Raw genomic sequence first — 284,180 nt, 5'->3', positions numbered from 1 at the left:
TGTGGACTGCTCTTTCCTAGTGCTGGAAATCAAGAGCCATGTCTTGAAGAGTAGACATCTCCACTAAATCTACTACAGACAGGTTATTTTGTATTTTGGATCACAGCAGGTCTTTCTGCCTTACAAATTTGGGGTGAAAATGGCCACAGCCCCCACGCTGTGCCCGTGCTGGGTGTTCCAGGCGCAGAGCAGACCCAAGGGATAAATACCAGTTTTACAGGTAAAAAATAATTTCTCGTGCAGATGTCTTCAGCCTTGATCTGGAGGCAAGTTGGATTTGTGATCTTCAGTCCTGACAAGGAGTGGTGGCTAAATTTTGTCTGACTCTGGCAGCAGTAGAAATTGGACCATGATTTTCTGAGCAGCTCATTCATAAGCTACTTCAAGGACGCCAATGTCCCAATCAAAGCAAAATTTGGCCGGTCCAGATCTTGCCTTTAATCTCCGTTGTTTCCTGCAAAATAAGGAAATAGTTCCATCAGGATAACCAAATCTATGAGTTTTCACAGCTATTTTATCATAAGTCCTCCCCCCAAGCTGACGCTTCTGGAGTTTCCCTTCCCCACTGGGAAAATGGGGCTAAAAGGGTTTTGGGGTGATGGTCAGATGGGAACAACCAACTGGTGTCACAACTGAGGTCACACCAAGTTCTCCCCACCCCCAAAAATCTGCCCAAGCGCTTCACTGCCCTTCCCCTAAGAAAAAAATGCTCCAGATGTTTAATCCAAACTCCCTGGCTGCCATTGAGAGCCTTTATTTCTTCTCATGTCCCTGATGAGCAATAACAGAGAAACATTATCACATAATATAAAATATTAAACACCTGTTGTAAATATTAAATTATACACAAATACAACCTGGCAAAGATAATACTTGATACATTGTTTACATTGCTGCTGATTAATATTGGAGATTAAAATTAATACTCACACAACATAAACATCAACATGCTTTTAGCATGCAATTAAGCCGAACAATTTCATCAGCACAGAATGTTCTCGTCCTTTCCAAACGAGACACACTAAAAACAAAGCTGCCCTGAAAATATCATTGAAATCAAACTCCGTGTGTAAAACATTTGGATCATTAGAGATTTTTTTTTTTTTCCCCCAGTTTGGAAAAGCTGTTTTCCATACTAGAAGGCCACGGTTGGAGACAGTCAGAAATGAAGAAGGAGGGTGGGGTTAGGTGGGATATTGGGAAGAAATTCTTCCCTGTGAGGGTGGGGAGATCAGCTGTGGCTGCCCCATCCCTGGCAGTGTTCCAGGCCAGGCTAGACGAGCTTGGAGCAACCTGGGATAGTGGAAAGTGTCCCTGCCTGTGGCAGGGAGTTGGACTGGATGGGCATTAAGGCTCCTTCCAACCCAAACCACTCTGGGACTCCATTCTGGGTTCTGTGAAATTCCACCATGAAGGGCAGATCCTCATCTTCCCCGTCACCACAATGTCCATCCCCCTCTTCACCGCTGTGGCAGGGCCATGAGAGCCACTGATATTTCCTTTCCCAAAAAAGCCACTAAAAAAAGGGGTGAGTTGAGACAGTTGTTGGATTTAGGGTACACGAGGTCTCCCTTTGTGAAAAGCAACCACAGGAGAAGGGTGCAAACCAACTGATCAGAGCCTGAAGGGGTGAGACAAAGGTGATCAGAGGTCAGGAAAACCTGAAGGCTGAAGGAAATGGGGGAAAAAAGACAGAGGGAAGGGCTTCCACCAGTCCTCAGAGGTACAATAGCCCTTCAGAGACAGTTCTCCACAGCCACTGCAGGCAGGACAAGCAGGGGTGAATTAAAGTGCAGCACATTGGAGGGAGGCTTAAGGAAATCTTTCCAATTACAAGGTTAATTAAGCAGGGGCATAGATTAGCTGGGGAAGCACAGGGGTCCACGTCACTGGAAATCTTTAAGAACAAGTTGGACGAGCATGTAGGAATGATGTGGAACAGAGCGTCACCTTGGAACTGCTGATGTGTTAAACAGACATCCCTGGGCTCTGATAGCTCTTTTCCCCCTGCATTTTATCTCCACAGGAGTCTGTCCAGCTGGATTTTAGCCACATGGGAACTAAGAGGTGCATTAGCTCCTCTGCAAGCTCTCAGACATCAAGCAGCACAAGAGGAGACAGAGCCCAGGCGATGCCCACAGGGACACCCTGTCCTTGTCCGGGATGTCCCACTGCTGGGATGGAGCAGCCCCAGTGCTCTGCCTGAAAATCCCGTGGCAGATGCCTCTGCAGGGAATCAGGCAAAATGTAAAGGAGAGGAGACAAATGTGGGTGTGTAATTAGGTGACAGCACATGTCCTGGAAGATGATTGCAGTGCTAAAGCTTGCCATATGCTCCAGCTCCTATGGAAATCTTCCTCAGCTGACATCATCATGGAGCATTTGGGAACATACGCCGGTCCCTTATGTTTTCTCTGTCCTTCCTAAATGTTGCCAAGCACCAAATACCTAAACACAATTAACCTCTGACATCACACTGAAAGGCTCTGCAACAGCCTCAAAGGACAGGGAATGCTTCCCAAATATCCCTGGAGTGTTCTACCTGGAGAATTGCCCTGCAGGGCTGGGACAAATCCATAGGTGCTGTAGCAGCCAGCACTGGGAGCAGGCAGCTTTTGTGCCAGCCAGCCTTCACCCACCAAAGAATTGGTGAATCAGATGTGCCAAACTGGTCCCAGTTTGGGGTCAGCAATGACAGGACAGGACAGAAATGAGGTGGAGTGTCCAGGCAGTGCCCAGGGCATCCCAGCCATGGCCTGGATCTCAGCAGCCGGAAAGCTATGGGTGCAAATTGTTAAGGAAATTAGAAATATTAGATCAGAGGGAAAGCAAGGGAAGAGAAATTGCCAGCAGGGATTTTGCCAGAGCAAATTCCTCTCAATCCTTCCTGCTCTTTGAGAGGAAAACTGGCGGGGAGGATGGAGGGAAGGGAGGATGGAGGAAGAGGAGGATGCAGGGAAGCTGTAGCTGTGACAGAGCCTCACTCAGGGGAGGTTCCTGGCACCGTCTTGGTTGATGACTTCGCAAACAAACAAAGGAAACCTGATCCAGGTGAGGTTATAAAGGGGGGCACAGAGTGGGGAGGAAACCTGCACCCCTCGAGCTGTTATCAGGCATTCCTTGCCGGGCTCCAAGGGGCACCTAGTCCCCATAGATTCAAAATTTACATTAGCAACTCAATGATAGACTCAAGAGTCTGTTAGAAAGTGTGTGGATAACCCTGGGCTGTGAAGAGTGCCAGCTTTTTGGAAGACAGATAATTAGAAGCAATAAATTCATGCCATTTCTTTTGAGTGAGCTACACAAAAGTCAGTAGGAACAAAGAGGGAAAGGGGCTGTGTTTTGGATGGGTAAATAACACCCAAATCTAGACTGGGGAATAGCATTTGGATAGGTCTAAACCACCATAAAAATAGCTGAGGTGGTTGTGGTGGGCTCCAGCTTGGGATGATGCTCAGGAGGGAAAGGGCAGGGCAAGGGCCACCTTTGGGTGCACCCATGGCAGGTGACAGAGGTGACAGCTCTCCCAGGGCACAAGGCAGTGCTCCACAAGGCTTAGGGATAATACAGATGAGCTGGAGCTGGTCCAGGAAAGAGCAACCTGACATGCTCTGGAAACAACAGCCAACGCAGAAGGGATTAAAGAATTGGGGACTGCAGACTTTTCCACCATCTGCTATTTAAAAAAAAAAAAAAAAGAGAGAGAGAGAAAACAAGCTCAGGTTTTTGTCTGCTTCACCCAGAGACAGGGTGATAATTGGATACATTCAGCTGCCTATTTCACAATAAGCAGCTTCACAGCAGTGGTTGGCTCCCCAAAGCGGGTCTCTGGCTCCTGGGCTGAGGTTTCCCAGGCAGCACCTTCCCTTTGCAGCAATGCAACACAGCACACAAAGCCTGGGCACGATTTTCCTCCGTCATGCTGGTCACCCTTGGCTGCTTCTTAACTCCTGAAGCTCCCAGCGATGAGATTCTTTTATTTCTAGTAATTTAACAAAAGTTGCACTGTGGGAACCTGTGTGTGTTTCACTGGACCTGTCCTGCAACAGCCACAAACATTGTTCTTTAAATTTCTGCTTTCCACCATTTTTTGCCAAGCTGTTTCCCAAATCACTTCTTTGCAGTAGTGCTTTTTTTGGGTTTTTTTTTTTTTCTCTCAGGTGGGTTCTCTGAATTTTTTTCATTCTCAGTGGAGGTCTGGGCATCCTAAGGAAGTGGGATAAGAGTCCCTGTCCCAGAGGGTGGGCAGAGCAGACATGGTACCCATTGTTCTCTGCATCCGCCACAGCCACAAGAGGAGGAAATCGGCTTTATCTGAAGCAAAGAAAGAATCCATTAGGAAAATGATTGGGAAAAACTTCCTGGCAGCAGCAGAGCAATGCATGGGAACAGACACCCCGGGCGGAAACAGCCGCGGTTTGCAGGAACAGCCTTGCAGGAGATGCTGTCCATACACAGGGAGGGGACGTTGTCACCTGATCCTCCCCAAAGGGTTCCCCTCTCTCCCTACCCCATAATATCACTTTTCTGGGGTGCCTGCATCCCCCCTCTGCTGACAGCTCCAGGGTCTCGCCCTCACCCTCTCACACTGAGCATCCCCCATGAGGCTGAGAAGATTCCACACTTCCTGAAAGGCTGGGAGAAGGGGCAGGTTTTTTTACAAGGCACTGGGGTGAAGGATGGGGGTGGGGGGTGGGGTTTATCACCCCTCAAGAGGAGAATTTGGCAGGGGGAGGTGCCTGGTGGTGTCCACTGCAGCCCCCTGCCACTGGCACTGTGCAGGAATGTGCTGCAGGGTCTGCTCTGGAGCCCACCCAAGCATGCCCTGCATGCAGGAGGTCCCTGCTAATGGGAAAGCCACCTGTTATTCCCTAAAAAAACCACACACACACACACAAAAATCCAGTTTTCTTCTGCCTGCCGAAGAACTAAGAACTCCAAAGATCTGCAAGATGACTTTTAACCAAGTTTTTCCCCCAGAACAATATTCAAGGGGAGAAAATAGAGCAGAGCCAGCCCAAGCAGCCACAGCCACCATGGCTTGGCACATGGCAGCAGCCAACAGCAAAAGCAGAGTAAGCTACTGGCTCAAAAATCTCATGTCTAGTGGGTTTGGCTGATTTTTTTATTTGTTAGGGGGGCATTAAAATCAAGCAATACAATCTGTTGTTCACTTGGCACCTCTCAGATGTCTCCCTGCCCCTAATCTGGGATAAAAACTGCGGGGTGCTGAGCTGTAGAACACATCTGAGCATGGAAATGTGTGCTGGGGTGGATGTCTCGGGAGGTTCTGCCACACACCATGGGCACACAATTCCTGAAAAGCCAGAGAACAGACAAAAAAAAAAAAAATAAAAGCCCTTCCCTTCCACCTGTGTCCTTGCAAATCACCTCAGGGGATGTCTCAGCCCATCAGGTGTGGTGGAGGGAACCCCTCCTTGTCCCAGCAGGTCCCCAGGCCTCGTGCTGGCCACCGAAGCCATTTGGATGCCCATGGAATGGCACAAAGCCGGAGGGCTCCGAGCCAGAGCCCGGGCTGGCAGACCTGCAGGCAGGAGGGTGCCACCAGGGCTCTGCCAACAAGCTGCTCCTGGCATCCACTGCTCCCCAGCATCCCTGCCTTCCCCACAGCCTTTCTGCTCCAATATATCCCTCTCTCCAAGGGATATATTCCCTCTCGCCCATAGCTGCCCTGATGCTGTTGCTATCACAAATGTAATGTTTAGGATCTCTGCCCTGACTTAATCCCTGTGGCCCCTGATATTCCCTGCTTTGCCTCTGCATCTCTCCATTTACAGGCAATAAAATGACACTGCTCAATTCCAGCTGGGAAAAAAAAAAATAAAAACCATTTTTTCAGCCTCTGGGCTGAGGCTCCCTGGGGCCCGGCAGGGTTGGGGCAGCTCGTGTCAGGGAAAAGTCAGGACCCACAGAGGAAGGAAGCTCCAGCAAAGAGGTGTATTTTTGTTAATGTGGCTGTGCTTTAAGTTTCTATAGCTACCAGAAAAGACTTGTCAGGAAATGCTGCTGCTCCCTTCTCCACACTTCGTTCTGGAGTGGAAAAGGGGCCCGTTGGAAATTGTTGTAGCTCCCCATATTTAAGCACCTCTCTTCCTCTCGTCTCCATACCTCCTTTCTGGGATGGAAGAGCACATTTGGTGATGCTTCACCAAGCTCAGCAATCAGATTGCAGGGCCAGATGCAGCACAGTTTTCCTGCAGAGCTGCGTGATGGTGGCCAAGGACCCCAGCGTGCCAGGCTGGGCAGGGGATGCTGCCACAGGGGTTGGTCCCCAGCCCTTGGGTTTCCAGGTCCTGGGCATGGATGTTGCCTGTTGCTGAGTGTTATAAATGAAATGTTACATATAACACTGAGCATCCCTCTGTGCCCTGCAAGGACCCTGCAGAAGTGCAAACCTCACTCCATTTTAGCTCCCTTTCCCTGATCCATCAGTCCTTTGGGGTTTATATATAAATCAGCATGGCATGCAGTGGATAACCTTTAAACCACTTGTAATTCTACTTTCTGTTTTCAAGGGACTCCAGCCCTCAGAAGGGAAGGAAAAGGGCCAGAGGAGAGTCACAACCTCCCAAAATGCAGAAGCACCCCTTGGAGCCCAAGCTGAATCACGAGGCCACCTTCGCATTCTGGTGCTTGCATCCACAGCTCACTGCCACAGCAACAAAATCCACCTTCTTCCTTCAAACAATGAGCCTGTCTTCCATGTGTTTTCAGGAATATTGTGCACAGTGTTCCACCTAAATTGCCTAAATTGCTCTGGTGTTCACAGGGGTGCTCAGACACGAGATGACAAATGGGGTGTAAAGACCATTTCCTCAGAGGGGTTGAGGTATTCGAGTCCTACCAGTAACAAATCCCACTTTGTTCAGGGATGGATGTGTTTCTGGAGGCATCATCCAGATCCCAGGTGCTTCTCCTCCTTCTGCCAAGTGTTGGGACACAACAGCATTGTGTTCACAGCCCTGAAAGTTCATTTTCTCTAACAATTTGGGTGTCTTTCCACGGCGCACACAAACACACACACGCAGATGTCCATGTAAATATTCCATCTGTACTTGTGAATCAGTAAAATGTGAGGCTGGGGAGGTCAGGGGTTGGGTTCATACAAACATCCTGAAGTTCAGCTGTTTCCCCAAAGCTTGTCTGAACTGTGTGTGACCTCCTTCAGTCTGGAAACGTGAGGCAGCCGATGTTCCTCGCGAGGTTACCAACACATCATGAATCTGGAAAAGTCTGCAGCACCACCAGCAAAAAAAACCACTTTCCTTGGAGTATTCATTTGATGCTTGGCTTCAGCTGCTGAGCAGCACCAGAAGGGCTCTGGGTCATAGACAATTGCCAGACAGTGTTTGGACAGCTTCCAATGATGTGGGCATGGATTTCAGGTGTTCCTCTGCCTGTTTTTGCTGCAGCCCTTGAGACTCAAGACACAGAAAGTGGTCAAAGTTTCCTAACCAAACAAAAGCTGCCTCTTCATCCTCATTACAAACTCTGCCTGCTTCCCAGAGCAGGGAGATGACTCAGGGGCTGAGGCTGGACAGAGGATCTTGCAGATATTCACAGGTGGGAAGGAACCCCAGGACCCTGGCGGATATTTTGCTGCCTGCTCACTGACATCACAAGGCATTTCACAACATTAAAATCACTGTTCTTTAGCATAACTCACAAACAAAACAAAGCCACCTCAGGTCATTGTTTTAGTTGTAAGTTCCTTAAGAGCAAACGATATTTCTGCCGTTCTTTCTAACACAGGTCTTGCTACATTTTGATGTTGTGCGAAATGCCAGGAGATTAACAGCCTCTCGCCCCTGGGGTCTGTAAAACCTCCTTTTACCATTGAAACTAATTACGCTGTTAACCACTAATGCCCATGGAGAAGAGCTAATGAGTCGCCAGCCAGTGGATGTTTGATCTCCCCTGCACAGGGAGCCGCAGCCACACAACAGAAAACTCCCGTGGCAGACAGACTGCCTGGCTGCAGGGAAAACCACGGAGGAGGTGACACCACTGCTCCCAAACACCTCTCGTGCCTCCATCACCTGCAGTGCTCAGGGAAAACAGCGGTGGAGATGTAAATGAAATGATGCCCCCGTTGCTTTTACACCCCCCAGGACACTGTCAGCCTTAATGAGTTAATATTGTTAAATCCTCCTGTGCTCATCAGCTGGGAAACAGGGTGGGAAAGGTGCTTTGCAAAGGAGGCCCTCCCAGGACAGCATTTGTATATTCCCATCTCCTCCAGCCATCTGCTGCCTTTCCAGGTCCCCCCAGGAGACCTGTCCTGTGGTTGATGCTGGGTTGATTGCTGTTGTCAGCATCAGTTCAGGGTGTTAATGTCACAGAAGCAGCTTGGAGCACTAACCATGGTCCCTTCCTGTCTCAACAGGGCTGGAGCCATCAGACAAGGGAACTAAGAGGGGATGAATTTGAGTGGACTCCTCTGTGAAGCTGAGGTGGTGGATACCCAGGGAAAACTTTCATGATTTTGTTCACCCTTGAACCTCCAGTAGGAGAGATCTCTGGTGGGGCAGAAAGGCTCCTAAATGGGCTCAAACATAACCAAACAATCTTGTTTATCAACTTCTCCATAGGGCTGACAGTGCTTTCCATTGTCCACAGGAATTAAATTATCATTGTACAGTGAGAAATGACCACAGGAATTGGTGATATCACAAGTTTGCATTAGACCTTCCACCTGGAGCAGCCGGTTCAAATTCTTCCTTTTCCCCACATCACAAAGGTTGGGCTCGATGATCTTGGTCCTTCCCAACCTTAGTGATCCTTTGAGTGTTTGACCAGCACTCCTGGGAGCAGACTGAGAGCTGGGGTGCATCTCTCAGAGCCCAGCCCAAATCCTCAGGGTGTTGGACACCTTAAACTCTGCAACCCACTTTGTGTTCACTGCAGGCATTAATAATTACTGGGAGTCATGCCAGGGGTCATGTTTAGTGACTCCAACAAAACAAATCTTCCTTGACCTCAACAAAGTTCCTGGGAGCAAAAAGAGACACACTGGTTGTTGGCTTCTTGGTGGGCAAACCCCAGGATAGGAGTGGGACAAGACTGGGATGCCCAAACGTGCCTGGGAGATTTCCAGCTCTTTTTCTCCCCTCAAACAGCTAAATCTGCATTCACACTACACTTTATCAGCTCTCACCTGTCCACAGAGCAGGTGATTTCCCTGCATGCCACCAGGTTTTGACCTGCATGTCGTGGTTGTTAATGACGCTCAGGGAAAGCATCGCTGTCCCAAATCAGCCTCCACATTTCCCTGCCTTCCTCCCCGATTCACTGAGCTCCTCCAAGCCCCTCATGACCAACTTTCTCTGCTGTGCAGCCTTTCCCAGCTCCCCCAGTTTTGAGCCTAAGAACATTTTTATATCTCAGTCTTTGATGGATCATTCAAAGGCTTCAATCACCGTGTCTCGGGTTTTGTAGCCTTTCCTGAGCGCTCTTGTTTACATCAGGGACTTTCAATTGCACAACGGTTCCTTCATGAAAACCTCACTTCCTCACACTTGGGTTGAACTTGTGGCTTGAAATTGTCTCTTTCCACCTGTTTGTAAACATTTTCTGTGTCTGCTACGTCCAGGCAGCAGCTCTCTGCTTCCAGAGAAGAAATTGCTGCTAAAAAAACATCCCCTGCACAGCTATGATGAGTTCTGAAGGCAGAGAATAAAGTATAGGCTGCCACAGAGGTAGAAAAAAGGAGGTCAAAAAGCTTCAGAGACTCATGCAAGCCTGGAAAACTTCTGGAAGTGGAGCAGGGAGTGGGGAAAATGAGCAAAGGGAAAGTTGTTTTCCCCTAATTTTGCCTTCTCCATTGCATTCCCTCTGCTCCCTGTGGAACTGTAAGGTTTTGTGCCCAGAAGAGGAGACCGGACCCATCACAGGCCAAACCAGGGGACAGAGGACAGGGCATGAAGAGCCCAAGGGGCTGGAACCCAAAGGTGAACTCGAGTTACACATTTGGGAGATAATTTGCCTTTTTACAAGGCAAATTCAGCGTTTTGGGGAATTCAGGGGCAAGCAGCATTACCAGTGGAAACCAACCCACCACAGACACACATTTGGGGTTTCACAGCAGCGAGCTGGGACCTTGATTAATGTCATCTGCCACTGCAAAGGTCTCTTGGGGCTCCTCAGCTTCCAAGCTGCTCTACCTCGTCCAGGGCAGCTGTCCTGTAGGAGGTAGGTGACATCTGGAATGTTGTCCACTCTGATCTGGAACCTCTGGAGTCTCTTCTTCTCCACAGAGTGGGTGGAGCCCAAGGGACTTTCCCTCACTCAGAGCTCAACATCTGGTGGAATCACCATCCCTGGAAGTTTTCAAAAAGGTTGTGCATGTGACACTTGGGAGTATGCTTCAGTGGTGAACCCATTGCAGCCTTTCCTCTTCTCATTCCTTCATTCCTCATTTTTTTTTTTTTTCTTTCCTGAATCACAGAGATGAGTTTTGGCCCCTGGGCTGGGTTCCTGCGTGCTCTCAGCAAGCTCCTCCCTAATGACTTCCAGCAGGTTCATCCCAGATCCCACAGACGCTGCATTTCTGAGATTGCTGCCATAAATGCACAAACCAGCTGTTACAGTGAGCATCAGGTGGCCACACACCTCCTCTGACCCCAGCCAGAGAGCATCGAGTTCCCTGGGTCTGGATGAATCATGGGGGGTTTGTTGTGGGTTTTTTTTCTCTTTTCCCACCGGAATTTATTTAACCATGCAAACCCCACCCTGGGGTCAGCAGGGACCCGAGTGCCACCCAGGGAGAGCCCCTTTGCAGCTGAATGAAGCCTCTGTAGCAGCTCACAGTGGCACCTCTGTGTGAGGCACTCCAGGCTCCCTTTTGTGCTGGCTCCCCTGGCCCAGGGTGGCACAGGCAGCATCTGATCCCCCTCTGGATGCTCGGATCCCCGGGAGCAGATGTGCAAGCATCAGCTCTGAAGCCCCCAAGGAGTCAGGAGGAGAGCCATGACTGATTCCTGCAAAGCCCGGGGCTGGAGCAGGGAGACAGGGAACTCATGGACACTGAAACATCATATTTAAGAAATAATTCAGATCTTTGTCGCTGGTCCTGCCTGTTCTTCTCCCAGATTAACACTCTGGGGCCACAGTGGCTTTGGGACAGGCATTGTGGCAAAGGTGGGTGAAGCACACCCTTTCCATGCCCTTTTCCCAGCACCCAGCAGCCTTTTTGCCAACAACCAGTCTGCTTTTCATGGATATAGCCCAGGGCACCCACCGTGCTGGGGCAGGCCCAGAGCCCCAGGCAGGAGCACAGCACAGGGTGCAATGGGCAATGAGGTGCTGGGTGTTTGGTCACCACCATCCCAAATATATCTGTCTCCTCTGGGAGCCAGACCTGGAGCCAGATAGGAAAATGTCATGGTTGTCCCTGGACTGTCAGACACAGCTGAACACCTCCTGATGGACAAGGAAATCAGGCCCAGCACTACAAGTGGTGCACTCCCTTGGTCTTTGCTGTTGACATTTTTAAACCAATTGGTTTGTCAATGCTGGATAAACAAAATGGGGAAAAGGCAATTACTGAGGAGAGCAGGAGCAGTGATTGCTATTAGTGTTATTGCCCTCTTCCCTCTGAGCCTTATTAGATGTTTATATGAGAGACAGACTTCCCTGAAATGTCAGTGAGCACCAGACACTTGCAAATCCAGCCCTGAGGAGCTTCAGAAATCTTGCTGATTACTTTAGACATTGCATGAACGTGGGAAACCACAGCAAGCCTGCCCTCAGGTGAATCCCAGCCACGTCCATCAGCGAGAATCAGGGAGCAGAGCAGGGAGGGCAGAGGGGAGCTGTGCTTTGCAGACTTCTTCCCCTGAACCAGCCATCAGGCAAGGAAACTAAGAGGGGATGAATTTGAGTGGACTCCTCCGTGAAGCTGAGGTGGTGGATATCCAGGGAAAACTTTCATGATTTTGTTCACCCTTGAACCTCCAGTAGGAGAGATCTCTGGTGGGGCAGAAAGGCTCCTAAATGGGCTCAAACATAACCAGACAATCTTGTTTGGTTAATGGGAGCACTGCACAGCAATCCTTGGTGCCAGGGGACAAATCCTGCCACTCACTTCCACAGAATCACACAGTGATGGAAAGGCTTGTTTTGGAAGGGGCATTAAAGCACACCTAGTCCCACTCCCTGCCAAAGGACACCTTCCACCATCCCAGGCTGCTCCAAGCCTCATCCAACCTGGCCTTGGACACCTCCAGGGATCCAGGGGCAGCCACAGCTTCTCTGGGCACCCTCTTCCAGGGCCTCCCCACTCTCACAGCTAAGAATTTATTCCTAATATCTACTCAGTTGCCCATTTCAAGTAGGGAAAAGGATCTCTATGCATCCTCACCCACATCCAGGGCTCTCCACCAGCCTTATTAGAGATGGGTAAAGCAGTATTTCAAAGGGAAGACAGATTTCCCCCACTTTCCCACAAATGCCAAGTGGCTGCAGCTCTAAGAGCAGCCTGTGAAACTGTGGAGCTGGGCAGGGGCTTTCCCAGCCTTGGGTCACTTCACAGCAGGTGGAAATGGCTGCATCTGGGGTTTCTTTGCATTTTAGGTGTGTGGAGGAACATTCAGGCAGACAGTGCCAGCCCATGAAGAGCCTTTGGTTCAAACACAGAAAGAGCAGGGTGAGGAGCCAGCACCCTGGAAGGGAACTGGGCTGGTTCCCAGTGACCCCACAGCTCTGCTCAGGATTGGAGAAGCAGTGCCAGACATCCTGGCTCCCAGTCCAGGGACCTGTTTGTGGTTAATGCTTCCTTGGAGCTGACATGGCCATGGGTAGCTGTGGACTTCTCCCCTCAGCAGGACATCGGTGGGTCGAGTTTTGCAGACACATTGGGCTTGCTGTCTCCTAGGGAGTTATATTTACTCTGCCTTTCCTTGCTGTTTTCTTTAAACTAAAATAAGATGTCCCAGACTGGGGAAAGAAAAAAAAAAAAAAAAAAAGTGAGCATGTTTTGCTCCCAGTGTCTGGATAAACATATCACTTCCCGACCCTTAAACAGAGAAAATGGGATGAGCTGTGGGGAGCTCATTGAGATGCAGCAGCTCCAGAGGCTGGAGAGAATTGTAGAGGTGATGGGGTCCCGTTTTCCTGTTTTCTTTCTTTTTTCTGCCTGTTTTCCTTCTTTTTCTGCTTGGCCATGCCCCACACTGTAAGGTTTGGGAAATCAGCCCCCATCTGCCTTGCCCTGTCTCCCGCAGTGCTCCTCGTTAGGAGTGTGTGGCTGTAATTAGCACAGCCCCAGCCTGCTCAGAGCTCCTCCTCGGGGGCAGCTGCTGGCTGGAACCATTTATTTTTTGCCACCACAAAACAGCATTCATGTGCCGACTTGTCATTTGCTCTGCCCCCGACAGGGCTCTGTCCTCCTCCTCCTCCTCTCTGTGAGTCGGAACGAGGTCTGGGAAGGTTGGGTTTGCCTCAGAGGAGAAGCAATGATCTGTTTCAGCCTTTTGACAGTGGAGGAGTTAGTAGGTTTTTTTTTTGCTTGGATGGGCTTTTTGTCCACCTCAGACCACCTCTGCTGAGATTAAATGAAATGTTTAAATGTTATCAAGTGCAGATAGGGCTGAAATTACATCCTCCAGCAGCTGCAGACAGGGCTGGCTGATGAGCCTTTCACATTTTGTACCCATTTAAGAATCAAAGATCTCTCACAGGCCCTTTCAGAAGCACCCAGAGGATGAGCTCAGAGGAGATGAGCGTCCATCAGCTCCCAAAGGTGTGCCAGGCAGAAAAGACCACGTGGCCCATCTCAGTATCCCTAAAAAGACCAAGAAGAGGCACCTGCACCATGCTCTGCACCCTGGACCCTCCTGAGCCTCGCCAGCCCTTTTCCCAGGTTTTGGGGAGCACTAGCAAAAGCAAATTTTACTTGAATAGGAGAACAGTCCTTCATTCTCTCATCTCCAAAAATGATCACAGAATTATTTAGGTTGGAAAAAAAAATCTTTAAGATCATTGGTTCCAATTGTTACCACAGCACTGCCAAAGCCACCACTGACCCCTGTCCCAAGTGCCACATCCACACAGCTTTCAAATCCCTCCAGGGATGGGGACTCCACCCCTGCCCTGGGCTGCTGTGCAATGCCTGCCCACCCTTTCTGTGAAGAATTCTTTCCTATTATCCAACTTAAACTTCCCCTGCTGCAACTTGAGGCCATTTCCTCTCATCTGTCACTTGTTCCCTGGGAGATGGATCCGTCTCCTCCACTGTAATGGCTAAAACTATTGTCCCACATAACCAAAACCCTCATTTTCTTCCACATGATCAGAGCTCACAGCTACCAGTGCTCAGCATCCAGAGCAGCCCACTACTCCATTTCCTTTACTGTTGCCCTGATTTTTAAAAGTGTTAAGTTTTCTTTTATAGTTCTTTTGAAAGTTTTAAAGTTCTCATAAAACTTCTTTAACCTTCTGATAATGTTTACATATTTCTACTGGAGTCCTCACATACTGTTCATGTAAATAATGATTGTTTTGCATTCTTCTTTGTAGGAAGAGAGAATTGGTGGGCTGTTAGTTTAACTAGTGTGTTTGGAGAGGTGGTAATTCCATCCTCCAATCCACAGTCACCTTTAGAATTCTATAAATACCAGATGTTCAAATAAAACTTTCTCTTTTTTCTCTTTTAAACTTACCAAGCTTCTGTGTACTCATTTTGCGTCCAATAGCGACACTTTACAACCTTGCTTCTGCCATCAAAGGTTCCCATGAAGGAGCCACAGATCCATCTCCACAAGTGACACAAGGGGCAGATCAAGAGGAAGCTCTCCTCTGTGCATCAACGTTCAGCCATTAAATCAGCCCTGCAATGTCTGTCTGCTCTTTCTGTGTGGCTTCATTTTGGATGCCTTCATATGTTTTTTCAGACTAATCCCCTTTAAACCCACCCTTCTGAAAATAACCTTGCCCTGGACAGAGAGCCCATCATCTTCTGCCCTCATGAGTCTGACTTGCCCCCTCAGGAAGGTTGTGCTGTTCCACCTCCAGGCTTCTCTCTGAGCCCGAGCCAATCTCCTGGAGGTGCTGCAGAGGAAAGCACATCCAGCCCTTTGAGATTCCCAGGAAGCAGATGTCACCAGAGGCTGGCAGACCGAGACAGCGTGGTTGCCAGCTCAGAGATGTTCCTGCTGCTGATGGGAAATGACCCACGGAGCGAGGGGAGCTGCTTGGCAAGGGAAGGAGCTCAGCAGGAACAACGTGAGTCAGCACCAGAATGGGAAGTGACGGCGGTGAGGACAGGCAGGGAGAGGGATGGTGGGTGGGGAGACATGAGCAGCTGATCCTGAAACACCTCTGGAGCAGGGAATGGCTGCAGGGATGCAGGAGCTGCTCATGGAGCTGCTGCCCTGCAGCTCTGGGGACCCACCAGCTGTGTTCTACCTGGAGGAGATTTTTCTCTCCAGAGAGGATTTTTTTCTCCCACCCAATGATGAAAAACAAGAGTGTTGTGGAGGGAATGGGGCATGGGTTAAGCAGCCTACCACAGTGCTTCTGATCTACCATTTATTTACCACTGGGATTTAAATAACCTGCTCAGGGCTGGATGTGAAATATGACTGAGTCAGACAGACACAGCTCAGCGGGTGAAAGCCTGAGAAGAACAAGCATCATTTCCTTCAGCTCCAGGGTAGAAGTTATTTAAGGACAAGGACTTATCCAAGGAGAGCCCCACAGTGATCTCCAAACTGTCCTCACAGCCAGCTGGCTGGAAAGGAAGCCATCTCATGCATTGCTGAGGATTAGGAGCTTGGTCCACTCTAATTTTTACAGCAGAAGCTCCAGGATTGTCTACCCCATTTTATCCCCTCCCTCCCATAAACATCTCTGCTGGTGGAGCTGAGAAAATCAGAGAAAATGTGTGAAATTCAAAGCCCTCACAGCATCTATTGCAAAAACATCTGCAGCACAACATCTGCAACATCTGATATAAACCAGATAGCTGAGCTGTTCCTTGCACGTTTTCACACCACAGAACTATTCAGAGGCTCAAAAATTGGTGTCCAGCCATGGTGGATAAGATTGGCCCCTGGACTGAAGACCTTGCTGCAGGGAGGATGAAAGGACTGTAACCTCCATTCCCCAGAAGGAAACCAGAGGGGCCAGAAAATAAAAGGTGACCTCATCACTTTATAGCAGAGCCCTCAGTGTTTGGTAAAGTTTCATGATGTTGTCTTAAAATAAAACAGCCTTTTATTAGAGATTTTCTTAGTGCAGCAGCAGGCTGAAACTCTTGTCATAGCATAGTTTAAAAGCCAGGCTGTAAAAGCAAAATGATACATCCCTGATCATTAATGCACCTCCAAAAAGGGCTCTCACTCCTTTGCTTTGCCTTTCACAGCCTGGATGAAAAAAGGCTTATGTGAGCAAATCTAAAATTAATCACCTGAATGTCTTACAGATTCCCAGGTAACAAGGGCAGCTGTGAATTATTGTCTTTGCAGAGACATCAAAGATCATCTCCTCTCTCTCCTCCTGCCCTTTGCCTGGATTTGTTGCTCCAAGACAAGAGCAAATCTCTCGTCCTTACATGCAGGTCTTGGAGGCAAAAACGGGGCAGCCTCACATGGATGGGCAGAAAGTTGGAAATAAATAAAATTCTGCCTCTGAAGCAGGTTGTAGATGGCAGATCCTTTCCCATGGCCCTGCCCCATCCCCACTCCTGTTCCCTCCTGTGCTGCCAGGAAGAAATGATCCTTTCTGGTGGTGCCTTGTGCAGGCTGCCCTAGAGCAGAGGCTGGACAGAGCTAAAGAATAAAGTAGGGATTTATTAAAGGGATCTCCTCAATGGATCCACCTTGGGCAGCACAAGAGCCCAGCCAGGGCTGCACCCAAGATGAACCAAAACAGTCACAAAATGGACAACTGGTCACTGGGTCTCACACTTTTGTAAGTTCTGCTCCATTTGCATATTGGAGTTCATTGTCCAATTCCAGCTCCAGCCCATGCAGTCCCATTCTTGTTTTTCTCTCTCCAGCCCACGTTTTTTGTGCTCCTGGCCCTGAGATTTGGATCATTTGTCCTTGGTCCCCAGCTGGAGCAGGAATTGTTTTGTCTACCCTGCTCTGTGCAGAGAGCTCACCATCCCCTAATATGAAGCTCAGAACTACACAGTAAAGCAACACAGAATGTGAAAAATAGGAAAGCTAAAACCTGAGGCATCACTGAGCAGCCAGGATGCTCCAGGAATGCTTCCAGAGCCAATGGGACCAGCAGGAGCCAACAGCTTAGATTGCCACCAGCAGCACCAGAATAATTTCTGCAAGTGAGATACTTCAGCAAGCTAGGCCTTGGGTTTAAGTCAACAATTTCACCTTTGGGAAAGAATTATCCCTGTTGGAAAACATTCTTGGTGAGAGAGACATGCCTGAGATCCACCTGGTAAAGACTTACTGTCTACAAACTCTTCACCACTGACTCCTTTGGGAGTGAGAGGGGGATAAAAGGGGATTTAAAGTGTGAGCCTCAGCATTGGGGTGGGCTTGATCCACATCCATTGGAGTCCAGGGGATTTTCCATTGACTCCAGGCAGAAACCAGGCCAGCTACACTCTGGGAATCCTTACTGGCCTAAGGGGCAACCTCCAGGCTAACAGGAGAGTCTTTCCAAGCAGGGATTAATGTGTAAGGAGAACTGGGAGCTGTGGTTGTGCCACAGGGCCCTGACCCAGCAGGGCAGCTTTGGTTTGTTCAATATTCATCTGAGCAATGGCTGTGTCTCACCCAGATCCTGACTGGAAAACCGGTGGAGAACCTGATCTGCAGCCTGGCAAAAGGCTGCCCACCTGCACAAAGAGCATTCCCTGGGGTCCAGGCTGGAATTCACAATATCCTGCCAGCCAAGATGCCAAGCACCCAGCTTTTATCAAAGAAAGGGAGGAGATCCCTTAACCAATGTCTTCTGTTGCCCTGAGAACACCCTTTCTGGAGTTTTTTTCCCCATTTTGTTCACACTCCTCATCCTGGTGCTGTGTTTTCCACCCTTCTGGCTTTCCCAGAGATGTGAGTCTGTGCAGATCTCCCAGATCCATTGTTCCCACTCTGTAACTGGAAATTCATCTTTTGCAGCCCATTCAAAGGAACCTTTCCAGGATAAGGAGAGCACCTCACCACGCCTGGAACTTCTTCCACCCATCCTGGAGGCACTGCAGAGTGTACAACCCAGTCTGCAAACTTTTCCTTACCTTTCTTGTTTCCTTACCACAAAACAGGCAAATCAGTGTTGCTCTGACTTTTCATGGCAACACAGCTCTAGGTTAAGAAAACCATCAATCACATTTGAGCCCAGAAATGAAGAGGCTGGGGGAGTTATAAGCAGAAGGGGAATATTTCTCCACAGTCAGTGATGTTCATTAGCCCACGCTCAGCATAATGTGCTTGGGGCAGAGGGGATTGTCTGCACAACAGCAGTGAAGGCAGGCAGGAATAAAGGTAAACCAAGTGTACGGAGGGAAGGAGTTGTGATTTCAACAAAATGAGGCTCTCCTGCCATCAACTCCCTTTTCTGTGTGAAGGCTGGAGGCTTTCTAGGCCATCCCAAGGTGACTTTCTGTGGCCCACAAGGAGACAGGATGGGACCAGCACAGCCTGGGACAGCCTGCAGCCTCCCTGTGCAAAGATATCTCTGCTCTCCATTCACCAGCCTCTGGGAGTGGTTTTAAACCAAAATCCAGGGCTCCCTTGCACACAGGGTGCTGCAGACAATGTGGGTTCAGGGTGGTGGTCACTTGTGTTTGATGTCCCCCGTTTTGCAGAGCTGAGCAAAGCTCAACTTTCAATCAGTGCCTCGAACATCTTCCTCAGAGGCTTCTTGAAGGCCCTGGGCTGGTGCTGCACAGCCTTGCCAGCTCCACAGGAGATGTTTGCCAGGAAAAGTGCTGCATTTGTTTTGTCTGAACTGGTAAGTCTGGGAAATCAGCTTAAAGCATTCCAGTTTGGAGACCCATTTCTCATAAACACCTAAAGCCCCTTTCCTTCCAGCCTAAGCCAATCCAACACATTTGTTTCTAGGCTAAGATCCAGCAGAGACCTTTCTTTTGAGTGCCAACAGCAAATTTTTATGACCACAAAATAAACCTTTAAATACGATCTGTTTAGATAAGCAGTGAGAATGCTGAGAGGCGCTCGGGTGATGTGAATCCAGAGGTGTGAACAGTTCTGCTTAAAGGACATTCCAAAATAATGGCACTGGGGCTGTGCTGCAACTTCCAGGAGGAAGCAGATCATGCTAATGCTGGTTTGAATTGTGGCTCTGCAAAAGCTGCACAAGAAGAGGCGCATTATGAGCAGCCCTGAAGCAATGACAAGGTCCCAGGGAGGTCAGACCCCAAAGACCTGCCCCAAATCTGCCTCCCAAGAGCTCCTTTCACAGCTCCCCAGCAGCACAACTGGTTGTATCCTGGCTGCCTCCTGCCAAACAGGAAGAGAAATCTCCCCCCACACACCCATGGCTAAGTAGCTCTACGTGTCCCGGTGCATTTTTTTCCAGGCATTGTGCTGAAGGGGTTCCCGTGATTCCAGATGAAATGTTCAGCTTATTCCAGTGCTTGACCTGCTCACCAGCACTGCTGGCAGCATTGCCACTGAGGTACCCAGCTTGGATGAGATTATTCCCTGTGTAAAGAATATTTATCTGAAAGCAAAACTGAGGAGCAGAGATTATTTCTACAATTCCCTGAAAGGAGGAAGGGAGATTATTGATGGGTGCGGGTCGGTCTCTTTTCTCAGGTAACAAGTGATGCCTCAAATTGTGCCAGGAGACATTTAGATTGGATATTAGGATAAATTTCTCCCCTGAAATGTTTGTCTGGCACTGGAACAGGCTGTTCAGGGCAGTGATGGAATCATCATCCCTGGAAGTGTTCAAAAAACATTGGATGTGTCTGCTGTGGACACGGTTTGGTGGTGAGCACTGCAGTGCTGGGTCGGTGCCGTGTGGGTTGTCACTCCTAATGCAAAACTCCACAAATACCCAAGGCTGCAGCTGAATAGTAGAAATGCTCAAAACCCACCCAGATGACTCCTGGTGGAAATGGAAAATGTTGGCACCACACAGCCCAAAGTGGAGCAATTCCTGGAGAGGAGGAGTCTGCTGCTGTTTGCACAGTCAGGATATCCCAGGCTCCTGATTTCCCATCCATGATGATCTCAGCCACCCTGGCAGCAGCCCGTGATGGTTCCCACCATCCTTTGGAGAAACCACCCTGCCCAGACAGACAGATGATGACAGACAATTCCGCTCAGGGCTGAAATGCAGCTGTGGCACAGAGCCAAGCCCGAGCCGTCATCAGTTTGGAAACCCCAGGGAGCTGGGGATGTTTGAGCTCCTGTCCTCGATCCTGCCCTGTCCTCCCCTGGGGATTGAGGAAAGCCACTTAAATCTTTGCAGCACCCCATGGTCAGGCTCCAGAGCAGCTGAGCAAGGCAGGAGGCAGCTAAATCAGTGTCCAGTGGCGCTGCTGGGGCACGGGCAGTGTCAGCTGTGCCTTAGCGGTGCTTTCCCGGGGAAGCCGTCGGTGACACGGATGAACTCCTCCAGGAGCCATCACAGACCCCCCTGCGGCATGCAGAGGGCACTTGGCAAGGCACAACAACACGTCCCCAAATCAGCAGAGACACGACAACGCGGGTGGCTGCCGCTGGCGCTCTCAGGGGACGGGAAAACGCGGCAGGCACGCGGCAGGTGCCGGACACCTGGCTCCAGGCAGAACAAAACCTGGGCTGCCAGAATCACCCCCAGATTGGGGTGACCCCGGGTGGTGGTAAAGTCTCTCCTCTAACCTGTGCCTTCAAAGAAAGACTCGGTAGTCTTCAGTCATCTGGTCTCAAGTTAGTTTATTGTGTGTTATCTCAAGGCACACACACTCCCTGGCATTCTCTCTGACTCCTTCTCCCTCTTCATCTCTCTCCCTCTCCCCTGCCCAAGGGGCTGGTGCCGTCTTTTATATCACACATTAAGTATTAAATATTTATAGTTTTTCCTCGATGCCTATCACCTATATTGAACAGTGACTTTCTACTCTCAACCAATCTGTGAGTGCCAATATCACCAAGAACATGGAGGTTAGGAAGGAGAAAGAAGGAGGACAGGGCACGCCCAAATCCCTCCATCTTAGAACCTCTGACCCCCATGTACAAAACTCAGACCCCTCTGTACAAGGCCTAAAACCCCCCTGTACAGCACTCAAAGATTCTTCCTTTCACTTTGTGACTACTTCTACTATAATATCTAAACTTTTGTGATTTCTTGTTCTTCCTGCAAAGTTGGTGAATTGTTCCATGGATCAAATTCAAAACCACAGGGGTTTCCAGCTGCCTGCCAGGGTCTCAGAGGCTTCTGCCCTGGACCTGGAACATCCAAGAGTGTCTGAGGGACACCTTGGGTTCCGACACTGGGCTCCACGGCTTTCCCTGAACACTGACAGCACCAAAGGTGCTGTGGGGACAGGACCCAGTGCTGCCCACGCTCCAGCTGAGGTGCAAGTCTTGGCACGGTTGATATTTTAATTAAAGTCATAAGTTCTGAAGTCGACGTGGGGATGGAGGTGGCTCCACTCTTTGTATTTCGACCAATTTTAGCCCCGATGCCTTCACTGAAGCTGGAGACAGTTCCTTGAATATTTTAGCAAATCCACATTTTGAAGACAGGCCCAGGGGCAGGCTGGAAGCCACCCTAATGAGCTGCATTCAATCACCCAGACCCCATGGATGGCTCCAAGACGCATCAAATGTCCTGCTCTGGCACTGAGACCCTGCCTGGGTTTCCTGAGCTTTGTGTTAAACTTCGCTGTGAATTTTTCAGGAGAAAGAACCCAGGTCTGGGACTCCTCTCTATTTTTGTCATGTTCCATCACTCCCAGCAAGAACCAGACAAACAACCCCAAGAAATGGCTTGGAAAGTCTGGAGGACAAAAATAAATGCCCAGACTGTGGTTAGAGGGGCTGAGCTTGGTTGAGCCAGCTCGGGCTGGAAAACAAGCAAGTTGTTTTCCTTTAAAATTACACTGGTGCCCAGAGAGGCAGAAATGCCATCTCATGGGGTCAGGAGAGCATGGATCCATGAGGCAGGAGAGAAGGACAGCCCCAGCCTCAGCATACCCAGAGAAGTGCAATCCTCGTGCTACATTAAACAGCTCCTTTCTCTCCCTCTCTGCCTCCTCCTTTCTCTTCGCCTCTCAGCCAAGCCCACATCAGGATGCACCAAAAATGACCTTGGAAATCCTGTTTTGGCCCAACTTCAGCCACTCATGGGCAGGGCTGGGGAGCAGAGGTGGGACTCGGTGGCTTTGCAGTGACATAACCCAGAGAAGATGTGGGTTTAGTCTCCTGCTTCACCTCACAGAGTTTCTGTGCAGCCCCGGGCCGGTGAGTGGAACACATCATCCATCAGAGCTTCTCTTTCCTCACACCATCTCTTTATTCACCTTATCACAACAGTTGCTGGAAATTATCAGGTTGAAATAAATGAAATTGATATTCTGCTCTGGTGAGATCCCACCTGCAGTGCTGCATCCAGCTCTGAGGCTGCCAACGCCAGAAGGACGTGGAGCTGCTGGAGCAGCTTCAGAAGAGGCCACAGAGATGTTCTGAGAGCTGGATTTCCTCTGCTCTGGAGCCAGGCTGGGAGAGCTGGGGGTGCTCACCTGGAAAAGGCTCCAAGGAAACCTTAGTGCTCCTTCCAAGGTCCAAAGGGGCTCCAGGAGAGCTGGAGAGGGACTTTGGACAAGGAATTGAGAGACAGGACACGGGGAATGGCTTCCACTAAAAGAGGGCAGGGATGGATGGGAGATTGGGAAGGAATCCCTGGCTGTGAAGGTGGTGATGCCCTGGCACAGGGTGCCCAGAGAAGCTGTGGCTGCCCCTGGATCTCTGGAAGTGTCCAAGGCCAGGCTGGACAGGGCTTGGAGCAACCTGGGACAGTGGAAGGTGTCCCTGCCATGGCAGGGGTGGAACTAGATGATCTTTAAGGTCCCTTCCAACACAAACCATTCAATAATTCTATGAAATGAGCCAAGAAAATAAAACTTGTGACTTCTCCAGACCTGATGGAACCAAAGAATCACCCCAGCAATGCCCTACAAGCCAATACACTGAAATAATCTGGGTCCTGGGAAGGAGCCACACACAGACCTGTCAGGGCATCAGGACCTTTCTGGGAAGGGAATTTCTGTGAATTCCTTGGTCCTGTCAGGGTGAGATACCCAGGTGTGTGGATGGGATATAACCCAGGAGAAGCTTTTCTGGAAACTGAGGTCAAGAAACAGAGCAGAGAGGAGGCACCTTCATCCTTTTAGCAAAGAAAAAAGACTCTCTAAATTAGTAGGCACTAAATTCCCTGCCAGCTCCTCTGCTGAGCACAAGTTTGATCTGCAGCTGCTCTTGTGAGCATGGAAACTGTCTTGAACAGAGATGGGCACGGATCTACCAGGTTTCTACCTACCCCTAAATCCTATCTGATGTAGAACTCTGGATCTTAGTGAAGGATCCAGGAGGCTCTGGGTGCAGAGCCCAGCTCTGGCTGGCCTTGCTGGCAGAGCAGAACCCTCCTGCTCTTTACCTGCTGTAAATAAAGACACAGTCTATCTCGAGTCTTCTGTACTCCTGGCAACTCTTTGGGAATTCCTGCAATCCTCAGTAGTGAGAATAATGTGATTGCCTCCTAATGTGAGATTTCCTTTGCTGGGTAAAGTACACCTAAGGGCTGCTGATGTAATTCTCTCATACTAAGCTGATTAAATGCTGAGGAGTTAGAGCCTTTTATAATTTTATTACATTAGATTCCAGAGATGAAATGAATAGAAATGACCAGACAGTGAAGGAGGCAGAGATCTGTGCCCACAGATTTTAGAGACTCCAAATTACATTCAGACAATCCAGCGAGGTGTCTGCAGGAGCAAATCTAATAACAGAGTGTCTATCTGTTCCACAATATGGATAAACTTGGCTTATCAGGGTTGTACAATATTAAAAGGACAATTACAAGCAGACAACACGTAAAGGTCTTGATATCCCAAGGATTCAAGCTGTCCCTTTGAGGAAGGCCAGCAGCCTTTAGCAGGGTGTTATTAGCACCACTAATGACTTGGAGTGAGACAGGAAGGTTCCTTGGGCTGGACAGAGGACGTGACAAATCCATTCTCCCCAAAATGTCTGAGCTGCGCCACATCTCTGTATGGAACCTCTTAAAGGTTTGGCTGAGTTGGAAGAAAAATCTGGATTGAAGTAGCCTGGATAACTTTAAAAATCCAGGCAGAAACAGCGAAATGCTTCAGGGTGCAAAAAAGAAAAAAAAACCCTGTGTCATTGACTTTGGGTCAATTAGCTCATTCCAGCCAAACCCTTAATTTCACTCTGGCTTAGACAAGTCAGCTGGGACAGAGATCACCATGAGGCATCTGCTTGCAGAGCTCCCTCCTGTTTTTCTTCCAAGGAAAAGCTGGATTTATGAGTGGCTTCCAAGCGGGTCTTTGTGCACACCCTTGGGCCATCCTGGCCCTACTGACCACACGTTTGCAGTTGTTGGACTGGGTGATTTATGCCTCTCACCAACAAAGCAGCCAGTGAGGGCCACACGACCTCAGGCACAATGTGAAATTCAGGGGGTTTTCATGCTCTGATGTTTTACATTTTTCTCTGGGCGCCGCCGTCAGCAAAACGCTCCAGTATTCAGATGAGGGTCCTGCAAAAGGTCAAACTGAAATTTGCTTGCATATCTGAGCAAATATTTGGGAACAATTTCCCCCATTATTCTCTAAGCTTTACGTGTGGCCCGCCCAGCTGAGAGAAGTGTGGTCCTTGTTAAAATGCTTCTGGGGACTGCAGTGACTTTAAAAACTGCCTGGAAGCAATTCCTAGGCTGACTATTCAAATGCATTTTCTGCAAACAAAAGTTTATTCGCTATGTATAGATAAATGCTGTCAGTGGGCTAATTTGGAAGCACTGTTGATTACCCATTGTAATGAGGCCTATTACATAATTAAAAGTGTTTTCTCCTAACTGCATTTTGCTGCTAATTAACATTTTATGCCATCTACAATGGACACTTTGGGCTGCATCAAAGACATTATTATGCAATTTTATCCTAAGAGCAGACTATGAATTATTAATTAATATAAAATCTGTTGATTAAAGGGTAATTTGTAAGTAAGCCAGTCATAGCCAGGAACATGCTTCACCCATAAATATTCCCCTGAAACACAGTCCAAAATAATATGGAGTAAAAAAAAGGTAGAAGATTGGGAGTGTGAAACACGGGAGACAGGGGTAATTTATGAGAACCTCTGATGTTTTTCCAGAAATTCCTGTTGTTAGTGTTTTAATTAAACAGCATCTTCTAAAACTCTCTGTCATGTCCCAGCAGGATTCCCACAGGGAAAACGGTGGAATCCTTGTTCCTTGAGCAAGTCAGACAACCACAGGAACTCAGTGTGCAAATTCACCTCAGCCTGGAAGTTCAGATCAAAAATTTACCCAGTTTGGGGGTGGAAGCAGCAGATGTTGGCAGAGATTGAGGAACACCTACAGAAATTATTTTGCTGTGGCATCACCTTGAAAAACGAGATGTGTGTGAGAGCAAGGCTGCAGTGTGAATGTGGAGAGAGTTGCCTGCCCACTGCTCACTTAGACACCTGCCTAAATTGGCACAAATTTATACAAATGTCTGAATTTAGGTTCAGCTTGTCAGAGCAAGCTGGCGAATGGATACTGGATAAAATCCTGACTTATTGGGGTCGAGCATGGACTCCTTTCAACGTGAGCCAATTCATCATCTGAATTGCCCACCATGAGTGTTAATCAATGCACATCAGGTCCTGGAGCACCACATCCAGCCCAGCTGCACCCCCTGACCCTCACCCAGGAGAAACTGGGAGTTCCAGAGGGCAGCACAACCTGCTGGGAGCCACAATCACCCTAAAAAGTCAACCTTGGGGCTTCTTCCAAGACCAGGCATCCCTTGAGACTGGGGTGAGACACCCTGGAGGGTCCATCCCACGCTGCTTGGCTGCCCTGAAGTCAGGGCTCATCAATCACTGGCAGCAGGACATGGAATCATCCCAGGATTCAGAACCCAGGATTCAGAAATGAAGGAGCAGCCTGACACATCCTCTGCCAGCCCTGGCATCTGCTCATTGCTGCAGCAGCCTGGATCTGCTCTGGGCTCAGGCCTGAACTGGCTGCAGCTCATCCTGAGCTCAGGAAAGGTGTAATAATAATAATAATAATAATAATAATAATAATAATAGTAATAATAATAGTAGTAGTAGTAGTAATTGTTGTTGATGTTGTTGTTGTTGTTGTAATAATTTTAATAGGTATTGTTATTATAATAATTTTAGTTGTTGTTGTTGTTGTTGTTGTTGTTGCTATTTTACTCATTATTATTACTATTAATCAGGCTGGTGGTGTGCCTGCTGTAGCAGAGCTGGAGACACCTGAACTGCACTCCACATGCTGCACAGATTGCATCCAGGCAGGGAAAAGCATCCAGGCTGCTTTCATCCAGCCTGTTGGGAAAAGCTGCTTGAGCAGCCTTGTTTACCAACACGAGCAGGCTGCAGGAGAGCTGTGTGGCAGCACACACCACAGGCAGGCTTTGTGCTTGATTTGGAGAAGGGGAAGGGGAGGAGGAAGCACTGGGAGGGATGGTGGTGTTTGCGGTGTGGGGCAGTCCCAGCTGTGCTCACCCTGTTTCTCACACCCACGGTGATCAGAGTGGCACCCAGGTGAGTAAAATAGCAAAATAGGTCATAAATTTAAAACTAGGTCAAGCAAAGAGCCACACTTCAGGTCTTGGACATGCACGGATGTCCCTGGATGGAAAGGGTTTCTCTGCAGGCTAAAGGGGGACCCATGACATCCACGCCTCCAGATCAGCTGCAGAATATTCCTAAAAGGGGAAAATCTCCCAGATTCCTGGTTCAAGCCCCAGCCCAGAGGGGAAGGTCCTCTCCCCTCTCATCACAAGAGCTCTGTGTGTGGAATGCCCCCTGCCCACACTCAGCCTGGCCACGGGCACCTTGCTAAGTCCTGCCAGACCCAGGAGCATTAACGAAGCCCAGGACCACTTAATTAATCGTTGTCCTACTTGCAAGAACAGTACACAGAGAAAATAATAATTGGAATTCATAAGCCCTTGGATACACGATGGTTAATGAGAGCCTCTAACTAAAGAGACCTGTAGGAAGATGCAGCTCTGTTTACAGCAGCCCTTTTCATTATGCTTTTCCCGTTTCAACTTCTCTCATTATTTCTGGAGGATGCAATGGGGAGCTCCTTCAGACATGCAAAAATGAAGCCAGACAGCACAGAGAGGGTCTGGAAGGTTTTTCTTTACAAGACTTGGTAATTCTGAAGGCAGACTAAAGGAAAGGTGTGTTAACATCTTTTTTTTTTTCTTTTTTTTTTTTTTTTTTACACTCTGCATTACCACTTCACCTTTAGCAAGAAGTTTTGCCCTTTGGGTTAGCTGACAGGTCCTATTTCAAGTGAAACCCCAGTGCAGGAGATGTCACTGATAGCAGGTCTCCCAGGTTTGGGTGCCACAAAAATCATGATGATCCCCAAAACTGAATGTCTGTACCCCCTGGTCCCACAGCAGCTCTCATGGGTTTTTTGTAGGGTCATGTAGAAGATATCTTTCCCGACACGTTTCTGGCCATCAGGACTGCAGAGGAACCATGAAAGCATTAATTGGATGCAAAAGGGGTCAAATGGTAGAAAATCATCCCCTTCATTGCTGTTTACCTCAGGCTTTTAAAGCAGTGCCTCACCTGGCTAATTTCTGCTCTTTAACCACCAGAAGGTGGAGATTGTTGGGGTGCCCCGTTCACCACCCCCTGTAACTCCAGCCTCTGCATTTCCCCTCCTCACTGATGGTCCTCACAGTGAAACCAAGCCATTCATTTGCAAAGCCATGAAAACGCAGAGGACATCCATGATTCCACCCTGGAAAGCTCTCCAGGTGGTTGAAGCCATGACATATTTCCTGCTCCCACCACCCTGGGCTGGGGACATTTTGACCCTGGCCACTGGCAGAAAGCCAAGCCATCCTATGGACTGCCATTTTTAAAATTATTATTTATTTTTTCTTAAATAAACATGTCATGTCTGAGAGCCTATAAATATCCAAGCAACTTATTGCAGATTTCCCACTCTCCATTTTTCTGCTCTCAGCACCAGGGCTCAGAGTTCAGCCCCAATCCAAGTTAATACACAGCAGCAGCTTTGCATGTCAATTAGAGGGAGAAGGTTGTTTTCTGGCTCGACCTCTGAGATCAAGTGCTAATGCACTACTGAAAAAGGCAGTGATCTATCATCCAAACCCCAGCCAGGACCACTTTTTTTCCTGGGAGAAGGGCTTGAAATAACTTATTCCACACCATCAGTCACCTCTTGGCCGTCCTCTCGGGGACATTCCCGGTGTTGCTCCAGGACCAGGAGCCTTCAGCCCCGGACACTGATTGACCACAACACTTTATTACTCATTTTATGGCAGCAGCTTGGTGCCCAGCTCGTGGAGCAAGACCCAGATGTGGAGGACAGCAGATCTCACACCCAGAAACTTTGTGGTTTGAGGATATTCCGTGGTTTGATGGTGGCATGACAAACACTCCTCCCTACCTAGAGGCTGCTGAAAAGGGCAGCAGTAACGGAAGGAAAAGTGACCTGGTCATGAATTTTGTCTGGGAGCAGTCAAAAAGCAATGTTTACAAGCCATTTCACTGACCTTGGTTGTGTGTTGGAGATCACAGTCTGAGCTGTTCTCCTGCACAGACCAAAGTGGGGACAGCACCCAAGGGGACCAGACATGAAGCTGTGACCCCAAAGGATGAGGAGACACAGGAAGAAAGAACTTCCAAAAGATAATCCTGGAGTGTGGCACAGCTCAGGATATTCTTTCAAAGGGAATATTTGAGGACAAAAATTAATTTTTTTTTTTAATTCCTCCATAAAGAATTTTGCTTTCATTCTCTTTCCCTCCTTTCCTTTTTTTTTTTTTTTTTCTTTAGAGGGAAGATTTTAGGCTGGGAACAGGTGAAGAGCTATAAAGTCTTCACCCCAGCACAGTCCCAACACAGAGAACTGATGGCAGCCTGTCCCTGTGGGCAGTGTGGGCTGGGAAGGATGCCAAGAGCCTGGGGAATATTTCCAAATACCTGCCAAGGAGCGCAGTCAACGCATCCCTGGGGAAAAACAACTCTGCTCATCAGAGATGCTCCCAGGAAAACAGCTCTGGGAGATGGTTTATGGGGCAGGAAGGACCTCTCTGGACAGGAGGGCCCCTCACAGCACACACAGCACTTTGTGCCTCTGCTTCCAGGAGCAAAGCACCATCCCAAGTGCCCTTCAGGGAGGCTCAGAGCCTTATTTGCTTTTTCCCCCAGCTGCATATTCATCTGCTTAGTTTGTAAATCCCTGGAGCCTCATTTGTCCAATTAGTGCTTGCTGAGTCTCTTGCTACTGGCAAATAATAGGCTCTTCCATGCACTATTGCATTACCCAAAAGAAAATCACTTGGCAGCTAAGAACCACTGAGGCACCTTAGTGCCACGAGGAGTTGGAGGGAGGAGAGGCAGCTCCTGCCCCTTAACTGGCCCCGACATAAGCCCTGAGTGGTCAGGAGGGCTCAGCCCCATCCCTTGCAAGCTGTGAGGTCATTTCAGTGCTGGGAATTGGGATTTGAGAAAAACCTGATCCACCCATTCCCAAAAGTTTTGCAGACAAACCGCTTTACCTTCTCACTCTTCTAAGGCTTCACTTTACAGGTGCAGCATCCCACAGCTCCTCAGTGGCATTCCTTGCTCTGCTCCCTGTTGCAGCTTGCTGCAATCCCCTCCAGCCAGACCTTTTGCAGCAGAATAAATCATCTGAGTGGGATAAAAAAGATTCCCAAGCATTTGAAGAATGAGGCCGTATTTTTAGCAGCAACAACCAAAAAAAAAAAAAAAAAAAAAAAAAAAAAAAAAAAAGAGCTTTTTTTCCTCCTCCTTTCTGCTGGTGCAGTTCATCACTCAGAGGGAAGGCTGTTGACACTTCCCACTAGACAAAGTTGCTCCAAGATCCATCCAACCTGGCCTTGGACACTTCCAGGGATCCAGGGGCAGCCACAGCTTCTCTGGGCACCTTCTGCCACGGCCTCACCACCCTCACAGCCAAGAATTCCTTCCTAAATACTCACCTAAATTTCTCCTCTTTTAGTTTAAAACAATTTCCCCTTGTCCTGTCACTAATGTGACAGCAGAGCATCCTGCTGGAGATAAGTCATTGATCTAGTGGGGAAAAAAAGGGACAAAAATTCAGCATCCAGAAAAAGGAGCAAAGAGGGCTATAACTGCTGGAATCACCCACACTGGGATGTAGAGCACACAGAGCCCAGGTTTTCTTTACTCCAGCCTGACATCCAGGTTAGACATATATATTCCTTGACAGAGGTTTGTGAGCAATTTGACCTGTGCTAATCCTTTACCCCCAGCTGGGAGAGAGCCTTGCACCAGAAATCAATCTGCCTTTCCTCCATTCCTTGTCTGAAATGTCCCAGTTCCTTAGGAAGATGCAAAAATGTCCCTCTCTGATTTATCATACAACTTTAATAAGTGCATTTTATAGCTCAGGTCGTATCCTTTCATGAGCCTCATTATTTTAGACTGGTTTTATAACAAGGAAAATGTGCCATTAAAGTGTCTTTCTCCAATGGACTCAAGTAGCCCTTCAGTTTAAGCCTCCCTCGTGGCTTGGAAAGCTGGAATTTTGTTTCTCAATGCTGAATAAGACACCAAGATGATGGCATGGGTGTCTAAAAGGTGTGTAAAGTAATTGTGGCTGCAGCTGGAGTCTATGGAGTGTGGCTGGATCATCACTCACCCTCCCAGGAGGGGTTTGGAAGTGCTGCTTATTTACAGCTTGCCAAATTCTGCCCCTGGGGAAGGCTCTGTGCCCACAGCTCTGTTCTTCCCTTGGCTCAATGTTGGCTTTACAGAGGGGTAAAGGAGAGCAGAACTGAGCTGGGATCTGCTGCAAAACTCTCCATCCACAGGCCAGGCTGGTATTGAGAGAATTTAAATCCCCATCAGATTTCAGTGGGCATTGGGTCAGACCTTTAATTGTTATCCAGCTAAAACCAACATTAGAACTGGAAATAGGCCAAACCCAGAGATATTTGCCCAGATTTTAGAACAAGCTTAGTCTGAACCCAGTTACTAAAACCTGAAGTTAATTAAAGCAGAGATAGATCTGAGTGTAAACTCTGGAGCAAACTCACCTGGATTTTAGGGACAGCTTGCAGATATAAGTTAGGCCCACCTTTGCTAGACAAAACCAAATTCAAACCATCCTCCCTTGGCCTTTGCAGAGGGCCAATGAATTCCATTTCCCTGCCTTGCTCCACTAGCCATCCCTCTCCAAACAGACCAAATACCCCAGGCTGAAAGCAAGACCAGACTGAAATTCCCTTTCTCACAGATCCAGGGGAGAAACTGGCACAGATATCCAGGCTCTGCCTTCCACCTTCACTGATTTCTGCTGAAATCTCTCACCCTCCGTTCTCTACCTGCGTGGCCACTCTTTGTGCTCTCCAGGTGAGTTCAGCAGGCTCTACCCCTCACTTTAGTCTGTGTTTAGATCTGGGCTTGCACATCTAGGGGTTCTCATTAAAGGAGGACTTGGATTTGGGGCAGCAAAGTTTGGAAAGTTTGGGAATGACCAGGGCAAGGGGTCAGCCTGAGCACTGCTCAGCACTGATGGAGGAAAATGTGATATATGGCCATGCAGTGGGCACCCTGGAATGATACAGGGGAGCAAACAGGAGCAACCCCTGGCCCCAGGGAAGGAAAACAGAGCTGGGTCGTGGCTGCAGTGACAGGAGCTGGTGCTGGAGCTGGTTTTGCAGATTCTGGGTGAAACATCATCCTTGATCTGACACAGATAAAGCTGTCAGAGACAGCCACTCACCTGTGTTTAAAAGATGCTGCCTGTGACAACTGGTGCTCAAAGGTCCTTGCTGCACAGCAGGATTAAGACAACCTTTCCCAGGCAGTGGGAAATGCCCCATTATTGCTTTAGCAGACAGAAGGAGATACTATATTTATTCCTATAGCCACATAGCAGAGAAAACAGGCCAAAAATTTCCCATATGAACTAAAAGGGTATCGAGACACTCACTCCCAAATCCTCTCTCTTCAGCAAAACCTGAGACATCTGCTGCTGAGCTGCACACTCAGCACCACAGAGAAATTATTCCTTCTGAGCCCAAAGAGGAACTGAGGGAGCCACAGCTCCGTCAGAGTCTTTTTTTCTCTGTTTTGCAAATATTTGCCGTGGGGCAACACCATAACTTTTGTCTTGCCTGCAGAGCAGTGTCTGGTGTGTGTGCAAGGCCATGGTGTTAATCTGGGGGATACAGAAGAGCTCAGTGAGTGACTGCACAGGTAAAATTGTCCAGGATGTGCTGCTCCAGCTCACAAATCAGGCACTGAATCCTGGCACGAACCCCCAGCATGCAAAACTCCTGAGAGCTGCCACTCTCCCTCTGGAGACCTTCTGCCAGCTCAGGTTTTCATCAGGTGGGTTCCTCGCTCTTGTCTCTGCAGCCATGGGTGCCACCAGCTCTGTTCTGGCAGCAGAAAGGAGGAGAGGGTGACTCCACCTGCATCAGATCCAGTTGTGGATTGATGTCATGAGCCCCCAGCGTATTCCAGACATGGATCCCAAATTGTCGAGATCCAAGGCCCCAAGAACCCCAAGAATCCCTGCCCAGGTGATCCTTAAGGTCCCTTCCAACCCAAACTGTTGGAGCCCTGGTTGCTGAGAATTTCAGACTTTCTGTGCTGTCAGGCACTGACCCCCAAGAGAACACTGCATTTGACCTGAGGCTGTGGAGAAGCTTCCAAAATGGAATGACAGAACTGGGATTGTGGGTGTGGAGTTTGAATAGAAGTGAGTGATGTCACAGGGTGGAAAACTTAGAGTTTAAGGTTTTAGAATATAGTAATATATATAAAGCAAGATGGAGGTTTTAGGGCAGATGCTGGTCCTTCTTCTTCACTTTCTTCTCCATGGGTTTGCGTGGTTTTGTGTAATTGGATAAAAAAATCCCCATTGCAGACATGGGTGGTTGGTTATTGGGTTAAAAGTGAAAATAATTGAGGTGTCATTTCTTAATTGGACAGTTTACCCTTAAAAGGCCTCGTAGAGAGAGAGATGGGGCTCCATTTTTAGTTTGTTGGAGTGAAGTGCTGCAGAACTCAGGGTTTGTGAGACTGTGACAGAGATGAGAACTAACAAACATCTGAGTCCCAACAAGAAATACTCTCTGGCCATTTAATCCTGACCTTGGCAGAAAAGAAGATAAAACTCAACACCAAATTCTGAGATCCCTTGTTAGACCCTGGTTTAGGCACCGAAGCCTTGGGAAACCAACTGCTCCATGACACCACGAGCTCCCAGCCTGGAGGTTTCAGCACTGTGAGCTGCCAGGAGGATGAGCTGAAGCCACCATTCCTGGCTGGATCAGATCCTGGCTCCATGGCAGAGGCTGGATGCTGTGCTTTCATGCCAAGGTGCCACACTCTCCCTCCACAAACAGCCCTACCCCTCCACACCTGAAAAATCAGAGCTCTCCTTTCCTTCCCGGGAATGTTCAGGTCTGCAAAGTGCCCTCAATCCAAAATATCAACCACAAGAAGCTGGGGAAAGACCCAGGCAGGGTCTGCTGCCATCACAGACCCTTTGGCAGGGTTGGCCCAGCCCCACTGAGCACCAGCACATCCCCCACCCGTGGCAGACTGCTTCAAGGAATAACAAAAATCCCCCAGTTTGTGCAAAGAACAGAGACAGCCTGTTCCTCAGGCCGCATTAAAACGCTGAGCTTAGTGTTGCAACAGGTTTTTCAAACATTTCTGGCTCTGGTAAAACATTTTAATAACCCTGATAATGTTTATCATGTGGTTAGGGGTGCTCGGGCTGGAATAAGCCATAATTCCAGCTGGCAGAAATCCCAGGAGCCAAACAGCTCCTGGCTCTGGGCTGTGAGGTGATGGCCCTCACTCACACCCTCCCCAGGCTGGCCCCAGGGGTGGGAAGCAGCACGAAGCCCTTGGGGAAAAGATTTTTAATGGCCTCGGTGACTTAGGCACGTAATGCCACACAAAGCCAAGGAGGCTTAGGGCCAGATGTTCCATTCTAATTCCAGCACGTGTTCCCACGTGGGTTTAAGCAGAGCCCCAAGGAATTACACGGCAGAAAAAGGTGCAACAGCTCCTGGAGCATCACCTGGAGAAGGGACTGAGGGAGATGGAGAGAAGGTGTTGTGTTCAGAGAAGCCATCACAGCCCTGGGTTCCACCACCCCACTCACCAAGCCCCTGCTTCAGACCCTGAGGACCTCTCAGCACCTTGGAAAAAAAGCCTTATATTAATAAATTCCTTATGAAGAAGGTGATTTCAGCTCCCTAGGGGATGTCACTCCTGTATGGTGCCTGTTGGAATGGTGGGAAACAGGGCTTTAGGTAAACAGGATATTCCCTGCAGGGAAAATTCACATCCCCCAGCAAGCAGGAAAGAGGTGGATTCCTGGAGCAGGGTATTTTCCACTCGCTGGTAGAAATAGGTGGACAGAGCCCCAGCTGTGCTTTTCCTGTTATGTGAGCAAAGTTTTAGGTGGGTTACTCATTTCTTTTTTTCTTTTTCCATCTATCTCGGACATTCCGGATTTGTTTTGTTGATTTAGTTGAACATCTGACTGTGCTGCACCAATTAATTGGGGTTTTCACCCTGGCTTCAGGATATGTGATGTTGTTATGTCTGCTTGCACACGTGCATTGGCCCAGGGTGATTTTTTACACTGCTTGAAAAGTGTAAAAATGGTTGGAAAGGATTCCCATCAAAAATATCAGAATAGGCCCACTTGGTGGAGGAAATACCAGTGAGGGGCTGGAGCAGTTGAACTAATGGATTCTTTGCTTCTTTTCTGCCAAGGTCAGGATTAAATGGCCAGAGAGTATTTCTTGTTGGGACTCAGATGTTTGTTAGTTCTCATCTCTGTCACAGTCTCACAAACCCTGAGTTCTACAGCACTTCGCTCCAACAAACTAAAAATGGAGCCCCATCTCTCTCTCTACAAGGCCTTTTAAGGATAAACTGTCCAATTAAGAAATGGCACCTCAATTATTTTCACTTTTAACCCAACCACCAACCACCCATGGCTGCAATGTGGACTTTTTTTATCCAATTACACAAAACCACCCAAACCCACGGAGAAGAAGGTGAAGAAGAAGGAGCAGCATCTGCCCTAAAACCTCCATCTTGCTTTATATATATTACTGTATTCTAAAACCTTAAACTCTGAGTTTTCCACCATGTTGTATTACACACTTCTATTCAGACTCCACAACCACAATCCCAGTTCTGTCAGTCAATTTTGGAAGCTTCTCCAAAGCCTCAGGTCAAATGCAGTGTTCTCTTGGGGGCCAGAGTCTGTCAGCACAGAAAGTCTGAAATTCTCAGCAACCAGGGTTGCAACGTCGAACCACACTGCACTGCCCAGCAGCCTGTGCAGGAGCTGTGGAGCTGGGAGGCCTCAGTAGAAGGTGCTTCTCAGGGCATGTTCACTCTCCAAGGATTCAGTAGTTGAAGGCTGCCCTGGGGGACCCAAATCCCTCGGGAAGGAGACTGACAGCTGATAAAATAGTCCAGCTTAGAACTGCACCAGAAATTGCGACCTGTGCAGTAACAGCTGCTTCCACCAGCTGGTCACTGCTCACTTTGCCCATTTACCTTGACTGCTGATATCCAGCTTAACTTCCTAAAAATAAAGACAAAGAACAATGCTGCAACACAGAGGCACCATTCACGCTTCCCCTGCAAAGACAAACGGTGACTGACCTTCTCGGGGGAGCCCACTCACCCGGGATGGGGCCCTCTGCCACGGATTCCATCTGGCTGCATCTGAAAGAACGTTAGGACAAAAGTCAGAGCACTGCAGGATAACCTAACAGCTCCAGACACCTTGTGTCCACCTACAAACCTCATCTAGTGTAGTAAGATGCAGGCGAACCCAATGGGAAGAATGTTGATGTTTGACTCCAGTTCAGAAGGCTGAATGATTTCTTTATTACAACTATGCTAAAATACATTAATATACCATATAAAGGAAAATACTAAAGACTACATGTTACTTTCTCTAACTACCATATCTAACTGATGCAACTAGTGACCCTCTGCTGAGAGTGCAGCCACAGGTGGGTTGGATTGGCCATCAGGCTCAAACAATCCTCACCAGAATCCAGTCAAGCAATCACCCCAGGTAAACAATTCTCCAAAAACATTCCACATGAGAAAAACAAGGAGCAGAAATAGAAATTGTTTTCTCTTTCTTTCTCTCTGTGCACCTCTATGAAAAATCCCGAGAGAGAGAGAAATGTGCTTGCCGCAATCTAGAGTCCAACTACACCCTACATGACAAATTTCAAGTCCCCGGGACTTGTCCTGTTATACCTGCACCAGGCTGTGCAGCAGGGAGGAGCAGCTCCAGGCCAAATACACAGACACCACCGGTGACACAGGACATGACAAACGGGGGGACACAACACGGGGAGAAAGCTCTCGGCGAGAAGAACGCCAGCAAGGACTGAGAGAATGCAGAAAGAGCTGGCAGAGGCGAGACCAGCGGCGAGGCGATGGGGCTGAGAGAACCCTGCAAGAACACAATGCTAACCGAATGACTTATTCCAAGCACCGCAAAGGTGGATGCCCCAGAATCCTACTGTCAGAATCTTCCACCCAGCTTCACATCTGTACAAGTCCTAGTCTGTTATCATGGGTCACTGCAGTGCACAGCTGTCGAGAACAGCTCAGAACAAGTCCTTAAAAGACATCTGACTTCCACACAGACATGGGATTGCGATGCCTATCCGAGCTCCCGAGTCAAAGGTTCGATGGAATCGGCACTGGGCCGAGGAACGCAGGGATCGGCGATGCAAAGATGGACACCTGGGCTTCTCATACGCCCCTCCAAGGGCTAAGGCAAAAGACATGTGACACCAGAGGCCCAAAAGACACAGGATGCACGATGGACAAGTGACACGACGTGCAGCGGTCACGCTCAGCCCTGTTCTTCGACGTCATCGTCAAATTCGTTGTTGTCATCATCGTTGTCATCATCGTCAAATTCTTCGATGTCATCAATGCCATCGTCAAGTTCTTCGACGTCGTGGAGTTTGACGTCATTGTCTTTGAGCTCTTCGACGTCATCATCAACGTCGAATCCTTCAATGTCGTCTTCGACACTGAGTTCTTTGTCGTCATTAACGTCGTGTTCTGCGACAGCGGCGTTGTCGTCGACGCTGAGTTCTTCAACATCGTCGAGTGCAACATCGTCGTTGTCGAGTTCTTCGACATCAGCGTTAACATCATTGTTGTCGACTTCATCAAAAAATTTAATTTTCAGTTTGTAGAATCACAGAATCATAAAATGGTTGGAAGGAGCCTCAAAGCCTGTTTCGTTCCACGGGCAGGGACACCTTCCACTGTCCCAGACTGCTCCAAGCCCTGTCCAGCCTGGCCTTGGGCACTTCCAAGGATCCAGGGGCAGCCACAGCTTCTCTGGGCACCCTGTGCCAGGGCTTCACCACCCTCCCAGCCAGAAATCCCTTCCCAATCTCCCATCCATCCCTGCCCTCTGGCAGTGGGAGCCATTCCCTGTGTTCTGTCCCTCCATCCCTTATCCCCAGTCCCTCTCCAGCTCTCCTGGAGCCCCTTTAGGCCCTGGAAGGGGCTCTGTCATTCCATTTTGGAGCTCTCCCTGGAGCCTTCTGTTCTTCAGGCTGAACAACCCAAGAGGTGCCTGAGCCCTGCAGGGGGGAATTACAGGGCTGAGGGCAGAAGGATGCAATATTTGCTGTCCTGTTTAGCCATGTGTGTGCACTTGGATTGGCCTCCTCAGGAGCAGCACACACTGGAGCCTGGGCTAAGCCACTGACTCCTTTTCTTTTTTTTTTCTTTTTTTTTTTTTTTTTTTCCTTTTTTTTTTTTTTTTTTTTTTTTTTTGTCTGCTATAAAAGCAGGAACATTCCATGATGGATTGTAGGACTTAAACAAGCACATGGACCCTATGGAGGGAATAAATTCAGTGGGAAGGTTGAGTACCAGGAGTCAGAGCACTGACTGACATGAAATTGGCTTTGGTGGAACCGTGCTGATTTATTGCTGCTGAAAATCTGAGCCAAGGTGGGAAGGAGCAGCCGGCAGAGAGGCATGGACAGACTTCCCTGCTGGAGGCTGGTGCAGCTTTGGACCATGGGCCCAGCATGGCATCTTTGTCTCCAGGGGTTTTCAGGGCTCATTTAGTCAACAGGAACCAGGAAAATCCCATTTCACAGAGCAGGGGATCACAGATCCCCTTCCAGCACTGCTGTGATTCCTGATCTGGGGTGTGTGGTTTGCTCCTGAAGGACACAAGTGTCACTTTTTCCCTGCTGGCTTGTCCCCAGCTGTCCCAGGATGGTGGGGGGACACCCAGCACGTTGGCACATGTCACACCAAACCATGTCAGCTGTCCCCTTGCCAAGGCAGAGCCCCCTGTGGTCCTTCAGCCACCCCTCCTGTGACCACTGACCCCTGCATCTGCTGCCACACCAATTATCATCAGTAACAAACCCTGCAAGGAGCAGAGGGGTGGCCAAAACACACCAAGGGACTTCCACCCCACTTTCAGGGGTGCTGTGGTCTGGGCAGTGAAAAGCCCAGCACAGCCAGGGTCTGCAGGCACTCTGCAGCTGGGCAACAGCTCCAGGCAAGCTCATGCCTCTGGCTCTGAAGGTTTTTGGGAGGCTCAGCTCCTCAGCCAGTGCCCAAGGCTGCAATAGGGAAAGGAATCCGAAGGAGGATTGGATTTCACTGGGATCTGAGCCCTTTCCCCTCAGGGCCCTTTCCAAACCCCCGACCAGCAGAAGCAAACAGCATTTATCAGGAGCAGCACCTCCCACAGACCGGGGCTGGCACCTCAAACCACTGCTGCCAGGGCAGCCAGCTCCAAGGGACACCTTTCCCCCACGGCTCCAGGCACCCACAGCCCTGCTGCTGCTGATTACCCTCGATACTAACGCTGTCAGGAGCTCCTAATCCTGTCATTAGGAGCAAAAGGAGGAGATGGATAGGTGGCAGGGGGAAGAGTGGGAAGCACGAGCTGCTCCGGGTCAGCGGGTGGGCTGGAGGACACGTGCAACAAGAGACCTCCATGAGCATCATTAATCTGGAGCCTCTAATTGGGAGTTTGGAAGGAGCCTTTTCCATCTGTCTTCAGAGAAGGAGGGCCAGAGCTGCCTGGAGGAGGGTGGCCACCGGCCCCTGCGAGGCTGGCTCGTGGAATGAGTTCCATCTTCCCTCTCTGCAAGCAGCCTCCTGGAGCAGGGACACGCCAACCTGCTCCTGGCCCTCGTGTGCTGGCTCAGCCCTGCAGCCCCGGGGGAGGATGAATTTCCATGGCTGCTTTCAAGTCGTGCTGCTGGTTATTGCTTACCACTGTATCAGCCATCAAAGTTCCCATGAAAACACTCAATAGGACACAAATTGCAAATTAGGCTTTAATTAGAAGCTGGCATCTGCTTTCTGACCAAGAAATACAATGAAGACGTCTATATGTTGCTATGGCAGTCCAGAAACATAGATTTCTGTTTCAGGACCCTTTGAAGACAAATTTACTCAGCACTATGAACTTGTATGCCAAAGTGATTAACACTTTAATGCTAATATCAAGCTGGACCAGTTACACACATTTTATTCATTAGAAGGCATCGTTTTTCAACTGTGTCTTATCAGTATGCAAATGAGATTTTGACTCAGTCATTGTCTGCTCCCAAAAGCGCAGCCAAAGTGAATTCAATTAATGCGATTTACATCCCAATGTGACACGCGAGGCTGTGCCGGGCGTGATAAGGGAGCCAGATGGGAGCTGGGCTCCCGGCACAGCCCAGCCATCATCCTCCTCCTCTTCCTCCCCCTCCCGGCTCCCCGGCTCGGCTGGGCAGCCCCGCAACAAAGACACGCAGCCAGCTCCAACCCCAAACCTGGTTTTCTCCCCTCCCTGGATGCTCCTGCTGGTAGGGGACACCTCGTGGAGCCACTGAAATGTTTAAAAACACGGGAACGCCTCCACTGCCAGCCCAGGCTCGCTCAGGGTAACTGAGGACAAACTCCAGCCTTTCTTCTTCGCTCGCTGGAGCCTTACAGATGTGCAAAACAGCTGGTTAAGCAGCTTCCACTGCCAGGGCAGAGCCTCAGAGATCCTGGCTTTCCCCTGAACAATCTCTCTGGCTTTTTCCCCGATCTGGGCCACACTCCTGATCCTCCTTATGCCTGGAGGACGCTTGCTCGCAGTGCTGGCCCTGCCCCAGCCCCAGATTTCGGTGCGAACAGCGGGGGCAGAATTGATGTGCGAGGCTGGGGCACTGCTGAGCTGGAACAAAGGCGAGCAGGACCCTCATTGTCCCCTCATTGTCACACGGAACAGCATCTCTCGTCTCAGAGCACGGGATTCTTCCATGGCCCCCACGACTCTTTGACACGTGTTTGGCCAGAGCTTCTGGTGGGAATCCTTTCCAACCATTTTTACACTTTTCAAGCAGTGTAAAAACCACCCTGGGCCAATGCTCGTGTGCAAGGAGACATAACAACATCACAAATCCTGAAGCCAGGGTGAAAACCCCAAAAAATTGGTGTGCCACAGTCAGATCTTTGCCTAAATCAACAAAATAAACCCGGAATATCCGAGATAAATGGAAAAAGGAAAGGCAGCCCCCTCCTGGAAATGGCCTTATGGGCATTTTGCCAGCACCTGGTCAAAACCAGAATATGTTGGGGTCTGAGAGTCATCCCAAAACCCCTAAAATGAGGCTCTGTGCCTGCTCTTAAAAACAGGAACTTGCCCAAAATGTTGTTGATATACATAGTAGGTGCAAGAACACACACACAAGAGCCTGGGAGTTAAAAAAAGAACCTTTTCCTGAAGTGACTGAGCTTCACCTGGGAAATCAGCGGGTGTTTCTGCCCTTGCTTGTGCCAGGACACTGCCCAGGCACTGTGTGGATGCTCCTTGGCTGGAGGTTTGGAGGGCTGGCTGCGAGGCTGAAAGCCACCAATGCCAGGCCAATTTGTCCACAGGGCAATACATTTTCTGCTGAAGGGATGAGCCCGTGCTAAGATTCCCAAAGCAGGCAGCATTTATTGCTTTATTTACCTGATGCTGCCTGCATCCAGGTAAACCTCTGAAGTCTCTGCCAGTCCCAATGTTTGCCCAGCCCAGGTGGATGCCCTGTTTGAGCACAGGGTGGGTCTGTGGCAAGCACATTTCTCTCTCTCTCTCTCAGGATTTTTTATTGAGGTGCACAGAGAGAAATGTGCTTACCGCATGGGTCCACAAGGTGAATGCCACACGTGGCTCCGAGCAGCACCGAGCCCTGGCACAGCTGGGAAGCAGCAGTGGAGCAGAGCCCACACAGCCACGAGAGTTAATTAATCCAGGGAGCGTGCGGCAGCGAGCTGGCTTTGTCCCCGCTGTCCCCGAGCTCACCCTGCCCACCGTGCCCTCCATCCCTCGGGGGTCCCCGCCCTCTCCTGCCCCTCCTCTTCCACTCCCCGAAATGCCTCTCGTTTTCTGTGGTGGCACAGCTCATTTTCACGGTTGCACCATGCAAGGTGGGAAAGCTTTCCCAGGCACATCCCTGTCCTGCTTGCTCCCCTTCACCTCCCACCCAGGCACGGATTTTCATCCCCCTCCCTCCCAATATTCCCGGGCCCATTTCCACCTCCTGCATCCCCAGCCCCACCCCTGTCTGACCATTTTCCCCACGGCAATCTCCCCATCCCGGCTCCATTTGGGTTTCCAGGCATGGGTTTGGCCGGGCAGACCCCTTGTGCTGAGAAGCACCAATAAATAAATCATTGCGTGCCCCCTTTCAGCCAGCCAGCACTTTGTTATCCCTGAGCACAGTTAACCTTTTTTTTTCCACAAACGAAACATTCCAGGACAATTATTCACCTTGGCAGAGGGACTGTGGAGGAAAGCAAAGAGGAAAAGACATTTCTGGAGAGGCAAATTCTGCCTGGGGAGCTGGATCGGTCCTGTGACCCCCAAACACAAAGTCACTTGTTGCTCAAAATCTTCCCTTTTTAGGGTTCAAAGGACAGGCAATAATTACGGCTTGGCGTTGATGAAGTTGCTTTGAGGCCAGGCAGAATCGCCTGTTTATTGATGCAAATTCACTGTAACCAGCTTAGGCACGTTATCCAGCGCCGGGACCTGGGGGAGATCCCGGCTGCCGGGGGGAGATTAGGGCAGGGAAACTCAGGGCCGGGTATCAGCACAGGCAGTTAAGGTGCTTCCAAATATCCCGATTAATTCCCAGATTGGCCTGGCATTAGGATAATAGAAGAGGCCCTTGTTGTCTGAGTGCTCGTGAGTGTTCATGATGGGCAAAGTCCCCAGGGGAAAACAGCGTCCCATTGATCAGCCCGGCCCCAATCAATACCGGCTTTGACTACGTGGAAATGCTCATTTTTCTGTTACCTGCAGCTAATGGTGAGAGTGTCCAGGTGGCTGAAATAAATCCTGGGGGATGTTAACAACCCCCTCCCGGAGCTCTCATTTCTCTCTCCCGCGGGGCTGCAGGTTGCAGACACCGAGCCCTGGTGGCTTGTGCTGCCTGGGAAGGGGCAACCACAAGCCAATGCTTGCCAGAGCTCACAGGGGCAGGAAGCAAAGCAGCTCCCAGAGTTTGTTTTAGGGGAATTTGGGCACCCAGAGCCAACGACCCTTACCCAAGCATCCTCCCTGCTGAAGGGAGACCTCAGAGCCTCTCCCAGTGCCTAAAGTGGTCCAGGAGAGCTGGAGAGGGACTGGGGACAAGGGATGGAGGGACAGGGCACAGGGAATGGCTTCCACTGCCAGAGGTCCGGGGTGGATGGGATATTGGGAAGGAATTCCTGGCTGGGAGGGTGGTGAAGCCCTGGCACAGGTGCCCAGAGAAGCTGTGGCTGCCCCTGGATCCCTGGAAGTGTCCAAGGCCAGGTTGGACAGGGCTTGGAGCACCCTGTAATGGTGGAAGGTGTCCCTGTCCATGGCAGGGGTTGGAACAAGATGGTCTTTAAGGTCCCTTCCAACCCAAACCATTCTGGGATTCTGTGATTTTAAGACCAAAGGAAGTTTCTTCAGCTGCAGAGGCCAGAGTTCAGTGTCGATTTTCAGTCACTGGAGGGTAAATCCACAGTGACTGAAGCACACACCATCCCTCATGAGCAGCACCCTTGCAGGTGATGACAGAGTTTGGCATCACTGATGCAGGAAGAAGGAGCTGGAGGAGCTGCACAAGGCTTGGGGGATGGAGGGAAGAGAGAACAGGCTGGGAACCCCATGAATCTCATTAAAGCTTATACCTGGTACCACAAAAAGCCATCAAAAAAGAGATTTAAGTGCATTTAGCTCAAGACTGGGGTGTTCCCAGAGCTCGTGGTGAGCCTGTTCACCAGGAAAAACCCACATTCCTACAGAACAGATGAGCAGAACTCACTCTTGCATGGCAGGAGAGGCAGCCCAAGGTGGTGATTTGTAGCTTCAGGAAAATGGGGTACCATTGGAAACGTGTTCTTTTTCCATTTGTTATTTTCCTATTTAACGAGGCTGTCCCAGGGGCACAAATATCAACTTCCTTTTCCTTATCAGCTGCAGGGGGGGGGGGGGGGGAATACCAGGCTGCTGACCCCAGTTAACTCCTTCCCACAGCAGGGTGCTCCATGGATGTCACTGCATCCCCTCCAGGTCAGTGGGTTACAGCTCTTCCCAAGGATATCTGTTTCAACCCAAAAAAAAAAAAAAAAAACCAAAAAATAAACAAACATCCCGCAGTGCCACAAAACAACACTGGAGGGGAAAAGGGGGTTTGTTTTCAGCTGAGCCTGTTAAAAATATTGGGTACCATGAAAGTGAGAGCCTCGTGTTTCCAGGAGCAGCTTTGTGGCCTGTCACTGTTGGACACGAAATGAGCACACAGAAGCTTGGTAAGTTCAAAAGAGGAAAAGAGCCAATTTTATTTCTGACCTCGCAATATATAGAATTCCAAAAGTGACAGTGGATTGGAGGGTGAAATCGCCACCTCTCCAACCACACTGGTCAAACCAACAGTTCATCAATTCTCTCCTCCCACAAAGAAGAAAGCAAAACACTCATTATTTACATTAACAGTGTGTGAGAACTCCAGTAGAAATATGTAAACATCAGAAGGCATAGAAAACTTTTAAGAGAACTTTAAAACTTTCAAAATAACTATAAAAGAAAACTTAACACTTTTAAAAATCAGGGCAACAGTCTCCCCCAGCCAAACCATCTCTAGTACACACTACAGGTGAAACCTCCAGTCAGGTCTGAAGGATTTGCAGGCCTGACTTCTCCCAGTGGTCTGAAACAACCTCCTTCCAGCCCCACACGTTGCTCTGGGGAGGGGGCAGAGACTTCCTCTGCCCCTTCTCACCCCAAAATACACACAGAGGAAGAGGAGGAGTTGGCTCATCTGGCAGCACTCCTGCCCATCAGGAGGGCTGGAAGAGACAGGACCATGAGGATGCTCCTTCAGGAGTCTGGGAGCACTGGGCACACCCAGAAGCACTCACTGGGTACCAGCAGGGTCATCCCAGGACCACCCCCTTCCCAGGGCATGGGGACCCCAGCCTGCTCAGCCAAAAGAAACCACGGATGTCCCATCCCCAAATCTTTTGCCACGTGGTTTTGAGTGCCTTTCCTCAGCAGGCTGAAGATTAAAGATTGCCCAGAGAATCTGTGGCTGCCCCTGGATGCCTGGAAGTGTTCCAGGCCAGGCTGGACAGGGCTTGGAGCAGCCTGGGACAGTGGAAGGTGTCCCTGCCATGGCAGGGGTGGAACTGGATGATCTTTAAGGTCCCTTCCAACACAAACCATTCAATAATTCTATGAAATGAGCCAAGAAAATAAAACTTGTGTCTTCTCCAGACCTGATGGAACCAAAGAATCACCCCAGCAATGCCCTACAAGCCAATACACTGAAATAGTCTGGGTCCTGGGAAGGAGCCACACACGGACCTGTCAGGGCATCAGGACCTTTCTGGGAAGGGAATTTCTATGAATTCCTTGATCCTGTCAGGGTGAGATACCCAGGTGTGAGAGTGGGATATAACCCAGAAGCAGCTTTTCTGGAAACTGAGCTCAAGAAACAGAGGAGAAGAGGCACCAACACCTTTTCAGGAAGGAAAAAAAATCTCTCTAAATTAGCAGGGACCAAATTCCCTGCCAGCTCCTCTGCCAGACACAGATCTGCTCTAGAGCTGTTTTTGTCACGGGGTTTGGACTTTAATGGTCCCTTCCAGCTCAAACCATTCTATGACAACCCAGGGAAATCTCACAGCAGTTGCAGGCAGGGACAGGATGTGGCAGTTTGGGCACAGGACAGGATGCTCACCCTGCTGACACACAGCCCAGCACTGCCTCCACACATCACTCATCCAGCCGAAAAACCATCAGGGTTTCCCTTCTAAAGGCAAAACAAGCCACAAATATTCCTTAATTAAACAATAAGGTTAAAGATAAATACTATTGGCATGGGATAATGCTACCCTTGAGTCCCTATAAATGCAGGGAGGGGCAAGGTATTTCCAGAGGCAGAAGAAATGAATCCTCAGATTCTCCTATCACTGTGACATAATTTACATTATACCCTGGAACCAGTGGAGATGTAATCGTGTCACTTGATGGATGGCCCTGCAGGAGGGTGCAAATTGCTTTATTGACCTGCTGAGTCCAGGCTGCTTCACTCCCATTGGCCAAGGGAGGGACAGGAAGGGGATGTTGTATCCACCCAAGTGAATTTTGAAGGTGTAGGAGCCCCTTTCAAGCCTGTTCCATTTTGTCCTGCCAGCCAGACCCCATCTTCTTTCAACCTGCTGTTAAAACCTGCCGCTGCAGGGACATGTGGCAGGCACAGAGGTTGCAAATGAGGCTCTTGCCACCTGCTCCTGCACAATGCAAATCCCATTCACTCGGGACAAGGAGCTGCTGCCGGGAGCCCCTCGGCTGAGCCAGCGCCACACCAGTGCTCCCAGTTTGCCACCGTGGCTGGGAGAAGAGCACTGCACTCAGGGATGCTGGGAGCATCCTGCAGGTGGTACTGCTGTGGGATGCCAATGAATCTCCTCCTCACCTGGATAATACAAACTGAGTAACAAAAAAAAAAAAAAACCTCCCAAAGCCACCCCAAAATTAAAACAAAACCCCCAAAAAGGATATATTTGTGGTTTATATGTTCAATTTCTATTTCTCTTGCTGATGTCGGAGCAGCTGGGGCTGGCTCCTCCAGGCACTGAGCAGCACAGTCAGCACCCAGCCGGCCTTCACCAAACCCTACACTTAGGCAAAGCACCAGGATCCGTTTTAACCCCCTTTTTCATGTCTCTGCGTGGTCAAGGAAAGGTGGCAGGGGGTTGGATATTTCCAGGGAAGGAGAGAAAGTCCCAAACATCCCGTGGTCACTCCACGGACATCGCCTCAGAGCAGAGCTCAGCTTCTCCCCCTCCAAACCATCCATCCCCGAGCGCTGCGGCTGCTGCCCCAACTGCCCAAATTCTTCAGGCCAGACAAAAATCCATCACTCACTTCCCTCATCCGACCTCCAAAAATTCCCTCATCCAACCTCCTCCAGGAGGAGAAGGAGCTCAGAGCGAGCTGAGTCCCGGGGCTGCGCCGGTCACGTGCGGGGCAGAAAAATGCAAAGCGCAGTAATTATCTGCCGCAGAGCCCTGTTAATGATTAAGTTTGGGACTAACAATCAAACCTATTGAAAAGAACTACAAGGGTTTCAAAGTGTTTCCTCCGAACCATGTGACGGCAAATTGCTCCAAGGAGACGGCTCTGTATTGAAGTGCTGGTTGTCATGGGGACGGGATAACGCCCCTCCAGTTCAGGGGGGCCACACAGGCATCCCGCTTCTTTCCACAATGGGCTTCTGAGTTGGAGCCACGCTTTGTAAATAACCCCAGAAATAACCTGGAGAATAATACCGGGGCTCACCTTTCCGAGCACAACGCGGCCAAAAGGCCAGAGCGTTCCTGGGCTGTGGAAAGAGCTGAGAGCGCAGGGAGGGATGGATGGATGGATGGATCATGGATGGATGGATGGATCATGGATGGATGGATGGATGGATGGATGATGGATGGATGGATGATGGATGGATGATGGATGGATGGATGATGATGGATGGATGGATGGATGGATGATGGATGGATGGATGGATGATGGATGGATGGATGATGATGGAGGGATGGATGGATGGATGATGGATGGATGGATGGATGGATGGATGATGATGGATGGATGGATGGATGGATGGATGGATGGATGGATGATGGATGGATGGATGGATGATGGATGGATGGATGATGGATGGATGATGGATGGATGGATGATGATGGATGGATGGATGATGGATGGATAGATGGATGATGGATGGATGGATGGATGGATGATGGATGGATGGATGGATGGATGATGGATGGATGATGGATGGATGGATGGATGATGGATGGATCATGGATGGGGGATGGATGGATGGATGGATGATGGATGGATGGATGGATGTTGGATGGATGGATGGATGGATGGATGATGGATGGATAGATGGATGATGGATGGATGGATGGATGGATGGATGATGGATGGATGGATGGATGATGGATGGATGGATGATGGATGGATGGATGATGGATGGATGATGGATGGATGGATGGATGATGGATGGATGGATGATGGATGATGGATGGATGGATGATGGATGGATGATGGATGGATGGATGGATGATGGATGATGGATGGATGGATGATGGATGATGGATGGATGGATGATGGATGGATGGATGATGGATGGATGGATGGATGGATGGATGATGGATGGATGGATGGATGGATGGATGGATGATGGATGATGGATGGATGGATGATGGATGGATGATGGATGATGGATGGATGATGGATGGATGATGGATGGATGGATGGATGGATGGATGATGGATGGATGGATGGATGGATGATGGATGATGGATGGATGATGGATGATGGATGGATGGATGATGGATGATGGATGGATGATGGATGGATGGATGGATGGATGATGGATGGATGTGGATGGATGGATGCATGGATGGATGTGGGAAGCAGATCACTGTGGCTCTCACGGTGTTGATGGAGTTCAGCCACGTGTTCAAAGGCAGGAGTTTCCCTCAAATCCAGAAATGTCACTGGCAATGTCCCAGAGCTAAAAAGCTGCCTGGATGCTGCCAAGTCATGAGCAGACACTGGAGAGGGGCAGGAGCCACCACTGGCACTGGCTGGGAATTCAGATATGGAGAAACATGGAGAAACAGGCTCTCCCAAGGCCAAGCACCACTGGCTCTGCTGTGATCGCCTGTTCCATTGCATCTCTCCGCACACCCAGACCTTTGGAGGTCTCTCCCACAGCTTATGGGAAGCATCCAGGCTTTGCTGCTTCACCCAACAGCTGTAACCTCTGGGGCAGCTGATTGGAGCAGCACAAAGGAGCCCTGAGGAGAAGCTGAAGCTGATTTCTCTGTACCTGCTGGCGGCAACTTGCTCCAAACTCCTGGGATTCATTCTGGTGTCTGAACCCAAGGAGAAATCAAACCCTGCTGCTGGGAGGGATGGAGAAGCTGAAGCCTTTGGGCAGGCTCCGAGCTTAGAGCTGCCAAGTTTGGGCTAAAATCAGCTGTGACACCAACAGATGCTGCACGAGCTGCTCGCTCGCCTTCTGCTCACAGGGGCCAGGGAAACATTTGTACAAAATATGAAATCAGTTCCCAGGAGCTGCTGAAACGCGCCAGGAATTTCTGGAACAAATCCTGCAGGCTTTAAGAGCTTTGTTCACGTTTGGGGTTGCAAGCACAGGGCCGGCAGGATTTAACAGTGATCCCTGCGAGTGTGGGTGTTTAACCAGTGGATCTCCTTGCCTTGGGACACGGCAGTTAAGGGAGCTCCAGCAGGGACAGGACAAACTCATGGATGGTTCTTAAATCCATGGAAAGCACACGTGGCTCAGGTTATCCCATGCTGCAGACCACCAGCAGCTGGGAGAGCATCACTTCACCCTGCCCAGCCCCTGGGCTGGCAGCTGCTGGAGAGGGCTTCCTGAGCTTTTGTCCTTACCCTGCTCAAAAACCCTTTTATTTTCCCTTAGGTGACGCACAAAACCACAAGTCCCCCGGGGCTGAGAGGTGTGTGACGGCACTGGAGAGCCACGGTGCCACCCCAGAGTTCCAGCCTGCTCCCCCTGAAGGCATCTCCGAAAGCAGCCGGCTGCAGAGGGAACAGCTCCGACAGCTTCATTGTTCCCCTGAGGAGGAAGGAGGAGAACCATCACCTTCCCGCGTGGGAGCAGCGCTGAGGAGAAGGGACCCGCTAGACAGATGAGTCATTTCCATCGCCACCTCCTCCCCCAGTGCTCAGCGTCCTCAGCAAAGAACAGCAGGCAATCCTTCCCCTCCAGGCTCCCTCAATCCTTCCCCTCCAGGCTCCCTCAATCCTTCCCCTCCAGGCTCCCTCGCTGCTGGCGAGAGGAAGGGAAAAAAAAAAAAAACAAAAAACCTGGAGTGCTGCCAAAACCCCATCCCTGCAGGATGTGTGTTACCCCCAGACCCGGCAGTGGTGGAGCAAATGCTCTCAGAGCACCACTGGCCCCCTTGGCTGCAGACAGCAGCCACAAATGTGATTTCCTCGCCCAGGGTCCTCAACAGGATCCCAAGCCAAGAGGATCCCCAACAGGATCCCAGTTTCCCCCCTCAACAGGATCCCAAGCCAAGAGGATGGTGGGGACAACCCTGCTCACGAGTGGCAGCCTGTCCCCATCCCCAAAACAAGCTCCATGGGGGCGTGGATGCTGCAGCATCCCCCAGCACAGGCTCCCCGTGTGATGCATCTCCAGCTGATGATGAGGAAAACCAACTAAAACAACTGGGAAAAGGCAAAAGGCAACACCACACCTCTCCCAGGGGTTCTACTCCTCATTCCTGCCTTGGGAGAGTGGTGAGGGACAGCTCACACCTCCCTAAATTCCCTTCCAGGCTGAAGTTTGTCCCACCTTGCAACTCCCTGCAGGCAGAAAGCTCCTGCAAAGCCAATGCTGCCTTCGCCACTTGCTCCCATGTCTGGTAGCCAAGGAGTTTAAACCCAAGTAGGAAGAGATGTGAACCATCCAAACCCTCTTAAAACTGTCAGGGGACTGACACCAGCCCTACCATTGCTCCATGCAATGTGTAAATATTTCAGGAAATTAAATAGGATGCTCTTCACTAACTGTCTGCACTCCAGTTTGGGAGACAGAGGTAAAAAAATTGTGCATTTGTGGTGCTGTTTTATCAACCTGCACATGGGATCCATCCAGAGCCACCAAAGAAAGGGAAACCACTGTTACAGAGCCAGGAATGTTTCGTCCTGCGAAGTACCAGCCTGATTTAAAAGTCTCTCTACCTCCAGCCTCACTCTCCCCAGTCAGCGGAAGAAAAGACTCGGAGGTTTCACATTAAAAGAGGATTTTTCATGGGAGAAAAAGGATGAAAGTAGGGAAAACATAAGTGAGGGGAAAACACTGACTAAAATGAGGATGCAGCAGTTCAAAGGCTGTGTGGTTGCTGGCCTGTGCAGGCTTAGCTTTAGTCTTTAGTCTGAGCCCTTTCTCCCTTTCCTGCCACGCCCGGTGTACACAGAGCCGCTGAGCAAATGGTAACGGAATATTTTAATCGGATTTTAACTAAATTAAAGCCCCTGCAACCCGAGTGGGAGAGCAAGGTAAACAGCAGACAGGAAGGCTTAAACGTGCCTTTCCATCCCACTTAACTCCAGGTTTGCTCCAGCTTAGGCAGCAAAAGGACGTGGCCCCTGCACCCACCCGGCACAGAGCCAAGCCCTCGCTAGAAGGGTTCCTGCCTTTGCCGCCATCCCAACCCTTAATCCCCATTTCCCTCCCTATTATCCCATCCTAAGGAAACTGTTTGGTGAAGGTGGACAGGGAGAAGCCTCGGCAGAGCCTCCCATTTCCAGGGGGACTGATTAATGAAAGGCTTCTCTATTATCGGGTTATCGCTCCCCGTTTTCCTTAATTGAGGCGATGCACCTCCCTCCTCTAAACTTCAAGGATGACAATAATTAGCACAGCGAGTCGTTATTACCCTCATCATCTCTCCCCTTCAGGAAGTACAAGATCTAAGGCACCAGCCATGAATAGGGAATCCAGCTTTGCCAGGCACACTCGAACCGACCTCGGAGCCGCCCCACGATCTTGTAATGAGAGGATTAGCCCAGAATACATATGTGGCCCTTTAAAGGAGAATATTTATTAAAAATACATCAATATATCGCTGCTGGGGTGCACACACAGCTTATTAGCAAGAGACCCCCCTCCTGAGCGGGCTTTTGTCAGCAGCAAACAGAGCTGGGGAGATAAACAGCAGCTCCTGTAATTAAGAGTAGCCCTTGTGTTAATGCTGGTTGCTGTTACAGCAGCTTATTGTCAGCTGCAGGGCCTGGGGAACCAGGATGATGGCAAAGGCTATTGCTGAAAGGTGGATTTAGTTAGGAAAAGATGAGCCTGGGACATGGATTTTAAGCAAAAGGTGAGGAAAAAAAAATATGCTTGGATTTAGCCATCCTCAGGCAAGATTTAACTGCAAAGTAGGATGTAGAGAGTCACAGAATGGTTTGGGTTGGTTAAAGATCATCTCATTTCACCCTCTGCCATGGGCAGAGATCTTCCACTATCCCAGGTTGCTCCAAGCCCTGTCCAACCTGGCCTTGGACCATAGAACTCCTCCCCTTTTTGGTGAAACACACACACCCCAAGAGAGGTGTATATGTAACATATGGACATGGTGTTCATATGGGATCAGAGCCCCATTGCTGGCACAAGGCATGCTAAACATGCACTGCTGGGGGCTCCTCTCCTGCTCTTAGTCCCACAGGATTCACCCTTTACCCAGCTATAGGGGGTGAAGTTGCCTCAGCTTCCAAAAGGACCCATCAGAGAGAGATTCACCTGTCAAATACCACAAGATTCGTCATAAATTCACCCTGACCAGCAAGAACAGGAATCCCAGGACAAAGAAAGCTTGGGGAGAGTTTGTGCTTCTGCCTGTACAGCCCCCCAGCCCAGCAGCAACGCCCACGTGTGCATTTAAAATAAATACACTGTGTGCTGCAATGCTCTTCAAAAGGCACCTCCCAAGGGGGCAGAGGGCCAGACCAAGGGCACTGTGCCACATGGGGACACGGCTGCAGGGCCACAGAGCAACCCCACATCCCCCCAAAACCAGCACAGAGCCCAGCTGCCCCTGCCCCCTCCCCCCAGCAAGGTAAGGGGAGAGGGGAGGTTACATTTACATTCTATTATATGTATAAAAATACATAATATATAAAATATAGAGATCAGATATTGGGAAGGAATTGTTCCCTGTGAGGGTGTGGGGCTCTGGCACAGGGTGCCCAGAGCAGCTGTGGCTGCCCCTGGATCCCTGGAAGTGTCCCAGGCCAGGTTGGACAGGGCTTGGAGCAACCTGGGACAGTGGAAAGTGTCCCTGCCCAAGGCAGGGAGTGGAACTGGACAATATTTAAGTTCCCTTCTAACCCAAACCATTCTGTATTCCATGATATTGAGAAGCTCCTGTTCCCTGAGTGTCCCATTTTCAGGCTTTTCCCCTACAAACACTTATTCTCAAGAGAGCAATTTTGCTCTCACACACACCAACAAACAGGTTGCTCTTGCTGGTTTTCCCCATCAGGTTTCAGAAGCCCTTTGAGAGGATGGAGGTATCAGTTTCTCTTTGTTTCACTGGGTAACAAAATGCCTCGTTGGGCTGGGAACAGGGACTGATCCTGCTCTGCCAGGGCAGCCAGCATCTTGGAGTCTCCTTAAGCCAAGATTTTCACTCCATCACAGGGCCCCAAAAGCAGGATTTTTAGGACAGACATCCTAGAAAGCACAGCTGCCTGTTTGGGGGTGCAAGTCCTGCTGTCACAGCTTCACACACTGAGGCATGTACAAAACAACATTTTTTTTGCTGTATTTAACACCTGGGCGAAGGCTGGGGGCCCCATTCTGAGTGTCTGAAGATCCAGCAAATCACCTCAGCCATGTGGGGGGAAGCAGCACTTAAAATTTCAGCTGTTGTGCTTCCTCAGCCAATTCACCACTGCATCCATTGAATTAGTAATGACCAGCCAGGACCAGCATTGCTGATACAGACCAGCTCCCCCTGCTCCTGAAATATTCATTGATTTTAAAGAATTACATCCCCAGCCTGGTGCAGCTCAGGCTGTTTTCTAGAGGGTTGGATTAGGATGAGCCCATTTGCTTAAGCAAGAGATCAGGTTCTTCCAGGATGGCCCTGGGCAGCATTGATGTGCTGCAGGAACACTCTGGCTCTGAATATGAGCTTTGAAATGGTCTTGGGGGTCTTTCTTTTCTCTGCTTGAAGCCTGGTTGAGGTGGTGAGGGGTGTTTTACCCAAACAAATCCTGTGAGAACATCACAAAGGCCACGAACCTTCAGAGTCTCCATCCTCTCGTGGCTTTGGGTCCCACAGTGACACAAACAGGACCCACGGCCACATTTGACGCTGGTTTTGTTAATACAAAGAATTTCTGATGGCTAAGCTGGAGATCCAAAGCCCACTGGGACCCCTCAGCACATCTGAGCTGGATTTTAACCCCAGATGTCCAGAAATGTACAGGGTGAAATTTAGAGCTGCTTGCCAGGCCCCTATCCTTTCTCCACTGAAGGGCTGCTCAGGGGGAACTGCCATGGTCACAGTGGGGCTGAGGCTGAAGTTCAGGGTCTGGAGGGGGTCACAGCTGCACAAAAAAAAAGCATTAATACCCCAATACCCAGGTGCAAACCTGCCCTTCCCACAGAGGAAGGAGATACCCCTGGACCTTGCCCATGTGTACCATGGATCGCTGCAAAAAGGGGAAAAAAAACAAACCCACAACATTTTCAGCAACTTGGAACAAGCCCTGCTGGAGGGCCTGAGTTTCCCCCAGTTTAATTAGCTCCTCAATGATGCAGAGCAGCTTCCCCAGGAGCCTGAAGATGTATTTTTAGGTGCAACCACTCCAGAAATAGCAGCATCCCCACAGGAAGCTGCAAAGAGCCACCACGTGCGGGTTGTGCTGTGGATGCACGAGCTGAGAGCAGAACTTGCAGCCATCCCCAGCACAGGGGACATCAGAACAGGGACACTTCCAGCAGCCACCTCAGCACCCTCCCAGACATGCCCTTGGAAAGAATAAGAAACATAGAAATTCAAACAGAAATGAAATGTTTTGCACGCCCCCGCGTCACAGCACGAGGAGGGGTTTGCAAGGGGACACACCACAGGTGACCTCCCCAGTGAGCTCCTGAGCAAGTCTTGGCATTCCCATGGGTTCTCCTGCACTTCTGCTCATTCCTACAGACTTAGGAAACTCCTCAAGACTTCTACTCACCGGTTTGCTGGGGCAGTCTCACGGAGCAAGACATCCAGCTGAAGCTCCAGAGGAGGCCACCTCTCAGACCCTGATCCTGCCCCTGTGGCAGGCAGAGCTCTCAGCAAAATCTGTGCCTTCAGGAATGAGTGCAGCCTGGTTTTAAGCAAGTCTGGGAGAGAAGACACTCTCTGAGAAGATCTTTGGTTAAATCTCCCTCCAAGGAGCACCCCTTGCCCATTGCTCCACCCACAGCCACTGCCCAGCCAGGGCTCACAGGGGATCTGCAGGGATTTGGGAGATCTCCAACAGGATGTGAGAGAAAGCTGGAGTGCTGGAAAAGTAGCAGTGATCTCCAATTTGTTTTAAAGCTTTTGGAGACTTTACATCCCACAGCATCACCCGAGGCTTTCTCCCCAAACCCTTTCCTCTCCAGCCAGTGCACAAGCACAGTCTGGGCCCATGGAGGACTTTTTGCTGGAAGATGATGTTTAACCTTGAAGCCTGACAGAAATATGGTGGTTTTCACCTTCTGGATGCTCTCCTAGGAATTCCCACTCAGCCAACAGAAGCTCCCTCCACTCATCTCCCACCAAGACCCAAAAAGAGCCCCCTCAGTACAACCCCTCTGCCAAAAGCAGCCTGGCAAGATCCTTGGGTGACCACCAAAGTGCAAACATCCCTGAGAGAGCTGCAGGAGAAGGCCAAGGTCACACAGGGGGCAAGGGGGACGTGGGGACCCCCGGGAGAACACACAGCTGTGTCATTGCAGAGGGCTTTCATGGCAAAATCAGCTGAATTATTTGGGGTCGAATTAAAGCTGCACGAGCTTTCCTTTTTTAATCACAGGAATAAATAGCTGAGTGAGTCAGTGCCTGAGAAAAGGCAGCAGCAGCTCCTGGGTAAACAACCTGCTGCTCCCCAGTGCTGGATACAGCCAGGAAAAAAGGGTGGGAGGGACTCAGGAGGGGCAGCACAACTTCAGGGAGAGAGCTCAGAGCCTTCCCCTGCACCTCCCATTGGTGCCTTGTGAAGGCTGCCCTAGAGCAGAGACTGGACAGAGCTAAAGAATAAAGGAGGGATTTATTAAAGGGATCTCCTCAATGGATCCACTTTGGGCAGCACAAGAGCCCAGCCAGGGCTACACCCCTGGTGAACCCAAAATGGTCACAAAATGGATGACTGGTCACAGGGTCTCTCACTTTTATAAGTTCTGCTCCATTTGCATATTGGAGTTCATTGTCCAATTCCAGATTTTACCCATGAAGTCCCATCCTTCTTATTTTTCTCTCCTCAGTCCACGTTGTTTGTGCTCCTGGGCCTGAGATTTGGATCATTTGTCCTTGGTGCCCAGCTAGAGCAGGAATTGTTTTGTCTGCCTGCTCTGTGCAGAGAGCTCACCATCCCCTAATATGAAGCTCAGAATTACACAGTAAAGCAGCACAGAATCTGAAAAATAGAAAAGCTAAAACCTGAGGCATCACCATTCCCATTTTGAGGGGTGATGCTGAACTGAAAGCAACAGGAGCCAGGTTTGTACAGGAGCCAGGCTCCACAGGCAGCACTCAGCCCCACATCACCCAGTGCAGGCTCTCCCAGGGCAAATCACCTCCAAAAAACAAACACCAGAAAAAATCCATCTGCCAACATCTGAACATCCCACTTTGGGCTTTTTTTCCAAGAAAAGCATCCCTGTATCCATTAGCTATTGTCTCCCTCTAGTGCGGGCAGACACCATCCTGCCTCCTCTCCTGCCTCCTCTCCTGCCTGCCTGGGCACCAGGGGCTCTGCAGAGATCCCAGCCCTGGGAGCACACCAGGCACCAGCTCTACCATTGCACTCATGAATCAGCTTCCCACACTTTTAATTTTTTTTTTTCTCTCATCCCATTTTCTCCCAGCAGATGCTCAGGGCAGGAGGGATTTCTCAGTGACCAAACTGGACATGAGTGGTGTCTTATGCAGGGCTGGAGAGGAACAGCATCCTTCTCTCTTTCCAGTGTTCCTGGGGAATCAGCCTGACCTCTCTTCACCCTTCAGAGAGGGCATCAGGCTTTGCTCAGCTGAGCTTTCCAGGGGATCTTTCCACAGCTGCCTCTAACACCTCTGTACATCCCCCCATAAAGTGAAATAAAAACCTGAGCTTAAATTTCAAAACTAAAATGATCACCCGTCCTCTCCAGGGAGAATTCCTGCCCAGAGAGAAAGGGAATGATGCTGCAAATCTCTCCCCTTTTCAACTGAGCACTGCAGCAGCACCTTCACCCCCTGCTCTGCAGCTCAACCCACAGAAAGTCAAGAGCCTGGAGACACAGGAATGATCCAGAGGCTCTCCAGGCACTGCTGTCCCTTCCAAAAGCATTTATTTATTGAATGAGGCACTTCCAGCATTTGCAAACCCACCTTTTCAAGGAAAAATGACAACACCTTACCTGCAGAGCCCAGCTGCCACTGGGATGATGTTCCAGAGGAGCTTCCCAGCATGGGTGGCCCAGGGGACTCCCCTGAGGGGCAGGAAAGAATCAGAGTCACAGGGACACCCCCAGCCCAAACCATCACCACTGAAGCTCCTGGGTTATGTTCTTAAATCATTTTAAACCAGTCAAACCTGCAGGGATCCATTAAAGTGCCACTTACACCCCAAACTGGTGTTTAGACACCTGCCAAAGGCTCTGACCCCAACCTGGGCAAGTGTGGAGACCCTCCAGGGCTCAGGTTTTCCTTCTGGCTGCAGTTGTAGGGGTGTCTTTCCACATCAAACACCTACACAAGTCAGGCTAATGGCATTTGAGTTTTAACTCCATGGAACACAACACTTCAGTGGCCACAGCTGGAAAGCAGGGGTAGCTCCTGCTGTGAGGAAACAACATTTTCCATTTTTTTTTCCTCCCTCTTCTGAGCTATTTCACAGCTCTCAGCAGGACTTAGCATGATCCAGATCACTGGAACCATGTAAGGTAGAGGCTTCTTTACCTCCTGCCTGAAGAAGGCCAAATATTAACTAAAAAACAGCACAGAGGGGAGTGTGACCAGCTCAGGATGAGCAGTTTGATCTGTTTCATCTCTGCAATTAACCCCCAATTAATGACTGACCCCTGTTTTATCACCTTCCCTGAGATAATCACATCCTCAAGTGCTCTAAAAAACCAAACCACCCCTCCCCTTGCCCATTGCAGAATCCCACAGGACTGAGAGGTTCCTCTAAGACACAGAGGAGGGGCCACCTGATCTCCCCACGCCTCCAGGAGAATCCCTGTCCCATCAAAGACCCTCCCCACACTTGTTCCCAACACAGCACAAGGTAACAGAGCATCCAAACCCTCTCCCAGAACTCCTTCCACCCCAGACTCCCACCCAGGGGAGATCTGGGATGTCCCACCCCAGGGATCTGGGGCAGATGGACACACTCTGCTCCCCACTGGCCTTGCCACATCCAGTGTTCCCAGCTGTTCCTCCCCCTGGCACTCCCTGATCTTCCCCAAAGGCATGGCCCAGAACCACAATTTACATGGCACTTGGATGGGGATTTCCTGTCTTTTTTTTAAACCCTAATAGCTTTTCTTTAGAACAAAAACTCACTCCCCAGTTTGTCTCTTCTCAAGCTGGTGCCTCCTCCTCTGCCCAAAAACAAAGACAGTGAGTGCAGCCTGATGCTCATTTCGGGGAGGGGAGAGGTGGAAACCTCACCTGAGTCATCCAAACTCACTTGAAAGAAGAGAGCAGGAACACCTTGAATAATAGCATCCCTTTATTTGCTGACACCATTACAAAAACTGATTACATTAGCAACCAAAAAAAAAAAAAAAAAAAAAAAAAAAAGGAGTGTTTACTTGAGGTTGAAGTCAGAGGCAGCTAATCCCAAAAACGTAATTAAGTAAAACAGTGTACAACATCAGTATTAAAATGTCATTTCCCATTGGTGACTTTACCACTTTGGAGTTTTCTGAACAAGTTTTATTGAGCAAAATAAGATAAAAGATTATGTGTTTACTGTCTCTCCAGGAATGTAAAGGTCTAATTATCCAAACAGGTTTGTTTTTATTATAAAACTAAACTCTGGAGGTGTCTACAGAGTTGGGGTTTTTTCTTTAAATCAGTAGTCTAACAAGGATTAGAAAAGACAAAACTCTGTTCAGTGTTTCTGACGAAGTAGAAAGGGTGAAAACATAAATAAGGCTTTAATTTGGCAAAATATAATACAATGCCTTCTGCTATCCTCAAATGAACGATTCCCCCGTGATTCACTCTGCAAGAGAAACACAAATCAGGTCAGAGGAGCAGCCTCCCAAGGAGGGTTATAACAATTCCATCATTCCAGCACCTTGCCTGCATTCCCTTGGTGCCAGGCACCGGGAAGGCCAGGGGAACGAGCCTGGGTGGTGGAGGCTGAGCAGGACCAGCCTCCCAGAGCAGAGGCCAAGGTGCAGCAGCACCTCCCTCCCACCTGGACACCCAGGTACCCTCTGCCAGCTCTCCTACAAAGGCAGGAGCATAAAAAGCACCTGAATCAGGAATACAACAAGTCCCATCCTCAGCAGATGAAAGGGAGCTCTGACACTCCTTGTTCAGTGCTGCCTCCCAAGACAAACAGTTCCCACTTCAGACCCAAATCTGCACCAGCTTCCTTAAAAGGTTCAGTGCCTTGAGCTTATGCAACCTTCAGCTAACTCTGGGTCATTTCACTTGATCAGCACAAAGGTCCAGGTTTCCAAGCTGGCTGAGTATTAAAATTAAAGCCTTGTCCACATGTCTGGAACTGGATGAAGAGCTCATGGCTGGTGTTCAGACACTCCCAGCCAGCCACTGCTGTGGGTTATTTTATATCCTCCCTCCCAAAGCAATCAGAGCATGGGAGTGCAGACAGTTGGCTGGTGGAGCAAACAAAGAGGGAAAAAGGCTCTGGGAGAACAAAACTTGGGGCAACCTGCTGCAGGAAGTAGCAGGGAGTGGGAGGGAGGGTGGAATTACATGTCTACAGAGGGACATGGGAACTGCAGATTAGCCTCAGCTAATTGACATGTGCATCCAGACAGGAACAAATCCAGTGCCTGCCAGGAGCTTTTTATGATTTGCATGAAGAATTTGGGTGAGTATTAGGAAAAGATTCTTCACTGAAAGTGTTAGCAGGGTCAGGCATTAGAACAGGGCAGTGATGGAATCTCCATCCCTGGATGTGGCACTTGGGGACATGGTCAGTGGCAGAGCTGGAGGAAAGGCTGGACTCAGTGTCTCAGAAAGCTTTTCCAACCTTAATAATTCACTGATTCTAAAAAGTCTCATATTCTGCCATGAGAGTTGTTAATTTGAACAAAGTCCCACCATAACACACCAGTGGCCTTCCCAACAGCTGAACTGGGGGGCCACTGTCCACACCCACCTGGCTGTAGTGTCCTCATCCCTTTGACAGCATTTGGCTTATTGACACGAGCAGCTTCTTGAGGTGACCCACATCCTGGGTAAGATTCACCGCCACATTCCGCCTTTTATCACTCAGTTCCTGGAAGAAGGGAAAAAGAAAGGAAATTATTAAAAGCTCATTTACAATCTAATTACCAAGAAAGCCTAGAATTAGATCCTCTGTATAAAATTACAACTCTTGGTGCAGATGGGAACAATTCTTGTCAGTCAGAGGGTGATGGCCACGTTTAAGGAGAACATGGTTCAAAGTCAAGGAGCCCTTTCCTGTTCCAGGGAATCACCTGCACATCCAGCTCCTGCCCTCCCTGCCTGGGACTCCAGCACTCCCTGCTTCCAGGAATTGTGCTGGTATCCACAGCTGATCCAGCCTCAAAGATTATTTCCCCATGGCTGAACCCCCCACAGATGTGGTTTATAACACAGGTCAGGGTGCACAGCTGATGCCTCAGGTTTGAGCTTTTCTATTTTTCACATTCTGTGCTGCTTTAGTGTGTAATTCTGAGCTTCATATTATGGGATGGCAAGCTCTCTGCACAAAGCAGGGAGACAAAACAATTCCTGCTCTAGCTGGGCACCAAGGGCAAATGATCCAAATCTCAGGCCCAAGAGCACAAACAATGTGGGCTGGAGAGAGAAAAACAAGCAGGATGGGACTGCATGGGCTGGAGCTGGAATTGGACAATGAACTCCAATATGCAAATGGACCAAAACTTATAAAAGTGAGAGACCCCATGACTGGTCACCCATTTTGTGACCATTTTGGTTCATCTTGGGTGCAGCCCTGGCTGGGCTCTTGTGCTGCCCAAGGTGGATCCATTGAGGCCTCCTAATAAATCCCTTCTTTATTCTTTAACTCAGTCTGGTCTCTGTTCTAGGTCAGCCTTCACAAGGCATCACAGGCACAACTCCTGACCCCACAACTGGAACAGCAGAACTCCTGCACCACCAAGGACTGGGTGTGACTGAGGAGCTGTGGGGTGGTGTCCTCAGCAGTACCCAACACCCCAGCCCAAGGCAGCTCCAGCTGGGAAACAGCCTTTGGAACAGCTGCCTGGAGATCCACACCCTTCCCCACCCACAGCCATCCCACGGATCCACCCTCTGCTCCAGACCCCTGGGAAATTCCCACTTGCCAGCAACAGCTGGACTTAAATGAGGGCTTCACATAACAGTCCAAGCAGCAGAAAACAGGAGAAAGGGAAAAATGAAAGCTACCACGAGCTAGAAAGTTTCCTGTGCTGAAATGAAAATGCTGAGCTTGTGTTTTGAAACAAAAATAAAAGCCTTTTTTTTTTTTTTCCTAAGATTTCCAGAGTTTCTTAATCAGGATGTGTCATTTCAGCTGAAGATGGACTCTCCCCCTCCTGCCTCCCTGCCTGTCAGCCTTGCTGGGCTAACAGTGCTGTGTAATCCTTGTTTTATTTTATATTTATTGATTAATTAATCCCTGGGTTATTATATTTATTGATTAACTCCTCCAGAGACACAGAGAGCGCTCCACATCTAACACACACACACCTTACTGTTCCTTACTCAGCTCAGAACACAGACATGCAGATCACCTGCAGGAGAGCTTTTCCTTGAAATTTAACAGCTAAAAATAAGCAACTCTGCCACGGTGTCAGCAATGCAGAAGTTCCCAGCTCTCCACAGGAGCACAGAGGTGTTTGCAGGCTCTCAGCATCCGTCAGCCCCGCTCTGGTGTTACCCACAGAATGAGACTGATGCATAATGCGGGTGCAAATCTCTCCCCAGAGCTCCAGGGAAATTAGAAGGAGCTCAGAGAGGGCCATTTCCCTGCTCCCATTTGGCTGGAAATGCAAAATGAGCAGTAAATCAAACTCAAGCACCTGCACCATTACAGAAACGACTCCGGGCTCAGACAAGAGAACAAAACAATCTGCAGCAAAGCTCTTACTCCTGTGCAACTGGTAAACATTTTTCTACTGTAAAAAAAAAATCATTGGGATCTGTATTAGAGTAGCCCTAACCTGTTTTACCCTTATTAAAGCAGAAAATCAGGTCTGTCAAGGCTGAGACTTGGCTTAGCAGTCTCATGCAGACTGATGGAAGTGGAAAGGCAAAGGCAATTAGCAGCCAGTAGGTGAATTAATCCAGCAATGACCAGCAGTGAGGCTGCCTGGGCAGCAGCACAGAAGCAGCAGGAGCAAGGAAGGAGCCCTCCAGTGCATTCCCAGCCCCCTCTCTGGGAACAGCTCCTCCCTCCCTCCCTCATTTACTGCATCTCCCTTCTGTTCTGTGACCTCACTAATGTCAGGCAGTGTTCACTCATGAATTATAGACACATCCCCAATCCTCCTGGGGCCAATCCTGACTAGATCCCAATGGATTTGGGCTCAGCACAGCCCTCCTGCAAACCCAGGAGTGCACAGCTGCCTCACACTGCTGAGCCCCAGCCCTCTGCTCTCCATGACTTGGGGGGAAATTGAGGTCACACAAACAGAAGAAATCCTTCCCTGTGAGGGTGGGGAGGCCCTGGCACAGGTGTGGCTGCCCCTGGATCCCTGGAAGTGTTCCAGGCCAGGTTGGACAGGGCTTGGAGCAACCTGGGACAGTGGAAAGTGTCCCAGTGGGACTGGATGGTTCTTAAGGGTCCTTCCAACCCAAACCACTCTGGGAATCTGTGACTCCACTTCTTTGGGAGATGAGGATGAAGAGAGGAAGAGGAGGGTAGTGGGGAAGCCCCTGTGATTTCAGACCCAGCAGCTGAAAGAGGAGCTGAAGTGTCTGGACAGATTTCCCCTGGAATCTGTCACATATGGCATTCCCAGTTTCCAGTGATGGACTGCTCTGCACTGAGATTTGGGGGGGAAAAGCACATTAGATTGCACATAAGCCTCAAAATAAGCTCAGTGCCTAAGCAAGCTGCTGAATATAAATGACTTCCTTAAAGCACACTAAAAGCCCCCTTTAGTCATCAGCTGGTCCCATAAGTGACAAAGCAGCTGATTAGAAACCCCAAATGGTCTATTTTTAAATAGAAAGAAAAAGAGTCTAAAGAAAACACTCAGAGTGTGTTTGAGGGTTTATCATTTCTCAATTTTGTGGGTTGGTTCCAGCACCCAGAAGGAACAAATATGTTCATTTTCAAGCATGTGTTTTCAGGTCCTTAGTAAAAAAAAAAAAAAAAAAAAGAGGCACTGTTGCTAGGTGGAAGTGGCTGGAAGACTTTCTTTTTTGATCTCAGAGCTATTTTCAGCTGGGTTTTTAGGCTTCTGGGGAGACAGTTTCCTTTTCTCCCCTCAAAAAGAGGAAAAAAAAAAAAAGGCAGCAGAAAAGGCTTGGAGAAAAGATAATGTTCTAATTCCAGCCTCTGCCAATGGCTACCTGTCAAGAGTGCTGCTTAGACAATTAATGTATTTTTACTAATGAAGGCTTAATTGCAGGTTTATTAGGACTGTTTTTCCACACTCCTCTTTAGAATAAAGCCATGGATATTCTGGCAGAAACCTGGGCTCCAGGATGTGCAGCAAGAGCAGAGCAATGCGAGAGCCAGAGGGGTTCTGTGAGTTAAGGCAATTAAACCAAAGGAGCACATTTGGGCCACCACAGGGCACAGCTAATGACAGGAGGGCTGCCCAGAGCCACCAGCCAGGAATGCCATGGCTGATGGCACTGCTGTCCCCATGTGGATAAGCCATGAAGGCACAGCACAGGGAGCTGGGCTTTGGCTCCAGGGGGGCTTTTCTCCAGCCTGCTGCAGACAGGGAAACAGCACCTGACTGGCACTGATGCCTCAGCTTTTAGCTTTTCTAGTTTTCAGATTCTGTGCTGCTTTAGTGTGTAATTCTGAGCTTCACATTAGGGGATGGTGAGCTCTCTGCACAGAGCAGGGAGACAAAACAATTCCTGCTCTAGCTGGGCACCAAGGACAAATGATCCAAATCTCAGGCCCAAGAGCACAAACAACATGAGCTGGAGAGAGAAAAACAAGCAGGATGGGACTGCATGGGCTGGAGCTGGAATTGGACAATGAACTCCAATATGCAAATGGAGAAGAACTTATAAAAGTGTGAGACCCCATGACTGGTCACTCATTTTGTGACCATTTTGGTTCATCTTGGGTGCAGCCCTGGCTGGTCTCTTGTGCTGCCCAAGGTGGATCCATTGAGGCCTCCTAATAAATCCCTCCTTTATTCTTTAGCTCTGTCCAGTCTCTGCTCTAGGGCAGCCTGCACAAGGCATCAGCAGCAGAAGCCTCTGGCCTCCCCTGGGAACACAGGGAGGGCTCAGCAGCTCTCCCATCCTCCAGGACTCAGCTCCCAGGGTTGGCACATCTGCAGTCTCACAGGCCCAGCTGCATCTCTGGCTCAGCCACGGCGCCGTGGTCCATCCCGAGCCCAGCGCAGGGGTCCATCAGCATCCATGAGTGATGAGCCTGGAAAAGCCATTTCATTCCTGCTAATGACTACAAAGGCTTTCCTGCAGCTCTCCTCAGAGGACCCCGAGCTTCCTCTCGCAGCTGATGAAGCCACTTAGGTTCAGCAGCTAAAAGGAGTTGATATAAATTATTTGTGCTATCTGCAAGTGCTCCTCTCCCCCTCAAACGACAGCGGGTCCTTCCACTCTGTCCCTCAGAAGAAAATGGGGAATGAGCTCCATTGACACCTCTGAGCTGGGAGAGAATCTCCTTCAGCCCTCTGGAAAGTTATCCCAGGGCTGGTGTGAAAGCTCTTTTTGCCAGAGATGGAAAAAGCCAGTGACCTGACCCCAGCCCAGCCCCCTGTGCAGGTGGTGTCTTTAGGGCAGCACTCTGAGGACCAGCTCCACACCCAGCCGTGCTGACAGCAACCCAAAGGCTCAGGGGAGCCACCTGCCCACCCAATTCCAGACCCTAAAGCTGGAATGCCATTGCTGGAGGATACAGGAACACCAGCAGTCTGCAGAGTCACCCACCCACAGCGCTCAGGGCTGCTCCCTACCAAAGCTCATCTTCGCAACATTTTGCTGCTGGGCCACATCAAGGTCAACACAAATTCCCAGCAGCCAGGACCAGCTGAAATCAAGTTCTGGCTCTTGGCCACAGCTGCAGAGGAGCAGAAGGAACCATGTTCTGGCAAGAGAATCTGTCTCAGTGTAACAGGTTGTGCAAGACTGCATTTCTTTGGCATTGCTGATGTCAGAAGGGCAAACCCAACAGTGTTTTCAGCCCACTTAGTCATCAGCAGAGTTATTTTTGGCTTCCTTTTTCCCTTTGTGAAGGGACAAGTCTGGGGATCTCCCCACTTTTGCCCAAACCAAAGCAAAACCCCATCAAAAGCCCAGAATCCCTCCCCTCCCTCCTTGCAAATCTGAGCCACAGGAAGGAGGTCACGATCTAGACAGCAGCAAAATTCCCAGTGAGTCCTTGACACCCTGGCAAGCTGTAGCACTGGAATCTTCATAAAGCCCCCATCACCCAAACATCCTGTTCCTCTGCTGGACCTCACTTCCCAAAGTTGCCACTTTGAGATTTGTGTGGCCCCTGAGCACGAGCTCCAGGAATCACTCACCGAGTCTGTGCAAACGTCGCTGTTTTCAATAACATTGGCATCCCCAAAAACCTTCCCAATTTCTCTCTCGAGAGCTGCCAAAGACTCCTGGGCCTGTAAGGGAAAGACAGGATTAAAAAAAAGACATATAAAACAAAAAAGAAGAAACAAGGAAGGCACAACAATTAGCACAGCCCCATCTCCCTGAGAGCACCAGAGACACAGGAAATCACTGTTGAGAAGGAAATCTGTTTTATGCCAGATTTGCTCCAGGGATCAATCCATTTGCCATGACTGACATGTCTCCTCACAATCAGCATGTTGCATGTCAGCCTGTCTGCATCTGAGAGCAATCCTACAGGGAAGCTTTAATAGTCTCACATCAAGTTACTAGGTAAAAATCATGCAGTACATTTCATAAAAGGAGGAGTGCAGGTCTCCAAAATCCTAACCCCAGCTCTGTATTTATGTGGAATACACCATGAACCATGGACATCAGCACAGCTGGCTTTGTATGTCAACACCCAACATAACTGTCCAGAGCAAGATGCTTTAAATTCTTTATTACAGTAAGTTTCCTTTAGCTTCTCACCTCCTCCAGTGCTTTTGTGATCATCTATCCCTGTCCAGGACAAGATATGCTCCTCCAGCAGCATTTCCCACTCCAATCCTGGAAGAACTCAGCCCAATTTGATACTGTGCTGGAGGAACAAGGTGCTGCAGAGTCAGGAGCCAGAGTCCAGCCACTCCACAGGCTACTCCTGTCTCCATTTACCAATTCTCCCATTGTTTCTGGAGTGACAGACAGCACTGAGACCTCTCAGGCTTCAACATCTTCCACTCCAACCCATCTTGTAAGAGCAGTCATTGAGGAAAAGCACAGGAAACCCACCTGTTTGTCCCATCACACTTGCACAGATCTAACTTTTAGGATTTGCAGTCTCCTGGTTTATAGTGGATATGCCACCACATGCAAAAGGGAAGATGCTTTGTAAACCAGCTTGCAACCCTCTGCCACTTGAGACTGGATTTAAAAGCCTCAGGCTGTAGTGTGGGTGGAGGGCTGTGGGATGGGCTTTTTGTTAGGCTGGAGTTTCTTTTAAATAAAGAATTATTTGTCAGCCTCAATTCACCACTTGTGTCTATTGGCATAAAATTATCATGAACAGGGGAGTCTTTCAAGAAGGATGATTAAACAGAGCTTTTAGCTGCAGTTTTATCATTTCATTTTATCATTATCATATTAGCTGCAGTTTCATGCATTTCTGACATGGAGGAAGAGCTCTTACAGTTCCAGCCAGTGGAGCAAGACACCCCACCAGCTCTAATCAAGTTCCTTCAAATCATCATTTCCAGCACTGCAAAACTACAGACACTGAGGGGTTTTGTTAACATTTATATGTGCAACTGCTAAGCATCCTGCTTACCTTGGGCAAGTCACCAGCTACTTTTTCTCTCTCGTTTTGATCAACTTTGAGTTTTGATAGTGTTTCATTTAGCTGTGTTTTCAGCTGCAAAACAGTAACCAAGCAAATCAGTTTCACTCACACACACACACACAGATCTCCTCTGTCCCAGGGATTAACCCAGTGCACATGGACTGCAAAAGGAGTAAGATTTACTAACAATTACTGCACACAGTGGATTAGTGGACATGTATGATGAGGTTTACCAGGACAGTCAAGGAAGAGAGACTCCATCTGTAAAGATAAAGGTAAAGAATGGAAACTACAGAAGACAAAAATGAGGTTGGCATTGGCTTCCTTACGAGTGGTTTCAACTTTGCAACTCCATTCCAGGAGGAGCATCAGCCTCTCCAGCATCCTCATCAAGGGAGTCAGCCCAGACTCCAACTTAATTCACGGCAAATATGCAAAAATGAAGATTGTCATCTTGCTAGAGCAGGCTAAACAGTCTCTCTACTGCTGAACAAACTAAAAAGCTCTACTTATCTTCTTAATAAAGCACCACTTACTACAACTATGTTGACTTAACCAGTCTGTTAATGGCACATCAAGGCATGAATCACTGACAGGGGGATATTAACTTGTCGATTGTGTTTAGATTCAATCCAAAACAGTGAAACTATTTCAGTCAAGAGGGATGAATACTTTGTACTGGCTGCAGTCAGTACTTAAACTGCAGCTTTTCCAAAGGATACACAGTTTTTTAAAGGATATTTTGATTGCTCTTCAACACAGCACACAGAACCAGCCAGAGCACTTGAGGCTTGAGCCTCAAACAGAAGTGCTAACAAGGAGCTCGAGTGCCAATTTTGTTGGATTTGTGCCTCTGAAGTGTGCTGTGCTAATGTTCACTATTCCTGCTGTCAATCTTCCTGGAAGCCAGCAGGAGATTAAAGGAGGGAACAATGGGCTACTCAGAGCCCTGAATTTTTACTGACTCCAAACCTACACATTGTGTTTGTCTCACCCTTGGAAGGCTTCCCCCTTTGGAGCAACTGGGCTGGTGAATGCTGGGCTTACACATTTTGGGGAAGCTCCTCTGCAGTTTCAGCTTCTCCTTGCTTACCTTTTAAATAGTGGGGAACACATTCTGAAATGCCAACATTTCTATTCCTCAGCCTCCTGCAGAAGCCACTCACACACACTCAGGAGAGCATTCCTGAGCCAGCTGCATGGAGGTGGTTGTTTAACACATCTTCACCCTCCCACCAGCACAGCACCATCACACTGCACTCAGGCTGCCCTAGCAGGGAGCTCAGCTTTTTAAGCTTTTGTTGGGCACAGACATAATAAATTACTGCCTCAAAGAGGTTGGTGTTTACTCCAAGATGTGCATTCAATACTCATTTTCCTTGCTTTCAGAATGAGAGGCTTTGCTTGCTGAGGGTAGTGTACTATTAACTTAAGCACATTGTTACTGTGGTGATGGTTATTTTTCTAAATCAACTGTTTCAGCCCAGTTACACCAGTGGCAGTAGCCTGGCTGTCCCATCATCCCACAGACATGGTGACAGGGACAACCCTCCCTAATTCTGGCTCAAAAGCAGGAAAGCACTGGCCAAACACAAGCAGAGGAAGGCTCTGACTGCTCCTGCAGCCTTAAAAAACAGGTCACTGAAACAAGTGAGAAGGGAAAGGGCTCAAAATGGAAAACCATGCATCCTTAGGTCTATCCTGCTAATCCAAGTCCTTCTTGAGAAAGCTGCTATAGGAGCATTATTGGCTGGAAGCATTTCTAGCCAAACAGGCTGTAACACATGCAAGCACCAAGCCAGCACAGCCATTCAGCCACAGCAGGGCATCAGCAGCTGAATGGCTGAATACTCTGAATTAATCCAACTTTGGGTCTGGCCAATTTCTGTCCAAACAGAGCAGGATGGAAAAGGCTCTGCACAGTCAGAGCACGGATAGCACTGCTGCATTCTCAAAAAACCCCACCAGAGGAGAATAATCCTCCAGTTAAAGTGATGAGAGCACCAATTTTGTTGCTCCAAGGACATTACATTTGCTGCTGCATATGCCTACGCTGCAAATCTTCTCAAGAAGTTTAAGGAACGAAAGTCTTACAGACTTGGGGAAAAAGTCTTAAGAACCAGACATGCTATTGTTAGGAGCAGAGAAAAGAGACAAATTGTAAAAGTCAGACTACATAAATGATTTCAATGGACAAAAATATCAAGTTGAAGAGGTTAGCAGAACAGACAGGATTTGAAATAAGTCTCCACTTCAGACGTATGCTGGGAGCCTCATTTGTGCCCAACAAGCTTCTTACCAAATTTAACTCTTCATTCTGTCTTACTGCTTCAGAATATGAATCATCAAGTTTTTTCTGCAATTCAGTCAAGAGATCTTTGAGCTGAAATGAAGTTTAGAGTTTTAGGATTTGTCTCCTTAGTATGCCCGTTCTCTTCTGCTCAGTTATTAGTGTGCTGCTCTACCCTAAAGTCACAAGCATACAAACTCCTCAGCCACAGGGGCTAAGCACTAGGTTAGTTTGCCAGCCAAATGGTAACCAAAAGGAAAAAAAAAAAAAAAGTACAGCTTGGACAATTATGTTTACCTCTCTGACTTCTGAAACATAAGTAGATCGTTCTATTTCTGCCTTTTCTAGTTCACTTTCCAAATGTTCTCTCTCTTTTTTAAGCTAGAAACAGAAAAACAGAGTTAAAACAGATGTTTTCAGTGCTTTCTTGCAGTATCATTTGCTTGATTTATAATTGGCTGTAAATTTCTATCAAATATTCCATGATGTTTAGAGAGCATTTCAAGCCCAGCGATTGCACAGGGCAGATTTAAACATCAAAAATAAGATGAGAAGAGAAAGAATCAAGCCCATGGTTGTCAAAAAGCAGTGAACTGCTCAGTCTCCCAAGAAAGAGCCCCAGTGGGTGAGTACAGAAGTAAAAATCACAACAACTTTTCCAGTTTCTCTGCCTTTTAAAAACACTGCCCCAAAGGCTCAGGTTAAACTGCAGCACAAGCTGTGCCACTGGCAGGAGAGAAGTTCAGATTTACAGCACAAGCCTAAATTGTGTTTCAAACAACATAAAGCTTCAAAGACAAGAAGAAAAAACCACCTGCACCTACAGTTTCAACTTCTTTGTTTTCTTCCTTTAACCTCTCCACCTCGTGCTGCAAAGAAGTGACCACGGAACGTATCTGCAGTTTGGGGAAAAATAAAGATATTTAGTTGGGTTGGTCTGAGACAAACTCCTCATAAATACACAAGATAGTAGAAATGATCTAAGAATATTAAGGATGAAATCAGACTGGTTGAATAAAATAAGATGCTCACTCAAATAATTCAATTTACTGAGTCTACACCATTCCTACCTATTCCCACCCCAAATTCTTTGACCTATTGAGAGCCCACATGCCTGAAAGATTTGGAATGTAAGCACTAATCCAGCTGTCCATTAGCCATGGTAAGGAAAGAATCCTTCCCAGACTGGGAATATTCACCATCCACATACCCAAACCCAGCATTTTTAGCTTTATCTGGGGCTGTGTAAGTGCAGCAGATGGCAGCACATCTATAGTTCCAGATCTGACAGACTTTATAAGCCCCTCAAACAAAATGTTTATAAATCATCTGTTTGCTGCCAGGCTCACACAGTGGCACTCAAATTTACTAAGCACAGATACTTTAGAAATTACTTTTTAAAAAAAGCTGTTTGACCTACTTTAATTCTAGATTAGAAAATAAACATAAAAGCTCTTTTTCTTCCCACTTTTGCTATCAACAGAGCCTTCCTAAAAGGAAAGCTTTGCAGGCAATTTCAAGTGTAATTAGTTGACCACAATGGATTGAGCAGCACTTTAACAGCTTTCAGAAAACTGTAATGATTCTATGATACTTCAATTTTAGCACAAAGAATCCATATCTGCTCACAAATATATTCAGAAAAAGAAACAACTATGTGCTTAATAGACACAGAGTCCAAGTTACCAGGATCAGAAAAATATGTATTTCTGGGCACATTAATGAGACACTTGTACAGTCAATCTTTGGCTTCCTATCCCATCAGCATTAATTTTATTATTTATTATTTGGCTGCTTCCTGCAGCATATGCAAAGGACTCCCCATCCCTGGAATTGTCCAAGGCCAGGCTGGACAGGCCTTGGAGCAGCCTGGGATAGTGGAAGGTGTCCCTGCCCATGGCAGGGGGTGGAACTGGATGAGCTATAAGGTCTTTCCAACCCAAACCTTTCAGGGATTCTGTGACTGTGACACAGATTTATCATAATGGTCAAAAACTTTATACCTGTGCTGTTTATTTTTCTTGCTTCTGTAAAAATGGCAACAGAAATAGTGACATAAATCTAAAGGTATCAACAAATCCTCCACTCTTCAGTCTCTTTAGTGGAAATACATTCCTTCAAAGATGAAAATCCAGCCTTTACATGAAGCTCAGTATCAGAGCACCAGAATACCACTGATATGAGGAAATTATTCCTTTTCTACCTGTTACAGGCTTCACCTTTTTCATCCCCAGGTCATGCATACACCAAACCAGGCAGCCAGGGCTGTTCCACACCTGCCTTCACAGAGCTCAGACACCCTCTGTGACTTCAAGCAGAACCTGCCTGGCTGCTGAGGGAAAAAAAAAAAAAAAAAGACCAACTTCAGAAATACCTGTTTAAGTTCCTTCTGTGATTCTTCAACTTTTATCTTCCATTTGCTTTCTTCCTCTTCCACACTTCTCTGTAGCCTTTGTAAAATCCCCTCCTAAGAAGAGAGAGGGATTTGAAAGCTCAGAGCAGAAGAAAGGCAGCTGGAACATCACAGAGGTGACCAGGCATCCCACTTACTGTCTCTGCCAGAACAGATTTGTATTTCTCACACTCCAGCTGCAGCAGGATGTGCATTTCCTCAGCCTCCTTCAACTTCTGCTCCATAGCCTGGCAAAGGAGGAAAGGGACCACAAGAGTCACATCTCAGTGGATGGATTTCAGTTCTATTCATCTTATTTCAGCAAGCAAACTCCTGCAACAAGCAACTATTCATCACTCCTGGGCAGTTCTGTCTTTCCACAGCAAGTGCAATGTTCAGCTACAACTCTCAATACTCAGTCACAAACTTGGAGTCAATGTAAAAAAAAAAAAAAACATTACTTAAAGAGAATGGGGATTTTCAATTTCATCAACTCACAATTCCACAAGGTACTTATGGAAGATGCAAATACATTTCTGTGACTATCTGAACAGCAGGCTGCCCAGAGAAGCTGTGGCTGACTCATCTCTGGAAGTGTTCAAGGCCAGGCTGGATGAGGCTTGGAACAACCTGGTCTAGTGACTGGCAACCCTGGCCAAGGCAGGGGGCTGGAACTGGATGATCTTTAACCCAAACCATTCTAGACTTAATATAAAACAATTTTCTTGTGAGTTCTCTGAGAACCTGAATTCCCAACCCACAGCACAATTTGTAAGATTTATACTGGACAAATCCATTATGCCACACACCAGCTGTCCATCTTTTGTGCCTACCTTGACATCTTCAGATCCTGAAGCCTCTCTTAGGTATTCTTTAGCCATCTTCTCAAACCCACATATCCACTCACTGTGGCTCTGTTGGGAAATCATTCAGTTAAGGCTGAGAAGAACCTCAGGAGAGCTCTCCTCAGGACATTTGCCTCCCCACTGCTGAGGGAGCAGCGTCCCAGGGTCTCTCAAGTCCCTGGAGCTCACACACAGCCCCATGGCTGTTGTTCAGCCAGTGCCACACACAGCTGGCAGCAACCCAGGAGCACGAGGTGATGAGACACACACAGTTCAGGGGGGCCTGGATGAGCTGAAATGCAGCTGGGTGACAGAGGACTCTCTGCAAGTGTCAGGGTTCTACATAAGCACTTGAAGATTCAAAGGAATCTTTCCCCAAATCCCTGAGCACTTCAAGCAGATGGCTCTATAACTTTAAGAAGGTTGTTTCATAACCTTACAGAAAGTCCTTTTATCAGGACACTTACTTTAGCACATTTGGGAGCAATTTTAAATATGAATATTCAAAACCTCCAGAGGTTATAATATAAATGAAATGCACCCATGTTTCCAGATTCACTTGATGTTATTCCCCCCATCTGAACCCCATGAACCCAGGGCAAACCTGCATACCACTGAAAGCCACCAAAAATATAAAATATAAATTGGAGATTGGTGCTTTGGAACAAAACAAAACCCCCTAAATTGTATTAACTGTCACTGAGGCACTGCAGCTCCTCTGGAAAGTTAGGGATATATGGATCCCCATCGTGCCAGGCAGTGAGCAAACACAGCAGGCATCATCCACCCCAGAAAATTTACTATCTCAGTGAGACACAAGATAACACAGGTAAATCAGATGTTGGGGTATAAAAACTACAAGATAATAACTTTTATATTGTTCTTTTACCACTTCTTGAAGAAACCTATCCACAGCTTTGCTTCCTTGTGCAAGTAGAGGCATCACCAGCCAGAGACACTCTCACCCCACTGCCAAAACCTCGGGACAGAGGGGCTGAGAGGAAACACTCCAGGACTGCCCAGCACAGCAGGAGCAGAGCTCCCTGACTCCCAGCAGGAGGTTCACAAGAGCCACTTCTCTTACCATGTTGGAAGGAAGAGACACTTTGGGGAAGAGCTTCTGGAGGAGCTGGCGCGTCTCCACCTCGGCAGCTTCCAAATGCTGCTGCTTCTCCTAAAGCAAGAGGAGGGCACAGGTGAGATTGGGCACCACACTCACCGACCTGGCAACAGCCTCTCCTCTGCCTACAGCAATTGACTTAACCCAGGAAGTCTTTTTCTAAGTGAGAAAGGCACTATAGTCTCTAAAATTGCAGTAAATTACTTCAGAAATGGGCACCAAATTGCTTCAGAATTTGGCCTTTGCATTTGCTCTCGCTTAAGCTTTTATTTTCTGAAGTTCTCCTCCAATCTAGCCTGTTTGTACAGAAATTACACCATTGTTCACTTGTCCACAACACAAACTGCACTGTGCTGAGTAACTGCATCCACAGATTGCACCAGCCCTGCCACTCAAGTTAAGTGAGCTCAAAATCAAATACTTTGGTCAATCAACTATTTTTATTTTTTAATCTGTACTTTTAAAATCATTTTAGGTGTGAAAAAAATCACTGTAAGATAACGTCATCACTTCAAAAACAGAGAATTAAAATCAAAAGGAAACTTTGTGTTAATGCACATTTGAACCAGGCCAAGAAAGCAAGACTTTCAAACATTACTTTTAAACACTTAAAAGGAAGCCACTTACATCCTCTCTTCCCAACCCTGGATGCAATGGGAGATAATTATTAGAGCTGTGTGACAATCTCCAGGGGTTTTTTTGTTAATGCTTTGCAAATATAAACACCCAGAGCCAAAGGCACCACAGATCTGTCCTTCCATGTATTTAACATTAAAAGCAGAGCAGCCACAGGATGTGTGCTTGCTGTGCTTGTGCAGATTAGGTCAGTTTAGCCATACAACACTCAGGCTCTCATTTAAACTTAAATGTAGAAAGCCTGAAACACTGCACAGAAGGGCAGCTTTCAGCCACAATCCTCCACTGATATTTGGGATTGTTTTTCCCACTGGCATCAGTGCTACTGCCTGGCTGCTCTGAGTTCCTCTGCTGCAAGGGATCGGTGGCGTGACGTGAGCAGGTTGAGATTCAGAGACAGAAACAGACAGGAGACATTAGGTGGTGAGGCTGTGCTGTGTGTTAGTTGGCAGCAATTTAGGAGCCACCATGAAGGGGCAAAAAGCTGTTTTTGCTGAATTCTTCCAGCTGCAAGAGAAAGCAGGCAAGCGTTAGCACACAGCGAGAGCAGGGACAGCTCCTGCCAGCGCAGAGCGGAGACGGCTCCAAAACAGACACACAACCCCAAACCAAGCTCCTCTGCCCCTGACTGCTGCTCTCAGGGTTAGTTGGATGCTTTTTCTTTTTGAGTTCTGCACAGTGGCAATGAACACTGAATCAGGCCACAGCAAACACAAGCTCCTTTCAGAGGATTCACATCCCAGATCATTTTGAACATTGGTCCAATAGTCCCTGTCGAGCTTCATGCGCCTTCAAGGAGGAAATTCACAGCTGGGGTCACACCATTTTTCTGAGAAGTTCCCAGATTTTTAAATAATAATTTAGTTCTGGTTCTTCCTAGGTCCAACAGATTTGTTCAAGCACAGCCTAAGCCCAGTAGAAGAAAGCAGGTTGCTCACCAGCACAGCTTTTCATCTGGAGCTCCCCACAAATCAAAAACAATTCACGACAGCTCTAACAATTATGCAAACAGAAATCAAAAGTCAGCATGCCCACAAACTAACCAATTAAAAAAAAAAACAAAAAAAAAACAACCTAAAGACAACAGGAAGAAGCAGAGGTGAAAGTATATGAATGATCACTCAGAAGAGATTATACTTAAACTGCAGTAAAAGTTAAATGTCTCCATTTCACTTAAAGAACCAGCTGCAGATCTGCTTCTAGCTTAACGCATCATTTCTAGCAGTCAACATTACAACCTTGGCAGTCTTGTTCACTTTGTCCTGCAGCAATTTTTCAGTTGATGCCAATGCTTCCATTGCTTCCCAGTTTTTCTCCCGAAGGTCCTAATCATTTTTAGAAAGAATGATTTCAGTTCAGCCAATATTCAAACTGTTTTCGCTTTTACTTCAGAGAAATATATTACATTCCACCATTTGCATTTAAATGCTGGTTACTGCAAGGTGATTTTGCTGGGGAGTATGAGATATACTAGCAAAAACAGGTATGATGTTCAAAGAGTCTGATTGAAAAGTGGGGGGGGAAAAAATGCCAATTTCTGCCCAACCTGCCCCAGTGTCCAAAACTGATGCAAGTGCTACTGCAGAGCGTTATCACTACAGCGACCCCACACTTTGACTGCACTTGTAAGAAGAAAGAGGGAAGTTTTCAAAAGTAGTGAGGAACACAGACACCAAACCACAGATTACACAACAGAGTGTTAGGCATGTGGCAGTGCAGAGCCCAGCAAGGACCCAGGAGACATGGAGGTGTGCACATTTACACCCCTGATCCTGCAACCATACCTCAGCCCAAACCCCAGCGCTGATTTCGGGAACACACAGCTCAGGGTTTGCAGCTCTCCCCACTGCACCCACAGAAAGCTGGTTTGGTGCTCAGCAGCCCTCCTGGGAGGCTCTGGGATTTCAGCAGTGGTGAGCACATCCCAGATCCACGTGGGAAGGCCACGGTGCCACCCTCCTGAGTCTTTCTTGGCGAGGTCATCAAACGTGTACTCCACAAGATGTCAACACGACTCAGAGAGAGCTTGAGAGCTCTTCTAAGAGCAGCCTCACAGCTCTTCTCTAGAAAGGATGGTGGGGCCTTGCAGCAAGGAGATTACAGTGCTTGGGATTTAGATTTCATTTTTTCCAACCCTCAGAGCAAATCTCCTTTAGCAAAGGGCTATTTTGGAAAGGTTGCATTTTAAATTCATCAAAAGCCTAGCAAGCACCTACACGAGTTTTACTTTGCCACTTCTATTAGCTCACAATCCTAAGGGCTGTTCACAGGATACAAACACAACATTGGATAAAACTGAGAAAAAGCTGGCACCTACAGGCCTGGTCTGCCTTTAGCAGCAGCCAGACTTCTGCCTGCAGCACAAAAGGTATTCAGACCTTGTGAATCTGCAGGAAACAAACCTTCTGTTCTACCTTTCCAGCTCACGTCTCTGCTGAGACTACTCAGCCTCTTTCTCTCTGCTTTATTTCAGCTCTTAAACAGCACTTCCTGCTCAAAAATTATTGATATTTTCCTTAGATTGTCTGACTATCAGGAAATAAAGCTTATTGCCTGGTATTCACTGGATTTTACAGGGTATCAAGGAGAGATAGGTGAGATAAACACCCTGTATTTTAACTTTCTTCCATAAAACTTAAAAAGACACTCCCCTGCCCTGGTAATGCATTACAAGGAAATAACTCTACAGCTCTGTGATGGAAAATACAATCTCTAATTCCATCTACAAACAACCCAGACTGCACCATCAGCAGCTGCTGTGAAGGAAGGCTCAGCCCTTCACTTCCTTTGGAAGATCAGGATTAGTCACTCTTAGGAATGGGAAGAGCCAGATCTGAGCACCCTGAAGGCAATGCCTCCCCCCATGTCCCCCCACAAGGACCAGAACGCTGTCAGAGCACAGCACCTTTCCTCCTCCCACCCTCCCTGCAAAGGACACATTTCTGAACAGGGTTAATCAGGTTTGAATCCAAATCCAAGAACTTGCTGTGGCATGTGTCCCCTAACAAGTCTCCTTCCTCTCATCCAATCAACAAATTGTCCAGGAGCTGACACAACTCTGAGCAGTGAAGTCAGGTGTGCTGAGTCACTCCCAAGAGGAAAGGAGCACCCAGGGACACCATCCAGCTGTCAGAAACACTTCTGCAAAATGCCCCAGGCCTCAAGGAGTGCTGGGAACACAGGTTTGATTGTTTTGGGGGGATTTTCTGGAGTGGTGGGGGAAGAATTTCCTTACGTTGTTCTTTTTCCTCTGCTGCTCAAAAGCATTTCTCTGAGAGGCGAGCTCGCTCTGGAGATTGGCAATTTCCTTCTCTTTGCCTGCAACCCTGAATTAACAAAGGGAACCACAAACAAGTCAGGAGACACTGAAGAAATTCCCAGTGAAGCACTGACACCCTTTCCCACACACTAACTTGCCTTCCCTTCCCTTTTCAGCTCTCCCTGAAAAGCTGTTTTCACTGACTTGGCAGCATGGCCTGCTTCCCACTGCTCCCTGAACCACTGAGCCTGAGCAAACCCATTGTAAAGCTGTTGTTTGCCTACAACAGGCATCTGCACACATTTAACAAGGCCATGGAAAGGCAACACATTAGCTGAGGGTAGAGTCAGCCAGCCCACGCCAGTACAACACCACAGAACAGGCACTGCCTGCTGGATGAGAGCTCCCTTTCAAGCACCTAATCCACAATTTGTAAGTCATTTAACTTGAAAGACAAATAATTCAGCCAGCCAAAAATGCATGACAGCGGCAATTTGCTTAGCACAATATAGCATTAGCTTCCACAGAGTTATTTAATGTGCTTCAGCCCCACATTATAACACACTTTTACCCCTGAGGTTTTCCCTGGAAGAGATTTTCAGATGATTCTGTAATAGGAACAACCCTCTGCTAAGCTGAAGTTCCAAGAAAAAAGCCTGTCACTTCTGCTTGAAACACCAACATTTAACTCTTCAGCCATAAGCTGAGCTGGCATGCATTCAAAATAAGATCAATCAAGGCTTGCTTCTATGGTGGGCACAACATATTGCCAGCACTGTCTGTCTGCAGGAGATTACACCTGAGGATTAGCAGTGTGAGCAGAATCTCCCATGCTCAACTTCTATTAGACAGTAATTTAATTTATTTGTTTTTTACTGGCCACTTCACATACTCTGATATTGTACATTTGGCATTTATTTCTACATTTCCTGAGCAATTAAGTGAACTGAATCAATTCTCTAATGCATCCAGCAACCTGGCAGTACTTACACTTGCAGAAGCTCCTCACTTCGGACAGCCAGAGATGCCTACAAAGAGATCAGAGATGTGTTAGGAGCAGAGCAGCAGCAATGACCAGGATCTGCCTTGTTCACCAGGCACTGCTGCAACACCAGAAAGCTGCACTCTGGGCCTTTGAGGGACTCCTGTGCAGCCTCCTCTGGCCAGGAACACAGCAGGCATAAGGAGCACAAGGCTGCAGATCCATATGATAAAATGAATCAGGAATAGATATGCAACAGCCAGAAAAGCTGCCTCAGTACAACCCAACCCCAAAGGTGCCCCTGGATTTCCATGGGCAGTACAACTCCTGGTTTTCCATGCCATGCATGCAAGCCACCACCACCCACTTTTGACTTCTCTCAAATAACACTGCAGTTGGGAGCTGTACCTGTTTGCAGTTCTCCTGCTTTAATTCCTGTATTTGAGCTTTGAAAGATTCGTTTTCTTTTTGTACATCCTGTTGAAAGAAAAAAGGCAATATATACTCATGTATAAATAGAGATGTACACCCACAATATATACACTCCTCAAGACAAGGTGCTTCTATCAAAACTTTACCTGTAACTGTTTTACTTGGTTTGCAATTTCTCTCTCTTTTTCTTCCACCATAGCTTTCAACTTCTTCATTTGTTCTTCTTCCCCTTTCAACCTGCAGAGATGGTTTAGAAAGTAAGGAGAAAGAGTTAAAGTAGGGGGGAAAAAAAAAAAGCTAAAGAATTTATGCTAAAAAGGGACAGCCACTCAAACTGGGGCAGTTTGTGCAGCAGAAGATAAATGCATTTTGTGTGTTGAGGCTGCCTCAGGTACCACACGCCGGCTGTACCGGAGCTCTGCTGGGGGGGCAGCACATCCCAGGAGCTGCTTTGAAGACAGAGCCCTTCCTGGCACAGTCTCATGCACCCTTCTTCTGACTTGGAGCAGCCAGACAAAGCAGAGTCAAAAGAGAGGAAGGCCTGGCAGCACTTCTCCATAAAACAGGAGCTGGAGAATTGGCTATTGCATCTCATCCTGAAAATGGCACAAACCGGATCTGTTCGCTGCTGCTACCGACTGAGCCGCAGGCACTGCAACCCTCAAACATGCTGAGCAGCAGGAGGAATTAGCACTAGACACGAGAAGCAGCAGCAGTTCCACTGGTTAACAGAGCCCTGGGTGCACATTCCCAGTGTGTGAGCAGCACAGCTCAGGGCAGGGACGCCAGGCACGGCAGCAGCCACCGGCACTAACAGCTTATTTTAGCAAAGCCCATGAAATTCCTGACAGCAATTCAAACATTCCAACTGAAGATAAACTCAATGCATGTTCCCAGCAGGCACTTGAGGAACTGCTACTCTGCATACTCACAGGTTCTCCATGTCCTGGATTTGGGATGCAGCAGGTACCTGAAAAAGTAATTCCCAGTCTCATTTTGATGGCACAGTTTTCAAGTTAACAGCAGCTCTTTGCACGAAAAGGGGCAACACACAGCTTGCAAGACACTTGCCAAAGAAATACCAGGAATTTTGCATCAGGCATTGCTCCAAGAACATCTAAATACATAATGGGTTTCAGAAACAGAGCTTACACCAAGCATCCCAAACTTCACACCAGCCAATTGTTCTCCATTCCATCTTTCCCCTGGGATAAATGCCTGTGTCTAGACATCCACCCAAAATAAAAGTGCAACTCAGTCTCCTCCTTTTACCATCAACAAAAATCCAAACTGAGCCAGAATACCACCTTATTGGAAAAATTCTTCCATTAAGTAACACCTGGCTTCGAGGTTGTCCAGTTGTCTGCTCTCAAGTCCAGTGCAGGAAATCAAAAGCCAAAATATTCCAGCCCCAGGGAACACAGGAAGGAAACACAGCACAGCCTGACCACTTCAAGAGATGCTGCTACATTCAGTTACAGCCAAAGCTCCTGCATGACCAGAGCCCTGCAGAGATGCTGCTTCAAGCCTGGCAAGGAGGTGGCTGGGACACAGCTGGGACTGTCTGTGAGCTCCAAGGCTTTCAGGCCACCAAAGCTCCTCTTTATGCACAGTATCATCCCAGTTAAAAAGTTAAAACCTCCCAGAACTTGCTATCCACGTAAAACCTGTTTGGGATGAACACAGCTGAACTAGTGGGCTCTCTGCACTATAAACAGCTTAGTCAAGTTGGATTTAAAACATCTCTAAGTTGAAGCCAATGCAAATCCTCTGTGTGAGGCAGAGGAGAAAAAACAGCTTCCTGATCAACCAAGCAGCACTCCCAAACCACATCCACTCTGCAGGCTGTACCTGTTGGAGTTGTTGCAGGTTCTGTTGTTCCAGCTCCTGAACTTTACTGGTTAATTGTGCAATTGTATCCTTCTGACCCTTTGGATAGATAAAAAGCAAGGTTAGAAGTGTGACTTTGTTTTTCCCAGCCAGACATGCTGCAACAGAACTTATTTCCCTTCAGAATATTAAAGCAGCTTACCTGCAGACATTCTCCTTTCTTAACAATCTCTTTCTCCTTCTCTTCCAATAAGGCCTCCATGGTTTTCACCTGCTTTTCCTTCCCCTTCAACCTGTGCCATTGAACAGAGACAAACACAGCATAAACCCCCTGCTCTTTCATCCATCTGAAAATGAAACATCCTATGCTTTGCAGCACCTAACAAAAGCAGCATCTGTGATCAAAGGCACATGCACAGTTCACCTACTAAAAACCAGTGTGAACACTTCCACTTCAGCCTGGCTTAGCAGGAGATGCCCTTGATCAATGGCTCTGCTCATTAGGTGAAAGCAAACCCTGTGCTGACACATTGCAGGGGTTTCACAAATGTGTGCTCTCCTCATCCAAAAACACTTCCCTGCCCCTCCCCAGCTGGGGATACAAGGGACTGACTGATCATTTCCCCACCCCTGCAGCTCAGGTGTTACCAAAGCAGGTTTTCCACCCTGCCCTGCCTACATCCCTCCATCCTGACTTGAATTTAAGGGGTCAGTAAGGGGTGCACAGGGCAGACCAGAATTAACAACTGCACTTACAGAGTCTGAAGTTCTTTGACTTGTGATGTTATTGTCACCTAAAGAAAATAATCAGCACTTCAGTTCAATGCACATGGAAAAGGCACACAAATGCTAAAAATTGCTCTATGAAGAAACACAGGGGGAAATTATCAGACATTTTCAAAAGAGGCACCATTTATTGCAGTAAGCATAAATGCACTTTTTAAATTACAAAGCACCAAGTGTCTCCAACTATTTGCACTCCCCACATTTAAAATGTGACTTCCAGAGCAGCAAAGGAAACAGTGCAAATGGGAACAACAAGCAGGCCCAAAGGAAACACAGAGGAAGAAGCAGAGAGTGAATGTGACCACCACCACACTGGCAACTGCAGCTCCAACCACAGAGATCATCCCTGACCATTGAGACCTTTGCATAAGGAAGTGCTTTTTGGGTGCTCTCTGAAAAGTCAGCACTCCCTTAAATTCCCATTCTAAGGGTGAATATGGATTGGAGACATAAGATTTAGTGAGAATGTTACTTTTGAATACTGTGTGAAAGCCTGACAGTAGTTATCTGTCAGTCCTCTACCACAACACAGCAGGAGCTGCAGACATTCCCAAAAATCTCTCTTCTGCTTGCAGGAGACCAAAAGGTGCACAGATACATCACCTTTGGAGCAAGCACCCCTCACAGAACATTCCAGAAACAACAAACCTAAACTGCTTTTTTTTTTTTTTTTTTTTTTTTCTTTTCTGGGCTCTGACAGTTCCAGGGAAGGAAATACACACAAATAATTCCCTCAGTTCCTGGAAATTTGCTTTGGAGGAAAAGCCCAAGACGGAAACACATTCTGTGAAGCTTTTGCCTAAAAAGGAAATAAATCTAACACTCAGAAGAGGGTGACACGTTGGAATGTAGCTAAAGGGACTGAAAAGAGTGCAGACCAAAAACACAAGCCACACAAACAAGCACACTTCCTGACAGCACAATGGATTAAGCTGCCTGCAGAATGGGCTCCCTAAGGAAACGTGGGCTTCCCTTGCTTTGGATGCCAGGCAGCAATCATGCCAAAAAAGCCCATACTCCTCCATCCCTGCATTCCTGATAGCTAAAGTAAAACTGACTGTGCCAAGACTGAACTCTTTTTGGGCACTGGAGAAAAAAAAAAAAAAAGAGTCTTGGGTTTACCTGGAAACCAGATCTGGGCCTGTAGTATTGCTCCAGCAACACAGAAAGGACAGAATACGAGCAGAAACTTCAGCACTTGAAATTTCCAAGTTGCCAGCCCCCCAAGGAGGCCCCAGGGTTTCATGTTTACTACAGGGACACTGTGCCCAGGCAGAGCTAATGTTGCAATGCATTAAGCTATAGCAATTCTTGCCAAATTTCATACTAACGGCCCAAAAAGCTCAGGCTTCCAGAGGTGCATGGTTTCTGAAGGACAGCACTAGTTATCCTACATTTTTATGGCTTTATATCCAAGAACAGTGCAGCTCCAGCATGATAAAGTTCCTTACCCAAGGACATTCACCAGTGAAACAGAACACACTAGAACAGAAACGAGTGAGCAGCACATCCAAGGCAAGGCTGGTTCACACTGCTGCCACTGAAGTATTTTACCTGTTTTTCCATCTCAAGCTGGGAATTTCCTACTTCTTCTTTCAGAGCCTCTATTTCCTGTGTCAAAGCCTTTTCAATGACAAAACAAGACAAGGGTTGGACAATGGAAACACAAAAACGCCACAAAAATGGATGCTACAAATTGATCACTGTAGAATGCCATGCAGTAACAGACAAATGTGGTCGTGGCATCAACACACAAAGGAATTGTAGGGATTGCACAGGGGTACCTGAACAGTCTTCTCCTTGCTTGCTACTTTTAGGATTTCAGCCTGTAAGAGTTCTTCCACTGATTTTATTTTTCCATCCTTCTCGTGGATCCTTAAAAAGAGCAGAGAAACAACAAAAGTTGGATGAAAAAAATGTGCTACTCAAGCAAATACACAAGATTTGGTTCTGCTATAACATCACATCCCATCAGCAGCCTCAGGGATCCACAGTGGGACCAGGCAGGAGGAATAAACAGGAAGAATAAGACTGGGACTAGTGCAGAATCAGCTGGCTTTATATAACCATATATGCTAAATCAATACTATTACAGTCAAAAAATGCAAATTAAGATATCAAGAGCGCCTGGAATGACACACACTTAAAATCAGCCTTCACTGGACATTCAAGCAAAGTAATTACCAACTTAAAACACACACACGGGACAATCCCACTCCTTTTAAAGTGCCTATTGAAAAAAAAAAAAGATTATCTGACAAATCAGAGCAATTCCTCACCTAGTCAAAGTCAGGTTTATGAAATTAACTGCTTAGCAGAGCAGCAACTGGGTTTTCAGCAGGTATTGATCTGGTGTGACAAGTTTCAAAAATGAAAATGCTTCCTGCCACACACACACACTTCACCCAGCCAAAAGCCAATCATTTCAGGGAAGCAATACACTCACAGTCATGGAATAAAGACAGAGAGAATTAATCAGAAATTAAATCTGTGCAGTAACTTACACTTTCTGCAGTTCCTCCACCAGTGATTGGAAGGAAACCTGTTAAAAACAGAGCTTCATCTTAGGAAAAACACAACAGAGCAAAACAATCTGTGAATGTTGAGGGGTGAGGATAGAGAGCTGGAGCTCTCTGGCACTGGATGAACTATGTAGCAGCCTGATATTTTATTTATCTGGCTGCTCCTGAGAAAATTAGTCTCCAGTTCCTGGCAAATCAGCAATACTAAGCTTGCTGCAAGTTCCAGGGAAACAAAAGCAAACCCACACCACTTTTACCAGGAGAGAGTGAGGTTCAGGACCATCATTTCATCAGCTGCCCTTTAATACTGACACTAGTGTGCATCTCTACAGGGTCACTGTGCCTCCTCTCTTCCATAAATGATTTTCTAGGAATTAATTGCCCTCCTGAGGTGTCCAAGCAGAGCTGGATGTCAGGGAAAGGCACTTCCTGACCAGCACATCAAAAGTGACAACACTGTGACAGTGTCACTGACCATACACGAGGAGAAGGGGGACAAGTGACACCTGCAGAGTGTGGATTGACACTGGGAAGCTCAAACATTCATCATGAAGCTGAGGCAGTACAAGCTGCCTGCCAGCCATGCCTGCTGCTCCAGGCTTCTGGAAATGGAGATCCACAGCCAGTTCAGAGCATGGCAAACTCACAGAATTCACAGAATGACCAGGTTGGAAGAGACCTTAAAGATCATTGAGTCCAACCCAGCCCCAACACCTGAACTACACCCAGGCACCCAGTGCCACATCCAGGCTTTGTTAAACACACCCAGGGATGGTGACTCCACCACCTCCCCAGGCAGAACATTCCAGAACTTTGTCACCCTTTCTATAAAAAACTTTTTCCTGATATCCAACCTGTATTTCCCTTGGCACAGCTTCAGACTGTGTCCTCTGGTTCTGTCAGTGCTGCCTGGAGAGAGAGCCCAACCCCAGCTGAGCACAGCCACCTTTCAGGAGCTGTACAGAGTGCTGAGGTCACCCCTGAGTCTCCTTTTCTCCAGGCTGAGCACCCCCAGCTCCCTCAGCCATTCCTCACAGGGTTTGTGTTCCCAGCTCCTCTCCAGCCTCGTTGCCCTCAAACTCAAACCAACCCCCAGGCAGCACAGACTGGATCCTGAACATCTGCCCTGCTTCTGACACTTCTGCAAAGGAAATATTTGACAGAAGTATCAGCTCCCAGACCAACACTGAAAGAAGAAAACAGGATGCTTTGCCAACAGGCTTCAAAGGCATCTCCACCTTCTTCCCTTGACTTTTGCAACCACAGCAAGATTCTTTCAGATTTAGTTTAGGTGTAATAAAAGTTTTAGATGAAAAGTACTACCTGCTCCGATTGCTGAATTTGCAGGCTTTGAAGTTCTTTTCTCAGAGATGAATTTTCTGTTCGCAGGGCCTTTGAAAGCAGACACAGAGATAATGAAAGCCTCATTTGTGGGGGAAAAAAAGTGTTAAGCTTGACAGAAAAGTAATTTCTTTTAGAATAAGTGGAAGACTTTGAAAGTCTAAAAGAGACCCCCCTCTGCAGCTGTTGGAGCCAAAGCATTCAACAGACTAATTATTCACCATGGATAACCTGGAGTGGACACTAATTTATAGGAAATTAGGGCAAGGTGGGAATGCTGTAACTGAGCAGAGGTCAGAAAAACAAATGTAACTAAGCATGTCACAGCCCATTTTTTGTACAGCCCATTTATTTTTATCTATTTACATAATATTGGGATTCTCCCACAGACAGGTTCTCACCACTCTGGGAATATAAATAAAAACTATGTAACACCATGGGCTTTAACAGTCTAGATCCAACTCTAGAGTCAATAATAACATCCAAAATATATAAGAATTCAAAGATCCCTTTGTACAGAACAGCACTACAAGAATAAAAAAATCACATAATCTAAACAACACTGTCAGCTTTATTAAAAAATTGTAAAATATTATTTCAAACAAATAACTTGCAAAATACCACCAACCTTGGTGGGATTTAAAAGCCCTGTGGCTGTGGCACTTGGGGATGTGGTTTGGCAGTGCTGGGGATGGTTGGGCTTGATCTCAGAGGGTTTTTCAGCCTAAAGGAGTCTATGGTGTGCTCACAGCTTTGGCTGCTCAGGGTTTGCAACCCCTCCCCAGCACAGGGCTGCCAGCAATGCCCCTGGAATTCAGACACCTTAAGAAAGGGAACATTGTCTTGGCTGTGCCCAGGTGGACACAGCTTTCCAGCAAGAGCCAGCTCAAAACACAGGGATTTCTGCACTGCCTCTCCAGGCTTCTCATCACTGCCTTCTTTATAAATAAACAGGAAGGGAATAACGTTATCACCATCCCAGAAATGTCACTAGTTTACAATCCACTTAACCCTTCAGATTATCAACCTAGACAAAAAAAACTGGAGTCTTACAATAGCAAGTTTTTACAAAACACCCCTTCCTAAAGGGAGATCAAATCAAATCAAATGTGCAGCTCTAGAAATATATTCCCATTATTCCAAAGGACATTTTAACAAAATCTGCCCTAGCCTAAGCAGAGAGAAGCATTTATTCTACCCCACTGATGCTCATGCTTAGTCTATCTTACAGAAAAGGTTTTAACCTCATCTCCACAAGGTGCTTTTCCTTGGAAAAAGGAATTGAGACTGAACTATGAGCACTCCAACATTCACTTTGCACAAGAGCACTTAATCTCTATTTCCTCATCAAAAGATAGTAAGAGGGATTTTACCTTCAGCTCCTCCTCTTTAGTAGCCACCTGGATGAGTCCTGCCTCAAGCAGCTCTTCAACTGTCTTGATTTTATCATCCCTCTCTCTCATGCTGAAAAAGCAAGAGTGAAAATTAAGGAAAAAGACAGTTTAACTTTGAAGGCTGTCAGCTATCAACAGTAACTTTACTGCCACCAAAATCTTTATTTTAGCTTCTGATTCAAAACAAAGTTTCTTACCTTTTTTCCATCTGCTCTATCAAGTCTTTGTTAGTCTATGAAGAAAAAAAAAAATCATTAATTGCATCAATAATGGTTTGGGATTTACAAACCAAATAATTGCAAAGCACCACCTTAACTAGAAGCCTGGTTACACTAATCCAGAAAAGAAAACAAAGTAAGGAGAGAAAGTCCTCATGGTATATGTGTCTAATACTGATGCTGGGGAAAAAAAAAAAAAAAAATCAACCTTTCAGGGTAGGGACAGATCCAGCCCAAATGCCTTGATGGTTTTACACTGCTGGACTTGCAGCCAGCTCAGCACCTGAAAAATCTGCCTCTTCTGAGCATTTATCAGAACCACAAGCTCCACCTGAGGCTCACTCAGCAGAACATTTATGATTTCTCAACACCACCACATTGTGAGAGACCAGATGGGAAACATAAACCAGCTTCCAAGCAAAATCCCCTCCAGTCCTTCAGACAGGACACCAGACCAGCCAGAGCCAGGGCAGCAGTGCCTGCAGATCTGTTCTCCACCAGGGGAAAGGGAGCAGTTCCAGAAGGGAGCTCCTGACTAGCAGGAGTGCAGGAGAAGTTTCCTGTCCTGCCAGTCTTTTTCCAGTGTTTCAGGAATTTTTCTCATTCCACAATGGTGCAAAGTCAGGGGTGTTCATATGGGCTCTCCCAGAGAACATCTCAAAGGAGATGGAGCTGAACAACACAACAGCAGCATCCTGTGAGCATCAGTCTGGCTGCAGCAGGTGAGCCATGGGCACAAATACAGAACAGGAGGCAAAAGACATCACAATGTAAAGAGTTTTCTACTTCCAAGGGTCAGAGTGGTTGCAGAAATAAGTTCTTGCTTGTGTTAAGCTATGTAGGTCTTCAGGAGTGGAAAAAAAAAAAAAAACAGATTTTGTTTGGACATTCCTCCTACATCTACAAGACAGTCACAACTGCCTTACTTGACCCTCCATGGAAGAGAAAATACCTAAAAAAGTATCAGGTTTTGACATCAACCAGCTCAGCCTACAGCTAGGTTAAGAAAAAACACTGAAGAAATTAAAAGCACAGAAGATACTTGATAAAAGCTCAGCAAACACTGGCTGTACCTGCTCAGACAGGAGAGTCTGCAACTTCTGAACTTCAGCTTGCAGAGCTGTGTTTTGATCCTTCAGAACCTGGAAGAAAATTGAGGCATTTTATCAGTTCAGAACTGCAGAGCCTAAATACAGCTTTTCCATAATGGCAAAGAGGCAATTAAATAGCACAGAAGCCATTACAGAGAGTTCTTTGGAAGCTTCAAGACTACAAAGAGTCCTTTCCTTCTCTGTCTTGCTTTTCTGTATTAAGGACAAAAGTATTGTCCTTATGTCCCATGAGAAATTCATCTTTATTCCCTGGCAGAGAATCAGACAGTACCAAATGTGAGAAGCTCAGAAAAAACACATTTTCCTCCTAAAGCAGCACCAGCATCATGTCAAGATTTAATAACTGCCTCTTACAAAACACCCATCTGGTGAAGCAAATCATCCAAGATCCCCTTTTTGAGTTCCCTTCAGCTGCCTCAGTGCACAGCAAGGAATTGGCAGTCCAGCAGCAGAGAGGTTTGCACAGCTCCCACACCTGGTCCCAGTGAAGGCTGGGAAGAGGTGGATGGGGAGAACAAACAGACTTTGCCTCTCCTCCTGCATCCCTGCTTCATACAATGGTCACAGCAGCCCTTAACAGACAGGGTTTTAAAATCATCCTCTATTATTGCTTTTTGTCTTTTTGAAGACTTGCTTGGTGCTTTACAAAAGTGAAAAGCAGGACACGTGCCCTGCACTCCAACCCCAAAGTCTTACAGGGAAAACACAAGCAGGAAAGGACAGCAACAGTGAGGATTAAATGCACTGCTCTGGTTTGAACCTGGCTTTTCCCTCTTTCATGTGCCTGGGAAAAAAGCAGCACTTCCTTAGGGGGAAACATTTAGAACAGCACTGGTCTGGTTTCTGTTTGGGATCAAAGAGAGGAGGAAGGAGAGAGCAGCAGTGCACATAATATTCATGCTGAGAGCACACTCTGCATTTCTGCACCATCACCATGCTGATGATCTGCATTCAGCTCTCTATTCACTCCCCAAGAACTGCCTGCAGGTGATTTTTGCCATTACTTAGCACTGAACTGATTACAGCACATAACCATTCACAACACCTCTAAGGCCTTTTTCCTGAGAACAGTTACTACAGAAACCACCACACTAAAAGGATGCTCATTTTCCTTCTCACATTCATTTTCACCTCACCTACCATTTTATAATGTTCCACCACACTGAAAGCCCTGAGAGTGTCACTAACTTGAGACTTGCCCACTTCTCCCAGCCTGCCACCTCTTCCCACTCCCCTCTCCACACTGGTTATGCACCTGTGACCCAGCACACACCTCACTGAAGATTCAGTTTTATTCCAAAAATCAACTGAAATTGTACTTTGTTTCCTATTTCTCTAATTGAACAAACTTCTTCCCTCTTATCCTCTGACAGCTTAGAGAAACTACAGAGCCTTGGCAAGGGACTCTCATCAAAACCTCTTTGAAAGTGACACTTTAATACAAGAATCAAGTTTACTACCTGCTTCAAAGAGCTCCAGGAGACTCCAGAGTCTTCTCCTACAAAAGCATCCTGGCTCTGCCACTGCCCACTCGCTCTGTTCCTCACTAGCAAACTCACCAAGGTGACAGTGGCAGCTTCAGAGGGACTGACCTCACACCAGAAACATCAGAGGAGCAGCAGCACCCACCACAGGCTTTAAAGGAGTTAAAGGGATGGAGTCAGCACCTCTCTGGGGAAGCAGGGCTGCTTCCAACAGCCCAAGTTTAGAAGAAAAAGGTCAAGGTGGCAGAGGGCAAGGAGGAATTAAGCTGCTCTCTGCACACACCAGCCAGAAACAAGCAGCAGCTCTGCTGTGCAGACCCCAGATGTCAGAACAAAAGCTTCTGCAGTTGAGCTGCAGCCTTATGAGAAAATGTGGAAAGAGGCAGAGTTAAAATAAGCATTTTCACATCTGCCTGACAGAAAACAGAGGCTTGGCATGATAATCCAAGCAACAAAGGCTCCAAACAAAAGCACTAAGGCCTTGAAAGGCACACTTGCAGGTGGAATGCAGGGAAATCACAACAGTTTTTACTGTCCAACCTCCTCTTGCAGAATTCAAAGCCCTCTCTCTCCACAACTCAGACACTGCATTTAACTTGTGCTGTCCCACCTCTCACTCTGCTGCTACTACTGTGATATCCCACATTGCTCCTGCCTTACAAACACAATATTGTAATTTACCTAAGCACCCAAAGGTCAGTTTAATTGAATTTCACTGTTCTGCAGTTGCTCCACAACCTCTAGAGACTGGAAAACTTACTGAAAACAAGCACAAGAACACCTGTTCTGTATCTTACCTTGAATTCTTCTTTTGTGCTTGAAATCTGAGCAAGTTCTTCTCGAAGCTGATCTTCAAGAGTTCTTATTTTGTCATCTTTTATGTGAATGCTGAGACACAGCAGAACAGTTAAAACACATTTCCCCACCCAAGTCTTACAAAAGCATGATTGAAAAGAACATAAAAGACTGATAAACATTGTTTCTCAAATCCCAGAGCTATTTACCTTTTCTGCATCCTTTCCAGCTCATGTGCAGCAGCAGCCTAGATTATAAAGAGGATTAACACAGACTTAGGATACATCACATGATTCAATCAACCTTTCATTCCACAATATTAAAAAGCTAGAACAAGTCATTTGGCCTCCCAGCACATGACTGAAATCAAGAGTGGAAGGGGTAAGCTTGTCTTCATGCACTTTTACAACACCAACCTACAAGCATGCAACTACACAAAGGGAAGACCATCTCCAAGAGATTCATTTGACAACTAGGATTATCTCTAATTAAACACTTCATTTCCACTTCTGCAATGAACAGCCCACATAGCAGCAACACAGGGACAGCACTTTCTTTGGCTCTAAAAACATCTCTGTGGTGAGGCAGGGGGAGCTGTGGGGTTTGGGGTTTTTTTGGGGGGGGGATGTTATGAATCTTGTATGCAAATGCCAGGCCTGCATATTCACAGAGAGCTGTGAAGTGGCCTGCACTCTGCATGCCTGAAAATCTAAACCAACCAAGCAAAATGCTTCAGTAACTTGGATGTCCAAGTGCAAGACTTTGCTGGTGAAGGAGGGGGAAGAATTAGGCCTCCCACCAGCTTTAAGAACTCCAGGGAATCAGATATGAGCCCAATCCGGAAGCCTCGCACCATTAATGTGCTTAAGCAGAGCTTGCTTAAAGCCAACAGATCTGCATTTGCATTTATGACAGAACAGGAGGAAGGGAGGAACATCAAAACAACTGTTTCACCTGTTCATTTGTCAGAGCCTGTAACTTCTGTACTTCTGATTTCAGGGAGAGGTTCATATTCTGTAAGACCTGAAGGAAGGAAAAAAATAAATGTATTTGCAGTTCATACACAGATAGTCTTTCACTCTCCAAGGTGAAGTTTCAGGGGATTTTTTGAAGGAAAATCCTCAAGTTTCCTTATCAACAGCTTTCCCAGCATCTAGCATTGGCCTTGCCTAGCAGAGCAGACCTGTAGCTGAAAAGGCTGTTTCTAGACCCAAAGACAGCAGCCTTGGGGGCTTCATTTTGTACATGCAGCCAGATCAGCTGGCATTTGCACAGGCTTTTATTGTACCTTGAGCTCTTCCTCCTTGCTGGTTAAGTTGGCACGTTCACTGCCTAATGAGTCCTCCATCTGCTTGATCTGTTTGTCCTTCTCTGCAATCCTGCACAAGGGGGAAACAGTGACAGATCAGCACAGAAGATGTGGATGGAAGTGGTGCAGGAAGCATCAGGCTAAACCCAAAATACACCCTGGCCCTTTAGTCCAGCTCCTACTCCAAAATCCTGCTGACTGTACACTCTGGGTCCAAAAGCTTTTCCATTTTAAATGCTGTCTGCTTGCCAAAAATTTTATGAGACATTCCCTAGCTCTGAAACACAACCAGCACCCCACTTCCCAGAGGGAGAAGCCTCCTGGCACAGCCCCACAGCCCAAATAATAACAATTCTCACGGTCACGCACATTCCTGCACGCTGCACTGGCCCTGCACACAGGCAGGGATAAACAACAGAGGAGATGCTGCTTTCTCTGGAGCTCAGAGCTACAGCAAAACTCCAAACCTGAGGCCAGACATGGAAGGGAAATCTGCAGGAAGCTGTTTCCCAGCTCCCAAGCTGATCTCATGAGGAGTTAAAAGCACAGACAGCAACACCTCCCAAATCCCAGAGGAAATGGATGCTCACACTTTGTGAAGTTCTTCTGCCAGGACTGAAGCTGAGGTCTGCAGGAGGGAAAAAAAAATAAAAACAAATAACTGGAAGTAAAGCAAGTCAAAGAATCCCCATCTACACTGAGCCAGGAATAGCATTTGTCTGGTTATTTTCAACTGGCACAGGATGCTTCCAACTATTTCCTGGCTGAGGAACATTGAAGGAATACCAGCACATAGCAATGGCCCTTCCCTCTGGCCTGATGCAACATGAAGGGAAAAAAGACCCTTATTATTTGTCCTTCACTAGATTCAAACAAGCCATGGGGCTCACCAGCACTTCCTTCCCAGTGCTTGATGGGATATTCTGCTGACAAACCACTCAAATTAAAAAAAAAACCCAACAAAACAAAACAAAAAAACAACCAAACAACAACAACAACAGAAAAAAAACACAAATAAAAATTTATTTAGACAAAAATCCTGCACAGTGCATCAGGAGTTGTGCTGTGTACAGAAACAGCACCACAAATTCAGCAAGTGGCATTTTTAACTCTGGAAAAAGCCTGTCCCTAAGCTGTCACACACAACAGGGCAAGAGAGACACACCACACTGGTCTTGAAGGCCTCAAGGGACCTCTGCAGACTGGGGCAGAACTTCCATGTTCACAATTCCAGACAATTAAATGAGTTTCATCACCCCTGATATCCAGAGCAGGATACAGCCCCAACTCCCTTCTCCAAAGTGTTATTTTCATCCCCACTGTCCATGGTGGGAAAACATCCCTGAATTTCCATGGCCAGTTGAGGCTACCTGGGGAAAGCACACACCTCCAGCACCCTCCCTGTGTAACTCAGAGCTAAAATGTCAAATTTCCCTAAGAATTTATTTCCAAAGCCCTTAAAGGGATGTGAGGAGCAGGCCATGAAGATGCTGGAAATCTACAGTGCCTCTTCCCTCACTACTCTCCCCACCCAATGGGTTAAAGCACTTCAAGCAAAGCCAGATTTTCAGCCTGATGTCGAATTTAATCAAATTCCATCAAGCACATCCATGATTAAAAGAAGGCAGCATCCAACTGCATAGGAACAACCTCCACTTGTGCCCCCAAAGCCTTTCTGAGCTGATTTCTGTAACCTTCTTCTATGGGGAGGCAACACCAGTGATCCTGAGGGGTTACACAGTGTTTACAACAATAATAATGTCTCAAATAAACTAGTCAAACCATAATTTTAAAGCTTAAAATAACTGAGAAAGGCATTGTGCAGGTTTGGTGGGGTTTTGTGTGATTTTTTTTTTTCCTTCTGCACAGAAATCAGCACTTAAATGAACAGACAGCTTGAAACAGGAGAAAAAGCACAATCAGGTGGTTCACAGGAGGACTGCAGAAAGACCAAAAGAACCACAAGACAGAATTGTAGACATGCAAAGCTACAGGACAAGAAACATTGAAAAAGGTACTATATCCTTTAGTTATAAATGAAAGCCACTATGGAAGGAAATAAGTGGATTTTTCCCCCCTCCAAAACAAGAAGCTTTAAGTTTTAAAACAGTTTAAGGAACATTAGAAAAGAGGATGCTAACAAATCTCTGCTTTCAGCATTACATCTCACACCCAGCTACAAAAAGTCTTACTTTTAACAAAAGTTCACAAGTCATGACTACAAAAAGTCTGAGAACATGCTGTACCTGGGCTGCCATTTGTGAATGAAACTTCTGAAGCTGAGCATTCAAAGCATCATTCTGCTCTATCAGCTCCTTGTAAGAGAGCACAGAAAGAAAAGCAGGCTGAGATCTGCAGCTACTCCACTTTGGCTAGGATTAGCTTTTAGCCATGATTATGTTAGTAAGAACAGTTCAGCATTTACATGTCAGACACTTCACAAAAAGATGCTGGTTTTTTCTCCCCACTACAACCAACCAGTTGGAGTAGAAGCACCAGAACCTGTTCTGTATCAAGGAAAAGCATTCCCTGCTCCACCACAATCCATTTGCTTCCCCTGAAGCCCTCAAAGGTTATGTCCATGCTGCCTCTCACCACCTGATGCCAGGAGGAAGGAGATCACACAGACACCAAAGGCCCATGGCTGCTCCCCACACCATGGATCATTTCACAGCTTGGCAAATGGGGTCAGCACCATTTCCTGACTTGGCTTCTCAAGGTGTGAGGTGGCCCCACACCTCCTCAAAGCACCACACACGAGGTCTCACTCCATAAGCAGGGTTTTTTCATCCCTTATTCAGTGGGAAAGCTTCACTAAAGCAGCATTTCAGGCATATTTCTGTGTTTCCACAGACACAAAGCAAAAGGGAAAACCCCAAACCCTTAAAACACTTGAGGAATACTACCTGCACCTGCATTTGCATGGAGTCCTCCTCAGTAGCTCTCTTTTGCTCAGCCTCCAATAACTGCAGCATCCTCTGCTCCAGCTGCTGTTTTGACACCATTGTATCAGTAAGTTTACTGTGCAAGCTCTGGATTTCATTGTCTTTGGCCACAAGCTTATTCTGCATATCTGTAGCAGAAATGTCAGGATTTTAATTCAGAAGTCAATATTTAACTGTGAGGGAAATCATTTTCACTGTAAATGGGGAGGCTGATTAGGAGCCTCACTCCAACAAGGTTCAGCTCCCCCATCAGCATTCAGACCACCTGGGATCCCAAAACACTTTCCCCAGGGGTGCTGAAGCAGGGCTGACTTCACCTGAGCTTTATTTAAGACATTTACTCAATAATGCCCTTTTTTTTTTTTTTACAAATGGCAACAGCCAGTTCATTGCAGTAAGCATCATTTGGGAATTTTGTGATACGTACCTTGCTGTGCTGCTTCATGTTCTGCTGTTCTTTTCCTGAGATAAGCCTGGATTTCTTCCCATCTTCTCTCTGCTTCCTGCTGCTGGACCTTCACATTGAAGGAAGAGTTGATGAGAAGAGCTTAATTAATTTCTTTACCTTTAATTTCTTTTTGAAGCATTCAGAGTGCATGTCCTCAGTGCTAGTCCCAAAACATATGGCAATGAAGTGAAATTGTTTCTTGTTTCCATTAGGGCACATCAGAGTGCTCTGTAATCCTCCTCCTAGACTAGTTTAGCCTATTAATTTGAAAGGCAAATTGTGAACAGGATTTCATTATAGGCTCTTAACAGAATGGTTTCTGTAATATGAAAATGTAGCATCTTTGCCCTGATAGTTCAGAATTAACACCAGAAGCCAGACTAGCCAAGCATCACATAAATCTGCATCCAGTAATTAAAACATCTCAACTCTAGATAGCAATTCTCCACCTGCCAGGGCAAAAGGCAGGGAGAACTTCTGGTATGTAAGATTTAATTGCAAATATTAAAGAAATCATGAGCTCTGGATTGACATTCTGAAAACACTTTCTCCTATTAAAAAAAAAAAAAAAGCAAAATCATTTTTCTTCAAAAGAAACAGGAAGATTTATCCATAAGTCTGCCCACTTACATTTTAACTCTTTAAAAAGTATATTTATTTTTAAAATTTATTTATTTTACTAATCTATATTTAAAAATTAGGAGTTAAATTAATTTAACTCTTTTAAAAGTATATTTAAATTTTTTAATTTTATTAATTTATATTTAAAAATTAAAGAGTCACATTAATTTAACTCTTTAAAAAGTGTATTTATTTTAAAATACATTTAAGCAAAAACATGTAGCTTCAAATGAAAACCACACAAGGACAGTGCCATCTGGATGAATGGCTCTGAAGTACCAACTCCTGTTGGAATTGTACTCTCACAGAAAGCAAAATAAAAAGCTTAACTGGTGATGTTGAAAAGATATTTACCTGGAAGGTAAGTTTCACTTCACAGGGAGGTCTGTAATCATTCAAAACCCAGTGCACTGAATAAAACCATTAAATAAACCCCTAGGCTGGCTGAGCCCATCTGAAACGAGCAGCTCAAGCAATTCCCACCCGGCCTCACATCCCAGCTCACATAAAACCCCGAGCACAGCCTGGCAGGCAGAGCAAACCCCAGGCACCTTGAGCTGGGCCACTGCCTGCTCTGCATTCTTCTTCTGGAGCTCCTCCTGCTGCAGTTTGCTGCTCTTCTCCCCCAGCTCGTTCATCAGCCTGGCGTAGTCCTGGCGCAGTTTGTTCAGCTCTGCCGACTGCCTGCAGACAAAGCAACATTGCCACGGGGCTTTGTGACATTCACGTTCTCTGGACACAGAGACATCGTTCTGTCTCGCAGGAGAAGCACAGAGAGAAGAAGAGAAAACAATCTTTATCTCTGCTCCTTTGTTTCCCCCATGTGGAATGTGGTGTGGAGATTGTTTACCTGCAGTGATTGCTGGGTTGGATTCTGGTGAAGGTTGTTTGGGGTCAGTGACCAATGGGATCCAGCTGTGGCTCAGACTCAGCAGAGTCACGAGTTTGTGAGTTAGTTAGATAGGCAAGTAAGAAGTAAGTATGTAGAATAGGACAGTATCTCTTTAAATAGTATATTAATGTAATATAGTATAGGTTTAATAAAGCAGATCCTTCAGCCTTCTGATCTGGAGCCAGACATCATTTCTTCCCTGGATCCGGGGTCACTGCATTTTCACTATAGGGGTTTGTTACTCAAATGTCAACAGCAAGTTCTGTATTTGCAACCAAAGGGTGTTTTCCCCCCTCTAAAACTGTTTTATCCTAGGAAAGGGATGAGGGTCAGGTAGTCCTGGCCACAGCAGCAGAACCATCACTCCTGCTCATCAGCACAAGCCAGGGTCAGGAACTAAAGGTCAGCAAGAAGCCACAGGCAGCAGCTCCTGGAAGAGGTCTGCAAGCTGACTGGCAAGATTTGGGCAGGCTGATGTCAACTAAAGAGGCTCAGCATAAGGAAAGGTCTCACATGGAAATTCACATTCTTTTCCTCCTCCCATAAAGGATTATTGATCCCAGGCCTGCTGAGGACTATTCCTCCTGCACTACTAACTGCACACATTTCTTCAGAACATTTGTTGCCTCCTGGCCCTGACCTGGCTATTAACTTATGGAGGTATCTGATGCACTTTCTCAGCTGGGAGAGAAGATGTATTTGTTCAGCCCAAGGGAAGAATTTTAAGAGGCTCCCCTTTGTGCCTAAGCAAGTAAAAAACATTTCATTTTTAACTCAAGTCTGCTTGAATTAAAGCCTTTTCAGGATAACTATCTGAAAGATAACAATGCTTCATTTAAATGAACAGGACACATAAAGTGAGGGTTCCACACTCTTCTCTGAGCACTTGACATTCAGTAGTAAATATCTGAGAGAGGATATTGTGTCAGTTTTGTCTTCTACACACCTTAACCACGGTGCTCAGCTTTTACCTGCACAATGCACAAAATCCTCCCTGCCAGCTCAGGGGCAGCCCAAGTCATAACTCCCAAAAGACAATTTTTGTTCCTCCAAACATTTGTAACACCAGCAAATAAATCCAAGTGCCACCCCAGCAGCATCAGTAACTGCAGGGTATTGGCATGTAAGTTTAGAGCTGCTGTTCTCCCAAGAGGCCACAACCAGCAGCTCTCCTGAAGCCCCAGGGGAAGGATACACACCCTGCCAAAAACACCAGAGGTGCCCGAGCACTGCTGCACTTTTTTCTCTTAAAGCCTCAGCAGCACAGCCTAAAAGCTCAGGCTTCAAGTTGAAAAAAGGCAATTATTTATTCTGAAAGCCCTGGCTCAATGCAAACACCACCAGCTACCTGTCCAGCCCAAAATATTTGTGTTCCCAACTTAACCACTAGTTCAGAGACAGCCAAGGACTTGGAAACAAAAGAAGCAGAAGCCAGAACAACTCTTCAGGGGAGGCTCAAAACCACACAGAGCTCCAAATAGCTGCCAACATACTTGCTCTCCATTTGATTGGTGGAGGTGCTGACAGCATCTCTCAGGATACCATTTTCCTGCTTCAGGTGGCTTATTTCTGCCTCCATCTGCTCACGGAGCTGCTGGAACTGATGGGGAAAGAAAGATCAATTCTGTAAAAGATTAGGCTAAGGAGCAATAATAACAACAACAAAAAAAAATCAGCTTGTAGAAGTAGGTAAGATATCACAATAATTTCAGTAAATCAAACTAAGTGGATTTTTTGGGAGAGGGGGAGGTTTGTTCCTTCCTCTCACACCAGTTCTTAAATTAAACTGTGCTACTGAGACCCTCGTGCTCAAATCAAAGCACAGGTTTCCTTTTATACCGGTGCATCAACCTATTTATCAAGGCAACCTTTTTTATGGTTTAAAAGGCTACATAAGTGCTACTCAGAATACCAATTGCTCAGCTACATAACCTGAAATATTTATCAATAACTGGATACCAATATATTACTTTTCCAAAGGGAAATAAAACAAACGTGCTGTGAATTATCTTGTTTGCTGTTCCTTTCAACAAACCAGGAAAAGTAACAAAAAACTAACAATACACAGATTACAGCATGCAAACTGCAAAAGGCCAGTCCTCATCTAATATTCTGATTTTCAGCAAGGCTCCAAAGCTGAGGCAGAAAGAAGCCCTGATAACCCAAGGTTCAGAATGGTGTGAACAAAGGCAAAAGACAGGATTTAAAGAGAAAAAATGGACTCTGCATGTGCAGACACAGCAAAGCTGGTCTTGGAGCCCAAAAGTCTGCTCTGAAAATCCTTGAGCACACACAACACTCTTCCTTTATCAGTGCCAGTCTGTAGATATGGCTGACACCATTCCAAGACCCAGTTTCATCAAGTGGATGATTCATCAGTGAGCCTTTCTCACACTAGAAAATCCAAATAAATGTTTGTCTAACAACTCAGCAGCAGGGAGCAGTCCCTTGCAGGGCAGCCACCTCCACTTCTGCCCCAACAAACACAACAAGCTGGGCCTTGGACATTTATTGGGGGGTTCTTTTCCTTGCCTGTTTTGTTTTTTAATGCCAATAAGATCCCAAAGAAGCAGGGGCACAAATCCCACCCAACGGGAAGCTGTGATTATTTTCAGCTCCTCTGCCATGCTGCAGCACATCAGCAGAGGGAGCAGGACCAGAGCACTGGACCTTTTGTATTTCCTTTCTCCAGCTCAGCCTGGGACAGCAGCACTTGCTAAAGTCTCCCAGGTGTGCCCAGGTCTCTTTCCCCCTTCCCCAGCCAGCAGCAAGAGCCTCTCCTTGTCCAGTTATCTACACAGGTTCCAAGGAAGTCTCCTCTGCTCCAAAACTGCAGAGATGCTGCTCTCCAAAGGGCCATGACAGAAGATACAATTTTGAATTGGGAAGTTCACGTGTTTGGCTTAATGCTATGACATCCATACAGGAAAGAATGACCAGAGTGAAATCTAAGCATAAGATGGGCCCTTTTCCTTAGAAAAATCTAAGTTAAACTTTTAAATCTGATTAAACAAACATTTCTAAAGTCACTCCATTAAGCAACTAAAATAGAAAGTAACAAGGGTCTTAAAAAAATACAAGTGGCTGCTCCTGAAATATTTGCAGCAAAGCACTCCCTCAGGCACCGATATTTCATGTGTATTATGCTATGCTGTCACTCTGTACTATAATCTTAGAGACATTTATCTGCTGGTAAATGATCATCAGCATTAGTGGCTCCCTTAAGATGAGTATTTCAATTAGACTTTACACTTTAATTGAATAACATTTCAGCAGAACACCAGGAAGGAAAAGTAACTCGATCAGGGACCAGCTGCCTGGCCAGCGCCGGGCTCTACACACCTCAAAAGCCACCTGTGAGAACTCCCTTTCTTTTAAATCAGGAAGCTACCACAAAGTTTTGCAGTGATTTCTCAGCAGCTGTGCATGAGCATCAACTGCAGCAGTTTTGGCAAAGCATTTACCTTTATCTTCATCTGCTGAGACTCTTGGTAGCTGACGTGGATTTTGCTCTGGAAGGTGCCGTGCTCCTTCTCCAGCGCGTTGATGCGCTCGCGCATCTTGGCCGTGAGCAAACCATTCCTCTCCTTCTCTGCCACCAGCTCCTGGGGTGGGAAGTGACAGGAAAAGGGAAACAACTCACCCACTGCTGCTTTCTAAAGGCTAAGAGGCTTTAAGAGCACTAAAAACACAGCAAGTGTGCATCAAACCGAAGTTGTTGGAGTTCTGGATGCTGAGAATTTTAGACTTTCTCTGCTGACAGACTCTGACTCCCAGGAGAGCACTTCAAAATTTGACCTGAGGCTGTGGAGAAAGCTTCCAAAATTGATTGACAGCACTGGGATTATGGGTGTGTAGTTGATTAGAAGTGTGTGATATCACAGGGTGGAAAACTTAAGAGTTTAGAGTTTAGAATATAGTAATAGATATACAGAGCAAAATAGAAGTTTTAAGGCAGAAGCTAGTCCTTCTTCTTTACCTTCTTCCTTACCTTCTTCTTCATGGGTTTGGGTGGTATTTTGTAATTGGACTGAAAAGTCAACATTGTGGACTTCAAATGATTAGTTATTAGATTAAAAGTGAAAATAATTTAAGTGTCATTTCTTAATTAGATAGTTTAGCCTTAAAAAACCTATAGCAAAGGGTTGTTAACCATTTTATACCTAGTTAGTGAAGAACTGCAGAACTCACTACCTGTGAAACGGGTAACATAAATAAGAAATAATAAACACCTCAGTCTGAACACAAACTATTGTCTGGAGTACCTTCAATCCCAACCTCAACAAGAGAAAAAAGGAACCAAAAACCAACATTCAATGGTGTGAGGATTGAACTCACAACCTTCACAAATTCAGCATCAAATCTTTGTTCAGTAAATTTACAGAATCAGACCACGCTTCCAAAACCTTACACTGATCCTGTACCATCATAAATCTCACGTTTATTAAAAAGTCTGCCAATTTAAACACTGATCTTGTGTTGTCTCAGAAGAGATGGGAGTCTTATTTCTATCAAGTCTGGTCAAATCACAGAGTCCTAACAACCAAAACCACAGATATCACAGAGGACAAAGCTTAGACTTTCATCCCAAGCTGAGCAAAATGAAGAACACAGGTAAAGCAACATGGCAAAATAGAGCACTTTAGAGCAAAATAATTGCTTTGTAGCAGGTTGCAAAGCCAGGAGCTTTGCCACAGGAGATGGGCTATTAGTGCACTACAAAGGCCAGAGGAGCCCTGAATCCCACCAGCATGATGCCATATTATAGCTTTCAGATGAAAATACACATTGCTTTTTAATCTTTTATTAGCCAGTAATTCAACCCAGACACCTGAGAAATCCACAGAGCTGCTCGCCTGCAACATAAATGCACTTGCTGTAGTAAGCAAAACCATTAAGTGCAGCTTTCAGCAGCTCTCATCACACAAATAGCAATTTGTACCACCCCAGCTTCAGGTGTTTTTAGCCACACAACTCCTAACACTGCCAGGGAGTCCTGACACAATTTAAATGCTCTAAATTATTAGCCTGAATACCCTCCATCTCTTTGGAGTAATTACAGTCTTTTTCACCTTATAGTTTAAATAAAAGCTATACTGCCTTTTAGATCAAACTCCAAATTTTATGTCACTTCTGCAAATACAATACAGACAGCTTGAAACAAATCTTTCTCCATTTTTTTAAACTAAGATGCAACTAAAAGAAGGCCACCAGGACACACTGCAGCCTCCTTTAGCCCTACACCAATCCCACCATTCACTTGCAGTCCTCAGTAACCCAGCTACCCTGTCAGGGCAGAACCAGAGATCCTGGGAAGATTTAACTTTTCCCCAGTTTTGTTTTGCCAAATACCTCTGAGTCTTGAGGTACTCAGCTCTTTCTCTCATTTATCCTCTCCAGGCATTATCTTTATCAAGATCCCTGCAGGAATCATTCTGCACCTTAAAGCACCTTCAGCTTTTGACAGTGCTTTCAGAGGAACACATTAACTGGAAGATAAGAGCTTTTATCAGTCAAGCTGAGTTTTACCCCTTGTTTGTCCTGATAGTTCAGCATTGCAGCAACTTTGGTTTTTTCCATTTTCTCCCAGCTTTTCCCTTCCCCAATTCAGATGGGAAACCCCCCCCACAATGACTCCTAACTCTACAGCTCCTGCCTCTCCTTTACAAGCACCACTTTGCAGATGCTTTTTCCCCAACCACATCTGCATTTCCCATACTCAGATTCCTTCATCCATTCCCTCTGCTCCTTCAGCAGCAGATCCCTCTCTCCAATTTTATCCTGCAGTCCTGAGCCAGTTTCTTTTTTCCCTCCAAACACATCACAAGCCCTTCTCTCTCTAGTTAAGACACTGACTATCCCAAACCTCTTGATCCCACTTGTAAACACCTGTGCCCTGCCAGGAGCTCACACAACACCCACTCCCTTCTTCCCCTCTCATCTCCCAAGGCTCCCAACTCCTGCATCCTCTGGCTACTCTGCTCCCACCTTTGGCCACCCAGCCTTCTGTGCCCAAATCATATCCCACAATGTGGCTTCCTGAGTCTAATGTTTATGTGCTTCCAGACCAGGCAAAACACATAAATCTTTCTCCCAAGACTCCAAAATTCTCCTATCTGCCTCATTATTTGGTCTACTGTAACTGGTTTCCTCTGAAACATTCATAAAAGAGTAAATTTTAATAAACTAGTTTTGACAGTGATGCATCAGCATCCCTCTAAGCCCAAAGCAATCAGAGCTGCACCTCCAGGGGGCTAAGCAGGCAGTCTGCACTTTCTGTATTTTTCTTCTTGAGGAAAACCAATGATTGTTGTGCCTAGAAGCACACAGGCATGTGAATGCTACACTATGGACCAAAATAAAACTGTGATGCAGGAAAGACATTTCATATTTGCATCCACAGAACAGTCTCGTAGTGGTGAAGGAAGTGCTTTTAAAGTAACCATTTGAACAGAAAAACAGGCTCAGCTTACAAGTCTCAGAGAATTGAACTCCCTGGAAAAACTACTGGAAAGTAAATGTAAATGTAAAAGTAAATGTAAAGCCAAACACAGTGTCTTGGCAAACTTTTTCAGTAAAAATATTCCACCTTTTGGCTTAGCTCAGTGAACCAGCACTTGCTGGCTGCTAGTCCTCCAAACCCCTGCTCCTCTCTATAGCCACAAACACCTCAGCATTTACCTGGGAGAGCTGCTTGCACTGCTCCTTTGCAACAGCTGCCTCCTCCTTCATTGCTGCGAGCATCTTCTCCTTGTCCTGGAGCTGGTGCAGAGCTGCAGCTGTCTCAGCCTTGCTGGCCTGCAGCAGGATGACATAAAAATAACCACAAGTAGTGGCACAGCACGCTAAAAGGCAGCAGAGCAAACCTGACAGGAGGAAACACTCCCTCCTGCTCCCAAATTTTCCATCTGCACGATGCACGTGGTGGCACCACCGGTACCCAGTTCTGCCACTAATGGATTCACCAGGCAAAGAAATGCATTTTCAAAGCATGGAAAGCAATTAAGAGGGTAAATGGGCTCTTAAGGGGCTTCCCATTGGAAGAGAGCTGCAGTGGGGAAAACAAAGAACAGCCATTAAGAGAAATAATGGGAAAAGATGCAGAGATGCTGAATCAGTCAATAACTGCAGCTGGAAGGACTTCCAAGATCAGGGCAGGTATAATCCAACAAATGTAATTGCTTGAAAAATCTCACCACAAAGGGAAAAGGAAACACTGATCTGGTGTCTCCCTCCACTCCCCAGGAGAGCCTCCAGCTGATGTAGTTACATTTCTGCTGGCACACTGACACAAAAAGTTTCAGAGATTCCAGGGAATAGACCTAGAGGAACAATCCCCACGGTCCTCCTACTTGCATACTGGTCCTACAAATGAAATAAATGCAATGAAGAGCACAAATTCTGTTTGTGCTCAGACTTAACTCAGTGAAGTGTGATGGTCGTGCAGTCTCAGCCCTTGAAGCTCGGACTGGATAAAGCCCTGAGCAGCCTGAGCTGACCTCAGAGCTGGTGCTGCTTTGAGGAGGAGGTTGGACTACTTGGACTTCACTCATTGAAGTCTGATAACTGAAGAAGGAAAGAAGTGTCAGTCTCATAAATGGACCCTGAATTTGTTTGGAAATTCTCCTTTAGTGTAATGTGCATGCCTGCAGTACAAACACACTGTCAGTGACTTACAAGAGCTACAGAGAGAACACAATTCACACTTCCACCTACAGAAACCTACATTTCTTTTTGTTGTCTACAAACCCAGGAACTCATTTTCACCCTAAAGGTTCAGCTTTAACACCAAACCTTCCATTAAAAGAAAAAAAAACACAGCAAGCAGGGTGGCTGCTCAAACAGGCAACACCATTCCAAGGGTAGCACTACTGGGTTTTGTCTTTGGAGGTTTTCAAGATGCAACTGGACAAATCCATGAGCAACTTGCTCAGAATTCAGTGTTGGACCTGTTCTGAGCAGGCAGCTGGACTACACAGCCTCCTGAAGCCCCTCCCAAGTTGTGCTGTTATGCTGATCTATTGCATGAACTGGACTGACACGCAGCCAGTTCTGCATTTCTGCTCTGGTACCGTGCCTGCAGAGGAACACAGGATTGCAAGAGCTCAAGTGTGACATGCAGGATGTGACAAGCACAAAGTGACACCCACAGTGAGTCATGGCAGGGAGGAGTAGGTGTGTGCCCAGCAGCAGGACGAGGAGCAATGGCCACAAACTAAAACACAAGTTGCACCTCAACATGAGAAAGAGCTGCTTTCCCTGGAGGATGGCACAGACCTGGAAGAGCTGCCCAGGGAAGTTTCCATCTCTGGAGACATTCCAAATCCACATGGACACATTCTTGTGTCACCTACTCCAGGTGACCCTGCCTTGGCCAGGAGCTTGGACTGGATGGCCTCCAGAGCTCCCTTCCACCCCAAGGATCGTGTGATTCTGTATTGATAAGATATTGGTGGACACCATTCTCTTCTGTCTTGACTACAAGAATTAAAAAGAACTGCCAAGCACTGGCACAGGTTGCCCAGAGGGGTTTTGCAGCCATTCCCTGAAGACTTCAAGATATCCAGACTGGATAAAGGCCTGAGCAGCGTGGGCTGACCTCAGAGCTGGTCCCGCTTCAGCTAGGAGGCTGAACTCCAAACCCCTCGAGGTCCCTTCCAAACCTGCACTGCCCTGCAATCCTATGAAAAATATCCAAAGAAGTTAAACTACTTTCTATAGACTTGCAAAACACAGAATTGGCTGATCAAGTGCACAGCCACAGCAGCTTGTCTGAATTCCTCTCATAGCTTATCCTATTTACACGTTTGGGAAAGATCACTCCCAAAAGCCACCAGCCATCCTTCCCTGTGCCAACACACACGTGCCAGCAGCAGCATTCCTGCTTTATTCCTTGCTCTCCCCAAGTGGCCAGAGCCACCCCTGGAGTGGCAGATGGCAGCACAAAGGCATCTGATAGCTCATTGCTGCATGCCAGGCAAGCACAGAGCAGCTGGAGAGAGTCTCCCAAAGACAGATCACACTGTCAGAGCTGATCTGACAGCACCTCTTCCAATTTCTGGTTGTTTAATAAGTTTTGTCTTCCCCCCCACACACTCCACAGTCATTCACCTTTTGCAAGAAATCATGAATTGCACCAGATTTTTCCTTTAACACCTCCACTACACAACGGGCCTCGTCTTCAGAGAAGATCATATTCTTCATGGACGTTACAAAATCCTTGAATTTTACTTCAGCATTCTCTGCAACACAGAAGGGAGGATTTATTTACTTTGGACTCCATACAGAATTATTTATTTTGCCTTGAAACAGCATGTGATGGGGTATCATTATGCATTATATTTAATTCCAGTCTGAAATGCCAAGAAGCAAGAGGTCATGAACATTGAGCAAAAACAACATCTCTCCAATTTAAACCCGATAACAATCTGCCAGCTGATAGTTTTGGGAAAAGAGAAAATCCCACCACTCTGTTTGCACAGTTGGTAACGTTTATAGTGCTGCTAGCAAGAAGACAAAGCATAACACAGATTTTTGGAGGAGAAAAATAGCATAAATGTGAAAAATTGAAGAGTCCTTTCCAGTGTATCATGACAGTAATTTAAACTGAGGTCTCAATTTGGAGGACAGCCTGGCTGCACAAGCAATATGCCCATGAAAAGTTAATTAATTAAAAAACTGGCACATTTTTGATTACAATATATGGAAGACAAAAATATTAACTTCCAAATTTAGATTGAAGGAACTGCTGCAAGAAGAGTTCAGCAGCAGGAAGATAAATCAGTAAGATCCCTCTTAATGGCTGGCCAAGTGTTTAAAGAGACACACACAAGGAAAGATAATTCAACTGAACTATTCTCTAACAAAAACCACTGCTCACAAACAGGCTGCTCATAGACAGGTCATTAGGTGGCCCTCTGACTCCAGGAAATGGGAGCACAACACCAAGGTACCCCATATCCCTGTCAAATATTCACCAGTGCCCAAAAGTGTGTGAAGGGATGGGAAGAATTTAAAAAAGCACAAGCTTAGAAATTATGCTTGGTCAGAAATCACCCCATAGGTCATGGAGACAAGTCTGGGTTTCTCACCACAGGTGCTAAACATGCCCTGAAATCAAATTACACATCAAACCCAAAGATCTTTCCGAGAAATAAATAAAGAACAAAAAAGCAGTGGTGACTCTATGCCCTAAAAGAAATTACCAAGCATAAAATCACTGAATGACAGAGCATGGGGAGGGAGTGCTGAGGAATTCTAGCACACTCTCTCCTAGTCCTAAATCCAACTTAGTCGTCACTTCAGCTCACATCAGTGCTGCATTGACATCATCAGTGATGCTGCTACCAGGAATATGCCAAGATCCTGAGACCACAGCCCAGTGAGCCAGGAACTGATCCCAGCTGGGCCAGGACCAGCCCCATGCTCCCTGAAGGCACAGAGACCTTGCCCTTGCATCCAAGGAGCTTACAATTAGAGCAGGGCAAGATTTCTATATTGGGAGGGCAAATCCCAGCTGACACAGGAGAATTAGGAGTTCATGGAGAAGGTCACAGCGTGCTGAGGAAATGAGAAGGGACAGGAGCATGTGAGGGACTCTGATGCTGCAGGACAGTAACCTGCAGCCACTGAGCCAGAAGCACAAGAGGAGCCTCAGGAATGTGGAAATCCAATTAAAGAGCTGCCAGGAAGCTTCTGAGGGGGTACTTTAGAAGACAAGACTAAAAAGAGAGGTTCCAAAGAGTGAAGTGAGTGACCAGACAGTGCTGAAGAATCAGCCTTCTGCCCAAACCTGAGCTGGGTGTCACTGCTCAGCTGCCTGGCTTCTCTCTGGCTGCTCACAAATCTGAGGTCTCACCTCATGGCTCAAACTTACTCGTTTGTCAGGCTTTGAGATGGTCAGAGGGCTATTTAAAGCTTCAGGGTACAACACAATGCTCATTAATCACTCCAGGCATTTGTGGGAGAGTATGAAGGAAGTTTCCCTGTCCCAACCAATTCCAACTGTACTGAAGGGAAAATTTGGAGTCTCCCTGGAAATTGCCAGACTGTCTCCACTGGCAATCTGCTTCAGGTCACTCTGTATTGCACTGGCTCAGCCTCAGATAGCTCCATGAACAGCCCTAGAGCATGCAGGCTGCCCTTCCAGCCTCCAGCAGACTCCAAGAGCTTGTGCTGAACGCCCTGGCTTTGGAGTCCATCCCTGTGAGCAATGCCTGAACTCTCCACTGTGAACTCCCTCACTGCATCTGTGTGGTCTGTGATCACCCCTTTGCTCACTGGGGACACAAAAGCCCAGTCAGAGCTGAAAGGATTCAGATGGCACAGAGCCCTTTCCACAGTGCCAAGACAAGGCAGAAGCGAACACACACAAGAGCATCCTGCAAAAACGTTTTCCTCAAATCCCATCCTCACAATACATCAGAGAGGATCCCCCTCCCCACACATCTTCCCTGTTGAAGTTTGCATCAGGCTACGCCAGAAAGAGACTGAAATATCAGTTTCTTACCTTTATCTGTTTCATTCTTCAGTTTCTTGCCACTGCTCTTCTGGATACCCTCATTCACATTGTGTTTTACAACTTCAACTGGCTCACGCTTTTCCAAAGTGCCTGAGTCAGAATTATCCATCAAAGGAATATAAGTGGTTGCTTGAATAAGAGGTTCATCCACCAAAACTGTAATCATAAGTCCACAGGATGGGTTAAAGCTTTGTAATAATTGACACCAACATTTTTAGAGAAGGTGCCACAACATTAAGAGTTGAAGTAAAGCATCCTAACCTCAATAGTTAATTATACTCTCCATATCTATTATCCTTCACAGTTTAACTCATTAAAGCTCTTCAGGTAAGTCCATTAAAGAAAGGTCTCTAATGCATAGTAATTTAATAGCTTCAATTAAATTTCTACTTCCAAAGCTGTCTTTTAGCATTTTAACAAGAAGAGAAGAACCTTTACATTTGACTTTCATTTCACTTCAGTTAGAAAGTTGCACATGGCATCAATGGTTTTACTTGTGGCTGTACAGGAAATCATTCAGCATCCCTAAAATACGAGTAAAGCCTTTTGTCCCCATTCTGTTAAAAGCTGGTACTTCACTGCCAGCTTTTTCATGGATTACATCACCTGTGAACTCAGCCACTTAGGCAGAACACGCAGCAGGGGCAGCACTGGAGCTTATTTTGCATGCAGACTCCACTGCACTTAATGAAGATCTCTCATCTGTCAGAGCAGGCTTTGGGCATCATTAACATGCAGAGAGGTGCTCAGAGGCACTGCCTGACCCCAGCCCTCCACTCCCACACCACTGGATCACCGTGGTGAGGAGCAGGCTCTGTCCAAAGAGCTCTTCAGCAGAGACAAAAGCAGGCGAGGGGACAGCAGGAGTGGCAGACCTGGGGCAAGAGGCACAGCCAGAGCTGCAGCTGCTGCTTGCCCAGCTCCTGCTCCACACTGCCTGCAGGATGCCAGAGGCTGTGCACGGGCCAGCAGGCAAATCACTGCCCCAGCCAGCCCAGACTGCAGGGCTGATGGACAACAGATGCCAGGCAGCAGCACAGAGAGAGGAGGAACTGGGTGGGATGCAGGGTTTTGGGCATCAGTGCAGAACAAGTATGCACTCCTGGCTGCCAGAGAGCCAGTTATGAAACACTCTTAAATTCTGGCTGCTGTAAAAGGAGGAGAATAGGCCAGATGGACCTTTTTGTGTCACCTGGTGTCTCTCCACTTAAGCAGCCAGCAAACACCTGCAGGTACACTGCAAGCTCAGAAGAGAGGAGAGCTCTCCTCTAGCAGAAACAACCATCAGCTACTCCAGTTGCTCTCCTCATATTTTCCCTTCCTCTCCTTATGAACTTCCTTTCCTTTCAACACCTATTTAATATCAATGAGACATTTTGCAGTATGAAAACCCCACAGTCATGTCTTGGCTAATCCTGGTGTCCACCACAGCTCATTTTTACTCTGTCATTTTGGAGAGGTGGCTTGAAAAGAAAACAGTTTGCATTCAAATAATGCATGAGCTATTGCCCTGTAGCACTGACAGCTCAGCTTTGCTATTGCTGAGCTGGTACTGACATTTCCTGCCATGTACAGACAAGTTTGTGGCCCCTAAAAAGTGCAATGCACCCATTTCCATCAGGAAAAGCACAAGAACATCCATAAAAGCTGATCATATCCTGAGTTCCCCACCAGTAGGCTTTTCCCAAGAATCATTTAGGAGTTCTTCAGTTATACAGGAACCCCTACAGTGCTTGGAACTTCATCCTGGACTGAACAGGGCCCACGACAGATCTGCACCCTGATAACCTCACCAAAGTATAACGGGAACAGTGGGCAACAGTGTCTCCTCCAGGAGCAGCCCCTCAGCTTCCAACTTCATAGCTGCCCCAGCAGAGAAGAGTCTTGAGAAGCTAACAAGGTGACCTCACAGAACTTCATGGTCACCCTGTGCCCAAAAGCTAGACACAACAGCAGCCATTGTAAAAAAAAAAAAAAAAAAAAAAAAAAAGAGAAAAACACACAGACACAGAGGCACAGTGAGCCAAGAGGACACAAGAAGCAGCATCTTGGCAGAGAACAAGGGATGACAACAGTGAAAGCCTTGACAGCAAAGATGAACAGTTTCTGTTGGAGCAAGAGCCAGCCAACAAAAGGACAATAAGAGAGGAATGTGGTCAAAGGAACTGGCTGAAAAAACTGCAATCTTGTTTGGGGCAATGACTGCAGCAGTTCCAGACATGCCTTGCTCAGAGCAGCTTAGAGCTTGCTCAGCTTATACTCTAAGGCTGCACATTACTCCTCATTCAAGTGTGGATGTTTGGATCCAGGAGGGCTCAGAAAGGTTCACAACATCCATTACCCCGTGCTCAGTGGTACCAGATGTTCATAAAATTTAACAGGATCTCAAGCTCAGCAAATCTCTCCTACCTGGAATTCCTGCTTTTTCAAATCAAGACTTACTATTCTACGAGTTCCTTTTCCAAAGGAAGAAGAACTAAAGCATGAATGGCAAAAAGGTTTAACAGTCAGGTTTATCTGAGCCATGTCACAGACTGGATTCTTACCATTATCAACTTTCTGCTTCTTTGCAGAGACCTTCTTCTTCCCTGACACATTTTCTTGCTTTATCTCCTGGTGGAGCAGCACTGGCTCTTGCTTTTTGGCAGGAGATACAACAGAATCAGTCTTACTATCTTGATCATCTGCAACAGACAATTAAGACAATATATGCTCTTCTGTATATTCTCAGCATTACCTTTCAACCAGCAGATCTGTAATAACCAAATTCTCCAATCCCAGGAAAACAAACTCACATCTTTTAAATCAGAACACAAATTTATCCACATATACATACACACACAGACTCACACACACACAATTCCCAGATCAGGAGAGACCCCAAAGCCACAAGAAGGTTTAGCAGAGTCCAGAGCCACAGCACCCAGTGATTTTTAAGACAGGAATCTCATGTGCAAGCAGAACACACACAGTGCAAGGAAGAGTTTAACAACTCCAATCCAGATGTCACTGTGACAGAGCAGACAGCACATATTACCCATATCAGCTTCTTATTTAGAAGTGTACTTTTCCCCTTCATGAACCCACTTGGGCACTTTAAACACACACCCCCAATAGCTACTGGGACTGTGAGAAGCAGAAAATAAGTGTTTCCCATTAGGGAACTGTTCTTTTTAAAAGCAGTTTCTAGTGAGAAATTTTTTTATCATTTTGGACAGCCTGTGCTATATTAAGATTCTTGTCAGAGCTGACATGCACAGCACAGGGCTCTGGTGTCAGCTCCTGTAATCAAGGATAAGAGCTCGTTGTGGCTGCCCTCAGAATTGTGCTTGCAGACCACATTTTAACTGTGCCACAGAGATTTGCAGAGAACACCCACGAACAAGATTGGATACTTTCTCTGTTGGTAGTGGGTGGGTCTTTTTTCTCCTTTTTTTTTTTTTTTTTTTTTTCCCAGAAAAAGAAAAAAAATTAACCACATCAAGCAGCAATGTCATTCTTTTTCCTCACTCCCTGTGCAGACCTGCTGTGCCTGCATCTCATAAGGGGATCTGCAAATATCTTGGGTTTCGTTTATTTCTAGAACTGGGTATTTTTATTCTTTTTTCACTTCTATTCCTAGTCAAGACAACCACACAGAGACATATCCTGCTGAGGATATGGTCAAGACAGTCAGAAGTGATTCTGACGAGTTTTTGGGCTGTTCCAGGTTTGATATTTCAGTCACAAAAGCCAGACCAGTTTTAGCATCAGTGCCATTCAGTTAAAGAGGTGTAGCAGGCGGGCAGCAATGAATCAACCACCAATCCATGAATCAGCCACCAAACACCTCTCTGTGCATTAAACCTGCACTTAAACAGTGATTTATTTTGCAGACTGCTATGAGGTTTCTTGAGATGCCCTCCCTTATCAGAGCAACCACTCTTAGGACTCAGCTTTTCCACAGCCTGGCTCAGAATGCACACAGCAAAAATATCTACTGACTTCTCTCAGGTAATCAAAATTTTGACTGAGAGCAAAGCAGCCAAACCACAGAGCAAAGCAGAGGAACGAGCTACTCTGTTTCACTTCATCTTTAGCAGAAGAAAGCAAGGACGGGAGGAGGAAAACCAGAGCACTGCTGCCAGATGAAAAACGGGGTGGGGGGAAAAAAGCAATAGCTCATAAAAAAGGAGAAGGTTAGAAGGGAGCTTTGCCCTGTGGAGATCAGGCAGAACAGTTGTGAGAGACACTCTGTGGCCTTGCAAAAAGCAGAACACGGTTTTGGCGTTCTGTGCAAGAAGCATATGCAACATCAGATACCCATTCCATTTTTCTGCTTCTTCTGCCCAGGCTTCTTCTTAGCTGCTGTTGGTTCAGATGGTGGAGTGGGCTGTTTTGTAACAGGGACTGGATCTACTTTCTTGCCTGAAGACTTGGATCCTTCCGAGTCCTTAGTTACGTGATCATCTTGGTTGGCCTTGTGCTTCTTCTCCTTCTTCTTCCGCTCCCTGAGGCCGGCGGGGGCCTCGGTGCCACCTGAGGGGACAGCAGGGACGGGCTCTTCATCCGTGCTCAGGGCATCAGACAGCTTAAAGTCCCGAGGGGCACTCTCCGAGTCAGACTCGTGGATGTTCCCGTTCTGAGCCTCTTTCTTCTTGTTCTTCTTCTTCTCGGTTTTCTTTTTGTCGGCCTTGCTGGGCGGGAACTTTAGGTCCCGTTTCTGTTTGGCGAGGACTTCATCGTATAAAGTCTCTTTCATGAAAAGCCAGAAGAAGAGGAAGATGACTGTAATAACCACAGAAGGAATGAGGATGATGAAGTAGGTAGACTCGTAAAACTCCATTGTGCTTTTTCTTAGCTATGATTTCTTAAAAAAACCTATAGGAGAAAGGAAAAAAAAAGGAAGAAAAATTAGTTTTTGAACAGTTTTTCCCTCAGTGTTATCTCCTCCACCAATTATAATAATAAAAGAAGATTTCTCCTTGTTATATAGTGGCCTCAAAGTAGCTTTAATAAAATTACCAAACTACATCAGCCATGGAACAGCTTCTGGAATCCTTTAGCACTTGCTTCAAAGTTGTTGGCCTGGAGAGAAAGGAGTGCAGTTTGCCAGACTGCTGATCTGGGGAGAGAATAATTCCCTTCCCTTGCTTTTCTTCATCCTCCTCACTCTTCCTTCCCATCATAAAGTTAAAGCTTTTGATTTCAGAAATACATGAGACAGCACTTCCAGAGGCTGTGAAATAAAGACCAGTAAGTATATGCAGAACTCCACTTTTTTTCTTTTTTTTTTTTTTTTCTTTCATAAATCAAACATAATGAATTAAGATTCTTATCCTGGCAAGCGGGAGTTAAATTTCACCTTCCTTTTGTTCCCAGATTTATGACAGCTTCAGAAGTGGAATGAGGAGAAGACAGGAGAGAGCCCTGAATTTTAGTCACCCATAAAGAATCAGGTATTTTCAAGACTGCTTTTTGAAGTATAAAACCCAGCTTTACACTCACAAAAATTCCCTACATTTATGGGGAATCCGGAAGATCTGTTACTTATTCTGAACATGTGATGGTATAAAACTTCCAGGGCACTTATACAAACCATATGATTCCAGGATAATTTGCTGAAAACAATATTTTGGTCTCAAACATTATATTTATTTTCTTTCTAAAAAAGCAGGAACCACAGAGTTAAAAAAAAAAAAAGTCAGAACAAGGTTAAAATCCTAACTTTGGGGTCAAAACAAGCCAGATTTTCCCATTTCACAACTGATTGCTATAAAGGGACTTGGATTTTTGCAGGAAGAATCCAAATCTTCCCCAGACTGTTTGCTCCAAGAAGGAAAATAAATCCAAAAAAAACCCAAACACCACTTAATATTGAAAAAAATCCACACATAATCCGAACTAATTAGGCAAATGCAATTCCCAATCCACCAACTCAGTTTGAAACCCATCATGGGAAGCACATGCCACAACTCCATTTTCCTCTACACAAGAAAAAATGATTCTTCAACCCGAGTGTCCCTTGGGACACCCATCCTCTTGGGAATGAAAGGCAAGGGATTTAACCCAGATTGCTCAGAATATTTCCACTGCTGCTTGAAAAATGAAAACAGATGTGCCTGCAGAGGGCAAAGGGAATAAAATCCACGGAGAAGCTGCGTGGTGCAGGGAGAGGGCAGGCTCTCCTTGCCTCTGGGCAGAAGATTTACTCATTTCAAGTTGTTTTACCTCAATTCCTGACTGTTTTGGAAGCTGCTATCACAAACTGGCTTGTGCCATCCTGCCACACTGCAGAGAGCTCAGTGTGGAACCTGGCTCTGGCTCAAGAGGGAATAGTTGTTATATAGAATAATTTCTGGACAGAGAGGAGTTCCTGTGATAATATATTTGTACAGTGCATTGAGCAGCACAGAAAGCAAAGCTTGGGAACTCTAATTTGGCTATTAAGTTATCCAAATAAAAGACTAACACTTCAATACACTAATTATTCATCAGTTGTCTTAACATTAAGTCTCCTCCCAGTTTGTATTTATTTTCTGCACACACACAGCTCACTAAAAATTACAGGGTCTAAAATTACATCCAGCACAGAAAGTTTTCAAAGGGTTGAGAGGGATGGGAAGAAAAGCTCGTCTTTTGGGGAAAAAAAGGCACAGATGCTCAAAACTAAGCTGGAGCTTTCAAAATGATTAATTACAGCTACTTGATAAACCCAGCTCCCTGCACTAAGTGATCTAATATTAGTCATCTCTTGAAGGAAACAGATCTTGAAAATTTGTCTCAGCCAAAGTCAATATTGAATGCTTACGGGGAAAAGCTAATCCCCAAAGTAAATATGTAATTAAGCAGATTTTTCACAAGTGTAATTAAGTTGATCATTACAATACATTACTGCACCAGCTACAATAGCTGAGCACAAGGAGCCCAGCAGAGCCCAGCTCATGACACCAGCACACAGCCAGCCATGAGCTCATGGCATGGACAGTCACACCCTACACATTTCCCAGCAGCTGACACCAGATGCTCAGGGCAAAGCACAGGCTCAGGGTAACACGTGCTGCTAAAGAGGTTCAAGGCTCTTAAAGAGGGTCAGGAGGGCATGATGGCCACCGAGGCAGGACATGCTCCACAAAGTGATGGTTGCTCCCAGACCAGAGAGGAGAGACACACTGAAAAGCTACAGCTGCTGCCAGAGGAGCCATAAATACATCATGACAACAGCTAGTCCGGGTGGGGAACGTCTGCTGGACCAGCTGAGCTCTGATCTCAGAGCTGGACAAGCTCTGTGGAGCCTCTGTCCCCCACCCTGCTTCCCCCTCCCTGTACATCCCCAAAAACGGGATCATCTCCCAGATCTGGAGCATGACACTGCAGTGATGAGGTCCAGAGCATCCCCAGGCTCCATTCCTGCTCCTGTCCCCCTCCTGCTCATCAGGGCAAAGCCAAACACGAGCCACACAGACCTTTCCACCCCAAACACTGATCAGAGGAAGGTAGATCTGACCTATGAATTCCATACAAAAATCCAGTTTTTCACATAGAAGCACAGTTCAAGAAAAACCCCCTAAATCTAAGTAAAAGTCCCAGGGCGTAACTAGAATTGATTAAGCACACAGGAACAGCAAGCAAAAGCTCTGCTCTGATGGCCATACACTAATTTCTCATCTGAGCCCAGCAAGGGTATTTAAAACTCACTCCAGGAGGATCCCACTGCTGCTGGCTCTATGCAGAATGACAAAACAACATCCATCACACCACCCCCTGTCAAATTGTCTTTATAAAGTGGCATCCTTGCCATGGGGTAAATTGGCAGTGTTTTGGCTCACACACAGTTTCCAGTTGTCCTCTGACAATCTACAATTACTACAACAGTTCCATCATTTCCATTTCTATTTCTGTATTTCACTGACAAGCCATCTATGAAAAAACAGACCCAATCTATGGAGGGGGGGGATTCTATGCCATGCAGAAAGAAACAGGATGAAGAAACTCATTCTATTAAAGCAAAAAAAAGCAAATGCTGCATTGACACATTTTCACCTACCAGCTTAACTGCTCCATTTAGTTTTACCATCATGGGTAGGATACACTCTCACAAAAAAAAAGCATTTCTCCCCCAGAAGTGCTGCAATGGGACTTTTATCACTTGCAGCTCTGAAGTCTCCAGGGCAGCTGCACCAGCTCCCACCCACCCAAACCCACAATCCCAGGCAAGGCACTCCAGTAGCAATCCCTCCCTACTGCCTACAGAGGCACAGCGACTTTAGCTACACTTAAATTTCAGAGTATTTGGTTAAATACTCACCTTTCATCTGCATTTGCTATTCAACCTGCTCTTGATCACGTTTCTCAGAGTCCAGCACCCGTGCCAGGCTCCCCCCTTGCAGACATGCTCCCGTCTCACCCATCAATTCCAGACCTCACAACATCCCTTTAGTCATTCTGCAAAAGGGGAACAAGCTGCATCTGTCCCAGGCTGTGCACAGACCCAGTCACTGTTCCCATCCTGCCTTTAACAAAAGAATTGCACTTTTGTTCCCTAAGCAGAGCCCGTGCCACAGAAAAATAACTATTTCTGAACTCCACTGTGCTATTACTGCCTGCACCTGACTTCTCCTGCCAGTTCAGGCTGCCCTGGATTTTCTGCCCCACCCTCTGCCTTTTTGAATTTAAATCTCAAGTTTCATCCTGTGCAGATACCGCATTTCACAGGATATTCATTCAGTTTAGGTCCAGGGGATTAACTTACTTGAGAAGATAGAAATAAATTATAGCTCCATCTGGCTAATGAGTCACTCATAGCTTAGCCCCAGCACATGAGAAGCATGGCTTCTATAAATGCTTGGGTCTCAAAATGCACATAATCTTCAGGGATTTGTGCCTCTTTGAAAAACTAACATTAAAGAGGGGAAATACAGGTGCCAAGGTACCTTCTTTTAAATACTAAGCAGTTTAAGAGATACCACGTATGATTTAGCCAAGGCAACAGCTCCTTTAATTGGGATATTTTCCTGGGATTTTCTCAAGCTGGCAAGCAGACTCACATCCAACAGTCACTAGGAACACAGCAAGGAGTCTCAGAGCTGTATCTGGATTCAATAAATTCCTCAAACAGATAACATTATTTTTGTTCTCCCTAATCTGCACGCAGTTTGGAACACGCTCCATATCAGCCAGCTGCAAAGAGGATCCTCCTGAAAACAGCTTCACTCCCAAGCTCATCCTCCCCCAGAGCTCTTCCAGAGATGATGCCCAGCGACTTGGGCAACTAAACCCAGATCTGCCACAGGCAAGGCATGAAATTAAACAAGAAGTTCAGCCACTCCATGCCTATTCCACATTCATACAGCAAGAGCAACCAGCTCTGTGTGACTTGCTTGCATTACCTGACTAAAGCACTGCTGGGCTCAAGCTCTGGGAAGGGGGGCTGCCAGAAAAACCTCAGGGTAGTTCATTTAACATCAGTGTTGGTACTGCATATGGGAAAATTGCAGAATTACAGCTTAGGTTGATTTAGTTTTGGGTTTTTTAAGCAGCTCTGTGTGTTACTGAAAAAACAAGATGGGTTTTTCATGCCCCAAGACAAGATGTGATGTGATACAAAGAGCTGTTGGAGCAGGCAGGGATTTTAAGCCATCAAACTTGTTTGAGTTCTTTAACACCTGGCTAACTTCAGCAGGTGAGCCACACTGGGAAGGAAGGAGCCCCTGCAGTCCTCAGCATTCCCAAAAACACCCAGTGCAGAAAACACCAGCAAGGAGCTGACTGCACCCCAGCAGTTTTTTCACAGGAGAATTAAGGTATTGCACCTAAACCTGACATTAAGGTATTGCACCTGACACCTACATAAAGAAAAGGCACAGCTTCCAGTAAGATCACACACAATCTTCTCACAGGTCACTTTTAAAATGGCACAGTTTAAAGTCATGCATGAGGCACTCGGCTGCCAGAAAAGCTGAAGGTCTAAATGGACCTGTGAGTTTTGATCCCAGTGGCAAATCAGAAAATTACAGAAGCGAGTCATAGAATATCCTGAATTGGAAGTTGGACCCACAAGGATCAGAGTTCAGCTCCTGGTCCTGCACAGACATCCCAACAATCCCACCCTGTGCCAGGGAGTGTTGTCCAAACTCTCCTGGAGCTCTGGCAGCCTCAGAGCCATGCCCATTCCCTGGGGAGCCGGGGCAGTGCCCAGCACCCTCTGGGGGAAGAAAATTTCCTGATATCCAACCTAAACCTCCCCTGACACAGCTCCAGCCTTTCCCTCAGGTCCTGCTGCTGCTCAGGAAGAAGAGATCAACATCTGCCCCTCCACTTCCCCCTTGTGAGGAAGCTGCAGGCCAGGATCAAGTCTGTCCTCAGTTCATCCCCTCCAGGCTGAACAAGCCAGGTGACCTCAGGCACTCCTCTCATGGCTTCCCCTTCACCCTTCACCACTTCCATGGCCCTTGGGTACTCTCCAATACATTTCTAACCTTATATTGTGACATCCACATTACTCAGGGTAAAATTTAACTTACGTATTTGTATTCTTTTTAAAGAATATAGTTTTATATCTCTATTTCCATGCTCTATTTACACCAATCCTCCCAAACCCAAGACTGGGGGAGAAGCATAATAAACAGCATTTCAAGCTCTGAATTTTTCATTTTTTCAATACTTGCCCTGACAGCATGATTTGTGCAGCCACAGGAGAAAGCTGTAGACACTCAAAAACACCAACTGAGCCATTCAGGTGTTAAAACTACTCTTCCCAGGAAGGAGACCTGTTCAAGGGAAGCTCAACAGTGCTTGACACCCCCTCCAAGGTGCTGACAGCAAGTGCAGAGCAAAACTTGTCAATAAATCTTGCTCTCCACTTTATTTCACTGATACAATTAAGCCATTTGCAGAGCACAAGCTCAGTGCTTCAAATACCCTCTAGGTAAATATTTTCCATTCCAAACATGCCACTGTTTGTACCATCTGTTGGGCTCTGTCTGCTCTCAGTCGCTTGATGTTAGTTAACACAGACAAGCTCTTTATTAAATTCCAGAAAGAGTAGCTTTGCTTCAACAAAAGCCTTTACTTTCAGAGGGTTGTTTTTTTTTTTTTTTTTTTAATACAGCTTCAGAGCCAACACCTGCCAAAATGCAGCAGCGCCGAGAGGAAGCCGGGAGCGCAATACGGCTGCACCGCCTCGCCACCAGCACCAGCAGATGTCCTTGATCTTGTCCCAGTGCCGGCAGCAGAGAGCACCCAGGTACCTCCCACAAGAGTTTTCCACCACAGCCCGGCTGCTCGGGCAAGTTCCTACAAGATAAGGCAGGGCAGGGATTCACCAGGAGGCAGCTGACGCCCTGAAACCACCTGGGCTGGAGGATAAAGCCCAGAACTGGAATTAGCACCAGCGAAAGTGGAGCGAGCAACCGCGCGTTTAGCCGGGGATAAACGCACACAACACCTGCTGTGGGCACGGAGCGGGGAAAAGCACGCTCCACATTCCTCACACAGGTATCCCAAACTGCACAGAGCCTGGCACAGCAGTGCTTTTGAGGGTTTTAAAGTTCTTTTAGAAGTTTCTTATGTTTTCTAATGTTTACATGTTTTTACTGCAACGTTCTCACACTGTTCACATAAAACAATGATTGTTTTACATTCTTCTTTGCGAGTAGAGAGAATTCATGAAGCGTTTGTTTGGCCAGTGTGGTTGGAGAGGTGGTAATTTCACCCTCCAATCCACTGTCACTTTTGCTATTCTTTATATAGTGGAGTCAGAAAATAAAGCTTGCTTTTTTTAGTTCTTTTTCTTTCCTTTTACATCTAGCCTGCTTGTGTGAGTTATTTCATGTCATCGTGTGACACAGCAGCACCCCACTGGGCTCACCAAAGCATGGGCACAAATACACTGATATCAGCAATAGTGTGGCAGCAGGACCAGGGCAGGGATTGTCCCCAGTGCTGGGTGCTGCTGCAGCACCTTCAGTCACAGGGGCAGTTTTGGGCCCCTCATGAAAATAAAGATGTTGAGGAGCTGGAGCTTGTCCAGAAAAGGGAACAGAGCTGGGGAAGGGTTTGGAGCACCAGGGTTCTGCCTGGAGAAAAGGAGGTTCAGGGGGGACCTTCTCACTCTCCACAACTCCTGACAGGAGGGTGCAGCCAGGGGGGCTCAGGCTCTGCTCCCAGGGAACAGAGACAGGACAAGAGGAAACAGCCTCAAGTTGCACCAGAGGAGGTTTAGATTGGATATTAAGGAAAATTTCTTCATTGAAAGGGTGGTCAGGTACTGGCACAGGCTGCCAAGGGCAGGGGCGGAGTCCCCATCCCTGGAGGGATTTAAAAACCGTGTGGATGTGGCATTTGGGGACATGGGTTAGTGGTGGCAGTGGGAGGGGAATGGTTAGACTTGATTTTACAGGGCTCTTCCAACCTAAATGAGTCTATATTGCTCAGCACAGGAAAGTCCTAGGAAACCAAAACATTTCTTGCAGTATTTGTGAGGGGATGCCACTTGGGATAAAAGCCAGCGTGCATCAGGACCAGCAAAAAATGTCCTTGGCTCCACCAGACTCCAGAAACTGTGAGTTTCCCCTTTAAATCACTAGCAGCTAACACACCCCTATTATCTCCAGAGTCAGAAGATAACAAATTATCTTTACACAACCTTTTCCCGAAGTGCTTGTAAAGAATCAAAGGTTTCTTTCTTCCAGCAGGAATTACTCAGCAAGTCTGCATCTTCCCATCGCTACTTCCAAGGAGTCCCTGAGGCTCCCCCAGCTCCTTCCTTCACATATTCATGCACAGACACGCTCTGCCCACACCACCATGAACTATCTGAGAGGCATTTAAACACCCGAGCAGCCAGCTCAGGCTTTTGGGTAAGCATTTCCCCTTTCCCTGCTCTCCACGCAGGCAGGGAGCAGATCAGACATTTGCTCTTCAATCACCACCCGCTTCTGTGCACAGGGAACTGAGAAGTGATACTTCTCAAAATAGGAAGGCACAAAAAAAAAAAGATCACAGAATTTTCTCAAAATAATACTACAAATAAGAGCCAAATCTAGCAGACTTATGGCCAAAGCTGAGCTTAGGTTCCCTGTCTGAGCAGCAGTTCCATCTGTCGTGCAGTTTTTGAGCATCAAGGGATCTCCTGCAACATGAGCCCATCCAAAAGCACAAACCTGGTAAGACTCGAGCCAGGACTCTTGGGTCAGACAGGCAAAAGCATTAAACACACACAACCACACCTGAAATCTGCTTCTGCCCAGCACCTGGATAGAAGGGAGGGACCAGGCCACACCTGGTTTTATTCTAATTAGCTGTCTGGGAAGTTCTCAGGGTTTGTACAATCCAGGTTGCTGTGACACTCCACAGCAGCTCAGCTTTACCACACACAAAAGCCATTTACACTGCTTTAAAGTGCTGTGCACCTCAACAAAGGCCTTAAGACAGCTGTTGTGGTCTAGTGTATAAATAGACATTCACAAGATAATCTTCACCTTGCACCCACAGAAAGCCTCAGGGAGCAGCTACCAGCCCCTAAAAAGCCAGGGCAGGTACAATCCAGGTCTGAGCCCAGCTGGGTTTGCTCACTCTAACACAGCTTAATCCCTTTCTGACACAGGAAGAAGTTGCATTACTGTAAGTGTGTTCATTCTGCACCTACCCCTGTCATGCTTTATTACTTTAACTCAATTAAAACAGGGTCTGAAGCACCCATGGGAATGATGCACTTGACCACCCCCTGGTCATAAATGAGGCAGAGCCCCAAATTCCAAGTAAAACAAAAACAAAAAAAATTTTAAGGTCATCTTCTGAGAAATTTAGGACTGCTACATCCCTTTCATCTCCTTACATCCATTTCCAAGTGTGGAAGGAAATTCTTGGCTGTGAGGGTGGTGAGGCCCCTGGCACAGGTTACCCAGAGAAGCTGTGGCTGCCCCATTCCTGAAGTGTTCAAATACAGTTTGGATGGGGCTTAGAGCAGCCTGGTCTAGTGCAAGGTGTCCCTGCCCATGGCATGGGGTGGAAATCAGATGGCTTTGAAGGTCCCTTCCAAACCCAAATCATTCCATGATTCTGTAACAGAGGAAAGCAGGTATGAGCAGTAGCTTCTCAGTACTCAAATTCCTCTCATACCTTCATAGCAATCTGCAAAGAGAAAACAGCTGGAATTAAACATTTTCCCCTTCCCAGTGTATACAGCAAATATAACTATATAAATATAGATTCCTGTATTATGAATTCTTGTTAATATTTTTAAAAATAATTGTAAAAGAAGAGGAGACAGAAACAAAAGAAGCAAAGGCCTTTGGTCCAGCTTTTTCTTTTTTTTTTTTCCTTAGCAGATTCTGTGAAAGTATGAATGGAATCTGAGTACTGGGAGGCTAATGCTCATTCAAAAAAACAACCCAGATTTTTATACACAAGAGCTGCAAAGAGTCAAGGAAAAAACTCGAGTGTATTACCTGCCTGTGCATCCCAGGAGAGGTAAAATCCTCTTCCTGCACATCCCCAGGAGCAGAGTTTTCCCTCCCCAGGCAGGCACAAGCTGTGCTCCCTCTGAATTCAGGGCAGAGCAGCCGCCCTCGGCGCCACAGCGACAGGAAAACCACGAGAGATTGCTAAAGAGGATGGCATGTTGTTTATGGGTTGTGTTTCTAAAGTTTGGACATGACTGAGAAGAGATCAGTCTTAATTCATTGCTCGGTTCTCCAGATTTCTACTCAACTTTGCCCTTAACTATACTCACCAGGTAACTTTTTAGCTTATTCACTGGAATTCCTCCACACACACAAGGAAGTTTTAAACCTACCACTTGCTCTGCAGCTCTCCAGAACACCTGGTGCTAAAGCTTTTCTCCCCAATTTCTCACTAAGGCAGTCACAGCAACGGAGAAGCAAAAAATATCCAGCCTTCAAGGGCAAGCAAGTAGCTCAGGGCAACTTTAGCAGGTCCCTGGAAGTTGGATTTATTAACCTTTGTACTCCCACACCTCGAGGGTGCAGAGGCTGCCAGAACTACCCCAAACATGCACAGCCCAACAGTGTCACACTGCTGCTTTCACCACCTTTCCACCCACACTGAATGAGGTCTCACAGGAGCTCAGGGAAGGAGGAATGTGTGCACCGAGGTGATGGCATAGGAGGGAGACAGGAAACCTCAAAATAAATGAATTTGGAAAATTTCCTATAGCAATGTATCACCAAAGGTCTTCCTGCAAGAATATATTAAATTCATCTAAGAATATTAATCTTGTTCATATTAGAGTTTCTTTCCACTATAAAAATAAATCACACAAAGATATTCTTAGTCTGAACACCATAAAAGTGACTTTATCCAGACTTATTTTTGAATGTATATTGAAGGGATAAGAACAGAATTCTTCTGCCAACAAAGACAGGTATTAACCTAATAGAATCTATTTAGCTTCAGACTTCTTAACCAGACAAGATTTTACTCAAGTGTGCACGCACTGTCCTTTACCCTGTTGCGAAAGGAACAAAAGAAGAGGAAATGACTAATCAAAGCAGCAGCACATTAATATATTTTGGTATGTGGAAAGGGAAAATTGTAGCTGGTATTTTTAACATTCCCAACAGGAGAATGCAGGGCCGTGCATAGACCAGCAGCCACGGAGGCTCAGCAGCTCCCAGGAGGGGAAAATAAAAAAAAAAAAAAACAAAAAAAGAGGAAAAAAAAAACCAAGTGAAGTTGTGTCCCAAAGAGGAGTTCTGTATTTTCCATTTTTCAGCATGAGCTCTGCTGGAATGAGAGCCTGGACAGGAGGCACAGCTGGGGTCAGCTGAGTGATAACAGGTGCACTTTGCCTGAACGGTAGGGAAAGCCCAGCCTGGGGAGGTGCCCTGGAGGGAAAAGGTGAGAGTTTCTTGGAGCACTGCCACCAGCAAACACTCCTATAAATCCCATTGCCAGCCTGCTCTGCTGGGTGCCCTCATCCACAAGCTGATAAGAAATAGGGCAAGAAAAATGTCCCAGGTAACCTCCAGCAAGCCACAGCTCACCCATGTGCCACCCATCCCACACCATCCCAAGCTTATTCCCCCTCAAAGCTCTCCATTCCCTGCAGGAGCAAAGCACAGCACCTTCATTCACATCTTTCCTTGCAATTATTTTGTCACTGAACCCACACGAGCCAAGCCACTGATGTCCCAGTTCAACTGGATTTAACAACTGGGTTTTAATCCCACGTTCCCCCCCTCCATGGGAAGTTCTTTGGGGCAGCCACAGTGACAGGCTTGCTCAGAGCAACACTACTGTGATAAACCCAAAATTAGAGCTTCTAAACCCCTTCCCAAAAGGGATCAAAACCAATCAATCCAGCAACAGCCCAGCATGGTCATTTGTGCACTGGGATGGCACAGCACAAAAGCTTTGCTCGTTCAGGAAGAGGAGCTGGACTGTTGCCTGTCTGTCCAGCTCCAATTGTTCCCACACTTCATAATTAAGGGCTACAATTCACCCTTTTTCCAATGCCAAACCCCAAAAGGCTCCTCACAAAACCATTCTCAATACTAAATGGGAAGCGACTGTAATTGTTCAGATTCCCTCCCCTTGCTCCAACACTGCTGGATGCAAAGGGACACACAGAAACTAATATTTAATGTTCTTGCAGACAGATTTGTGCTCAGCCACGCTGTAACACAGCCACAAGCCTGAAGCTTAAGCAGGTCTTTACTGTGGTATCACAAAATGACAGCCCCAGTCATTCCAGCAACAAGATTTTCCCATTATTTCTGTTCAGTGTGCTGTTCCACACAGCTATACAAAGAGGTTGGACTACTGACAAAAAAGAAAAAAAAGCTTAGTTAACCTCTCAGTGACTCGACAATCCCATTGTTGCACAGCAATGGACAAAAGGAGAAGCCAGCAGCAGACAGATGCTCTCAGCTATCTGAATTCCTAGAGGAAAATGAAATTGAGCTGTGCTGGGAACAGGCTGCAAGGCAGAGGAGAGTTGTTAGCTCAGAGGGAAATCAAAATTTCAGTGATTGTGAATTATATCAGATCTAGATGCTTTCATGTGGTTTCTTCTAACTACCTGGAGTCTCAAGACATTATTTATTGCACACATTATGTCTAAGCAGTTGAGTGATTTCAGTTGTCTCTAAAGAGAAAACTACTGTCAATGCGGCACAGATGTAGCTAAATGTGAGCATCAGAAGGCAGCAAGTGAAACAAGATTGCTGTACCTTATCATCAGACTGAGTCTTGATAATCCTTCAGCTGCAAACAGAGAGGAATCAACAGGGAGGATCTTTCTTTGTCACCAAACAGTACAATAAGAGAATGGGGGGGGAAAGGTATCCACCAGTTGAACAACAAAGTTCACAGAGTGATAATAAATTTTCGAATGTGCCAAGAGTTTAGAAGTCAGGGGTATGCAGTTAGTTCCTCAACCCCAAGATTTTAAAAGGGCAGCTTCAGTTTAGGTTGGGTGACTGGAGGAACAGAGACTAAACACAGAGAAGTTAAAGTTCCTGTAAGCTGACAGAGGCATCATAAATGAAATTATCACCAACATGCACAACTACCAAACTAGAATTTAGGGAGTACTACGAGGCTGGAATTGCCTCCTCTTCAGCCCACACAGCCTGCTAAGCACTGCATCAGCAGGTCTATTTTTACTTTTAATACTCCACACCACAGTCTGGGTCAGAAAGACATGAAAACACTGGAAAATCCAAACAGCCAGGCTTGAGCAGGCATTACTTGCTACCCTCCCTTCCTCTGTGCAGGAACAGCTCTGCTGCCCTGAACTGCACCCAAGGAACAGGACCCTGCCCAGCTTCCTCTGCTCCCACCTTGCAGGGAGGGGCTGAAGCCAGAGGACAATGCTGGCGTGGGAACAAATGGGCAGCAATGGGCCATGGCTGCATTTTGGCTGCAAGTTGGGAAAACGCTCTCAGTCCTCAATCCAAGACGGTGCTCAGTGCTGTAATGGTCAATCTGCAGCCTCTGCAGAGCCCTGCAGAGCAGGGGCACTGTGTTTTATTTCACTCTTTTGCTGGTAGCAATCAATGAATTTTAATCCATAGTCACATTAGGAATGACATCTCCAAAGAGGGCAGGATTTTATTTCAACTGTGCATTAAATTTAAAATCATTTACCAGATTAAAGCATTGTTCACACTCTGCTTACAAACTCCCTGAACACAGAGAATGTTTAGAGGTATGCTCAGGACTGAACTTGGACCACAGAAGGTCCTGCTGGTGATATAGCTTTGTACAGCACTGATATTTTGACTTTCTGCTCCAGCAGAAATTTGCACCAGCTGAAGGCTGAACAAACTTCCACAGCAGATATGACTTAGTTTGACTGCTCCATAGCAAAGCTGTCCTTCAACATTTATCCTAAAGCACATTATCATGCAGGCATAAAGACAGTACTTCTATATCCAAGCCAGATCCCTGACTTTGTAGAATGTGGTGCTGTTAATATTGCTAGAAACAAAGTTTCAAAATGGTTTAGGAACAAAAGAGGCTTTAGAAGCAATCCCTGCAGCACTGGCACCATACAAGTCACACCAGTGTATTTCAAAGTATAAATTGCATCATGAGCTGGAACTTCTAACTCTTATCTAAAAGCACAACATGAAGTTTTAGAAATTGCTGCTGAACTGTGGTCATTTCCCTGCTGAGGCAGGTGAAGTGTTAAGGCCTTTCTCTGCTCTCCTTTGAGTCACTGCACGAATCTCATTTATCAAGGGCAGCACTAAGAGTTCACCTCATCATCCACCCAAAACACCTCCTGCACTACAACAAGAATTTCACTGGACACAGCTCCGTTGAGATGCCATCCTTTCAGCTTCCACAACAAGGAGATGAGCTCCTGAACAGAACAAGGCTTCTTTTCACCTTGTTAACCTCTCTGTGCTTCATGGACCAGTCTGCTGAAGGCACTCACAGCTGAAGAAATGATACACAGCTGGTGTCACCATCCACATCCTTTAGGCTCCAGCAGGCAGCTTAAGAAGGTCAGATGTTCTCAGGAATCAGTGCAGTGTTTCAGCAGACCCCAAGGCAATATTTGCCTCTTAAAACACCCAGAGGAGGGGACCAGACTCCCCTCCAGCAGCAGGGAAAAGGCTCCAGCTCCTCCTCCACAGACTTGCTTAATGCTTGAATCACACCTGAGCCACACAGTGAAGGAGCTTTCTTTTACCACCTTCCTCATGCAGCTGCTGATGCCCCAGGTGAGTGATGCTGAGGGTTGCTAATGTTCCTCTGAGCAGCAGCAGCCCAGGGGATGCTGCAACCCTCCCTACTGGTCCCAGTTCCACAGTCCAGTTCACTGCATAACTCCACACACAGTGCAGTTTTGAGAGCTGGGCAACACCACACGAGAACTCTGCAAAAGGCGTGTTCAAAGCCCATCTCTAAAGTTTTCCTGGTTCTTTCCACTTGTGACCAAAAGGACCAAATCTGCAGGAGTCTCCTGAAGAAACTGGAAACAGTGAGATGCATATTTGAAGAGTTTTTGAGTTCAAGTCAAGAACCCAACACCCCAGAGTACTGCCCCCAAAACGGCCTCCTAACACAAGCACACACACCCGCCCCAACGTGCTCGGCACTGAGCTGAACTCAAGAACATGCCAGGTTGTTAAAAAGGCCTAAAAATGCTCAGCAACAGAAATGCAGAGTAATTGAGGTCATTTCTCTCACGCTTCTCTGGGTTCTCACTCCCTTTGCTTTGCTGTCCCACAATCTGCTCCTCCTTTGGTGTGCAAGAATTGAACAAACACTTGGTTGCAACCACACAGATCTAAACCTATGTGCCTCCAACTTAAGTTACATCTCAAACTATCACTCCAGTAGCCTGTAATGCCAAGCAGGGATTAAAAAATCTACTTAGAAATAGGTACACCAAACCTGAAGCCAAAAAATTCTTCTTTTGGCACACAAACAGCATAGGAAAAGAGGCAGAAACTTGGAGGTGGAGGGTGGGGGAGCCAAAAAGGGCAGGATTGTAATGGAAACATCTGATCAAGAATTTTCACAAGCCTTTAAAACTTCTGAAACTCAACCCCTTCACCAGCACTTCTCACATGCCTCAGACTGCAGACCATGTTATGCAAGTTCTAATTGTGCCTCCACAGCCCTCCCTCCCACCCACGGGCTCTGCACCTCAGCGAATCCCTGTGTGGAAGTACACTGAGGCAGAGAAGAACCCTCCCACACCTGGCCTGGGGTGCTGCCACCTGTGCAACAAAAGCCTGGCCTTGTTGGGCATCTTGAACAAGGCTCTAACCCCTTAAAAGTTGCTAAAAACCTTCTGGCTTTACACACACAAACCAAGCTGTAAAAAGGTTCACTAAATTTAGCACGCAACCCAATCCTAGTGGTGGTGCAGCACAGGCTGAAGATATGGAAGTGACCTTAGGTGAAGGTAACAAGGAAAAACTGTCAGTACTCCCATTGAGCAGCTGTGGGAAAGCCCAGAGAACCCAATAAAATCCTAACAAAACCTCCATAGCAGCTTGGTGGTTTCCAAGGCTTTGAGATACCACCTCCACCTCTCTTCTGGACAGTGCTGCTCATTGTCCACGCTGGGGACAGGGTTGGGAGGAACCTTCTCAGCACAATTCTCCATGAGCTTGGAAAAGTAAAGCTTGATGGAGCTCCACCACCACTGCTGTAAACACAAAACCAGGGAGCATGAAGAGAAAAAGCAGCTCAGTCCTTTGTCCTTCCATCATAGCTGGAGCCACATGTGCTGCCAGCAGGTGTTGAACCAAGCAAAGGTCAGCAGGTGTGACAGGAGATACAGCATTGACCTGTAAATTCCATTTTCTGCCAGTTCCCAGCACCACACCCCCTGAGAAATGCAGACACTGCCTGCTCCAAGGACAGGACAGAGTCTCCCTGGAGAACAGCAAGCTAAAGGAGGCAAAAGAGTTCCCACCTAGTCTTGGGGGAAAGGGCCCTTCCTGGCACAGCACCCTAAACCCCAATCACTTTCCAGATCTGCAAATGCCCTGTAAAAGCTCCAGTGGCTATGAGCTGCTGTAGCCATGGTGATGCTCTCAGGTATGCCTGGAGCTGAAGCAGAGAGGAGCAGCAGAGATGCTACAACTGGTTCATGTACCTGGTTTTAGGTCCTCACACAGAATTAAAGGTAATGCCTATGGGAAAGCCAAGCTGGGATGTCTACTTGCAACATTAGGTGATGACTTAGAGGGCAAAGCAGCACTAAACACCAAGGCAGCCTTTCAAACCAGTTTGGGAGGCAAGAAGCAACATCACTAATCCTAACCCTGGCCCCCCACCCACACCAGAGAAGAGACCCTAAAGAAAGGGGCACATGGGAACAGTCCTGGTTGCTGCAGGAAAGCAGTTTCATATCCTATCACAGAATAGTTTGGGTTGGAAGGGAGCTTAAACATCATCACATTCCAACCCCCCTGCCATGGAGCAACCCTCCCAGCTTCTTCCAAGCCCTGTCCAACCTGGCCTGGAACACTTCCAGGGATCCAGGGACAGCCATAGCTGCTCTGGGCACCCTGTGCCAGGGCTTCACCACCCTTACAGGGAACAATTCCTTCCTAATAACTAATCTAAATATCTCCTCTCTTTGTTTAAATCCATTCCCCCTTGAGCTGCCACTATCTGACAATGCAGCTCACCCACCAGCTGCTGCCAGGGGTTCAAGTCACAGATGGGACCAAGAAAAAGGCACCACCAGCTGCTCTGCTGGTGACCTCCTGGCATCTTCAGCTGCAGGTGCTTGACCTGTGCTTTCCCTTCTGTAAAATGAGCAGGTAAGTGCCATGCCAGAGCCTGGCAGCAGCACAGGGCAGGTGCCTGATGGAGAAACACCCATGTGAGCCAAATGCCAGACATCAGCTTGAACACTCCTGCCACGTAGCACTTCTCACCCAAGGCCTGGGAACCATTCACTTCCTCCAATAAATTGGACTTTTTAATTTGTTGTCAGCAAGTGTAGACTTTCCAACTTAAAACCCCACAGCAAACTGGCTGGGAAAGAAAAGCCATCATGGCCAGTGGTCAGATCAAACCAGTAATAATGAAATTAGGAGCAGACTGATATTATGGGCTCTCTTATGAGTCAGTCATGATCCAGTCCAATCCTGGCGAGTTCCCTGAAGAGCTGCACCTTGTGCAATAGCTTAGTCATCATCTTCCTTGACAGCTTCGCACTTACAAACAGATTTTGAGTCCACTCACATTTTCCCATGAATATTTTCCCCTCTGCCCTACTACAGGCAGGACAGAGCAGAGTGGTACCAGCTAGGAGTGGGCAGCTTGTCCCTTGCAGGGGAGGAGATAAAGCTTTTATCTCCCAGACTCAACAACTTCCTTCCTGTGTGGTAGCAGGTGGACAAAAGACACCTTTTCACACCACAGAAAGGAACGAGATGTACTATAATTTGTCACAACCCTGAAATAAAATACCCTGCTTACCGATTTCAGGCCATACGGGAGAGTGTAAAACAGAATTGAGCCAGCATTTCTTCTACAAGGAACTTGCAGGGTGGGATTTGGAAGCCAAAGAAGGAGCCCAAAATAACTCGGGTTGAGTTTATATTGCTCTGGCAGCTAAGCAAAAGTTGATAACACTGGACTGAGGCACTTCCCCTCTGCAGGTTGAGAGCTGGATTGTTTTTGGAAGCACCATGAATCACGGGCATAAATATACCAGGCTTTAAGAGCCTTTGACACCCACATAATTCTGAACTCCAGCTTGATTTTCCCTGGGTCATTCAACACATGCTCGGCAAGCTGGACACCAGGCAGGCAGGCTGAGAAGGTCACCAATTAATAGGTGCAATCCCAAAATCAGAACTTTTGTGTTTTGCTGGATAACATCAACACACCTCTTCTGAGAGAAAGAGCCTTCCCTGATGCTCCTCCATTAGTCATTCAACTGCAACTTAAAGGAAAACAGGAGTTTTGCTCTATTTCCTCAACTTCACAGCATAAAAGGGTTTTAAAGATGCTTCCTGCAGCAGGGGAGCTGTGATGCAGCAGCTCCAGCAGAGCAGTGATTTGCAGGATTGCCTGGCTGTGAGCAGATCCAGACAAGGAAGCCAGGCAGAGGGATCAGCCAGAAGGAAGAGTGTCCAATGGAAAAAGAAAAAAAAAAAAAAAATCCTGCAAGAAGAGCTGTTCCCTGTATTTCACTGCACACCTGAGAGCAAAGAGGTGTAAATGCAAGCAGAGGACAACACTATTTATAATAAGGAGTAGCTTGTTCACACGACTGATTTACAGACACTTTCTCCGAGTTACAATGCAGCCCCAGTGATGCACAAGCAAAGATGAGCTTTCATCTGAAACAGAAAAAATGCTATTCCTCTTAATAAATCTTCCTGGGAAGAAAAGGGGAAGAAACTACTTTTACTTCTCTTCAGTAACAGCAATTTAGAGCTGGGGATTTTGGTAAGCAGGGTGGTCACAAAGCACAAACAAAACCAGAGCATTGCAGAAAAGGAGGAGAGCTGCAAAGAAATAACTCTTGATTGCCCCACAAACCTTACAGCTCCTGCCCCCCTCCTCTCCCTCCCACCCCACACTCATTCCACAGCAAAACTCAAGGCTTGAAGCACCCAAACTACTTCTCTGCACCACATAGTGGCAAGGAGATAATGTTCTTTATTTGTGTTAGCACAGTTAGAGATTGTTTCCAGTTTTCATGTAACGGATACCATTCTTCTTTATCCCTGTTTTTTACAGTATCTAAGAGATTAAAAAAAAAAAAAAAACCAACTCACTTCTAGTTAAATTGGAAGCATTAAAAAGGATCATGAGATTTGCATTCTTTAGCACCTCAGATTATTAGAGTTTCCACTGCCATGACTTCCCCTTCCAACTCCACACCCAAGCTTCAATTAAAGAATCTTCGTATTTGGGTGGACTTTGGTATTTCTTATACCAAGACACTGGAGCATCCAGGCTGACAAGATGGCCAAGGCAGCAGAACTTATGCACTCCCAGGAGATCTCTGTTTAATTTTGCTTTATGGAGAGATCCTGCACCAGGCCTGCCCCTCTGCCCAGGACCTATATTTAGGGACTGAGCTGACCCGACAGTGCCCCCGTAAGCTCATTTATCGAGATTCACTTATTCATTCTAATATAATCTAATTAGATGCAGCAGTCCTGTACACAGGCATGGCAGTGACCAGGAGAGGATGAGTTCAAACACAGGGAACCCAGCCCAGGTGCTACTTAGTCCTCACAGAGAGGGGGAAAAAAAACCCTTGCAGAGGAATGGCAGGAATTACAGATGTCTGGGCACTATCTCAGAGCAGCACCTGGATCCACTCTGCTTCTTCCATCCACCAGGTAAAAAACAATTCCTCAGCTGGAAGCAGCAGAGTCCAGATCAATGCACGGTGCTTAGCCACGAAAGGGCTGCTGCTCCTGCTCTGAAATCACTGGAAATGGGGGCAAAAATAAAAAAAGCAGGAATCAGTCTTTAAGGCAGTGCTCACGCCAACAGGCACAGATGTGTTCCCAAACTGCAGACCACAGGCATCAGCCTGGAAAAAGTGCCAAAGAGCCCACATTGTAAGAAAATACTTTAAAGGCTCCATTCTGGCAAGAAATAGGAAGTTTTCAAAGCTCCCAAGTACCCTCTCTCCTGCCACCAGCTGTAGTTCAGGCATGCGAACAGGAAGAAGCTTTTACATTTCTAAAAAAATAAATAAATACTTCTTTTTTTTTTTTTTTTTTTTTTAAAGTCCCCATGTGTTTTATTTGCTTGGACATCTTGTATAACGATGAGAGGAGAAGCAGATTCCTAGGAGTCATGGGCTGGTAATTCTCCAATTTATCATCTCCATAGTTTATGCACAGTCATTAACAAGAAATGATTTGTCTGGGACAGATTTAGCCCAGCAACTCCCTGTCTCATTAGCCTGAAACAATCACCCGAGGAATGTCAAAAAGTTTGTGAGCTTAGTGCAGCAATCAGTCCCCTCCAAAATATTCCTACTTTTAAAAATAGCCCAATCCTGCTGCTTTGCCAATGCAGAGCAGGAAGTTTAAGAGCTAAACACAGATGCATAAAATTCCCTTTATATTAAAAAGGTTCTGATGGGTAAAGGCAAAAGGTTGTCACTGACAAGGAAATCCTGAGAATATCAATAAGACAACAACTCAAGGAGACTTAAAGACTTTGACTTGTTTAACCAATGAAAACAAGGGGTCAGGAGGGGATCCAACTGCTCTAATTACATCAGGGAGGGAAAACAATCATTTAAACCAAATGGAAACACTAGAACCAAAAACAAATTACACCAACAGGCCAAGAGCACTGTGTGGATGGAAATTCAGCAACTGCTTGAGAATTCAAGGAGGTTCTCCAACAGCTCTCCTGTGGAGATGGAGAAAGAATAAACCGATCAAGTTTCACTTTGGAAGCAGTTGTGTTATGAAAGGCATCCACAGCGTGGATGGGTGCTAAAAACAGGGAAACTAAACTTGATTTGGGTTGCTGGCACAGCTTTTGGAGTGAAGAGCAGGATGAAGAATTACCTCCTCCTGCCACTCTGCCTTCTGCTTCCTCCCCATCCCTGTGCAGGACAGCACAGGATATACTCAGGCAGGACATTCACACTATTTACTCAGGCACGTCACTGGGGCATGACCAGGGAACTAAACTTGGGAGCTGAAGCCTCACAAAGTCAATGGTGAGAGGTGGGTGCCTTGGCAGCAGCACAGGGAGGGATTAGGAGCAACCAAGTTTGATGCTTAAAATAAAACACATGTCCTGTCTCCTGTGTCCTCACACTTTAGGGTCTTGGGTGTAGCTTAAACACAGTCCCAGCCATCACCTCTGAAATTCACAGGGAATTCCAGGTCCTAAGGGATTTTTTTACCCCTAGGTTTACAGCACCCAGGGTCAAGAATGATTAGACATTTCCAAGCCATAACCACCAAACCTCCAGCAGCAAAAGCAGATGACGCAAATGAAAGCTGTTACAGAGCTAACCAAGCAACGCCACAGCTTTACACAGGCTTGAGTAAGTCCTTCCCTTTTCTTCAAGGAGTTTCAGAAACAAAGTAGTCATCAGGTCTGTGACAGGGGATAAAGGATAAAATCAAAATCTCACTGTGTCCTTCAGATCCTACTGCTGCTATTTCTGAGAGCAGAAAGCATCTTCCTGAGAGCAGCTAGAAAAGGGAGGGTGGTAAGAAAAAAAAACCTACCAAAAAAGGTATTTGGTAATAACTCTACCAGAGAATTAGTGTTTCTTTCCAATCCCCAACCTTTCACTGCTGCAGTTACACACAAAAGTTATTTTAATCACAGTATGCAGAAAGCAGCATCAGCATATGAGGCAAGAGAAAAAATATGTGGTAAAGCGAGTTGCATGGCCTGTTCGCGGGCAGAAACTACAGCGCAGTTACAGGCAAGAGGTCCACTAGGCAGAGAAACACTTCCAGCCCAAGCCGAAGAGGAGGGTGATAGTGATCCACAGAGAGAAAAGGCAATGAAAAACATCTGAAAGGAGCTGGAACATAGGAACTGAATCCCTTCTCAACTTTTGCAGCAAGCAGTTCGGACTGCCCAGCGAGAGATTTTTGCCTTGTCATAGGTAAAGAGATGTTAAATAGAAGAGTCATGTCAACTAAATGCCATCTAGGTTGGTGGACAGAGGCAGCAACAGAAACACTAAAGGAACATGGGGGAAAAAAGAGAGAATTTTAAACAGAAAAGAGCTACAGCAGGGTTATCAGCTCAGCTCCTGTGAGCTCCCTCTGCCACAAAGTGAAAAATTATCTTTGAGGTTTTCTAAGAGTGACCTCAAAATACACAGCACTGCCTTAGTGGGGATGTGGGGGGGAAAAGGTCATAAAATGACAAATCTAAAGCACACGGGTGGATGCACATCACTGGAGAGCAGAACTTGTCACTGTCTAATGCAGAAAAGAAGCTAAGCTACGTTATTCCTAATAGCCACCTACTCAATTAAAATACTTCATCAGCTGAAGGCAGCCGGGTACAAAAGGTGTAGCTTTCCCACCTTAACTCCTCGTTCCTTCTCCATAACTTGCAGGCTGGAAGAAGGGAGTCAGCCGTGAGTAGAGGAGAGGTGATAGGGGCAGCAACACCTCCAGGGTTAACAGAGCTGCACACAACCCCGTACCGGAGCTGTACCAAAGGGCACGGGCAACCTCAGAAATGAAACACCACTGACAACATCACCTACGAGGGTGGGGAAGCAGCATTTGCGAGCATCTGACACCAGCACGGGCACCCAAGGCGGCCCAGATCGCGGCAATGAAGCGCAACGCTCATTAAAGCTCCGACGGCCACCCGGGCGCTGCAGCAGCCGCCTCTCGCCAAAACCTCACCCGGGGCTCCCGACAGCCACGGGGAACGCTCCGAGATCCCACTTCGGCCGTCAGTGCTCGCCCAGCCGCCCCTCGGCGGGCGGTTTAACGCAGCAGCTCCGGGAGCACCGCGGACACGGCGTGCTTGCCCCGCTTCACCCGGCTCCGGGGAGATGCGCTCGGGAAGCACCGGAGCCCCCCCGAACCCCGCCGGCCCCACGGCAGCGGCCTCTCCCCGCCGTGGGGCCGCGCCCCGACCACCCCCCCCCCCCACACCCGGCCGGGCCGCAGCCCCGGGCCCGCCGCGGCCTGGGCCCGCCGCCCCTCGCCGGGAGGGCCCGGCCCCGCTGCGGCCCGCGGCGCTCCCCGGGCGGGACTCACCGAGACGGCGGCGGGCAGGACAGGGCAGGGCCGTGCCGGGCCGGGGCTGCGGGGACGGAGCGGGAGCGGCCGGTGCTGCGCGGCGCGGGCGGCAGGAAGGGGAGGAGGCGGCCCCGCACGTCCGCCGCGCCTGCGGCCGCCCCCCCGCGCGTTAAAGGCACCGGCACCGCCCCGGCCGGGAGCCCCCGGCCCTGCCCGGCACGGACCGCGGCCGCGGGGGAGCCCCGGGAGCGGGGAGCGCCCGCCCGGCTTCGCCACGTGTGTGGGTGCATCACCCGCAGCCCGCCCGTGCGCTGGGGGATCGCCCCCCGAGCTCCCCACGTGGGGATCCCTCACCTCGTCCTGAGGTTCGCCCCACCCAAAATCCCCCCACGCGGGGATCCCCGGGATTCACCCACCCAGACTCGCTCCCCAAGGATCCCTCACCGAGACTCCCCCCACGCGGGGATCCCCCAACCAGATTCTCCCCACGCAGGGATCACCCACCCAGACTCCCTCACAAGGGGATCCCCAAGGATCACCCAGCCAGGCTCCCCCCACACGCGGATCCCCAAAGATCACCCACCCAGGCTCCCCGCACACGCGGGGATCCCACCACCCCCAAGCTCCCCCATGCTGCAATCCCTCTCCTGTTCCTGAGGATCTACCTAGACTTCCACCAGGCAGGGATCCCCAGGGACCACCCACCACGAGCTCCCCCAGACTGGGATGCCCAGGGATGTCCCCACCATACCCCACCCACGGACGGGGATCCCCCACCCAGACCTCCCGCAGGTAGGGATCCTCCCATCCAGGTTTCCCACACGCAGGGAACACAGGTCCATCCACGCAAACCCCACCCAAGCGTGGGAATCACCTCTGGCACGCAGGTCTCCCCAGGGATCTCCCCACCCATGTGTGCGGACCATTCTCCCCAGACCTGCCCGGTGCAGGGATCCCACTGCCCGGACTCAGCGGGCACAGGGATCGCCCATCCAGCCCCCCAGTTCCAGCCAGTTCCCACCATTCCCTCTCCACCTTCTTTCCCGAAGCTGTCAGAGGTGTGGGATTCCAGGGGCCCAAGGCAAGCAGACAGAGCACACCCCAAAGCCTCCTCCAGGACATGAAAGAGACCAGACACCTCCTCATGACCAGGAATAGGGCTTGTCCTTCAATTTCCCTTAAATGTCTTAAAACTGCCCGGCAGCCCTGCCTGCAGCACAAACATACCAGGGGCTTATTCAGTGACATCCCAGCAAGCTGTGGAGTCTGCAGGGAGGGAGATTAACTGGATTTTTTTTCAGCTCTGATTTCTTAGAGCCCCAAGTTCTTCTTCCCTCTGACGTGGATCTTTCCCAAAGTGCTCACAGGGCAGATTGCTTTCCCCTGCCGGAGCTCAGGGGCTGGCCACGGCTCTGTGGGTACCCACGGGGATGGAAACTGTTGCTCTGGCAGTTACTTGGGGTCAGCGAAACAGCCCGAGAAGCCACCGAGGGCACCCGTCCAGCTCCATCGCTGGAGGACTGACATTAACTCTCAGCTTCCCGGAATCCCAAACACGTTGGGGAAAACACAAGAAAATGCAGAGTTTTTGGCTCAGCAGGACGGCTGAGCCAGCGGTGGCTGCGGGGAAGTTCTGGTGCTGCTCAGGTGTCCCCAGGGTCCGGCTGCAGCCGGCAGAAGGGAGTTATCCCAGCAGGGAGGCTGGCATCACCCCAGGGCTTTGCACGCACCCTCCCATCATTTCTTCTGACCTCTGGCAATGAGGAGCCCGGTTTGACTTCCAGGCCCTGTTGCTCAGAGTAAGCCATTTGTTTATTTGTCCCACAGCATCTTTGAGAAGTCACCGGCTCCGCAGCACTCGGTATCAGAGATGGATTCGCATGGAGCTGCCGGGAGAGAGCTCAGCATTCCCCTCCTGGCCAGCCATGCATGGCACTCAGCTGCAATCCCGCATTCCCAAACTCTCCGGAGCAAACAAAGGCAGCGGCATGAGGTGGATGCTGATTGATGGAAGCTGTGCCTTTGCCTGGGAGGTGAAGCGGGCCCGGAGGGGTGGCCAGGGGGTGTGGAGGCGGCCGGACACTTGGAATGTGTGGCCGGCCATCAGCCGGCCAGGAGCGTTTTGCTGCTTCATCCCAGAGCTTCCCTGGCTCAGCACATCCTGGCCGGTCACTCCGCTGCTGAGAGCAGCACACGATCCAGCCAAAGGCAGCATCCCCACCCTGCACTTCCAAGGTGAAAATGTAAAGCCAAATCTTCCTAATATTAACCATTCCAGCAGTGGTGGCAGGGCTCAGCAGCAGCAGATGCTGCAGATGCTTAACTGCTTTTGTCCACAGTAGAGTTTTTCCAGCTGGCATCAGAAGCAAACCATGATCTTCCAGGAATGGGATTTGCTGCCTCACAGTGGGTGAGGGTCCTGCCAACAGATAAAGATTGGAGCCACAAGCCTGGGAAGGGTGTAGGAGGGAGAGAGCTGCCCCTCCTGCCAGGACTGGAGCTGCAATGGAAGAGCAGAGAGTGCAAATCCAGCTGCTACAGCTAGAGAAGGGACAGGCACCGATCTCTGCACTCTGTGACCAGTGACAGGACCTGAGGGAACAGCTCGAGCTGTGCCAACAGAGATTTAGGTTGGGTATCAGGAAAAGGTTCTCCCCCCAGAGGGTGCTGGGCACTGCCCAAGGCTCCCCAGGGAATGGGCACAGCCCCGAGGGTGCCAGAGCTCCAGGAGGTTTGGAACACGCTCTCAGGCACAGAGTGGGATTGTTGGGGTGTCTGTGCAGGGCCAGCAGTCAGACTCACGATCTTTGTGTGTCCCTTCCAACTCAGGATATTCTCTGATTCCATGATTCAGAACTTTCTCCTCTTCCTCCTTCCAGGACTCAGAGCTGATTTCCTTGCTGGGTGGTCACTGCTTGCTCTGAAGGATTTCAGCTGAAAATATTCCACTTCCTACCAGCTCAGATGTCTCTGGTCCTTCACATCTTACAGATTTGCCACAACAGCACAGCATAAAGGACCTGAAAATGCTTTAAAATCCCACGTCAGATACCAAATGTAAGGCAATAAATTATCTCAGTTGTGTGGATTGGGAAACCTGGTGGAAAACCTCACCAGAGAGCCACCACTGTGCCAAGCAGCCAGTGCTGAATGTCCCGACTGCAGGGAGGAAATAATGCAAATTTTTAAAAGCCACTGAAATCCCACTCACATTAGGCAGCCACTCATGGGGGAAAAGAAAAGGTTTTAAAATTCCGCAGGAGCCCCAAGTCATTAGTTTTGTCAGGAATTTTGCTCTCTCAGATCACAGGGAAAAAGCCCTCAGATCTGTGGGTTCAGAGGAAGCCCAAGAGAAAGGCAAGCTGCATTGAGCAGGGCTGTAAGTCATGGGGGCTGATTATTGTTAATTTAGCATTTTATATAAGAATGTGAGAGATCCTTATCAAAGCCTGAAACAAACACCCTGCATGTTTCAATACCTCACTGACTCCAGCTAGGAAAAAAAAAAAAGACCAAATGCTGGATTTTCTCTCTCTTTATTTGCATTAAAAATTTTTATACTATTTATAATCATGAATCCCTGCAATTGACAGGAAGTGCAAATTAATAGATTATATGCATACGTGCCAAAAAACATTTCAACTGCTGCTAGTCACAAAAATGACTACAATTTTCTCCTCAGAGTAGTCAACTAGGAGTAACTCCATTGTGGAAAATTGAGCTATATGGAAAAAGATGTTTGATCCAATTCATCTGTAAGGGAATAAAAATAAATCTGTCCTAAGCAAATACTGTCAGCAGAAATGACACTGGAAATTCTTGCAAAAAGAGTAAAAGCTCATAATAAAAAAAAAACAGTCTAAACCATGATATTGTATGTGAGCAGGATGAAAATCCATTTGGCTTCTACCAGTCTCCACATAATCCCCACACTAACAAAATGTAGATATCTGTTAATTAAATTGAGATGGTCGCATTTTGTACTGCTGGAAATCCAGCTAATTAAGTGAATTGTTCAAAACTGTTTCAGAGTTCACTGGAAAAAAATATTTATTTATAAACTACAGTCACCTTCCATTTCTGGATTTCATCATTGTAACAGAGCACTGAAAATTGGTTTTAAAACTGTACTGTCCAATTTTACCACATTTGAAATATGAGCAGCACAATTAGAGACACACAGACAGCTGAGTGCCCATCCCAGGGACTGACATCATCAGAGTGATCACACTTAAATCATGATTTCTGCCACTTTCCCTTGAGGCTCTTCAGTCCCCACCTCCCAGCACAGACCTGACACCGGTCACTCCCAGTTTTTACATTTGCAAAGTAAAACAGAAATTGCAATGGGAAAATCCCTCTCCTGCCCTCCCCAGGCTGCTGTTCCTGTACCAGACACCCAAACCAGACCTGTCCACCCCTGAAATACTGTGGTTTACACCCAATTTAGCAGCAGGAATTGCTGCCTGATGCTGCAAGTGGTGCATCCCACCCAGCTGTCCCAACTGCTCCTGGCCATGCCACAGCCTCCCCTAAATCCCCCAGGACAGGACCATCCTGTGTACTCACACATGCCAGCAGAACAAAACAAGCACCTAAATCCCTGCAAGATCAGGGCTTGCCATCACTCTGAATAATCCCTAGTCAATTTCAAGTCAATTATTATTCCTACACCTGCATCACATGGTTTTAATTATCTTTTTTTTTTTTTTTTCCAAAAAAGTTTTTGACCAAAAAGCGACAGCTTTAGCTGGAAGCACTCATTGTAAAGGAAAACCTATTTGCTGTGACTGCAGCAGGTCATGAGGTCTGGGCCACAGAGGTGGAATTTAATTTCTAATCTGGACATCTCAAGCCTTTGGTATCAGATAGAGCTAAAGGGATCACAGGGAAGCTGGACAGAAAAGCAGCTTTCCAAGCAGCACAAGAATAACCATGCTTTGAATTCCCATGAGAGTGCTATTTCAAAGCAAGTTCCAAATTTTCTTCTTCTTTCTTGATGGCATCTTAGCAGAAGAAGATTTTTTTTGAGAGTGGACGGTTAATGGTTATTGTTAAGTAAAGCAAATGCAGAAATGTCACAGAAAACACCTTGTCTCCTGTAAAACACTCCCTGTGTGGTAGAACAGTGACAGTCCAAATCCTTTTCTCCCATTCATCATTCACAGCACCTGCTTGCTATTTATGCTGTTCTACATTAATCTAGGGCAGGTTTTAAATTAATACTCTTCTTCATCAATACCTGTGCAATGAAGATGTTTTCCTTTGCAGAGACAAACCTTTGCAACACCAACACAACGTGTCCCTCCTCAGCAGCTGAAACACCACAGGATGGACAGCAAACAGAATATGAGGTGAGAGATGGGGAGGAAAGAAAGAAATGGAGAGTCAGACAGACCTGGTGCTCCAAGGGCTCTTTCAGCCTGAGGATCAGGTATCCCAGGCTGGAGCAGCCTGCAGGGCTGGCTCAGCACGTTTTCCTCTGCAGCCAGGGAAGGACATTGATTGAGCTCTGCGAGGCATCACGGCAACAGCGTGTGTCAGGCTGTGACAGACTTCTAAGGAAACGTGCAGCAAACACCCTGCAAACCTGTCTGGATAAATCAAAGAGCACAGGGGCCATTCCAGCTGCTCTTGCCACCACAGAGTAGGTTAATATGGCAGTATTTTGTCTGAGGTTCCACAAGGGATGTGTCCGCCTGCCTGGAGCAGTGAGTGTCACACCAAGGTCCCCAGTTTGCCATCCCTGGTGGTGACACACACCTGTGCCCCAAGGGTGGCTGGAGACTTGGAAATGTTCACAAACCCTTAGGTCTGAGGACACATCCTGTTCTCTAGTGCCCCAGGAGATCCAGAAATTCCCAGCAATGTCACAAACTCACTGTGCATCCCTCTGCAAGCTTCTGTTTTAGCTCACACCTAAAATGAGCAAATATTCTTCTCTTCACCTATACATCTAATTTTTTTTTACATAGTAATAAGCCTTTCCCTAGTGAACCTACAGCTGCCCACATTGTGCCTAGACTTCTAAGGTATCTAAGGGTTTCTGTCATACCGTTCATAAGGCCTGGGGGGCAGAAAGGGTTAAGAACAAACTCAGATTCTCTAGGGAAAGCAGAAAGGCACCAGAAAAGCCAATTCAACTGATTTTACCCAAAGGGACAAAAGAAAGTTTAGTAGGTCCTTTATAAAATGTCAGAGAGAAAAGCTTTATTTTCCCACAGGGAAAAACATACCCATTAACAAATTAGGTGAAAGCAGAGTGAGATGTAAAAGGTCTGAAATTCCTCAATGCCTTTAAACTAACTGTCTTCACACACTTCATTTATTTTGGACAGCAGCACTGCCCATGCTAATTTGGGAGCAAAGGGAACTGTGAAAATACCTGGGGATTAATATTTTTAATGTTAATAAGCAAATCTTAGTTGATCTGAGCAACACTGTTTGGGTTTTAGAGAACAACCAACTCCCAACCTTAAGCCCATCTGGGTTCTTCATTTTCCTCAGAGCACCACTGAGCAAACCTTCACAACTCTACCTGAGTGGAAACAGATTTCAGGGGAGCTACTCTTGTATTTATGAGTTGGGTAAATGCCCATTGAAGGGAGGCCAAAGCAATCACAGCATTTAACTATTCCTGACAAGTCACAGGAAAAAAAAAAAAAAAAAAAAAAAAGAGGAAAAAAAAATAACACCTTTGTAATGAAGGGCACTGGAACAAGTGAGCTTCCTCCACAGCCTGCAGATACTAAAAATATATAAAAATATTCCCTATAGTATCTTGGAAAGTATGGGGAAAATTAACTCATATTCCACTTCCAGAGACTGACCATAAAAGCCAAATGCTGTTGGAGGGAAACTGCAAAGACAGCAAGGAGGAGGGAGGAAGAGCCAAATGGAGTGATGAAGCTGTAACAAAAGGGATCTCAGGCTGGGCTCCTGCTTGGCTGGGATGAGCATGGAAATGAAGATGAGATGAAGTGCAGGAGCATGAGGCAGCAGAGCTGGGCACAGACTCCTCCATCACAGCTAAACTAACAGCATTTATCAGCAGAGCACGGGTGAAGGGTGGAGTGACAGAAACAGGACGGTGCTAACAGTTAATTATGTGTGTTAAAAGTACAGAACCATCAAGATGAGGGGATTGGAACTTCTGCTGACATCTGGCAGCGCTTTGGGAAAGCTTAGTTTCTCCTGAGGTCCTCGTTGATTCAGGAGCACTGATTTGCTGACGTTAATTGGAGGAAGAGGTAATGAGAACTGACTAATCACAGAGCTGTGTGCCCTGCAGACTCATTCCAGTGTCAGTCATTATATCTTGCTGATCACTCAGCCAAAACTCAGTTTTAGGGGGAATTCAGTGATTGGTCAGCACCCTTCTTTGAGTCATTGTATTTGCATTTAGTTGTACAATAAGCTGATAAAAAATGTGGTGGTGTCACAGCTCAGCTGACACAGCAGTGAAGGCATCACAGTACATGCTCTAATTCCTGGAGAGCTTGCACTGAAGGTCTGGACGTGCTAATGTCACTGCTGGTGTCTCCAATGTTACTGTGACCCTGCAAACTGAATTTTGTGCTAATTTTTCACGTGCTAATGTCACTGCTGGTGTCTCCAATGTGACTGTGACCCCTGCAAACTGAATTACCAGAGCTCTGCCAGCATCTGCTGCGTGCACACCTCTCCTTTTCTGTGCAAACACACGGGACTGCTATTACTATATTGTTTTTCCAGATAAGGCTTAAAGGATCAGTATTTAATTGCAGCAGTGTGTTCAAGGTATGGGACACGGTGTTTGCATTAGAGAGATCTGTCACAAAACTTGGAGGGAAACAACAGCACCCGGATGATCCATCACACACTCACCTCATTTAAATGCAATTCAATTTAGCCAGACCCTTTGGCACAAAAGTGGGGAAGATGACTTAACAAAAAGCACAGAAGAATACCTCTGACCCCAGGTGTCAGATGGATTTGTGTGTGACATTCACGGCGGAGCTGTCCAAGAAAGCCTGCAGCCATTCATTGCTAGGCTGCAATTAAGGTGGCAGCCAATGTTTAAAACCCTCCTCATCCCATTCCCCCCTTTTCTGGCCACATTTTAAATACAACACAGAATGAAAAATAAAAATAGACATCCTGTGCCCTGCCCCACATGAGGCTGGGCCAGGATGAGAGGATTTTTATGCAAACACACAGAATGCCTTCCTTTAATCAGTTTGTTGCCTAACACAGATAGGAAAATTAAATGAAGTTAACTGTACAGCTTTCAAGTCACCATTCAGCCTTTCAGTTGAGACAGATGACTTCTACTTACAGTGCTTCTTCCTCTGGCATTCAGTGGAAAATTTGGCAATCCTCTCTGGGTCTGGTTCTCAGCAATTCTCTGACATGGGGGCAGTTAGTGTCTCCATTGCACATAATAGAGCTGTAGAAGCCAGGGGAAAAAAAAAATGGCTCTTTTCTTGCCAGTTCACCCCTTTCCCATCTGACAGAAGTGATTTTCTTCCCTGATCCAAAAGCCAACACACCCTGGTCTCCACCAGTGAGCATGGCAGGCACAGCACACAAAAGTTCAGAGTCCCCTAATGTTTGCAAAAAGTATCAAATTCCCCCATTACTGCCCTTCTCAGGGAATAAGAGAGCCCCAGTTGAAGCAGGGCAAAGAGGCAGCCTTAGCATTGTGTGATTTGGGCTGCATCATCTGATCCAGGGAGGGGCACACAGCACTAGGGGGTAAATGGGAAGTTACAGCCCTTCCCATCACCCAGCAAACCTGGGAAATTACACTGGATTCTGGCTCAACTCCCAACCATTGTAACCTCACTTCTGCCAGAGGGTTACTCCTGATTTACATAGGTAAAGTTAGACTCAGATATCAACTCTCATGGACCTGATTCTGTTCGTGTTTGCACCAGCACAACCTGATGATGGTGTTAAATAATACACAATTAAAAGTCAAATTACTCACTATTACTTGGTGAGTAGTCATGGCAACTTCTTTCCTTCTCCAGCAAGAAATCCAGTATCTGCTGATACTGCCAGGCATTGATGAGGTCTGGAATGGAGAATTATGGGACAGGTAAGTATGAGGGTGATGGTCACACTTGTCTGACCAAAGGTACTCCAGCCTCTCTCTCTGAGTTGCCTTTTGGGCTGCAGGCATTTCTCAAGAGCTTTTCCAGCTCCATGCAGATCCTTTGCTCCCACTGACTTGACTGCAGCTCACCTGCTCCCCTCCCTGACCCTCTCCAAGTTCCCCCTCAGCACCTCACTCTATTTACATCCCTGCCATGATGGGAACCAAGGCACAGGGGCCAAAGCAAGGCTAAACCACACAGAAGGAACAACCTCCACAACAAGATTTGGATCCTGCTGTTGACAGAGGAGTGCTGGCTCCTGGACTAATTACAAAGCGCTAAATTTGGAGATATCTTGTGCATAATATATTGATTTTTTTTCCTTGGAACATGGTCAGCTCTCAGTTGCTCTTCTACGTGCTCCAAAGGCAGAGCTTTAACGCTGCAGGCAGCGAGGGCACCAGGAGATGGAAGCTACACCTGAGGCAAGCTCCACTCTTCTGAGACAATTACAGCCATAAAGGTTTAGCATAAAGCTCAGGAGAGCAGAAAGCAGAACACTGTCAGTCACAAGCTTTTTATTCTGAAACTGGCTCCTAAAAAAGATAAGATAAAGCCAAACCAGATTAACCAACTTCAAAGCAAGCAGCAAGGCATTTAGGGCATGCTAGAATAGAATGCAGCTGTGCAGAGCACTGATGAATTAAACAGGTAGAGAGGTTCCTTAATGATTTGCTCCTTGTCCCTTCCAGGCTTTTGGAAGTCTCCTGTGATTAGTCCCATCCCCTAACGAGATTTCAGCACCCAGGTGATGCAGCAGGACCTGCTACAGAAATGTTTAAGAGGCTGCTCGAGGTGTGCTAGCAGGAGCTCTGTGGAACAGCCTTCCCCAATTAGTTATCCAAGGAAGAGTGATACTGAATGACTCTTACAAAGGACACACAAAGCACTTACTGTTGAGCTAATCATCAACTTTCTAAGTAAAATTAACCAATTTGCTAATTAAGGCTCATGACAATTCATCATGACAGTAACTCTGCACTGCAGTGATTCATCAGCCGGTCACCGAACTGGGGAAGGGCTCCTCCAGCGGCTCCTTCCCTGCTCTGAGCAGTCCTGCCATGACTCACTCGGGCCGGGATCTCGATGGCTGCTGCCTCCCAAAGGAATTTAAAAGGTGGGGGGAAAGAGAATGGGAGGAAAAGAAGAGAAGGGGGTGGGTAGAACCCCAGGCAGTTTGAGAGAGAAATAATATTTTTTAAAATTGGCATGGGAAAAATAGCTGCCTTTTCTAACATTATTTGACTTGGATAATCAGAAATTAGGCAGGTAGGTCTCATGAGTTCTAAGTGGTACATTTTGCATTAACATCTGTCCAACCCATGGCAGGGGTCAGTCTCCTGCTGAAGAAGGAAGGAGCAGAGAGGGAATGATGCCTCTGCTGACTAAGAAGGAGAGACACAGGAGCTGGGAGGCTGAAGGGAGTAGCTCAGGGATTCAGCTCACTGCAGTACTGCTCTCTGGACCTCCCACCACCTGGGCCTTCACTCCCTGGGGCTGCCCAGCACTGCACACCCCCCTCTTGGAGCCTCCCCCACTGCAGTCGCCCAGCTTGGAAGAGGAGGCAGCGAGCACAGAGCCCTCCTGAGGCACAGCCATACCTGCCCTCCTTTGGGCAGTGCCCAGAAGACCCTTCCCTACAGCAAAGCAACCCTGAAAGCTTGAATTGCACACACAGTGTGACTCTTGGATCCTCAGAGGCCCTCTCAGCTTTCTAAACACCTTCCCTTCTTCAAATGGGTAAACAATCTTTCACCTATTTCACCTGAGACACCAAACTCCATGACTCACCCAAAATCTCAACACTTCCTTGTGCCCCTGCCATTTGTCCTTATTCGAGGCAAAAAACAACACCAGTACCAAGAGATTTGTATTTTATGTTCTTCTCTGATGTAGCGTCACTCACTTGAACACCATAATTTGACCTTCTGTATCTCAGGTTCACAAAATGCAGACAAATCAATTCCCAGGGCTTCAGGATGAACATGTCTCCTCTCCAGGGGGTTCTGCAATGAAGGATTGATTAGCTGAGGAAATTCACGGCACTACAGCTGCAATGCTACAGGCAGGGCCACGCCAGGGGAGCCCCAGGAGCACCTCCAGCTTCCCAAATCAAGCACAACAATAGTGCCATGCACTGGGGGAGCACCAACCTCCTGGCCCCCTGAGATGTCACTGCAAGGGCAACACTCAGCACAATCCCTGTGCTCAGTTTGATGATTTCTGTGGGCAGGGCAGGCCCACAGGGCAGCTGTGAGGGCTGAGCTGGCACTGCTGGTGGGAACAGAGCCCCCCAGCACAGCCCTCAGCGCCCCATCCTGTTGTGCCCACAAAGGCAGCTGAGACCACGGAGCTGTCTGCAAGCACCCCAATCACCTGCCAGCCCTAAATGGGACATTTTGGATTTAACCATCCTGAGCTGACCCGAGCTAGCTCCACCAGCCTCCCTAATTCAAAGTACAACCTCTCTGAGTCCTCTCCTTGCTTTGCTGCCTGATTTGCCTCCAGGACAGGCTGTGTGATGTAAACCAACCTGCTTGAGGCTGGATTTTTCTGGGGCTGGGAGGATTTGGCACCTTTTATTACTCACTTGTGAGTGCCAGAAATACCACAAACAAGCCCAGCAGGCTGGCTGAGGAGGGAAGGATGTTCATCAGCCATGCTCTGTTCCTTGGATAAAGGGCATTAATCTTTAAGCCTTTGCACCTCTGAGGCAGTGAGAAGAGCCTGGCAGCACCTCCCAAGGACCTGCTGCATGTCTGTGCTTTGCCATCTTCCAAAGGGTTTCTTCAGCTCAGCTTGCTGTTTGTAAGCAAATCTCACAGCAAAGTCCTGTCTGGCAGAGCAAGAGGCGCAGTGATCACGACATCCACCAGCCCAGACAGGCACAGGGATGTGTTCCCAATGTGCCTCCACAGAAATCCATCCATCCATCCATCCATCCATCCATCCATCCATCCATCCATCCATCCATCCATCCCCACACAGGAACAGACAGGACAGAAGGAACAAGTCAGACAGCAACTGCTGGCAGCAACTCAAATGGCACCCAAGCCAAACTGTGTCAGCAGTGTGAGACTCCCACAGCATCCATCAGCCATGAGCTCCTTCCTGGGAACACACTGGGACATGGGAAAAGCGAATGGCCCTAAATCATCACTTACAGAGGGCAGAAGTACACTCCAGAGGGGAAATGCCTGCACCCCTGCCCCCCCCCATAGCAGTGTTAACCCAACTGAGAATGAACCAATTCATCACAACACCTTCAGTTTGAAGTTTACATTTCTGGCTGCGGGAGGGCTCCTCTGGAAGGACCAGATGTGCCTCATTGCACTCGATGAGGCAGGTGGGAGAAATTAAGGGGCACATGACACTTGCTAAAAAGCATCATCTGTGCAAGGTCTAAACTACATTTAGTACTACTAACTACAAGGTCCAACTCCATTTCTCTTCAACCCTGCAGAGGAAAGCAGGCTCAGAGGAGCTCGGGCACAGGTTGTGTTTTTAGGCTCCTGGAAAGCACACGAGAAGAGCACCCCGATTTCTCTAATCCTCCAGGATGGGGCAAACCTCTCAGACAGCTGAGCAGGCAGGCCAGAGGCTCCAAGGCTGCTTGATGAGGGTAAAACTCCCAGCTGTGATGGGCTCTGCTCCCTGACAAGCCACACGTGGTGCCGTCCCCGGGGGTTAAAAGCAGGACCGGAGCAGGGCTGGGGGCTTTGTGTCGGTGGCTGTGTCCATGGAGGGCGAATCGCCGCTGGAGCGGTACCTGGAGAGCTGCAGCGGGCAGGTAAGGGAGAAAGGAAAAAAATCAAGGAGGGGGGAAAAAAAAAGCAAATAAACTAAACAAAAGGAAGCTGCGTTGGCCGGGAATCGAACCCGGGTCAACTGCTTGGAAGGCAGCTATGCTCACCACTATACCACCAACGCTGCGCTGGGACGAGCTCTGCAGCCGTGCCTGAACTGCGTCATCACCGCATTCCTGCTGGGCTGAGCCTGAAATTCCCCTGTCCCGGGAGATTCCTCCCTGTCCTGGGGGGTTCCTGCTCTCCTGGGCCCGCCGGGGGATGGAGGAGCTCTCTGGAGCTCTCACTCCCTGTTAAGAGGGACGATGCGGCTGCGTTTAAACTCTTGCGGTGGGATGCTGCTTGCGAGGGTCAGCCCGGGTGCTGCTGTGGGAGGGCATTGAGAGGGCAGGAGGCTCGCATCTCCTCGTTCTGGTTAGAAAATGTCTGCAAAAATTAGTTATTTCGGTATTTGGAATGGTCATCCTGCTCTCAGGTGGTTGTAGGAACAGCCAGGGGAGGGCTGGACTCTATAGCTGAGCATCATCATTACTCAGGGAACAAAACTTTACGTCCTGTTGTAAACTACTTTTCAGCTCAGAAAACAGGCTTAGCACGAGCTGTTTAAATCCAGAGACCATCCTGTGGCAGTGGGTAAAGCCCTCTGAATATGCCCTCACAAATTATCTAATGTGGAAATGTATAGTACAGCTTTTACAAATGCTAGTGAGCTTTTTATATTTCACATTTGCTGGTACCCTTGATAATAGCAGATGTGGGATATCACTGCAGGGAGGAAAAAAAAAAATCCAAGTCTGTTGCTTAAGGCAGCTGGATTTGATTTGTGTCTACCTGAGTTGCAGGGATTTCTGCAGTGGAAGTGAAAAAGGCTGTTTCCCCTCGAGCTGCCCCAAACCGAGGGATCTCAGACAGGATCTGTGAGTGAAATCTCCTCCCTGGAGCTGCTGGGAGATGTCCAAAGCTATGCAGTTGGTGTGGCCTTGGTGAAGTTAATTAACCCAAAGTCTATAGCAATAACCCTTGGCAGCCAGCCCAATGCAAACATGGTCTTGTGCCCCTTTTGCAGCCTCTGAGCATCTGTCTGACAAGAAGGAAATATTCCCCAGCACTTAACCCTATCAGCGCTTTCCTCAGACCTCTTGGGTGCAAACCTGATCAGAAAGGAAAATTTGCTTTCTGTTTCTACCTGCTCTATGCAATTCACTCTACTTTTTGAAAACTTCACAGCTGTGTGACAGTTCCAGCTGCCTGTACCACTTGTTTCTCCACCAGCTTCTTTAAGATATGTCACAAACTGGCTTTGGTTGGTTGTTTGTGGGTGTTTTTTTTACTGTTATGTTCATTCCTTGATGCCCATTAGTATGATGTGAGTAGTCTCACAGGGAGCTTTTTGTATCATTTTCTCTACATTGTGCTTTATACAAAACCTTCCTAATGAGCTCCTGTACAGCTAATCCTTAGTTCAATGAAATTCTTGCAGAGACTGTGACTTCTTCCCTTGCTGCTGACTTGAAAAATATCTATTTAAAATAGATGTATTTTATTTGTAACTGTTAATTACATATTTGACCCTTTTTTCTAAAGGGTAAAGGAGTACTACTAGATTTATTCAACAGCACCAGATCTTCTGCTGGGCTTTGTATTTAGGAAGCAGTTTTAAACATGGCTGTTGGCAATGCTTTCCTGATTACATCTGTATTCAGGCTAGTGAGGGTTCTCTGGGAGGATCTGTCACTTTGTCAGAGTTTTCCAAGTGTCTGCAGGCAAATATACTGCAAAGTGGGAGCAGAGATCTCCCCATGTGCATGGCTGGCTTGCCAAGTGAGCTGACTAGAAGAGAGCAGCACTAGCTCAGGGCTGGGAAGCATTGATCTGGAAATCCTGCTCCTGCTGGAGGTCAGGCAGTTGCTGCCAACTCAAGAGCCTCAGTCTCACGCACCATTCCCTGTTCCGATCTGTGCTTGCACTTTTCAAGTCCTTCTGGGTCTTGAACCTAAAAATGCCTGATTAAACACAAAACCACTTGTATGGATTCTTTAGTCCAAGCTGTCACCTGCTGTGGATGTTGGCAGAAACCACCTTCAGAAAGAGGCTTATGCACCACTGGAGAGGGAATAAATCCTGTCCTGGAACTCTTGCCTCATTGACATGATGAAGCTTTTTAAGCAGCTTTTAATAATAAATAGTTGATAAAGAAGGACATTAGTATGTAAGAGCTTAATTCCAGGTGTGTTGTGTGCTTGGTGCAGGGCAGGATGCTGGTTCTGCTGACTGTGGTGAGGCTTTTTTTATCCCATCTTCTCATCCATAGCTTCACCCAGGCTGGTGGCCTCCAGGAGCTGAGGAATTAATTGCTGCTGGTTCTGTGAGCTGCTGCCCTCTGTTGCACAAAGCAAAGCCGACACTGTCTCCTGCTAGCAGGGAGAGGAAATGGAATAAGATACAGAATGGGAGATAAAGACAGCCAGAAAATGCTGTCTGTCTTCCTTGGAAAAACTCATGAGTGTGACAATGTGGTTGTGTGCATGGCTGAGGTGTGACAGTGGCTGTGAAGGGGGAAGTGCCACTGTCATACCTGCATTTCTCAATTTGTGCTATCCAGGAATTCTCTGGACTGCCCATGGACTGTGGTGAAAATGCATTATACAGGCTATCTGGATTTTTATACACTCACAGACAAGCAAAGGACACACTTTCAACCTTAAAACTAGTCTTTGCTAAAATATATATTGGGGAAAAATTATTGAAACTTCCTCATTTAAGGTTCATCTTAATTTACTCTCCCAGTTACAGTAACTGTTTTAATACAAAACCCTTAATGGCACTTTTTCTTAATTCAAGGATGACTTCTCCACTAGTCCTCATCTGTTCACTCCTATGAGCCCTTACGATTCAGACCTTCCAATTCAAGCATCTTCCCAGTTAAGTCAGTCCAAGGAGCTCCATACAGACTTCTCCTCAGTGGACCTCAGCTTTCTCCCAGATGTCACCCAAGATAACAAAGAACAAAACCTCTCTGAGGATGGTCATGAAATGCAGAAAGAGCTTGATGGGTCACTACCAAGTCAGGAGGACAGTGGTGTTTTCATGGATGAAAGCAGCTTGTCGCATCCAGGTGCAGCTCAGCCATCTCCTGAAGCACCTGGCGTGTGTCCTCCCCTGACTCCCATGACTCCGATCACCCCGGCGACATCTGCTTCAGAAAGTTCTGGAATAGTCCCCCAGCTACAGTAAGTTATGTGTTATTTATGTAGCACACACCACAGTCAGAGTTTGGCTTAAACTGCAAAGTGTTGCTCTGACTTTTCACTTGGAGAATGTAGCAAGCATGGCTTGGTATTAAATAAGCCAAAAAACTATATGAATAAGTAGGTTTTTTCTCCTCTTGAAGGGGAGAGGTGAAGAAAAATGAACTGACAATATTGGATAAAAATATGAAGCTATTTGAAAAGGAAATTTCCTCCAGGAAAGAGAATGTGAAGGATGACAGCAGACTCCAGGGGTTTAAAGATGTTATTCTGCTTTTTTAAAAGGAGAAACAGAACTGAGTGTAAGAACCTCTGGCCTCATGAAAAGATGCTGTCCTGTCTAGGACAGAGCATCTCTGGAATAGTTTATACCTCTAGAAAATAACCCACTCCTGCCTACCTTTGCTGCTCTAGTAACTCTAAATAGTCAGTAATGGTTCAATGCCAAGCTGTGAAAGGCTTCAGTGATGCAGATTTTGGAAGACATACAAAACTTATCATTCAGAGACTAATAATTTCATACCTTGTTCTATCTCAAAGTGCAGTTTTGGGATTGAATTACTTAAGTTTTGCCAGAAGTAGCTTAGTGTTTGAGTGGGGAAGAGACAGGCAGGAAATCAGTTGATGGCAATTATTAATTGGAATGTGACTGTACTGCTGGGGGTGGCTCTGCAGTGGCTGGATTTTGCAATGAGACAATTCCTCCCTCATTCCTCAGGAATATCGTGTCAACTGTAAACCTGGCTTGTAAACTGGACCTGAAGAACATAGCTCTGCATGCCAGAAATGCAGAGTATAACCCAAAGGTAAATCTTGGACTCAAAGCTTTACCCTCACTTCCCTTTCCCAGTGCTGATGGATCCCAATGCTCCTGTGACCGTGGTCTTAACTCTCCTGCTCCTAGGTGGGTGGGAAATACCTTCAGGGTGGGAAAGAAACACTTAAAAAGCAGATATGTGTTGTGACAACCTTTGAAAATGTTAATTGCTACAAGACTGAACAGAAATACAGTTAAATTCCTGTCAGGTTTTCCTTTGAATTTGTAGAGGTTTGCTGCTGTGATCATGAGAATCAGGGAACCACGAACAACAGCCCTCATCTTCAGTTCAGGAAAAATGGTCTGCACAGGAGCAAAAAGGTATTTTTCTGTTTTTTCCCTTCCCTCTAAAGGTCTGGGTCTTTTGGCTATGCATAAATTCTGATGGAGAATGCCTGAAAAGTCTTGCTTAAAACATCTAGCAAAGGACTAATTGCAAGAAAAAGTGAAGCAATGATATTGAAAGTCTTGCTTTCTTCATGATGGCACCTTAGCAATTTCTGAACTGTATACTTCTGTCCCTGAATTTAGATTGAGCTGAGCAGACATCAGTAGAAAAGCTGCTAAAATTCACAGAAATTGTTAAGGGATTATTTGCATTTCTCACTGATTTTTAAAGTGTTTAGGACATAAACACTTTTCACCAGTCAACACATCTGCCTCTAGAGGAAATGGGAATTGGGGAAAGCAAAAGTTTATTTCTGTATTCTGAAGTTTTTTTCCCTGAAGTCCAGCAGAGACTGCCTTGGTTTTTATATCCCAAAACAGCCAATTAGAATTAATTAACTCATGCTTAAGAGACCTCTTCTCCAGCCCCTACCACCACCCCAGGTAGGTGACTGTACTGGTGCCTGCTGTCTAACGCCTGGCTCAGCACTGAGAAGCTGTTTTGAGGAACTGAGAAACCTCTCAAAAGGGGAACCTCTGAGTGATGAAACCTCTCCAGTGGGTTCAACCAGACCACAGGAAGGTGAATGAACAAGTGCCTTACTCCTTTTAGCTCCCTGCAGCAATTCTGGGGATGGAGCTTTGCTAATTTGAGCCGCAGGATCTCTTTTTCTGGGGTGCAGATTAGCACAGTGTGGTGGCTATAAACTGAATTCCACCTCAAGAGCAGAGGAAAGCACAAATAAATGTTATTTTTTCCCCTTTGCTCTTCCTTCAGTGAAAAGCCCCATCCCTGGAAGTGTTGCAGGCCAGGCTGGACAGGGCTTGGAGCACCCTGGAATAGTGGAAGGTGTCTCTGCCCATGGCAGGGGGTGGAACAAGATGGGCTTTAAGGTCTCTTCCAGCCCCAGCCATTCTGGGATTCTATGATTTGTGGGCCGTTTGGAGATTACAATAAAGGTTTCTCCCTTCAGTGAAGAGCAGTCAAGGCTGGCAGCCAGGAAATACGCGCGGGTGGTGCAGAAGCTCGGCTTCCCTGCCAAGTTCTTGGACTTCAAGATCCAGAATATGGTGGGGAGCTGTGATGTGAGGTTCCCCATCCGGCTGGAAGGCTTGGTTCTCACCCACCAGCAGTTCAGCAGGTATGAGGAGATCAGGTACAACCCTGTGCACCTGGCAGCAGGGTCTGCAGCCACTTGAGCCTGCTCCGTGCCGCTGCTCTCATGCCTTGTGAAGGCTGGCCTAGAACAGAGACTAGACTGAGTTAAAGAATAAAGTAGGGATTTATTAGGAAGCCTCAATGGATCCACCTTGGGCAGCACAAGAGCCCAGCCAGGGCTACACCCCTGGTGAACCCAAAATGGATGACTGGTCACACGGTCTCACACTTTTATAAGTTCTGCTCCATTGGCATATTGGAGTTCATCATCCAATTACAGTTCCAGCCCATGCAGTCCCATCCTTCTTGTTTTTCTCTCTTCAGTCCACACTGTTTGTGCTCTTGGGCCTGAGATTTGGATCATTTGTCCTTGGTCCCCAGATAGAGCAGGAATTGTTTTGTCTCCCTGCTCTGTGCAGAGAGCTCACCATCCCCTAATATGAAGTCTAGACCCATACACTAAAGCCAGCACAGAATCTGAAAAATAGAAAAGCTAAAACCTGAGGCATCAGCTCCACTGTGGATTTTAATACCAAGGTGGCCTCTTAACTCCCAGCAAAGCAGACTCCTGTCTGCAGGGATGAGGTTTCCAACCTTCAGGCATGAAGCAAACTGCATTTGCAAAATACAGAATTGCAGGTATACTGAGTTTTTCTGCGATATTGTTTTGGTTCTGTTTGGATGTTCTTTAGCCAAGAATCGAAAGTAAAGCTGTAGCTGAGTGATGGGCATGTAGTACCTGTGAGATCAGCTTGTTCAAAACTAGATATTGCCATCAGGAAAGGATGATTGCAGCACTGACAAAACCAAACTTCAGTTGTCTTTTATTAGCACTGCAGCTAATAGTTTGTATTTCATTTAGGAACTAGATATATATTAAAATTTACATTGGTTGTTATCTTGTCTTAGTTGCACAGGATGCTTCCTCATAGGGGCTCTTTGCAGACTAGGAAGGATTTACTGTGAGGGTGGAGAGGCCCTGGCACAGGGTGCCCAGAGAAGCTGTGGCTGCCCCTGGATCCCTGGCAGTGTCCAAGGCCAGGCTGGAGGGGACTTGGAGCACCCTGGGACAGTGGAAGGTGTCCCTGCCCGTGGCAGGGGGTGGAATGAGGTGGTTTTTAAGACCCCTTCCAAGCCAGGCCATTCCATGACCCGAGGACTGTTTGAAGATTACAATAAAGGTTCCAAGGCTATGAGAAATCAGAAGTGGTTCACAAGTCTTTAAAAGTCAGCATGAAGATTCCCCCACCAGCTCCAGCTGGGTTTAACAGGTTTCTCTTCAAGAGGTCCAAAGCCTGACCTGCCTTTCTCAGGGCAGCTAGATAAAATCAGTGTGGTTAATTACCCTATTGCTACTGTAATTAAAGAGCACTTCATTCATACAACACTGAAACAGCATTTGTATTTTACTAATCTCACCTGCTTGCTTTGAACAGCTATGAACCTGAACTATTCCCTGGCCTGGTTTACAGGATGGTCAAACCAAGGATAGTGCTGCTTATCTTTGTGTCTGGAAAAGTGGTACTGACTGGTAAGTGGTGCCTCTCTATATCTGTAGCCCACTGCTGCTTCACTTTCTGAGAGAGCATTTAAATTAAACATTAACTAAAAATCAGTATCTTGCCACAATAAAGCCACTCAGGGATCTTTTTAATGGCTGCTGCAGCTTTATCTGTGTTTTCTGCAGATAACATCAGTATTGTTGCACTAGAATCTTGCATTGTTTCATACACATAGTCTCAGGTTTCCATGTTAAGTATTTTTTTTTATTCAAAGCCTGATGCCACGTGCCAATGCAGAGGATGCCAACAGGATGCTGACATGCCAGCCAACTACTCAGGCACTTAAACAGGAATCTCACAATAAGCAATTTAAAATTGCTTGGACAGGAAACAAACTTCTTAAAACACTTTACTGACAACATTTAGTAGGGATTATCAGAGGAAAGGGTGGAGATCTAAGAGCTTGTTCCAGACTGTTTGGCAAAAAAATTCGTGAGGCAAAAGCCTTGCTGAGTCAGTGTGCCCAGCAGATACCTGTACCTCAGATCCCAGGTGACTTTTTCAAAAAAGGTGAATTCCTGAGCTCCTGGCACATCCTTTTGGTGAAGCTCATGAAAATGCTTCTATTCAGATATACTGAAAGGTAAATGATGTTTGTTCCCAGAAGCTCTGAATGTGCTATTCATATTTACAGCACAGCTTTGAGATGTGGGGGGGAAGGCAAGAGAAGTGCCTGCCTTAGCCAGGGATTCTCACAAACATAAATCAGGAATGAGCTCAGCCAACTGAAGGATGGGGCACTCAGGACAAAGCTTAAATGCTTCCCCCTCCAATATCCACAGTTTTCTTAGGTGCAGTAAAATCATCCTGGTCAGTTCCATTCCCACTGATGCTTGCATTTTTTGGGGTACACTAATTGTAATGCCTTTGCTGCACACTCAGTCCTTTGCTGTGAGTCCTGGGCCCAGCTGTAATGACAAAACTGAATTTGCTGAGATGTGAGGGGAGTTTTTTCCCTTAATCAAGAAGGTAACTTGACGTCTGTAAATAAAAGTTGTGGTAAGGCAGATGAATTATTCCAAGTGAGGACATGAGAAAAAGTTTACACATTCAACCTTAAGCAGGGCTTAATTCCACTTTTAGTTCATTTAAATCCAGTTTTCTTCTAGCTGACATTTGTTGGACCAGCATGAGTAGTGTTGCTGGCAGGGAATGCTCCTGCCTACTGCAATGCAGTTCGTGTGTAAGACTTGGTATTAAAGATTTGTTTACAGTACCACAGAAAAGGATTTGAAATCAAAGGTGTCCTAACACAAAGCTTAAAATTAAAATTGCTTCTCAGAGCTGGAGAAGGAGAGTTCTCAAACTGTGGAACAACTCCCAGTATGAAATAAAGGCCTTTCACTTCTTGTTTTTCCCTTTCCACTCACCTCATAAACAGGCAGAGCTGTTATTCTTAAGCAGATAACACCATGGTGGTGCTCAGTTGCTTTTTTTTTCCTTCTTCAAAGCCAATATTTTGCACCTGTCAAGAGCAGAAAATTGCTGTTTTGGTTCCACAGATTAAGCAAAACTAGTCTTAAAGCTAAGCAAGTTAGGAATTGTTCTTTGAGGTGGCAGATTGAAAGCACCTTACTATTAAAGGCAGAATTTCTATCTTCTGGGTTTCTTCATGGTTTGTAATCTTACTGGGTTTAAACTGCCTTCAGATATTCTCAGCACTCTGTTAATTCATGGGTTTGTTTGTTTGTTTTTTCCTTAAATGTCCATTTAGGAGCAAAAGATCGTTCTGAAATCTATGAGGCATTTGAGAACATCTACCCCATTTTAAGAGGTTTCAGGAAACCATCGTGACACGGCTCCCAAAGCAATCCAGAATAACACCTGGGCTTGTCTTGCTGTGCATGGAGCAGAGCCAAGGGCATTCCTGGACCCATTTGTGGATTATTAAGCAAATTATTCATTTCTGAATGCTACATATGCTGATGCCTTTCTATAGCTTGTGAAATGTTCTTTTCTTTCAGATTATCTGTCTGTAATCCACCTGAGACCTGACAACTTCTGCCAAGTTAAAACACTTGATAAATGAATGCACTTTTAATGGAATGTATATTAAGGTGGCACTTAAAAACATTTTGTAATAGAAGCCATGTGTCTCTTTCCCTGTTGAACAGGTGAATCCATACTGCACTTCAAACTGGCTTAATCAGAATCCTCAGCTCTAAGTGTCCTGAATTGCTCCTGCAGTGTTGTAGTTTCATGTTTAAGCTCAGCATATATTATTGTCTATATCATGGCTTACAAAATCCTGTATGAGTTGATTTTGGTGTTTAGAAGATGTGCTGAAATCAGTCTGATCCCAGTGGCTGGATGAACTCTTGTGTGTGATGGTGCAGGATTTTCTTTTACAGAGAAGGCATTCCAGGTGCTGACTGCTGGGATATACTTAGAAAATCTGTGGGTGGAGGGGTGTAACTAATTAAATTATCTAATTTGACATGGGACAAGTTAGATTTTAACCAAATGGTACCTGCTTGTATTACTGCCTCAGATGATAGGAGTTTTGTGCAGACAGAAGCATGTTGGTTTGGAACTTTGTTAGAAATTGATTTGAGGAAAACACAAAAAGTCTTGGATGCTCATGACTTAATTATGTGTATTATCTAACCAGAGTTCAGCCAATGGCACTACACTTGGTAATTCTGGAGCAAAACCAGTGAGGTTTTCTGTACTTGGTTGGAACCCGAGGCTCTATTTTCAGAAGGTGTCCTGCTCAGCGTGGTGCTGGGAGCAGGAGCAGTGCAGGCCCATCCCGTGGCCGTTCTGGAAAGCCCCTGGAGGCAAGCCAGAACAGTTCTGTTGTGTCCTTCCCTCCTGAAGGTGCGGTACCCGTCTGGAAACACCACTAGAGGTTGCTCTTAGATGACTTAAGTGTAACCCAGGCCAAAATCCTCCTCGGTCCTTGCTGGAAACACTCGGCTCAGCTCAGAACAGGGTCTTGCTGGGCTGAGTTTTGCTGCCACAGAAGTTTATTTCTGAGTGGGTGAGGGTGTGGCTTCATCTTCTGTATCTGTTCTGTGTCTCTCACAAGTGGTTTTATATCTATCTCCCTGCCTCTCTGGAAAAGAGTTTGAAAAACTTTGTGCACTTCCTCACGATAAGCTGGTCTTAGCTGTTATCAGTTTCTCTGTCAAACTGTGGATTTCCACACTCAAATCTATTTTAAACACAGGCTTACTTTTCTGTTTGCTTTCTAACACTGGAGACTTTCCACGGCCATGGGCTGGACTTTTATTTGCGCTTTAGCTGTAGTAGCAGCTGATGAGCTTCAATTAGAATAATCTTTTGTAAGTGAAAACACCCCGGTTTTATTGAGGTGTTGGGGTGGGGGGGAAGTTTATCTAAGATGAGCCCTCTTCAAGAAATCACGTTTTGTTTAAGAGCTTGCCACATGATTTCAGTGGTAAAATTAGTGTTCTTTAGAAGTACAGATAAAGCCTTAGAGATAAGAAATGGGCTCTGTGCCTTTTCACTGAGCTACTTGATTAGGTTAATGTTTGCTATGGTAACTCTTGTCGTAAAAACAACAATCTTGGTTCTACCTCCACACAGTGCTGTTCCTGCTTAGTGTTTGATAACACTGGGAAGGGGGGAAAAGATAGGCTGGGAATTGCTCTAAAAGAAAAAAAAAAGGCCAATTTGTTGCAGTTGTGTTTCTTTTGGGAAGGGGCATATGGGGATATTGCTTAAATTATTCTGGCTTCTGTGGCCTCTGTCTCCTGTAATTGCCTTAAGACAGAAGATGGAATGGCTTTAAACTGAGAGTAGGTTCATATTAGGAAATATTTGTTGCCAGGAAAGACTTCTTTACTCAGAAGGGGCTGGTAAGGCCCTGGCACAGGGTGCCCAGAGAAGCTGTGGCTGCCCCTGGATCCCTGGAAATGTCCAAGGCCAGGTTGGACAGGGCTTGGAGCAGCCTGGGACAGTGGAGGTGTCCCTTTCGGGGTCAGGAGCTTGGAACTGCATGATTTTTAAGGTCCCTTCTCCCCAACCCTACTTCATTATCTGTCTTTAATGCCTCATGTAGCTCCACCATGGAGGCCGGCTTGAGGCAACCTCCCTCTGCGTCGGTTTTCAGAATGTGCATCGGTGTTTGCCGCTGGACAAAGCGATTTTGATGTTATTGTAAATACACGGCCGCGCTTTCGTCGGTAGCCGCAGTCCCCGCAGCAGCGCTACTGCTTGGTTATGCTACGGCTACCCGCCGTGAAGCCCCGCGAACCGGAACACAACACCCCCATCGCTCTGGGAGCAGGGCAGGGACGATCCTTTTCCCCCTGCAGAAGGAAAAAGGGGCGCAGTTCCTATTAAAAAACCAGGATTTTCGCGGCGGAGCGCGGCCCGGCCCGCGCCCTCCCCCGCTCCCGCCCGCCGCCTCAGCGCCCCTTCCCACAATGCCCTGCCCGGCAACAGCGTCCCACGTGACCCGCGGCCCCCAACATGGCGGCTCCCAGCGGCCGCCGGCCGCAGCCCGCGGGGCCGGGCGGGGGCAGCGGGGCCGGGCCCGGGGCTCTGCGGGGCGCCGAGGAGGACGCCGAGGGTCTCTACGTGGCGGTGGAGCGGTGCCCGCTCTGCAACACCACGCGCCGCCGCCTCACCTGCGCCAAGTGCGTGCAGAGCGGCGATTTCGTCTTCTTCGACGGGCGAGACTCCGAGAGGTACCGGCGGCGCTGAGGGGAGCGGGGCGGCCTCTCCCTGCCCCGCCGCGGTCGCTGTGCCTCGGGGATGGGGATGAGGGGCCGGGTTGTGCCTTTTCCCCGCTGTCCCGGGGCTCGGGGTGTGGGTGGGGGAACGCTCTGGGGGTGGACACAGCAGGACCCTCGGGCCTTGAAGTAATAATCGTTTTAATAATAATAATTAAGGGATCTCCCCGAGTTTCACTCGGTCAGATGCAGATGCGTCCGTGTCGATGTAGCCGCAGAAGCTGCGGGCAGTTCAAGGCACAGAGACCCGTGCGGTGTTATTTCAAACGGGTTGCCTATTTTCCTCAACACTCCTTGAAACAGTAGTTTTCTAAATCGTCAAGCAAAATTAGGGAGGTGTGTAGGAAAGAAAAGAAACATTTCCTTGTGTGTACACCCATAAATGTGGACAAAAAAAAGTATCCACTCGAGTTCGTGCCGCTCCTTTTGGAGCGCTGGCTCTCCCTGGGGCAGCCTGGATGTGCCCATCAACAAATTTCCTCGTGGAATGGCTCCCGTGGCTCCTCCACCGCTGCTGTTCACAGCCTGGCCACCCCAGATTCTTCAAAAGTCCCCGGGGCCATGTCTGGAGCCGCTCTGATTCTTGGCTGGCACCGTGCTCCTGGTCCCTCGTTAGCAGCTGTTGGGAGTGATTCCTGGGGCTATTTTGGGAAGGTGGCGAGCAGCGTGTGTGGGGTGGCCGTGTCCTCGCTCCAAAGGCTCCTTGTGTCCCCGGGAACAAGGGGACAGTGGTGCCTTTCACCCGCCAAGGTCCACGGGAGCGGGGAAATGCTGTCAGCCAGTGTGAGTCAGCTCGCAGAACTCAGACTTTAGTCTCTCACTGGACGGCTTTCCCTTTTTTGATATAAAAAAAAAAAAAGCTGTGTTGGAGAGCCACAAACTAGATTTAGCCCGTCTGAAATAGGTGGAAAACATGTAGTTGTGTGAGACTGCTTGGGGTTTTCTGCAGATTCTATTAAAAGGTTGGATGTGGAGTTTGGACTATAAACCAAGTTTGGTTTTTTTTCCCCCCTGTCTCTTTTGCAGCCTTAAGTTTTTGGCTAAACATCAGGTTTAATTATAGAAATTCAATTGTAGCCTTTGTTAGAGTTGAAGCACTGTTGTTTTGTATTAACCAAGGCTTAAGAAGTCTCTGCCCATCAGAAAAATGGAGTCATAAAGAAGCAGCTTTAGCCAAAGCAGCAGTGTAAGAGAAAACCCTCTTTATCTTCTCACACGAGACTGGATCAGCTTTTCTCTCTCAGTTGTCACTGCATCCTCCTGAGAAGCTTTCACTGCCCCATTTGTTTTTTAACTGCAAGCATTAATTTTTTTTTTTTTTTTTTTGGTGTTTTATACCCCTCTTTTGCCTGGACATCACAGTTCCATCCCTGGGGGTCACTGCTCTTGTATTAACCTGGGGCCTCCCTACACACCTCATTTCCCCAGGCTTTGTTTTTCCTGCTGTTGAGAACTTTTCCATGAATTAACTGCAGCAGTGCAATTCATTAAAAATGGCAAATTTGTTTTAATGAATTAAAGGAACAGCACACCTGTATGAATAACCCAGTGTTAACAACCTAAACATCCTCAATGGCTGCAGGAACACTGTGTAGGGACAAAAGACAAAAGCTTGGGTTTTGAAGATAATGGGATTATGTTTAAACCGTGCCTGAAACATTTTGTTTGCATTCCCTAATTAGTATTTGGAATGACTGATTTCAGAGTGGGGAAGAGGTCAGGTTTTTTTGGTAGCTCTTTGTGGGTGTCTCTGAATTTCTTGGGGTGTGAGCCCTGGGAGAGGGGGAGATGTTTGAAATGGTGACCAGGCAGCACCAGGGCAGAGCCATGCAGGGGCAGGTGCTGCCTTTCAGCTGGTGTTTACAGCCATCGTTATTTATTTCTTTATTTTATGCCTTCTAGTAGTAGCTGGGTTAATTTTAGATCAGCCACTGCTTGAGGAGTGTAATGACAAGGGCTTTGCTGAGTGGCTCAGTGTGAGAAACTCAGAATGTGGAAGTGTTTGGCGGCTCTTGGGCCTCCCATTTGTCTTTTTGAAGTGTTACAGATGGGGGAAAAGAAACATCATCTTCCTGGTTAAATATAAAGAAACCAAGCATTACTCCTTGTATCCAACAGTGGTTTATTTTTAGAATTTTCTTGTGAATTTTCCTTATATGAAGACAAACAATTTCATGTTCTAATTATTTCAGATTTCATGGGACTATTTTGTGAGCTAATTTTTAGAAGAGCTACAGTAAAATTGGAAGTTTTTCATCTGTCTGGCAAAAATCACACCCTATATCTGTGAGGGGGAGAGACTGAGGAGCTGTTAAGATTAATTACTTAAGGAGAGCTACAATTAAGGATGAGTAGTCCAGAAGTCCTCCAGTAGAACAGTCACTGACATCCTTCTTTTCATGAGTAATGTGTTGTGTATTCAAAAGCCAAGCTGGCATCTTGATGTTGGTCTCAGCTCAGAGGTTCTTCTTCCTCCTGGGAGTGTCCTCCAGCCTGTCATGTGCATAAATTCTCAGAGTGTGTTTCCCAGACTGCTGAATTGCTTTGCTTTGTGTATCTGCAGATGGCAAAAGCCAAAGACAATGTGACTGTGACATCTGAGCCTGGCTAATTTCTCTGAGCTATGGGTTATGATTAGAAATAGTGACTTTTTTTCAGCAGGGGAGTTACATTGAATATGGTGCCCTCAGCTCCTTCAGCATTAATCAACTTCTGTAGATTAGGAAGCCCCTCTCTCTGGTTGCTTCTCTCTAATCTTGAACATGTGGAAATAAGCCAGGCAACCACAGAAAAACTCACCTTAATGTGATAAGACTTGAGGAAAGAGAAACATTTCATGGGTAATTCAAGATGTTCTCTCCTCTCAGTTTACATTTTATGGGAGTTCCTATAATAATTCATCCCAAGTTTTGTTTCTTTGCCAAATTGAAAGGCTAAAGATATATAAAGGAAAAAGAGCTGCAGGATGCAGTGCAATTGGAATCAGAGCTATATAAAGCATTGGAAATGTTTGTTTAGGAGAAACCTGCTGCAGGATTTGGTAGGAGCTGTCTGACATCGCTGATGGTGAGCTGGAATTTCTACAGGCTTCCACAAATATTTCTGTCTTCCCTCCACAGTCAGAACTTCATTTATTCCTGTGTTCTTTGACAGATCATTCAACTGTTTGCTGATGTGATGGACAGGAATTGGGTAATTCTGTTCAGTCAGGGTCTGTGCCCATGAATCCAGCTCTGAACCAAGAATTGGCAAATGACCCCAGCGCTCTCCCTGGGTGCCCGCTGAGCTCTGTGTTTCTGGGCCAGGGGACTTTTGGTGGCAGCCAAAGGTCAGGGTGCAGTAGGTGTGCTCTGCTCTGTGGTAAACAGGAGGCTCATGCAGGGCCTTTTGTCATTTCCAGGGTGACTCCTGGGGTGAGGACACACAGGAAGAGGGGACTCAGCTGGGCTCCAGTTGCACCACATTCCTCCAGCTCACGTGTGGCCTCTGGCTTTTGTGCCAAGCACCTGCATTTGGTTTTGGTTTGTTTTGGAAGGAAAACAGATTCTTTTGCTTGACTACAGAAGCAGCAGCCAGTGGTTTTGTTGTTCTAATGCTGATGTCATCTAGGGGGGTGGTTACACATGCTCTGAATCCAAAGGTAGTCACCAAGCTTTTAGATTTCTAAATACTTTTAGATTTCTAAGTACTTGAAGGAAAAAAGTGAAGCATTTTGAAGTTTTACCTGAAATCAAATCCACAGAGTGACAGAGAGGGAAGTCCAAGATGTCATCCTGTAAAGGCTTAGCGTACTGTTCTTTCTAAATAAAGCTTAAATATCAATAAAATAAAGGTAAAGTCATAAAATCACATGGCTTGGGTTGGAAGGGACCTTAAGGACCATCTAGTTCCAGCCTCTGCCATGGGCAGGGGCACCTTCATGCACCATCCTGCCTGGCCTTGAACACTTCCAGGGCTGGGGCATCTGTAAATACCACAGCTCTGGTAGGATGAAATTGTCAATTCTACGTTTTGCAGAGAAAAATAGAATGACTTATGGAACAATAAGGGGAGCAGAACGTGGCTTCTGTACACTCAAAGTGTGAAAACACAAGGTGATGAATCCTGAAAAAATTCCTTTCTGATGAGTTCCCATCTCCTAGAATGCAGTGAAGCAGAGCTGAAGCAGACATTTGGGTCATGGGCTATGTGAGATTGTACTATTCATTTCTCCAGTGACTGAAGGTTTTTAAAGTACTCCATGTTGTTTGTAACACACAAAATACTGATCTTGCAAAGCTATAAATCTAGAAATAGCAGGAATCTGCTATTTGTTTGATAGTTTGGCACTCTGATGTTTCTCCAGCTTAGAGGTTCTGTTGCAATTCCAGTGAGACTCATGCTTTAGAATTCTGCAAGAGTTTTACACATTTAGCCACTAACTTCCCAGATCAAGACAGATAGCTGAGGTTTGGAGAATCCCCAAGCTTCAATTTTATTATCTTTTTCAGACAACTTACAGTGCTGTAATTGTGCAAAATATCAATAAAAGTATTTAATCTCTTCCAGGTTTTCAGACAAGAAAGAAAGGCTGATGCATCTTAAAACCAAACAGAGAGAATTCCAAAAACAGTAAGTTGTATTTATAAAATTGATATCAAAGCTAAGAGATCTCATAAAAGGAAACAGTCTCTTTTAACACACTGTTGCTGGAGACAGATGAAGTCCAGATAGTCATAAAACTTTCAATCATGTTTTTTCCTCTAGTGTTTTGAAGGCCATGGAAGGGAAAGAAATAACTGATCAGCTGGTGAGTTGCTCCAAGTGTCCCATGGTTTTTAAACTCTCTGAATTCCTAGATCTCATCGTTTAAAGTTACAGTTTACCTTGAGGGCATTGTGCTGCTTTCCCAAAGAGCCTGTTGTAAGCAAAACTGAAATGGGCTCTGCCAGCAGAGTGTTCCAAGCTGTCTGATTTTTTCATTTCTCCCTAGATAGTTGTTCAATAACTTATTTTACTGATAGACTTTATACCAAGCACTCGTTTTGTTTGTGCCATTCTTCTGTGCACAAAACACTGTATGAAATATTTAGTTGTTTGATCCATTCAAGAGCATCCTGCTACTTTTGCACTAAAGCTGCTGCCTTTGCTGTTAATCATTAGTTCAGCGTGTTTGAAGTCGTTTGTGCCCTAGAGTTGCTGAATGTTCTTTTTCAGAGATGGAAAATAATGTCTTGCAAGATGAGGATTGAGCAGCTGAAACAGACCATTTGCAAAGAAAATGATGAAATGACAAGACGTGAGTAATGCCTGTGCTTTTGTGATGTGGAAAAACTCCCTGTGCTTTAGAGTGAAAAATCAATTGAGGTGAATTTGAGTGTTAGTTTTTTTTTTTTTTAATGGTGAATTTCCAAACCATCGCTTCCTAAATCAACTTGAAGGCAAATCACTGAGTGGATTTTGGCCTTTTTATGCTTGGGTTTTAATTAGCAAACAGCAGACATTATTCAGCTGGATGGAGATGGTTTTGCAACAGCTTTAAGAGCAAATGCTTAGCAGCCTGTGACTCTGGCTGTGTCCCTAGAGATGGCTTTATTCAGTACAGTGTTTCTGATCACTTCCTCTTGATAAAGAGGAGCAAACAGCTCTGCAGCTGTCACAGATTTCCTGAAACTGCTGAATTTTAACCCACACCTGTCTGAAAATTCTAAAATCCCTACTTGAGCAAGAGTCACTGAAATTAAGGTGCAGGCTCCACTCAGAAACTTCAGTTTTTGTAACCCAATAGATTGTTTTACATTAAATTTGCAGGGTCATTTTTCAGAAGAGAATATGCAGCTCTCCTTGCAACCTACATGTAAGGGAAGTTGAGGAAGCATATTCAGAAGCATATTGATTGAATCTGGGATATTTTTATGGCTTGAAATTCAAGAGGAGCCATACAGAGAGTGGAAGCAGAGGCAGAACCTGAGAAGAGTCATAAAGGATTAGCACCAGCTTGAGGTGAAAAATCGAAAAGGCTGAGATATAAAATTATTTTCAATTAAAAAGGAGGATGGATAATAACAATAATAAATGGATGATAAAGAAAAGGTGAGGGAGCAGACAAGTGTGTTAGTTAACAGGAAAGAGAGCAAATAAAACTGCAGAGAAGTCTGAAGCATTCATTCAGTGCTGCCTTTGCTTCCTCTTCCTGCAAAGAAAATGGGATCAGCTGCTTAGCCTGGTTAAATCTGACATCATGAGAGGACTGCAGGCTAAGGAAAGGAAACAGAGAGCTACACCTTAGTTTGCTTTATGGAACCTAAGGAACAAGCTGAAGTGGCCTGTGGAGCACTTGGGAACACATGAGGGAGCGAGGGTGTGTGAGGAAGCTGAAAACAGTACCTGCTTTCAAAGGGTGCAGGAAGGGAGAACCTCAAAGCGATGGCACAGACCTAGGGGGGCTTTGCTGGTAACTGACAGGTAAGGTGGTTAAAAATAGCCATCCCTTGGTTGTGACATTCTGGTCAAATCCATGTTTTGTTATTTATGTTATGATATTCGTGTCAAATCAACCCCTCCTCTGGGGATCAGGTGGTGCAGTGGAGGATGAAGCAGAAGCTGCACGTAACTTGGATTTGGGCACTGCCTGAAACTGTCTTGTGAGCAAACAGAATTTGCTCTGGGTGTAACCCCTGCAAGGTGATCACAAAAAGTTACAAAAGCTGCATTCAAAGAGTGATGGCACTGGTCATGCTGAGGAGGTGAGGCAGGTGGAGCTCAGCAGGAGCCAGTTCCTGACCCAGTTCTCCTCAGCATTTCCCATAATAGCTCAGTAGAATAGGGGGTGGAATGGAGGAAGCCAGGCTGGATGGTGAGAGACCAGGACCAAAATGAAAATCATGTAGATAAATAGACAGCATCATCTGAAAAGGACAAAATCAAGGTTCACATTGTTGTAAAGAGAAACATAAACCCAGAATGGGGGATGGTGGTGAGATTTGGCAGGAAGATATCTGGGGAATTGCAAATTAAATAAAAATTATCAATCTTGTGCTGCTCCAGAAAGGTTCAGGCCTCTTTCTGGGTTAACTAATATAAATGCTGTATTTAAGATGGAAGAAGTTATTCTGCTGTGCCAGGTGTTGCTGTTGCTTCAGTGGAAGTCTGGTGTCCAATTTAAACAATTTAAGAAAGATACAAATCATCTGAGGAAAGTCTGAGTATTGGAAATTAAATAGAACAGCTAAGAAAATTCATGTTTGGTTTAGAGAAGAGGAAGTTGAAGAAAAACAAGCTTTTCAGTAGGTAGAAGATTATTGTTATGGAGATTAGATTATGACTTTTTGTCTTTTGCCTGTGAAGAAAGGAGAAGAGGAAATCAATGTGACTTCAAGGAATTAGTCACCTCTCCTCAAAATGCTCTGCTCTGAAGGTGGCAGAGTGTTAGGACTAACCAGGGAGTGGAGTTCTCCATTTTCCCACTCTTCTGTGGAATTTATTATCTGCAACTTTTGCAACTTCTCTTGATTCAGAGTGAATTTGATTAGATGTAACCTAAAAACTGAGCTGACTATTGCCCAACTAACCTATTATTAGCTCAGTTGCTTTTGGAGAGAGACCAAAATTGGAATTCTAGCTGTGAGTAGCCAACAGATCAGGATCCAACTTGGTCACTTTTGGTCCACATTAAAAAGTGTGAAAAGGTTGTTTCTCTGCTCTTGGATGTGGCATAGTTTAATTTTCTGAAATAAAAACCATTTCTAGAACACTGGGTCCCTGCTTTTGGAGTTGACTCTCCTGGAGACCTCAATAATTGGTGGTGCTTAAAATAATGTTTTAAAATCTGTATGTTTGCCTTCTTTTTATGCAGAACAGTTCAAGGAGACAGGCTTGCTCTGCCCTGGCAGAGCTCTCTGGGCAGAGATCAGTGTGCCTGGGCTTCCATTTATCAGGCAGTGCAGGTGTGTGGGACACAGTGGTGTCCTGAAATACTCCTGGGGACAGATTTTTAATCACCTCATAAACTGGGTCATAAAGCAGAGGTGCTGTGCAGAGGGCAGGACAGTTGTCTGTGCACTGGGACTGATGAAGAGGAAACGTGAGTGCAGTGTCTCCCCCGCTCCCAAATAATTGCTGTTGGACCTGCAGGGAAGGGAGTTCACTCTGAAAAAGTAGCCTTTCAAGTCAAACATGAATGTGCAAATTGAACAGCTGGACCTTTTCCTCCTCGTCCTGTCTCCTGTTCTTTTTGCAAAGGGAGGGTTTGGAAATATGACTGCAAGTGTTAATTGATTTTCTGTTGATGTTACAGGACTGCTTAAAGGAAAGAGAATTGCAGCTGACACATAGGGATTCTGGCATTGCTCAGAGAAAAGTGGATTTTTCTACTGCTCCTCTAACAGGGGTCACTTATTTATATTATATAAACCTGAGGATTATTAGTTCTTGTCTGCATGGAGGAGCTTTTCTCACCTCCTTTAATTTGGGACTTTGCATCTCCCACATACCAGATCTTCCTTCCTACTAGACACACCATGGATTGCAGCAGAGCAGATGACTGGAAATAATTCCTGATGTTCAGAGGGAGCAGCCTCTGTGTCTGCAGGAGCAGGCACACTTCAAAATAGGGCACAGGGAAAGTTTTAAACATGTATTTGGGGAGAGCACAAGAAATCTTTCCCTGTGCTTTTAAAAGACAGAGGTGGCTGACTCTCTGTGAGAGCATTACTGCAGCCACTTATTTGACACCTGAATTAGCAGATTATAGGATCATCAAGGTTGCAAAAGACCTCTAAAATCATCAGGCCCAGCCTTGGATACTTCAAGATGCTCTTGCTCATTTTTCCAAGCCTCAGTGTGCCTCACACATGGAGTGAATCCAGGCAGTTGCAGCACTTCAGCCCATGAGCACATTTCCCATTTTGTGAGTGGAAAGGGAGATAGCCAGTGTTCCCTGTGGGAACAAGGAGCCTGCACTGTTGGGATCCAAGTGCCGTGAGAGCACATCCATGAGAGAATCCCAAATAACCCACACTAACAGCAGCAGAGGTGCCAGGAATGGTGAATGAAGATGCTATCTGCACCTGATTTTGGCTGCAAGCAGGGCAGGGCTTTTTTGGCCAGCACGATGCAAACGTGTACAGTCAGGCTATTTCTGTCAGGATGATTACCTCAGGAGTTTAATTAAACTGGGAAACCTTGGCTTTTGTGCTCCAAATCCAGAAATAGCTGGGTAAAAGATAGGGAAAGAATAATCCCAGTTGCAGTCTCTCTGGAGATCTTCAGAGGAGATTAAAAAGTTGTACCACTGAGCAGCTGGAAGAAGTTAATAGTTTAGCAGGGTTTTCTGTTTTAAGCTGCCATAGATCTTGTTTTCCATAAATATTAATAAAGCTTGTCTCAAGCTTTTCCTACAAGCACTCCCCAGCTCCTTTTTTTCCAAGGGATAACATCTGCTGCTGTTCTCACAGACACAGAGGGGCTGCTGAGGATTAAAGAGGAGAACCAGAAGCATTATCGCAGGGCTCAGAGGCACCAGGAGAAGAAGGAGAAGATCCAGAGGCACAACAGGAAGCTGGGAGACCTGGTGGAGAAAAAAACCTACGACCTGAAAACGCAGTACGAGCACCTGGCGAACCTCCGGCGCGCGCACATCCTGGAGCTGACCTCGGTCATCTTCCCCATGGAAGAGGTGAAGACAAGCATGAGGTATGGCAGGCTTGGCCTTTTGGGATCATTTTGCTTGGCTTTAGGCACCCACAAGGAAGTTGTGTCAGTCTGAGGTAGGTGGTCTGGTTCCCTTAGGGTCTGTGGGGAGGAGAAGGGAGTTGTGTTCTCACCCACAGATAGAGGTCCAGGACAGAAGAATCTGAATCTGGAGGTGCTTGCATCTCCCCACTGAGAGATCTGAGCTGCATGTCCAGTGTTAAACTTCCTTAAAATATAGATTCTTTATCCCTGGAAGTGTTTAGAGCCAGGCTGGACAGGGCTTGGAGCGGCCTGGTCTAGTGGAAGATGCCCTTGCCCATGGCAGGGGTGGGATGACATGGTCTGTAAAGCCCTTTCCAACACAAACTTTTCTAGGATTCTACAAAAACAGAGAAAATGAAAGTAGTTTTGGGAATGAGGAATTTTGCAAAAGTGGTCTATAAGGTCCTTTCTGACTCAAACCATTCCTGAATTCTACAAAAACAGCCAATTAAAATCCCCAGAACAAATGAAAGTAGTTTTGGGACTGAGGACTTCTGCAGGAGCGTTCCTACAAGCACTTTGCCCTGAGTGAAACCTGGCTCAGTGCCTGCCAAGCACGTGTTTGATTCCATTCCCAACCACTTCTTTCCACCCCCTTCTGGGTCCTGCAGGGACCCTGCGGACGTGTCCTCGGAGAGTGACAATGCCATGACCTCCAGCACTGTGAGCAAGCTGGCAGAGGCACGGAGAACCACGTACCTGTCGGGGAGGTGGGTGTGTGACGACCACAACGGGGACACCAGCATCAGCATCACGGGGCCCTGGATCATCCTCCCCAACAACGGGGACTACTCTGCTTACTACAACTGGGTGGAGGAGAAGAAGACAACACAGGGACCTGGTAAGGGGCAAGGCATGGTTTTAGGCAGCTGGGATACTTCCCACTGGAATGGAGGAAGCCAGGCTGGATGGTGAGATGACTTCTGTGGAGACCAGGACCAAAATGAAAATCATGTAGATAAATAGACAGCATCATCTGAAAAGGACAAAATCAAGGTTCACATTGTTGTAAAGGAGTAGTAGACTGTGGTCCATTTGTTCTCTGAAAAATCCCTCTTCTCAGAATAGGGATTTTAGGAGAAGATTCCCTGCTCAGTTGGAGCTAGGTGGTCTTTAAGGTCCCTTCCAACCCAAAGCATTCTGTGATTTTATGATTAGTATGCTGAAATTTTCTTTTTCATGAAATGCTCACTGGGATGCACAGCACAGTGAAATAGAGAAAGTTAATTATTCACAGTTTTGACACAGTTCACATGTCATCATCTTAACAGGAATTCCAAGAATTACTATTTTCTTCCAACTTCTGACAGATTTCACTGGAAATGATTGCTAGATTCAGGCTGTTCTCCATACTTAGAAATGACATATTCCAGAGTAGACTCCAGGAACATATTAACACACCCACCGAGAGTTCATTTAAAACAAGGATTTCATGTTGTTTTTATTTCTTTCAGATATGGAACATAATAACCCTGCTCATACCATCAGTGCTGCATTGTGCTATGCAACTCAGCTCGTTAACACTTTGTCTCTCATACTTGATGTAAATCTTCCCAAGAAGCTCTGCAACAGGCAAGTAAAAACACAGCAGGGGAATCAGTGACCTTAGATCAGGTTAGTTTGAGGACTAAAATCATGGATTGGAACAGCTTTTGATAGCATAGGTGGCTCGTGGATTTTTGTGCTGTTTGAAGGGGGGGCTAGCAGGGTTTTAGGCCACAGTTAACAGTCCCTCCCTCCTTTTTTATTTCCTGAGAGGGAGACCAGCCATCACAGTTGAAAATAACACCTCTCTAATTGACATATTCAGCATCCTCAAATGAGAGATGAAATATGGCAGTGCACAAATGGCACTTTTCATTTTACTGGACCCCACTGTGCTTCACAAAATCCCAGCCCAATCCAGCAGCTCTTGAACAGCTCTGCTGCCTCCTGTGCAGCAGGACAAGTCCTATAATATGGATTGGCAGCAGTCTCATTCCCAATGGGATAAAAAACCCATGGGCAGCACAGCTAGGAGTACACCCCATATGGGATGAAGATCACTGTTAGAATTTTGGTGTCTGTGTGGAGCAGCTGGGATCTGCACAGAAGGAGCTGCAGACCTGGGCAGACTCCCAGGGATCCCAAAAGTGCTGCTGAGATTCTTTTAAGTGTTTTAAAAGAATGGTTGTCAAAGTGAGGGCACAAAAGCTGTGTAGGGTTTCAGCTTTTTTTTCCCACCCCATGGCTAAGGGGGCTGGAACCAGATGATCTTGAAAGTCCCTTCCAACCCAAACCATTCTGTGATTCTCTGATTTTGTTTGGGTGTTCAGCCCAATATTTTTTGGGAACGGGAAATGATGCAAGATTTTGAAGGAGATCTGAAACAGTTTGGCTCTGGTGGATCTGAGTTCCCTACAGTTCACACCACCTGTCCTGTGGAAACTGGTGAGGCCAGGGCAAGCAGAGCTTGTTGATAAAATGCTCACAGTCCTGCTAAGTCTAAGATGAATCTCCTCAGCACTCTAGAACTGGCTGTAGACTTTGAACAAGTGCTCGCTGTGAGGATTTTTACTCCAGGATTTGTTAGGAAGCCAGGGCATGGAATGCTGATGCCTCCAGTAAGTGTATTTTCACAGCATTTTGCTTTCTGTGTATCTTTGTGTGTGTGGTGTTTTAACAGTGAATTCTGTGGAGAGAATCTCAGCAGACACAGGTTCACACGGGCAGTGAAGAAGCTGAATGCTAATATCCTTCACCTCTGCTTCTCTCAGGTAGGGGAGATGTACATTTCATATCTTTAAATAGCTTTTTAAATATCAGCTGTGCCTGCTGGTTTCTTTCAGGACCTGATCATGGTTTTTTTTCCCTTCCCCATGTCAGCATGTAAATTTAGATCTGCTGCACCCCCTGCATACCCTCAGGAACCTCATGTACCTGGTCAGCCCAGACACCGAGAACTTGGGCAGGTAAGAAAAACAAAATATGAACTCTCCTGTGGCTGAATCCCTTTGGAACTGATGCCTTTGCCTTTTAACTTGTGAGGGAAATTCTCTTCTGCTGTGCCTATAGATCAGTCCTCAGCACAGAAATCAGGGTAGTTCCAGGAGGAGGAAAGACTGGACAGAAAAAGGGGCTCCTGAGTAGGGAATTAAATTTCACAGACGTGTGTTTGCTGTGCTTCTGCCTATGGCAGGCTCAGCTGGAGGCTTTGCAGCTGATGATGGACTCATTTCCCCTACACTCAGGAGCAGGAACTCCTTCCCTCCAGGGAACAGCAGCACAAATGCCAGGCAGCTTTGCCATGCTCCAAGTGTGACCCTGCCCACGCCTTGCCAACATGCAAATACCTGAGAGCATCCAGTAATACAAACCCTGAAAAGAATCCCAGGCAAACCTTTCCCAAAATAATTCTAGTCAATGAACTGCCTAGACCAAAGCTGACCCTTTAAATAATACTCATTTATATGTAAATTAAGATTAAAGACAACTGTTCTCTTAGCTTAGAACGTGATGAATAGAACATCAGTTCTGGCATGCACGCACTGAGTTTAATAATTTATTTCTCTTTTTACAAGTTAAATATAAGAAAGCAAACAACACTGATTTCCCCATTGGGATAGCCCAGACACAAGTCACTTGTGCCCAAGACAGTCTGCAAATGTTTGTTTGATGTGCCTGGTGTTTTATTCCCCCCTTAAACACAGTGATGTTCTGAAATCTACTTTTCTGCTTTGTTCTCTTGTACGGATCTGGTTTTATTCAAAATCCTGCAGTGCCACTAAGAGGAGCTGCCTGTTCCCACTTCCTTGTGTTCTCTGGGTATATCCCTACTGATTCAGCCCACAGACATGGGGAGCCACATCTTTGTAAAAGATTTTGGACAAAAATCTGTGCTTGCTGCTGCTTGCCTGAAATAGAGTGCTGGAAATAGCCAGAGGATGGAGAGCTGTGTCCTCAAAGGAAAGCAGCTGCTCTGAAGGGTGCAGGGGCTGCAGTGGGCACCTGTGCAGCTGTCACAGAGCTCCCCATGCATCAGCTGGGTCCAGAGGGTAAAAGAAAGGGTTACAGGAGAGTTGGATAAAATACCCACCAGGCTGCTGAATGGCTTTACAGACTCCACTGGGAGCAGAGAGTCTGAGCTGGTTGAAATGAGGCACATGCACTTAGCAGAGACATTAATTACCCACAGGAATGAAGGTGGGGATTCTGTTTCCTTCTGTCATCCTCTCAAGGCTGGATGAGTTTCTGGGATGGATGCTGTCATCAGGCAGGAGTTGCTGGGCTCAGGACAGGGAGAAGGGTGGGACACAGTGGCCTTTGTTAGAGAGGAGGTCACTTGAGATGATCTAATGCTCCCTTCTGGCCTCAACCCTGATGACTCCTTCTTGTGTTGCCTTGTTAAGCAAAAGGCTTTGCCAGGAGGCAGCGCTCCCATTGCTTTCCACGTTATGAAAGAGGAGTGTTTGCCTTTAATTTCTCAGCTAGCTGCAAAGTCTGCAACAACCAGCTCTCTTTGTTTTCCTTTAGATACCTGAGCCTGTGGTTGCCTGACAATCTCCTTTATATGCTGCTGTTTCCATATGCTTATAATTTTACCAGGCTTTAATTATCTGGATTAATATTTCCCATGACAAATCACTGCTTAAGGCTTCTTCACCCACTAAGGTTGGATAAACTCTTGCCTGTGTTAAATGGTTACTGTGTTTAATGGTGGGACTCAGTGATCTTGGGAGTCTTTTCCAACCTAAATGATTCCATGATTCCATCAAATTCCTGCTCGTGTTCACGGGGCAGTTTTGTGGCTTGGAGTGAACTCTGTCAGGGACTCTGCCTGCTGTGGGGAATCTGCCTTTTTCCATGGAATACAGGCAGCCCAAAGCAGTGGGATGGGGCAGGATGCAATCGCCTCTCCCACCAGGCAGTGGCAGCAGGGAACTCTGAGTCTCAGCACAGGTGGGCCCCTGCAGGACCCTGGAGATGCAGCCCATGGCCCTGCTCAGTGCCCACGACTGGAGCATCTCCCTGCCCAGGAAAGGCTGAGGGAGCTGGGGCTGTCCAGCTGAGAGGGACCCTCAGCCCTGTCTGTCCCTGTCTGCAGGGAGGGCTCAGAGACAGACCAGGCTCTGCTCCGGGGGGCCAGCAATGGCACCAGAGCAACGAGCAGGAACTGATGCCCACAAGTTCCACCTGAACTTCCCTGTGCAGTGACTGAGCCCTGAACAGACACCAGAGAGGGTGTGGAGCCTCCCTCACTGGGGATATTCCAGAGCCATCTGGACCCAGTCCTGTGCCCTGTGCTCTGCGACGTCCCTGCTGCAGCAGGCAGATGGGACCAGATGAGCCACTGTGGTGACTTCCAACCTGAGCCACTCTGTGATTCTGTGTGGTGGGTTTGGCGTGTCTCCAGTGTCTGGCCAACCTCAGAATGAGAAAGAGGTTGAAAAAGTGTTGCTCAGGGCGGAGTGGGAAGTCTCCACTGGTGTGTTGTGCCAGACCGGTGAGTTGCAGGGTACTGCCTGACAGAGCTGAGCTCTCTTGGCTCGGCCAGGGCTGGTGTTGGAAATTAAAGCTGCTCCACATCAAGCCAGGATTCCCACCAGTGGAGCCCTGAGTTATCACCAGTAGCTTTCTCTGCTCTGCGTGTGTTTCTCTATCCCTGCCAGAGCAGAACTGCTCTCCCACCGTTCCTGCTCCGTGGTCTGGAACCCTGTCCCTTCCTGGGCCAAGTGTTTGTGTTATGTCCACGGGGGTGACGCCAAGTTCCCTCTGCAGCTGACAGAGCACTACAGGGCACTTCATCTCTGCTGTGCCCTGGCAGAGCAGGGTGCTTTGGGGTGAGGGGACAGAGGGACTGATGGCACCGTGTCCTCACCCACAGGTCCGGCCCCTTCGAAATCAGCGCCGACCTGGAGGACTCCATGGAGTTCGTGGAGCCCAGCGCGGCGGGCGAGACGGACGAGAGCGGCGACGAGCACGTGAGTGACGAGGAGACGGACCTGGGCACGGACTGGGAGAACCTGCCCAGCCCCAGGTTCTGTGACATCCCCTCGCAGCAGGTGGAGATGCTGCAGAGCCAGAGCACCCAGGTGTCCCAGCCCATCGCCAGCAGCAGCGCGGGCGGGATGATCTCGTCCGCCGCCGCCTCCGTCACCTCGTGGCTCAAGGCCTACACCGGGCACCGCTAGCGGGCACAGGGGGCTGTGCCAGGAACCCCTCCCCGACTGTAGTCAACTTTACCTATTCAGTTAAGTAGTGCCTGGAACAAAGGAAAGGTCAGACTTCCGTTTTGTAAACCGGAGAAAACCTTTTTATTTCCCCAAGATGACTGTGACGGCCCCGTTTTGTAAATTAGCTCCGTGCTCCCGACGGATTCTGCGAGGGCACTTCGTGTCTTGGTTCTGTCTGCATCGAGGATTGGCAAAGGACCCAGCAACCTCCAGCTCTGCTTTCTGAAGCAGAAACAGATTTTGGAGTGTTTGGATCGGGACGAGCGCAGGGAAGGCTGCTCAGGGTGCGGTCTGGACAGTGGTGCAAATGCAGTTCCCACTTTCTTAACTCCTTACAGGGTTTTCCTTTGTGTGTGTGTTTTAAATGTCTTGCGTAATGCAAAAATGCGTATTTCTAAATTTTTTTCATTCAGGACATGAAAATTATGCATTTTTAACATTTTTTCTAATCTCTGTTGCCATATTTTTAATACAAAAGATCAGCATGGACAGGGAATTCACACAGCAAATTGCTCTTGGTTTAGATTTGGTTGTGAATCTTTACCCAGTTTTGCCATAGAAAACTGGCTTGTTTCATGCTGTTTCCACTGGTAGGTGTAGAAGTTTTGTCACAGGCTCTGTACTCTTAATACCATACACCAAAGAAACACTGGACATTCTCTTGCTAGACCCACATTCGATGCTGATACAGAATTGCACTGTTGCAATAATACCCATCGGTTACCACACCATGTTGCCACTTTTTAGCATTAGAAAAACCCCATTTCAAGCCAGTTTGGTGAAGTCACACGCCCTCCACACTACATGTGTTTTTAACCCTATTTTATTGTGTGTTCATGGTGGGGTTTGTTGTTTACTGACTGCCAAGAAGTTGGTTTGGTTCCCCTGGCACAGCTGGCTCGTGGAACCCCAGGAGGTGGGTGCTGAATGGTGACTTGGTGAGCAAGGGCTGCTCCTCTTCCTCTGCCTTGCAGGGTGGGACACCCACGAGTGGTTTGCTCAGCAGAGCTTCCAACGTTTACATTTAGAGCTGGGACAGTTCCCCCACAGGGCCAGCCAAGGGAAAAGCCTCCCAACCCTCCCTCCACGAGGGAGGATTTCTGCCACTGCCCCGCAGCTCGTGGGGACACAGCCCCTAACGAGGACGTGGTGACAGAGGCCACATCCCTGCCTGATCCCAGCTCCAGGGCTGGCTTTCCCAGCCCCCTCACAGGGTGTTTTGTGGTGGATTTCTCTCTCCCTCTCCAGGCTGGCCAGTGCTGCCTCTGTCCCCACCCAGGAGGGGTGGGAAGCCAGGTGTGGCAGTGACACCCATGTGCCACCCACCCCTCCACGGCAGCTGCTTATCTTTGGCCCTGAGCTGGGCATCTGTTGTCAGTAGTTTCTTCTTAATTTTTCTTTTTCTCTTTTTTTTTTTTTTTCCTTTTTTTTTTTTTTTTTAAACCAAAGACCCTTAACTCCGCGCGAGCACCGCGCTCGTTGTCAGACAACGCCAGCCTCGCTCCTGCCGCTCCTCTGCTCCAAGAGTTGGGTTTGTTTTAGGAGAACAGCCCAGGCCCCTGGGCTGCTGCAGCCTGATGGGGGCCAGTGCCCCCAGCCCCGCTGCCAGGCCGAGCCCGGGGCTCTGGGCTCTCTTGGCTCACAGCACTTTATCACTCGCAGCTCTGAGCAACCAGCACACGCCAGTATTGGAAACTGGGCTCACAGCCCAGCCCCTTCTGCTTTCCCCGTGGATTTTGCACTGGATCCTGCCATCTAAATACCTTTTTTTTGTTGTTTTTTAACAGGCATTTCAGTCCCTTTTTCATTGCTGCCTTTGTGCTTTGAGGCCCCTAAGGTCAGGCCATGGCTCAGCTTTGTGCACTGTCACTGAACTTAGGGAAAGAAAATCCAACACAATAACTTTTCTAAGCCATATACTTCCTATCCATGTTTTCCAAAATAATTTATTTGCAACCGTGTCATACTCTGAGTGTGCACAAGGGCACCGTGAGGGTGTTCAAATGCATTGGGGTGGGGCTTTTCGTGGAACTTTTTTTTTGTAACAGAACACAAGGTTGTGGTGGTTTTTTAAAAAGTGTTTTGCACATGTGTAGCTGAGGAAAAATTGTGTGTGTCCAAACCTTGAGTGCAATCGCCAGGATTTGCCTCCCAGGTTATTTGTGGGGGTGGTGAGGGAGGGAGGGCAGCAATATCCATAATTATAAATATTTGAAGGCAGCCAGCTGAGAGTTTACAAAACTTTCTGTGTAGCATGAACACGGGAATTTCACTTCGGGCCGGGACTTGAGGTCGTAACCAGTAACCTGGGGAGGCCAATTTGGGCTGCCAAGGAAGAGCCTGATTTCGGGGGCCCAGCCCTGTGCCGAAAATCAGGTGCCTGTGCAGGGTCTTGGGTGGGACTCCCGGGGTGGCTTTTTCACCTGGGGAAACTCGCGGCCCCTCTCTCACAACTTCTGGACTTAAGATGTAACTAAACACAAATGGTTTGGTTCTTTTTAGTTTTTTTTTGTTTTTGTTTTTTTGGTTTTTTTTTTTCTTCTAAATTTTATTGTATTATTGCAATAAATCTTTAACAGTAATTTTTTTAAAGTTGTATATTTATGACTGTTACTTCTGTGTGGTTTGTTTTTCACCGTGCTGGGCAAAGTACACAAGGATTTCCAGCCTTCAAAGCATCACAGGGACCAGACCTGTTACAGTGCAATCAGTCATACAGCGGTGGAATAAGCAATACCCATTCTAAAAAAATACTCTTACATAAAATAACTGCATCTCCATGGGAGCAGGGGTGGAGTCCTGCACAACACACACACACACACACACACACAAACATCCCTCTGTGTACATGTAAACGGATAAACCTCTTGGGTGAGCCTGGCTCGGGGCTGCTCCCGTGCTGGGGGATGTTTCTGCAGGTGGTGGATTCCTTCTGCATGCAAAGGCTCCTCGTTACAAGCTCATTTCAGGATGCAGGAAGGTGTCTTTTGAAGGATGGAGTTGTTCAAGTGAAGCAGTGTCAAGAGAGACAGGGATGGGAAAGGGCCAAGCAGGCTCTGCCCACGGGCGCTGGTGGCCTGGCAGCCCGTGGTTCACAGGCTGCTGGACAGTGGAGGAGAAACAACCCCTCCCACTCCATTTTTGTGACATACCAGATGGGGAGGACTGATGGCTCTGTGATTCCTGGCTGCTGGACACTCAGGAGTGGGAGCAGCAGCCAGCTGGGGCTCCTGCACACAGAGCTGGCCACTTCACGGCCTCGGTCCCAGCACAGTCAGGTCATGGCCAGGGGCAAAGCCAAGCGTGGGCCTGAGCTCAGCTCGTGCAGACAATGCTCAGGCCACTTCTGCTTAAACAGGACCAGCAGCAGCAGCTTTTGTCCTCTGCCCACTCTGGTTTGTGGCAGGAGAGCAGCTGATAATGCCCTCACCTGTCCCTACACCAGGACTGCCTGGACCAGCCAAAGGCAGGTGGGAAGGGGAAACTGCCCCGGGTGAGGCTTCAGCACCATTTCCACCACGCAAGAAATGGGAGCCGAGCCTCAGGTTGGATCTGTCAGTGCAGTTTTGTGCAGGTGTGAAATCCTAGAATGGTTTGGGTTGGGAGAGACCTTAAAGATCACCTCGTTCTACCTCCTGCCACAGACAGGAACACCTTCCACTGTCCCAGGCTGCTCCAAGCCCTGTCCAGCCTGGCCTTGGACACTTCCAGGGACCCAGGGGCAGCCACAGCTTCTCTGGGCACCCTGTGCCAGGGCCTCAGCACCTTCACAAGATTTTTTTTCCCAGTATTCCATCATTCCCTGCCCTCTGGCAGTGGGAGCCATTCCCTGTGTCCTGTCCCTCCATCCCTTGTCCCCAGTCCCTCTCCAGCTCTCCTGGAGCCCCTTCAGACCCTGCAAGGGGCTCTGAGCTCTCCCTGGAGCTTCTCCTCTTCCAGGTGAGCACCCCCAGCTCTCCCAGCCCAGCTCCAGAGCAGAGGGGCTCCAGCCCTGGGAGCTTTTCCATGGCCTTCCCAACAGCTCCAGGGGCTGGCACGGGGACAGGCCCTGCAGGGAGGGACCTGGGTCCAACACAAGGAACTGAGCTCTGCTGCAGCATCCCAGGATTTCTCCACAGGGAACAGGGCCCAGCAAAGGGAAAATCTGCTGCAGGAACAGCCAGGATGGAGCAAGAGCCTAACCACAAGGCTCAGCCACAGGCAGCTTTCTCAGTGCTGTCCGTGCCAGGAGAGCCCCAGAGCTTGATGAAAACTGGAAGCTTATGGACAATGGAAATGTTATTACAACTTCTTCACAGGCCTATCTGGAAATTCAGTCCAGAAACTCCAAATGTTCCCAGGCAGGGAAGTCAAGCACATGGTGCAGTCCTTCATCCTCAGTTCTGAACACTGAACTTTGTAAATCCAACACTGGATTTTATTTTTTTTTTTTTAATAATTGCTTCTTAGGAAAAAAAAAAACAAACCCCTAACATTCATCAGACCTTGGCCTCTCCCTGAACCATCCCTTAAGGAAACAGAAATCTGCATTTTACAATGTTACAGGGGAAAAAAAAAAAGCCTGCAGGCAGCTCAGCGTGGCAACACTCAGAACCAACCCAGTTCTGGATGCAAAAGCCTGCTCTGTGAAACAATTTTTAACAGCAATGCTGTGCAGGAGGGACAGTTCCAGCAGACAATGTAATAAATGATGTATAAACCAGCCCACTCTCCCCAGCCAGCCTGGGGGAAGGGGCAGGGATGGAGTAGGGGAGACAGCGAGTTGTCCTCTGGCTTTACCTGCTCCAAGAACAAAATAACCTCATGATATTATTTTATCCTCATTTTTCCCCTTGTTCAACAGAAGTGACCAAAATCTCACACCCTGTTCCAAATAAAATGACCTCACTGGCCCCTTATCTAATTACAAAATATTTTCCTCTGCCACTCCATTCCAGCCTCGCAGGGACTTTCCTCGCTGCTGTCAGCCTCAAGTTTTCCAGAGTCTTGGGTGGGGGGGCAGGAAAGCAGCTTCTTTCCCTTTTCCCCTAATCAGAATTAAGCTGAAGGCTTTTGATGTCAATGGCTTTGGCAAAACAACAGCCTGGAGGTTGTTTTGCTGCTGGTCCGGGCACAGCCGAGGGAGCAGATGGAAGTTTGGGTGAAGCCTGAGCCCCGTTAGGGGATGAAGTCAGGGGTTAAGGAGGGATCCCGCTTTTCCTCTCCCTCTTCCCAGCTGGTTACAAGGCAGCCACACCCTTCTTTTAGATTCCTAATTTCATTCCTCCTGGTTGTCATCATGTCTGCAGTGCAGGGAGGCTGAGCAGCTCCAGGAGGGGTGGATGACACCCGGTGGGTGGCAGGAGCAGGTGAAGGCAAAATATAAAACCAGCACATCCTTTAAACTTCCCTGAAAAGCCTGAGCTCACCAAACCCACATTTCAGGCTGTCAGGACTTGATTTTCCTTCTCCCACTGTTAAAGGGAAGAACAAAAGCCTTCAAACCCTTTTGTCCTCCTCATGCTCTGAAACCAGGCGTGTTTCAGAGCCCAGCGAGCCCAGGGCAGGTGGAGGTGGGTGGCTCAGCCTGGCCCCCAGAGCCAGCAGTTTTCCACACCTTGCTGATCCAGCACCAAAGGACAGAACAGGATGAGCCAGGTTAGCCCATCCCTGCCCTTTCCAGCAGCTCCTTGGGGTTTGCAGGGCAGAGGAAGGCCCGAGGCGAGCCCCATGGGAAGGTGGCACCAGCTCTTCTTGCACCAGGTCAGAGATTTGGAATGGTCAGAGCCAGGAGTCCACCCGTGCCCTGAGAAGGGGCAGAGGAACAGCAACAGCACCAGGTGTGGGGAGAGAAGGGACACGGGCAGGGCACAGGCACGGCTGCCACGCTCCGCTGGGCTCCCTGGAGCACGGCTGCTGCTCCCCTGGCTGAGCTGGAGTCACTGCTGCACTGGCCAGGGTCCTTTCCCAGGCTTCCAAACCATCCACCCTGCGAGGGCTGGAACAGGAGGCTGAGGTCTGGCTCACAGCACCGCACAGGACAGGAAAGGATCCAGGGAAATTCTGCCATGGGTGCCACGCTCCCGTTCTGAGCGTGAGGAATCGCCGTTGATCCGACACAAACCTCTGCAGTTCCCCTGGAAAGCACCGACCCACGGCCCCGGGAGAGGCCAGGGGCTGCAGCAGAGCAGGCAAAGCACTGCAAGGAGTCCTCTTGCAAGGGAGAAGTTCCATACAGAGCAGATAGGAAAGCTTCCAGCACATCACAGAGCCAAGGCAACTCCACACTCATCCTGCTGGACCCACACTCCCTCCTCGAGCATCCAGGGAACAGAGCAGGTGCCCACACAAGAGCCAAGGAGCAGGAGGACCAGAAAGTGCCTGGTTTTTGCGAGCTTTGCACACCTAGCACCAGAATCCCCGATGAAAGGAGCCTCTGCTGCACGCAGGGCTGGCAGGAAGGAAAGGAAAAGCTGGAATCTGTGAATGTTACAGCAGGGAGTTCTCCAAGTACTAGAGATCTGGGGGGTTTTTGTTCCTTTGTTAGTAGGACAGGTTTCCTAGAGAAAGCACATTGCATGTCTGAACTACAGCACAGCACCAAGTTTCTGCCACGTGTTTTACAGCATTTTTATTTTGGGGCAAAAGTCTTACAAGAGAAAGTCTGGTAAGGCAGATCTAGAATGCACATTTTATTGATGTAAAAAAAAAAAACCCAACCAGACAACATGGGTAAGGTAGACAAGAACTTTTTTTATATTCTGACTATACAATAATATTCCTCTCTTTCTTTTTTAATCCACTGCCACGCTACTATAATGGATCTCTTCTGTAGTCTAAGTTTCAGGTTGTCCAGTTAAGTTGTCTGCAGCTTCTTTAAACAAGTTGACCTTTACCTATTTAGAGTTTCTTCTCAGAAACATTCATATATTATACAGGATATACAGATTTTGAAACAAGACACTTAAAAACACACACACCTATAGCCGCAACACTGGGATAGCTGCATTGTAGGGGTTACCTTGTTCAGCCAGCTGTAGACTCTGTATGTACAATTAGTTTTTATAGTGTTATTTACAGAGATGGACTAAAAGCTCTCTTTTAATCTAAAAGGTAAAGGCTCTTGTGTTTGAGTATGTGCAGTTTCATAGCCCTGTGGGGGGAAAAAAAAAATCACGACAATTATATACACTGTAAACAGCACAAGGCATGAGAATTTCCTCCTCCTCCTCCTCTCCCAAACAATCTTGCAGGAAAGTGTTTGTGCACTAATATTCCTCTTCCACCTCTGCTCCCGCTCCTCGGGTTTTCTTATGGATCGCGCGGTTAAAGCTGTGGCAGGCAGGGACCCAGTGATTGTCATGGAGACCCAACTTACAGCCCGGGATGCCCTTCTGGGAGCGGTGACAGCACATCCAGTAGCCAGGCCCGTAGGGCAGAGCCTGGCAGTAGGGCTTGGGGTGCCACCGGCACAGGGACACGTCCCCCTTCACGTATTTCTTCTTGCACTGCTTGCAGGGGTCTTCCCGGTAGCGAGGGTCGCGCACCCAGCGCGAGTCCGCCGGCCTGATGTTGTAGTACTCGATGATGAATTTGAAGTAGTAGCAAGTGCATTTTAGGGCAACCAGGCTCCTGGTGGGAAGCAACCCAAAGATCTTCACGATGATGTGGTGAGGCAAGAAGGCCATGTACTGCTGAGGCTCCAAAAGCTGCTGGATTTTAAACCTGGTCTCCAGAAAGTCATGTGAAACCTGCCGCTTTAGGCAGGAAGCATCAAGTACTTGCAAAGCCCCTTCTGTGGGAGGGACAGAAGGGGCTGATGGCTCTGTAGGGACACTGCTTCTGACACACGATCTACCAGATGCCAGAGAATCCTCATCCTCGTTTTGGGCTACCTCCCCTGGCTTCTCCTGGGTGCCCTCCCGCTGTGGCTGTTGCTCCTGAGCAGCAGGCTGCTCACCCTGGAGGAAAAACAGCCTCCCTGGGAGTGAATCCTCACCAGAACCGGAGAGCTTCTCCTTCCTGCACCCTTCCTCTGTCTTGGTGACTGATATACTGATGCACAAGGGCTCCTTCCTAGCAGGATGCTTTGGGAAAATTACAGGCTCTTTCGATGTACAATCAACAGTCGCGTTCTTGCTCTGCAAGGGATCCGGTGGCAGCCTGGCAGCAGCAGGACACGGGGACAGCAGAGCCCTGGGAGGCTCAACCCGCGTTTCAGTGTCACTCCTGCCAGCTGTCATCGCCAACACCGCGTGGGCAAGTCCCGAATTCACATTCCCCACCCGGGTATCCAGCCCCGAAGGGAACGGCTGCTGGGCGGAGGCACCGCCATCCCACAGCTCGGTGTCACCCAGAGGGCCACAGCGACCTCCATACCCCGCCTCCGCCACCCCTGCCTCCCCCAGGCCGTCCCCCTGAGCCGGGACCCCCTTCCCCACCTCTCCCTGGGGCTGGGTGCCGCTGGCCAGGAGCACCCTGCCGACGTTCCTGCGGAAGCTGTTGTTGCGGGAGAGGCTCCCGGCCTCCCGCTCGCTCTGCCGCCTCAGGCACTCGGACTCCAGCTTGGCCACCATGTCCAGCACGCGCACGGGCTCGCCCTGCGGCTCGCCGGGGCCCCGCTCCGCGTGCGCCTCGCACGGCCCGGCCGAGGAGAAGGGGTCGGAGCCGGGCAGGGCGGCCTTGGGCTGGGCGCTCGGCCTGGTGGCAGAGGCGGCCGTGCAGGTCTTGGCACAGTCCACCAGCAGGGCGCTGGCCCGCTGCTCCAGGAAGGCCACCATCTCGATGACCGACAGCGAGCGGCCCGGGAACGCGCCCTCCCCGCCGTCGCTCCCGAAGTGCACCGAGCAGTGCTCGATGCCGCAGGCGAAAGGCTCCGGCTGGGAGCACCTGGCGTTGGCCTCCCTCATCCTTTCCAGTTGGATTTTGGCTTTTTTAAGATCCACCGATTTTTTCCTGCGCTTGGCCGTTCTCCCGTCGATGTCCCACGTGCTCTTGATTTTCATGGAGCCCGTGCGGGTGCTGCTGCTGCACTGCTGGGCTGCGAAGAAGGCGATTTTCTCCTTGGTGTTGCCAGGTTTCACCACAGCCCAGACATCCAGCGGCCCTTCCCCTTCTTCCCCCTGGTGGATCGTGGCAGACAGGGCGTTCTTCTTTTCCCTTGCACTTGGACCGTCCGCCGGGCCTTTCCCGTTCATATTGCACATAGTATTTGGATAAATAATCCCCAGAAGCTTTTGAGATGGCGTCACGAGGGAGGGTTTTGGGAAAACGCTCAGTTTGGTGCAGTTGGTGTATTTTTCTCCTTGTGCTGGTCCCTGGTGGCCTCGCAGGGAATCCTGGCTTATTTCTGGGGATCGCTCTTTCTTCTGTAACTTGAGATATGGCTTTAAGTGCATACCAGAAACCCTGGAAAAACAGAGAGGGAAGAAGTTATAGTTGCACAATATGCCTGTCTGGAAATAGAGAAGGTGGCCCAGAGCAGGCACCAGCCCTCACCTCAAGAGGAACCACATGAGAAAGGAAAAGAGCCACCAAGGCTGCAATATCCACCCCTGAAGAACTTCCTGCAGTAGGAGAGAACTTCCCATTAGAGAAATCTGTTTCCAGGCAGTTGCAAGGAGAAATCCTACAGTTTAAGTTGTATCAGTTGTGAAAACAAAGCTAGTGGTTCATTCTTGAGCTAGAGCCATCCTTCTGCCTGTGCATTCCTTAATCCAGTTGCAAGGCACACATGGGTCACAGGCTTTATCTGGACATCAGCCACCACACACTCTTTTCAGTAGATAAAATGTGGTTAAAGCTCAAAAGGGGAATTAGCAAGAGTAATTATATTAATCAGAGATCCCAGGGGATATCTAATCTCCTACTAACACCCAAAATCACACAATGGTTTGGGTTGGAAGGGACCTTAAAGCTCATTTCATTCCGCTTCCTTCCATGAGCAGGACACTTCCACTCTCTCGGGTTGCTCCAAGTCCCATCCAACTCATCCTTGGACACTTCCAGAGATGAAGGATCCACCACTTCCCTGGGCAACAAACCTTTCCTTTAGCATATTGATAATGGCAAATTTGGTGACTTTCCCATACGGGTCCTTATGTTGCACATCAATGCCCCCCCACAAAGTGACAGCAGCATGACATCCAGCTGAGGACACCACTCTCAAGGATGGGATTTTACACTCAGGAATTCCAGAGCTGTGAAGGACCCCTTGGATGCTGTTGACACTGCAGCAGCAGCCCCAGACTCCTCTGTTCTGTCACACCTCCAGTCACCTTCCATTCAAAGCTGAGCCCAGGGCACTGCACACAGGATGCAACCACCAGGAGACTCCAGGCTCTTCTCCTAGGAGTATCACATGAGCACATTACAGAACTAACTACAGGTTATGTTTCCATGGTAATCTTTGAGTTGTTGCACTCAAAGGCCTCCACTTCAGGGAGGTTCTGTGCTCTAGAGCTGAAGAGCAGCAGGGTCAACGCCACGTTTATCATGAGCTGACACAGATACGTTCAGGCACTGAACACGTTCCCCTTGAGAGCCAACACCAAGAGAGTTAAGTGTGGCAACTTAATAAGTTTCTAGCCTAAAACCAGCTTTTAACTAAAAACCTCAATTTATTGGTCTGTAAAGTCCAACAAATTTATAAGTGATGCTGCCCAAGCAGAGGAAGTCTCCAGGACTAGAAGTAGCTGTGCTGCTTTCTCTGGTTCCTCCTTTGGCTCTAGTGACAAGGAGGGAGGGCAGGCACAGAGATTTTGGGGAGGTACATCAAGAGGAAGGGATTAGTTCACCTTTCTACACCTCTTTGGTCCAAGCAGGGCTTTAAAAGCCAGGAAGCAGCTGCTGGAAAGGTGGATGTCATGTTCCTTCCCTCTGGATTTTTTAGGGAGACCATCACCTGGCTCTTGCAACCAGATAATGCCAAAACCACCTGCATCTCACCTAGAGACTGTGGGGTAAGAGATCCCAGTGCTGCAGACACACCCAGCCAGCCCCTGGGTTAATTCTCTCCCTGTGCCTCCTGTGTGCCAATTCCAGCTCGTTGGAATTGGGTCACCTCCCAGTTTAGTCTCCTCTGCAAAATGCAACCGAGCTCCTTTGTTTGCCTCCTCAGTCGGATGCTAAAAACTAAAATAATCTCATAAAAATAGAACTTCGGGGCGTTGAAGTAGATGCACGGGAGAGAAGAACGGGAAATCGAGGCTGCTGGAGTTTGCTTTGGCCTCATTTTTCACAGGGGCTGCCTCACTCTGGTTGTACTTCAGTGAAGCAGGGTCAGGCCACTGAGATGGCCTGGCCAGAGCCCAGCCCAGAAGAGCAGCAGGTGAAGCACTGCAGCAAACTGCTGCAGAGAACAGTGCCTGCAGCCTTCCCCTCCCTTCCCTTCCAGAAGGACATTTCCCAGACTAGGGAGAAAAAGGCTCCAGTGGCTGCTCACCACCGTACCCTGGGGAGAAGAGGTGAATACAATTAAAACACGACTTTGCATACTGAAATCTCCTGAGCCAGGAGCAGAAGATCAAATTTCATTCATGAGTTTTGTGCCAAGGTGTTTGAAAGATGAGCTGAGCTTGTTTTTAAGAGGTTTTCTTCAAGCAGTTTTCAGGAATCCAGTAGGACAATCAGCTCAACACCCTTCATTAAGAGAAGCTGCAAATGGAGGTGAGACCAGGTATTACATGAATAAAACCAGAACCAAACTGGTTACCCCAACAGGCTCAGGGGACATGTTCAGCCAGCACAGTTGGTTCAGCTGCTCCCAGCTATTTCTGGTCTATGGAGAAAGACAAAGGGTAAAGTTCTGCCTCACCTACTACAGATTTCTTGGTTAAGGTTATGTTTCCTATGTTTCAGTTAGTCCCTGGCTAAGCCAACAATACCATTTAAGGTTGAAAAGTTATAATTTACATAACAAAATTATGCCTTAGTCAGAAGTTTTACTGCCAGAATAATTGCCTCATTTGAATTCAGCATTCAGTTCATTGCACATGTTTTAATGGATCTGGATTTAAAGAAAACCTTCATCTAATAACTTCAGACAGCTATAAAGAGCTCTGCAAACTCCACAAGACCAGCTGCCACCTGCCTCGGAGTTTTTCCAGCAGCAGGGAAGAGAACTTTCATTTTAAAAGCCATCTTAGCAATGGGCCTTACCTGAAAGTGTCCCTTGGAAAAAACGAGCCCCCACCTCACACGCCCTTTGCTGTGGACATCAAGAATGAACTTTGAGGCAATCACAGCTTCTTCCCTGCACATCAGCAGCACATTTCATCTCTAGCTCCTACAATTAGAACAAGGCTTCCCAGCAGAAATTGCTTTGAAGATGAACCAGAGCCCAGTCCCCACCCACAGACTCCCCTGTTCCTCAGTGCTGGCAAGCAGAGAGCTGTGGCAGCTGCAGGTAAGCTTTTAAATATTTAAAACCACCAAAAATAGTTGTTAAAAGGTGAAGTCACATATTCCCTATGACACTTCATTCCAGAATAATTCTGTTTGCTTTCCTCCACCCCTTAAGTTATCAAGCTCTCTAATTTTATCTTTAGAGACAACGACTCTTCAGAAGTCCACAGGAGCAAACATAAAAGGTTTTCAATCCCAAATGTGTGGTTTTAAATTGCTGATAAGAGAGAATTCTGCCAGGAATGATCAGCACTGAAACAACGAGCAGTGCTGCCTTTATACTGTTATTCCATCCTCAAGCTGATGAAATAAAGGGGCCAGTTTTTCTATTTCTAATCAGCCGTGTCTGAAAAACAGGATACTTGCACTGCTGGAATGAGACTGCTGTTTTTGTAAGTCGTAACTACAGCTTGTTTCCACTGCAGTTTTATCAAGCTGGTTACTACACATTGTTGATACAGAAATATATTCCTTTATATGAGCTCAGATACTCACACACCCCTCCTCTCCCCACCCAAGGGAAGACCCCAAACCCACTGGTGGACTCCCCATCCCTGAAAGTGTCCAAATCCACACTGGATGGGGCTTGGAGCAACCTGGTCTAGTGGGAGGTGTCCCTGCCCATGCAATGGATTGGAATGAGATGGCCTTTAAGGTCTTTTCCAACCCAAATCATTCCATGATTCTACTTGCCAAGCTGGCCAGAATCTTCCAGCATCCTTTTGTGTTTATGTATGTTCTAAATCACAGCAGCCTAAAACAATAATATATTTGCTTTAGTGGAAACTCCAGAGCTGGAGGCAAAACTGTTAGAAAAGACTCAGTTTTCACAACTCCTTTGTAAGGCCCACAGAGAGCCTTAATTCCCCTTGCAGCTCCCAGCTCAGGGACTCTGATGATGCCCTGTGAAGCCAAAAGATTTCCTCTGGCCAGCAAGAGCAACAATGACAAAAAAAGCCTGATCTTCACAAACAGCATATTCACACTGCAGGTTTTCTGGCCAAAGCACCAGAAGGTTTTATTAGGGGGAAAATTTCCATCAAAACCCCCAAGTTTCCTATGGATTTCTCCTTGTAAACACCAACTCCAGTCGACAAAAGCTGCTCACGTTGCTGACTGCACACCCAGTGCCAACTACATCTCTGAAAAACCCCTCAGGATGTACTAACACAAGGCAGAAGCCAAAAAAAAAATTTTAAAAAAATCAACAACAATAAAAACCCCACACCTCTGGCAAAGCATTCCTCTTCCTTGGCATCCCAGCTGTCTGTCCATAGAGTTTTCCTCCTCCATAAAGGACACTGACAATTAGCAAGGACTGAGCACTGAGTGGGAGTTAACCACAGTCAACCACTTGTTATTTCTGGAAGGGCTTGGTGGGTCCTTTGGGCTCCATCTCCAGTACCATTTCCATCCCCTCTGCACTGCCAGGGCAAGGCAGAGCAGACAGAGAGCTGCTTCAAAGGCATTCCATGGATTCTGCCGGGGAAAGTCCCAGGATGGAAGGCACTCTGCACTCATGGAGTTTGTTCTGGAGCATGGCAAGGGTCCAAGCTCACAGAAAGGAGGGCTGGGAAGCTCCAGAGCAGGGGTGGGTTTGACTCTGGCAGCTGTGGAAGCATCTGATTTCCTGAAAACCCACTCCCCTTGGAGAAGCAACTGCTCCTGACCCACCTCCCAACACCTCCAAAATGCCTCTTGCAGCAAAGGGAGAGCCAGCAGGGATTAGAGAGGGATTTGAAGGCAAACAGAAGGCATGTGGCTGCTGAAGGAGAGCTCTCTGCTCCAGTGGCCAGCCTGGGGCAAGTGGAAGAATGCCAAAACCGTGGGGCAGAGCTGGCCCAGCAGAGCTGAGGAGCTAAATGCACTGTGTAAAAACCAAACTCCTAAGGCTGGGTCCCTCCCCAGCTTGTTCACCTGCATCAGGTGCTCAGATAACCTGGTTTTGGGGGAGACAACACCCAAATACAGCTGCACCCAGCACAGCCAGAAAATCCATCCCACAGAGCCCAGCATCTGCAGCACAGAGGTTTTGGGTGACAGAATGCACCCCCAAGCCCAACACAGACCACTCCACCTTGAGGGCTCCCACCCATCAATGTTTTGACCATGTTTTACACTAAACACACACCCACCCTTCAGTAAAGCACAGTTGCCTTGGCTACCTCCTGATTTTGTACAGGAGGAAGTGCCACAGCTTTGCCAGGCTTTTGTATAGAAGCACTCACCATGAAGGGAGAGATGTAGCAGCAATTCTGTGCTGAGCCTCAGGAAGCTCAAAGCCCTGCTTCCCAACCACACCAGACATGACACAGAGATGACAAAGCAGAAGGGAACAAAATAAACTGAAAGGTTTGGAATTCAAGGTTATCAGCTGCTCCAGAAATGTGTAGCTCAGAGATGATGGGATGGCACACGTGGCTGTGGTGGGAGAGGATGAGGGGAAATCACAGAGGGACAGCAAGACAAAACCTGTTGGTTGTATAGGGCTTCTGCTGAAAGCAGAACAGGTAAGTGACAAGTGTCCTTCTGGAAGTGTTTTACATTTATTAATTTGTTTCCTGATTTATCAAGTGCAAGAGGACCTTTCTTCATATCACAGTGCAACAAATTCCTTGTGCTAACGAACCAACACAGAGTGATGCTATTTATAGCCTTCATTTTTGTGCATGTGTAATGAGAACATGAAAGGTTGCAGAAATTAACCTTGGACCACACGATCAGTAACAGACTCAGCATTCAAAATAAAAACAAGCAAAAGTAGAGCTGAAGGCAAGTTATCAGGTTGCCCTTTTGAAACTCAAGACTGAAAGAAAGTGGTTCATGAATTCAGCTGTGCTGGGGAGGACTTCACTGCACACTGCATTCTCCAGGAGTCAGAAGGTGTTTTCATTATTGAGAACACATCCCAAACAAAAGATTCAAAGCAGCTCCAACTGGATGTGTTCCTTGTTTGTGAAAGATACCAGAAGCAGACACAAGTTTCAGGTCACATCACTTGGAAACTTCTATCTTAGAGACTAAAAAGTCCAGGAATAAATATGAGAACTGGAGCAATGTTAAGTCACTGCAGAGATATTTAACAACAAAGAAATAGTGAAAGGTTTTTTTTTTTTTTTTCAGTTTGTGAGAGAAAAGAGAAATAGGGTTGCAAGCAAAGGCAGGGCAGAGATCAAGAGTACAACACAAAATACCAAATTTGACTTTGCACCATTTTTAAAGAGGGAAGGTAAGGGTGATGATGAGGGCAAAAGCCCAGGCGTTAATCTGAACAAGAGCATTGGCAGGAGGAGGATTAGAGAGGTTCATAAAAATTGTGAGGATTGGCTCATCCCAGTTTTAGAATCCAAACCAGATAGGCTCATGCACTGCAGGCCAAGAAACAGGATTTATAAACCTCTTGAAAGGCAACAATAGGAGATAATAAACATGTGGCACATTGGAGGGGGCACTGCAGGGGAGAAAGAGAAGGAGAATGATCACAGCCTCTCCAGGGCTCATATTCTGATTCCAATATAAAGGTGCTTTGCAAGCAAAGAGGATTAATGGGACACAGAGAAAAAGGGGGAAGAGGGAATAGTTCAATATGCCAGACTAACCTCAAGGTTCTCAAATAAAAGCCATCTTTTTAGACCAATCTACTATATCTTCCTCACATGGACTTCAGAGAGCACAAAGAGATTTACTGGTTAAGACAGATTGGCAGAGGAATGGGAAAACAGACAAAGGAGCTGGCTTAGCAGCAGACAGCCCCAGGTGATGCTGAATAAGAAAATACCAGCCTGGAAACCAAAGACATGCCTCAAGAATCAGCCCTGGGAACATCTGACTTTGTTAGGAATGACCTCAGCACTAATTCTGCACCCAAAGAAACAGAGGCAGTTCCAAAACAGCAGAGGCACAAAGCCCCAAGTAACAGAAACTGAGGAGGGTTTTGAAATGCAGGCAGTGATGCATCAGCAAGAGGAACACCAACAAATTTTGGAAGTAACTGAGGTGAACTGGCCACCACAGAGACACCCTTGAACTAGGGATGTGCAGATGAGGCTGTGAGAAGCCCTCCAGCCAGAGCAGCTCCAGAGCACAGCACACACTCTTAGCCAGGACTGAGAATATTCTGTGAGAGGCATCACACAGAGAACAGCAGCAATTGCTACTCAAGAAGCCACAAGAGAACACTTGGGTCACTTAGCAAAACCACTGGTGAGGGCTACAACCCCCTCTTACAGAATGGAGAAGAAGAGGTAAACCACTGAAAATAAGCAGCGGTCCTTAGGCAGAAGGAAAATAAAGGAACAGAAACTCAAATGAGTCCATAAACTGTCATGAATGTTCAGCCTGGGAATGAAAAGAAGGTTCCTAATTGCACAGCAAGATCTGTCATCTTCAGTAATGGCTCAATCTACAGGAGGAGAGAAGAAAAGATGCAAGAAAAGATGTGAATGTTTTTAGGCTGCACTAAGTTCACAAAAGGGATTATGAGATGCTGCTTGGGAAAGCAAGGAGCTGGGTGACCCAGGAAGTCTTTTCCAGCACTAAATTACCATGAGACTAACATAGCAAGTATATGCTGTCTGCACAACCACAAAGAACAAAGGTTAAAAGTTTGCTTTAAACCCACACAGCCTTTAGAAACCAAAAAGCTGGCGCTCTTCCTCCAGACTGAGGAAGTTTAAGAGCCTTGGTTTCAGAAAAAGAATAAAAAAAAAAAACAAAAAAACATTTTGAAGTAGTTTGAACTCCGGCAAACTGGCATGTCCTTGCATTTGCACGAGGACAAGTTGTTCTGCATGGTGTTCCTATAAGGAGACACAGTGAGAGGCATTCACTTAATTGTCACATAAGCACAAGTGTTTGAAATCAATCGTGCATTTCTCCTTAATAAGAGACACAGGAGAGTGAGCAATGCAAAATCTGAGCTTAAACTAATCTAATTACTTAGTCCATAGTAAGACAAACCACAACAATGACTGCCAGCATTTTCACTTGCTTTAAGCTGCCTGCATGTTTTAAAGCCTACTCAGAAGAGCCTTTCACCAATTAAATTTTACTTCAAAGTCATGTTTCCCAAACTAATTTACAGCTGTTGCTAGAAAACCCAAGGATTTCTGCAAGTACACTACCAGCTGCAGTGAATCTGTAGTTGTCATTATCAAACAAAAACGTCAAAGAACATTTCTGCCCTTAAGCCATTACAACATTTCCCTTAAACACCACCTGGAAGTCAGAATTTCGAGCAAACATTTGAGTGACAGCACAAGACAATAGAAGAAGGCTAAGATCAGTGCTGAACCCTCAGCTGCAGGCAGAGCAGCCAGTGTGTGTTCGTACCGTTTGACTTGATGGAAGGTGGAGGATGTGGAATTCAGCGGTTCCCTGTGGAGGCCAGCTCTGCAGGAACTCTTCATGGTAACGACCTCTCCGGCTAAGGCACGTCGTCGTCACAGCCAGTCCATCCTGGGCTACACCCCAGGCTCCCCCATCAGCTCTGCCTGCCCCACACTCAGCTCCACCGTGTCTCTGCCACCTAAAAACTGAACAACAGAGAGCTACATGAGAAGATCACAAGGGCAGATGATCAGGACGTGGACTTTCCCATGAGAGAGAATGGATATAAATATAAATATATACAAACACAAACATGCTACTCATGCATAGATATAAAAGATACATATTCAGATATAAAAGAACTTAACATCATCATGCCAGTGTTGCAGCTGGAGTTCCTGAACACCACCAAACACAAATGAACACGCCCCACCACAGCCTGTCTGCACACACGGAGTTTTTTCACCTTATATCCGACTGCAGAGCTACCTTGGCACCTCCCACGGAACACGCTGTCTTCCCAGCTCCATGTAAACAGGACGCACAAGATCTCCCTGCTTGTTAGCACCACATCAGGCTTTGGAGGGAAGTAGCTGCTAGCAGTGAGATTTGAAGCTGCCAGGAGTTACGTTAGCGCTCTAATCAAAATAACGTGGTGGATTTTATAAGAAGACAGAAAACATGTCACCACGCAGCCTCCAAGTCTTGTGAAAACTGCCCTGTCTTTGCATCACGTGCAGATAAGACAGATTACACCGAAACAAAGCTGTTCTGCAGTATCTCTTGTTCTCCCTGGGCTGCTGCCTTCTCCACCTTGTCCTTGGAGCAGGCACTCTTACCGGCGCTTTAACGCACTTTGATGGAGAAAGAACAACAACCTTCAAGCTGGAACATTAAAGGGAAGAGTGACACAGCAAAAGAGCCCTGGAAAACCTCAAATAATCCAGCCTGAGTGCCAGCAGATTGTTTTAGAGACCATTTGCTTCCTCTCTAGAGGACTGTGCACAATGATGCCGTAATACAGGAATGCCATTTGAGGATGCTCACTATGGAGCTGTGTCCACAGGGGAGCTGTGATTTAGTGCAGCAGGTTGCTCTCTCCTTTTCAGCAGCTCTGCCCAGCGTTCCTACTGCTGTCCTACCCCTGCTTTTGCAGAGATTGAGCCTCTCACATCACCCCCTTCCCGATGCCTCCCACGCAGAAGAGCCCTCACTACGCCCAGCCCAGCTCTGCTTCACCAGTGTGGTTCACAACCAATGCTCCCACTAAACACTCCTGGCCTGGAAAACCTGCTCTTGGTAGCCACACTTGCCAGGAAAATGATGAAGGATGAACCTTCCAGGCAGGAAAAACAGAAGCTGGTTTAGATCCACCTGACTTGATGTCTGCTACAGCAATTCCACGGTTCGTCTAATGATGGCGAATAAGAGGTTAAGCGTTTGCCTACATTTGAGTAGCAGGGGCCTAAAATAATATATAAAATATTATATAAGCACATTCCAGTCTTCATGAAGAAATCTCTGCTGAGCTCTACACAAGGCTAAGAAACGTGTGGGGTGGAGAGGACGAAGGCAGGGCAGTGGCAGAGCAGGAGGAAGAGAGCATGTCCTCTGCTCCAGGGATTCAGGAAGACCAGGAATTAGGTTGCCACGATCAGCAACAGCAGAAATTGAAACTTTGTAGTTAAACACCATTTTTATCAGGCTACCCAGAGTCTCTAACAAGGACCTACCTCTGAGTGAAACCTAGGCACAAAACCAGATGTTTCTGATGTTCTCATGCTGTAAAGATATATATTCACAAACAGTAATTCACAGAGAAGAAAAAGCATATGCCCAGTGCTTTAGGAAAATCAAACACAAAATCATTACTTTCCCATGAACCATCACTAAGAGGCACTGAAATTCTGACTTTTCTCCAAGCTTTTGTCTGGCTCTCCTTCTGGCTTTACTAACACTAGCATTTCAAACTCAGCAGGAACTGTATCACAGAAGCATGATTATATCCACACCCAAATAAACGCAACCACACCATTTCAGGAATGCCACTCACTTTTCCAATAGCTTACACCCTCTCCATGGATCCCTGGTTAAGAATACCATGTGTTTTGTCCTAGTCCCACTCCTCTGGAGATCAATTGAGAAGATAAAAAGCCAGACAAGAGTTGAAACCCAAAGGTATCTTATTTACAGTAAAGAGCTCGAGAAGCAAAACCATCAAGAGAAGTGGTTCAGGTCAGGAGCAGCCAGAACCCTGATCCAAGCACAGGCATTGTATGGTGGGATTTCGTGAGTTTAGGAAGGGACCAGCAACTACTAGAGGGAAGCAAAAGCTGACAAAATAGACACAGCCAAGTTCAGATGGGCACTGCAGCACAGACCCAACCACAGCTCCATACAAAGCATGCTTTTTCCCCCCCTCTGTAGCTGCTGGGCTATAGAAAAGAGCTGAAATAGACTATTAATGCCAGCAAGCTCCTGACAAATTCCTACTGTGTGAGGAGTAAAAAGCTGTACTTGTGAATTAAAAAAAAAGGAAAAGAGAGAAAAAAAAAAAAAAAAAAAAAAAAACAGCATTTAAGCTAGCAGATATACTTACTGCCTTTTAACTACCACTGTTTCTGTACCAAGGCTGATCTTTAGCAGAAGGAGCTGCAGCCGATTTGTTAAGTTTTGCACAGAGTCAGGTACAGCCCAAAAAACTGAAATACAGATGCACAGAGAAACAAAACAGAAGAGGAAGTTAAAACCCTAATCGTGTTCTTCTCCCTCTCTGAAACCACCCCCAAACATATGCCTTTCTGCACAAGATGTGGGAAGGACTCTGGTTTTGGCAGCAGAAAGCATCACATCCTCTCAGCCGCGGACGAGAGGAGCTCAGGGAACGGTCCCACAAAATTCCCTGTCTTATCACCAGGTTTGAGCACTGCTGCAGCCTAGAAAAACAAATGTATCAACTCAACCAGGCTGCAGTCAAGGTCTTCTCAGCTGTGTAGCAATTCACCACAGCTTTTGATATTTTTTGCAAGTGCAAGTGTGTTTTAGCTGTAGCAACAGTAACTGATCAACAAACCAGTTCAAAGGGTGGGCACATCCTCTCAGAAAATTTACTTTCTTGAAAGGAGGCCATGGCCTCGGGACTGGATCTGAGCAACAATCGCCCTGCTGGGTAAAAACGTGTGTAAAAACACATTTGACCACCCCACCTCCATGCAGGGCAAGCTTTGGGATGTTCCATAGGGATGTCACTCTGGATCAGCTGGGCAAAGAGCTTCAGCATACTCAGGATGCAGAAGGAAGCAGCAGCGTTTCAGAGCAGAATTCAGAGGAGTTAATAACAAAAACAGTCATTAGGGTGGAAAAAGTCAGTGCTGAGGCTTTATAAAGATAAGTGTGTTTGTTTTTTTGCAAAGAACCGGGTTCCATGTCCTCTCTCCCACCATGGAGCTCAATCTTAGGTTGTTACATGATCCTTGTCTCCAAAAGAGTAATTCACCAGACAAGCAATTCTGCCATCCCCCAGCCAAGTCATCCCTCCCCAAACACCCTTCAGGACACCTATAACAGCACCAGACTCTCCTAGGCAAGAGGCTTTGGCACAAAGTCTTTCCTCATGCCAACACTCCCACTGGGAAGGATCCCAGGCTAGGTCTGAAATGAGGTGTTTGACACACCAGGTCCTCAGCCTCTCAGACACCTACAGGAACACAACCATCTCTTTTTAACCATTCTTCAGGTAATATCTACATATTTAAAACACCTAAAGAACTGCCTTTTAACCCCAAAGGAGCCATCACAGGCATCATTTGCCTTGTGAAACCTTGTGTGCTCAGCTTCCCCTCTGTTTCATGGTCCATCAGGTCTGGTATTATCTGATCGAAAGGCAATGAAACTGCCACAGGGGCACAAGGTGGAATTAATGTGGGGGAGCTTCCTGCGTCTACTCTCACACCAAAACCACCTGATGGCACTTCTGCCAAGCACCAGGAACCAGAGCTGGCACAGCAGCAGGACCTGGTAACCATTGCCCTTTGCTCATTTCCCCACCAAATTCACTCCAGCCCTTCCTTCCCAAAGCTCCTCCAAGCTCCCGTCCTTGGATCCCACTGGACAGAGCAGCAATTTAAATGAAAACTGAAGATTCCCATGTTAGCAGAATCAGCAGAGGCCACAAAGACAATGAGGGATCTGGAGCACCTCTCTTATGAGGAAAGACTCCAGGAGCTGGGCCTGTTTATTCTATCACACCTTCCCCTTTATCAGCACTGCCTCCCTGTTTGATTTTTCACTTGAAGCCTCCCAAGGAGCTGGATCAGGACAGAATTAACCCAAAGTAGTCAGCTCCCTGAAGCCACTTACCCCTGACCTGGCAGGAACTCACAAAGCCCAGGAGGGCAAGGTTCTCAGAAACCCAGACTGGACTCAGCCATCTCCAATCCACACCTGGAATCATGCTGGAAAATGTGTCTGCTGTAAAGTGGATTTCAGGTCCTTTTAGAGGAAAGGAAAGCTTCTGAATGCACAGTGGGCAAAGTGCAGAGTGTTTCAGAAGCAGGGAAATGAGCATGCAGGGCTCCAAGGCAACATTTGACTCCTCACTGCTGTCAAACAGCACTACACTTGCTGTACTGATAAGCATGTGAAATGCTTATTCCAATGAAGCACTACAGGGAGAACCTGTTTTCCTTCCAAGATCACGTCAAGAAAGAATGAAAGGCTCCACATTTGTGGCTCACATGTTTTCTCTCTAGGTGGGATAAGAATTGGAAGGACTAAGTTGTCCCTTCAAAAGGAAAATCTCAGAAGGGAAAAAGAAAATAAAGACAAGCTCTGCTGCACCCTCTTAGCCCTGTATGAGTATTGGGAAAAATAATATTACAAGTGTTTCCCTTGTTCAGCTATTCCTGAAAGGTTTCAGCTGCCTTGCACAATTTGAGTAAGGACATCACTCGCTGCTCAGCTGGGAAGAAGTTAAGAACTGGCTCATTAGATTTGTTCTGCTTGATCCAAGAGGAAAACAAAACCAGTAAATCCCTCACTGGGCAGTGCTGCTGCAGCTCTGGTGACAAACACACGGGGCTCACACATCACTCTGCTTTCTAGAAAGCTGCCTTGGCACCCCTTGGCACCGTCGCGTGCCCTGAATGACAAACTGGGGGTGGCAAAGCCCCTGGGAATGGGGCTGTGGCTGCTGCACCCTCAGCTCATGGGGCACAGGCAAAAATCCTCCCTGAACACACCACACTCGAGGCCACATGACCCACGAGCCACAACTGAATTATTTAGCCTATAAAACTCCATCTGTTTTGCCATGCAGATTGTGAATTAATGAAAGCTCAGCTGAAAGGCTACTTTCTTGGGGCGAGAGGAAGGAGAAAGCTTCCAGAAGCCTTCCTATTATAGAAGCAATAGAGCTGGTTCCAAATATAGTAGAGCAGCACTCCCTGAGCTCTGGAGACGTCGTGCCCTGGTTTTGTGAGGCTGAGGTCTCGCTGGATTGCTCCTGCACATGCAAAGATGGGTAGAAAAGACTGCAAGATGCAGAACTGACGTGAAAGGGGAGTTTCAGGACAAACACCAGAGGCAGAAATCCAGGCTGCCTCTATGAAAGATCAACCTGAACACACACCAGAAGAGAGCCAACCTGTCCTACTTTAGAGACAGCCAGTCAAAGCCAGCAAGAAGAATCCCATCTTTTTCAAGAACACAACATAAGCCTGCTAAAGAAGATCCTGATTATTATTATTATTATTATTATTACAACCCCAACGTGGCAGATTAGGATTGCCAACGATCATTTCATCACCCTGTTTTGCCTGTGGTAGCAGGGATCCTGGAGAGGTGCACATGACTGACTTTGGCACACAGAGGGTGGATTTGTTTATGCTGTGACAGCTCATAAAGTGACCATCACATGCCCTGCCCGACAGAAATTCCTCACCAGTTCACCAGGAACAGTTTGTTAGTGACCCATTTTAATTCCTAAAGTTTCCTTCTCCAGTTTCAGGGCAGATCTTGTAACACAACAGAAATAAACTCAGTTGCAAAACTCTGATTACAAGTGTATCTTTGTGTATCTCTGCATCTGTGTACTCCAGCATAGGACTGGCTTTTTGATTGGGAAATAGTAACAAAATAAAATGTCACTAGGACAGCAAAAAAAAAAATCTCATACAGGACACTACATAAGGGAAGAAGGCCCCCTGCAGCATGGCACAAAATGCACAGGAATAATTGCTCCTGCACATCTCTCCATGGGGTATGAAATGGCTTCTAAAATAGCAGAAAAAAAACTATAGCTGACTTCTAAATATTCAGCAAATAAATAAATACAGTTCCTTCTTTAGAACTCTGCTAACAAGGAAAACCCCACAGCAGGTGACTCAATGCTGAGCACTAATTTTATCAGCTTTAAAACTCAATTCACTGAACAAAATATGGCTTTACCAGGTTTCTATGGCTTTAACTGGTTTGGACCAGCCCTAGAGTTGCCAATTCTCCTTTCTGAGACCATATTCCCTGATCACACATCCAGACCTACACAGTTTAGCAAAATAAGGGGTAATTCATTTTTATTTACTTCTGTGGAATCTTACCCTTTAACAAAAAAGTTATTTTGTGCATTTCTCTGTCCTGTACCACTGTGGATACCTTTTCAGCAGAGACAGAGGCACAAAAGATCCCCCAAAAAACACTCCCCAAAAAACCCCAAGCAAACCAAACCCACACAGACACACAAAAGACAAAGCAGAACGATGCAGTTTCATCCACATGAATCCATTCTGCCAGTTCACTGCAGGGCTGAGAGGTTACAATATCCATTAGGCATCTCTAAAGTGTCCAGATTTTTCCTAAGGGTCTCCAAATCCAAATTCAGCAAACCTTACTCAGCAGCACAAACACTAGATTAAATATAATAGTACCAAAAAAGAGCTTTAGAAGTAACTGTGCCATCACTTGCAAATATTTGGATAGGTTGGATAAGGCCTTAAGCAATCTGATCCAGTGGGAGAAGTTCCTGCACATGGCAGGAGGTTGGGATGAGATGATCTTTAAGGACCCTTCCAACTCCTTAACATTCTATGATTCCATGATTTCTGTCATTCAAAATGCCCAATTTTTTCCTATCACATTCCTGAATCCACTTGTTCTCACATAAGAGCATTTTCTGCTGTTTTTAGTATCAGCGTCTCATGAATTGTCACAAAACCTTAAATCTTTTCAAACTTTTGTCTAAAGTAGGCCACTGCTGGTGCCCCAATGTCACACTTTCACAGAGAACTATCTTCCACCTTGCAAGGACAATGCAAAAATGCTGACCTCAGAAATCTCAAATTTATAGGTCAGCACTTTACAAAAAAGTCTGCTCTGCACTTAGGGAAAGAGCTATCCAAGTATACCCAACTTCAGGACAGATTTACACAGAAAGAAGTTCAAACTATTTTTCACAGCACATTTTGGAACAAAATGCCTCATTACATCTGCAAACTTCCACCAGAACAGATTCCTTAGGAACATCTAAAAACAGCCCACCCACCCACCAACAAACAGGACACACCACCACCCACACCCTCTGAATAAGTTTGGGATTCACTGGGCTTTCCAGCTGTGTCTTATAAAACAAAGCATAAAAGCTCCTAAAGAACAGGTTACAATCTAAGACAAAAAAAAAAAAAAAACCAAAAAAAAAAAAAAAAAAAACCCCAAAAAAAAAACCACCAAAAAAAAAAACCAAACAAAAAAAAACCCAACACAACCCCCCCCCCCAAAAAAAAAAAAAACAACCACTAATTAATGTCAGGTTCAAACAGAGCTTCTACTGGAAGAGGTCAGGGCTACCCCAGGCCCTTTCCAGCCTGCTCCTCATGTCCCACCACAGGATGTGGCTCAGCCCATCACTGAACCAAGTGGCACCACTGAGGAAACATTGAAGAAAGGGTGAAAAACACCTGACAGAGAGACAATGAGGAAAAACCCCACCAAGGCCAGGGAAGGGTAAGGGGTGCTCCATGGCAGAGCAGGTCATGAAACTGGAGAGAGAAGACGCTGGGTTTATGCTTGTTTCCTACTATTATTTTACTATTCTAGCCATCAATAAATGTTCTTTTTTTTTGTTTTATCCACAACAGTAATCAGTAACCTCATGAACTTTATCTTGACCTTTAAACTCTCTTGGCAGTCCTTCTGTGACATCTCCAATTCCAGTCCCTGGCAGGCAACAACCTCCTGTGGCCAACCTGTCAGATGGGCAGGTGGATGTGTCTGTCCCCTGCAGCAGGGAGCCACCCACTACAATCACTCACAGCTTATTATTAATGTCAAGTCTTCAGGAGGGATGGGAATATTCCTCCTTGGATGGACAGTGGCCACTTCCCAGTCTCCCTCTTTTATTCACTTCTGACTCCTTGTGAGAGGTGGTGCAGACCCCACTGGGATCCCTGATGCAGGGAAGAATTCAGACTTCTGAGTCTCTGGGCTCTCTGAAAACATCCTATTTCACAGAACCCTTGAGAGGCTCAGGTTGGAAGGGACCTCAAAGTCCATCCAGTTTCAACCCCTGGTCAAGGGCAGGGACACCTTCCTCTATCCCAGGCTGCTCCCAGCCTCATCCAACCTGGCTTTGGATACTTCCAGGGATGGGGCAGCCACAGCTGCTCTGGGCACCATGTGGGGGGAGAATCACATCCCTTGACCTGCTGCCCACTCCTGTTTTGAAGCAGTTTTGGACTCAGTTGTCCCTCTGGACTGTGAGCACCCATGGCTGGCTCACAGCCCTCTTTTCATCCACCACAACTCCCAAGTCCTCCTCTGCAGGGCTGTCCTCAATGACTTCTCCCAGTTTGTACTCACACCTGGGACTGCCCTGACCCAGGAGCAGCACCTTGCACCTGGATTGTTGAACTTGATGAGGTTTCTCGTTCCCATGAAGGCCACACAACCTTCTTACATTCTCATACAACTCCTGGACCTGGTGGCACAGCTCCTCAATGAGGACACACCTTCTGGAGAGGTGACTCTCAGCCCCAATTTCCTGGACAGGGAGCAGCCACTTTTTACAACCAGAGGCTCCAGAGCCACCAGGCCTCTTTGGGAGGGACCCTCTGACATCCTTGGGGCTGCCAGGAATGAGCAGCTCTCCTACAGCTCCAGGCCAGCAGCGTGAAGTCACACAAGGAAAGGGAAAGAAACAGGACACCAGGGTGTGACAGCCAGCAACACAAAGCTGGAACCCTCACAGTGACAGGAGGAGCAGCAAGGCAGAGGAGACTCACAACAGCGCTTGGCACGACGCTGCGACCCAAGCAGACCCCTGGACATCCATCAGCCAGAACCAGGCACCTGCAGAGCTCATCCAACACAGACAGAGCAGCAGGAGAAGAACAGAGAAGGAACAGAAAAGCAGGTGAATGATCCCAAAGCAGCATCAGGGTATTTCCCACCCTAAACTGCTTTGCAGCTTGTAAAAAAAGCACAGAACCCGTTTAAAGGGACCAGAAAGGACTTGGAACAGCAGACATGTGACACCTTATGGCCAGAGGGCTCAAGATGAAGACAGAAGGCAGCCAAGAGCACACACTACAAATCCCTCCCAGGCAAAGCATCACCTGGGTTTATAGAAATTCTCAAGAGAATGCTGTACACAAAACATCTGCTGAAGCAACTTAGCTTCACATAAACTCAGGGGTTTTGACTGGTAAACTGCAGTAGGGACCAACATTAAATACAGTATCTTATTGCATGATTATTTCAAAGGATTGTTTAAAATCTAAGCTAATCTGGAAACCTACCAATTCCACAGATCTTTAATCTTTTTTTAGCTCTATTTTTAAAGATTTTTTTTCCCCATTAATAACTCAAGAATTACTGAAGTAAAAAATAGTTTGATATTTTCAGAGCTTTGTAGTCAATACACCTAGCAACTGACAAAATTAAGCTTTCAGAAATCCTAAGCATAGCACGAATTCCACTGTAATTTGCTCTTAAGGAAAAAAGAAAGGCCCCAAAATAGCATTGAAATTTCAGTAAAGGACAACTTCTGCACGCTTATCAACTGTGACAACTTCTGCTTTCTACTTCTGCCTTTCCCTTTTCACATTTCATCTTCAAAATTCAGTGGCAGAGACCTAAGAGGACACCAGAAATAATTCTGGTACAATCCTTTCCGTGTTAATAACCACTTTGGAAGTATGAACTTTTCTGAAGTCCACTGGAAACATCAGATTCGGGTTTGTTTTACAAGACTCGAAACTTTTTTAATGAAAAAACACAGAAAACACAAAATCCTAGAATGGTTTGGGTTGGAAAGGACCTTCATGATCACCGTGTTCTAATGCCCTGCCACAGGCAGAGACACCTTCCACTATCCCAGGTTGCCCCAGCTCCTGTCCAACCTGGCCTTGGACACTTCCAGAGATGGGACAGCCACAGCTTCTCTGGGCACCCTGTGCCAGGGCCTCCCCACCCTCACAGAGAAGAATTTCTTCCCAATATCTAATCTAAATCTCTCCTCTTTTAAAATAAAACTGTTCCCCTTTGTCCCATCCCTATCTGCTCACAGAAAAAGTCACATTCCCTCTTTTTCCCAATCCCCTTAGGCACGGGAAGGGGCTCTGAGCTCTCCCTGGAGCCTTCTCTTCTCCAGGTGAACATTCCCAGCCCTCCCAGCCTGGCTCCAGAGCAGAGGTGCTCCAGTCCTCAGAGCATCTTCGTGGTCCCTGCTCTAACAGCTAAAAAAAAGAAATAAGCTTTATAATCAAGACAGAAAAAGGAAAAAATACCTACATTGCTCTCTAACAGAATATTCCCACTGTTCCCTCCAGCACAAACAGCATTTTCTTCTCAGAGTTTCCCCCTCTTGGACAAAACGGAAAAAATATGAATAAACCCCACCAAATCACTAAGAAGTGAAGCAGAAAATAAGGAGCCCACAGCTGTGGTTTAGAAGGGATGGATTAAGTGAGCCAGCTTTGGAGCTGGGGATTGTGACCCTGCTGTGGAAATCCTCAGCACCTTACAAACCAAATGTGCCACTCCAGAGCTCCCACTCACCACCCTGGCTTTCAACAACCAATTCTGTCCCAAAAGCCAGCTGCAGCTTGCCAGCCCAAATTGAATAACTGAATTACCAAAGCAATCACCAATCTTGAGCCCTCACCCTTTGACATCTCTCACCAATTCTCTATGAGCTTGCAGGAAATAATTTCAAACAGCTCCCTCAAGAAAATAAGTTCCAAACCTTATTTTTTTCCATCCCAAGCCATCCCTGCACTATTTCATAGCTCTGATAATTATACCACTGACTAAACCTCCAACTGGGAATAACTGTTTTTATCATCACTATTAAAAACAGTCCCTCACACTGTTAGGAATCTGGAAATTCACTGGAGCTGCATCCCACCCTTCGGCCTCTCAAAACACTACAGAGCAATGAAAGTATGTGCTGAAACCAGAGGATCCCTGTGCTGAACAACTCCTGTAATTTCTGGGTAACTGGAACTGCTTCCTAAGTGAACCATGGAGGCTTGGTTATTGATTTTAGCAGGGCAAGTGGCACCAGAGCTCTGAAAGTCAAAGTTTTCCATACTGGACTGGGAAAGTTTAGTTTTAGAAATGCAGCAGTGACATGCATGCTAAAAAGCTCCTCACGTTCACCTAGTTTTGTAGTTTATATGCTTTTTTGAAAAATTAAAGTAAAAAGATCATCTGCAGTTTTCTTTTCCTAAAAGCACATTATCTTGGTTTTTACACCTTGGCCAGAAGAGTGGCTGACAGCTCTCAGAGAAGTAGCAAGATGCAGAAAAACAAGAGTTGAAAGAAAAGTGGATTTCAAAAACAGCTTTTAATTATGTGAAGGTACGGTTGCCAAGTAGACAGCAAAGAGGCTGTACATCACTTACAGGTGGGAAAATTCCCCCAGGTTGATTTCACAGCCAATTACAGTGGATTAACCTATTAGGAAGAATAAAATATTTTTTTTTTTTTTTGGTGGATGCAAGTTTCAACAGCTTAAAAATTCATTGCCACTGGTACTTTGATACACAGGATCAGCAATCTGTTCTATCACACTTCAAGTCATCACCATCCATAAACACACCCTAGAAAAAAACCTCACCCTCTTTTAATGCATCTTCTGTCATTATTTCCTTCTCAGAGAACAGTATCTCTCTTGGCTCCCCACTTGGAGTATCACTTCATATATCAATACTTCTTTTATTGCTGTTAAAGAGAAACATCTAACACCTTCAAGCTGTTTTACACACACCTTTGCACACACATATATTATTGTATCTGCCAGATGCCACTGTATAAGGTATTTGTCAAACAGAAAAGCACCAAAGCACTGATTTTCAGCTTTCCAGGATCCCTCTGCTAAATCCTGGGTGTGCCTACTTTTGTTTGGTATCAAGTTCCTCCTGCTGGCTCTGCTGCAAGAGCAAACTACAGGGATAGTTAAGTTTTTCCCCACCACCAAAAACATCTGTTCCTTTTCTGAGTTCTCCAGACTTCCTTCCCCTTGACCATATCACAAAGCCTCTCTTCCCAGCAAGGCTGCCTTCCTGATAGTCCATCACCATTATCTTCTTGTTCTCTGCAGGGCAGCTTGAATCACTGGGTCTTGCAGAGCTTCCAGTCCTTTCAGCTCAAGGCCAGGATCTGAATTCAAGCATCGTGATTTACAGAGAAGGTTGTTAAACTCCTTCCCTGACTCTTTTTTACCACTCCACAGTTTCCTGTCCTGGGAGGCAACCAAACTACCACAAGAAATGCCAGTTTCTGTTAAATGTCCTCAATTCCTGTGACACTGAGCATTTAAAACAATTACGTTGCTTCCAAATCTTGCACTATAACAGCTTTTATCCCACAAAGTGCAGAGATGAGCAAAAATTACTTTAGCACCAAGGAGTGTGAGTTGGTTATTTGCTGCATCTCACAGCATTTCTAGTTAACATTCAGCCTTGGCACGACCCACCATCCGCTCAGGCACACAGCACAATGTCACCCCTCAAAACCCCACTGTTCAACCTAAAGGCACTTTTTTTTTTTTTTAATCTTTTTTTTATTTTAAGGGTGCATCAGCTGCTCACTGAAAGTGGGAATGCTTCATTTAGCGCACACACACTTGTTAAACTGCTCACAGCATGCAAATAAAACGCTGCATTGTGCAAAAGTCATTCAGTCTCCCCATCCGTAGATATGAGCAATGGAACCGGGGCCAGGAAGGAGAAACTTGGAACAACATGCAAATATTTCAGTCCCTTATTCCCAGTATTCACATCCCAGGCTAAAGCCCACAGCCCTGTCATGCTGAGGGGTGACCATGTTTAAGGATCTGCCCTGTGCAGTGGTTGGGAAAACGACCATTATCTGTCTTGCCCCTGGACTGCACCCTTTTATTTGTAGTTATTACTGCAAACTGCCTTTTTTTTCCAGACAATGGTTGTGTTATTATAGGTACCTTCATGCCGTGCCAAAGCACATACACACAGCAATTCAGAACAATCAGCCTTGTTTTCATGGGAGCAAAGGTTGCAGCCAAATGAAATGGGTGGAGATCACATTAAACAATCTTGGAATATAGGAAAATGTGACCATAATGCAGATGCGGAGTTCCCCTTTCACCTTCCAATGTTATGGATAAAATAAAAGCTTTGGAAAACCAATTAAACTGTTTGAACAACATTAAGCAAGTCAAAGTGTTCTCAGGGTGCTTGCAAGACCACTGAGAGGTTCTTTAAAATTAAAACAAAGCAGTGCCCTTTCAAAGCTCTGAAACCAGAGAGCACTTCCCCACCCCAGAAACAATGAGCTCTTCCACCACCTGTTTTAAAGATATAGGAGACCTGCAAGTCCTCTGCTTCTCCATGGTGAAGAGAAGCTCATCAAGACAACTGTTCCTGCCTTAGAGACAGAATCAGCCCCTCCTCTAAGCGGGGAATTTTCACACGGAGGCACCTTGGTTGGTCAGCTGTAACCTGCATTCCCCTTGTTTGCTTTTGAGATGTGCATTAGTCAGCTTTCTCCTCCACAAATCTGATTGTGCCTCTGCATGATCGTGCACTGAAGTCATGTCCTTGAGCGTGTGACATCAGTCTGTTGCCATGGCAATGCACAGGGCAGTCCAAAATTCAGTATTATGGCATCACTGCGGGATCAGACAGCAGAACAAGCCAACGCCTGAGAGCTGGTTAATGCAGCACGAACAGCCAAGACATTTCAATCTAAATGTTAAAGTGTAACTGCACTTCATCACAGTATCCTTTATAAATATGCCTAGAAGCCTCAAGAAAGACAATCCAGAAGGTCACTGAATTGAAGAAACGGGCAAACCATCATGCATCACTAAAAAGAAGGGCAATATGTTTCCAAGGATGGCCACCAAGTATGAAGAAAGCTCAGCTCAGCTCTCTGAATAGAAACCACCATCTGTTCCTAAGGCAACACCAGAGCTGCCTGAAGACATCATCATCCACAGAGAAACAGGGATGGTCCCTCAGCACCCCAAACCAAGCGTTAGGTTGCACCCAGTTTTTCTGGAAATCAGAGACTGGAGGATCACAGCACTGTCAGCCCTTTCAAAGGGACAGCACTACATAAGACACAGTTCTTCAATTTCAAGCTTTGAAGCAAAGATCAGCACATCATTAACCTGTTACAAAGCTATTAAAAGTAGTTTAAAAAGGGTGGTACCTTCCAAGAGTTGTTATTCCATGTAGGGTTAGACATTACAGTTCTGTCGGTTCCTTACACACTCACGAGAATGGCATTTCTGAAGAGCAAAAGGGAAGGAAAACGGAAATTAGTGACACAGTAAAGGTATTAACAACCCCTACCCAACTCCTAAAACCCAAAAGATCCAGTTTGCCCAGAGGAAAGAGCACATGGGAACAACAATCCATGCACTGCTGACGTGGAGAACCACCAATTCAAGGTCTTCAGTGCTGACTGATCGAGTACACCCCAAAAACAGCCCAGTGGCTGGGCAGAAGCCAATTTGGCACCACGAGAGCCCAGGGAGCACACACAACAGAGAGGTGGGACCGCCAAGCCCTCAGAAGCCACGGTGGACCCCTTTCTTTACCTGTTCCTCTGTTCCCATCAAGCACACACGTTTTGGGGTCCAGGTGTGGATTCCCAGTGGCTGCTGTGACACCCAAATTCCTCAAGCCCCTGAAGGGCCACTGCTGTTGTACGTCAGCTTCCGTGTAACCTGGCCCCTCCCCGTACGCTTGGCTGGTTTCATTTTGCCTCCTTCCGCTTTCCCTTATTAATCCACGCGTCTCCAGTAGCTCAGACAACACTTCCTTCTGCAGAGCTGACCTCCAGCCTTCCCATAACCCCAGGCGCACCCACAGTTTCTTCACAGTGCCATTAACGAGGCACATTTCACGTTCTCCACACGGATGTAGCCCTCACCCACTTCGAACCCCTCCGCCCATGTCCCTGGCTGTAATTACCCCATCCCTCGTTATCTAATACCCAACACAAGCCTTGGGGCTGGGAAGCACTGTTTGTTTGGCTCTGCAGTGTCACACACCCCAGTGGTGTTGTATAAATAAATTCCACAACCTGTTTGAGCCTGAGCTTGATCGAGACTTGAATTATCCCCGTTTCCAAGTGACTGCTGCAAATACCTTCGCTCACTCCCTGCTCGCTTACGCAATCGGCCACCAAGGCAGCTCCAGGGCCAAACACCACGACAGCCAACTGCTCCCACGGGCCACAACTGCACAGAAAACAACTTAAATCCCTCTGCTTTTAAATATGAATTGCAGATTATAAAGGGATGAGACAGGCAGAAGCAGACAGCTCTCAGAAATGTGCCTCTGCCTGTCACCTGAAGGACAAGTTCCACGTGCCAGTGTCATCTCACAGCCACCAAGGCATCCAGGCTTTGCCACAACCCTTAGCACTCAGCAGGTTACCCAGTCACAAGTCTCAAGTACCAGGGAGGATGAGATTCTGGAAGCAATTTTGAGCCAAATGGATTTGAGAGCAAAATAAAGCCAGCAGGCTTCATCTCCATGGAGCTCCTGCAACACAACATAGGCTGAGCAAGTCACTCAGGGCAGAGGTCTTTCTTATTAAGTACCTAGTAAATTCAGATTAAAGTCAGACAACTTTTCCCCCTCCCTCATATAAAAATCAGATGCTATCCTGCCCCAAGGAATCAATCCAGCTTCTGCAATAAGGAAAACCTGCTCACAGCTACATGACACCACACACAATCCATAGGATAGCGGCCCTTCAGGTACTCATTAAAAACTTTTTCCCTAGAAAAGTCTCCAGTAACAATTTGCCTTCCATTCATTTTCTGCAGTGAAGAAATGGTGACTAAGTACTGGATATGGAAGCACGTGAGAAGTCCCAGTGCAGCCATCCCAGGTCATAAACACACCAGAGTAATCCCATGGACATTCACCTGCTCCCATGTGCCAATTCCAACATCAGAGGGGCCATCAAACCCCTGAGCCAAACACCAGGAAGACAGGAAGGAAGCGCCGAGGCACTCCACGGCCATTAAAAGGCAAACAGAAGCCAGAGAAGAGCCAAGGCTGGGTGCATGGGATGGTGTTCACAGGTGGAGGAATTTTGCCCACTCTTAGGAAGGAGCTGTGCTTTGCTGATGCTTCCTGACTACCCAGCTGAACCTCCTGTCCATAGGTGAGTCCCTTCCCACCTGGATTACCCTTGGAGCAGCTTGGCCAGCATAAAAGATATCACAGCCCATTTTTTGGCTTCTTTTCCCTACAAAGTCAAGGCACTCAAACTCTTAAAAAGGCAGCGTGGCACCTGTGCTCCCAAGTGAGACACACATCCTAAAACCTTCTCCTAAACAAACCATGAGCAGAGAGCACTGTGAGTCAACATCCCCAGCAGGTGGGGGTCAGGCAGCCCTGCCACGTAACACTCCAGGCTTGAACCTCATTTTTTATTTAGGCAATACCCAATCCAACCTGCCAGCCTCCTGTCCCTGCAACATCAGTGGCTAGAAAGGGACGCAGGAGTCTGATCAGCTACAGACTCTCAGGAAAAATGTATTTTCCCCCAGTACAAATAAAGAAATACCTCTTTTAAAAAAGAATGTGATGCAGTTAATCTCATTAAATAAGTCACACTGTTCCTATCAAAAGCATGGATCCACTAGAGCACAATGCACAGGTTGGTTTGCAAAGCATGTTTGGGCCTTTCCCTCTGAAAGCCACACTAAAAATGTAAGATTCAATTAAGGGGGCCTTACACTCTTTGTTCCTTTGAAATTCACCACCACTTCAACTTATTTATTCCCAGAGCTTAATTCTGCACTTGGATCTACACCACCAACCCTATCAGCCACCAACACAACCAAGCCGGAACGTACAAAACTATTAACTTTTCCAGAGTATATTACATTTTCTTTCCCAAAACATTTAACCTGCTAACAAATACCTGCCTTAGTGCATTACCATCCTCCCGTTGTCCTGGAGTGAGTTAGCAGGCTCGCAGCAAAACACAGGGAGAGCCAAGCACGCTCTGCCTCCTGGCCAAGCAGAGCCTGCAAGAACAGACCCCCTTTGGGGCAGCGACAGTTGAGGTCAATTTAATGGGAAAACAAACTACTTTTCCATTCAAGTCCAAAGCAGAGACAAGGAATTTTATGTGGCTCGGATTGCACAGTCAGCTGTCTTTTTAGGAACGGATCAGATTTAACGGTTCTGTGGCACAGTCCAGAGAAAGTGAGCCTGAAGAGAGTTTAAGGTTTGGCCAATACTGCACTGTGCAAAGTCCAGGCACTTGTCTGGGGTGAACTTGTGGCCTTAAATAGGTACCTTAAAGTAATTGTCACCAACAGCAGTTCCAGGGATTTTATGAGGCCCTGGCACAGGTTGCCCAGAGAAGCTGTGGTTGCCCCTGGATCCCTGGAAGTGTCCAAAGCCAGGTTGGATGAGGTTGGAACAAACTGGGATAGTGGAAGGTGTCCCTGCCCATGGGAGGGGGTTGGAATGAGATGGGCTTAAAGGTTCCTCCCAACCTAAACATTCTGGGATTTTATTATTTCCCAGGGTTCAGCCTGGAGTACAAATTCACTTTTACCCATTTCAAAGAGAGGCAAAATCTCTCTCCCAAGCTCTGCCTGATATTTCTCTTTTGCATCACATGGGCTGCATTTAACACCATTTCTACACCAGAGAACCAAAATGAGGCAATGCTTCAACGTGACCACCCTCACCAGAGGGACTCGTATTCTGAAGCAGCAGAGATGTGCTCAGGCTCTTTCACTTGACCATTTCAGGGCCTAATGCCGACAGAGAAGCTAATTAACATGTACTGCTATGGAAAGGAATATAATCCAAACCTCCACTGGTTTATAGCTAAACCCTCCGAGACATCTAACGTCAAAGCTAAACAGATCTTCACCTGGCAAACATTTGGAGAGCCTTCAACTGAAGCTTCCAGGTATGGGAATGCAGTATTTTAGGATATTTTTGCTACATACACTGGGGACATACCTCTAACACAAAGCCCAGAGAATCATCATGACAGCTGCAAAAACAACTTCGTCCTGGCTAACATTCACATAACGAAATTACAGTTTCACTCCAGGGAAAAAGGAAAAAGCACTTAAGTTTTGTTTAGATTGAAGTGCTGCGAGCCACGCCACTTATCTGCTATCAGAGCAGATTGCAGGGCTGCTCCAGTGATTATTCTGTAATGAAGTAACTGGAATTGGAAGGTATGCAATTAGTCCTATCTCCTCCTCCTCTGCCACCTCCCTACCAAGAAGAAAACCAGCACAGACGTTATCACCTCTCCCTGGAGCTCTGCTACCCTCATCACTTAAAATACCCACAAAGCAAAGTAGGGCTGTCACTTACAAGCTGCTAACAAGCCTGGCTTGGCCCTGAGTGGCAGCAAAGGTGATATTCTCAGCATCTCCCCAGGAGAAAGCTACGGGGTTACCTAATGGGATGCTTTCTCAGGTACCCACACACACATATATATTAAGCTTAACATGCCTGCATTTAGCTATTTTAGTAAAAGCAAACCACTTTTGAGAGGGGAGGAAAAAAGGCACTGCTGTTCCAAGTAGCTTCAGGTTAAAGCATCTCTCAACTAATCCTCCTGAGCATGACCACTGGGAAGTGAATATATTAAACTCAAGACACAGGTATCACTTGCTGGCATTCTGGGTAGTTTTACTGACTCCAGCCTGGCTCATTTTACCTGGGTCATTTACCCTTCCTTCCCCTAAAGAGCTCTGCTTTCTGTCTGTAAAGTGGTATGTGCAACTTTCCCATAACTGCAGCTAAGAGATGGAAGATGCAAAAAGGCCCCAGACAGCCCACAGCCAAATGGAAACTCAGTGAATCCCTGATTCCAAACTGCAATTCTGATAAAATACAATCTGACATTTGTTCAGGCTCTAAAGCTCACTCATCTCTTCCTCTCCACTCCAGTGATACCTGTTGGTCTAATTAAAGACAAGGCTTCTCTCAGCAGCCTCTGCCTTATATATATCCCAGTAAAGTCTCTATCTGTGACCCACAGAGCACAGGGGAGAGCTAGGGGACAGGGGGCATTCCCCAAATCCTTAAAATAAAATAAAAATATTAAAATAACCTTAAAACCACCATTAAACCAACATCAACAAATTTGCTCTGTATAGGTCCACTAGAGATGCAGCAATTTTCACTCAGTGAATTCACTCCATTGAGTGAATTTCACTCAATTTTTACTTGTTCCTCAACATTTTCCTAAGTTTTTCACAATTTCTTAAAAACATCTTCCCAAAGAAAATGGGCCATCCCTGCAGGATACACTGGTGCCTTCACTTTGTAGGATTCAGTCAGGTCAGGGATGAAGCCGTGTTAACCTCACAAAATCAAAAACCCTTTCCTTGCCCCATACACCTACTGATCCAAACGAGGAAAAAGGGCTAAAAAAAAAACCCTTTTAAGGCAAGAAGAGTGTGCAGAACGCTGCAGAGACATTTGCTACAAAGGTATGTAAACTACTGCTCTTTATCCTACAATTTACCCCATGGCCTCCAGCTGACACATCAGCTGACACCATCTTAGCAACCCCAGAAGTAGCTAAAGCTGAACAAAGCAATCATTAGGAGAACTGGTTCAGTCCACTGCTGGTGGCATCCCATGTCCTCTCCATGGAGGAAGCATGACTCAGACTGCTCTGGGCTCCCATCCACAGCACAGGCTGCAAAACTGCATTAAAAAAAAAAAAGAATTCCCAGTAACTTCTACCGAAGTCACATCTCCAGCTCCTTCTGCTGAGAGACCAATTCGAAGTGAGATGTCTTATATTTTAATATGACTACATCTGCAGTCCTACTGCATCTAAAAAAATCCATAAGCACTTTAAGAGAAATACAGGGACTTTTTTTTTCCTTAACACCATAGAAGATGGATTCATTGCTATCAGTAATCCTCCCACAGCCCCAGTTTCAGAAGGAGCAGCAGATTCACAGAGATTTCAGCCGCAAAAACAAGCACTCTGCATCATTTCATTCATCTGTTTATTAAAATAAAGTTACCTTATAAAAAATAAAACAATGGTAGAGCATTATTCTTCTTTAGAGAGGAAATTAAGTGAAAAAATGCAAGGAACTAACAGTCTGTCCCACCTGCTGGCAAGCTCTGGTGCCCTGATGGTCAAATTGAGGTGTATAAACCCATTTTCAGGCAACAAGATTTCCTTAAGGATGAGGTTTCTTTTAGAACTCCCTTCCCAAGTGCCTGACACTTGTCTCAAGGTATCATGCCTTGCATGCCCTCATTGTTCAGCAGTGGAGTCTCCTCTCCCCAGCACCAGGACACGTGCAGGAGGTCAGGAAGAGAAATGAATAGGAGAAATCACAGCAGGTATCATGGCAAAGCAAGAGCTGCCTTTCAGCAGGAGCAAAAGGGGCAGTTCTGCATGGACATTCACAGGGAGCTTGTCTCAACCTCAGCAGTCAGGGTGGAAGGGAGCTCAGAAGCTCTGAAGACATAAAAACATTAAGAGGCCCAACACAAGAGCCAAGGCTTCACGATGGAAAGGATTTTTAGACTTTGCAATGAAGGTGAAGCTCAGAACAAAGACCTCAATTAAGAATTTCATAAATGAAAAGAGAACTGGAGTGCTCTGGAAGCACATGAACATAATTAATCACAATCCAACACCAGCCACTATCACTGATACACAAGTCCTGCTTGAACCCAGGGTCCAAACTCTTTTTTAAAATATGTATGACACATCTCAGAGAGCCAGACCACAGGCACAAGCCATGAGCCTGTCTTTGAAGTTCAGATACACCAGAAAATTACTTCACCTCCCTAGATGCAGAGGGGATAGTGCTGCCTTTGATGCTACAAGAAATTTTGGTCTTAAACTGCCCAAGGACTTCAAATAGGGTCTTCAGCATGGCAACACCCAAGCCTACACATACACACGAAAATAATTATGCCTGGTCTAGACTTGGGGGGAGGGAAAAAAAAAAAAAAGTATTTTCAGTGATGTTAGCACGCAAAGAAAATAATAGCACATACAAAGAAACCTCTAGGGTGACTTATGAAGAAGATTTTATGCTTGGCTTTCTGCCAATTAGAGAGGAATTAAAGTGTCTGGCAATATAACCCCGTTCATCCCGAGGAAGAAACTGCATTTTTAAGTGGTCAACGGAGCAAGAGGGATGAGAAAAGAGGGACTAAGACTCGGGAGTGCAACTGCACAAAGCAACATAGGAAGTTTCTGATGGTACTGAGACAGAAAGTGGGCACAAATAATTCAGATTTTTAAATTAATCCAGTCTATTGCCTCCAAAAGAAAATCAGCATGTAACAGCTGACTCCAAGTGACAGCATTCCAATAAAGCAGAGCAGTACTTTTTGCTATAAAATTCCAACTGCTTCAATATTTTACTGATTATCCACCTCCACTGACTGCCAACCAGCAAAATCAGTGAAAGGTGGAGGTCACAAAAACAAAAGCAAACCAAGTGGAAAAGAGAACTAGTGGCTAGAGAACTTGGGAAGCTGAAAATGTGTCAAAATACAGCCTTTGAGTAAGAAAGAACATTAAGTAGCTATGTGCAATGATGAATTTATATCCAAACTCTTTGGAGCTTAAAAATTCACATCATAAGACCAGCTTTTACCAGAATTAGGACCAGACTTGACATGTCCCAGTTTCCCCAAGGTTACTTTTGGAAACGTATCTACTCTTAAAATATTTCAAGTGCAACAAAAAACTACCTTCTAATTTTACTTTTTTAGAATTTTTTTTTTTTTAATCTGAATGACAGAAGGAATTTTGTGTCACACTGCAGGTTGAAAGTTACTGGAAATGGCAGTAAGCTGCTGTTGCTTATATTAAGTCATTGCAAGGAAAAGACAAAAGAAGCTACTGAAGCTTTCAAAATCAAGCCCTGTAAAACACCAAAACCACAAAATGAACCAGAAGTAGCTTAGGAGTTGCTAGGGATGTCTAAAGTTAATAAAAATTCTAAATTAAATGGCTGCAGCTTAGGTTTGCCAAAAAATTATGCAAATTTCCAAAGTTCATACATAGTAATTAGCACAGCAAAAAGCAGGTCCCAAATAAGTGATGAAGTTAGCCTCGCTCTTATTTCTCCAGCAGATGGAATTAGCTATGTGCGAAGCTATTTTTTTTTTTTTTTTGCAATTGAAGATTAAACATATTATCCTGAATATCAATTCTGAAAGTACAGCACATTGGATATATGCATTCATGGAGCAGGAATATGCAAAAGCCCAGCCTGAATCCTTCTTTTCCATCATTCTGAGCAGGGCACTGAAGAGGCTGGGGGAAGGTTTACATATTTAAGACTTCATTTTTCAAACTGATTGCTGACAACTTGGTTGAGACAAGTTCTCTCAAAGTACATTTAGAGTTAATAGTCCAAACAGGTTTTTCCAAAGAAAAATGTCTTCCTTGTCTGAAAATACATCCTCTTGATGTGCTAATTGACAGATCACAAAAAGTCACCCAAACTGCAAGTCCAAACAACATGTGTCAGCAAAGGCTCCTGGGTTTGCTCATTCCTTCTCCAAAACCTGGTTCATGGGCATACCCATCATATGCTGTGTGATACAAATTCACCTTTTCCATTCTTATTATGGATTTGCCCCTTGCTTGACACTTCAAAAGACACAACCTCCCCTCAGCCCTACAGCTCTCCAGCAAGGGCTGAACCTCGTGTGTGCCCTTGACCAAAACACTCCACCTGTGTTCCATATTCCCAATTTCATTTCTCCAGCTCTGGAGCCCAGGGCTGCCCCACCACAGCAAGTTCCTCTCAGACACTGAAAGACCCAGCAATTTTTCTCTGGTGTCAGGCTGCATTTTATCTTTCTTAGAACAGCACAAGCTGTGAAGGCTCATATCAACACATCCATCCAGTTTAGGGGGCACCACCCAGCAGTAGCAGGAGAGTCTTGAGAAGGTGCAGGAAGGGCAACCAAAACCAAATTACTGCACAAGTAACCAAGTGTGATCACAAAGAAAGTGGATAAGCTTCTTCCTAAACACCAGCTTCCAAGCAGAAAACTGGTAAAAGCAGTAAAAACAAACTACAAGTCTCTTCCTACATGAATATTACTTTCAGGCAGCCCAGAAAAGATTTCTAGAATCTGTGTGTGTTACAAAAAGAACCCAAAACTTACATCATTAAAGGAACATAGAGAGGGGAAGGTAAAGTTTAATGTTCATTTCAAAGTCAAGTAAGTGACACCCTGGTTTGAATACTATTAACCAAAATTGTGCAAGTTAAAAGTGGATGTACTGAAAGCAGCAGAAACCCTGCCCGCAACAGAATGAGAATTCTCTTACAAAAATACTTTTGTGGCCAAATGAAACACTGAGTTTAAGTAAGAAAGCAAGCACTTACACCTATCGTGCTCTCCCCCTCTTCCTTCTCATCTAGGGAGTCTCATTTATCTCAAAGCAATCAAAAGAAAACACTTTGATTTTTAAAGTCAGAAAAGTTGCAGAAATTACAGCCCTGTCTGGCACGAACAAATAATATTTCTAAAATCAAAAGAAGATTCTCCAAGTTAGGGGAAGGGCAAAAACAGTCCTGAATAACTTAGTTTGCACAGCCCAATTCCTGCCAAAACAGTTCTGTAAATCCCATGGTAGTTCAGATAATTTCCATTCTTAGAGCAGAAAAAAAAAAGGCTAGATCGAACATTAGCAACATTAATTGTGTGATATGACCTGAATGATGCAAGAACAAGCAGTTAAGTGAACCACAGCATCTGCTGAATTTTTAATCACTAGTTGTTTTGCTGCAAGGCAGAAGAGCACTGTATATCAGCTTCCAAGTACTGCACGGAATGGCACATTAGGACAGCAAGATTTTAACTGGCAGGAATTCTGCCTCCCTGCTACCCAAATGCCATCACTTCGCTGTGAACTGCAGACAGCAGCTTCTAAAGCAGGGTTATTTTTTAATCACACAGAAAAAAAAAAACAACTAGCACTATTTTCTGCTCCCCAAGATACTAGTCAGCCATTTCTAAGGTTTTTTTTTTTAAAGCTGACACTTTATTAACAGCCATTTATGCGTCCCTCTGTAGTTTATTTCTACTCTCCAAACAGCTTTAAGCAGTCATGTGGCTGCCCAGCAGCAACTTGCTGCTAAAGAGGTGGTTGAACCTGGGATGTGTAGGAAGGTGATCTATGTAAACATTCCTATTAGCCCTGTACTGCAACAGGAGGAGCAGCTGCAACATGTTGGGACACACCTGAGCTATATTTAATCCATCTCTCCCTGACACCCATTGCAATGACGCTGCAGACACCCAAATTTGGACAGCCAGGTCATGGTACCACTGATGCTCATCCTGTACCTACACCAGACAGTCCTGCTGTGATTTCTCTGTGCTTGATACCCAAAATAGTTCAATAAACCAACCACCATGCCTACAGTGGTAAATACAGCTCAGTTATGCTCTAGGCATAAAACTGCAACAGTCGGATTAGCAAGTGATACAGCAGATATTCATTCCCCTTCCACAACAAAGACAAAAAAAAAAAAAAGTTATTTGGGGACTAAACACTAAATCCTCAACTACAATGTGAATTCCAAACACAAATCCCACAATTACAGGCAGAATCTGAACTATGGACAATTATTCCATTTCATATTTTAGGGGTGAAAAAAGGACATTTGAAAAAAAAAAGGACAACACTCCTACATTAAAGACAGACTGTCACACCAACTTTAATAGACTCTAATAAGTTAATAGAATCAAAATAGCTTAGAAAACAAGCCAGTAAAATATGGGACAAATAAAAATGGAGCAGCCACACATACCAAAGCAGCATTCCTGTGCCCTCCTTCCTACAGAAGAGGATCTCTAACCCACAACTTTCACTAAACCAGTATTTCCTTCAAAAGCTCAAATCTATGGATTGGAACATCCAGTGACCGAATAACCCACAAGAGACAAAAAATCCCAGCAGACAAGGGCAAGAGAGATGCTTTCCAGGCTATATCATCTTTCGTGATAAGTTTAGGATCAGTCCTGTATTTTCCTTATAGGCTCAACCATCAGATCCAAGAAAAGTTGCTCTCTTCTCTGAAACCTGGCATCAAACCTGCAACAGGAATATTGAAATATGCCCTAGCTGCTGGGAATACAACCACCTCTGTGTGAGGATTATACCAAAATGCTGGTTGGGTTATGCTGCAGAGCACGGAGAAGTGAAAATAACACATCGTGATGAAGGTGTTGACACCTGGAACCTCAGGGAGTGTTATTGCCCAGGCAGTGTCGTGCATCCACTACACAGCACTCACCTTCACATCACCCAAACCTAAGCTGGCACCTCCACACCCCAAAACCACAGTCCTTCCTGGAGCTGCAGACCAGCCTGTGATAAACACCCGCAGCACAAGCTTCAAGATGAGCTTCCAAATTTAAGAGACACAGAAAGATGTTTTATAACCTTTAAGTCACTCAGCTGCAGCTTAGCACTTAACAAGCCACTCACAATTCTTCACAATCCTTCTCCAAATGGGGAGAAGATTTTAAAGAGCATTTAGTGCGAGTGAAACATCCCCAGCTTTCTCCTCAGCCTCTGGTCGCTCTCCAATTAAATATGAAAGCGACAACTTAAGTCTTACTGAGCATGCAGGATGATTTTAAGACAGTGGTATTAAATCAAATCCCACAATTTTTCACACCTATTAAATTGTTACTCTGTCATTAGGAGGGGAAATTTTGATGAGCACGATGCAATTAACAGACAGTGCCTTTGTTACCAGGCTGCTCGTGATGAAGCCCAGGCTCCTTGACATTCCATTTCTTCCCCTCAAAGGCTCTGTGCTACAGCAAATTTATGGGTTTTAGCATGTAAGAGGAGAATTGGGCAGGTTACCTTCAAAATCAGTCAATAAGGCCCTTTCACTCAGGCTGGGGGAAGGCGGGTGGCTGCTGGAAAGCAACACAAGGCGCTCCCTTCCCCCTCCCCTCAGGACCCAAAAATGCTGCGTTCAAAACACTCCCATCCCCTGCAGCAAGGGATTAGCCATTTATTAAAAAGGAATCAAAACACTGTAAAAGGTTTCCAGTTAAGATTTCAAGAGGGGAAAAAAAAAAAAAAAAAAAAAAAAAATCATTAACACCGATAGAACCAGAGTCACATTAGGAATTCTTCTGGGCACCGAAGAACAAGCAGCTCAAACAAGCAGGATGTCGTTTGTCCCAGTGATGCTGATCAAATGGCTCAAAAGAAGGACAGAATTTTTTTTTTTTTTTTACTCAGTCATTTTGCTGTCTCCACACCCAGCAGTAACAGCATTCACAACCTACAGGCATTTAGACTTTGGACTTTTAAGACAACTACCTACCTCCACGCTTGCTTTTTAGGGGATTTTTTGGCTCTTCTCTAGGGGTGACAGACAATTATAATGGCCAATTATGTAAAACCTTTCATCCGAGAAAACACGAAGCACTACGCAAACACTCATTAAGACTCTCGGCTGGAGCCTGCGCCGCACGTTCCCTGTTCCACAGCTCCCCTGGATATCTCCAGCCACCAAAACTGGATGCCGAGCGCTGTGGCACGGCCAGGACAGCGCCCAGCAGGGCAGGGCCAGCCCTGGTGTACTTACACGGCCTCGCAGGCGGGTTTTACAGCCCGCAACACGCTCCGGGCTGCTGGGGATGAGCTTTGCAGCCCCATCCAAGCCGGTTATTTAAAAACAGAGCAGAGACACACGCGGCTGCTGGGCGTTGTACGAAGCACCTGGCAGGACGAGCCTTAGACCCACTTGTCCGGCTGATCCAAGCAGATTTTTCCAACTGGGAGCCGCATGGCACAAGTCAATAATCTCGGTTTACTGAAGAAATTAAAAGCTACGCTTATTGTTTCGAGTAAGGCCTTGGAGGAAGTAATTCCGAGAAGAAATCACTTCCACTGTAATTGTACTTTTAACCTTTCCTTAGGTTCTTACGCCATCCCCACGTGAAGGCGTCATTCAAGAATTATCACAATATCTAATAACCATTAAAGCTCTTTTCGGATCACTGTTTATGTTTAGCGAGTTCACAACCCCTCCCTTCTGAAGGGCGACTGATCGATGTATGAACCACGGGGGAAGCCGTGCAGAAAAAAACACCACCAGGAAGTGACCGCAACTCAGGAGATCAAAATTTGGGGGGAAAACGCGCGGTTTGGGAGGGGGGGTTGCTTTTAAAAGAAGGTCCGCGAAAAGACTGACCCGCAGAAAACAGGGGGGCTCGGTCTCGCCGGCCACGCGTGGGACGGGCGCGTTACGCAACCGCGGGGGAGCGGAGATGCTCCGCGCCCCGCACGGTGACCGGGCGCTGCGGGGGACACGGCACCGCTCCCGGGCTCCCGCTGCCCGACCCGCCGGGCCGGGAGAGCCGCGGCAGCGCTGCCAGCGGCGCCGGGGAAGGAGCACCACAAAACCCCCGGGGAGGCCGGGAGCGGGGCGCGGGCGCCGGGGGAGCGCCGCGGACAGAATAAAGCGAGAGGGTGAAATAAAACCAAGCGGAGCGCGGAGCCCTCGGCGCGGCCCCGTCCTGCGGGCGGCAGCGGCCCCTCGGCGGCCCCGCAGCCGCCATGGCCGGCGGAGCGCGGGCGCTGCGGGCGGGCCCCGCTCGCCGCTCACCGCCCACCTGCCCGCACCGCGCCGAACGCAGCGCCCACCCACCCCTGCCGCGCCCGCGGGAGCCTACCGGGAGCGGGGCCGGAGGACGGGCCGTGGCGGAGCCGCCAGGCTCGGCTCGGCTCGGCTCGGCTCGGCCGGATCCCCCCTGCGCCCGGCGGCGGCGGGAGGAGCCGGGCGGCCGCGCCAATCCGGGGCGGAGCGGGGCGGGACGCGGAGCCGCCGGGGAGGGACGCGGAGCCGCCCCCGCGCCGCGCCAGGCACCGGCCGCCCCGCCGCGCCAGGCACCGGGGGCTCGGCTCGGGGCGCTTCCCGGGCTCCTCGCTCCTTGCAAGTGCCTGTTCGAGGCCAGCGAGTTCCAAGGCAGCCCCCGGCGCTGGCGACCCCGTGGTCCCCCGCTCTCCCCGGTGTGCCGGGCTTGCAGCTCACCGGCGAGGTTTAGCGACCAACGTGGCACTGGAAGCCACGGGTTGCCAGTTCCCAGCCCGCTGCGGGGACACCGGCAACTTATCAGTGAGTTTAGTCTGGGCTAAAAATCTGTAAGGTCCTGTACCGGAGGCCAAAAAGTCGTTCGATAAACCTCCTGGCTTTGAAACCTACCTAACTCCTGACTGCAGGGCCAGAAGTATCACAGAATCAATTAGGTTGGAAACGACCTCTGAGATCATCGAGTCAAACCCATGACGGAACACCACCGTGTCAACCAGATCATGGCACTGAGTGCCACGTCTAGTTTTTCCTTAAACACCTCCAGGGATGGTGACTCCACCATCTCCCTGGGCAGTCCATCCCAAAAGAGCTGCAGGGAGGTCACTGGGAGTGTCCCTCCCTACTGGAGCCCCACCAGCGCCGTGCCAGCCTTGCCAGCTTGTTTTGCCAAGCGTTTCCTCCCCAGCACAATCACTAAATACCCTTTGCTGTCATCTGTCCTTGGCAGAGGCAAACAAGAGCTGCTGTTCCTGCTGTAGATGTATCCACAGCAGTGGTTTGTCATGCAAGTGTCACCCCAGCCACCTTCTCTGTGCAATGCTCAAGAAGTCTCAGCCTGCAGAGAGAAAAGAGAAGGGCACTGGAGAAATCCTCTGAAACCAAAGGTATTGACAACAAAAGAGAAACACAAAGAGAAGGCATTGGGAAAAGGGGAATTAAGTGGTGGCATCAGATGGTAGTTTGAACTTAAAAGGATTTCTACAAGAAGGAGCTTCCCCTCTCCTTAAAAGATTTAGGCAAATCGTTTCCAGTTAGATGATGGAGGCAGGCAGCAAACTGAAAAGGCCTGGTTTCTTTCCACCCCAGGGAACAGCAGGAAGTTGTTCAGAGGACATTTAGGTTGGATATCAGGAAAAGGTTCTTCCCCCAGAGGGTGGAGGGGCACTGCCCAGGCTCCCTAGGGAATGGCCACAGCTCCAAAGCTGCTAGAGCTCAAGAAGCATTTGGAACACACTCTCGGGCACAGGGTGGGACTGTCGGGGTGTCTGTGCAGGGCCAGGAGTTGGACTGGATGGACCTTGTGGGTGCTTTTCCACTCAGGATATTCTCTGACCTGCTGGAGGTCAGCACTACTTACTCTCTGGTTACACTACTGAGAGCAGATCCTTGAGACTGTTCTCAAGCTAAAAAGCAGCGTAAGTGTGTCAGCACAGCGCTGTGCCATGACAGTTCTGATGAGGGGCAGAGCTAATTAGCCAAGGCCCAGGATCACATTTACATGGTGTCTCAGATGGCTGAGATGAACCTCCCAAAGTCTCTGGAGCCCCTGTTGACCACAGCCACGATATACAAATCCAGAGTGGGAGGGAAGATAAGAGGTTAAGATGAGTTGCTGAAGGCCAAATATTAGACGGGGACAGGACAGAAGACAGACCCTACTGTTCTCACCCCTCCAGTACTTTCTCCTCTGGACTGCAACAAGCCACAGAACAACAATGGGATTTAGCTGCTGCTGACACAGTAGTTTGCTGTGTTCCACGGAAAAATTCAGTGTTTTGATATAGGATCAAATGCACATGGGAATAAAACCTATTTACTAGCCTGGCCCCACAGTTTGGTGACATGCAGTGAGATGCAAGACATCCCCAGGTGACTTAAAGGAGAATTAAATATCTGCCCTGTCATATTAAAAAAAGGTCTCACAAAGATGTGGCCCCAATCTTTTGTTGTAAATTGATAAAGACAGTGAACGCCATTTGCTGCTAAGTGACTTCTAATGATTAAACAACCTTTCTCCTCCCACCCCCTCGAGGCAGTTAGTGATAATATAAGAAAGATTTTGCACATTGTTTAGCTTAAATGGCCATCTGGCCCTTCTGCATTTCAGTAGCCTTGAACATTAAAAAAAAACAATAGATAAAGAAAACCAGTCCTATCTTATCAGAGACCTGGAGAAGTTTAACTCTGTCAGAGCAAAGAGAATTAACCAAGTCCTTACAGCTCTTTTATTGTTTCCATCCTGATTAGCAGCCATATTCCTCACAGCTTGTGTTGTACTCTCGAAACCAAGAGAAACTGTCCCTTACTGGCTGTATTAATTTTAATCATGAAACACAACTCCAGCAGTTCCATCCAGCTTCCACAGGAGGTGTTCTGCCCCTGGGCAATGGAGACACAATGGAGGCATATGTCAAAAAAATATACAGGTGATTATTATGCAAGTAGGGAAAAGGATGCTCTTTTCAGAGGAAAATTTAATCGTCTTGGCCTAACTCAGAAACCTACTTCCTGCTGCTGAAACTTCATCTAATCCCACCCCACTGAGTGGTTTCTTCATCTGCTTTCACTCAAGGGGATAAAACCACAATTTCCCCAAAGCAACCCACTCAAAGTCACTGGAAACAAAAAAAAAAAAAAAAAAAATTTGGTCTCAACTCAGCTTATGGTTGGTTTACGGTTGAATCCGGCATTTCTTCTGGGGTTAATTCCCACTCCCCTCTTTGCCATGGAAGAAAACTAAGAAGGGTTGAGTCTGTTTGGAAAGAAGTGTGATATCCTTAAGAATGTGGCCTTGGGCTTTGAAGAAAGAAGCCAGCTGAGGATGCTTTCACCTGCAGTGCTGGAGCAGGTTTGTGAGTGAAATCTCTAGCAGCAGGGAACATTTGGTGTAAACACCCTGTAAATAACAGAGGATGCACAGATATGCTGAGATAAAACAACTCAGGCTGTGTTCCCAAGTGCACTTTGCATGCTGACATTGCTAGTTTGCATTTTTGTGAAAGCTGGGAGCTTATAAATGTGCTACAACATCCAGCTTTTGGGTATCAGCTGCCAGAGTGCAATAGAATCTCCAGAGTCAGGTACCTTGTCCTTCTATTTATAGCCAGAGAGAGACACTTCCCAAGGGCAAGTGGAAACTCCCACCTGGGAGAAGGAAGCATCAAAGGAGGGCTGTATTAAAGTCACTTTGCATAGCCAGTGTAGGTGTTTCCATCAGCTCAGGATCCCAGGCCCACACGTTGGGGTTTAGGAGTCTATCAGAGCTCTTTGAAGGAGTGGAGCAATAACAATTTCTGTTTAACACCGTGGGTGTCAAGCTTGCATTTGATGTTATTTGTTGTATGTGCTGATCTGGGTGGTGGAGAAATACCCAGGAAAGGGAAGACACTCTCCAGGCTCATCCAGGTGAGAGTCCAAACATCTCTCTCTACCTGCTTGGACCGTGGCATCCTCCCAGGTGACAGGCTGAGGCACTGGGGGGTGGCTTCTTCCCATTCCTGGTAAAAATGGGCTGCAGAGCAAAATAAACCACACAGAACAGAGCAAGAGGCTTAACTGTGTTCCCTGGTTGCTCCAAGACGGGGATTTCACTTCTATTTTCTGCTCCTATAAATTGTTCTGGTTTTTCAACTAGCAACCACTTGAGATGAAAAGCCTGAGCAGAAGTGGGAACAGCAGCCAATGCATCATAATGAATTTGCTGTTCAATACTTGATTGAGAGGTTATCAATTGAATTTGGCAACCTGTGCCCTCTGCAGTATTTTAGTTTGCCTACAGAGGATTTTCTTTGCCTGCATGCAAGTGGCTGTGGGGTACAGCTTTATAACTCCATTTACCTGTACTTTCACCAAAAACAAGACCAGAAAATGTAATTATTTCAGGGCTAAATTTGAGGATAGATTTCCCTACACACTCCATATTGCACTTGATATGTGCAAGGGTGGTGAGAATCACCTTCACAAAGAATAATATTCTGTGTGCAGGAATGAAGAGCAGAAGGAGCAAGTTAGCAGATTGCCACATAATGATCTCCTCAGTACAAAATGTATGGGATAATGACAGTTATATTGCCAAGAGATAAAGAAATTAAAATTGGTTCTCAAACCTCAATGGCTAAAATGGGATATCATAAAATCATCAGATCTGTATGAGAACAAGGAGTTTAACCTCTCAGGCATGGCTAATATGTGCACAGGATAATGAGTTTAGAAATTCACATCCCTTGTTTATTTCTACGAAATGGTAATATGTTTATTCCTCTTAACACAATATTTCTCTTAGCACAATAATACCAGTAGAAATCAGGAATTTGGCTGGAAAACACCTGATTTGAGTCTTTTATCTTAAGTGATATTGAAACATTAAAATCTTGGCATTATTCAAACACACTGAGGCCCTTGTGGTGACCTAAATATTGTCACTGGAAGGTGTCTCTGCAGCATGTTAAGGAACCCCATTCTGGCTGTAACCTACCTGGCTCAGGTAACACCTGCAGAGGTGCACAGCAAGCCCAGGGCAGGTACTCAGCTTCCTCAAGGGCTCACGGCTGTGTTATCACTCCTCTTGTTACTTGAGCTCCTGAGATGAAGCCCAAGCTGTAGCAAAGCTTCCCAAATTCTCTATGGACACCCACAAGAGTGGAAATGAGCAAAGGTGCCAGTCCAGATGTTCCAAGGAGCAAACAAGTTTTGTTTAAGCATATTCAGGTATGCAGTAAGACAGCATATTCAGGTATGCAGTAAGAAAAAAACCCAATTTTTGGTTGAAATGATGACACACTTAAATTCACTTTCTCCCTAAAACTTGTGTTTCAGCATGGCTCACATTGGACTATATCCTGACAAAAGGCAGAATTGCTGATGTCCTCAAATTCCACTGCCATAGGAGAAAAAGTGGAGTAAGAGAAATCAGCAAACCTCGAGGACTGCATTGGATTGAACTCTGTACACTCCACAGATCTGAGCTCCTGTGGTTCTGTTTAATTGGATCTTTTTCAAACCATCACTTTGGCAGCACTCAATAACCTCCGTGCTGATCTTTTATTATCTCTAGCGAATAAATGACTGCAGGATTAGGCTGGATGGTCAATATTTGTGACCTTTGTTGTAACCTTTCTCAGTCTGTGCAGAAATGGGGTGACTCTTCCCGGACTGCTCCAGTCTGGGATGCCCAGAGCCACTCACTCTGCTCGTTGCCGTGAGGAACAGCTCTGTGCTCTTACTGTGGTGCTTAATCAATTTATTGCTGTCTTAAAATCGCATTTATATACAAAATTACTGATATATTTGTGTAACGCCAGAGGGGATCGCGCATTTTCAGGCTGCTGGAAGGGCACGGCTGTCTGCCGCTGACCACCGCTCCTGCTACTCAGCAGTTTCCCGTTTACAAACACTTTTTTTTTTTTTTTTTTTTTTTTCCTCTCCAAACGTCGTCCCCATTTTTGCAGTGCCACCAAGCGGATGGTTCCCCCGTCAGCATTTGAATTTCCCAGGTTGCCACTTATAAACAAACGCAGAACTCTCCAGTAGTTGAGAATTGTGTTAAACGCAACCCACCCCAGCAAACCGCGGGGTTGGCGCGATGCGGGTATGGCAGGGAATAAAGGGCCGTTAATAAAAACCACTTTAATAAAGTGTTTGTGGCCCTTTCAGACCTGGGAAGACCCGGCTTCGGCTCCTCAGGAGGCGGCACAATGCGGGTATCAAGGCGTGGACACAGACCTTGTGGGCTCCCCGGTTCGGGAGAGACGTGGAGCTCCTGGAGTGGCTGCAGGGAGGGAGGACAGCGGGACCGGAGCATCTCCCTGCCCAGGAAAGGCTGAAGGAGCAGGGGCTGTTCTGCCTCCAGAGGACACCTGAGCCCTGTCTGTCCCTGTCTGCAGGGAGGGCTCAGAGACAGACCAGGCTCTGCTCCGGGGGGCCAGCAATGGCACCAGAGCAACGAGCAGGAACTGATGCCCACAAGTTCCACCTGAACACAAGGAAGAACTTCCCTGTGCAGTGACTGAGCCCTGAAGAGACACCAGAGAGGGTGTGGAGCCTCCCTCACTGGGGATATTCCAGAGCCATCTGGACCCAGTCCTGTGCCCTGTGCTCTGGGACGTCCCTGCTGCAGCAGGCAGATGGGACCAGATGAACCACTGCCGTCCCTTCCAGCTCTGTCCGCTCTGGGATTCTGTGGGTGGTGGGAGGCCTCATCGCTGTCCCTGAGTCCTGAAGACTTTGGGCTTTGCAAGCCCAAACCGGTGCCAGGCGTCCCTCAGGCACAGGCGACCCCGCCGCCATCTTAGCGCCCCCGCGCCCCGCGGGGAGCCAAGGGCAGGCCGCGCCCTCCGCGGCTTCACCTCCCTCACTCCGCCAGCCAATGAGCGGCAAGTGTAGGCGGGGCATTTCCCCAAGAAGCCAATGGAAATTAAGCGTGGCCATGGGGCGACCAATAAGCAGCTCGCTCTGGGGTTCCGGCGCTGCCAATCACCGCGCGCGGTGAGGCTCATTGGGAGCGGGCGGTCCGCGCTGGCCAATGAGCGTTGGCGGGTGAGATTTGAAAGCGAGGCGGGGCGGCGCGCGGCGGGGCCGGGGCAGGGACAGGTAATGGCGGCCCGGGGGGCTCGGGGGTCCCGGGCGGGATTTGGGAGTCCTGGAGGGCCTTTGAGCCTTCAGGGGCACCTCGACTCGCCGGCAATGAGCTCCGTAAGGGGTCCCGGCGTGGGGGTCTCGCCTGGCGGTGGGCTGGCAGCGGTGCTGCTTCTCTGAGTTGCGGTGGGAACACCCGGGAGTGCTGAGGGGACAGTCCTGGGGGCACCCCGCACAGCCGGGCCCGGGCTGTGCCCCACAGGCTGCTCCGAGCCCCGGGGCCCGTCTCGAAACCGTTGAGTCCAGGTTTTACTCTGTCTTTAATAAAAAGTCGCGATGTTTGCTCTTCCTGTTCTGTTTTCTCACTGTTCAGCCTAAAATGTTTTCATGCTCGTTTTGCTCTTTGGTTCATGGGGTGTTGTTGGTCAAAAGTGTCTCTTTTCCTTTGCTGCTATTTATCAAAATACATGATCGGCTTTAATTTTTGGTACTATACGCTAGCCAGTCACAAATCCTTTGTGTCCCTTTCTTGCTAATAGTCTTTACTTGAGTTTATGCTAATTTAAATACCAATTAATCTTCCAGGCTCCTGTTTGGGCAAGATACTCCACGGGAACAGTAACCTGGGAAGAAGAGGAGACAGGTATTTTTGTTCTAAAAACACATCTTTGGGATATTGAGCATGACATACATTTTTAATGAGCAAGGTAACCTTGCTGTGCTTAAAGAACATGGGTAAGGGTACATTTAGGAACTTTGTACTGAAAAAGGATGAGTGTAGAGAGTAAACTGCTGCTTTGAGCAATATTTATCATCCACTGGGCTCAAAAGCCTGCTGCTTCTAGGACACAGATAGTAGAGATGTATTCCCACTGTTTTCTTTATGGCTTCCTGTAATGCCATGTAATTGCTAACAATTCTGTAATGACTAATTCTGTAATTACTAGCAGGATCAGTTCAAATGTGATTGTTGGAGATGCTCATTAATTAGCCTCCCTTAATCACTTAAATGTAAATCAGGGCAAATATGACCTATGAACTGCAGTGGAGTTTTTTGCATTCATCATTAACGGGCATTTTTAATCAATTTCTGAAAGCTGGAATGCAAGATGCAGGCTGAAGCCCAAGATATTCACACTTCAGGTGGTGCTGGTGTGGACCAGCTCTTCCAGGATTGTGTGGAGGAGATCTAGTCCCTTGAGTTTTGATTTTTATTCCCCTTTGCTCTTTAACTTCCACTGACCATTTTTCTCTCCTGACAAAAAGGAGCACAATGCACTGATTTTGGTTTCTGTCCAAGCAAATTTTGGTTTCTGTTCTAAGCAAATCCAGGAGGTTGTGCAGGTGCTGTTGGTGCAAGTTCCCCCCTCCATGAACACTTCAATGGAGTAGGGAACAGGGAGCTGCCCCTGCCAGCACTGATGGCATCTGAGCAGGCTTGGGCTGTATTCCTTCTTTGAACAGCTCAAGTTCTCTCCTTGACTACTTTTCCTAGAAATATATTCAGTTTATTTATGCATTATTTACATTTTGCTGCCTTTTTTTTTTTTTCTTCTAACATTTGGGTTTTCCAGCTGGGCTGCTGGTTGAGTTTTTGGCTTTTGGTGGCACATGGATGGGAGGGGGATGGACTTTAAGAAATCCTGCACACCCATTGTCAAGGCTTTTCAGTACAGTTCACTGATGGTGCCTTCAGTTTGATCAGAGCATGCTGTCCTGAAATGAAGAGCCTCAGAAAATTATTAATTTACCAATTAATTAACCAATTTACCAATTAATTAATAACTGTTGGATGTTTAGTTTAGCTCTGTCACCCTGCTTACTGTTGTCTGTAAGTGGTGGAAGATGAGATGTGTGAGGTGGAAAACCCTGGACAAGGCAGGTTTCAGTGGATAACAGAATCCTAGAATGGTTTGGGTAGGAAGGGGCCTTAAAGCCCATCTTGTTCCCATCCCCTGCCATGGGCAAGAACACCTTCCACTATCCCAGGGTGCTCCAAACCCCATCCAGCCTGGCCTTGGACACTTCCAGGGATGGGGCAGCTACAGCAGCATCTCTGAGCAATCTGTGCCAGGGCCTCCCCACCCTCACAGAGAAGAATTTCTTCCCAATATCCCATCTAACCCTTCCCTTTGTCTGTGTACATCCATTCCCCCTTGTCCTGTCATTCCAGGCCCTCTCCACCTCTCCTGGAGCCCTTTTAGGTACTGTTAGCACAGCAAGTGCAAACCAGCTGACAATTGGCTTAAGGCTTCCCCAGGGTAAAAAAGGTGGGGAAAATTCTTGAAATAACCACTATTGTATTGCAGTTGCATCCTGGAAACATCCTGGTTCTGAGTACTCTGCTGCATGGCAAAATTCCTTGCTATCAGATAGGTCTAATCTAAATGGAATGTTGCTTCCAAGTATTGTCCTACAGCCCTGTCATTTACTTGCTCATCTCCTTAATGTGGAAAACAGCTGTGGAGAAAACAGCCCAGCCAATCCCAGGCATGGGTGCAGTGTCCCCTCCTAATTCTGTGCCAGACTTGGTGACCACTCAACACCCAAACCCTGGAATGAACAAAAATAATGAGAAATTGCTGAAAGAGTCGTTGCTGAAATTGTCATTTGAGTTTTCTCTGGTCACATACAGAAATAAAGAATTCAGTGCTTTGCTCATAACCTGCAAACTTTAACAAAACTGGAAAACAAACTGGGACAGTGTTTTCCTAATCACTGTGATTGTTGTCTAAGGTCATCAGGATGGCTGCTACTTCCCAGTTTGCCAGTAGATACAAGAAGGATTTGAGTACAGAAGCCCTCAGAACCAAGGTTGCCCGCAGGAAATCCATCCTTCAGAAGGAGAACAGGCACAAGCTCTTCGAAAAGGGCCGGCAGCTCGGGCTGGCAGATGTCAATGTTCAGCCCTCCAAGGAGAGGGGAATTCCTGAGCTCAAGGAAACCAGGGAGTTGTGCTCTCAAGAGAACAGCAGTGTGAAACAGAGTAAGTAAAGAATTGCTATAGATGTTTTTTTTTAAGTGTTAAAAATTACAAGTAGGTTTAGTAGCATAATCACAGAAACCTAATAGCAGTCAACATTTTAATTTGACAAAAAAGTTCAGCTGTATTTCAGACAAAAAATATTTAAAACCCTGTCAGCCTTTCCAAGTGTTAAAATCAAGACAATAAAATCTTAATACAGCTGTACCCTCCTCACTGCTCCAGTGGTATGAATGAAGCTTTGCTCTGATTTGTCTGCAGCAGCAAAAGGAAGAATGCATTTTGTTATTAATATTCAATAAGAAGTGCCTTTATGATTGCTTTGTCCTTTAGGATGTGAAAAACTCCAGTCTAAAATACCACCTAGCATATAACTGATGCCTGTCACGTGCTTAGAGTGTGCTTAGCAATGGACAATTTTATATTATATATAAAATTATTAATGGGTAAATTCACAGTATGATTGTATTTTGAAAATGGCTAGTTTTTGACAACTTATTTTCCTCTCAGAAAATGGAGCCTGCATATATGCTGAATTCTGCTCCCTGGCTCTCCTGGATGCTTGTGGTCTAAGAAATTGAGTTAATGTTTTAAAATGTTAACAGGTTTTTTTAGAAATACTTTCACCTTAAGTATTTTGATAGCAGAAGATTTTAGTAATTTTGTGAAGATTATTGGAGTTCAGTCTGTATGTAACAGTATCAAATACGAAATTTAATAAATTTGTCTAGATTATCTTTCATAAATTTCAACTTTAAGTGGATATTAATTTTTTAGATAGACATAATTCAAGTTTGGCAACATCTTAAGGTTTTATTCTTTCATATAACTTCTGCCTCATTTATTGTCAGCCTGGGTCAGACTTTGGTATCTAAAGCTGAGTTTTCAATGACATTGCAATTGTTTGAATAGAGAAACTAGTACAAATAAACCAAATAAGAAGATCAGGTGTTAATTTTCATACCAGTAACCTTGCAAGCCTGTGAAATGGGAGTGAGTTTATAGGGGAAGTCTATTTGTAAGTTAAAATTTACCATTGAATTCCCTTTTAGTAGGAAGGGTTAAAACACTTTAGAGATTCCAGTCAGTTCTGCTCTTTGACTTACGTTCCTCTTCTAGCTTGGCAAAGTTTATTGGAAATTTCTGACTTGTGGTTGGCTCAAAAACCATCTTCATGATTTTGTAACATGTCTGTCTTGCATGCCTGCTGCAGAAGCAGCCCCAAATGCAGCCACCAAGAGGATGAACGAGCGCAGGGAGATGCTCCAGCGCTACAAGGAGGAAAAGGAGCTTCGCAAACTGCAGGAGCAGAGAGAGAAAGCCAAGAAAGGGGTGTTCAAGGTTGGGCTGTACAGACCAGCTGCACCTGGATTTCTTTCACTTGCTGCTGAGGAACCTGCAGTAGCAAAGCCAAGAGAGAAGGTAACAATGGTGATATTTCATATCTAAATTAATTGCATCTGTGTGCTCCATTTGTGGCTATTTGTGTTATTTCAAATAAACTATCTTGCAAATGCTTTGTTAATGTTATGATAAGGGAGTAATTTGGCTCATTCTCTTTCCTAAACAAAGCTGGAAATAGTACTAATAATATGTGGATTTTTGTATTTGTGACTATGTTCAGCTCAAAAACTGGAATGATTCATCCACAAACGAAAGAGCTGTGTTATTTTAGAACTAGTAACTTGGTCATATTTAGTCAACTCAGCTTTGAAAGCTTTCCAGATTGCACACATTTTGCACAGACATGTTATTCACATTTATGCTTCTTGCTTAGTCTCTGTGACAAAGGGAAAAAAGAGTTTATTAACTCTCATTTCCTTGGGGATGCTTCCAGGCAGCTCCTGCTTTCTCTGGGAGGATTACTCGGTCAAAAGCCAAGATCCAAGAAGGAAAAAGTATGATACCAACTCTGATACCAACTGCATCTAAGTCCTCTATGGTTTGTTTTTTATATGTATATATAACTTTAGTGAATAAATTTGGAGAAAGGGATGCAATTTCAGACTCAGGGTAGTATCTTTACAAGTTTGATTAGATCAGTACAAGCAGAAAAGAGCACAGGTTTTCTGGATCTGTTTGTCAGGCAAGTTTTTGAAGATACTTAAACTGTTGCTTAAATATTTTTCTTCATTCTTTTTCTGACAATTTATTAACTAGTTGGATAATGCACAATAACATATCCCTAAACCAATCTATTTTAAGTTATCCATAATGTCTCTCTACTTTTTAAAGCCCCTTGTGCCAAATAATTTGACTTTTTCCTTTACTGTAATCTAGGATAGATAGATGAGGAAATAAATTGGGCTACTGAATTTCTGGAAATCTGATACTTCACAAAAAACCTTGTGTTTTTTTTCTCATAGGTCAGTGCCCACGGGCAGAGCGTGCGCTCTACACAAGCAGGACATAAACAGATGAGTACAGCCAAAGGGGCTGAAAAAGAGAAAGGTATGGAAATACAGCTGAACCTGAAAGTTGGGGTTTTCTGGGAGAAAGATCCACAGTATTCTTTTGGGTGTAGGAAGGAGGAGATTTTAAGATGGCCATTCCTACCAAGGGCAGCAGCTGGCGGATTATCAAGTGTGTGGCTCCAGGGGTCACATGAGCTTGTTACCTCCATAGGCTGGAGGAAATGGAATGCAGGATCCTGACAGTCCTGGTTACTGATTATTCCCCCTGGGAGAGGGAAAAGAAACAGGTCAGTAGGCAAATTGCACAACTGCCAGATGCCTCAGCTCCTGGAGCTGTGCAGAGGTTTCTGTTTGCCTCAAGAGGAATATCACAGGTAGTGACTGCTGTTAGAAAAGAGCAAGTGCCTTCTGTGTCTGTCACTCTCTGTGCCACAATTATAGATATTTCTTAAGAAAAAAGCAATTAAAAATCAACAACCTGTGCCACCTTTAAGGGATTAGAATACCTTGGGTCAGAAACTCTTCTTCATAGCTCAGTGATATCCTTAAGTAGATAGAACCAAGTCATGTGGAATGTTGATGTTAATGCAAGATATTCAGTAATTCAGAGTGAAATTACTTTCACATCATTAATCTAATCAAATCAGCAAGCAGCAGACTTTATTTAAATTAATTTCAGTAGTGCCTTTGAATACTGAAAAGATGTATTTATTAGTGTTTGATATAACAATTAAAATGTTTAATTTTTGCAAAATGGTCATCCATTGATTATTTCTGTTTAAAATTGATTATTTCTTTTGTACTGAATCAAGGATATGCATTATATGTACTTAAACTTCCCTGCCCATGGCAGGGAGGTTGGAATGAGGTGATCCTTAAGGTCCCTTCCAACCCAAACCATTCTGTGATTCTTTGAAACACCAATATAAAGATGTTTGTGAAGTGAATGTTTGATAAATCCAATGTTGTAGTTATTTACCCAGTGATTTTTTTCCCAACTTTTCATTCTAGCTTGTACAGAATCACAGCTTGACAATAAAGACAGGAATAGCATTAACAGTAACCAAGTGGGGATTTCAGACAGGCAGGGAATGGAATAAAGAGCTCCCATGAAATTTGTCTGAGCAAGGAAGATACTGTCATTTTAAAAGTCTGTTAGAATCAGTGCTAAAATACAAAGATGAAAATGATGAAGATGGGTAATACAGTGCATGAACTTGTCATATTTCATAAAATATTTCAGAGCAAATTAGTCTTAAGAGTACTTTGTTAGATTGCATTAAATTCTGACCTTAGAAATCATTCATATAATGGCCAGGGCATCACTTTGTTACACCAATGGTTTGCTTTAGCTTCCAGCTGTGCAAATAACCATGGCAAAGATATTAATCTAAAAAAACTTCATCAGTAAAACAGGGAGGGCCTTGACTCTGCTTGCAGGGAGCAGTGGGAAGCATTCCTTAGCTTTGTGCATGGCATCAAACACACTGGTACCTTGATGGAGCTGTGCAGTAAAACCACCTCCATCAGGATCCCTCAGTGCATTGCCTGGATGCCAGGGCCAAGCTGTGCTCTGAACTGACCAAAACCACCCAACCCTGTTCATTCTGACAAACCCATTCAAAAACCCATCCAACCCTGTTCATTCTGGCAAACCCATTCAAAAACCCACCCAACCCTGTTCATTCTGGCAACTGGTAACTGCTGGTGCATTTTTCTGATTTCTACAGAATGGAAACTTTCAGTTATTACTTGAGTGCAGCTCCTCATTAAACTTGGGATCTCTGTGATTAATCTCTCTTGCAGTGTTGCAGACTGCAGCCCAACCAGCCCCCAGTGTGAGAGTCACCAGAGCAGCTGCCTCTGCAGCCAGGCAGGTGCTGAAACCAACTGCTGCTACTGCTGGTAAGTGAGGCAGAGTTGTGTAGCTCAGCTGTACCTTAGACTGCATTTAAGTCATGCCAAATTATCATCTAAGAAAAGGACTAAATGCTGGATCACTCAGACTCTTGGCTGGAGCTCTAGCACAGTATCTACATCAACATGCTGAAACCAACACTGGACAGTTTCCCACAAAACCCATCAGTGTGGAGCATCCATGTCCACATGGTAATTACAAACTCAGAGAACGAAGCCAGAACTGGTAAAGATTACCACTTTGGCTGTTTATTAAATATGTTACTCATAATTATTAAATATGTGAGCAGGAACATCTCTGGAAGAGATGAGAGCCTTTGTTTGTCAGATGAGGAATTTCTCTGCGTTTGCCTGTTTACTAGAATTCAGTCCACCAACAGAATTCCTATGCCATATAGAAATGAAAAATCTAAACTCAAACTGGCTTGACACTCTCTTCAACCTTTTAGGAAATAAGGTGACTTTTATTTTAACTATATGGCAAGATCTAAAGATTGATGGCTTAATGAACCTGTTTTCTTGGTGATACATCTGTTACTAGGCTGTTAAATCCTAGGCAAGGTTTTCTTTTGAATGAACTTTCGCAATGCTCTTTCTTCCCTCTAACCACCTCCCACCCAAGAAATAAAACAGTCTCTATCTTTAGCAACTGGATTTTTATGGCAGTGTTTTGGTGAAAGATTACATGAATCAGCTGCCTTTTTGACCTCTGGGAGTGTCTCTTTTTGTAGGTAACCAGTCACAGAGAAAGGCAGCAAACGTAGGAAAGCAGAAGAAAGCTGTCAAACCTGATCCCATAAAGGTAGGTCATGTAATAGTTGAAATGAAAAAGCAGTAAAACTAATTTAAGAGCCAATAACTGTGTCATTGTAGTTGAAGTGCTCAAACATAAAGTAGTAATTTCAGTAATAAGCTAGAATTTGGGAAGGAGTTGTATGTATTTATACTGCCATATTTGAAAAATTAAGATCAAATTTTGTGCTCATATAGAGTCACAGGATACTTGGAAAAGACCCACAAGGATCATCTCTGTCCAACTCCTGGCTCTTCACATCCAGGAATCCCACATGGATGTGGACATGACTGATGAATGATGTGATTACTAATCAGGATTTGGACAATGATTTAAAATAGACAAGAAGTTCTTGCATGACATATATCTGATGTTTTAACTAGTCAAAAAAAAAAAAAAGGGCAGCTTTGCTGGTTTAATCTAGCAGCTGTAAATTTTGTGCAGTTCATTCCTTTTTGAAGTGTATTCTGAATGGATCCTTTTCCTGCTCAGGTAACAATATGAGACTCTTGAAGCTAAGAAATAAACACAATTTTAGGTTTTAAACCACCAAAAAATAAAGCTGGAAATGCTGTTCTCTGCAAAGTGGAACACTATTTTCTGCTAAAGGCAGTCATTGTGGTTTTTGGTGTCATCACTTCCAGAATTTTTTATGCATTTATGTGCAGACAGTTCTGTGCAAGAGCTATCCATGATTTTTCCCTTCTTTTGCTCCACTTTTCCCTCTCACACCTCCCATCTCCACCTTGTTCCTGTAACTGGAGCTGTGCTTTAGAGTGTTTGAGATTGTGCAATCACACCCAAACAGGAGGTGAGAGCACTTGTATCTTGCTTGGACAAGCACCTCTTCACAGGCAGGAGTCCCTGCCAGTTGGTAAACTCTTGCTGTATCCACAGGCAGATCATTTGAAAAGGCTGGCTAAAAGCAAAATTCAAGGTTTACATTCCTAGCAGAGGTGACTGAAGTATAACAAGACTTTCAGTGGATTGAAGATGCTTATTTTCTTGAAAAACACCCAGAGTTTTTCTGGCTGGCTTGAGCTAACAATCTCAATTAGATATCTCAGAAATGTCTCCTGTGTGACCATCTGGTCACTCATCTCATGAGAATGTGAATTATTGTTTAATTTTTTTTCCTCTCTTTTAATGACATTCTGTAGTGGTAACTGCACTTGTCTTGGGTTGCATTCCTCAGCTATCAGCCTATTCCAGTTTGTTTTTCAGTCTTTGACTGGAGTATGTGCATAAACTATGATTATTCAACAGTCCTAGTTGGATTTGGAGACAGTAATTCTGCTCTTGAGGATTTTATCACCTTAAAGCTTTTTTTTTCTAGCAATGGGAGCAAGCATTTGTCAATTTTAATTATTGTTTTGGTTGGTAAGGTGTTCTGCTTTAGCCCCTGGAGTGAATTGTTCCATTCTTTGTAGTGAAGTGTTAACTTTCTGTCTCTAGAATGATTTGCAGGTATCAAAAATGGTTCGATTTGTTGGTAACTCATCACTTCTGTCCAGGTGTGCTGTTTTAGGAGCTGATTTACCTTAAGCTGTTCCCTTCCTGATGGCTTTCAGACACTTATGTTATAATTCAGCCCATGCCTATTGGTTTGATGTTTTGATTTGTCTATCTATGCTGTTACAGATCATTTCTTCTACACATGAAGTGGAGACAAATGCTGGAGTGGATCCAGGGCTGAAAAGTTCTGCAGCTGATTCCAAACACTCAATGCCAGTAGAACTTCAGCAAGAGCAAACCTCAGTGGAAAACAACAATTTTTCTCCAAGGAGACCCAGAACACGCTCCTTTGCACCTCAAAACTTTGTGTTTCAGCCTCTGAGTGGATTGGCAACCTACACTGTGACACCCATGTCTCCTTCAAGGGCAAATGCTTTTTTGACACCCAGTGCTGTCTGGAATTTTTCAAAATCTCCAATGTAAGAGTCTTCCTTCTAATGGGGCCTAAAATGCAAGTGAACCTCTGTGGGGATGCAAAAAACTTTTTTTCTATGGAAAGATTCATTTTGTAACAAAGTGTTGTGGTGTTGTAACACCTGATCCTCATGGGTTCTATCATTGCTTAAATGTGGACTTAACAGCAGATATGGATATAATCCATTATTCTGTCCATGCTTGAGGAGCAGCTGTCAAAGACTCTGCCCTGTATCTGTCTGCATTGATTTATTTGAGTTCTCTAGTGTTGTGTGGAGTTTGCCTTCTAAACTGTGCATTTCTGTGAAATTGGCCATATTTGATGTCACTTTCTCAGTGTGTCTTAACTAAACGTACTTTTGTCTGTTTCCAGCAAAATATTTGAAAAATCCAGTGAAACTAAAGCACAAAAGCCTAATTTAAAAAGTCAAACTTCACCTTTTGTTGAAGGCATTCAAGAACAGCAAATGACCACAAGCTTGAAAGGAGGAGGTAGGAAGTTCACATTTAGTTTATGCTGATGCTTTTAATTATCACCAGATTCTGATGAAATTCCTTTCATACTTTTCAGCAGGTGAATCAGATGAGAGAACTTCCAGTCAGAGATCAAAGAAAACAGCTCCTGTCTCAACAGCACTTGCAGTGAAGTCAGATGATACAAGAGAGCAAGAGCATGATGTGCCCTATTTCAGGTTTGGGCTCACTTGTTTCACTTCCCTGATGTCCATGTAAAGATTCTTAATAAGAAAAATGAGACTTCTTCCATTGATCACCTTAATCTAATGGTGATTGATGTCTGTCAGCTGTGACCTGAGCAGGCAGACATTCCTGTTTTCCTTTTTGTACCTTAACTGCAAGGAAAGTATGTAAACTTCTGGAGACTAACACCTTGTCCTAAGGATCATGAGCTTGAAAGCAGCAGAAAAGAAACTGCACCTCAGCCACTCAGCAAAATAAAACAATCTAATCTTCAGCTCAAAGACTCTGGATTCTCTGAGAGCAAAAGGATATTATCATTAACAGCCACGAGTCAGGAAAGTCTCCGAATCCTTATTTTTTCTCTACCCCTGTATTTTCAGAAACATTCTTCGGACTGAGACGGAGAGGCTGCTGTCTCAGTGCCTGCAGTGGGAAGGGAACCTTGAGCTGGACATTCCAGAGGATGGTAAGAGTGAGCTGCAATAGGCACCAGAAAGGGGGGTTCTGGGAACTGAATGGGGCAGAGAGAAGGACATGTATGTGCTGTTTGCAAAATAGCAAAAGAAATCTGCAAAGCTGTACTAGAGAAAGTTTAGAGTTGGATCTGCCCCAAGATACAGAGTCTCCTATTCCTAAACTTTGTGTAGCACTTGCAGTGATGGTGATTGATAAAGTGAATGAAGTGCACATCAAAATAGTTGTTCTATTGTCAGTCAATATTTAAATGTGTGAACTTTAACCAAGCTGATTTTTAAAAATAAGATCAGTTTTTAATGTGGAATAAGTGCCCTTACCTGGGAAAATATAGATGACTCCAGCAACGCTTATCTTTAAGACTCGAGAGAGTAATATTTTTTTGAAAGAAGCAACTTCAGAGCATTTCAGTGGACAGGAAAGCTCCATCTGAATTGAATTGCAGGTTTGCAATAGGTGGGACAACAAATTCCAGACTCCTCAAGCACTTATTTATCCAAGATATCCTGTATTTTTTTTCTTGTTGCTACCAGCTAAAGACCCGATTCGCTCCACAGTTGGTCAGACAAGGCTGCTCATAGGAGAAAGGTTCAAACAGTTTGAAGGACTGGTTGATAATTGTGAATTTAAAAGAGGTGAAAAAGAAACAACATGTACAGACCTGGATGGATTTTGGGATATGATTAATTTTCAGGTATGTATTTGCATGTTAACTTAGTAAAATAAAACTGATGGAGTTCTTTATGAGCCAAGTATTGAAACTTTTTTGGTTCTGTTTTTTATCTTTAATGTAAAAAATGCAGGATCTTGTTTTAACACCTTGTGACAGTGAATAGTTGCTGTTGGGATGAGTTACAATTCATGAACTGGTTCTTCTGTTGTGTCTTCTTGTGGCCTGTGTGCCTTGTCTGTCTCTGGAATGACTGTTTGGCCAAATCTTATTCTGTTTTGGAGTGAGGATAGTCACAATGTCTACTTGTGAAAATTCCTGAAGCTCACCTGAAAAGTAGGGGTCCTATGCTTCAGTATGAGAATAATGCAGAAATTACAATAACTCTGTTTAGGGCTGAGCTTAGGTTGTAGAAAATCTTCATCTCTTTTCCTCTGTTAATGCTTTCTTTAGTTTCAGAATGAAATATAATCTGAATTATCAAAAGAGCTCTCAACAGTATTTGTAAATCAGCACTCAACAAAGGAGTTTGTAAGTAGATAAACTAAATGCAGAGATGGATTTGTTATGGTCCTAGTCACAGGTTTTGACCTCTGCAGAAAGCATAAGAGTTTGATCTGCTTCTTCAGAAGTATTTGAGAGATGTTTCCCACAGGATGGAAGACTGTGCTTGTTTGAGTAAAGGTTATTTTACAATGTATCCTTTTGCTTTCCTTTAATGTGACCAACAGATTGAAGATGTGAATAAAAAATTTGATAATCTGGTGAAGCTTCAAGGCAATGAGTGGCAGCCACTTGATGTCCCAAGCAAAGCAGTTGCTAAGGTATGAATAGCCCCTAAAGCACATCTTGCATGGTGGCTTCTTTAGATATATTGAATATTAAGTGAAATTCCTCTCGGGGTGCACCCTTCTCCCTCACCTCTCTTGTATTATCTGGTGGGTTTAGTCCTAGATGCCTCTTTTGGCTGGTAAGATTAGAACTAAGTATTAACAATTACTTTTTTGGAGTCATTGATTCTTTGCTAGTAAGACAAAGCTCTTAAATTTAGGATATAAACTTACTCTTCAGATGTAAAACAATTTATCTGGGCCACTGACTTAACTGGAAAGTAAACCACACAGGAATTTGGGAGTGACTGCCAGTTTTGAGCAGGGAGTGCTGAGTTGTGTTGGTGTCCCATTAAGTCAACACCATGGGTGGCTTTAAACTGCTGCTTCTCCAAGCACAAATGGATCTGACACTCTCCAAAATAAGTTAGTGCTTATTGCAAAATAAGCTGTAATGTGAGTTGTTTTATCTACTCTTTGGTTTGAAATATATAATTGCTTCTGACTGAGTGTTGAGTTGTATTTGCATTGCCTAAACTCTGTGCAATTCCTTGAGACTGCTTAACTAATCATAACCTTGAGATGAAGGTGGATAAGAAACTCCAGGCATGGGAAAACAGAGGGAATGTGGTCTGTGGGAGCTGCTCATAAATGCCAGAACTCTTCAGGTGGCACAAAACAAAACTTCCTTTGGAAAACTGAATGCCAAGAGAGGCTTCAGTGAATGCCTGGAGTCTGTCCTGTGGTTACACTCTGTCCCTGCCACTAGGAGTCCCTGCATGCCAGTGCTTCCAAAATCTTACTGAATTTATTAGGAAAAAAGTTATATTAAGGATTTTTGAACTGCATATTCATTTGGAAAAAAAATTATTATTGTTGTCCTCACAGACTTACTTTAACAGCTGGATGGCAGCCCGAGAGATGCTGGGGCTGGGCAGAGGCCTTGATGCATAAAATTGTAGAATTGTTGAGGCTGGAAAAGTCAGAGAGTCCAACCAGCACTGGCAGTGCCACCACCAACCCCTGTCCCCAAGTGCCACATCACATGGCTTTCAAATCCCTCCACGGATGGGGACTCTGCCCTTCCCTGGGCAGCTGTGCCAGGGCTGGACAACCCTTTCAGAGAAAATATTTTTTCCTGATATCCAATCCAAACTTCCTTTGGTGCAAATTAATCCAGTTCCTCTCCTCCTGTCCCCGTTCCCTGGGAGCAGATCCTGAATCCCACCTGGCTGCTCCCTCCTGTCAGGGAGTGCTGCAGAGCCACAAGGTCCCCCCTGAGCCTCCTTTTGCTCCTTGCTGTGTCTGTGCCAGCAGCACCTGTGTAGAATGTGGAATGTGGAATTGCTCCTCTCCAGAATTTCCAGATGTGACCCAGCTTTCTTACCATTCCAGAAAAAAGCAGTTCCAAATGGAGTGGCCAAGCCCAAGGTGGAAACAGCTGCCAGAGCTGCTGCCCGGAGCCGCTTGGCTTCTGTGAAAGCAGCCATGAGGGACAAAATGAAGCAGGGGGCAGCTGCTGAGGGTACACATCAGGAGAGGCTGCCAGAGGCAGAAAAAGTGGTTTTTGAAGCAGGATTTTTCAGGATTGAAAGCCCTGTGAAAAACTTTTCAGGTAGGTGAAGCTTAATCATGATTTCTGTGTTCTGAAAGTACCAAAGAGAGTTTAATCCATTTCACTGGGGAGAGGAATTTGTGCTGTTTATACTGGCTACAACTCCAGGACTGGACACACTGTTTCAACCAGTGACTGATTACATCAGGGCTCCAAAGTAAACTGGTGTACATGAATGTGCTGATTTGAGTGGTTATGGCAGCATGAAATCCCTGCTTAGACAGAGGTGAAATAGCTGGTTCATGTTTTTCCAGCATAAATTTAATAATGAAATTCTAATCTGAGCGTTCCCAGATTCAGCTGATGAGCTTCTTCATCAAAGTCAATGCCAGCTCACATCCTCTAATTGTAGGACAGGAATTGGGATTTTTTTTAAACTAAACCTCTTGCAGTGCTGTCTTCAAAGCTGCAAATAAGTCCACTCATAATCTGTGCTCATGTGGATAAGATTGTAACATAATCCAGTTTGCTATAAAAGCTGTTTAATAGTTCAGGTTTTTTAACAGGTGCTCAAAATATAACTTCATTTTCAGCATTTTATCTTAATGACATCTATGTGCAGCCAGTATTTCCAGTACTTCTGCTTCTCTCACATTTCTAGTTCATAATTTGATTTTAAATTCCCATTTTTTTTGGCACAGATCTCTCTTCTCATGACAAAACTAGCAATTTTTTTTCATGTGCCTCTTGTTAGTAGGAGGGAACTTCTGAAAAGCTTTGAGCAACTCTGGGTTTAAGCCAACTCCAGCAGAGAATCTGTTATAAGCATCAGTTCTAAATCTGTGTCTTTTAAACTCTATTAAAATTGCCTAATTTGAAAGATGGAAGTTAATAATTTCAATTTCTCTTTGCAAGTGTATATAAGATTTCCATCTAATATTTGTATAAGATGATTCAGCAAGCAGAAAACAATTGTGTCCCTGGTTAGAATCATAATGATCAGTTCATTTCAGCTTCTGGAAACTGGTGTAGGAATGAAATATTAAATACATTTTCCAGGTTTGCTTCCAAGGACCCCTGGAAAACTGGCAAATCCAAGATCATCCATTAGATCTTTGCTTGCTTCTCCTCTCTGTGACCCTGAGGATGCAACTGCAAAACAAACCCCATCAGGCCTCAAAGGCTTCCACCCAGCACAAAGTTTGAAAACGGACCAACTTCCCACTGAACAATCTCCCCCACTGGATAAACTCCCTGATGGTCTTGAACAAAGGTAGGCATGTTAAAGCAGCTTTTAATTAACCTTGTACAAATCATTTTAGAGTTGGAACTGAAAGACATAATGCTAAAACCCATTAAATGTTCCCTTTTGATTTGGCAGTGATAAAGTTTGCAAAGTACTTGTGACTTTTCCTTCCCTTATGCAAATATTCAGAGCTTTGCCCAAATGTAATTTTGCTGCTGGGGTAGGAGTTTGTTTGCCCAGGAAGTTTGAGTTTGATGTAGCTCACCAGTGCCAACCAAGGCAGCAAAACTGCAGAACAAACTGTAAGATTAGTTGGACAAGTCAGAAGGTGATTGATGAAGATGATTGAGAAGAATGAAAACGTTTTGGTTTCTCTTGCAGCATTTCTGTGGTTGCAGAAGAAATGTGTCTGGTTGCTGGCACAGCAGAGGGAAATAAGGTAAGTCATGCATTGTTCATGGATGTGCTTTAAATACTCTGTTTTTACTAGCAAAGGAAAGATTCCTTTGATTACCCCAGACACTTGGACTTCTGATCAAATCCTCCCTTAGAAATCTTGTGTATTCCTCAGGGCAGTGCTTTTTACCTCTGGGTGGACAAAGGTAGGGACTGCTGCAGTTTGGGCACCTTGTCTTGCTCTTTAGAGCTGAATTTGGAGGTCCTGGCTGCTCCAGGAGGACACTTGTCACTTGGACAAGCAATGTTCCTAGAAGTCCACCACCTCCTGTTTTCTGGTGTGGATTTTTTAAATGCTTGTGCATTTATGGACCCTGACTAAAAGCAGCAGCACTCAGTCCTCAGAGCATCCTCCACAGCAGAGCACTGGACTCTTAATCTCCTTAAAGGTATAGCAAGAGCTAATCCAAGTGTCAGAAATCCATGTCCTGAAATGTCTGAAGACTTGGTGACATTGCCTGTGTTTGAGTAGCCTTAAAAAAGCAGGAATGTGGCCTCTAATTCAGATGATACTGTGCTACCAGTGAAAGTCAGTGCTTTGGAGTCAAGCATCCTGTAGTAACTTTCATTGGAAATGGAGTCTTTAAATTTAATTTGTTACTGCTTGGATCTGTGCATGACTGCAGCAGTCAGTTCCCCTCCCATCCCCCTGCATCTAATATATATTTTAAAAATCCTTGTTACTAATTTTTTCTTGTGGCTTTTACTTCATCCTTTCTCTGTTAAAATGAGAGTTGGTGATTTCACTCTCTGGGGAAACCTTTCAGTGCTGCTGATGGGTTTTTTTCTGGAGGAAAAGTCACCAGATAACACTTGAAGTTCAAAACCTTTTTTTCCTGTGGAAGAAATTCCCTTATACTGTCAGAGGGTTTTTCAGGCTTTAAAGGGTGTTTGGGATACGAGTCACAGCCTTAAACACTGAGCCTTGGCCTGCCTGTGCCTTGTACAGTGCCTGGAGTTAAAACTCCATCTCTGCTGAACTGTCCATAAAATCTGTAGGTTAGATGTGTGGACTTGGTCTGACGTAACGAGGATGTGGCTGGGAACAGAGAAAATCCCTGTTTTTCAGGTCCTGGGAAATTCTAGCAGTGAATCAAAAGCAGTGGATGGCATGGAAGAGATGGAACTGTCTGCTGCAGAACAAGGACAAGACATCATCATGTGCAGCCCAGAGAAGGAGACAAACTCTGCTCAGTCTGGAGAGCCACAAATGCATCAGACAGGTGCTTATCTTAGAGCTGCATGGTGCAGCTTGGGTGGCATTGCTGGGGCCTTGTGGTTATCCTAAGGATTTATGATGGTCTGAATATTACTCTTTGAAATCAGATTGATTTGTGTGTGCTGTTAGAAAAGCCTCCCTTAGCTTGGTTACACACGTTGCACATGAGCAAACAGTGCCCCTGGATTTCTCTGTACAGTTTCTGAGGGATATGTGAAGCAGAAAGCTAATATAAAGAAATAAGTACAGTTTAGAGTTTGAATTTCTTCTTTTAATAAATACAGAAGAGAATATTGTTTTTTCAGCTTTGGCAGCATCAGACTAAATTTTTTTTAATTTATATACTTATTTTTCAGATGTTTCATGCAGTGATTTGACACTCATTGACAGAAATCCTTTTGATATGGTAAGTTGACCTTCAAGTTTATTTGACTAAGGCAAGCTGTGTGTTGCAGGACTGTTCACCTTTGCTGCAAACTCAGTTACTGCACAAAGAAAATTAAACTCTTAAAGATGTTATCGAGCCAATTGATGTAGCTTTAAATACAAACCACATTCCTGCTGTCTCCTTGCTGGGCTCACACTGGTATTCCTTATTGCACATGACGAGTGTAGGATGAATCAAGTCATTTGTATCAGGACAATGTCTGATTCTTCTCAGATTGAGCCTTTAAATTGTGTTTCTTACAAATTTCCTTGTAGATATTCACTAACAGCCTTTCTTTTTCTTCCTGGAATTTTTTAAGTCTACCCCAAATCTTTTTTAATCACCTCAGCATTTAGAGCTGGAAGTAACATTCAGCAGGGAAAAGCAGGTGTGCAAAAGCTTTCACATTTAATACAATTAATAGAATTTGGGTGTAGGTTTTCTTGTGAAAAATCCTCTTTAAAACACGGATTACTGACTTGAGTAAGGAGTGTCTGTCTTCAACACGGACCATGTGTAATCACTTCTTATTTTATGCCTGAGAAATAAGCTTGTAAAATTACTCTTGGGGAAATCAGAGTCCTTCCAGCGCTCTGTGGTTTAAGTGTTCCTCAGACCCTGACTCCACACTCTGGCTCCTCCCACAGCCAATACTGGATGCTGAGTTTCCCTTCACTCCAGTCAAGACCAAAGCCCAGAAGTTTGCAGCAGCTGAAGTATTCAGTGACCTCATCGTGTTTTCTCCTGTTGGTCCCTCTGGGGATCAATGAAAAGTGACTTGAAATGCAAAATATGTAAATTCTATGAACAGGAAGCCCACAGAGGGTATCTGGAACACAGTCTGCTACCCTGGAACTGTGTTGAAGAGAGGAAGAGTACCCATGGTAATGGATCTGATACTGGGGTTTGTATCACTTGATGGTGCAGTTGTGATGCACCAAAGCTCTCTGTACATCAGTAGTGGGCTGTGTTCTGGTGATCCCTGCTGTATCCTCTGGCTGTAAATTCTGACTGCAACCTGAAGCATTTTTATGTTGGTATCATCTAATGTATTTCCTGTCTCCTCCAAGTTGTAAAACTGTTCACCTTTAAGCTTTTCTACCCTGATCTGACTGACCTCATAACTTAATGTTATTACAGGGTGCCCACCCCACCAGCTGTGCTGTGCCCTGTATCTGCTGGGAGGGCACCTTCTGGGGTGAGACCCAGGCTGTTCCCTCCCCAGAACACCCTGCCATGCCCTGGGGGTACCTCTGCACCCCCAGGCTGCAGTGTCTGGTGTGTGAACACCTGCCTCAGCACCAGCTCTGGCAGGGTTGGATGCATGCAATTCTTTCCTGGGAAAGTTTCCCTGGTGTGTAACAACCACTGGATTTGTAATATCAGAAACTAGCTCAGAAGAAGGATTTCTAAGTTAGATAATACCTTTTCTTGGTGATGTATTGAAATAGGCATTGATATTATTTCCTATAAGGATGCAGTTTTCTATTGAGTCTCTTAAGGACCCATGTTTTCTACTTGTTTTTGACATGTTTATGCTCAGTCTCTTCTCTCATCTTGTTCCTTGTGCATTCCCCATCCAGACTGTAAAATATTTCTGCATAAGGAGCATGCCAGTTCTGTAGACTGTGGATTTGAGGAGTAGCATTACAGTACCACCAGTTGTTGTATTTTTAACAAATACCTCACTGGGCTTCTTCTTGTACTGGTGACCAGAGTGTAACACACACATCCTTCCACCAGCCTTGATCCCAAACCAAGCAGAGATTTCAGTCCCTCAGCAGAGAGCATTGCTGCCACTGCCAGGGGTTAAGTTTAAACCAGGAAGCTGTGTACTGATTACACTGAATAAAGAGAGGAAGCTGATGTGTGCTGGAATCCATTTTCTTGATTTCTAAACTCCAGTTCTAGGGATCCTTTCAGGTATCTTTTAATGACTTTTCTGCTGGGGAATGGTTTGGGTTGGGAGGGAACTCAAAGCCCATCCAGTTCCACCCCTGCCATGGGCAGGGACACCTTCCACAGACCAGGTTGCTCCAAGCCCCATCCAACCTGGTCTGGAACACTGCCAGGGATGGGGCAGCCACAGCTTCTCCATGCTGCTGGTAGCAGTGTGCTGCTCTAGACTGCTGCATCTGCTGGAAATTTTAAGGACTGTGCTTGTAACTTGGCTCTCAAAGTATAAAAGGAGTCACTGTTATAAAACAGCATGAGCCATGTCAGAGAAAGCTTTGGAAACTTCAGTGGTGGCTGTTGCACTGTTCTTGTTTTCCAGACAAGACTGCAGTGACTCACAGCAAAGGGAACATACTTCTGTTTTCTTTTTTTACCAGCCTGACTCACAGGGTGAACTTGCCAATAAACCTCCCCACCCTTGAAACTGCTCTTGACTCACACAGGGGCAATGAGTGGGGAGCAGCACAAGCCTCGTGACCCGTTCATGGAGTACCTAATACTTGGAGGGATGGGATCTCCCTGGGCTGGGAAATGTTGCTGGTTTGGGCACCCAGAAATGAAGGACAGGGATGGCTTCTCCAGCCACAGTCTAGCAGAGAGATTTTGCTTCCTCCAGCTCTGAACCCTCTCCTGAAATGCCTCATCCTGATCAGGCTTGGAGGCTGTCAGGTTTTCTCTGTGCTTCCTCGAGGATTGCTGCCCCTGTTCACAGGACCAGAGGCAGAATGCCACAGGCTGCTTTCCCAAGCTCCCCTCCACAGAAATGAAACTCCTTGTTGCTGTCTCTACAGCAGGAGTTCAGCTCCTTCCACATCAAAACTCAGCATGCCTGGAGCGTGCCGTGTCTTTCGAGATATTATTAAACCAAATTTGACAGGTCAAATGTTTTATTACCTCACAGTGACGTGGTGAGAAGGCACTTGTGTTACACCCTGAAAGAGCTCAGAGCTTGCCCTGAGTTCCTCCCCCTGGTTAGATCATGGTGGGCAGGACGCTGGTGAGGGCGATGTCCCCCCCGATGCAGAGCTTGGTGACCTCGCTCAGCCTCTTCTCACGGAAGTTGTACTGCAGCAGGTGCGCGTCGTTCACGGCCACCTTGAAGTGATCCGTCTCACAGAGGATCTGCAGCTGAAATAAAAACCCCAAATCAGCCCCAAAACCCAACTGGATTTGTTCGAGGAGAAGCCACACACCCGAGCAGGCTGGCACTGGCTGGAGGCTGCTGCCAGCTGAGTCCAGCCCTGGGGCATGTGGAGGAGCTGGTGCAGCAGCTCAGCTGCAACACTAGCGACCTTTGCCTTCCCAAAACTCTCCTGTGCTCTCCCTCCTCCGTCTTTCAGCCCAGTTTCTGCCTCCTCATCCCTATGCCAGTCCCTCAAAGCAAGCCTCTACATTGTGAACCTCCTTTGCAGGACAAAACACCTCGTGAGGAGCTGCCAGCAGGGAAAACATCTTACAGAAACCTGTCCAACCACTGTGCAGAACAACAGTGTCAATAAGGAGGGTTTCATAATCCATGGGGATACCAGAACGGGGGAGAAGTTATGCCCTGGGCAGCTGGAGCTGCAGGAGGGGGTCAGAAGAGCTGGGAAGGTGCTGTAGGGACAGCCAGGGAAGCATATGGGGTGGCTGCCCCAGAAAAACCCCTGGGAGCTGATTCCTGTGCAAAAGCATCATTGTCCTTACACAGGTCTTGCTGCCCAAACCCTCTCAGTGCTTTTGGGGCACTGAGACTGAGCTGGGATGGGTTTTTCGGGTACCTTGAAGGGTTTTCCAGCTTCAAATGGAAACCTGGGAGCTGTCCTCTCCTCCTTCCCCCAGGTATTTTGGAACATGGAATTGCAGACGATGACTTTCCTGTGGTCTTCATTGAAGCGGGGGTTGAAGTGGAAGGCAACGTCATTCCCTCTCTTGAAATCCAGTGCAAACCTGCAAAAACAATAATGGAGTTGCTGCTTTTGCCACAAAAGCCCTGAATTCTGTTACAGGGCTTCCCAAAAATAGCAGAGAGAAAACCCCACAGACCCCACAGGGCAACAACAGGGCATTTACACTTTTGTTTGGTATAATATTTGATATTACACCAGGCAGGGGTTATTCAGGAATGGAAAGCAAATTCCAGCCCCCCTGCTCCACACAGCAGTGCCCCATGGAAGCCCCCCACCCTCGGAGCTGGACCCCCCAGTACCTGTCTGGGTTGGGGTTCACAGTCCCAGTGATGGTGATGAGCAGCCGAGGGACGAGTCCTGCCTGCAGGGGCAGCTCAAAGGGCACTTTCTGGGAGACAACAGGCATTTGGTGTCAGCAAAAAATCATGTCAAAGGCCCAATGCCACCCCTGAGGGCAGCCAGCCCCAGGCCCCTCCCGTGGCCAAGCAAAATCAGCCAGAGGACACAGAAACCCTCATAACGATGGAGCCATTACCATTGGAGGGGTTGGTCCTCCCTGAGGAGCAGCTGGTCCTCCCTGAGGAGGAGTTGGTCCTCCCTGAGGAGCAGAAGGCCCAAATCCAGGGCCACTGGATGGTTGTCCTGGGGCAGGAAATGGCCCCGTGGCTGGTGGAGCTCCAGGGAATGCTCCAGGTGCTCCTGGACACGCTCCTGGTCCTGCTGGTCCTCCAGGATAAGCTCCAGGATAAGCTCCAGGTGCTCCAGGATAAGCTCCAGGTGCTCCAGGATATGCTCCTGGTGCCCCAGGGTATGCTCCTGGTGCCCCAGGACAGGCTCCAGGTGCTCCAGGATAGGCTCCAGGTGCTCCAGGATACCCTGGGAAGGCACCAGGAGCTGCTGGTTGGTTGCCCCAGGAGGGCCAGCCCTGGGCTGGAGGGGCACAGGGGGCCGGGTTGTTGCTGTTGGCCAAGGCATCAGATAACTGGGGACAGAGGAGAGGACAAGGGTCAGCTGGGGGAGATTCCTCCTGGGATCACACTGAGGTCTCCAAAGTCCATCTTTGGTAGCCTGCAGCGTGGCCAAGGGCAGGAGCTCAGCTCTCAGCTGCTCCCTGGGCTTTGCCAGAAAACTGCTGACAGAACTGGAGAGGGTCTGGGGACTGAGCAGCTCAGCAAGGACGTGTTCCCTCCCATCCCAGCCAAAGGTCTCTGCTTCAAGGCCACAGGCACAGCCCCCACGGTTTTTTAAAGAAATCCATACTTACAGAGAAACCGTCTGACATTTTTCCTAAAAAAAAAAAAAAAAAAAAAAAAAAAAAAAAAAAAAAAAAAAGAAGCGTCAGTCATTCTTAACCTACCCCATCCAAAAAAACAGAGAATTTTTGAGGTGAATTACAGTTTAGAGTGGCAAGTGACGGGAATTGCTGAGTTGCCATCACGTACCTGCCCAGCAGAGCTGACAGCTCCAGTGCCAGAGAGCAAATCCTGGTCCAACACCTGCGGGATAAACGGGAGGCACTGCTGCGAGCAGCCTCAATGCTCCGGGGTGGGTCCAGCCCAGCCACCCTCGGCGTGAAATCCACCACCGAGCTTACAACACTCCCTGTGTTATCCACTTCCCCAGCCCTGAGGCGCCATCCAGGATTTCCATTTCCATTAAAAAAAAACCCCAAAAGGGATCCCCGGGGGGGTGCAGGCACAGCAGCAGCAGCCAGGAGCTGCGTGGGAGCTGCAAACCCAGCACAGCACATCGGGGACACGCGGCCACCCTGTGACACACGGGATGGCCTGGAATGGGCAGAGGAGGGTGGCAGCCATCCGTACAGGTCCCCTTTCCCCTCCCATACATCCACAGCTGTCCCATTCCGGCCGGAGAGCACCGTGGGAGGGACACAGCGGCTCCGGGCCAGCAGATAAAAGCTGCTTTGCAAGTTTTGTGAGTCCACAAACACCCAGCGAACACACACCTGCCTGTGCACAGGAACAGCCCGGGCTGGGTTCCTCCCATCAAAGGGAGCATTCATAAGAGAAGGAAAAAGGGAGAGCCAGAAAGGAAAAATCCAAATTTAAGACAGAGAAGGCAAATTCTCTTTGAAAGAAACATTCGGATGCACAAATCTCACAGGAGGTGTGGCTGCCCTGCCTCAGGAGTAACAAACCCCCAGGTTTCACAGCTAGCAAATCACTCCTCTTCCTGCAAAACACTCATTCTCCTGAGCCCACGGGGTTTTTAAGGCATCCTTCCCAGCAGAATCCAGTGGCCCGGAGTGTTAGAGCAGCCCATATCTCCCAAAGCTTTTATTTGCCTTCTGGGCTCTTTCTAAAGGCATAGTTTGGCAGGTGAAGGCAGGGGTGCACACACAGCCAGGGCAGGTGTGCTCCATGCTGTGCTCCTCGTGCTGCTCCAGTGGAGGTCCTGCATGCTCCCCCTGTTCCCCTGGAACACCTCAGGGAGCAGGTTTGTTCCCTTAGGCCCCCACGGGACAGGGTGGCGAGAGCCTCGTGTCCCCCAGACAGGTCTGGGGACACATCTGGACAGTTTGGAGTCTGTAACCAAAGTCCCCAAACCCCACTAATCCTCTGCAGCCAGGCTTGGAGCCCAGTGTCACCTCCCCTCTGTCACTGCAGTGCTGGAGCTCCTGGAGCTCTGGGAATGCCCTCTGCCAGCTGCCATGGGAAGGGGTTTTCTCCCACCTTTTTCAGCAGTGCCCCACTGATGGATTGTAGAGAATCACAGCATCAGTGGGGCTGGAAAAGCCCTCTAAGCCCATCGAGTCCAACCATTCCCCCGGCACTGAGTTCCCAGGTGCCACATCCACGTGGCTTTTAAATCCCTCCAGGGATGGGGACTCCACCACTGCCATGAGCAGCCGGGCCGGGGCTGGACAAACCTTTCCATGAAGAAATTTTCCCTAATATCCAGTTAAACCTCCTCTAGTTGTTCCTCAACTGCAACATGAGGCCATTTCTTCTCATCCTGTCTCTTGCTCCTGGGGAGCAGAGCCTGAATCCCCCCCAGACCCACCCTCCTGTCAGGGAGTTGTGGAGAGTGAGAAGGTCCCCCCTGAGCCTCCTTTTCTCCAGGCTGAGCCCTCCCAGCTCCTTCATCCACTCCTCACGGAGTACTTGAGCTCTGATTTCCAGCAGCATTTGGGCAGCTGAGCTCGAGCTCACCTGAGCTCTCCCTGCCCCGGCAGAGGATCAGCGGCAGGGAACACCCCAGAGCTGACCCCAAATATTCCCTATGTTCACATCAAGTGGAAAAAGATTTCTGTTTGGGAAAGAAACGCCACTTCTCTCCCCTTCGGTCATATTCCTGCAGAATTCAAATAAACCTATTCACTCCTAAACGTAACTGGCAGAATAGGAAAATAAAAATGTGTCATATTAAAAAGCATTTCTTACAAAGTCCAGTCAGTATCCTCTGTCTTCCAATGTCAACTTATTATAATGGGCTTCTGTCTTCACCCCGCAAGGATTTTGGGGCACGGGCAGGGCTGTCCAGCCCCCCCAGGAGCTGCAAACACCCTTGGAGCTCCCCCACATTCACGGTCCCTCCATCACCCCTAAAACCAGCCGGGGCTTTCCGTGCGCCCCAAACCGCACTCCCAGGGCACGAGAGCACGCCAAACCCTTCCCTTCCAAGGATTTTTGTGCCTTTCCCCCCTGTTTCCCCCGGGATCCCCGCGGGAGCCGCATCCCTCACCTGCGTGCGGCAGCTCCGCGGCGGCTCTGCGCTCCCGCACCGGGACCCGCCCGAGGGCGGGGACGGGACGGGGCGGTCCCGGCGCCGGGGACACCCGTGACAGCCCGCAGCATTTCCCCTTATCAGCGGCGACATCCCCAGCGGGGGATGTTAACAGAGAATATTCGGGTTTTTCTGGCGGTTTGTGCCTTGCGCGGGTCCGTTCCCGTTTCTCTGCCCTGCCCACCTGGAGCCGCTGCCAGATGTTCTTCCTTGCCAGATGTTTGCCCCTGTGGCCCGCGGCTCCATCCCCCCCCCAGCTTTAGTGCAGCTCGGTAAAACGCCAACTGGATTTTAAATTCTGAACGTTTTGTCCTCCCCCAAGAAAAAATAAAAGCCAAAGAAGCTTTGCTTTCACCCGAGGCAGCGAGGCCGGCAGAGGATGGGCTCTGGGAAGCTGCTGGATTTGTACAAGCCCGACTTTATTTGAGGTTGAGGGTGAACAAGCCCGATTTTATTTGAGGTTGAGGGTGAATCATCTCTGGTTTGCTCCATGGGCTCCACGGCTTAAAGCAACGGAAAAGAAAATAATGTTTTTGTGCTGAAATCCTGATCTGCTGCACTGTGCTGCTGGGAGAAGGGAAAGGGAAGGAAAAGAAATGAAAGGAAGGGAATTAGAATGGAATGGAATGGACTCAATTAGAATCAAACAGAAGAGAGGAAGACACCCACAACGAGCATCTAATCCACCTCCCTGAGCAATTCAGGGCTGGCCGAAGGTTACTAAGGGACGCACCCTCTAATTGGTGTCATTACCGAGGTGCAAACTGCTGCTTTTAGGCAGCAGCTCAGCTGAAGGGCTCAGCTGCAGCTGATATCCCCAGAAAAAAAAAATAAATCTGTTGACTTTGGCTCTGATTAATTTTAGTATAAATTCCTCTGGTTCGACTCTGCTTATTTAAAAGACTTTGCTTAAAAGAGGGCAGCCTCCTCTCCACTGGGGCTCCAGCCTGGATTTTAACATCCTTCAGCTTCATGCAGTGCTTGTCACAGGGATTCAGACCAAACTTGAGGGTATAAAAATGCCAGGGACGCTCATGAGAATGGCTGGAAATTGAGCATTTCATGGAAACATGTGTATTATACCTAATATGTATTAAGTAATAGATATTAAAAATATTAGTACATAAGAAATGCACATAATTAGGGAGTGCTGCTTCACCTGCCTCTCACAGCAGCCAGCCCGCAGTAAACAGACACTGCAATGTCTTTGGAGGTGTTTCAGGGCAGAGGCACCCGGAGAGATTCAAGCCAGTAAAGCTGAAGGATCCCTGGTGATCCACGAGGAGCTGCAGCTCCCTGAGCCTGTGAGGCAGACAGGGCTGGATGGATTCCTCAGGGCACAGGTCTTTCCCTTCCTCCCTGAGACTCCCTCAAGATGTCTTTGGGAAGAAAGATTTTCATGGAAAATGTGTATTGCTCTTTTCAGGATTTTACTCAAAGGCTTCAAACATTAACCAAAAAGGTCTGCCTGTTTTTGTTTTTTCCCTGCTCCAATGCCCCAAGGTTTGTACTTTCAGGATTCAGAATGACTAGGTTGGAAGAGACCTCAAAGATCATCGAGTCCAACCCAACACATGATGATAAAGAAAAATATTTGTCCAAAAGTCAGTGGATAAAGAAATCAAAACCAGAGGTAATGAATTCCTTAATTTAAATAAGGAATTATTTAAATGTTTATATAATATATTATTATATAAAATATATTATAATATATATTACACATCACATATATTATATATTATATATTATATATTATATATTATATATTATATATTATATATTATATATTATATATTATATATTATATATTATATATTATATTATATATTATATAATATATATTATATATATTATCATATCTTATATTATTATATACTGTATTTATTATATTATATATATTTATATTATAAATCTTTATAAATATTTGTAATAGATAAAATGCTATAAATATTTATTATTTATATACTAGAAATATTTATTTATTTATTTATTTATTTATTTATTTATTTAAAATAAACCAAGCTGCAGCAAGGATGATGAGTGAGGCTGGATGGGGCTTGGAGCAACGGGACCTGGTGGAAGGTGTCCCTGCCCATGGAACAGAATGGCCTTTAAGGTCCCTTCCAACCCAATTCCAGGATTCCATGATTCAGCATCCACGGGGTGGGTGCTGGAGCCCTTTGCACACACAGCCAGCGATGCTCCTCTTCTGAGTCATCCCATGGTGACTCACAGGACACCGAGGTGTGGCCACTGAGCTTCACAATTCTGCCTGCTGGGATCCAGGGAAGTGGAAGGTTGTTTTATTGCCAGGAGTCAGCAGAGCAGGGCTGGAACACCCCGGCTTTGAGGGAGATGTAAGGCACAGATCTCCTCACTCACAGCCTTGTGATGCCTGGCCAGGCAACCCTGGCTCTTCCAAAGTGTGTGAAGAATTAGTCATGCCTCAAAAATCAATATACTCTGTGGGTTTGGATTTTTTTAAACACTCCCAAGTATCTTGTTTTCTTTAGAGAAGCCTCAACAAAACCCTCCTTGGTAGCATGGATGATTGAAAGCCCCAAATTGCAAACCCAGGGAGTGGGAGATGGAGGACCCAGGGAGGTGGATCTGCCATGAGACCACCCCATTTCTGGGGGATGTGCTCTCAACTTGCCCTCCACTGCAGCCAAACACTCCAAGCACGAGTTGCTTTCCCCATTTTAGAATTCCCAGCATTTCTCCAATGGCAGGAGCCAAAGGATATCTGACAGTGGCTGGGTCTGCTTGGGGGAGGTTGGTGTTCCTCACTGCAGCTGGCTCAGGGCTGTGGAAAAACACCCCGCTGCAATAGAGAATTGATCTCCAAAATTTAAATAACTTTAAAGCATTATTTCCAAAGTGCTCAATGGAAAATAACAACCAGAAAGCTGCTCCTCTCTTCCTGATGGTAAATTAACTGGGGCAAACCAACCTAGAGGTCCAGAAGCTCCATGGCGTGAGAGATCCACTTCCCTTCCCAGAGCAGAACAACCCACATCCACATTTCCCTGCCTTGTGATTTCTGTGGCCTGGTGTGTGTGGGACTGGCAGCACCCACAGTGTGCAATGTTTGGGCTGCAGATCTGCCACGGGGGCTGTGCTTGATTCTAAAGTGCTAAATCCAGCCCACCATCTCTGCCTGTGCAACCTCCCAGGCTGGGGAGCTGTGACAGCATCACCTCCTTTCTCAGAGCTGGGGATGAGGCTTCGAGGAGCCTTTGTGGAGCCTCTCATGGCACTTCCCGAGGTGTCACTGCGGCTCCAGCCCCGAATTCCTGTGGCTGAGTCACCTCTGACTCTCCTCGCAATAAAAAAGGGCACCACAGCAAAATCAGGCAATGGGAATCTCCTCTGTGACCTGCCAGACTTGAGCAATATCATCCCAGGACTTCTGAGAGCAGGGATTGAAGAGTCTCCTTCCTCCTCCTCTTCCTCCTCCTGCAGCCCTTTTGGGGACTTGGTTCATTCCAGAGCTTCCTTGGCTGCATCACCATCTCCACCTCCCCAAACACCACTTTGCCCCAGCACTGGGGAAAAACTCCATCAGAGGAAGGTTGAGAACTTCAGCAGCTCGAGTTTGATGGCAAAGAAAGGAAAATCACTGGATAAGGAGCACCACCCCTGCTGCTCACAGGAACCAGCACGTCTGGGCTTGGTCTCTTTATCCTCCTTTTATTCTTTTTATAAAGCACCAAAGCAAAACTCCTGCCTTAGAAACTTCCTCCTCCTCCTCCTCCTGGACAGCACCAAACTGCAGCTCAGCCAGTCCCCTCCTGCTCTGGCAGCACCAGGAGAGCTGCCAGTGCACCCCAAAAATCTTCACCCAGCTTCTCATGCTGAGGCTGTAGATGAGCAGAACCCTGCTAAGGCCTGAAGCTTTTATAGGGTTAAAGATGAGGAAATGAGAAGCACTTTGAGGCTGACATTCAGATCTGAGCACCAGTTGCTTGTTGAGCATTAAATGAATCTTGTAGCACTTTGTGTCAACAGAGGTTTTACAAAAGTCCTCACACTCCCCCTGGCTTTGAATTTCATAGAAATTCCATCCTCCTCTGCAGCCTGGTGCCCAGGGGCCCTTATGGAACATGCTTCATGCAAGTATTATTAAATAACTGCAGGAGAAATGCCCACAGTGACCCCAAATGCTGGTGCAGATGGGGCCAAAGAACCCCATGGCTCGTTGCCATCAAAATCCAAGACCTTGGTGCTTTTCTTGCCCAGCCAACCCCTCCAGAAACTCCTCCAGCCTAAAAAGCTGAGAGGAATAGTGCTGTGCTGAAGGAAGGGATTTCATCAGTTCATGGCAATCCTCACTGAGGGCAGGGAAAACTCTCCTTGTCCCTGGGACAGATGCTCCATGAGGAGAGTAAAATCCCTGTGTGACACCACACTGAGCACAAGGGGTTGGGAAAAACATGAAGGGCAAAGAAAGCCAGGACAGCTTCACCCAGCAGAAAGCCTCAGTACCAACCACTCTGAAGAGTTTAAAACAGCTTTATTACACAGCAATCCCAGAATCTTTGAGGTTGGGAAACACTTTTAGGATGATTAAATCCAACCTCAATGGGTGGCTTTTGCCAGATCTCAGGAAACCAGAGGCAAGGGAAAGGGAAGAGCTTTGGAGGAGTCCTTTTCCTTCTTCTCTGCACCAGATTTTTGCAGAGCACAGAAATCCATCCTGCTGTGAACCCTTACACTAAGCAGGGCCCAGATTTAAACCTCCTGTGTTTGTGTTCTTCCTGCAGCAGCCAGAGCTCAGGCAGTGCAATGTCTGTGCAAAGGAGCAGGCTCTAACAACCTCTCCCAGCAGCGCCATATGTCACTAAAATGTTGGTCTTGCCACTTTTTTATCAAGTTCAGTGTTAAAAGTAATCAATACCAGACGCAGCCACCTCTCCCAGAGGCTTTGCAGGGCAGGTGGAGCAGCAGCAGAGCCCTCTGGTGATGAGCAGGATGGTGGAGGGGCAGCTACCAGCACCGAGAGCAAAATCCAGAGGAACCTCATCGTGCTTTGCTTTCACACAACACTCAAAAACTCGTTTTTCCAATTCTTTTTGACCCACTCAGAGCAGTTTTTGCTTGATGTCACTCCACTCCCACGCTCCTTTTAGCAGCTCCCTGCACTGCCAGCCAGGACAGAGCCCCAGGAGAGGAGCATCAAGACAAGGATGGTGACAGTGGCAGCACAGAGCCATGAATGTGATCAGCCCAGTATTCCAGGTTGATGTGGTGCTGCTTTCTGAGGGGAAAACAGGACAGAATTCAGGCAGAAATGCAGAAATGAAAGCCTGGCGTGGAAGCTGATGAGACTTTGAAGTACCTCAATTAAAAAACCTTCAAGATCAACAGCTCTGTCTCCTTGAGGAGTGCCAGCAAACCCTGGCTTTACAGAGCTTGGCATGCAGCACCAGGGTATTAAAGCAGTAATTTTCCCCACTTTAAGTGATTTTAAACTGTGATATTCTGCCACCTTCTCTTTGCTGGAGGGTGTTGCCTGTAACTGAAGGGAACACAGGCAAATTGGAAACAATCCCTCTGAACCATTTCTGTCACACAAAGCACTGGAATGTGAAGATTTCACATTGTGCAAATGAAGCACGTTCCTTTGAAAAGGCATCACAGCACAGGGTTACTTTTCATTGTCCTTTAACAACTCAGAAAAGTGGAATATCCTGACAAAACGCCCTTGTCAGCACACACTTCTGGGGTTCTCAGCATGGATCTACCCCAGGACAACACTGCATTCACGAGCCAGAGGTGTCACAGAGTAGCCTGAGTGGGAAGGGACCCACGAGGATCATTTGGTGCAGCTCCTGGCCCTGCACAGACCCCCCAACAATCCCACCCTGGGCATCCCTGGCAGTGCTGTCCCAATGCTCCTGGAGCTCTGGCAGCCTCAGGCCGTGCCCAATCCCTGGGGCAGTGCCCAGCACCCTCTGGGGGAAGAACCTTTCCCTGATATCCAGCCTAAACCCACCCTGGCACAGCTTCATGCCATTCATGCCAAGCCCAGGAATTCCCAAATTAAATCCAGTGTCTTTTGTCATCTTCCAAATTAATTTACAATAATGGATGAATTCCATATTTGCTTTTAACCAGGCATAAACCAGCACTACTTTCTTAGAGTGATGTGTGATTCTGGTGGGAAGGGACACTGGGAGGTTCCTAGTTCTCACTTGGAATGGAACTGAGCTGATGCAGGAGTTTAGGGGTTAATTGCTACAGGAATTCCCTTCCCTAATCACAAGAACATGAATGTGCAAGAGCAGGTAAGATCTTGCACAGCCAGCAGGAGGAGGACCTGAAATGAAACCCGAGGTGTGCCAAGGGCTGCTCAACACAGCCCTTCCCTTTCTTGTCATGAGAAAGTTGGGAAGAGGACAGGAACACAGGCACTGTGATTTTATCTCATTTAACAGGGAGGGTTCCCTTTGGAAACTGATAACAGGGAGCAGAACTGTTCCTGCTGCTGCACTGACTCCCCTGGTCACTTACCTGGGTGTAACTTGGAACTGCATCTCAGCTCATGATCTGCAGCTCAGGGGATACAAAGTCCCATTGTCATCAAACAGGACAACCTGACCAACCAGCCAATCTCTGAAAGAAAAGCATCACAGAATCCCAGAGTGGTGTGGGTTGGAAGAGAGCTTAGATCTTAGATCCAATTCCACGCCCTGCCATGAGCAGGGACTCCTGCCACTAGACCAGGTTGTTCCAAGCCCCATCCAACCTGGCCTTGGACAATTCCAGAGATGGGGCAGCTTCCATGGGCAACCTGCTTCCAACAAACCTAAAAGATTCTGCAGGCAAGAGTGACCAAAGTATGTTCCCTCTCTGCTATCAGCTGGCATTTTTAGTTAACTCATTCCACTGAGAGCAGAGGAAAAGTTTTATGTAGCTCATCCCACTACATCAACCTTGGGAATGGGAAAACTGGGCCAGCAGGGAGTGAAATAGGGGAGCATCCCACGAGTGGAGCCATCATCCCTCTCCAGGCCACAGCCTGGGTCCCACAGGATACCCAGGGATGGGTGGCTGCGGGTGCAGAGCTCACTCCCCTGCATGGCACAAACACCTACAACACCCACCCAGGGACACACCTGGGTCCAAGTGCTCTTGGGATCCTCCTGCAGCTGTGTCACACCCCGGTGTGACACTGGGAGTCATTCCTGCTGTGTGGATGAGTTGGTTGGAAGCTTTGGGTAAAAGCTGAAACTTGTGTTTTTTCATTGCCCAGTTGACACTCAGGCACCAGTGCCTGGTGAATAAATGGCTGTTTGGTGTGTATGGAATTGCCCTCTAACAACTGGAATTCTGAGCTGAACTTTAGAAATAGGGCAGCCAATATTAATAAAAATACACATGGAACATTTCAGCCTTCCACAGATGCCAAAGGGCTCTCACTGCACTGAGGCTCAGGCCACCCTTCCCATCAAGGTGGAAGGGGGCCCTGCCCAGAGCAGGGGTGCAATGAGATGGTTTTTGAGGCCCCTTCCAACCCAAACCACCCTGTGATCACCATCTCTCTCTTGGGACAGTTTGGAGAGGCTGGGCAGTGAACCCATTGATGGCTGGGCACAGAAATGGATCTGGGCTCACCTGCAGGACTTTGGGCACCTTCCTTCACAGGAGTGGAGCAGGACTGACACACCCACAGCGGGATGAACCCTGCACTGACCACTCTGCAGCACCCCTGAACAGCTTTTACTCCTCTCCTAAGAATTATATAGATAAATATCACTTGGAACCACTGAATCCTTTAGTGTGGAGAAGACCTCTGATGCAGGGTTCAAGTCCAACCTTCCCCCCAGCACTGCCAAGGCCACCACTGACCCATGTCCCCAAGTGCCACATCCCCATGGCTTTTAAATCCCTGCAGGGATGGGGACCCCACCATTTCCCTGGACAGCTGTGCTGGGGCTGGACCATTCTTTCCAGGAGGAAATTTTCTCCAACATCCAATCTAAACCTCCCCTGGTGCAGTTTAATCCCCTCTCATCCTGTCCCTTGTTCCCTGGGAGCAGAGCCCAGGGAGTTGTGCAGATCCAGAAGGTCCCCCCTGAGCCTCCTTTTCTCCAGGCTGAGCCCCTTTCCCAGCTCCCTCTCACAGGACCTGGTCCCTCAAAAATACTCAACTGAAGTTTTCTGGGTCTGCAGGGCAGCAATTAACATAACTGGATCTGCATGGCCACGTCTCTACTGATGCACTGGAGCTGCAGACAGAATTCATTTGAGATTTCCAGAGGAAGGGACAATCCCACAGCTGAACAGTCAGGATAAAGCACTGCCCACACTTCACTGTTCTATTAACAGATGTAAGGATTATTTTTGGACCATGAACTAAAATGAGCTTTTCTCAAGCCTTAAGTGGATAAATAATTTTGTTTATCTTATTTCCTGTTCACTGCTGCCATTTTTACCTTCCCTGAAGAGTGAAGGTGTGAACCAAGGCAGCAGCATTGGCCAGCTCAGTGTGAACTGCTCTGCAAGCCAATATATGGAAATGCAGCCACAAGTGATGCCCAAATTTAGTAGTTCACACTGATGCCAAACCCTGGAGTTTCTGTTATTCACTTTATCCCATCAAACTCCTGGGAAGTGTGTAAGAACAGTGGTTTGGGGGTCACTTACCACATCCACGTGTGTCAGTCTAGCACAGGAATTGTTCAGAGGCAGGGAAAACACACACACAACTCTCCACAGGTACAAACCAGTCCCACTCCTCCTCTGGAATGAGCAAGATCAGATCTTTTCTCTCCTAATTACCAAGGAATTTGTGAACAGGCAGTACCTAGGGCTGACATGCTACACCAGAGCCATGGTCGCATCCACATTTAATATCCCTTATGTACAGGCTGCAAATACCACAAAAGGAAGAGGAAAAACACTCACAGAAGTCAAGTAATTCTGATTTTATATTCAGGCTTTGCAAATCAAGGATGTCCTATTTTTACTATTCATTCAAGGCAAAAGTCTACACAGGCATGTCAAAAGCAGGAATTGAAAAACAGTGAACACAACAGTCTTGAAAATACGTTTAATGTCTAATCTTATACAAAAGTGACAGCATTTTCAAAAAAATATCAAATCCTGTATTTATAGCTTCTCACTATCATACAGCAATATTTGTTTCATCTAAAGAAAATACAGCAGCAGGTGATAATCTATACTTTAAAGATGTGATTGCTTATATTTCGTATTGTAAACAAATGCAGTATGTCAACCTCAAAGCACAAGTCAAAACGAACTCCTCAGCAACTGAACTCAAAATGATGCATAGAAATGTACAAATTCCATTGCAAAAGCTTCAGGCCAGAAGTTGCTCACACTTGACATAACATGTGATAAAGTTACTACACGGTATATAGTGACACCTTGAGTTTTTACACAATAGATTAACAGGAATACCCTTTTCACTGCTATGCAAAGAACTCTGCTCACAAAAACAAAGGGGTTATGAAACAGTTTTCATGACCTCAAGAAATACGAATATACATTGAAAAACATCCCATATATATTGAATTTTAGCCTAAATGTTCCAGTAATAAATCCTGCCTATTTCAGGAAGAACCTAGAAGTCTAGTTACTTTTACAAAACCCCTTTCCAAAAATCATTACTTGCTACTTTTGCTTTATCCTTTCCTACCTTTTCCCATTCCCTGCAGAGACATATGGCCAGTGCAATTCCAACTGGAGGGCTGCTACTGCATGATCCATTCATTTGGAATAAATGTTTTTTCATTACAATGATTTACAGTCTAAGGCTGCAGGTATCAAAAAAGCACTTAAGCAAATGCAGTCAATGTTGCTTATGTTAATTTTTAATTAGTCTTGCCAAGTCTGCTAGGGGGGCAACTGGGGTTTTTCTTAAGGTTAGTGAAGACTTGCACTTTTGGTTCTTATTCCAAGGGTTAAGTTGCTGGGGTTTAAGTTGAAGTGTTAAAAGTATTTTTGTTCAGCTCCAGTATTGTCTTCCTAAAAGAAAAAATAGACATTCCTTTGCTATCAGCTTTCATGACGTTGGATTAAAGCAGCCACAGCTCAGCTGGCTGCTTTCTCCTGCAAAAATACTGTAGGACTTTGCCATAAAGGCTATGACCAGCAAGGAGCATCACCACCAGGTCACCCCATGTGCTTTTAGAGTGTCATCACACGCATGCAGGAAGCCACGAAAGTACTGGAAGAGAATTAACTCGTGTTCACAGTTCCATGATACAAAGACTCCCTAATGAGCTACCATGTGAAGCAAAATCTGTTCCTAATTCTACCCACAGAGGCTAAGTCAGGAGATCCCCAGCTGGGGAGGAAACAAACTGTCCGTGGTCCAAGTGTAGGCCATGAAGTACCACCAAGAGACGTGGCTGCGTCTCGGCAAACCCCTCGGATGTGCTTGGCACAGATATGGCAAGAACACGGAAACTCAGGCAGTGCCCCTTGGGAGAGGCAGCTGCACAGCAGTGCACAGGCTTCCTGACATTCAGTTTCTCCCAAATTCCTCCTACTCCGTGAGGTATGCAGACACCCAGCTGGGAACAGAGGGCTGCTCCCAGCGACAGCGAACGAGAGCCCCTCGCGCCCAACGGCGGCAACGAGGATCTCCGTCGTGACACAGCTGTGCCAAAAACTGCTGGGAAGGGAATGCTCAGGTTGGGTTTTAAGCTCAAGTTCAGTTTCCAGGGACTCTGAAAAAGTCTGCCAGGTTTACACAACCCAGCAGCCAAGTCAAATTTGAAATGACTAGAACCCAGGTCAGAAATAGGGAAGTACCTACGTGGGGATCAGTTTCTCTTTACACAGACCAAGCCAAACTTCCAACCACCACAGAATGAGAACTGGCAACAGGATGTCCTCATTTGCATGCATAAAACTCACATTTTGCTGATTCAAAGTTAACTGCACATCCAGGTTATTTCACTTGCACAGGAATTGCCTGTTTGTGAACACCAACAGTGTGCTGACCAGTCACACCAAGGCTTCCAAACGTGGCTCTTCTCCTCCGTAGTCCCAGACCGAGCAATTGGTTTGAGTATGTACAAAATGCTGAGAAAACCTTCGAGTTCACATGCTCTGTCTTGTTAGTTTGAATTACTGTAGCACGTTCAGAAATTAGGTTTCTTGACTAAAACGTTGAAACACTTTCTCTATTGACTTTTTAGAATAACCTGAAAATAGACAAAATATGACTATCCATCCGTTCAATGACCAGCAGGAGTCTGGCAACGAGACTTAAAGCATTAATGGAAATTTAAGAATTAACTTTTTTAAAATTCCGTGGGCCTGATTCTTTATAATCCTTACATGGCAACTCCTGTTTTTCCAAGGAATACTTGCCAACATAAGAACCACAGGTGTGTTAGTTGATTTCTTCTCTTTGTATTTCATTTGATTAAACCAAATAATTATGCCAGCATATGAGCAAGGTAAATTGATGTAAACTGCTCCTTCATACCTCAAATGCACACACAAGAGGCAATATTCTTCATAGCCCCATACATTACCGAAACAAAAACTGTAAAAATCTCTGTAAGTAGTGGATGAAGGTGGAAAACTACAGTATTTTGTTGCCCAGAACGTATTCAGCGGTAAGGCTGCAAGAGACAATAAGTCATGGTCAATACAGGTTTTTCACACAGCAGTTCATTCACAGTTACAAATATTGTTAATTAATCACAAATTCATCCTTATATTTTGTTATTCCCTCCCTAATGCTCTATCAGCAAGCTCTCTTGATGGAAGAGATTAGAATATTTTCTCTTTCAGAATTATTACAATGCTTTCCCCCCTTTTTTGGCTTTCAGAGTCTTTCCAAGCAGTGGAAGACCACTATAACGTGAGACATTAACATAATTTAGCCATTCTGGTATATTCAATACTTAACAAGTTGCTGCTATCCCATTGACTCGAGGAACAAAACTTGAGGTGTGCTGAAACTCCCTACCTGCACTAACGGGTTTTACGCTACTGAAATTTCCCCACTTAAAAAGTGAAACGTTTTAGAGTAATTTGAGACCAAAATTAAATACTCACATGGGGACCACCAGGCATTGATGGAGCACCAGCAGGACCAGATGGCACTTGAAAAGGATTAGGGGGCGTAGGATATAGTCCTGGAGCTGGGTATGATCCTGTGGGTGGAGGGAATGGCCCGGGCGGTGACGGTCCCCACGTTCCAGGCGGGACCGTACCCCACGGTACTGTCGGCGCAGCCCCTGGAGTCTGGGTAGGAGCGGAATATGGCCCTGGGGGTGGATATGGCATGCTGGGAGCAGGATACTGCCCTCCCATTGTTGGTCCCCATGCTCCAGAGGGCATGGATCCCCATGGCCCAACAGGAGCAGGAGGTGCAGCTGGCTCTGTTGGACCTCCGTAAGGTCGTGGAAGCTCTGGAAAGGGCATATTTGGTGGAGGATACTGCCCTGGCGGGACAGGACCTGGCACAGTTGGGGGTGGATATGGACCACCAGGAGGAGGGCAGGAGGGTCCAGTAGGAGGAGGAGGAAATGGAGCAGGCGGTCCCGGGGGCATTGAAGGATACATTCCCGTGGGAGGAGGTCCGAAGGGCACGCTGGAAGCCGATGTGTTTGGTGGCAGTCCCGTTGGAGTCATAGGGGGGGCGCTGGGGTTATTCCAAGGGTTGGAAGCCGGCCAGCCCTGCGGAGGCTGCCCGGGCTGCTGGCCAGGCTTGGTGCTGCTCACTTTGGAGGTTTTAGCGGGCGACTGGTCTGGTAAAGCATCTGCCAACTGAAAGACAAAGCGCCGGTGAGAATGGAATGTGCGGGCCGGAATTCCCGGCTGCAGACATCCCCCCACCAGGCGGCTACACCGCGTCCCTCTGCCGGAGGGAGGAGAAGAGCTCCGGGGGCTGCACAGAGATGATTACATTCATTTTTGTGCAGCTCCTATCACTAAGGCAGCAGAGGCATTCTGACAGGCCGCAGTTAAAAAGCCAGAGATAAAAGGCGACCCACCACACGGAACAACAGGCAGCTGCGGCACGAACCTGAAAACATTTCCCTAGATTTCCATTACAGCTATCCTGATGCCATGAAAGCACAGCTCCTTTGTTAATGTCACAGGAGAGAAGCCACGAGGCACCCAGCAGCTTCCGATGTTTAGTCCAGGGATTGCTACATCTACCCAAAAGGAAAACGCCACACTGCGACACAGAGGAAATCTCTCAGCTGTCAGCTCCCCTTTTCCTTCAAAAAACTATGTCAGCTTTTGGAATAATCAACACAACTGGCTGATCTTCAGGAAAGAAAAACTGTTACTTACCGAAAAATCATCAGTTCCAGACATTGTGCTGAAAAGTAAGGTAAGATAAAGTGAAATTTGTTGAAAATAATAAAGGTATTTTTAAGCAAGACTAAATGAGACATCTACGTTTGTCTCATTCAGAGCACAGCAGGTGCTGGACCAGCAGCACCTCGTGGTGCCTTGGTTCCAGAGCCTGTGGCCCACACCAGCTCCTGGAGCACGGATCAGGGTGATCAGTGCTCATGAACACCTGTGCCAGGTGTTGCTTTGGGGATCTCCAATTAGCGAGATAATGGGAATAAATTTACTCCTTGTGTTTTAGCCCTTGGGTTTATTGCTGTCCCAGCTGCCTCCCTGTGCTCTCAGAGTGACCCAAACCTTCCTCTGGGTAAAGTTCCCATGAACAGGAAAGCCCTGAGCCTCCACCTGCCTCCTCCCAGACAGGTGTAACACAGGAGAGCAGTGGGTCACGTTGCAATAGGAAAAAATATTTAAAGCATTCATATGGAGCCTGGCCAGACAGGGATGCCTGGGAAGGATTCCAGGTGTTTTCTAAACTGGGATTTGGAAAAGGTAGAGCAGCATTCTTATGGGTGAAGTCAATACCTCTAAACCAAAACATGATTAAATCAGAGAATCATGGAATGGTTTGGGTTGGAAGGGACATTAAAGATCACCTAGTTATAACACCCTGCCATGGGCAGGGACACCTTCCACTATCCCAGGGTGCTCCAACCCTGTCCAGCCTGGCCTTGGACACTGCCAGGGATCCAGGGGCAGCCACAGCTTCTCTGGGCACCCTCTGCCAGGGCCTCACCACCCCCAAAATTCTTCTCAATCTCCCATCCATCCCTGCCCTCTGGCAGTGGGAGCCATTCCCTGGAGCTTCTCCTCTCCAGGTGAGCACCCCCAGCTCTCCCAGCCTGGCTCCAGCCCTTGGAGCCTCCTCTGGGCTTGTCCCAACAGGTCCATGTCCTTCTGATGTTGGGGACCTCAGAAGTGGAATCACACAGATCTTATTGCCAAAAATAAAAGAACTATAGCTTGCTGATGGCTTATCCTCCAATTATTTCAGAATAAATAACAATACCAAAGGCAGAGGATGCTTTTATTTGCATTCACCAATTCCAGTAATTGACTGCAGAGGTCTCACTAATATGTATCCAACTTCCAACCTCTCCACACTTCTAAAAAAAAATAGGCACTAAAAAATAGCGACCAGTGAGACATATTAACACATAACCAGAGGTGAGGAACTGTTAAAAAGATTACCAAGAGGAGCCAAGTTTTAGAGGAGAGTGTAGGAGCCAGAAAGGAACATAAGAGGAGGGAAAATGTAAAAGACAAGACAAGTTGGTTCCCACAAAACAAAATTCTTCTATTTCCCTTGTGCATGATGAAGAACTGACTTCTAAGACAGAGAAGGGTCTCGGGGATGGAGGTTTGCACAGAAAGCCCAGATCAAACAGGTTTATAAGCTCCCTTAGGTTAATATATATCCACATTACATTATATTATTTATACAATCTTCTCTGAAGCTGTATTGTAAGTTTGTTACTATCTACACAATCTCCTGACCTCAGGACAGTTGTGGATCAGACAAGGGGCCATTCAGCTCAGCATCCCATTTTATCTTAACAGTGACCAGTAGAGAAGAACAAGAACAGGAATGACACCCCAACACTTCAATGATTCCAATCTCAGCCACTTCCTAAGCTGTAGACAATTTCCATGGAGTAATAACCCTCAAATAATTCCTCTTCCACAAACACATCCAGTTTCCTCACTTAGATGAGGGGATGTCTCATTTGCCCACTTCAGAGTTGTTCCTACAACACCCACTGGCAAGGCACTCCACAGGCTGCTGTTTGTTGCACAAAAGCTACCTCGTTTTTTTGTTCTAAACCTGGATTTTACTACTTTCACTTGTTGCTCCTCCATTCTTGCAGCTGAGGAAATCAGCAAGTCTATTCTTACCCACCCTGCCCATGCTGATCATTATCCTACAGATTTTTACCATTTTCTTTCATCTCTCCCTTCTCCAGGCTGAGCTCCAGCTTATCCCCCTGACCCTTGTGCAGCAGCTCTTCCCTACCTTTGATTATTCTCCCTGCCTCAATTTGAGGCTTTTCCAAGTCTTTTCTATCTTTTGGGATGAATGACAAGAAAGAACCACAGAGAATTGAAGATGTGGGATAACCATTGATTTATACAGTACCATAATTATGCTCTGGTTTGTCTTCTATTTCCTTCCTAATACTTCTTCATTTTTCAGCTGCTTTTAGGTCCCTATGGAACTGACACTTCTGTGGCAATATTTCACTCCTCAGTGGCAAGGGTCAGCCCAGCATTTTATATGTGAAATTATATGCACCACTCTACATTTATCTACTCTGAATCACAGCAGATTTATTGCCATTGAATTATTTCTGCCAATTTATTACCTAATCCTTACTTTCCTGAATGGCTTTGTATCAACAAGACAGTGCTCATCTCATTTCCCAAGTTATTTATGACCACATGGAACAACCCAGACCTCTGTGGAAACACAGTGAACTTTTCAAGTTACACCTAATAATTTAAATAAACCTTTCAAGAAATACCTAGCAATTTAAATAAACCTGTCAAGAAACACCTAATCATTTAAATAAACCTTTTAAGAAATATGTATCTACAAGGTTGATGGAATTCAGTGCCTAATTGCACAAATACAAAGGTTTGTTAAAACTCCTGTATTAATTTATAAAAAGCAGTAGTTCTTTCAAGTAAGGACTCTGTTTCAGATGAGGAACATTTCAGATCGAGGACTATTTGTTTAAAATTGAGAAACCAAGTGAACTACATCAGGGAAGTGGTTTCTGCTCCTGTAATTAACAGCTCAGCTGTCTGAGACGTATCTACCACAAACTCAATTTCTCATCAAGAAATACCTCTTCTGCTAAGAATTCATTAATTTTTGCAATTAACCACACTCAATAATAAGTTGGCAGGGGATTTTGGGTGGTACTATAGTTCAATTTACCTCCATGGACAGAGAAGCTATTTATCATAACCCCAAAAATAAAGGAAAACAATCATTACTATACAGACAAGTTCAAAAAAACTTTTACATAAGTGCACAGATAATAATAACAATCATCATAATCAGGTTATTTAAAAAATCACCAAAACAGGTCAAGAGAATCCTCATTTCGTTAGGCAGATGGAGAGATGGGATAAGACCAACTGAAAACCAGATCTACAACAGACTGAAAATAGTCCACAGAAGAAGTTGGAACATTTGCTGCGAGGGAGAGAAGGAAGAGAAGAAATGAAACTAAAGGAGAAGTCAGAAGAAAATCCTGTGATCTGTCACAAAAGTGTCAGAGAGGAGTAAATTCAAGTCAAGCAGTGGGTGAACATGGTTGAAACAGGCCTGCTTCCCAAATATCCCCAATATTTGTTAGCAGATCATTCCCAAATATTTCTGTGCCATGAAAATGAAGATAACGATTCTGCTGCATTATTTATAAAAAAAAAAAAAAAGGAAGAAAAAAAGTAGTTAAGCATAACTTAAATGAGATTTAGTGGCTTTTTTACTTTGGCAAGCAGACAAGAGCAACATTTGTTGGCAACATTTGGGATAACTGAGCCCATGCCAAGCATGTCAAGGATCCTCCTGCAGAAAGGATGCCCTATTTCAGGGATGTTTCTTAAACAGACATTTAATCTGGGTACTGCCACCTTCATTTCATAAAAAAGAAACTGAAATTACCCTTAACATTCAGACAACATATGAACTCATCTGTGCTTAAATCTGGAATCTATATTCCATTCAGGTTGTTCAACACTAGTTGAAGAATTTCAGTCAAAACCTTACAGGAATATCAATTATATTATTACAATTATTGCCCAAGGCATTCACATGCTCACCAATCAGACTCAGAGACAGGGTCAGACAGAAGACCTCCAGTAACTAAATTTTAAAGTGCCTCCAGGTCACACATGGGCTCAAGATTTAAGAAAAAAAAAAAAAAAAAAAAAAAACAAAAACAACCCACACTGAATGGTGGCTTGATGGGATTTTTAGAGTCATTAGAATTAACAAATGGACTCCTGAATTAACCAATTATCTCTTGAAGCTTTCCTGGTGCACAAGCACTGATATCAGCAGAGAAACCCATTCATGTAACAGACATTCATTCTGCCACATTTAAACTCTACTCCAAATTATCTTCCCTGCAGTTGGGATGAAGAAAGAACAAATGCAAGGAGGGTTCAGGAGTTGAAGTTATTTGGCAGGGAGCAGAAAGACAACAGAGCTGGCAGCATTCAGAGTGAAGTCCTGCTTGCATCCACTGTGCTGTAAGATAAGATTCCCTTTGTTTTCTGAAGGCCAACGCCCCTGGAAACATCTCTGGCTTCCCAGAGGCTGCCAGCTCCAGCTCTGCTGCTCAGGGCAGCACCTCTCAGCCACCTCGGAGCACCAAACTGAAGCCAGGGATGGAGAGAGATGACCAATGCCTGCAAAAAAAAGGCTGCCAGGAGCTGAGTCCCTCTCACCCTTTATCCTGAAGAGCCATGAGAGGCAGGAAGGACTTCACTGCACCTGCCCAGAAATGATATCCTGCAAAACCTTCAGGCCACAGGCCAAGGCCTCCTGGAAATCCTATCCATGAGCTGCTCCCAAAAATGACCAGCAGGTAGGTGAGATGAGCGAGGCTGCTGGGCTCACGCTGCCCTGGGAAGGGAGAAAGGCTGGGAAGCACAATTCCAACCCAGCTCTGGCAGGAGAGCTCTTCCAAGAGTGTTCCCAGCCACGGGGTGACTCTCAGGGGGGTCTGTGAAACGCCTGTTTCTGGCAGCCTGGTGCTACGTGTGCCGTGCTAAATCCGTCCTACTGAACAGCTTCCACAACAAACCAGCTCCACGCTGCTTCTTCAGCTCCAAACCCTCTTGGATTGCATCCATCTCACTGAAACGATGGGTGTAGTAGCAATTTTTCCCATGCTTTTGCCTCTCCTGGCTTTTATCCACCATCAGTCCTTACAGACCCTCATTAGGAAGAGCTATCCAAAGCACTTCTAACCCAAAACTAAGCATCAACTGCTTTCCTATTTTTTCTTTTTTTTAGTTGTATGACATGATTCCAACACTTGATGTGCCAGATTTAGTTCCTGTTTCCATGATCATCTTTCAAACACAGAAAAAGGATTTCTGGATATGCAACAGGCTGTGCTGCATTTCCACTGGGTGGCACGGCTGCCTCGGCAGAGAGGTTCCTTTGTCACTCTAACATGACTAATTCCTACCAGCATCACCTCATCCACAACAGGATTTCTGCCCACATAAGTGTAACTACCCAACATAGCACCCGGAGAAAATGGAAGAGACACCAAGTCTTTGACGGCTTCTAAATGTTTTCTAAAATATGCAAATTCCTGCAGCTTCAGGCGTTAAATATCAACACTTCAGAGTCGGCCTTTAGAGAATCCCAGAACGGTTTGGGTAGGAAGGGACCTTAAAGCTCATCTTGTTCCACCCCCCCTGCCATGGGCAGGGACACCTTCCTCCACAAGACCAGGTTGCTCCAAGGCCCATCCACTTCCAGGGATCCTGGGGCAGCCACAGCTTCTATGGGCACCCTCTGCCAAGGCCCCACCACCCTCACAGACAAGAATTCCCAATTCCCAGTCTCCCATCCAGCCCTGCCCTCTGGCACTGGGAGCCATTCCCTGGGTCCTGTCCCTCCATCCCTTGTCCCCAGTCCCTCTCCAGCTCTCCTGGAGCCCCTTCAGGCCCTGCAAGGGGCTCTCAGCTCTCCCTGGAGCTTCTCCTCTCCAGGTGAGCACCCCCAGCTCTCCCAGCCTGGCTCCAGCCCTTGGAGCATCTCCATGATTTCCTCTGGACTTGCTCCAGCAGCTCCACCTCCTCCTGATTTTGGGAGCCCCAGAGCTGGGCACAACACTCCAGCGGGGTCTGAGGAAACCGGAGCAGAGGGGCAAATTCCCCCCCTCTCCCTTCTGCTCACTCTCCTGGGATCCAGGGGCAGCCACAGCTTCTCTGGGCACCCTGTGCCAGGGCCTCCCCACGCCCACAGGCAGAATTCTTTCCCAATATCCCAGTGAACCCTGCCCTCTGGCAGTGGGAAGCCATTCCCCCCTGCCCTGGCACTCCATGCTCTTTTAAACAGCCCCTCTCCACCTTTCTTGCAGACTCTCTTCAGGTCCTGGAAGGCCACAATTAGATCACCCCAGATCCTTCTCTTCTCCAAGATGACCCATCCCAGCTCTCTCAGCCTTTCCTCACAGGAGAGCTGCTGCAGCCCTCTGAGCATCTTGGTGGGCTCCTCTGGCCCCTTCCCCATCCTTAAAGCCTCCCTGGTGTTCACATACCATAAAATAATTTGGTGTGCCCTGGGTGTTTATCCATGGGGAAAATAAAGTTAATTGACAAACTAAACCAACAGCTACATCATCAGCAGCTATGAGAGGTTTGGGGATATTTCTGCCCCTTCCCCTGTCTGTTATAAATGAAAAAATGACAAAAGTCAGTTTCCAGATTTTCAGGACAGATGTCTTCAAGACCGACAACCAAATGGTGGCATTTGCTGTAAACTGTCAACTACCAAAAAGAAAATAATTCTTCAAAACAGAGGACCTGGCAGCTTCCAGGACCTGTAAAACACAAAGCCACAAGGATCTGTGATCTGTGCCAGCTCTTCACCCTCAGCAGCCCATTCAGTTCTGCAGCTGATCCCTTCACCTGGTCCCCAGGCCCAGCAGATGGCCACGGAGCACAGGAAGGAGCCCAGTTGGTGTGCCAGCTGTGACACAAAGTCACAGCAGAGAGTCTCCCCTGCCACAGACCCCTCCTGCCCACACCACCCAGCCCTGGCAATCCTGACAAAGATCTGTTAGTCCAGCAGCCTGGAACGATTAAAACTCATCTTTCAGAGCTGCCTCTAAATTATCTTGAGAGCTACAGAGCCTCACCTCACAGAATCCCAGAGTGGTTTGGGGTGGAAGGGACTTAAAGCTCATCTCATTCCACCCCCTGCCATGGCAGGGACACCTTCCACTGTGCCAGGCTGCTCCAAGCCCTGTCCAACCTGGCCTGGAACACTTGCAGGGATCCAGGGGCAGCCACAGCATCTCTGTTCCCCTCTCAAGCATTTATTGTAATTGTTTTGGATGGAATAAACACGCTGACTCTGAGGAGTGACTATCAGACAGCTTTGCTGCAGGGTTTTGGTGTGCCACCCCCTAAAAAAACACCAAACCCACGTGTCCCATTCCATTCTGGCACACAAACCCAGACACCTTTCTGCCCCTTGGCAGAGGCTCTTTCCCAGAAAAAAAACACTTTTCAGGCCTGACACCTGGCACCTTTCTTCAACTGGCACTGTTCAAATGCACTTGGATGAACTCAAGCTTCAAGAATATCCAAAATGCTTCCCAGGGCTGGCCTGATATTCACCACGAATTTTTCCTTCAGCCTCTGATCTGCACAGCTCCCGGGAAGGGCAGTTTCAGGGCGTGTCATTTTGGTTTCAAAAAGACAAAGCAGCTACTTTTTGTTCTTACACCCCTGGCAACGAGGCTGAGCACCAGCAGATCAGCACCGTTTTCCACGGAATTCACCTGGAAACAAGTTTTTCATCAGAAACAAAACCTGGCACCACGCGGTGCTGGCCCTCCCCTGTGCGTCAGCTGCCTTAAAACACGTTAAAATTTGATAAACCAACTTCTCACCAACTCTGAAAAAGCGGCTTTCCCGAGCCTTTAGAGAGGAAGCTTTAACCTGAAGTCGCTTATGTGCAATCCACGCTCATTGATGTGCTCATTAATAAACTACGGCCGCACAACGCGAAAGAAAAAAAAAAAAAAAAAAAAGCCGAATAAATATTTAACCCAGCCAAGACAGCGCCGCTACAGAGCCGCCAGGCCCCGCCACGAGCGACCCCCGGTGCTCGGCGGGGACCAGCACCGCCCGCCCCCCGCAGGCGGGGCGCCACCGCCGGGATGTCTGAGGCGCGGCCCGGCGGCCCCGCGGCCGCAGCCCCCCCCCCGCCCTCCCGCGCTCCCCGCGGCGGCGCAGGGCCCGTGCCGGCGGCGGGGCCGGGTGCCGGTACCTGTGCGGGGGGAGCCGGCGCAGGCCCGGAGCGACGCGGCGGCCGCAGCTGCACCGCCACAGCGACGGGCACCGGAACCGGAACTGCGTCACGGCGGCCACGCCCGCCACACCGGAGGGGCGCGCGCTCGGCCACGCCCCTCTACGGCCGCTCGCGTCACCGGCACCGCCCAACCGCGGCCGCGCCCCGCCCGTGTCACCGCACGCAAAAAATCTGCATCATAGACCACGCCCATCGTCCGTGAGGCCACGCCCACCGCCGCCTGTAAGAGCTGCGCGGCGCGGGTGGTGTCACGTGACAGCGCGCGCGGCCCCGCCCTTGCCCCCGCGGTCACGTGACGCCTCCGCTGAGGGGACCCGGCCTGGCGGCCCCGCGGCTCCGGGAGCGGCTCCTCAACAGCGCTTCACCACCATTCCCACCGCTCTCGTTTAACAAAAAAAAAATAAACTTCCACCTTGATTTGTCGCCCCTCCTCGTCCGTGAATTAAAATCTGCGCCCTGCGGTTCAAGACCTGCAGCAGAAGCTGGCAAAGCAAAGCTTACTTTCTGTCCCTTCAGCGGGGAAAAAAAAAGTCGAAATATTCATAGTGTAAAAAAAAAAAAAAAAAATCACTTTAACTACTAAGAAATGAAAATGTAAATTCTGTGTGCAAGGTGAATTGCCATTGATGGTTCCAGTAAAAGCTCCAAGAGCATTGATTTCTTTAGACCTACAGCCGCCAGCACAAACACTTCAGCAGAAGCTGCACAACTCCTGTCGCATTTAACAGTGTAATTAACAATCATAGAAACAGTGTAATTAGTAATCATACAAACAGCTGATCCTAATGGATCTATATGACTGCTGAAAATCCAATTCTGATTTTCTTCTCGCCCAACAGGAGCGACGGAAGGCAATCCCGACAGCTCCAACAATTCCACCGTGTTCCTGAGAGCCTTGTCCAAACTCTCCCTGAGCTCTGTCAGCCTTGTGGCCGCGACCACTGGCTGGGATTTCCCCTCATCTTACACAAAACACCACGAAATTTTCACTTCACGTGATCCCAAACCATCCAATTTTCACCTTTCAACCCCTGAAATCTGCGTTTTCCCTCTGCCCTCTCCCTGTGTGCCTCCGTGTCCGCAGCCCCTGTGGCGGGGCCCGGACACACGGCGTGGTTCCCTGCCCTGCCCTTCCCAGCTATGGCACTAATCCCGAGCCTTTCCGTGCCCGGCTAATTCCGTTAAACTCAGCAGAAACGTGGGCACGGGCGATGCCCAGCACATGCCGACCCGGCCGCTGGCGCCCTTCCCTTGGGAGTGAGCATCTGTTTGTGCTTTTCAAGGTCATTATTCGGCCGTTTCTGAATTAACAGGGAAAATTCAGCGGCAGGAGCAGGAGCAGGGCGCTGGCAGCCCAGAAACCTTCCCAGGAAAGTGAGCAGCAGGGAGAGGGGGGGAATCTGCCCCTCTGCTCCGGTTTCCTCAGACCCCGCTGGAGTGTTGTGCCCAGCTCTGGGGCTCCCAAAATCAGGAGGAGGTGGAGCTGCTGGAGCAAGTCCAGAGGAAATCATGGGAATGCTCCAAAGGCTGGAGCCAGGCTGGGAGAGCTGGGGGTGCTCACCTGGGGAAGAGAAACCTCCAGGGAGAGCTCAGAGTCCCTTGCAGGGCCTGAGGGGCTCCAGGAGAGCTGGAGAGGGACTGGGGACAAGGCATGGAAGGACAGGACCCAGGGAATGGCTCCCAGTGCCAGAGGGCAGGGCTGGATGGGAGATTGGGAATTAGGAATTCTTGTCTGTGAGGGTGGTGAGGCCCTGGCAGAGGGTGCCCAGAGGAGCTGTGGCTGCCCCTGGATCTCTGGAAGTGTCCAAGGCCAGGCTGGACAGGGCTTGGAGCACCCTGGGATGGTGGAAAGTGTCCCTGTCCATGGCAGGGGTTGGAACAAGATGGTCTTCAAGGTCCCTTCCAACCCAAACCACTCTGAAATCCTGTGGGAGCTGTAACAGGCATGAAACTGCAATGTTTTTACTGACTAATTTTCATAAGTAATTACTACCAAAACTAAATGGGCATTTGCTATAGACCCCATCCCATAAGGACATGACAACCTGTCCTCTGAATTTAAATAAAAGCCACGGGAACTTTGGGCTGACTTCACAGCTCTTTCACAATTGCCTTTCCGAGTCCAGCGATCACTGGGAGCTCCTGCAGGAGCAGCCCTTTCGGCGTGGCCTCCTTGGGAGAAATGAGCAAATAAGAATGAAATCAATCCTCTTCCCAGCCGTGTTCAGGGCACCTTTGCTTTTCCACGCTTGAAAGGGCAGCGCTGTGGGCGGCTGCTGCCGTGTCCTGGGCTGCCAGTGGTGACAGCAGGAGTCCCCAGAGCTTGACGTTTCTTCCTGAGCAACCTGGTAGTTAGAAACCCTAATTAATGAGCAAACATGCAGCCGACAACAGTGGTGATGTCTCACTTTAAATATCAGACTGGGACTGCCAAAGAATTTTTAATCAATAATCTCACCAGCCAACCTCGCCGAGCTTCACATTAGGATCATACAACGTGTAGAAGTAGAAAAGGATGATGAATTTGTCAACTTTTTCTCCCCGCCTTGGGCAATTGCAGCTTTTCAGCTGTGTGTGTGTATCTGCTGAAGGCTGTAAAATGAATGTAAAAAGAATGGTTTGGGTTGGGAGGGACCTTAAAGGTCATCTAATTCCAAGCCCATGCCATGGGATGGGACACCTTCCACTAGACCAGGTTGCTCCAAGCCCTGTTCAACCTGGCCTGGAACACTGCCAGGAATGAGGCAGCCACAGCTTCTGTGGGCAGCCTGTGCCAGTGTGGAATTTGCATTCAATTGATTGATCTTAGTGCCAGGAACAGGTCTTGGGGAGGGCTAACACCGAGCCCTGGCCACATCCTCTCGGAAGATGTTTGCACTTTGCACACTAAATTATGTAATGAAAGAAACGTTGGGGTGAAACTGAATTTAAATTGTTCAGAAAGGCTGCTTGGTGTAATGATGTGAGGGCAGTTCTTCAGCACAGGCCTGCATTGCAGGGCCTGCACCCTGCCTGTGCGCTACAAGTGTTGGCCGCTCTGTTTTTAGCTCAGCTTCATGTAAATATTTGGGTTGGAAGGAAGCTCTGGTCTAACCTCTGTCTCAAAACAGGGATAGCTGTGAACCTTGTCTGCCTGAGTTCTGAGTGTCTCCAAAGTCGGAGATTGCTCAACCTCTGGATGTTCCATCCCTAAAAACAGCCCCTGTGAGTGCTGCCATTATTCCCTTCGTCCCTCAGACTTTCCCTTGCTGGACTTGTGGCTTGTCCTCCTGCCACGTACCTCTGCCCACTCAGTACCACCCGCCTGGATGGCTGGAGGCTGCCGTGAGCTCCTTCCTACCCTCTCTCCCAGCTCAAAAATACAATTTCCACAGCCTTTCTTCATGCTCTGGCCCCCAACTGTGCCAGTGGCCCCTGCTGAACTCACTCCGGTTTCAGCATCTCTCTTGTCTTTCAGTGACAAAATTGGGCATAATTGCCTGCCTCAGCCTTTGTTTTGGGGTAAAAGACCAACAGACAATACTTAAATTGTCTGATTCAGTACTTTTCAGGGACAATAGCACAGATCTTGAGTTGTGACAGGCGTCAGAGGCAGGGGAACTTTATCACACCCGGAGGGCTGTTCATGCCGTGAACAGTAAATGCAAAGGAACAATAACAATATCTTTGTTGTACCTCCCTTTTACATCAGCCAGTCAGGAGGAACAGCACACAGTGGAGGCATCACTTTGCTATCCAACTCAGGAAAAAAAAAGGTTTTTTGTTTTTTGTTTTTTTTTTTTTAATCAAGTTTAAAATTCTGAAATGTAACATCAGCTTTCATTAAGAAAATGCCAGTCTCTTGCTGTTGGGCTGGAACAGTGAGATATAAGATATTAATCTTTAGTTCCAGTGTTGATTCTTACAGGGCGATGTCACTCGCTTTTCAATTCATGCCTCAGTGTGCTCTATGAACATCAAGCACTCTGAAGAATTAGCTGAGCCACCCTGAAGCTAGATTTTAAAGGATACCAGATGGTATGTTCAGTGCATGTGGTAAGCTTTTATATGCTTTTCCCCTATGGCCAATCACTGACTGATCATTTATTTCAAAACTCTCATAAAATAAATCACTTTGAAAACGATGCTGTCTCTAGTTAATAAGTGCTCTTCCTCAAAGCAGAGGCTTGTTGCCATGAAGATAAAATCATAAAACTGGTTCAAAGTGCATGGGGATGGCAAATTCACCCTATTGAGGAGAGGAGATAAACTGGATTGAACTGGAAAGGAAGCGTAGCTGTCTGCTTGTTGTGAAATTATGAGCAGGTGAACTGTCATTAAAGGCACTCCGACAGTCACTTTGGTACTAGCACATGAGCTTTCTGTGACAACGAGTGAATTTTTTGGGTACATTTTCTTCCCACAGTGGTGGATATGTAAGGCCTTGATCATGTGTCAAGTTACTGTATGAGTTTGTTTTCAGGTTTTGGAGTTAGTGATTATGTCTGGCAGCAGAAAACAGAGCTCTCTTCACTTTTTATTTTTTCTTTTTAGTGAATAAGAAGTAGGAAATTCCTCTGTGGGTGACAGCAATGGAACCTACCCCATCATCTGTCCTCTCAGAGAGGTGCTCACCTTCTCCTCACCCCCAGATTGAGAACCACAATTTCCTGGAGGGTTCCAAACCTTTGTCACTGCTCTCTGTCATGCAACCACAGAATCATTTAGGTTGGAAGGGATCTCCAAGGTCATTGAGTCCAACCTGTGACTGTCACCACCCTGTCGCTACCAGACAAGAGCACTGAGTGCCCCGTCCAGTCATTCTTTGAACACCTTGAGAGACGATGACTTCATCACCTCCCTGGGCAGCCCTTTCCAGTGTTAACCATGGAGGAATTCCTTCTGATATCCAAAATTCCTTCTGATTCCTCCTCCTGATCCCTTCTTGCCCTTCCCCTTTGCTCCACATGGCCAGTCCCAGAGCGTGGCTCCCAGCATGGTGTTGCAATCCTCGCAGCCTCTCAATGAGTTGTGTGACATTTGCTGTCTGGCTGACAGCCATGGCTCCAACAGGCAGATGATAATATAGAATTATGGCCCTTCGTTCTCTGAAGGATCATGTTTTCAAGGGCTCAGTGCTGTGGAGAAAAAGCTGGAAAATTTCTTTATCCGAAACCTTGAAAAGAAGATAAAAGTACCCCTTGTTTTATTTCACTCTGATGTTGCAATTGTAAACAAAACTCTTTTTTTTTTTTTTTTTTTTTGGAGAGGGAGGAGGAGGAGGAGGTAAGGAGTAACTGAACTGGCTGTGGAAGCTTTGCCCTGGCAGTGAGGGCAGAGTTGATTTTCCCCGTAATCCAGATGCTCTGACAGATACAAACACACAGGCACATTCACACATCCCTGGGGGAGGGATTTTAGAATAGTCACAGTGGGACAGCCCAGAGGTCCAGCTGGCCTTATGACTGTGGGCAACACCAGGTCCTCAGGAAAAGGAGAAAGACAAGGAATGTGGAGTGATCCTCCCCTTGCCAAACCTCCAGGCCCCTGACATTTGGCACTCTGGGGTTACATCTGCAGCAGCAGCCATGGGAGACCCACGCAAGGCAAGGCTGTGGGACAGTGTCATTTGTGCCATGGGATGGCTGCTGGTGATCCCTGCTATCCTGTGAGCAGCTCCCAGCAGGAAGGATGTGCCTGGATTGCTAAAATCTCGATCACTCCATTTTTCATCACTTCCCCGTGACACCGGTTGTGGCTGTATCGTTGTGCCTCGTTTTTATCTTTCTGTGTTGGGATCCGTTTGCTCACTGTGAGGCTTCTGTGCTCGGGCACTTTTCTCTGCAAACCTCTGAGGGCCTTTGAGGTCTCTGGTTTAGCACAGCCACTGCCACAAGCCCTGGGGACATGGTTTAGTGGTGAATATGGCAGTGGTGGGGTAATAGCTGGACTCGATGATCTTAGAGGTCTTTTCCGACCTAAATGATTCTAGGGTTTTGTACATGACATGAAATGCTCGATACCAAGTTGTTCTTTCTGGTTCAAATGGGTATTGATGGCGTGGCCATACTGGCAAGGTCAATGATCCACTGATGGGTGCCAAAGAACACATTTACAGGCAAATGGCTTGTAGTAATGCGGGGAATGAGGCACGGAAGGACCGTTTGAGCTCGTGAAAGATCTCTAAGGCATTGATGTGACAAAGGTGCTGCTGAAGGGCATGTGATGAATTATCGACAAGAGTATTGAGTAAAAAACACTCTGTGCAAAGTGTTACATCTAGAGCTGATCCGGGGGTGGGGGCGTGTGGCAGCGTGGGCTGAGCTGCATTCTCTGGTTTCCTGATGTTCTTCTGGTCGTTTCAGTAGTTTTAGGAATCTTTCAGGGTGGGAGATTTTTTCCCCAACATTTCTTCGCTAAACTGGGGTGGGCATTTACCAAGCACCTGGTGCAGCTAAGAGAGTTTATTCCATTCCAGAACTGAGTTTTGTATCTTACCTCTACCCTCCTCGCTCGGGGCAGGGATTTGATTGATGGCCGCAATTTCTTTGCCAGTTTTGGGCTACCTCATCAAAAGAACCCGAATTTCACCCACTGTTACTTCATACAGTTAAATCTTGTCCCATCAGCTAGTAGCCATTTAATGCTCCAAGAAATTCTGTGGGAATAACACCCATGCTATTCCTCCTCCTTCTCCTCAGCTTTCAGGCCCTGATTAAGCAAATAGCTTAAGTGCCAGGCTGAAGTGGTGCCTTTTAGTTGCTAATGCCATGCAAAAATGCCCTGAGAATAAAGCAGTTTTCATGATCACTGTTAAGAATCCCGCTTCCTTCTTTGGGTCTTATTTTTCCATCAGCCTGCTGGAAGAGTACAGCCAGAAAACAGATTAGCCCGGGACGGACTTCTCAACTAATAAACAAACCACAAATACACTTCTTAGTCACATTTTTGGTCAAATGGATTTGTCAAGTCAATAGTCGCCCAACTATGAAGGAGTCCTATAAATAAATGAGACTTATATATTTTTAATATCTGCCTAAAAGAGATTCTTTAAAGTGCAGATAGAGCTAGAATTACTGAAGTCAAGATCATTTCCAGAGTCATTAAAAAAAAAAAAAAGAAAACAATAATTTGAACTTTTTAACCTTGGGCTTGTTTCCAGCCACATCTCTCACAATGATAATAAATTCAGAAAATTCCATGAAAATCTCTATTCTTTGGACTCTTGTGGCATTTAGCATAATGTTCTCAGTTCTTCTTTCTCTTATGAAAACAGGAAGAAATTATGCAGGGTAGTAGCTGTTTAAATACTAGAAATTCTCCCTGGGGAGAATTACAGCCATTTCAGTGATAAATTGCAAGTGAGATAACGGAAGGTTGGGAATGAGCCTGATCCAAACTTCATTTCCAAGCTTCCTCGCTGATTTCAGGGCTTTTTGGATGAGGTTTGAGACGAGAAGGTCTCAACCCTGCTGAGTTTGAGTGGCAGGTTTGCCTTTGTGCAGGCATACGCTGGGGAGTTCTCGTTGAAGCAGAGCGAAATAATGTCAGCTCAGCACTGGATTTTTTTTTTTTTTTTTTTTTTTTTTTTTTTCATGGAATCCTACATCTAGGATTCATCCCGAGCCTTGCCAGCAGCCAGGCTGCTCTTCCCCCGCCGGAGCAGAGCCTTACAGCCCCAGGCTGTGAGTGAGCATCATCCCTTACCTCAGCTCTCCCTGCCTGGGGGCCAGCACTCCTCCTCCCGTGAATGTTTGCATTATTGTCTGAAGAAACAGATTCCAAATCCCCACCGTAAGCTCTTTCCCCCCGCCAGGGGCGAAGGCATCCTAATTAATTAGCGGGAATACGCCTCTCTACGGCCGTTTAGAAAGCAAAGGGACTGACTGTTGTGATAAAGTGCGCGGCAAAACATCCCGGGCTGAGCTCTAACAGCATCGCAGGGACCTGAGGACGTAATTGCCTTGTTATTTCCGTGCTCCCCAGGGCTGTGCTGGACGCACTTCAGCAGAACGGGCACTTAAAAAGTGCCTCCAGCAAACTCCGCTCCCCACTGCCTGCTTTCCCAGATCCCTCGTTGCCTTTGCTCCGCTTGGCAGGAGCTCGTTTTCCTCCTCCTCCTCCTCCTCCTCCTCCTCTGGGAAATTCCCGTCCTTTGATTCCCCACGCCGTGACTGCAGCCCCGGCCGTGGTTAACGCTGCAGAGCCCGCCCGCCTCCACCACGGCTCCTGGAGCCATCTCTTGTTTCCCACTCGGAATTTCTTCGCGACGTGGAGCATCTCCTTGGTTTGGTTTCGAGGTCTGCAGCACCGAGCGCCTATTGCAACACAAATGAAGTGAATAACACTTCCTCGGTGATATTCTCAGCGCCCGGGCCGGCTGGTGACCTGAGAAAACCAGTCTTGTTCGGGACCGTGTCACACTCCTCCCTTCCCTCAGC

The 284,180-nt window shown here is 46.8% G+C and overlaps 8 protein-coding genes, 1 long non-coding RNA gene and 1 other non-coding gene across 35 annotated transcripts; 4 read left to right on the top strand and 6 right to left on the bottom strand.

Annotated features, from left to right (window-relative positions):
• Positions 1 to 58,536: 58,536 nt before the first annotated feature.
• On the bottom strand, positions 58,537 to 137,201 carry KTN1 (kinectin 1). 16 transcript variants are annotated; one of them, XM_053980618.1, is made up of 44 exons: positions 136,970 to 137,198; positions 112,395 to 112,952; positions 110,639 to 110,776; positions 108,081 to 108,248; positions 105,683 to 105,813; positions 103,253 to 103,369; positions 100,036 to 100,176; positions 98,065 to 98,171; positions 96,231 to 96,363; positions 95,038 to 95,125; positions 94,572 to 94,738; positions 93,912 to 93,980; positions 92,256 to 92,293; positions 91,645 to 91,735; positions 91,311 to 91,379; positions 90,566 to 90,603; positions 90,359 to 90,449; positions 88,039 to 88,107; positions 86,945 to 86,979; positions 86,727 to 86,817; positions 85,336 to 85,404; positions 83,995 to 84,032; positions 83,275 to 83,365; positions 83,045 to 83,113; positions 81,461 to 81,498; positions 80,907 to 80,997; positions 80,726 to 80,803; positions 79,807 to 79,844; positions 79,021 to 79,111; positions 78,851 to 78,919; positions 78,451 to 78,488; positions 77,437 to 77,527; positions 75,440 to 75,526; positions 73,530 to 73,619; positions 72,434 to 72,514; positions 71,759 to 71,848; positions 71,583 to 71,675; positions 70,033 to 70,104; positions 69,506 to 69,589; positions 69,218 to 69,301; positions 66,907 to 66,990; positions 65,501 to 65,593; positions 59,947 to 60,066; positions 58,537 to 58,815 (listed from the first exon to the last, which is right to left on the bottom strand). In XM_053980618.1, exons 2-43 carry the CDS (start codon positions 112,915 to 112,917, stop codon positions 59,962 to 59,964), a joined length of 4,068 nt encoding a protein of 1,355 aa, XP_053836593.1. In that variant the 5' UTR covers positions 112,918 to 112,952; positions 136,970 to 137,198; the 3' UTR covers positions 58,537 to 58,815; positions 59,947 to 59,961. The 16 variants fall into 16 exon arrangements, with proteins under 16 accessions (XP_053836593.1, XP_053836596.1, XP_053836597.1 ...); XM_053980621.1 differs by having other exon boundaries at positions 94,578 to 94,738; XM_053980622.1 differs by having other exon boundaries at positions 108,081 to 108,182; positions 136,970 to 137,197.
• Positions 127,193 to 136,399, top strand: LOC128808471 (translation initiation factor IF-2-like). The gene is made up of 2 exons (XM_053979623.1): positions 127,193 to 127,270; positions 135,209 to 136,399. Exons 1-2 carry the CDS (start codon positions 127,193 to 127,195, stop codon positions 136,397 to 136,399), a joined length of 1,269 nt encoding a protein of 422 aa, XP_053835598.1.
• Positions 137,202 to 140,984: 3,783 nt separating the features above from the next.
• On the bottom strand, positions 140,985 to 146,867 carry LOC128809221 (uncharacterized). Its single transcript, XR_008437656.1, has 4 exons — positions 146,808 to 146,867; positions 144,714 to 144,800; positions 144,060 to 144,170; positions 140,985 to 141,058 (listed from the first exon to the last, which is right to left on the bottom strand). It is a non-coding gene; the product is annotated as an uncharacterized LOC128809221 (long non-coding RNA).
• Positions 146,868 to 148,510: 1,643 nt separating this feature from the next.
• TBPL2 (TATA-box binding protein like 2) lies at positions 148,511 to 158,909 on the top strand. The gene is made up of 7 exons (XM_053980319.1): positions 148,511 to 148,672; positions 151,530 to 151,918; positions 152,655 to 152,742; positions 152,983 to 153,074; positions 154,115 to 154,282; positions 155,736 to 155,830; positions 157,576 to 158,909. Exons 1-7 carry the CDS (start codon positions 148,622 to 148,624, stop codon positions 157,653 to 157,655), a joined length of 963 nt encoding a protein of 320 aa, XP_053836294.1. The 5' UTR covers positions 148,511 to 148,621; the 3' UTR covers positions 157,656 to 158,909.
• Positions 148,741 to 148,812, bottom strand: TRNAG-UCC (transfer RNA glycine (anticodon UCC)). Its single transcript has one exon. It is a non-coding gene; the product is annotated as a tRNA-Gly (tRNA).
• A 1,392-nt stretch (positions 158,910 to 160,301) lies between the features above and the next one.
• Positions 160,302 to 179,088, top strand: ATG14 (autophagy related 14). Its single transcript, XM_053980854.1, has 10 exons — positions 160,302 to 160,519; positions 165,113 to 165,175; positions 165,311 to 165,353; positions 165,761 to 165,842; positions 169,999 to 170,236; positions 170,890 to 171,119; positions 171,733 to 171,850; positions 172,944 to 173,034; positions 173,144 to 173,229; positions 176,142 to 179,088. The coding sequence occupies exons 1-10, from the start codon at positions 160,302 to 160,304 to the stop codon at positions 176,446 to 176,448; spliced, it is 1,476 nt and encodes a 491-aa protein (XP_053836829.1). The 3' UTR covers positions 176,449 to 179,088.
• Positions 179,089 to 183,085: 3,997 nt separating this feature from the next.
• Positions 183,086 to 222,505, bottom strand: FBXO34 (F-box protein 34). 7 transcript variants are annotated; one of them, XM_053980850.1, is made up of 6 exons: positions 222,411 to 222,505; positions 208,891 to 208,969; positions 196,802 to 196,904; positions 195,936 to 195,984; positions 194,206 to 194,408; positions 183,086 to 185,877 (listed from the first exon to the last, which is right to left on the bottom strand). In XM_053980850.1, exons 5-6 carry the CDS (start codon positions 194,280 to 194,282, stop codon positions 183,738 to 183,740), a joined length of 2,217 nt encoding a protein of 738 aa, XP_053836825.1. In that variant the 5' UTR covers positions 194,283 to 194,408; positions 195,936 to 195,984; positions 196,802 to 196,904; positions 208,891 to 208,969; positions 222,411 to 222,505; the 3' UTR covers positions 183,086 to 183,737. The 7 variants fall into 7 exon arrangements, with proteins under 7 accessions (XP_053836825.1, XP_053836822.1, XP_053836826.1 ...); XM_053980847.1 differs by lacking the exon at positions 195,936 to 195,984; XM_053980851.1 differs by lacking the exons at positions 195,936 to 195,984; positions 222,411 to 222,505 and adding an exon at positions 209,282 to 210,042.
• A 6,608-nt stretch (positions 222,506 to 229,113) lies between these two features.
• DLGAP5 (DLG associated protein 5) lies at positions 229,114 to 248,601 on the top strand. 3 transcript variants are annotated; one of them, XM_053980846.1, is made up of 20 exons: positions 229,114 to 229,138; positions 229,709 to 229,766; positions 231,860 to 232,109; positions 233,320 to 233,528; positions 233,944 to 234,048; positions 234,473 to 234,557; positions 236,327 to 236,425; positions 237,169 to 237,239; positions 238,872 to 239,164; positions 239,533 to 239,651; positions 239,734 to 239,851; positions 240,239 to 240,324; positions 240,866 to 241,026; positions 241,734 to 241,826; positions 243,228 to 243,447; positions 244,447 to 244,660; positions 245,015 to 245,072; positions 246,159 to 246,312; positions 246,665 to 246,714; positions 247,383 to 248,601. In XM_053980846.1, the coding sequence occupies exons 3-20, from the start codon at positions 231,869 to 231,871 to the stop codon at positions 247,503 to 247,505; spliced, it is 2,499 nt and encodes an 832-aa protein (XP_053836821.1). In that variant the 5' UTR covers positions 229,114 to 229,138; positions 229,709 to 229,766; positions 231,860 to 231,868; the 3' UTR covers positions 247,506 to 248,601. The 3 variants fall into 3 exon arrangements, with proteins under 3 accessions (XP_053836821.1, XP_053836819.1, XP_053836820.1); XM_053980844.1 differs by having other exon boundaries at positions 229,115 to 229,138; positions 239,731 to 239,851; XM_053980845.1 differs by lacking the exon at positions 229,114 to 229,138 and adding an exon at positions 229,219 to 229,240 and having other exon boundaries at positions 239,731 to 239,851.
• A 959-nt stretch (positions 248,602 to 249,560) lies between these two features.
• On the bottom strand, positions 249,561 to 254,346 carry LGALS3 (galectin 3). Its single transcript, XM_053980855.1, has 7 exons — positions 254,286 to 254,346; positions 252,023 to 252,076; positions 251,845 to 251,867; positions 251,116 to 251,562; positions 250,880 to 250,968; positions 250,452 to 250,620; positions 249,561 to 249,819 (listed from the first exon to the last, which is right to left on the bottom strand). Exons 3-7 carry the CDS (start codon positions 251,860 to 251,862, stop codon positions 249,664 to 249,666), a joined length of 879 nt encoding a protein of 292 aa, XP_053836830.1. The 5' UTR covers positions 251,863 to 251,867; positions 252,023 to 252,076; positions 254,286 to 254,346; the 3' UTR covers positions 249,561 to 249,663.
• An 8,899-nt stretch (positions 254,347 to 263,245) lies between these two features.
• On the bottom strand, positions 263,246 to 276,803 carry MAPK1IP1L (mitogen-activated protein kinase 1 interacting protein 1 like). Of its 3 annotated transcripts, none has more exons than XM_053980858.1 (4): positions 276,782 to 276,803; positions 267,624 to 267,651; positions 266,376 to 267,089; positions 263,246 to 265,936 (listed from the first exon to the last, which is right to left on the bottom strand). In XM_053980858.1, the coding sequence occupies exons 2-4, from the start codon at positions 267,645 to 267,647 to the stop codon at positions 265,925 to 265,927; spliced, it is 750 nt and encodes a 249-aa protein (XP_053836833.1). In that variant the 5' UTR covers positions 267,648 to 267,651; positions 276,782 to 276,803; the 3' UTR covers positions 263,246 to 265,924. The 3 variants fall into 3 exon arrangements, with proteins under 3 accessions (XP_053836833.1, XP_053836831.1, XP_053836832.1); XM_053980856.1 differs by lacking the exon at positions 276,782 to 276,803 and adding an exon at positions 275,719 to 275,787; XM_053980857.1 differs by lacking the exon at positions 276,782 to 276,803 and adding an exon at positions 275,339 to 275,440.
• Between the last annotated feature and the right edge of the window lie 7,377 nt (positions 276,804 to 284,180).

Source organism: Vidua macroura, chromosome 6 (assembly GCF_024509145.1).
Source record: "Vidua macroura isolate BioBank_ID:100142 chromosome 6, ASM2450914v1, whole genome shotgun sequence".
NCBI lineage: Eukaryota > Metazoa > Chordata > Aves > Passeriformes > Viduidae > Vidua > Vidua macroura.
Note: the sequence above shows the minus strand (reverse complement) of the source record. Positions and strands in the feature narration are given on the sequence as shown.

What these genes read in the sequence shown, in the direction of transcription:
- DLGAP5 (XM_053980844.1), top strand. Translation starts at nt 231,869, where the DNA reads ATGGCTGCTACTTCCCAGTTTGCCAGTAGATACAAGAAGGATTTGAGT. An exon ending in CCTGATGGTCTTGAACAAAG is followed by an intron (nt 244,661 to 245,014) that starts GTAGGCATGTTA and finishes TTTCTCTTGCAG; the next exon opens with CATTTCTGTGGTTGCAGAAG. An exon ending in GCCACAAATGCATCAGACAG is followed by an intron (nt 246,313 to 246,664) that starts GTGCTTATCTTA and finishes CTTATTTTTCAG; the next exon opens with ATGTTTCATGCAGTGATTTG.
- MAPK1IP1L (XM_053980858.1), bottom strand. Translation starts at nt 267,647, where the DNA reads ATGTCTGGAACTGATGATTTTTCG. An exon ending in CTGGAACTGATGATTTTTCG is followed by an intron (nt 267,090 to 267,623) that starts GTAAGTAACAGT and finishes TTTGTCTTTCAG; the next exon opens with TTGGCAGATGCTTTACCAGA.
- LGALS3 (XM_053980855.1), bottom strand. An exon ending in GTGAACCCCAACCCAGACAG is followed by an intron (nt 250,621 to 250,879) that starts GTACTGGGGGGT and finishes TTGTTTTTGCAG; the next exon opens with GTTTGCACTGGATTTCAAGA. An exon ending in AAGCTGGAAAACCCTTCAAG is followed by an intron (nt 249,820 to 250,451) that starts GTACCCGAAAAA and finishes TTTTTATTTCAG; the next exon opens with CTGCAGATCCTCTGTGAGAC.
- FBXO34 (XM_053980850.1), bottom strand. Translation starts at nt 194,282, where the DNA reads ATGAAGAGTTCCTGCAGAGCTGGCCTCCACAGGGAACCGCTGAATTCC. An exon ending in ACCTTCCATCAAGTCAAACG is followed by an intron (nt 185,878 to 194,205) that starts GTACGAACACAC and finishes CTGTTTTTCCAG; the next exon opens with GGTTTCTGGTATGCACTTAA.
- ATG14 (XM_053980854.1), top strand. Translation starts at nt 160,302, where the DNA reads ATGGCGGCTCCCAGCGGCCGCCGGCCGCAGCCCGCGGGGCCGGGCGGG. An exon ending in GACGGGCGAGACTCCGAGAG is followed by an intron (nt 160,520 to 165,112) that starts GTACCGGCGGCG and finishes AATCTCTTCCAG; the next exon opens with GTTTTCAGACAAGAAAGAAA. An exon ending in AAATGATGAAATGACAAGAC is followed by an intron (nt 165,843 to 169,998) that starts GTGAGTAATGCC and finishes CTGTTCTCACAG; the next exon opens with ACACAGAGGGGCTGCTGAGG.
- KTN1 (XM_053980618.1), bottom strand. Translation starts at nt 112,917, where the DNA reads ATGGAGTTTTACGAGTCTACCTACTTCATCATCCTCATTCCTTCTGTG. An exon ending in TGTCTCTTCCTTCCAACATG is followed by an intron (nt 72,515 to 73,529) that starts GTAAGAGAAGTG and finishes ATTTCCCAACAG; the next exon opens with AGCCACAGTGAGTGGATATG. An exon ending in AGAATGAAGAGTTAAATTTG is followed by an intron (nt 66,991 to 69,217) that starts GTAAGAAGCTTG and finishes ACTGTTTTGCAG; the next exon opens with CTGAAAACACAGCTAAATGA.
- TBPL2 (XM_053980319.1), top strand. Translation starts at nt 148,622, where the DNA reads ATGGAGGGCGAATCGCCGCTGGAGCGGTACCTGGAGAGCTGCAGCGGG. An exon ending in ATGCAGAGTATAACCCAAAG is followed by an intron (nt 152,743 to 152,982) that starts GTAAATCTTGGA and finishes TTGAATTTGTAG; the next exon opens with AGGTTTGCTGCTGTGATCAT. An exon ending in ACCCACCAGCAGTTCAGCAG is followed by an intron (nt 154,283 to 155,735) that starts GTATGAGGAGAT and finishes TGCTTTGAACAG; the next exon opens with CTATGAACCTGAACTATTCC.
- LOC128808471 (XM_053979623.1), top strand. Translation starts at nt 127,193, where the DNA reads ATGCTTGAATCACACCTGAGCCACACAGTGAAGGAGCTTTCTTTTACC. An exon ending in TGCAGCTGCTGATGCCCCAG is followed by an intron (nt 127,271 to 135,208) that starts GTGAGTGATGCT and finishes GCTGTACCAAAG; the next exon opens with GGCACGGGCAACCTCAGAAA.